General features: G+C 47.5%; 2 protein-coding genes, 2 non-coding genes and 1 pseudogene across 32 annotated transcripts; 3 read left to right on the top strand and 2 right to left on the bottom strand.

Moving 5' to 3' along the window:
* Nucleotides 1-12,920: 12,920 nt before the first annotated feature.
* On the bottom strand, nucleotides 12,921-149,267 carry TRRAP (transformation/transcription domain associated protein). 23 transcript variants are annotated; one of them, XM_005549119.5, is made up of 73 exons: nucleotides 149,162-149,267; nucleotides 146,588-146,748; nucleotides 145,820-145,869; nucleotides 137,270-137,380; nucleotides 135,417-135,521; nucleotides 134,073-134,156; nucleotides 131,861-131,917; nucleotides 130,234-130,359; nucleotides 128,590-128,667; nucleotides 128,322-128,410; nucleotides 127,364-127,460; nucleotides 123,550-123,688; nucleotides 120,654-120,732; nucleotides 118,079-118,313; nucleotides 116,632-116,995; nucleotides 116,449-116,546; nucleotides 115,779-115,973; nucleotides 114,832-115,023; nucleotides 111,151-111,316; nucleotides 109,392-109,648; nucleotides 105,104-105,304; nucleotides 102,264-102,415; nucleotides 100,198-100,397; nucleotides 97,664-97,881; nucleotides 97,028-97,225; nucleotides 96,208-96,468; nucleotides 94,074-94,235; nucleotides 91,587-91,683; nucleotides 89,976-90,097; nucleotides 89,463-89,633; nucleotides 84,044-84,112; nucleotides 81,264-81,317; nucleotides 81,114-81,134; nucleotides 77,710-77,829; nucleotides 77,359-77,478; nucleotides 76,470-76,634; nucleotides 76,210-76,391; nucleotides 75,790-75,988; nucleotides 75,027-75,155; nucleotides 72,635-72,901; nucleotides 70,829-71,035; nucleotides 69,823-69,981; nucleotides 69,594-69,728; nucleotides 68,015-68,125; nucleotides 66,522-66,668; nucleotides 64,607-64,820; nucleotides 63,673-63,798; nucleotides 61,305-61,451; nucleotides 60,183-60,382; nucleotides 58,941-59,062; nucleotides 58,414-58,627; nucleotides 56,885-57,064; nucleotides 55,385-55,531; nucleotides 50,509-50,628; nucleotides 50,003-50,290; nucleotides 49,698-49,835; nucleotides 48,458-48,570; nucleotides 47,891-48,026; nucleotides 44,521-44,712; nucleotides 42,992-43,220; nucleotides 42,138-42,403; nucleotides 41,414-41,514; nucleotides 37,525-37,726; nucleotides 35,550-35,714; nucleotides 33,949-34,039; nucleotides 32,352-32,551; nucleotides 31,249-31,510; nucleotides 21,806-22,031; nucleotides 20,878-21,095; nucleotides 17,580-17,764; nucleotides 14,892-15,095; nucleotides 14,612-14,806; nucleotides 12,921-14,080 (listed from the first exon to the last, which is right to left on the bottom strand). In XM_005549119.5, the coding sequence occupies exons 2-73, from the start codon at nucleotides 146,685-146,687 to the stop codon at nucleotides 13,796-13,798; spliced, it is 11,655 nt and encodes a 3,884-aa protein (XP_005549176.4). In that variant the 5' UTR covers nucleotides 146,688-146,748; nucleotides 149,162-149,267; the 3' UTR covers nucleotides 12,921-13,795. The 23 variants fall into 23 exon arrangements, 21 of the variants coding, with proteins under 21 accessions (XP_005549176.4, XP_015302574.3, XP_005549172.3 ...); XM_015447088.4 differs by having other exon boundaries at nucleotides 32,352-32,497; XM_005549115.5 differs by having other exon boundaries at nucleotides 43,025-43,220.
* On the top strand, nucleotides 26,668-27,672 carry LOC102135150 (E3 ubiquitin-protein ligase RNF14 pseudogene; annotated as a pseudogene).
* On the top strand, nucleotides 142,781-142,884 carry LOC123572666 (small nucleolar RNA U13). Its single transcript, XR_006697216.1, has one exon. It is a non-coding gene; the product is annotated as a small nucleolar RNA U13 (small nucleolar RNA).
* Nucleotides 145,956-146,151, bottom strand: LOC135970294 (small nucleolar RNA ZL1). The gene has a single exon (XR_010585993.1). It is a non-coding gene; the product is annotated as a small nucleolar RNA ZL1 (small nucleolar RNA).
* A 7,972-nt stretch (nucleotides 149,268-157,239) lies between the features above and the next one.
* On the top strand, nucleotides 157,240-180,762 carry TMEM130 (transmembrane protein 130). 7 transcript variants are annotated; one of them, XM_074034442.1, is made up of 8 exons: nucleotides 157,240-157,461; nucleotides 164,559-164,864; nucleotides 167,549-167,708; nucleotides 171,424-171,590; nucleotides 172,296-172,380; nucleotides 175,957-176,159; nucleotides 178,904-179,016; nucleotides 179,391-180,762. In XM_074034442.1, exons 1-8 carry the CDS (start codon nucleotides 157,350-157,352, stop codon nucleotides 179,541-179,543), a joined length of 1,299 nt encoding a protein of 432 aa, XP_073890543.1. In that variant the 5' UTR covers nucleotides 157,240-157,349; the 3' UTR covers nucleotides 179,544-180,762. The 7 variants fall into 7 exon arrangements, with proteins under 7 accessions (XP_073890543.1, XP_045245409.1, XP_073890544.1 ...); XM_045389474.3 differs by having other exon boundaries at nucleotides 179,355-180,762; XM_074034443.1 differs by having other exon boundaries at nucleotides 157,240-157,472.
* Nucleotides 180,763-213,299: the final 32,537 nt, after the last annotated feature.

The raw sequence follows: 213,299 nt of genomic DNA, 5'->3' as shown, positions 1-213,299 counted from the left end.
CCGGCTTATTTTGTATTTTTAGTAGAGGTGGGGTTTTTCCATGTTGGTCAGGCTGGTCTCAAACTCCCGACCTCAGGTGATCCGCCCGCCTCGGACTCCCAGAGTGCTGGGATTACAGGCATGAGCCACCGTGCCCAGCCTCTTTAACTTCTTTATACAGTATTTTGTTTTCAGCAGACAACTGGTAAGTCTTGCACCTGCTTGGTTAGCTTTATTCTTATGCTATTATAAACATAATTGCTTTCTTAAGTTCTTTTGTGGATATTCATTGCTAGTATATAGAAACATAACTGCATTGTTTGTCAATCTCGTACCCCAAAACTGCAAAAATTCGCTTCCTAGCTCTAGTGGCTTTCTTGTGAATTCTTTGCAATTTTCTCTCTGTAGGAGATAGCTTTACCTGTTCCTTCCAACTTGGATGCCTTTTATTTCTTATCTATTAGCTCTGGCTTATACTTTTCCAGTACAATGTTGAAAAACTGTGGTAAAAGTGGGAATATTTTTCTTGTTTCTGATCACAGAGGGAATGTTTATAGTAAACCGCCCTTCTGTGTCAGTTGAGATGTACATGATTTTTTCCCTCTTTTCTATTAATGTGATGTGTTACATTGATTTTCTTATGTTGGGCCACCCTTCCCTTCCTAGGATAAATTCCACTTGGTTTTGGTGAATAATCCTTTTAATATGGTCTTGGGGCCGGGCGTTGTGGCTCACGCCTGTAACTCCAGCACTTTGGGAAGCTGAGGTAGGTAGATCATGAGGTCAGGAGTTCGAGACCAGCCTGGTCAACACAGCGAAACCTTGTCTGTACTAAAAATACAAAAATTAGCCGGGTGTGGTGGCACACGCCTGTAGTCCCAGCTACTCAGGAGGCTGAGGCAGGAGAATTGCCTGAACCTGGGAGGTGGAGTTTGCAGTGTGCCGAGACTGCGGCATTGCACTCCAGCCTGGGTGACAGAGCAAGACTCCGTCTCCAAAAAAAAAAAAAAAAAAAAAAAAAAAGCTGTTGGATTCAATTTGCTAATATTTTGTTGAGGATTTTTACATCTATATTCATAACGGATATTGGTCTATAGTTTTCCTGTAGTGTTTTTCTCTGGCTTTCAAATCACAGTAATCCTAGCCTCACAGAATAAGTTAGGAAGCATTCTTTCCTTTTCAACTATTTGGAGGAGTTTGAGAAAGACTGGCATTACTTCTTCTTTAAATGTTTGATAGAATTCACCAGTGAAGCCATCTGGTCTTGAGCTTTTCTTCGTTGGGACGTTTTTGATTTTTGATTCGATCTTCTTACTAATTGTCAGTCTATTCAGATTTTCTGTTTCTTCACGATTCGGTCTTGGTAGGTTGTAGAGTTCTAGGAAATCCATTTCATCTAGGTTATTCAATTTGCTGGCATACAGTCGTTCATAATACTCTTATAATCCTTTATAGTTCTGTAAAATTGGTAATAATGTCCCCTCTTCTTTTAGTTGATTCTTCCTTCTTAATCATCTAAAGTTTTGTCAATCTTGTTGATCTCTTTGAAGAACCAACTCTTAGCTTCACTGATTTTTCTCATTTGTCTTTTATTTCCTCTGCTATAATATTTATTTTCTTACTTCTGTTAGCTTTGGGTCTGGTTTGTTCTTTTTTTAGTTTGTTCTTTTTGGGTTTAGTTTGTTCTTTGTTCTTTTTGTTCTTTTTTTTAGTTTGTTTTTTTTGGGTTTAGTTTGTTCTTTGGGTTTAGTTTGTTCCTTAAGGTATAATGTAGGTTGTCCATTTTTAACCTTCTTTTTAATATAAAGATTTACAGCTATAAGTTTCCTTGGTCATGGTGAATAATCCTTAGCACTGCTTTCGCTGCATTCGTTAAGTTTTGGTATGTTGTGTTTTGTCTCAAGATATTTTCTAATTTCCCTTGTGATTTATTCTTTGACCCATTGGTTATTTGAAAGCATCTTGTTTCATTTCCACATATTTGTGAATTTCCCAGTTTCCTTCTGTTACTGATTTTTAGCTTCATTCTGTTGTGGTCAGAGAAAATACTTCGTGTGACTTCAGTCTTCTTAAATTTATTGAGACTTGTTTTATGACCTCTCTGGAGAGAGTATATTCTGGAGAATGTTCCATGTGCATTTGAGAAGAATGTGTATTTTGCTGTTGTTGGGTGGAGTGTTTTGTGTATGTTTGTTAGGTCCAGTTGGTCTATAGTGTTGTTCAAGTCCTACATTTCCTTATTGATCCTCTGTCTAGTTGTTCTATTAATAATTTATTGAAAGTGGGGTACTGGGCTGGGTGCAGTGGCTCATGCCTGTAATCCCAGCACTTTGGGAGGCTGAGGCAGGCGTTCACTTGAGGTCAGGAGTTCGAGACCAGCGAAACCCCGTCTCTAATAAAAATAAAAAAATTAGCCGAGTGTGGTGGCACATGCCTGCAATCCCAGCTACTCTGGAGGCTGAGGCAGGAGAATTACTTGAACCTGGGAGGCAGAGGTTGTAGTGAGCTGAGATTACACCACTGCACTCCAGCCTGGGTGACAGAGCAAGACTCCATCTCAAAAAAAAAAGTGGGGTATTGAAGCTTCCTACTTTTATAATGGAGCTATTTCACCCTTCACCTTTGCTGTGAGTCTCTCTGGGTTTATCCTAGTTGAAATTTGTCGAGGTTCCTAAATTTGTATATCCATTTCTTTCTTCCAATTTGGGAAAGTTTTGTCCATTATTTTTTTCAAATAAGCTCTGTCCTCTTCCTATCTCTCTTCTCTTTCTGGAACTTCCTAAACTGGACACCTTGATGTGTCCTAAAAATCCCTTGGGCTCTCTTAATTTTTTTTTTTTTTTTTTTTGCTCCTCCAATTCAGTGATTTCAAATGATCCATTTTCTAAGGTCTCTGATTCTTTTGCCTGTTTGAGTCTGCTGCTGAACCATTGTATTGAACACTTCAATTCATTTATTGTATTTTTCAGCGCCAGAATTTGGTTTAAATAATTTCTGTTTTTGGTTGATATTCTCGTTTTGTTCATACATCACTATCCTGATCTCCTTTAGGCCTTTCTCATGTTCTCCCATAGATCTCTGAGCATATTCAAGACAACTGTTTTAAAGTCTTTTCTAACAAGTCTGATGCCTTGGTTTCTTCAGGGATGGTTTCTAGAGATACATTTTGTTCCTATGAATGGGACATGTTTTCCCCTTTCTTTGTATCCTTGTGTGTGTGTGTGTGTGTGTGTGTGTGTGTGTGTGTGTGTTTAAACTGGGCATTCGCAAAAGCAGTCATCTATTCCAGTCTTTGAAGAGTGGTGGGGAAAAGCTTCACTAATTCAGAGGGCATATCCTAATACCTGGTATCAGCTTGAGGTAACAGCTTAAGGTCATCTCAGATCTTTTAGGGGCCTCTGTTTTTCTTTGGCTTATAGCATACACATGGCTGCTTTTAAAAGTCTTAATTTCAACCCTGTCTCTACTAAAAAATACAAAAAAACTAGCCAGGCGAGGTGGCGGGCGCCTGTAGTCCCAGCTACTCGGGAGGCTGAGGCAGGAGAATGACGTAAACCCGGGAGGCGGAGCTTGCAGTGAGCTGAGATCCGGCCACTGCACTCCAGCCTGGGCGACAGAGCAAGACTCCGTCTCAAAAAAAAAAAAAAAAAAAAAAAAAAAAAGCCTTAATTTCTCAAAAGGTCTTCACCCAGCTGCTTCTTAGGAACAAGATGTCCTCTTATATTTTGTGCCCATAATCTCTTGCCCCAGGTATCCACTGTGGTCCCCCGGCAGCTTTTACATGTCGTGCCTGCCACTGCCTCCCATGGCTCTTGCCGGCCTGAGATGTGAACTGGGCCGCCTTCCCTGCTTCACCTCTGAGTCAGATGACATAGAAACCAGCCCTTCGGGCAGCCCAAAGATGGCCGAACACTGCAAATCAGTTCTGCTCTGCTCCTTCCAGTGCAAGGGAAGACACTGGAAACTGGGCTGCTTCCTCCGAAACACACAGTTGTGTGCCAGAGAGGGATGGGGGAAGGGCAAATACAAATGACATAAAAACTATTTTGAATGTGGGTTTTTCTTGACTGGGTGTTCACCTGGTTGCTATAGACCTTGGGCTGGTTTCCAGAGCTCCTAGTGAGTGCCCAGTTGTTTTTTTTTTTTTTTTCCCCTCAATGTTTCCTCGGGGAAATGTGGGCCTGGAGCTTCCTGGTCTGCCATCTCCAATCTCTCTTGATTGGAGAATTCAATCCATTTTACACTGAAAGTACTTACTGATAAGAAGGGAGTTACTTCTGCCATTTAAACTTTTTTTTTTTTTTTTTTTTTTTGGTTCCTTATTTCCTCCATTACTGCCTTCTGTGTTTGGTTCATTTTTTATAGTGACATGGGGATTACATTCCTAACATTACAACAACCTAAACTGAATTTATATCAACCTAATTTGAGTAACATACAAAACTCTGCTCCTGTACTGCTCTGTTTTCCTTACTGTTATTGACATCACAAATTACATCCTTATACATTGTGCACCCAATATTAGCAGTAGTTAATGGACCTTTTTAATCATGTAGAAATAAAAAGTAGAGTTACAAACCATCATTAGAATATACTAGATTTTGTAATTGTCCATGTATTTACATTTACTGGAGATCTATAGTTCTTACAACTTCAAGTTGTAAGATGCTTAGTGTTCTTTTAAAGAAGTTTATTGTTCAGCGTTTCAACCTGAAAGACCCCTTCTAGCATTTCTTGCAAAGAATGATAATGAACTCCCTCAGCTTTTATCTGGGAAAGTATTAATTTCTTCCTCATTTCTGAAAGACAGTTGTTAGATACAGAATTCTAACAGGTTTTCTTTCTTTCAGCAGTTTTAATATATAAGCCCATTCCCTTCTGATACCCAAAGTTTCTGATGAAAAATATGCTGATAATCTTGAGAATCTCTTGTATGTGATAAATTACTTCTCTCTTGCTGCTTTCAAGGTTTTCTTTTGTCTTCAATGAAGTGTCTTGGTGTGTATTTCCTTGAGCTTATCCTATCCGGAGTTTGTTACGCTTCTTGGGTTTGTAGATACATGTCTTTTTATCAAATATGAGCAGTTTTCTGTTCAACTTTCTTTAAATATACTTTCTGCCCTTGCCTCTCTACTTCTGGTCTCATTTATGGCGTTCCATAGGTAGGTTCCTTAGGTTTTCATTTACTTTTCTTCATTTTTTTTTCTTTTGATTCCTCAGATTCAATAGTTTCAATTGCCCTATCTTCAGGTTCATTGAATGGTTCTTCTACCTGCTTAAATATTTTGAACCCTTTAGGACATTTTTCATTTCAGTTATTGTACTTTTTAGTTCCAGAATTTGTTTCCTTTTTAAAATTTCTATTTATTTTATGATATTCTCATTTTGTTCATATACTGTTCTCCTGTCTTTGTTTTCCTTTAGCTCCTTCAGCATCTTTCAAACAGTTGTTTTAAAGTTATTGTCTAGTAAGTCTGCTGTCAGAGCTTCCTCAGTGATGATGGTTTCTGTTGGTTTGTTTCTTTGAACGTGCCTTACTTTTCTATTTCTTTGAGGGTCTTGTGATAGTTTCTTGTTGAAAACTGGACATTTGAATCTTGTAACTCTGGAAATCAGATTCTCCTTCCCACCCCCCCGCCCCGAGCATTTACTCTTGTCTCCCCACATCAACTGTTGAGGGTATCTCTGGATCAGCTTGATGTAAAAGCTTAAAAAGTCTTCCCAGGTCTCTTCTGAGCCTGCATATTTCTCTAGGTATGTGAAGTGGCTTTCTAAATTGCCCTGTATACATGTTTATTTCACAGTTGATTTGAATGCTCTGCTCAGGGACTCACAAGGCTGCGATCAAGGAGTCAGCCAGACTGTATTCTCATCTCTTGGCTCAACCAAGGAGAATCTTCTTGCAGGCTCCTCCAGGCTGCTGGCAGAATTTATTTTCATGTGGCTTTGTGACTGAGGGACCTGGCATCTTACTGGCTGTTGGCAGGAGGCCCAAGTAAGTTGTCCACACACGTGCTTTCCAATATCCTAATCCTTAAGTCTGGCACCCCAAGTGGAAAAACAGGTAAGAAGAAAAACAACAGCTCAGGCTGTTCCCTTAAATCCTGTGGAAGCCACTTCAGCCAGTGGGGAATGCAACAATGGCTGCCCACCCCTATGTCTGCACTTCTGCAATCAAAACACTGAACCTTGATATGTGGAGGCCAAGATCCTTACTTTCCACCCCGTCTCCAGGAAGTCATGCCAGGAACATGGGTATGGCTACCTACCACAAGACTCAGGCTGGGGAGACCCTAATATCCTAAAGGCCGAAATTGACCAAAATTAACTGCAACTTACCAGCCAAGATTTTCCTTGGGAGTTGCAAGCATTCAAATTAGACTCCACAGTTCCAAAAACAGTTATCTCAGACAGATTCTGCCACTCCAATTTTTGTCTCGGTGCAAAGAGAGATTCCTTCCTCTTCTGTCCCCTTGCTGGATGTCACTCTTATGTCTGTTTTTATTTCCCACCCTGGCACAGTCACTAGAACGCAGTGTGTGTCTGTGAGCTCAGCCAGCAGACACAGTCCTGCACTCTGATGTCTGTGAGAGGATGCAGCACTGCAAGTTAGGGAACGTGTGTCTGGCTTGTTGGGGCATTTTCTACTGTCAAAAGTCGGAATCTTTTCAGGTTTTGATCTCAGTGTTATCACCAGGTAGTTGGGGCTTTAACCAAGTTGGTAAACCTATCTGTGTGCCCACATCTACCGTGTCTACTATCTTGATCCCTTTTGTTTGTTTGTTTTCTGTGACCAAGTTTTGCTCTTGTCGCCCAGGCTGGAGTGCAAATGACATAGTCTTGGCTCACTGCAACCTCTGCCTCTTGCATTCAATCCATTCTCCTGCTTCAGCCTCCCGAGTAGCTGGGCGCCTGCCACAACTCTTGGCTAATTTTTGTATTTTTAGTAGAGGGGGTTGTCACCATGTTGGCCAGGATGGTCTTGAACTCCTGACCTCAGGTGATCTGCCCGCCTTGGCCTCTGAAAGTGCTGGGATTACAGGCGTGGGCCACCGCGCCCAGCCAAAGACTTTTTAAAAACATGCTCTTAGGAAACTTTCTCGTTTGTTCCTTCATCTTCCCTTCCACCACCATCAGCACTGCAGTTCCCTCAGGCAGCCATAGCATCCTTGTCTTCTGGATTTTACCTGATGATTGTATACAGATACATGTGTGTACATATTTTTTGTGTGTACCGATTTTTTTCCCATGTCTGTGCTCTCAAGAGGCAGGATGAGTTTGTTGAGAGCAGAACTAGGATGCAGGATCAAGTACTGGCTTTATAACATGAACTTGAATATTACCCTAATACCAATGCCAGGCACCAAGAGAAAACCACAAACTAACAGCCCCGATGAATACTGATGCAGAGATGTTCAACAAAATACCAGCAAACCAAATCCAACAGCATATTAAAAGGACTACATACCATGATAAATTGGGATTGATTCCTGGGATGTGCAAGGATGAGTCAACAAATGAACAGGATAAAGAGGAAAAACCACAAAATCATTTTAACTGATTCAGAAAAGCATTTGACAAGATTTATCACCTTTTCAGATAAAAACTTCCAGCAAACTAGGAATAGAAGGAAAACACCTCAATATAATAAAGGCCATTATGCAAAACCCACAGCTAAGATCACATTCAATGGTGAAAGACTGATAGGGCTTCCTCTAAGATAAGGAATGAGACAAAGGTGACCATTTTTTTTTTGCCACTTATACTCAACACAGTAGTGGAAATTCTAGCCAGAACAATTAGGCAAAAGGGGGAAAAAATCCAAATTGGAAAGGAAGAGGTAAAATTACCTGTTTACACATGACATGATTATAGAAAAGCCTAAAGAAAACAAAGTATTAGAATAAACATATTCAGCAAAATTGTAGGATACAAAAATCAACATACAAAAATCAGCTGTGTTTCTATACACTAACAATATATAATCCAAAGAGGAATTTAAGAAAACAATTCCATTTACAGCAGCATTACAAAGAATAAACAGGTACATACTTAACCAATGAAGTCAAATACTTGTATATTAGAAACCATAAATCACTGATTAAAGAAATTATAGAAGACAAGCTGCGTGCGGTGGCTCATGCCTGTAATCCCAGCACTTTGGGAGGCCGAGACGGGTGGATCACGAGGTCAGGAGATCGAGACCAGCTTGGCCAACGTGGTGAAACCCCGTCTCTACTAAAAATATAAAATTAGCCGGGCGTGGTGGCAGATGCCTGTAGTCCCAGTTACTCGGGAGGCTGAGGCAGGAGAATGGCGTGAACTCAGGAGGCGGAGCTTGTAGTGAGCCGAGATCATGCCACTGCAATCCAGCCCGGGGGACAAAGTGAGACTCCACCTCAAAAAAAAAAAAAAAAAATTATAGAAGACAAATAAATAGACATTCCAAGCTTATGGAATAAAAGACATAATATTGTATTTTATATTTTTTATTTTTTTTAAGATGTTCTCCCATCCAAGCTGGAGTGCAGTGCTACAATCATAGCTCACTGCAGCCTCCAACTTCTGCACTCAAGTGATCCTCCTGGCTCAGCCTACCATGTAGCCGTGACTACAAGCACACACCAACACACCCAGCTAATTTTTTATATTTTTGGCAGAGATGAGGTCTCGCTGTGTTGCCCAGGCTGGTCTCAAGCTCCTGGCCTCGAGCAATCCTCCTGCCTCGGCCTCCCAAAAGTGCTGAGATTATAGGTGTGAGCCAACACACCTGGCCAAAATATTGTTAAGATGTCATTACTACTCAAAGTGATCTACAGATGTAATACAATCACTATCAAAATCCCAACATTGGGCCAGGTGCACTGGCTCACGCCTATAATCCCAGTATTTTGGGAGGCTGAGGCGGATGGATCACCTGAGGTCACGAGTTCGAGACCAGCTTGGCCAATGTGGTGAAACCCCATCTCTACTAAAAATACAAAAATTAGCTGGGCATGGTGGCGGGCGCCTGTAATCCCAGCTACTTGGGAGGCTGAGGCAGGAGAATCGCTTGAACCCCGGAGGTGAAGGCTGCACTGAGCCAAGATGGTGCCACTGCACTCCAGCCTGGGCAACAGAGCAAGACTCCGTCTCAAAAACAAAACAAAACAAAACAAAACAAAATCCCAACATTTTAGCAGAAACAGAAAAATACATCCTCAAATTTGTATGAAATTGCAGGGGACCCCAAATCCAAAACAGAAAAATACATCCTCAAATTTGTATGAAATTGCAGGGGACCCCAAATCCAAAACAATCTTGAAAAAGAAGCACAAACTCAGAGAATTTACACTTCCTGGTTTCAAATCTGACTAAAAAGCCACAGTAAGCAAAACACTGTAGTGGTGGCATAAAGACAGACACGGAGACAGACTGAACAGAACAGACAGCCCGGAAATCAGCTCTCCACACTCTATGCGTCAGCTGAGTTTTGGGTGCCAAGACCCTTTCCAACAGGATCGTCTTCTCAACAAAATTACGTTGGGGAAGCTGGATATCCACAAGCAAAAGAACTCAGCTGGGCCCTTAGCTTAGAGCATATACACAAATTACCTTCCAAGTGGACCAGAGATCTAAAGTGAGTGTGATAACTATAAAACTCTTAGAAGACCTCCTAGGGAAAAAGCTTCATGAGATTAGCTTTGGCAATGGTGTTTTGATATTACATGAAAGGCACAGGCAACAAAAAGAAAAACAAATTGAACTGCATCAAAATTAAAAACTTTGTGCATCAAATGACACTATCAACAGAGTGAAAAGGCAACTCACACGATATGAGAAATTATTTGTAAACCATCTATCTCCAAGGGATTCCCATCCAGACGATATAAAGAACTGCAACTCAACAACAAAAACAACTCAATTGAAAAACGGGTAAAGGACTAGAACTGACGCATCTCCAAAGAAGATATATGACTGGCTCACAAGCCTATGAAAAGCTGCTCAACTTTCCTCATCACCAGGGCAATGCAAGTCAAAACCACAGTGAAGTACCACTCCATGCCCATTACGATGGATGTCATAAAACAAAAACGAAAAAACAGAACATCACAAGAGCTGGCAAGAATGTGAAGACAGAGAAAACCTTACCTCTTGCTGGTGGGAACGTAAAATGATACAGCTGCTATGGAAAACAGCATGGCAGTTCCTCAAATAATTAAAGATAGAATTCCTATATGATCCAGCAAGTCTACTTCTGGGTAGATAACCAAAGAACTAAAAGTAGGAAATTGAACACATATTTGTATGCCTACGTTCATAGGAGCATTATTCATAGTGGACAAAAGAGAGAGACGCCAAGTACCCATCAGCAGATAAATGAATGGACAAAATGTCTACACAGGCAACGAAATGCAATTCAGCCTTAAAAAGGAAGGAGAGTCTGACACGCTGCAGCGTGGATGAACACTGAGGTCATTATGCTAAGCGAAATAAAACAGTCACAAAACACCAGGTGCCTTTTGGCGCCAGGGCTGATGTCTATAAGCCCAGCACTTTGGGAGGCCAAAGTGGGTGGATCGCCTGAGGTCAGGAGTTCAAGACCAGCCTGGCCAACATGATGAAACCCCATCTCTACTAAAAATACAAAAATTAGCTGGGTGTGGTGGTGGGTGCCTGTAATCCCAGCTACTCGGGAGGCTGAGGCAGGAGAATTGCTTGAACCCGGGAGGCGGAGGTTGCGGTGAGCTGAGTTCGTGCCACTGCACTCCAGCCTGGGCGACAAGAGCAAAACTACGTCTCAAAACCAAAACAAACAAAAACCAGTCAGAAAAGGACAAATATTGCATGATTCCACTTCTATGAGGTCCTTAAGAGTCATCAAATTCACAGAGACAGAAAGTAGAATGGTAGTTGGCAGGGGTGGGGGGAAGGACTGATGGGGAGTGAGTATTTAATGAGGACAGATTTTTCCAGATAACAAGATGTAAAAGTTCTGGAGGTGGATGCTGGTGATTGCTGTACAACGACGAAGGTACATAATGCCACTCAACTGTGCACTTAAAATTCATCAAAATGGTAAATTTGATGTTATACATATCTTACCACAAGAATAAAAAGAAGTCTAGTCCTAGCACTTACCTTGAAATGGTGTTTGGAGAAACAGGGCATATTGTCTGCGTGTTCTGGACCCTCCTCACTCTGGAGCCGGCAGCCTCCCGGGCACAGCTCCCAGCAATGCTGCGCTGGGGTCGACAGAGCTGAGGTTCATGGTCACTGAGCTGCTGCCTGAAGGGCTCCAGACTCCAGGTCCTTGATCTTTCCACATGGCGCTCATGAGATGCCGGACTTTCACCGGGGAGGGGCTATCTCCTGCCTTGACCACTCCAAGGTTGGTTTTCCCAACAACCAGGGGAACAGTGTGGGCGAGCCTCGCAGCGGGCTGGGCCTCCTCCTCACCAATAGCACCAGCTCCAGACTCCTGTTCTCCAGTGTGAAAGAAATGTCCCCCAACCCTAACGCCACCCACACATCTGCACAGATACCAGGCTTCATGGAGCGCAAGACGACTCACACAGTGGCCTAGGCCTCGTCACACGCAGTGAGGACGATCGGAGGAGCATGGTCCCCGCTCAGGCCTGACGCCCGCAGGACACCAACCAGCTGCCAGATGAGCACGCAATCACTCCTCATTTGCAAAGCACTGCTCCCATCTTTCCAGGACCCGAGACACCGTCTCACAAAGACAGCTCTCTGCAAGGAACTGGGAAGTAACTTGAGTCCGGTCAGACTGGCAAAAGCCAGCCCCTCGGCCTTGACCTGTGGCCCAGGAGCAGCATGGGAGCTTCGAATCAGGCTGGACGGGCTTCCCTCCCAGTTTCTCCAGGCCTTGGACAAGCTTCTCACCTTCTCTGAGCTGGAAACCCCCGCTCTATGAAGTGGGGAAGTGCCCCTCTGGGCTGAGGGCTGCAGCCCAGCACAGAGACCTTGATGACAGCTGCCAGTACCACCCACTGCAAACCAGTCCGCACCCAGACCATAACCCAGCCAGTACCACCTACTGTAAACCAGTCCGCACCCAGACCATAACCCAGCCAGTACCACCTACTGTAAACCAGTCCGCACCCAGACCATAACCCAGCAACACAACTGTAATCTCAAGCTGCCCAGGGACATCTTGTCAAGGCCCTTTCATTTGACCCTGCGGTGGGATTTGGGTAAACTCACCTCCGTGGTAGCCTGGAACGATGGAGGATAAATGAAAGGCAAGGAGAGTCAAGAGCTGGAGAAGGTTCTGTGGTCTGGGGCAGAGGCCCAGAGAGGGCTCCATGCTATCCCCATCCCCTGGGTCCTGTAAAGGGCCGTCTTCCTCGAAAAGACTTAACACTTCCTAACAGGCAAGTCCTTTCCAATTCAGGGCCCATCATGTTAGCCGTGGAGCGGCAACCCCATCCCTCCGCCCTGCTATTTCTGACGTCATGGTGTGTGCTCCTTGGGGACCGTCCCTCCCACACGAGGGCAGGCCTGGCCCACAGTACACATTGGATGAAGGACAATGAGGAGGTAGAGATGGGCACAGAGTGCTTCATGCTGAGCCTCCGGGCATGCTTCGGGCACACTCCACACACGTTACATGGCAGCAGTCTTGAAACACATGAACACAGCCGAGGGCTCCAAGAGTCTGGCACGCCAGCCCGCTGCTGAGGTCGGGCCACCATTCCTCGTCGCCTTGACAGAATATGCTCTGAACTGGCTTCCCACGTGCCATGTCATGACGTCCCCTGTGATCACAGCAGCACAGTACCTGCCAGGCAGCGCACGCTGTCACCAAGAGGCTACGCTGAGGAGCCCACACTGTCTCTGGGGCCTCTGGTTCCCAAGGGGCTGAGGGACACTGAGAGGGAAGAAACAAACCCCTCATGGGAACAAGCATTTTAACATAAATAAGGGACAATAAACCCTTTTATAAAATATTTATTCTAAAAAAAATCACACTGTACAAATTTAGATAGAACATTCTCAATGTTCAGATTTATAAAAATGTGAACAGAAAGACTAAAGGTAGCGAAGGAACATACATTTCTGTTTTGTCTTTTTAAATTAGGAAGGTAAAAGTGATTTTTTATTCAGGTGCAATGATAGTAAATGTCTAGAAGACATCCGAAGAGCCGGAAATAAAAAGCACAGGAGCCGCCTGCAGACTCTCAGAGTTCTGTCTTCACCCGCTGAATCCAAAGTGGATGCGTGTGGCGCTCCCGCAGGGTGATCTGGCCCTGTGGATCCACGCCGGACACTCAACGAGACTCCCAAGGCTGGCTGCGTACAGCCTAAAAGTTTGTGCTCAGAGAAAAACCAGCACGATGGGTTCATCATCTGTTTCTCAAACCAAACGGGTTTTCTGTACACTTGTTACAAAGGTCTGTACAAAAGCAGGAAGCTGCTGTGAGGTGTTATTTCCGAAAGAGTTAAAAATGGATGGTAAGGAGCGGTTCGCACAGTCCCGCCTGTACGTTCACAGACAGAGGACACCATAAAAAAAGGGCTCACCCAGAAATTCCAGACCGGAGAATCCTGGTTTCTTAAAAGATTATTTTAAAAGCTTGCAGGAAGTTTCAGCTCTGCCATTTCTAACCGCCTCGCCCAGCGTCGTCATAGTTCAGCTTCCTCTAAAACTAAATTCTCCCTCTCACACACCAACTACCAGGAAAATAACTGCAACCCAGTGGAACCGCGGGGCTTCTGAGAATAAAAGGAACGAGGCAGGGACAAGTCGTATAAGCTGCGGGCTCAGAGCCTGGGGCGCCCTTCACATTGCGGGTGGCCATGGCGGCCGCGGTCACAGCCAGGGGTGCCAGGCAGGGTCCATGCGGCACAGATTGTCCAGGCTGTTCGCTGCGGCCACCAGGGTGTTCACCTTGCTTTCCCCGCCTTCGAACTGGGCGAGGTTGTGCAGGCGGGTCATGATGGCGGTGACGGCTTTCTGAACCAGGGACACCAGTTGCTGGCTGTCCATGTTCTCCGGTTGCCCGGCGGCCGAGAGAGGAGAGGACGTGTCCTCCTGCGTTTTTTTGTGCCAAGCAATGATCTCATCCCGGAGAACTGTTTTCAGAATGCCGTCCACCTGCGTGAGGGAGAGAACGAGAGGACGTGTGTTTAACCAAGAACAGCCCAGAGGGGCAGCTTCCTAACAGGGTGGGACTCAACCACAGTGGCCGCCCAGGGCCACCGAGGGCCCGTCAAGCCTCAGCACCAGGCCAGGCTGTGTGCTCTCAGGATGGGCTGGGGAAGCCGCTGAGGGACAAACCCCTTCCTCCACTTGGAGCAGCAGCCAGAAAGCCTCCGTGTTGGGCAGCACAGACCCGGACGGCAAAGGCAGCCATGCTGCGACTGGGGCCCGATCTTTTTATTTGTTCACTTGACGCCTTCCAGCGTCTGCCCAGTGTCCAGCAGGCCCATTCCAAGCACTACAGACGAGAGTGAACCAAAGAGAAAACCATCCCTTGCCCGCACAGCAAAGGACGTAACACGGGTGCCGGCCACTGTGGAGAACGCAGAGCCCGTGAGGCAGATCAGCAGCTCCTGCAAGGCCGTGGCGCTTGGGCATCTGAGTGGCCCCAGCCTGTGCCCATGACAGGACGACGCGGAGACCCACCTTAAAGTTCGGCTGGGCGAAGCACCGGGCAACCGCAATCATGGATGCCGTCAACGGGCCGGAGACACCGATGGTAGTCAGAAACTCAGAAATGTTGGGCGTGAGTCGAAACGGGACAGGACGGTTGGCATCTAGGTCTCCAGTGGCGTCGTTTATGTCAAACCGAAAGTAGGCAACATTCAGTTTGCCAGTGTCCTAAATTTCAGAAGGAGACACTTTAGGAACTTCAGCAGAAAGGCAATGTCACGAGGAGAGGATCTGGCAGTTCAAACCAGGTTACCTGAGCGATCTGTAACATCTCGGGGTTGAGTCTATTTAAATGCAGGACGAATTCCGCGAAGCCTATCAGAGCCAGCTGGATGGTGAACATCTTCCGGAACGTCCAGTAGTCCGTGGCGTTGGGGAAGGTGTGCAGCGCCCACTCCTTGAGCATGCTGCGTGGCACCATGTTACTCTGAACCTCCTTGAGGATGTCGCGGAGGACCTGAAACACATCACCCCGTGACACTCCCATCTCACTCACTGATTTTTTTTTTTTGGCAAAAGAAAAACTCTCAAATTGCAATTCCTCTTTAACTTAGCACCGAGAGTAAATTCTGGTGACAGATTTAACACGCGCATTGTTAGGAGACTGAACGTGAGGAGGCGCAAGATGGCTGCCTCCGTCCAGGGTTCGCCGCCGTCTGCTCTAAAGCACCAACGCAGCTGGTCTGCGCCAAAGCCGCAGTTACCTGACATGCGATACCTGACAAGAATGCAGGCAAGTATCTGACACTTCCACCCTTGCTGACCACAGAAGGTATCAGGCCAATTAACAGAACACAACAGCCGGACACCAGCAGCACCACTTCCAACCAAGACCTTATACTAATGACCAATATTTCACAAACTGAAGGAGCTGGTCTAACCACACACACACTCGAGACTGAACTCCGTACTCATGGACTATTGCAGACATCACCAACTCAGAAAGTTTCCTTAGTTAATGGAGTTCCTGTTCGACCATCTGGTAGAGGCACAGGGTCTCTTCCAGACTAAGTCCTACCCACGTGCTCCGAATGGCCGTGAGGCAGAACGTGAGAAAGGTCGTGAGAAAGTTCTTGCCTTCCACCGGGAAGAACAAGGCAGGCCACTGGCCACACACGCAGTTTGTTTCCTCATCTGTCAAACGGGAAGGAGCACTTCTGAGACGGCAAAGGATTTCCAAAGTCTGCTCCTGAAGCAGTTAGAATGCTGGCAAAACCACCAAAATCAACTTTGTCAGAACTCTAGGAACTAAAGGCTTACAAGTCTGAGGAGCTTTTTTTAAAATTTATTTAAAAAAACCCAAAAAAACAAAGGCTGGGCTGGGCATGGTGGCTCACGCCTGTAATCCCAGCACTTTGGGAGGTCGAGGCGGGCAGATCACAAGGTCAGGAGTTTGAGGCCAGCCTGGTCAACATGGTGAAACCCCGTCTCTACTAAAAATACAAAAATTAGCCAGGCGTGGTGGCGGGCACCTGTAATCTCAGCTACTCAGGAGGCTGAGGCAGGAGAATTGCTTGAACCCAGGAGGCGGAGGTTGTGGTAAGCCGAGATCATGCCACTGCACTCCAGCCTGGGCGACAAGAGCAAAACTCCATCTCAACAAAAAAAGAGAAAAAGAGAGAAGAATGAAGGAGTAGAATAAATAACAAAACAAACAAGAGGCACATAGAGGAGGAAGTGGCTCTGAAGCTGGATTCCTCTGTGCTGTGGGCATCTCCCTCTGCCGACAGGCCCTGACAGCTGCTAACCTGGAACAAACATCCCAGTTGGACACTCACGCTGTTTAGAAACAGGATGACTCTGGGGTCAGCACGTATTTGTCACTGGCTTCCACGATGTCGAAAGTTAATGTTGCCTTAAGAATATAATCCATTCTTCTCCTGCAAATACCTCAGAACTGCCCATTGTCCACAGAATGACCAGGCCATGGCCTGTGCCACAAAAAAGCCCTGGCATCAGTTCCCACGAGAGGCCATGCACTCTGTCAACAGAGGCTGATCAGAAACAGGGATCCATGCCTCTGCCTGCAGAGCTGGAGGCTGCACCTGACCCTGCAGCCTGGAACACCTTGGGCCCTGCCGTGCCCTGGGCCACAGAGGACACCATGGGCTCAACCTTCCTCAACCACACTAAGTCCTCCAGGAGCCCGGAGAACTGGAATGAGTCCCTGGGAGACTCGGGGCAAGGTCGCAGCATCCACCTCTGTGGTCTCTCCTCCTTGGGACCTACAGAAAGGACCACGGGGCACCCGGGGAGAGGCCGGAACAGCTGCTCCTGGGTGCTCCACACAACCCTCCAAAAATCTCCTCACCCAAAGCCCATGCCTGCCCTGCCTCCCACCAAGGGCAAAAACGTGCAGGTGAATGAGGGGCCTCTGCACCTCCGAGGGGCTGCAGGCCAGGGCCACCCAAGACTCCTGTGGGCACTATGCTCCTGGCTTAGGCAACCGAAACAGCTGGGCCCCACGCACTCCAGAGTCTGTCGCTTTTTGTATTTTAGAAAACAGCACACATGCCGCACATCGCCTAATGCCCCCAGCAGCAGACCGGGTGAACAGCAACATGAAGTGGATGAATGAAGACTGTAAACAGCCTCCCATCACCTCAGACCAGGTGTGGCTGCCAAGTGAGACTGCCAGAAACTTACTTCAAAATTCTAATTTCAGAGCTTCTTTGTAAGTACAGTAGAGGACAAGGGGCTTTTCCAAGGTCGAGGATTGACCCGTGTCCGGTCATAACAAACCGTTCACGACAAGTGTCCTCTCACCAAGGTCAAGAGCTGTCTCATTTCTACCATCTCACGAGTCTAATAGTTACTTTAAATGACAGAGGTGGCCCCCAACAAATGCCCGCTCATCTTCTAAGCACCCCTGTCTCCAGGCACCGCCACACGCAGGAGGGCTGCAAGTGGCAGCTTGGCCCCCGCCCAGCCCCGCTGCTACCTGGTGGCTGGCTTGGGTTCCCCGCGCCTGCACCGTAGCCAGCCGGTCGTAGTAACGGGAGATGGGGTTGTCATGCTCGATGCCCTTCTTGGCGCAGCGCTGCTTGTAGATCTCCACAAGGGAAAGTGAAGAGGGGTTGTCCTCCACGAGGCGCATCTGCGGGGAAACCGCCACAACCCGGGGCACTGGGGAGAGGGGAAAAAAACAGGGCAGGCTGAGGGTGACCGCAGGCCAGTGCTTGGCTCCACTGGGAGCAGAGCTGACCCAGCTGTGTGCCTTGGGGGCTGGCTGGAAGAACCCGGTGGTCCATTTACCCAACAGATGGCACGAGGCTCTGACGGCACGAGCTGATCGTCACCCTGTGTCCACAAACAGAAATGCTTTAGAAGGCAATCTTAAAAAGACATCTTGGCTGGACACAGTGGCTCACGCCTGTAATCCCAGCACTTTGGGAGGCCGAGGTGGGCGGATCACGAGGTCAGGAGATGGAGACCATCCTGGCCAACGTGGTGAAACCCCATCTCTACTAAAAATACAAAAATTAGCCAGGCGTGGTGGCAGGTGCCTGTAATCCCAGCTACTCAGGAGGCTGAGGCAGGAGAATGGCCTGAACCAGGGAGTCAGAGGTTGTAGTGAGCCGAGATCGTGCCACAGCACTACAGCCTGGTGACAGAGCGAGACTCCATCTCAAAGGAAAAAAAAAAAACAAAAAACAAAAAGACATCTTAAAAAACAAAATATAAAGGATAGCCTATAGTCCCAGCTACTCAGGAGGCTGAGATGGGAGAATCACTTGAGCCAGGAGTTGGGGGCTGCAGGTGACAGAGCAGGACCCTGTCTAAAAAATAAGAATAAACATGGCTGGCCGTGGTGGCTCACGCCTGTAATCCCAGCACTTTGGGAGGCCAAGGCAGGTGGATCACATGAGGTCAGGAGTTTGAGACCAGCCTGGCCAACATGGCAAAACCCCATCTCTACTAAAAACACGAAAATTAGCCAGGCATGGTGGCGCACACCTGTAGTCCCAGCTACTCAGAAGGCTGAGGCGGGAGAATTGCCTGAACCCAGGAGGCGGAGGTGGCAGTGAACTGAGACTGCGCCATTGTACTCCAGCCTGGGTGACAGAGTGAGACTCCGTTTCAAAAAAAAAAAAAAAAAAGAATAAGCAGACTCTGCCCAATGTTCGCTCTCAGAGGTTTTCCTTAATCAGAGTCTATGGGAAGAGTCCAGCCTTCCTGCTCTGAGACAGCTGCTGTCTAATGACGCAAACTTGCCTTTCAGCACCTAGGATGGCTGTGCCCCATCTTTGGAGAAGAAGGAAAATCATCTTCTGTGTTCTGTCCACATAAGGAAAGCATCCAGCATCAACCTGATCATCCATTGCCATTAATGTGTAAATCCCTGTCCACACATGGCGACCAGCACTCTGTTCCCAATCGCCATTAGTGTGTGAATCCCTGTCCACACATGGCGACCAGCACTGTTCCCAATCGCCATTAATGTGTGAATCCCTGTCCACACATGGCGACCGGCACTGTTCCCAATCGCCATTAGTGTGTGAATCCCTGTCCACACATGGCGACCAGCACTCTGTTCCCAATCACCACTCGCTATCTGCGATGCAGTTAATCTACGACCCGCCCGACAGGATGCTAAACTGCACTGAAACCACTCTGGTCTGAGCTAGCTGGAGGTGGCAGGAGCGCTGGGCGACCACTCCAGAGCCTGCCTTCCCAGTGACGACACCTTGGGGAGCAGCACTGGACTTGCGTGCGCAGTTTCTCCTCCAAAAGTGGGATAATACTACCTACCCCACAGGGTTGTTTGTGGATTAAATGAGATAATACTTTATGAAGATACTAGGTTCAGGGAATAGTCAGATATCTTGTTGCAATAAGGTTGGAGGGAGCTGAGAGGTTTCCAGAAGATGGCAGATTCAGCCTGCCCAGAGAGGGAACCAGTGGCGCTGTGTCCCAGCCACCGTAACCCCTGACGTGGAGTCAGGGGCGCGTGAGGTGCACACGGATGATTCTGACTTCTGTGAACCAAGTGGCTGATTCTAACGTCAGTTAAGCCACAGCTGATGGCTTGCTGTCTTGGCGTTTACCCATAAAGAAATCCCCAAATGACTCCAGGACACACATTAGGATCGCCATTCCATGCCAACCAAGCGTTTGGAAGCAGATAAATCAATAACCCACAGCTGGGATCAACACTACAGGTCATGTTATATACACGTTAAAACACAGTTTTTCTGTGATGCATTTTGAGCTTTCTGTAGGCTTATTTTAAAAATCTTCTTATTTTGAGATACAAAACTTAAGCATCAGAGATTTCAGGTCAGAAGGGGCTGATCACAGCTTAGGTGGCAAAAGAAAGTTCCACACAGGACTAGGTAACGTGCACTGCGGCGGGCTCCCGACTACAGGGACTGCACGCTAAAAAGTTATAAAGTGGCTCTCTTCTCTGGATCACAGCACAAGCGTCTCATCTATGTGCCCGTACAATCGGGCCACTCATGGTAACTCAGTGACAAAGACTTCCTCAGAGGTTGCTTCTTATCAGCTATTTGTGCTCCCTGGCAATTTCTGTGGCCTTAACAGGGCAGCTAGACTTTCCCGAGTCCTGTGTTTCACCCAGGAAGGAAACTCAGGGAGGGCCCAGAGTGCAGCGTGTGAAGCAGCTCGAGGTGCGCTGGAAACCTGACGCGAGGTGCTGCCCCGCTGGCACCCAGGCTCAGCTGGGCCGGGTTCCCCAGGCTCCAGGGAGAAGCGAAACTGGCAGCACGCACTGGCAGGCGCCGGCTCCCCAAGGGCCCGCTCTGTAGAGTGCAAAAGGCCTTAGAACAGGGGTGCCCAATCTTTTGGCTTCCCTGGGCCACATCGGAAGAATTGTCTTGGGCTACACATAAAATACACTGACACTAACGACAGGTGATGAGCTAAAAAAGATTTAAAAAAAAGCAAAAGAAATCTCATAATGTTCTAAGAAAGTTGACGAATTTGTGTTGAACCACATTCAAAGGCATCCTGGGCCGCATGGAGCCCGCAGATTGGACAAGCTTGCCTTAGACGAAAGGTGGACACAGCTCTCATCTCTCAGTGAGAGGCCTGAAGGCCCAGAGCTGCTCCTCTTCTTGAGGCCTTCCCTGGTCAGCACAGACTAGAACATTCTCTGCTGACACAGCCGGACCCCTCAAAGGCTAACTTGAGTTGCCTGCGCACCCCGCAAGGCGTGGCTCTCACCCCCACCCGTGAGGCTGCCTGTGCGCCCCGCGAGGCGTGGCTCTCACCCCCACCTGTGAAAAACAAGTGCCTCTTGGTGGTCTCTTTTCTCTTCTCCAAACAGGGGTTCAGCAGACGCAGCAGCTGCAACACACGCTCCTCTCGCCGTGACTCCGTGAGGCAGGCGTCGTTCATGACGAGGTACGGGTAGATCTTGCCGTTGTGTCCCCGGATGTACAGCCGCCGGGCTGCGGTGTTGTGCTTCTGCACAATCTCTACCCGGGGCATAAACCTGCCAGAGCGAGAAGCCATGAGGACGCGCCCTGCATCTCTACCAGTCCTGGTCTTGAGAAGCAGCTAGGGATGTCCGAACTGTCACAGGAAAACGGACTGTGTAGGCCAGCAGTCGTTTATCAATTTATTTGTACTCTGCCTCACCCTGACGCGGTGGAAATGAGCCAAATATTTTCAATTCAGCAGCCCCGGACAGAAGTCAAGGACGAGGGACAGCTGGCCAGGACAGGAGCCAGCTTTGGAGGAAAGGGCAGCTAAACTCTGGACGTATGGAAAAGCAGAGCTGTGTCTGGTTCAGAAATAAAGACGAAACACACTTTTTGTTAAGAGAAACCTCTTTAAAGCCCTTTCTGCGTTTCAAATGAGATGCAGCACGCTCTAGGAAATGCTACGATCGTCTGATTCTGCCTGAATACTGTGCTTCGAGGATTTACAAAAGACTGGGACACACACTGTTTTGTCAAGTTCTATGGTGACTCAGAAGGTCTGCTGAATGCAAACCCAGACTGCACTCAGGACAGCTAACCGGTCAGTGTGGGCAGAACTCCTAAAGTGCCTGACCACTTACATTCTAGAATCATCTTAGGTTCTCCCATGTCAGGGAATCTGAGTCCAAAATTCCACACAGGGTCCACCCTGGAGCTCCTGTGGGGCTCCATGCCCACGGACGCCGTGGGTGAGTTCCACCCACCAGGCTGGCCCACTCACCGCGCAATCTTGATGTAATAATGTGTTGGCTTTGGCATCAGAAACTCCCCGGGAATTTCCACTTCAGCTGTCTGTGCTGAGAAATTGCTCAAGAACCGGCACTTTTCCTCTATGAGGAAGAATTTGGGGAGTTGCTTGGTCTTGGCCTCCAAGATTTTGATCCACTTTTTCAACTTAGAAATAAGATTATGAAGCTTCATGGATCCTGGAACGCTGAAGTCAAAATCTTCAAAATAAAACATGATTAAAAACATTTTTAGTCATCTGGGCCAGTTCTAATTCACTGCAAAAAACAAAAACCAAAAACAAACAAAAAGAGCTCAAGCCCCTTCCAGCTACGAATTACACGTTTTGTTTGTTTTGAAACGAAGTTTCACTCTTGTTGCCCTGGCTGGAGTGCAGTGGCGTGATCTTGGCTCACTGCAACCTCCACCTCCCGGGTTTTAGTGATTCTCCTGCCTCAGCCTCCCAAGTAGCTGGGATTACAGGCACCCGCCACCACGCTTGGCTAATTTTTTTTTTTTTTTTTGTATTTTTAGTAGAGACAGGGTTTCACCATGTTGGCCAGGCTGGTCTTGAACTCCCAACCTCAGATGATCCGCCCACCTTGGCCTCCCAAAGTGCTGGGATCACAGGCGTGAGCCACTACGCCCGGCCAAATTACACGTTTTATACATAGTGTGGAGCAAAACATTTTATATTCCTTGCTCCCCAAGAGGCTGACAGAACAAGAGAAGCCCTGTCCGAGACCTCCCACCACGTGGAGAGGAAGAGGAAGAGAGGGACCTGAAACCCCATCCCCAACCCCACAGGCCCTTTCGGGAATAATGCCGTGGAGGCAATGTCTACCTCCGTGTGTGAGGCTGGGGCCCTGGGAGACACAGGAGCCTGAGGGCGTCCTGTGAATCCCAACAACCAGGAGCCCGTGTCACCAGGGCCTGAAGACCAGCATCCAACAGCAACCGCGCCTCTGAGCATAAGTGTCACACGGAGCCCTAAGATCTCGTGTCAAAGCTGATAATGTAATCAAAGTGAGCCTGAGGCAGCAGAAAGGGCCACCCAGGAGACAGATTCTAAATGAGCCCCGAGAGGGCAAGATACCAAAATGGCAAAAGCCAAAAACATTTTTCACTGAAGCATTCAAAAATCCCTGGTTAATACATTTCTCAAAAATGTCTTTCTGTAAAAAAACCTCGACTTCCTCCCAGATGAGCACCAGTGCTGGAACGAGCCTCACCACCCTAACTCACCAGGGCGACCAGAGGTGAGGACGAACCCAACCGCTTCTGTAGCAAAGCAGGGGCCCTGGGGGAGCCACGAGGAGGCGCCGTCCCCAGGCTGCCTCAGGCCTGGCGTCCTGAGCCCAGATGGAACGCTGGCTGAGCCGTGGCGGCAGACATACCAGCTTAGAGCTTGGAGCACACCGCTGAACCTCTCAGGGCCTCACTTTTCTAACCCATGGTAGACGAACAGGAATAATTTAACACCTACCCCGTAAGGATGAAATTAAACAAGGCAGTGCACATGAGGCGCCTGGCATAACACCCAGCTGTTCGAGTGGCCTGACCATCCCTGCCCATGCATGATAACACCCAGCTATACGAGTGGCCTATTCCTGCCCATGTCTGAACTTGGCTGTTCACAGATGTCATCAGTTTCAGGAAAGCCAAAGTATTTTGTGTGTGTTTTTTTTCACAGCACTTGTCTGGTTTCCCTTTCATTTTAAGCTCTGGCACCTCCCTCCTCTGTATTCCTCACAGCGCCACGACTCCACACGGGCAGGTGCTGGAGAAGCCGCTGTGCACCAAGGTGAGATCTCCCAGCAGAGCTGCGAGGGACAGAGGCCACCGCCAAAGGACGCAGGCCACCTCACTGTTTGTTCCCTCTCCACGCTGGACCAAGAAGGTGCCGCCAAGCTCATGCCTGATCTCTTTTTAACTTTTATTTTGAAATTCCTAGAGATTCACAGCAGGATGCAAACAAATTATACAGAAAGTCCCATGTACTCCTAACCCCATTCCTCCCACACCAGCGTCCTATGCAAGCCAGTGCGATGCCAACATCAAAAAGCGACATTGGCACAATCCAAAGAGCTGACTCAGACTTTACCAGTTACATGTGCACATGTGCGTGTGCACGTGTGTATGCGTGCGCACACCTCTGGTCATGTCATTGTGTCGCCTCGCAGAGCCATCAGCACAATCAGTTGTGAGCTGCACCATCAGCACAGGATGCCCTTGGTTTCCCTTCACAGCCACTCCCGCCTCTCCCCTGCATCCTGAACACCTGGCCAGCACCAATCCCTTTTCCATCTCCACTGTGGTATTTCACAAACGTTTCACAAATAAGAATCCTGCAGTACACATCCTTTCCAAGTTGGCTTTTTGCACTCAGCATGATTTCTTGGAGGTTCACCCACATTACAGCGTATCAGTAATGAACTCCTCACTGCCGAGGACGGGTGTTTCTAACGTATTCAATACCTTCTGAAAGGGCACCTGCATGGTTTCCAGTTTTGAGCTATTACAAATACAATAACAAAGGCTCTGAATATTTGTGTGCCCGTTCCCACACGAATGAAGTCTTCATTTCTGTGGGATACATGGAGTGTGCCATTTCTGAGCTTCCTTCCACCTCTTCACAGACATGTGGCTGGTAGCCCCCACACACAGCTCTGCTACAGAATCGGACTGCACTCCATCAACAGAACACAGATGAAGCAAGAGAGAAACAGCCTCCCCTGTGAACAGGAGAGCGGAAGGCGGACACACTCTGGCTTTGTGAGTCTGAGACCTGCTGCACTTTGAGATGAGTCAGGAGCCTCATGCTGACTTTTTCCAGTTTTGGTTTTGTGATTTTTTTTTTTTTTTTTTAACATCAAAAGCCAGAAGATCTATCCCATTTCTGGTTCTCTACTTTTTAAATAATGTGGACATTTTAAGATAAAAGCATGCTGAATACCACCATTTCTTTTAAGTAAAATATGATTTCTGTAAACCTTTCATCTTGGACTCTTTCGTTCCCAGAGAAGGGTGAAAGACCACACATCACGCACGTTTCGCGACAAGCCTGAGGAGATGAAAGCGCTTCACGTGAAAGACGGGGAGGACCGGGCTCGCCCTTTACTTTTCAAAGAGCACCTCCCTCAGCTGTGGGTTCACCTGAGGCAAGCCCAACCCACACATCACGAATGGGGAGCCAGGCCCCCAGACTGCCCCCCGCCGCCCCCGCTCCAGCGACTGCAGGGCACACGCCACACTTCAGCCGCAAGCAGCCTTGATGCAACCCTAGTCATGGCTGTGGCTGTCGAGGGTCCTTTCCGATTAAGGAGATAAAGATTTTCTTCTATGTGACTTAATATTAACTTTAACTGTGTCATCTAAGACACAATGAATCTTTAGAAGATTCTTTAAATATCACAAATGTGAACCACTTATTCTATGATTTAACCCATCAATGAAGAAAGAACATGGTAAAGATCATTACAAAAGCGCTAAGCAGGGCACCGCAGGGCGGCTGGAAGGTATGGTAGGGACCACGCTCTGGACACGTGAGGTGGAGAAGGGGGCTGGGCCAGGACTGTTCAGTGGGCTTCGGTCCCCCAAACTCGAGACAGGGTGGCCCCAGCCCAGCCTGGCCAGGACCATTCAAGGCGTTGATGAGGAAGGGAAAGGTGTGGGCCCTGCTCCTTCAGGACACCCCAGGCTGGCCCATGGCTCACAGGCCCACACAGCGCCCTCTGATCCCAGTGCTGGGCAGAGAGCTGGGCTGGGGCCTGCCCCACTTGCTGGTCAGTTGCCCAAGAGATGCCAGGTGGCGAGTGCTGGAGACGGCAGCAGTGGCATGCTGAACACAGACCAGGGCTGGCCCCAAGGCTGGAGTGCATACGGTGTGGCCTGGAAGAATGAAAAGGAGTTTCCCAGACTGGAGGGAAACACTGTGGAGGAGGGGCTTCCCTCACTGGGGTAGCAGTTTCCCATTTGCCCCAAATGGCAGGATTTCCATAGTATACGTAGTATGAGTTCCACATCTTGGCCTGTTATCCAGCTTTGGCAGTCTCATCTCCACCACCTGGAGAATAAATGGGATCTGCATGACCTCCACTCTAAACTGAAATACATGGTCGGGCAGTGGCTCACGCCTGTAATCCCAGCACTTTGGGTGGTCAAAGTGGGTGGATCATTTGAGATCAGGAGTTCGAAACCAGACTGGCCAACATGGTGAAACCCCAATCTCTACTAAAAATACAAAAATTAGCCAGGTGTGGTGGCACGTGCACCTGTAATCCCAGCTACTCGGGAGGCTGAGGCAGGAGAATCGCTTGAACCTGGGAGGCAGAGGTGGCAGTGAGCCGAGATCGCGCCACTGTACTCCAGCCTGGGCGACAGAGCAAAACTCCATCTTAAAATAAATAAATAAACTGAAATACACACTGCGGTGCTGATATCCTTTTTAAAAAATTGTTATTAACAATTCCTCATAAAATTAAACGTTGTCAGAAGACTGAGAAGCTCAGGAGGTGAACTGTTGGCCCCGGCGAGTATTGATGATGGAGATAAATTTGGAAAAGCAGAACCTGTCCACGGTGGAAAATCAGGATCGCTCTGGATTTGCCACAGAACTTCAAGATATTTGAGTGGCAATTCAGATGAGTGCCTCCAGAATAGTGGCTTTGAATATACCATTTGCTTTCTCCCTCCACTTGCGCTGAACTCTGAACTGCCACCAGATTAGCCAGCCTCCTTCCCATCTTCGTTCACACTTAGTGGCAAATTGCTGTCACCAACTCAGCTCTCTGCTCTATGCAAGCACTAGACAACCTATGGGAAGAACACAGTGGCAGCAGGATCCTGTCTGCCCGGATGCAGTTTCTTAAGCAAGAGGCCCTGGTGCACCTGAACATTGTCTCTCCTTCTGAGCTCAAGATGGGTTCTCAGGAAAAAGTGCCGAGGACAGCTCAAGCCTCTCCTATCACAGAGCTAGATTTTGGAGGAGCTGCTGGATCTCATGTAGACCCAGAGGAAATTGCGGATGAGAGAGCTGTGCAGGATGTGGAATCACTGTCAAGTCTGGTCCAGGAAACCTTGGACTTTGATCAAGCTCAGCAGATAAAATGCTTTAATAGTAGATTGTTCCTGCACGATGCCTGTTTCTGTGAGAAGCTAGGCAGTGAATGCATGTACTTCTTGCAGTGAGCCCTGTGTACTGCAAAGCCTGTCTGAAGGACTGCTTTGAAATCCAGATCAGAGATGGCCACGTTCAACGCCTCAACTGCTCAGAACCAAAGTGCCCTCCGGTGGCCACTCCTGGCCAGGTCAAAGAGCCAGTGGAAGTACTTATCTGCTCGTCATGGCTGCCTTCTCCTCCTGTCCACCTTGGAGCTGGAGGCAGATGTGGTGTGCTGCCCCCACCCATGGGGGCCTGCAGGGCGTGGCTGTACCATGGGCATCTGCTCCAGCTGCAACTTTGCCTTCTGTACCTTGTGCAGACTGACCTACCACGCAGCCTCTCCATGTAAGGTGATCGCAGAGAAATTAATAGACTTACAAAACGAATGCCTGCAAGCATATGAGGCCAAGACAAGATTTAAGAGGTAAGGTGAGAGGGTGATTCAGAAGGCACTGGAAGAGATGAAAAGTAAGGAGTGGCTAGAAGAGGACTCAAAGAGATGCCCATGCTGTGGAGTGCCCATAGAGAAGCGAGGTAGATGCCATGTACTGGCTGCAGGCACTATTTCTGTTGGGTCCGCATGGGTTCTCTCTCTAGCAGCCCCTTACAAACATTTCGCCAACCCTACTTCACCGTGTTGTAACCGGCTGTTTCATGCTTGGATGTGAATGGAGATAATCTTTTGTCAAGTACACAAAGTAACCTTGCAGGATATTTACGGTACTATTCATTCACTCTTCCTGTGTAGAAGAGATGGGAGAACATGGCTTATATTTTCATCTGGTGAAGGTACATTCATACATTTTTTTTAAATGTAAGTTGAGAAAAAAATTCTAAGCCAAAGGTTCGGAAAATGAAACTACAGAATATTAAATATTATAATGTGCCCAAAGTTCTGAAAAGTTAACAATTAAATATTTATTTTCTTCCCCAAGCTTTAGGTAAGGAGAAGAGGGGTCACGAGTTAAACTTAGAGCCCTTCTGTCTCCGGGAAGCACCCGTAAGACACTGTGTTGGAGCTCCCTCAGTACTACTGCCTACAACTGGGGTGGGTAGAAAAGCCTTATGGAAATTATACTGAGAGCCTGATTTACTTCATGCTACTCACATTCCTTCCAGCCTAGGTTGCTGCCAAGTCAGTCCTCTTTGGAGGGAGCCATTTACTCCGTAACCGACTGGAAGGTCCAGTGTCATTTTGATCTACTGCTTTTCAGAATAGAAACTTACAATAATTAAAAAAAATTTTTTTTAATACCACAGACACTGTGGGTCACTTGATATTTATTAGTGGTGTATGTGGTCCACTGGTTTCAGATCAAATCTAGAATTTAGTGATACTGACTCAGGAAGAATTGAAGTTCGATTCCATTTTCCCGGGCACTAGAGCCTAGACTTATGGTGACTTGTCTTTGCTATGTTTGTTCCACATTCTTTCTTTACCTTCTGCGTATGGGGACAATTTTAATATTAATTCCAGCAACACATGATTTTATTTCCTCTGCTGGACTAGGAGAAAGCCTAATATATTTCCAAGCTGAATGTTCCTGAATTATCTGCATTTTGAGCCTGTCTATACCACTGTAGTTCCACTCTTAACTTTCTGAACTCTTTTTTTTTTTTTTTTGAAGATCTTCTCTAACAAGCTATGGGAATTTGGCTTCCTACCCTAATTTTTTTTTCTTTTTTGCAACAGCAGTGTTTTGGGTGATAATTTTGGACTGATACCTACTCCTTTTTCTGGATTTTGTTGCCTTTTTGAAAAACTGTCTTTCCTTATAGTTAGGTGAGTGGCTTGGTAGTAAAGTAAGATTCTTTGGAAAAGAGGACAGAAAAACTGAACCACAGCTTGAGAATATATTCTTTTTTGAGGTAGAGTCTCACTCTGTTGCCCAGGTTGGAGTGCAGCGGCGTGATTTTGGCTCACGGCAACCTCCGTCTCCCAGGTTCAACGGATCCTCCCACCTAAGCCTTCTGAGTAGCTGGGATTACAGGCGTACACCACCATGACAGGCTCATTTTTGTATTTTTAGTAGAGATGGGGTTTTGCCATGTTGGCCAGGCTGGTCTTGAACTCCTGACTTCAAGTGATCCACCCGCCTTGGCTTCCGAAAGTGCTGGGATTACAGACGTGAGCCACCATGCCCACCAAGAACACACTCTTTTCTCGTACTTTGTCATTGAAAATTGAGGAATCACTTCTAACTCTTTTAGGTATGTGTCCAAAAAGTCAGCAAAGACTGTATTTCTGGACTGTCAAAGAGGATGCTTAATCTTAAAAATAAAATTTAAAATCATCTTAAAATTAGAACAGAGTTGCTGCTATTTATTCTGTCACCAAGGCAACTAATCACATTCTTAAATTGTTCAGCATATAACATATTAAAAGAGGAAAAAGGTCACAGAATAGCATCTCTTCTTTTTACCTGGGCTAGTGACTGAGCTTAGGTTTGAAGGCCCATATTTTGTTTTAACCAGATAGTTTCACGGACTTCCATTCAGGACACTTTGTATAAAAACTGAAGTTAAAGAATAAGTTGAAGATAAGAAATGAATATTAAAATGATTTGTTCTACAATTTTAAAAACGCAGTAATTAAGCTTTTAAATGTGAATGATTCAGTGTTTCTTTCACCTCTGGGAAACTGTACCAGACAAACCTTGTTTTCACACAACAACCACTCATGTGCTGACACTCAAGAGGTGAAGGCTTGGGGAGTTACTCAGGCAGCCGAAGCCACATCCTGGGACCAGGGGCTCTCAGTGAGAGCCTGGCAAGGGAGGCTGCCATGCGCTTCTCTGCTGGGGCGCCCGCAGGTCAGTGGGATGGAGGCTGAATGAGGAGTGAGAAGCAACGTGTTCCAGACAGCACGAGAAGCAGCTGTGCCTGTGTGCACGGCGGTGGACGCAGGTGTGTACAATGGGATGCAGGTACGCAGATGTGATGTGGGTGTGTAGATGGGACACAGTGCGTATGCGGGGACACGCGTGTGTAAATGGGATGAGGGTAAGTAGATGGGACGTTGGTGTGTAGATGAGACATGAGGATGAGGGGATGCAGGTGAGTGGATGGGGTGTGTGGACTGGACGGGGGTGTGTAAATGGGACGGGGGTGCGAGGACGGGACGGGGGTGTGAGGACGGGATGGGGGTGCGAGGATGGGACGGGGTGTGAGGATGGGACGCGGGTGTGTAGATGGGACAGGGGTGCGTATGATGGGACACGTGTTGTGTAAATGGGATGTAGGTGTGTATGATGGGACAAGGTAAGTAGATGGGATGCAGATGTGTAGATGGGACACAGCAGTGATGGGATGCAGGTGATAGGATACAGGTGAGTGGATGGAGTGCATGGACGGGACGTGGGTGCGTAAATGGGACATGTGTGTGTGATGGAATGGGAGTGCTTGGATGGGACAAGGGCACAAGGATGGAACGCGGGTGTATAGATGGGGGGCGGGGGTACTGTGGGGTGAGGATCCCTATTTGACAGAGGAAGAAACCTGGGCTGAAGGAAACTGGACTCCTTTCCCTCACATCACAACATAAGAGGCAGAGCCGGGAGTTAAGCTGTGAGTCTAGGAAAACGCATTAACCTGAACTACAGACAAGCACTGAAAATACATCTCCCTATCACGATGCCCAGAATCCACAGTGAGCTTGCACTTAGCTCATCACCGCAGGCCCTGCCCCTATAAATCCTACTGGTTCACCCGGCGCCATCTCCTACCAGCTCACCCAGACCAGGTCTTCCATGGGCCCACCGGACCCTGTCTCCCACCAGCCCACCAGACGCTGTCTCCCACTGGCTCACTAGCACCGTCTCCCACCATCCCACCTGGTGCCATCTCCTAGCGGCTCACCTGACCCCATCTCTCACCGGCTCACCAGCACCGTCTCGCACAGGCTCACCAGGACTCTGTCTCCTACTGGCTCACACTAACACTGTCTCCCACCACCCCACCCTACACTGATTCCCACCAAACCAAGTGAAGGAAGGGTCTCAGGAAGGCAGGACGGCAGAAGGGCAGTGTGGCCTGAAACTTTCTACCCTGTCTTGGATCCTGGCAGCTCCTGCTCCAAACCTTGACTCCTCGTTAGGGAGAAAAACACGTGGTCACAGCTATGCACTCTGAAGTCTGCACCGTAAACAGAGTGTAACCAGTGTGCCCCGTGCAGTGATCAGAAAACCAACAATCTAATCAGCTTCGACACTAAAGCCGGAGGAAATCAGCGTGCACAATTCTCCCTACGGAAGGGAAGGAAAATCGAGACTTACCCGTCGTGAACTGGCCTTTCAGCTTCTGAAAGACAGGGTCTTGTGCAGTGGCCTGCGCCCGCCTGGCCAGAGACTCGGAGGCTGCGCTGGAGAACATGGTCGAGACGTTGGACACATTCTCCAGGCCCACCCCAAACGTGCTCACCAACTTCTTGACAAAATTGAGAGTGTGGGGGGTGATTTTAGCATCGGACACCGCTCCGCTTTTCTCAAACGCCACGGAGTAACATTTCGCCAGGCCCTGTTGGAGCTGCCTGAGAACCTGGTAGAAAAGAGCCAGAGACAACTGACAAACACAGCCCTCCACTCCAGAACCAGCAGCCAAAAGCGCCTGTTGAGTGCGGCCCTCCCAGCCCAGGGTCATCTCCGCACCGCCCAGCAGGACCCACACACAGCAGCCATGAAATCGGCATGTGCAAGAAACGGGACACCTGTGCGTGCTGCATGGGAGCAGGCACTTTTCACCTTGGGGAGTAAGGGCCTTGAGCATTAAAAAAGCAAAAACGGAAAAGCCCCACTTTTTCGGATCATACACCCATCTGCAATTAGCCACAAAACCCCTGTATTTTCAGGCAGCTGTACCGTTCCCACTGTGTGCCTGTGTGCACGCATGAGACTTCCCAGCAGTAAGGTGCTGCCCCGGGGCTCAACCAGGCAAGCATCCGGGCAGTGAGGCGTAGACTATTTTGTCATCAGCGGAAGCCAATGTTATTAAGGAAGTGGTCTGACTGCTGAAAAGACCCCACATACCTACAATTTCCCATCTCTGGAAATTATAATCCTGTTACTCACGCCACTACTTCTGCTCACACCCGGTTTACAGTGGCACTCAGGTCAATGAGCTCAGAGAAGTGAGCACAGCCAGCATTTTAACAGCAAGAAGCAGCTTCCTCAATTCCACCCTCTTTTATGTCTTCTGCTTCGAATCTTTAAGGCTGTATTAGTGTGTGGAGATAGCTATTTGCCTGGTCCATGGTTAAGTTCAACAACAAATATATAAAAGGACCGGCAGCTAAACCTCAAGGGAAGAGAACCACAGAAGCATACAGAATGCCACGTCCCCTCTACAAGAAGCCATCATGTGCAAGATCAGAGCCAAATACCTCTTCATGCCAATTTTCTCTGAACCAGACCATCTGATCGACGATGCCTTCCAGGGAAGACAGAAGGGTGGGGTGGAGCTCTCGCTGCATGTGCATGATTCGGCTGCAGCGCCACATGGGTGCTGTTGCTCTTATGGGCCCTGGATCTGATGCAGAATGGGACTGGTTACCCACTGAACTTGGCTGCTGCTGTCCAGAATCTGAGAGCAACACACACAACGCCAGTGTCAGCGCAAAACCGACAGACGCCAGGGCTCGGAGCGCTGCAGGACCCATGGGCCAAAGGAGCGCTGGTTCCTGCCGGCGTGTGAATCCTCACAAGACCGCTTCCCCGGGGACCGCGTGGGAGAAGGCCTTGGTTATAGGCGCAGGTGCGCTGAGGGACGCGGGGAGGGACAGCGCAGTTGTCTACAACGTGGCTTCAATCCGTTCCATTAAATAAACCCATGTATGTGTTTCAAAGGACGCAGCTGTGACAACACGCCACCTGGTGAGTCCAGGTGAGGGCGCACAACGGTTCCCTGAGCACTCCTTTTAATGTTTCTGTTAGGTCTGATCATCGTAAACGTAAATGTTTAGGAAACTATCTCACAGTATGTTACACGTTCCTTGCTACTATAAACTCAGAGATCTAAAAGTAGTTAATAGGAAACTGGTTTGGAAAGCCAAGCCAATTGCAAAATACTGCTTTTGAAAAATATGGTCATTTTTCCCTGTGAGATACACTGCAGAGCCCTTAATGACAATTTTTTTTCTGAATTTACCTCTCTACACTTAGTCTTAAAACTAAAAAACCTTAATTTCCAAATGACCAAGACATGAAGCCACCTAGGGAGACTGACTCTCCAGAGGTTAGAGCTGAAAAGTGCCATGCAGCCCTCATCCACCGCCTCTCGCCAACCAAGCACGGTCCATGGCCCTTAGGAGATTCAGCACTGAAAACAAGGGGCAGTGAACAGTCCTCTTGTTAAAGTACCGTGGTTGGAGGGTACCTGAAGCCATCAAATCAGTTGTTGCTTTGCATACAAGGGCTATTCAATATGGATTAAAAGTCTTACACTGTGAGTGAGATTTCACCAACATCTGGTAAGATTGACTTCAACGCTGATTCTTCTCACAGCTGGAGATACTCCTCATAACTTACACACACACACACACACACACACACACACACACACACGGCACCTGGAGATACTCCTCATAACTTACACACACACACACACACACACACACACACACACACACACACACACACACACACACGGCACCTGGCATCTGTGCTGTGTATCGGGATGCACTTACTACTAAGGAGGAAGGTAAACTTTACAATTTTCTGAAGCTGAAAATTTCACACATTTTCTCTACCTATAGATCAAATCACTGGGATAAATGAACGCCTGTTACATCCTGGCAAAAGAGAGACTACTCAGATCAGGCTTTGCTTCCTGCCTTACAGTGCTGCCCACTGAGGAGAGACTGGCCATGGCTAGGAGTGAGCTGCAGGGCAGGGGGTGGCCGCAGTGGTCTGTCTGGATGTGGGGCACCCCCTGGAATAAGCCCTTCCTGGCCTGGCCTGCCGGCCCCACCCGAGACGTACCGCTCTTGTAGCGTTCCCGCTGTTCTATTTTCAAGGTCAGGTATAGGGTCCGGATGGGAAAGTAGACTGCTTGGGGATACACGCGTCCAACCTGCTCAGAGACAAGACATCATAAATAGTGCTGCTCTCCACTGAGCTCTGGATAATTTGTACTGAAAACAACCAATGTCAAGTCAGAAACAGGTGTCTGATCTGCCTTTGGAACAAGAAAGCAAATACTACAGCACTGATCTGACGCACAAGGCCAGGTTCAACATCAGGCAAAATGTTTACTTCACTTTAAAAGAGCCAAGACACATCAACACATGCATTTCATCAACTCCACCCAGGAACTGTGACAGGGAAACCACGCTTTCCTTCCAGGCACTAAATCAGAGGGAGGCAAAACACACGTGTCCCCAGATCTCACTGAAGCAAATAAAAAAACATACAAATACCAGCTAATCTTTCTGCCAGGCACAATTCACTGTGGATTGTGAACTAATTCCATTATCAAATAACTTTATTCTGCATAACTGCAGCTGGGAGGAGATGGAGGGATGTCCGTTTCAGTTAAGAAACTCCCGTTTTATTGAACTGGACTTTTGTGGCTGACAGGATAGTACCATGTCACTTGGATCCTTCAGAATGTGCCCATGAAATGAAGGAAGGAATAACATCTAAGCTGTCACAGGCACAGGCAGCTGCTCTTGAACCTGAGATGTTCCACGAGTGATGAGACCAAGTAGGTCGGATCTGCACCCTGAGGGTAAGCACTACACAGAATGCCGGGACTCAAAAACACAGCTGCTTCCTCAACGAAAACCAGGGCATTGTTCAGGTCCCACACAGCACAGGTGGTGCTTGCAGGAAGGAGCCAGAAGAATGGGTGGGCAGAGCACGGGCCCAGTTCCTTCTTAAAGACCTTCGCAGACTCCTGTGGCACTTCATGATTTTACAAAAGCAAGCACGAAGGCGCTGTGTCCCAAACCTTACTGCGGCCACGCTTATGCCATTTCTGGTCCTCCTTCTATGCCTGGATCGTTTCACGGTAGAGGGACATCCTGGAACCATTCTCGAGAGATGGTTACGAGAGCCTTTCCAGAGGGCCCTGGCCTGTCCGCTTCCCCAGCCCCGCCCCACTGCCCTAGAAAACCATGGGTTCCTTATGACGCAGTTCAACTGTCAAAAGGACGACAGCCACAATCACGGGAATGTTTTAGTTTAAGGGCAGCTCTGAAGAGCTCCCAGCACATGACAAAAAAATCAGAGGAAAACTACCCATCAGATTCAGGGCTTGCTGTCATTCTCAGGGTATCCACTGGCAATTGTACATTATAGTACAAGTTTATTTTACTTGCATTATATATGGGAAAATATTTAAGAAATTACAATTTGAACACTGAACTGCTTTATCAGCTATTTCATTTCAACTGATATATTCTTTAATAACTTTTAATTATGCTTTATATTAAGTAATATCTAGATGATTACATCTTTCCAGCTCTTTAACTTATTTTTAATACTTTGAGCACTCAAATTTACTTTCTGGGAAAAAACAGAACGCAAAATGGAGACACAACGTTTTGTGCACGTGAACAAGGCCACTCTGCTCTTCCCACCTGGCTAATGAGATTCAAGAGCAGCTTTCCCTCCGAGCCGACCAGGCAGGTGAGCAGCTGTGGGATCCAGGCCAGCCACTGGATGGGTGGCACACCAATGCAGTACTTGTCGACGGCATCTGCCAAAGTGTTTTTGTCATCATCAAAACTCAAAAGCCACAGCACCTGAGACAGAAGGAGAAATTCTAGAGTTGAATGACAATTCTGAAGCCCTCAAGCAAGAGACTTTTTCCCCAACATTACAACACTGTAAAGAGCGGCTTTACTGGCCATGTAAAAAAAATATCTGTAAGAGGGCCAACATTATTGCTAAACTTAACATAAATCTTACAGTATATATAACCTATAATTTAAATACAGATTTTCTCTTTAGTTTTTTTGTTTTGTTATTGAGACAGTCTTGCTTTGTCACCCAGGCTAGAGTGCCGTGGTGCAATTTTGGCTCACTGCAACCTCCACCTCCCGGGTTCAAGCGATTCTCCTGCCTCAGCCTCCCCAGTAGCTGGGATTACAGGTGCATACCCACCACGCCTGGCTAACTTTTGTATTTTTAGTAGAGATAGGGTTTTGTCATGTTGGCCAGGCTGGTCTCGAACTCCTGACATCAAGTGATCCACCCACCTCGGCCTCCCAAAGTGCTGGGATTACAGGCGTGAGCCACCGTGCCCACCCTTTTAATGACAATTACTCACTGATCTAATCCACTGGCTAGCAGTGAACAGTGACTAAGCGTAAGACAGCAATAGGCAGATGCCTGGGGCCTGCCCACCCATTAACTCACACTCATGATCTCATCCAAACACAATGAACTTTTGGTAAAACTCTCAGATGCTCATCACCCTGGCATCAGGGAGGCCACAGGCTGGCAGCCAGGTGTCCATGGATGACAGAAACAATTACATCTGGGTGTAAGCAATCAGGAGTCAGGCACTGAGGCAGCGCATGTAGCTGTCTCTGTAATCGGCTTTAACCGCCATGTGCTGGTGTACATTTCAAATTTTTACGTTAAATCAAGGAATTCTAAAAAATCCAAACCTTTAATGAACAAAATAGGAAAGGGAACAATTTATTCTTGGGTTTCCTGCTGGAATTAATTCTGGGTTTTATCTGTCTGCTTCTTGGGGGAAGACAGGAAGCCACATGAAGGAGGAACCTGAATGTCAAGTGCAGTGAGCACGTGGGCGACACCCACGGGGCTGCTGCGGGGGGAACCATGCAGAGAGAAACCCATAACCACCCCAGCATGCCGGCTCTCTGGCTGTGCTGACAGCGGCCCTGCAGGGGAGGGATGACAACCTAATGGGCGTCCAGGAGGGAAGCTCTAGCTCCACATCCCCTCCTCAGCCCTCTGTTCCGTGTGAGCTCCCACAGGCAGTGCTAGACTCGGGCTCTAGGCGGGGCTTTGCCACTTGGAAGTTCTGGGGCCCTAAGAGTGTCCAGGCCTCAGTTTTCTCAGCTTTAAAACAGACTGTGAAAGACGCTTCAAAGAATAATGAGGATTAAGAGTTAAGGCATGAAGGCCGGGCGCGGTGGCTCAAGCCTGTAATCCCAGCACTTTGGGAGGCCGAGACGGGTGGATCACGAGGTCAGGAAATCGAGACCGTCCTGGCTAACACGGTGAAACCCCGTCTCTACTAAAAAAAATACAAAAAACTAGCCGGGCGCGGTGGCGGCGCCTGTAGTCCCAGCTACCCGGGAGGCTGAGGCAGGAGAATGGCGTGAACCCGGGAGGCGGAGCTTGCAGTGAGCCGAGATCCGGCCACTGCACTCCAGCCCGGGCGACAGAGCGAGACTCTGTCTCAAAAAAAAATAAAATAAAATAAAATAAAAATAAAAATAAAAATAAAAATAAAAAGAGTTAAGGCATGAAATCATGCCTCACACCTGGCATGGATAAGTGAATTGTAGCTAAATTTCGGTCCATATCTGAAGGCGACCAATGACCTCTGGTCAAAGCTCATTTTTTCGGTCTCACCTTGGCTAAGTACTTCCTCGATTTGCTCTCGTTTTGATGCCGGCAGGCGTGCAGGTAGCAGGTGATGGCAGACACGCCCAGGTGCAGCTGCCGCTCCTTCACGAAGATGTTCTCCAGGTAGTCGCCCCACATGGCCCAGGCTTTCACCAGCACATCGTGCATCTGCACGGCTGCAGAGAAGGCTTTGTTTGCCTCCTCGGACCTGTCAGGAGACAGAAAACCGAAATGCATATGGTTTTCAATTGAAGCGAGCTTCACGTAACCTGAAATTGACCAGTATAAAATGAACACTGCAGGGCACTTGGTCCATTCGAAACGTTGTGCAACCGCCCCATAAACGGTCACTCTGAGCCCCTCCCACTCCAGCCCCTGGGAACCTGCAGTCTGCCTTCTGTCTCTGTGGACTGACCGGTTCTGCACATTTCATATAAACTGAATCATACATCATGTGATCTTTTGAATCTGGCATAGTGTTTTCGAGGTTTATTCATGTTGAAGCCTGTGTCAGTACTTCATTCTCTTTAACAAGTGAATGACATTCCATTGTATATATACACCATAAACATTTTGTTTATCTGTTCATTCGTGTTGTTTCCACATCTTGGTTACTGCAAATAGTCCTGCTACAAACATTCCCAAACAGGTATCTGTTTGTTTCAACACTTCTGGGTGTACACCAGGGAGTGGAAATGCTGGTCACGTGGGAACTCTATGCTTACTTTTTGTGGAACCATCAAACTGTTTCCACGGCAGTTACACCGCTTCACTATGACACCAGCAATGTACCAGACATAGCAAGGGAACTTCAGACCCATGTGCTTTATGATACAGATGCAAACATCCTCAACAAAAATGAGCAACCCAACTCCAGCAGTGGATCAAAAGGATTATCTGTCATGACCAAGTGGGATCTATCCCAGCAATAAGGGTGGTTCAACATGGGAAACAGAAAAGTCAGTATAAATAAAACCAATCAATGTGATATATGACATTAAAAGAATGAAGGAAAAAAAACCACAATCATCTCAGAGGACAGAGAAAAAGCCATTTGAAAAAAATCCAACATCCTCTCACGATAAAAATACCCAGCAAACTTAGAACAGAAGGGAAATTCCTCAAGCTTATAAAAGACATCTACAAAACACCCACAGCTAACATCATACTCAAGGCTGAAAGACTGAATGGCTTTCCCCAAGAGCAAGAAAAAGACAAGGATCTTGTCTTTTTAATTCAGCACTGTACTTAAGGTTCTAGTCAGGGCAATTGGGAAGAAAAAGAAATAAAATGCATCTTTACTGGAATAGAAGATGTAAGTCCATCTCTACCTGCAGTTGACAGGATCTTATATACAGAAAAGAAGAATCCCCAAAAAGCTATTAGAGCAAATAAACTCAGCAAGGTTGAGAAATCTAAGATTGATATACAAAACCCTGGTATTTCCAAATGTTAGCAATGAGCAATGTGAAAATGAAGCAAACGGCTCCATTCACGTGACAATATTGAGGGATAAATTTAACATAAGTGCAAGACTTGTACACTAAAATCTATAAAACATTGTTGAATTAAACTAAAGAAGACCTAAACTAGTGGAAAGACATCTTGTGTTTACACACTGGAAAACTTGCTTAAGTTGGCAAAATACTCACAAACTGATCTACAGAGTCAATGCAATCTCTATCGTAATTCCAACTGTTTTGGCAGAAATACATGAAAATAACCTAAAATTCATATGGAAATATAAGAGACTCTATATAGATCAATGGAATAGAAGTGAGAGTCCAGAAATAAGCCCACAAAAAATGGTCAACTGATTTTTGTTTTTCGGGTTTTGGAAATGGGGGTCTCCACTATATTGTCCAAGCTGGTCTCCAACTCCTGGGCTCAAATGATCCTCCCACCGCAGCTTCCCAAAGTGCTAGGATTACAGGTGTGAGCCACTGGGCCTGGCCTCAACTGATTTTTGACAAGGGTGTCAAGACCATTCAATGGAGAAAGACTAGACTTTTCAGCAAATGGTGCTGGGACAACAGTATATCCACATGCAGCATAATAAATATGGACCCCTAACTCACACCACATAAAAAAATTATTCAAAATGGATCAGAGACCCAAACGTAAAAGCTAAATCTATAAAATGCTTAGAAGAAAACATAAGAATAAACGCTTCTGATCCTGGATTACGGTATGGTTTCTTAGAAGATGTGAAAAGTATGAGCAAAAGAAAAAAACATATAAATTGTACTTCATCAAAATTAAAAACTTGCACATTAAAGAACACTATCAAAAAAGTGAAAAGACAGCCCACAGAATGTGACAAAATACTTGGAAATCATATATCTGAAAGAGACTTTTATCCAGACATATAAAGAATTCCAAACCAACAATAAAAACCAAGAAAAGAAGCTCACTGTCATCAGTCATTAGGAAAATGCAATTCAAAACCACAATGAAATATATTTTATACTCATTAAGATGGCTATAATCAGATACATAGTAAGAAAATAACAAGTGCTGGTGAGGATGTGAAGAAATTAGAAACCTTAAACACTGCTGGTGGGAATGCAAAATGGTACAGCCAACTGTGGAAGATTGACAATATCTCAAAAAGATAAACAGAAAAGTACAATATGACCCAGATATTCTGCCCCCAGGTATATACCCAAGAGAACTCAAACATGCTCACACAAAGACACGTATTCAGTGTTTACACCAGCATCACTCATGTAGCTAAAAAGTAGAAACAATCCACATGTCCATCAACTGCTGAATGGACAAACAAAATGTATGGATATCCAATGGAATATTACTCAGCGATGAAAAGGAACAGGTTACTGATACATGACAGCACATGGATGAAGTTTGAAAACATCCTACTAAGTGAAAGAAGACAGTCACAGAAGGCCACATAGTGTATGCTTCTATTTATATTAATGTTCAGAATAAGCAAATCCATAGAGGCAGAAATAGATTAACAGTTGTCAGGAGAAAGGGGGAGGGGAGAAAGGAGAGTGACGGCAAACAGATTCAGGATTTACTTTGAGGATGATGGAAATATTCTAGAATTAGCTAGTGGTGATGGTTGTGCAACACTGTAAATATACTAAAACCCACTAAATTGTACACTTTTGAATGGTTGTGTCTGTCATATGAATTTAAAACATTACACAAAAAGATAAAACCTTTTCATGTTGAAAAACTGCTTCCTAATTTAAAAATAAGCTAAACATGCAAGCCCCATAGATTGAAGATGTGAAAAGCAGGCACTGGAGCCTACACAAGGCAACAAGCAGCATCTTGTGGAGTCTACTTCATTTGCATGCTATTTACAAAATCTCCTCTGACATTTACTTCTCTAAACCAGGGTTTGGCAACCTTTTCTGTGATGGGCCAGACAGCGAATGGTTTAGGTGCTGCAGACCATACAATTCCTATCACAACTCCTCAACTCTGCAGTAGGGTGAAAGCAGTCACAGGCAACATCGGTGGGGAGGGATGTATTCCAACAACACTTCATTGACAAAAACAGGGCAGTGGCTGGATGTTGCCCCCAGGCCATCCTTTACTGACCCCTGGTCTAAGGCAAGAATCATCTCCACAAAAGGAACCAGCTCTGTAAATGGCGGGCTGAGGAAATGGGGAAATGAATCCATTTTACCAGTTCTGTGATCCAGTAGCTCATTTGAGAAATGCTTTTAAATAGGCTTTTTATCGATTTGTTACAAGTTACTCTCTTTGCAGAGGTGCAATACCTAAAAAATCCTATCTAATGACTGTCACCAAATCATACCCATTTCTAGCTTGAGCTTCACATTGGCTTCAGGTTATAAATAACTATTTAAATAATCCGACGCATTTTTTCTATTATCCTCTTTCAATATAACATACATACTTGTTGATCTGAGCCAAGAACATTCCCTTCAGTGCATAAAATTCGGCTGTCATCTCTTTTGTGAAGTATTTTAAATTTGTAGATTCAATAACTTCAAGGCCCTGTTCAAAAAAAATGAGCAGAAAAAAAGTTCTTGAAATTTCCAAACAATATGAAAACTTCATAAAGTACTAATCTAGGTAGTAAGTCTATGAGTCATTGACCAATGTACTTTAAATTGACAACAGATTTGCCTACCATGAATATTTACTGATTGACGTTCAGAATTTAAACTGAATCACTAATGCTAAACTTTAAGTATTTGATCCTAAATACTTAGGGGTCTTATTTTCTCCAAAGGTTTATAGTTCTAGTTGGTTTCATTGTTCTTAAGATTCCTCTGAACATAGTCAAAATCTATCTTAGATCCTCATAATTCTGTAGTGTGAAATTTTTTTCTTTCCTTAAACACATTAACTAAGTATATGGTAGGACAGAGACCACAAGAGACTGTAATTCTTACAAGACTGTAATTCTTACAAGATTGTAAGTCTTGTAATTCAGTCAAGTAGCTTCCTTTCCCTTTTGTGTTTTGGAAGGACTGTTTTCCCCTTACTGAGGCTGTATTTATAGAGAGTTCGAATCTGCCTTCCTTATATTCTGAACCAAGAGTCCCCACCTGGCCTCATTCCCCACCCAGCCTCATTCTCTACCCGGCCTCATTCTTCAAGCGTCCTGTCCGCACCTGCATGCACTCGTTTTTGCCCATGACGCCTGCCAGCTGGAGGTAGCATTTAACTTGCTGTCTAATCTTCTGGAAGCAATCCACGATAGGAACAGTTGGAATAGTATGAATCCGACTTAATATATCCAGAGCTACATTGACCAGTCCTTGTTTCCGGGCGATTTTTCCGTACTGGATGATTGCTGAAGCTGATGCGTGAACCCCAAGCATAGCGTTATTTGAACTGGGATCATGCTGAGAACTATTCTCATAGGCAGTTACAATCGCTAGAGGGCAAAGAAAGGAATCATCAGACCACACAGATCCTCTTTCAAAGCACTTCACAACAAGGCTTAAATAAAAAATGAAACACACACACACATGGCTTATGAAAATGGGGAGCTGTGTGACTAAACCCTCGTTACTTTGTATTTTATGCCATAAGCAACTTCTAAAAGGTGCTAATTCTTGAGTCAAGTGTTACCATCTTGGCTAACCAAATCATAAAATGACAAAGGCTGCTCTAAACACGTGGACGCCTGACAGGTTTAGGGGATAAGAGGGGACCAGGAAAACCAGCAAAGGCCACACAGAGCCACCTGAGCACAGCTTGTCCTGGGATGGGAGCTTCAACGCAGAGTGCCATGGCTCAGAGCATTGATCGCCCCCCGCCTGCACGATTCTGCCCCAAGTAGAAAAATGTAACAGGTGCAGAAACAAAAAACAAAACTTTACTTCTTCTACCACCTTCATCTTTCCCCACACCATTACCACCCCGACCTGTCATCCCTACCCAAAAATAGAAAACCTGAGGGAAAAAAAACAAGCCAAAACACAGAGACGAAACCAGAACCGTGGGGCGTCTGGAAAATTACATGATGAATGCATGCCGGACCAGGTCGGTTTACCCTGGTAATGATGCTGCCTCCACATGAAGATGCTGCTCCAGTGGGACAAGTCGTCAGACACGATGGGCAGCCGGTTCCTCCAGGTCTTCACCACCGTCTTCATGTCGTGCAGGCTGTTGTTCCTCCCCAGGTTGGTCGGCTGTAAGCCTGCGTTGATCTGTGCAGCTTCCTGGAGTTCAATGATTTGCTGGGCTGCCTGATGGGACCAGCATAAGAGATTCCATAGTAAACGTCAGCAAAGATCAATCGGGAAAAACACACCAGAGTCCATTGGCAGCCTGATTATCGCAAAGATCTTATGGTGCGATTACCAAAGGAAGCACTCTCGTTTACACACAGACACCTGAGATCCACATTTCATTTCCTGTTCACCCCAAACGCTACTTTCCTTATGGCGTCTCCAATTTTAAAACCTCAGCCTGTGGCTCCTGAGTGACAGGATACTGGGAGAACGATGGTACAGACACCAAACCTCGCTAATGGGCAGTCCTCAAAACTCCTCTTCCTGCTGTCCATGCCCTTTGCCACCCTCCCTGCCCAGCTCTTTGTCCAGCAACGCCTGAGGTCAGGATAGCCTGGTATCCCCGCTGCAGACGTGCCTTTTCTCAACGTGCCTGCTAAACCCCACAGCCATACTAAGCACCTGCAAACGTGGTTCTCCTGACCTCTTTGGACGCATGAAATGTAAACACGTTTTAAGTCACCGCCCTACAAGACCGGGAGGTTGACTACCCTTAAATTCCAGATGCACTGTTGGCACCAAACTTCTGATGCCACCTTCTCACCTGGAACGCCCTGGCCACAATCCTCAGCCTATCCAAATTCTGTCCCTGGTTTCTATGGCACACACGATTATCTCCCTTCTCTTGATCTTTGTTATCCTGATTTTCCGTCTGATTGGCATGGCTCTGAATCAGTCTCCCTCCAGCTGTAAATTTGCTTCTACGGCTATGCCTGCTGTCTCCGGTTCAATGCACCTTTGAGGCAGAATCTATTGTTTTAAAATGTTTTTTAATCTCCTAAACATAGCACCTAGTTCAGTACTCTGTATCTTGGTTGACAGTAATTTTTTAAGTTGCCTAGAAGAATCTGTGCTTTCTGTTTATATTTCAAGTTTAACTCATTACATTCAGATTTCGGAAAGCATTTCCTAATCCTGTCCCCACAGCTCCCGCCAAAAGCTTGCTGAAAACAGAGCAACAGGGTCTATAACTGAGGGCGGCAGAGTGGGTAACTGAAAACAGTCCCTCAGGCAAAATTTGAAACCAGAATCACTGGTGAGGATGTCTTCAATCCCGCAGAAGCTCTAACATTTTTCCTCAATGTTTTAACTGTGGCCTTCCTTTCATGAGGACGAGTGTTAAGTGGGAGAGGACAAGACAAGGGGAAGGAGTTTCATCCCTGCCGTCCAGCGCAGTCTGCAGACTAAGCCTGGACACCGGTGCTTGGCTGCACCTGGCCACAGGCCCGTGCTCGTGTTGGGGTGCCGCACGCACCTGCAGGAGTGGTGTGTGCACATGGGACACCACATGGGGCAGCCGCCGCCACTCACGGATGGCCAGGCTGCTGGCCATCTCCACCAGGCGCTCGATGAAGCTGAGCTGCTGTTCCTCGGGGTGGCAGATGGCCAGGTATCCGCGGTACATGTTCACCTTCCAGGCCATCTCCTTCGGACAGCTCACTTCCACCTGACAGTGAAAGAACGAGACAGAGGAAGTGAGGGGCCTTCTTTCCCTCAGTGTAAAGGGTCAAACAGGAAAAAAAATCACTTTTTTTTTTTGCCACTAGTTATGCAAGGCAATAAACAGAAATTAGGCTATAAATAGAGAGGTCATGCATTTACAGTCTTTCCTGGATACTCTCCCTTTCTAAATTCCGTGAGCGGCCAATCTCTCCAGCTATGAAAGCACACCACAGGCTCCTGGCTTTAAGGTCATTAGTTGTTCCAAAGAAGAGAGACTGATCAATGCTGTTATGACAGATCAGATGAAAAATCACACACTCTGCGTAGCCGGCATTTTTTTTTTTTTGAGACAGAATCTTGCTCTGTTGCCCAGGCTGGAGTGCAGTGGTGCAACCTCGGCTCACTGAAACCTCCGCATCCCAGGTTCAAGCTATTCTCCTGTCTCAGCCTCCCGAGCAGCTGGGATTACAGGCGTGTGCCACCATGCCCCGCTAATTTTTTGTGCTTTTAGTAGAGATGGGTTTCACCATGTTGGTCAGGCTGGTCTCGAACTCCTGACCTCAGGTGATCCGCCTGCCGTGGCCTCCCAAAGTGCTGGGATTACAGGAATGAGCCACCGAGCCTGGCCAGTCACCACATTTTAAACTGTTAAATATATATTAATCTCCAGTATGATAAATATCAGTGTAATTTTACTTTTTTTTGAGACAGGGTCCCACTCTGTCATCCAGGCTAGAGTGCAATGTCATGCTCATAGCTCACTACAGCCGCTCCAGGGCTCAAGTGATCCTCCTGCCTCAGTCTCCCAAGCAGCTGGAACTACAGGCATGTACCATCACACCAGGTTAATTTTTGTTTATTTTTTGTAGAGACAGGGGTCTTCCTATGTTACCCAGGCTGGTCTCAAACTCCTGGGCTCAAGTGATCTGCTTGCCTTGGCCTCCCAAAGTGTTGGGATCACAGGCGTGAGCCACCATGCCTGGCCACGTGAGTGTAATTTTGAATTGCTTCCAATTCATAAGGTTATCCCGGGAAATTAAACGGTATAGGTATTAATTCAGGTTTACATGAACATGAGGGAATATGTGCAAATTTTACTGTCATTTTAAAGCCACACTTTTTCGTCTACTATAAAATGTTCCCCAGATTTCCCACACTCCAGCGTCAGTTCAGTGGAGCAGCGGATGAACCTGGGCCAACCACTCCTCAGCCCAGGTAGACCACGTGTTCCTTTCTGCCCGGAAGGCCCTTTTTTTTGCCCACTACCTTCTGAAGAAAGCATTGGAACGTCTCACGTTTTGTTAATCTCTTACCAAGCATTTAAAAATATTAAAAAATTTTTTTTCATGAAAGTTTCCAAACATAATATCTTTGTGATAAGAAAGATGGAAGGACATCTCTGTGATGGATGTTTACAGGAATCGCTGTAGCAAGATGAATAAACATTCCTCTTTGGAAAGTAACAATAAAAGCTACACACATTGGCCAGGTGCGATAGCTCACACCTGTAATCCCAGAACTTTGGGAGGCCGAGGCGGGCGGATCACAAGGTCCGGAGATCGAGACCATCCTGGCTAACGTGGTGAAACCCCGTCTCTACTAAAAACATACAAAAACTTGCCAGGCATGGTGGTGGGCGCCTGTAATCCCAGCTACTTGGGAGGCTGCGGCAGGAGAATGGCATGAACCCAGGAGGCGGAGCTTGTAGTGAGCCGAGATCACGCCACTGTACTCCAGCCTGGGCGACAGCAAGACTCTGTCACAAAAAAATAAATAAATAAAAATAAAAAAAGCAACAAAAGTTAGCGCCATGATGGTATCTGTCCCAAGGACTACATGCAATAATGGTAATAATGACACCACCCCGCAATTATATGACACCATGGCTTGTTTTTGACATCTTACTCTTCCACAGACCTTTCACATTCATGATGCCTCTCAGTTCTCAATAACCCACCGATGAAGAAATTCAGGAAGGCAAAGACTACAGCAGCTTCCAACATTACCCGCCACGCTGGCACCAACATCACAGGGGCTGGACTCCAACACCAGGTGAGATAGATTTTTGCCAATTACAACACCTACCCTCAGTTACACTAAGAACAACGGTGTCTCTTCTATTTTCCCCACTGGAAAAAAGCTAAACCCCTTACTAAATCAAACCAAGCAACTACCCTAGGAAGCACAGAAACAAAGACAAAAGTAATTTGCTGAATCCTTTTCAAGACTACTTGAATTTAGTGCAGATTACCCTGGATGTTTACTCACATATTTGAGTTTTTTTCTAAGCAGTGAGTAACTTACAATTTTTATAAAATGACAAGAATCTATGAAAGAAGAAACGCATCTGTGAGACCTCAGGATGGTGTGACGCTGCATATATCCAGCTAAGGGAAACTTTGGGAAGGAGAAAGAAGGGAACATTAAGGTGAGCTACAAATACTTATTCAGTTTTATGTTTTGTCAGAATAAAGAAAGAATAAGCAATCGTAAATGCATTCTGACAGCAAAATATATACAACTGGTCCTCCATATGTGTGGATTCGACCAACTGTGGATAGAAAATATTCGGGGAAAAAAAATTGCATCTGTATTAAGCATGTACAGAGCTTTTTCTTGTCATTCCCTAAAAACTACAGTGTAACAAAACAACTATGAATGTAGCAATTACATCGTATTAGGTACTGTAAATAACCTAGACAGGATTTAAGGAACCCAGGCAGCTGCGCAGAGATTACATGCAAATACTACACCATTTTATATCAGGGACTTGAGTGTCCATGGATTTTGGTGTCTGCGGGGGGGTCCTGGATACTGAGGGAAGAATGTATTTTTACTGACATAAATGACTGGTTATTTCCCAAAGGAACACAAACTCCCTGCATCCAATGAGTCATTTCCCAGGTCCCAAACCAGAAGTCAACACCTGGGCTCGATTCCATCCTCTAGTTAATAGTTTGTAACTATTTCTAATCTTCAATTTCTCATTTTGTTAAAAAGTGACATTACTCAAATTCAGGAAAGGTGTTAGATTGAGGCAATCAAAAGGAACCTTTCTTTCCCAAAAGCTGTCTTTTTTCCACTGCCAAAATGCTTGTTCTACAGGAAATCTCCCAAAAGACCCCTGCAGCTGCAGGAAAAGGGACCCAGGCAGCTGCGGGGATGCCCCCGGGGCGTCTCACCTGCACCAGCGCCTCCTTCATGGCAGTCCAGTTGGACACCCGCCAGGCGCACTCCAGGACGAGGTAGGGGTTGATGTGGCCTTTGGACTGGCCGTACTCCGTCAGGGCTTCCCACTGGTTCAACTCCTTGGAGCATCTGCAAGACCACATGTCCAAGAGCAAAAGCTCCGTCACCAGCACACTCAGGCATTCACAGAGGCAGGGATAGGGTTTTATGGCAAATTTCCATTCTACAGAAGAACAGCACAGCAGGAGTGGACTTCCGCAGGACACGGAGGTGTGTTCTGTTGCGGGGTGAGCCCCTGCCCACCCTGGATGCCACAAACCACCTGCTATTCAGCAGAGGGCCCAGAGCACTGGAGCCAGGGACAGTTTACTGCTTCTCCAGTCGACCTGTTTAATTACTCAAGGCTTTAAATGCTGATCTTGGGTTTCTGTTTGTTCTTTACAAGGCCACAAAGTAGCAAAGCTCTCTTTAAAAAACACTCATTACAAGAAAAAGTCAGGTATTTTTCCCCGGTTCCCTCAACTGATTCATGTACACGTCAAGCACTGTGTTCGGCTTACCGAATCCAGTGGTCTTCCCAGAGCTGGTATTCGGGGAAAATAGCAGGGGAGGCATTACTCCTCTCATGTTCTTTTTTGGCTTTATCCATTGCCTTTTCATAGGATTCTTGTGCCTAAAAAAAAGTTAATGCTTTTAAACCACTGTTAACACACCTTTTCTTTCTTTTTAAATTTAAAACTTAGAGAACTTTTTTGAGATGAGGTTTTGCTATGTTGCCAAAGCTGGACTCAAACTCCTAATTCCTGGGCTTAAGGAACCCTCCTGCCTCAGCCTCCCTGAGTGGCTGGGCTACAGGTGCATGCCTGCACCTGGCTAAGAACACAACCTTTTCACCGCCAGGGCCCAGTTGTCGAGAGCAGGCTGAATCACACACCTGGGAGCACATGGAGCTCTTCTCCAGGAGCACTAAACACCCACAGCTCTCTGTTCAGAGACAGAAGAGGGTGGGATTCCCTGAACAGAATGGAAGAAGGGGAGGCTGTCCAGACGTGGGATTAATTTCTCCATCCTTTAGTGATCGGAGCAGGAGCCACAAGGCCACATCTGCTTCTGGAGCTTCCACGGCACAGCACCCTACACAGTGCTAGGAATCGCACCCTGAAACAGTGGCCCGCGCCACACTGAAGGGCAGACATGGGGAGTAAAACGTAAGCAAAAACAAAACCTATCGCTTCCAACAGAACCAACAATGGGAGAGAAAAAGCATCCATGTTGGCATCAAATGCAAAGGACTTCTTAGGACTGTGATTTAGCTCGTGTCATACACGTAGGCGTCCCTTAAATGCAGACTTCAATCACAGGGCCTTTACGTGTGGGACTGAAATGCTTTAAAATGTATTTAAATGTGAACTCTGGGCCAGGCGTGGTGGCTCATACCTGTAATCCTAGCACTTTGGGAGGCTTAGGTGGGCGGATCGCCTGAGGTCAGGAGTTCGAGACCAGCACGGCCAACATGGCGAAACCCCGTCTCTACTAAAAATACAAAAATTAGCCGGGCATGGTGGTGGGCGCCTATAATCCCAGCTCCTTGGGAGGCTGAGGCAGGAGAATCGCTTGAACCTGTGAGGTGGAGGTTGCAGTGAGCTAAGATTGTACCACTGAACTCCAGCCTGGGCGACAGAGCAAGACTCCATCTCAAAAAAAGAGAACGTGAACTCCGACTTGAGGCCATTTTATTAAAGAACCATTATAAATGGCCTCTCATTACGCACCCAAGCCCGTCAGTGGTCTGAGGTTTACCTGCTCAAAGAACCCGTGCTGCTCGTAAGCAATTGCGGTCGCCGTCTCCGAGTACTTGCACCGCTTCTGCCACAGACCAGCCCACATATCTTCCTCTTGTAACAGGGAGTAAAGCTCCGCAAGGGAATCCAGTATCTCCTGAAAACACAAAGCAAGGGTCCTGAGTGCTCAGGACAGGGACTTTTTCTCCCCTTCTAAAAATGCAGTTTCACTGTGTTGTCATTTGAAATCATTTGGAAGCAGTATTTAAAGTGTGGAGTCACTAGCAGGGAAGACGTAATTAACAGACTGAGGCGCACCCTCACCTGCTGCGGCGGGGTGATGCTCTCCTGCTCATAAAACTCCGTTGTTTGCTTTGGCTTAATCTGAAGACTCAGACCCTTTTCAAAAGCCTGGTGCTCCAGCATGAGCGTGGACCGGAACCACAGGTTATGTGTTTTCCCCAGGTACTTCAGGACGCAGGGTCGGATGGGGATTGGCGGCACGCATTGGGACATGGCTTCCACAAAGCAGTTCAGCGCGCTGGGCTGGCAGTCACGCTGCACCTGGTGACTGCCGCTGCACAGGAACGGACTTATCTCGCCCGCGAGTGCCTGAAACCAAAGCGCATGTCATTTAGGCCTTCATTCGAAAACTGGCAAGTCTTGCTGTCTCTCTTGATGCATCTGAGAATACCTTTCCTAATTCGCTCGAGTGACAGCCAGCGGTTTCCGCGTTCTCTGAAACTTGTTCAAGACTGTGTTTTTTTACGAATACTTATTAAAAGCTAAAACTACAATTTTCCAAAACAGGATTTTAAAGATACACTCACATGCTGCTGTCTGTCAGAGAGGATCTTCCACAATCTGGGGAAAAGCTGGACCCACGTCTTCTCTGCCAGTGTCGTGGAAATGTGGCACAGCTGAACGAAAGCGCTGAGCAGCGCTCCAGTCTATGAACAGAAAGACAAGAACAGGCTGAGATGGCCACGGGCTGCGGGTGTCTCGCACACCCACGCTCAGAAGACACCCATGATCCATCTCATACATTATTAGACGCTCCTCCACTTTCAAAGTTTCAGAGATCTAAGAAAATGCCATGTTGGAGTAAAGCTCATGGATCCCGAGTGGTGGAAGGCCACACGCACTTAGCAGCCAAGCCCAGGCATCCCAAGGGACTCAGCAATGGCGCCTGCATTTGTCCTTAGTTTTTAAGGGGGTTTCCTAACACTACTGATCCCATCATATCCAAGAAGGACAAAAACACTGACAAGACTGAAGGAGTAACTCAGAGGGACACAGATGTCACCGAGGCCCAGGTCACTGAAAACAGGAAAGTGAAAACACACAGTATATGACATAAACTATTTGCCAACAGGTATTATTCTGAAGAACAAATCAGGAACTCAAAGTTCAGTCTCTGCAATTGGCAGCAGACAAGAGGCAGGAGAAAATGACTGAGACAGACTGAAACAGAACATAAGAGAATGGAATGGACAGCAAATCCACAGATGTGTTTATCTTGTCCCAGGCCTGTTGTTTTTCAAGATCTGATCTGAATTAGCTGCCAACATTCCTTATTAACAGCCAGGTTTCTAGTCTGCCTGAGGCTGCTCTAGCCCACAGGAGACACCCTACATGGCATCAGGCAGTAGCGCCAGGGGCTGGGGCACATGCTGACAGCTACACAGTCCCTGCTGCCCCAGCATGGAGGCACAGTGCCAGGGACGTGATTAGGCGTTCATCTCTCCTACAGCAAACCCAAGAGGGGAAACCACAGGCACATTAATGTTTCTACTAAAAAGAGACACCAAGGATACAAATCGTTCAAGGAAAATGGGTGAAAACATCTAGATAAAGAACGCTCCCAAGTATCTGGCATCAGGCTGCCCTGTGAGGAGGGTTGTGATGAAGTGAGTACAGTTCCCCTCACATGGTCACACACTTCACCCTGACCAGCCTGTCGGGGGCTCTCAGCTCCACGTCAATTTAGCAGAGGCCAAGAGCTGGGGAGAACCAAAGGGCCCAGCGAGGTCACTGACCTGCTGATAAAGCTGCTCAACTCCATCTGTGGGGGTTTGGATCAGAATCCCAAAACACAATTCTAAACGCCCTAACCCCGAGTGTTGAAATCCTCAAAGGTCAAAATTCCTGAAAATCATCATCATAGGACAGCTGCATCAGGTCAGAACTATGACCTGCTACTGTCTGCATGGTTTAAGGAGATGCCTATGGGTGCCATGTTTATGGAGTCCACTTGACTAAGGAATGCCTGGAAACCTACCTAGTAAAGTATTATTTGGGGTGTGTCTGTGTATGTTTTAAAGCATTTTAAAATTATTTTTTCTAGCATTATATATTCGGGATTTCAGAGGTTAGAAATTTTGATCTTTAGGGATTTCAACATTTAGGATTACAGCGTTCAGGATTGTGTCTCAGGATTACAATCGGCTCCTGCTCCCCAAGTCCACAGCTTGTTCTGATGTACACACCGTCCCAAAGAGGTGCAGGGGTGAGGACCCCGTGGTCCTCACAGCGTCAAAAGAGCCCAATGAGGGGTTGCTGCCTCCACAGGCTTCTCACAGCGAACAATGGCCAGACCGGGAAATGAGGTGGAGAACGAGTCTGTGGGCCTGGGGTGAGGACCGCCCTCTCCGGATTTAGAATCCAAGAGTCCAAGAAGAGCCGGTGGCACCTGACCACTTCACAAAGTAGAGGAGCTCCAGGAAGGAAAATGTCAGGGCGGAAATAACAAACACAATGATTTATAACCCCATCTTGCTCCATGAAAAATCTCAACTCCCATAAATACACAGAAGATGAAATAACACACCACCACCCTCTCCAATCCCCGCCAGCCCTGGCTGCTTTACCCCGGCACCCATCTCGCCTCCTGAGGGATTAGCACTTCTTTCTGTTCATTATTTCCCCTCACTAGAGCGTACAACCTGCTGAGGAGCAGCTACCACTGTGTTTCCAGCGTCCAGAACATCACCTGACACAGAGCAGGCTCTCAGTAAAAAGATGCTGAAACGACGAAATGAGATCAAATGTAAAAGGTGAAAGAGGAAAATAGGACACAGAAGAACCCAAAGAGAAGGGAAGAATTAAGTCACACCCAAGTACCCTGAGAGCCACACCCTGCTAAGAGGTGGGCACACCCTGTCAGAGCGGCCCAAGGACATGCAGCAAGCGGGTGGCACCCGGGGCTCAGGGGCAATGGTGTGCCCACCTGTGCTGGGCACTGAGTTCGAGGGTCTCCTCTGTGACACACACCTAGGCACAGTATGGCTGACGACATCTGCAGCTCTGGCCTGAGCAATCCTCTTACAAAGAGTGACACAGATGGGCCCTGAGACTCAGGCTATGAAGCCTCAGATTAAGAGAAGACCATGGGGACACCTGCAGGCAAGATTCTCCGTGAGATTTGCCAAGATTCTCAGCCACATCTGGTCTAACCCAGCCACCATCCAGAGAGCAGCCACAGCCCCACAGAGGACGTGGAGGTGTACAGCGGTGACCAATTCAACCAAGACAAAAATCTTAATGAGTAAAACCAAATATCCCTACCCCTCACATGATGTACTGCTGGAACCTCCTCTCCTGATGGCACTCCCACCAAGCGCTGAGGATAAAACTGAGGCGCAGGCAGCTGATGACGAGGTGATGTGTCATGGTGACCATCAGCCAAAGGCAGCCTTCGGGCTTCAGGACATGTGCTTACAGCCCTTTTTTCTCGTGGTGGCAGCAGTAGGGACAGGGGTCTATTAAGGTGCCTGTAATCCCAGCACTTTGGGAGGCCGAGGTAGGCAGATCACCTGAGGTCAGGAGTTCAAGATCAGCCTGGCCAACATGGTGAAACCCTGTCTCTACTAAAAATATAAAAATTGGCCAGGTGTGGTGGCAGGCACCTGCAATCCCAGCTACTCGGGAGGCTTAGGCAGGAGAACCGCTAGAACCTGGAAGACGGAGGTTGCTGTGAGCGGAGATCGTGCCACTGCACTCCAGCCTGAGCAATAGAGTGAGACCCTGTCTGAAACAAACAAACAAAAGAAGTACCTGGCCCATGACATGAGAGCTATCACTCACATCTATCAGGCTGCTCTGCTTCCCGCTCCATACCACAGAAAAGCAAGATGGGTGCTTATCCAAGATGACAGTGGTGTCACTCAGGTACAAGTTCAAAGACTGATCCCACGCACAAGTTCAGCACAGGTCACCAAAAGATTCTAATGTAAAAATCACTTGTGAGAAGTAGTTCATGCTTTTTTCCCACCTAGCTCCTGATATGAACAGAATAATTAGAATAACCACCCAGCTCTTGAAAGAACAGAAAAACATCTCCTTATCAAAAGTAACCTGGTACGTGGCGCTTCAACCAGTCCTTCACAGTCATGACGTAAAACCAGTCAGACCCGTTATTTCCCTGAGAGTTTGCAGAAGCCAGAGAGTCTCTACCTGGCTAGATTTCAAACACAAACGCACCTGGAGGCCCCCACTCCACAAAGTGGGCTTGATTTAGCAAATTAATTTCTCATTTTCTCCTCTTTTAGTGCAATTGAAAAATAATCCAACATTATTATGTCTCCTCACACATTTTTTGTACACAGTGTTACTGTTTCTTTTAAGAGATGGTGGTGGAGAAATTAATTTTTTTCCTATTTTCTCCTATAAGACACTGTGACACTCCCAAATCTCTGGTTCACGCCTGTAATCCCAGCACTTTGGGAGGCCAAGTTGGGTGGATCACTTGAGTCCAGGAGTCCAAGACCAGTCTGAGCAGCATATCAAGACCCTGTGTCTACTAAGAAATTAACAAGCCGGGCACGGTGGCTCACGCCTGTAATCCCAGCACTTTGGGAGGCCGAGGCAGGGGGATCACAAGGTCAGGAGATCGAGACCACGGTGAAACCCCGTCTCTACTAAAAATACAAAAAAAATTAGCCGGGCGCGGTTGTGGGCGCCTGTAGTCCCAGCTATTCGGGAGGCTGAGGCAGGAGAATGGCGTAAACCCAGGAGGCGGAGCTTGCAGTGAGCCGAGATCGCGCCACTGCACTCCAGCCTGGGCGACAGAGCGAGACTCCGTCTCAAAAAAAAAAAAAAAAAAAAAAAAAAAGATTTGGCCGGGCGCAGTGGCTCAAGCCTGTAATCCCAGCACTTTGGGAGGCCGAGACGGGCGGATCACAAGGTCAGGAGATCGAGACCAGCCTGGCTAAATACGGTGAAACCCCGTCTCTACTAAAAAATACAAAAAACTAGCCGGGTGAGGTGGCAGGCGCCTGTAGTCCCAGCTACTTGGGAGGCTGAGGCAGGAGAATGGCATAGACCCGGGAGGCGGAGCTTGCAGTGAGCTGAGATGCGGCCACTGCACTCCAGCCTGGGCGACAGAGCGAGACTCCGTCTCAAAAAAAAAAAAAAAAAAAAAAAAAAAAAGAAATTAACAAATTAGCTGGGCGTGGCAGCTCATGTCTGTGGTCCCAGCTACCTGGGAGGCTGAGGTGGGAGGATCGATTGAGCCCTGGAGACTGAGGCCACAGTGAGGTGTGACTGTGCCACTACACTCCAGGCTGGGTGACAGAGCAACATCTCATCTCAAAAAGAAAAAGGAAAGAAACAGAAAAAGTTACACTGCTGTGGAATGATCCTGATTTAGGCTTTCAACCATCCATGGGAGGAAAGCAATGAATCCTTTCCAAGCTGCATACAGACCTTCACCTCTCGGAGGGTGTCCAGAAACTTGTCGTGCCTGTTGGTTAGCATGTGCAGCTGGTTTCCAATGTCCTTTTCCGAAAGTTCTTTGGTTTTGGGTGTGCTGGTCTGATCCCCAGGAGCTAGTTCAATGTCTATCTCTACATCCTAAGAAACAAAGCAGCAAGCAAAACCCAAAAGTCAAAGCCTTCAAGAAAAGCCAATAAACACACCTCCTCTTGTTACAATTTTGGCGAGTAAAATTTGTGTTCATTTCCTGGAAGTGTGCAAGTCTTTAAATAATCTTCCATCCTAAAATAAAACCCGGATTAACTAGACCAGATCTCTCTCTCTTAAAAAATACCTATAAAGAAGCCACCACTGTGCTTTCATATTTGGGTTGTGAACAGCAAAATTTAAAAGAATCAACTTTAAACAGTAAAAATAATAAAGATTAATGGAATCAGAGTCTATCATTTCGCAAAATGCAACACGGTCGCCCAGCCGCCTGGCTTGCTCAGGCTGAGAATCGCCTCCGGGCCACGGCGGAGCGTGTTGCTGGTGCAATGTTTTATATGACTCTTCCCAGAAAGGAATACACCTTATTTCTGTCTGAAGGTTTGGAGAAGTCAGTCAACACTCAAACTACTCCTTGAAGTCAGGTATCGACAATTTGGTGTGTGCCCTTGAAAACGAAGACCTTCAGAGTTGGCAATTTATTTCACACAGGAAGAGAAGGCCAAGCGCCCAGATAATCTAGTGTTCCAGCAACAGGAAAAAAACTTAATTCAAAAATGGTTAATGAGTAGACATCCTGCACATGGAAGAGGGAATGCACCACCCCTTTTAGAACAAAGAGGGTGCCGGGCCCGCCTGCAGCACGGGGTGACTATCTCCTAAGACGCAGCCTCCATGCGGGCTGAGCCTCCAAAAACCAACGACCTTAAGGAGACACAGTCTGCAAAAATCCCTGCCAGGAACAGTGGCAGCCACTTCTTCATGGAGGACAGAGAGCCACCAAGACTAAGGCATCAGCCTTGGGACAGGTTCTTGGAGGAGCAAAGGCTCCCTGCTGCCTGTCCCGGGACTAAGCAGAGACATGGGTTCTGAGCAGGCTGCTGCAGGAACCAACTAGAGCCCCAGCCCCTGCGTGACAGGCTGCACTCCCCCAGGGAGCGCTTTCTGTAATGAACACGGGCTTTTCTCACCCGGAGAGAAAAATCACAGCACAGGGAAATGTTCTGTTCTCAACAGTACTATCTCATGGTAATGTGATCCATCTCGAAACCAAATGGCAGTGCAAGATGCTTCTCAATTCTAACTAATTAAAAAAAAAAACCTAGCTGAACTTAGGTACCACATTCGGAGCTTTCAGGTATACAGGTTTTTATACCTTGTTCATGCCCGAAACAAATCTAAAGCTGATACAAAAACTTCTTCTGCAGGACCGAGGATTCTGCCCATGGGGCACGGGGCCTCACCTCCTCTCTGGGATTCTGCCCGTGGGGTGCAGGGCCTCACCTCCTCTTTAGACTCGCTGTTCTCCCGCTCCCGGGGCTCCTGCTTGACATGCGTGACCATGGCGAAGGCGGCACGGTCATGGCTATCGGCCAGGTTGATGACGTTGGTGATGGATGGGAGCATGGCTCCTTGGCAGCTGGTGCCAATGGGGGTGCTCTTCTCACACACAGCCAGGAGCAGCTGCAAGGGGTGCAGAAAGGAGACAGAACCAAGGCATGCGTGTGGCATTCGGGGCATCTAGACTTATCTCCCAGATGCCCCTCACTCGGGCACCTCTGATTCTGCAGGTACAAGTATGAGCTCAGCACCTTTTCCCACCTCTCCTCGACCAGATGGGCTTTTCCTCCTCCATCCCCTCCAAGGCACTGTCCACATACAGAAGACCTCTGCTTCACTCATAGCACACACCAGGCCCTGCCACTCTTAACTCCTGAACACCTAGGCAGTGCCTGCTCCCACCTCACCCCTGGACTCATCCTCCTGAACCATCTCTTTCCACACAGTGGCCTTTTACCCCGGTCCACCCACCCATGGCTTCCCGCAGCCTCAGGCGACAGCGCAGGCTCCCCCGTGTGAGTCGCCAGCCCCTCCGTGACGTACTGAAGCTCCTGCCTGCCTCTGGAGTTGGGCCACTCCCCACTCCACCATGCTTCCCCATGGGCCGTGCGCACACTGCCTGGCTACGCCACTCTTGCCGTCTTGGGCAAATATTCCCTGAGCACCCACTGGGTGTCATGGAGGCCCTGCAGACTCATCTGTCGATTGCACAGAGATGGTGTCCCCTGCCTCAAGGAGCTGAAGTGTCAGAGGGAAGGACACAGCCAGGCACGTGCTCACTGTGGTAACGTGGCCAGGAAACAGGGTGGACTGACGGAATTAAAAGGGAGCTGCACATTAGCCTGAGTAGCAAGAGTGAGGCAAGTTCAAGAACACAGAAGGCCAGCACACTGGAGACGGATGCTGGAGGGAGAGAGAGATGAGATGGGGATGCAGAGAGAGGCGGGGGGCCAGTCACCTGGGGACCATAGCCTGGAGGCTGGATTTTATGCCACGCACAATGGAAAGAGTATGGTTACCTGCTTTATTAAGAATAATTTTGTAACGACAGAGAAAACTTATCAGTAGGAGGGGAGGTGGTTGAACACTAAGGAAACGGTTCCCATCGTCCTAATGAGAGATGGTGGTGTCCAGTGGGCCCTGAACTGTCACCCGCAGTGAGGGAGCAGATGCTCAGGGGCAAAGGAAGGAGGGAGTAGATGACTCCTGGCTTGTGCCCTTCCCCTGACCAATTCACATGGACCTGCCACAGCCAATATCTCATCTGTCTCTGTATTTTTAGCACCTGACCCAGTGCCTGGCACTGAAACGCTTGCCCTGAAGTCTTTATTTCTTCCTAGAGATCAGAAGCAGGTTTGTGCTGGAGATTTCCAATTCATCTCAGTGTGTGTGAACACCTCCTGGCTTTGGAGCCCCCACTCAGAAAACCCACAGCTGCCCCCCGGCCACAGACGTGAGCCGAGTCTTCCTACCTCAATGCACTGCTTGATCCAGAAGTGGTTCCCCATGGCTTCCCAGTTCTGCGAACAGGTCACATATAGCAGGCGCTCATAGACACGACGTTTCATGGAGTTGTCAAAAACCTCGAAAAACTTTGCCCTGATGAGTGGCTGCGCACAGCGCAGCCCAGAGAGAAAGGCAGGCTCAAGTTTCGCCGTCAGCTCGCTGCCAGAGAGCGTCTCATCCCTGTAACACCAAGTCAGAGAGAAACAAGACGATGGACTCCCCAAGCCATATGCAAACAAGCAGAAACAGGTGGATGCGGACGTGAATTTGCTGAAATGCCACTAGGAAAACCAAGGGTATCTTATAAATCATGGCAGGCTCATGCAGCATTACAACAAAAGGTCCTTTAATGACACCAAAGTAGGTCACACAATTTAGTATTTAAATGAATATTTTAAACTTAGGTATGAGTAAAAGATTAAACTCATGGCTGGCTCGCCGGGAGCACATTAAGGACCAATACATGTAATACTTGATTAATTGCTGTAATTACCTGTAGACATAGTTAACAAGATCTAAAAACTGGGCATTTAATTCAAGGTCTTCCGGAAAGCGTTTCTCTATGTAGGTCATCATCTTCACAAGCAAAATGGACTTCTCCCGGAGTGTAGGTGTCTGTATGAAATTTGAGAAAAGACGCAGTTAAAAGTATTTCAACCATCTGCTTTAGTATTTTTTAAGCTCCTACAATTTTGTCAAGCACAATAAAACAAGGTCATTCCTAAACAGTAAGGCAAAGATGGCTTTATCTTTGGATGCTTAAAATCAAGACATGCCAATACAATTTTCATAGGGGCTACAGCTCATTTTAGAAAGAACGCAACTATAAATTATAAAACAAATCAGAAGTTTGCAAGCATCTCACTAAGTGAAATGATAGTCTCTATTATTACTTTTAGTATTATTTGTCTTATCTTTATTGCCATAAAAAGGTAACAAGGTTCATTTAACTTTTTTTTTCCTAAGTCTCTCGCCGTGATGCCCAGGCTGGAGTGCAGTGGTGTGATCTTGGCTCACTGCAATCTCTGCCTCCTGGATTCAAGCGATTCTCCTGCCTCAGCCTCCTGAGCAGCTGGGATTATAGGCATGTGCCACCACATCTGGCTAATTTTTATATTCTTAGTAGAGACGAGGTTTCACCATGTTGGCCAGTCTGGTCTCAAACTCCTGACCTCAAGTGATCTGCCTGCCTCGGCCTCCCAAAGTGCTGGGATGAGAGAAGCGAGCCTTCATTTAACATTTTAAGAGGAGCAAAGCCACATTAAGATGAGCAACTCAGTTTCTATTTAACATCTGTTAATTGCACTGAAAAAAATCCTTTTTTTTTTTGGAAAGGAGTCTCGCTCTGTTGCCCAGGCTGGAGTACAGTGGCGTGATCTCGGCTCACTGCAAGGTCCACCTCCCAGGTTCACGCCATTCTCCTGCCTTAGCCTCCCGAGTAACTGGGACTACAGGTGCCCACCACCACACCTGGCTAATTTTTTGTATTTTTAGTAGAGACGGGGTTTCACCGTGTTAGCCAGGATGGTCTCGATCTCCTGCGTGATCCGCCCGCCTCGGCCTCCCAAAGTGCTGGGATTACAGGCAAAAATCCATCTTAATCAAGAAAAGATGCTGTGAGTGCAATTACAGCAGACAAGAATGTTTTGCTTCAAGTTTCAGAAAGACCAAGAAGTTGAGGCTTGAATTTTCTTTTATTGAAAGGAAGATCACATGGCACACCGTCCCCGCTCACCTGATTGGCTGCCATAGGGGAGTTATTCTTGACCCATTCTTCCACGATTTTGACCACAGCCCGGAGGATTTTGGCATCTGGTGATTTTTCGATGAGGGATGTCAGGATGGCCTGGATGAAGTTCTTCCGCATCTCCATGCTCATCACTGCCAGGCGCGTCTTCACCAGCTCCAGACTCAGCATCACCAGCTCGCTTGTACCTGCTCGCCCCAAGAAAGAACAAACCCAGGGGTCTCTACACATTGATTTAAACAGGTAGCCACTCAGCCTCGCCTGGCATGCTGGGTTCTGCCCATTTTCCCCCTCAATGTTTTCTCCTGCAACTAGAGCTCTGGGATTTGAAGCACTCATACGTTCTTATGTGCATCTTGAAAGTGTAGCCCTCTCCGCAGGGAGAGGGATGAGGGAACTGACGGACCAGTGCAGGCGGCCCCGGCCTCTCCACACCCAGCTCTGAAGTCCTAATCATGGCCCCTGTACTCTGAGGTGCACCCAGAAGCCATGCCCACCACAGCCCCTGCCAGGCAGCCCCATACCTCCACATAGCATCCAGATCCCAGGAGCCCACTGCTCAGCTCTGGAACCTGTGACTTAACTCTTCAGGAACAGCAACTCTGATTAAGCAATCTCTGTTTCATAGTAAGCACTGGTAACTCTCAGTGGTGAATGCAGCATATAAAAGGCCAACTATTTTTAAATTTCTGCGTTCTTACATTCGCAGATTTTAAAACTACGTAGGGGTGTGTGTGTGCGCGTGCGCGGGTGAGAGAGAGTGAGAGAGTCTCAATCTTTTGCACTGACTGAGTGCAGTGGCTATTCACAGGCGTGATCACAGCTCACAGCAGCCTCTAACTCTGGGCCTCAAGCAATCCTCTCGCCTCAGCCCACTGAGGAGCTGGGACCACATGTGTGCCACCACACCCAGCTTAATAACAGTCAATTTTTAACAATGAGTTGTTTTTTAAACTCCTACATTGAAGAGCAAATGGTAACGAATTACAACCAAACAACAGGACTTGGTGAACGCACATTCCCTTTAGAGTTCAGTCCTAGCCTGCACAACAGAGTCTGTTCTCTGTTCATCAGAGTCTGAGGAAAGGCCCCCAGTGGCCAGCACATCACCTGAGGTGGCTTCGGTGCTTCCCGACGCTGCCTGAGGGTTTAAATGCTCCCGGACCATCTTCTGCAGGGAGCGCATAAAGACGGAGATCAGCCGGTCTATGTAGCTGGGGTTGTTGCTGCAGGCAGACTTGAGGATCATAAGGGTCCCTAAAATGTAGAAATTGCCAGGTGTTTTACAGAACAGTAACCACCACGAAAAATGGAGTGAAAGCAACGCATTATTTAAAACAACGTATTCTAACAAAGGCATAGTTAATCCCAGTGTCAACACTGTGAGCTTTTACATGGCTCATGCTACATTCTGAATGAAACATTGTATTTTCACTCCTAATTCTCAACTAGTTCAAATCACCATGAATGAGAACTGATTTTTGTGCTTCAGCAGAAACAACATTCTTACCTTGAGTTCTGGATTTTATTTTTGGGTTATGGCAAATTACCCTAAGTTTTTAGTCCTATAATAGGTTTGGGAAAAATAAGAAAAAGAGGAAGAAAACCTTTTTCAAAAAATCTAGCCATCTAGAGGACATGTCAACTATCTTCGAATTCAATTTGCACTTCATTCTGAAAAACAGCCTAAGATCAATAAAAATCAGCAAAGCCAATACTAGAACAGAAACACCGAGTGTATGGAAGAATTATCTTTCATAATCGGCATTGTGACAATCACCTTGATTTTGACCTATGCATTAAACTTTTTTTTTTTGATGTCAAGTCTCGCTCTGTGGCCCAGGCTGGAGTGCAGTAATCTCGGCTCACTGCAACTTCTGCCTCCGGGGTTCAAGCACTTCTCCTGCCTCAGCCTCCCGAGTAGGTGGGATTACAGGCGCCTGCCACCATGCCTGGCTAATTTTTGTATTTTTAATAGAGACGGGGTTTCGCCATGTTGGCCAGGCTGGTCTCAAACTCCTGAGCTCAAGTAATCCGCCTGCCTCAGCCTCCCAATGTGCTGGGATTAATAGGCGTGAGCTACTGCACCCGGCCCTACTCATTAAACTTTATATCTGTATTCATGGATCAACCAAAGAGTGTTTGCCAGTTACGAGGTGATTTCAGGCTAGCTTTGTTAAAAGACCAATTCTTAACCAGAGCAGTCAACATACGACCAGCCTGGTTGTAACCCAGGCAACCCATGACAGTTGATGACAGTGACGGAAACGGGGTATACCCTGTGGTTCCCGAGTGCCGTGCTTTCCTCTATGGAGCAGATGGCGGAGACTACACCCCAGATCCAGCACGGTGACGACGGTGTGGTCAACTCCCCAGGCCCACCTTACCCTGAGGCTGCCCCTGGCCTTTGATACCCCACAGAGGAGGGAGGGAGGGCCCATGAGGTCAGCCCTTCTCAATGAGAGTCCTCCAGAGAATGAGCAGCGGAAGAAGATATTTGTGCTGCCCTGGGATGGAAGTTGGGATCTTCTGCAGGGTGACCCTACTTAGAAAAAGACCCGGAAGCACTCCTCACTCTCCGCACCTGGCTGCTGCCTGAAGAGAGAGAGCAAGCTAAGGGAGCAAGGGACACCATTTTAACCAAATTCCCTTAGCTTCTGGCAAGTTTGGAGCAAGGAACTCATCCAAATACATTCAGTTGGCAAATGCAGACTAGCGTTTGCCTAACAAGGGCTATCTATATAGGTATTTGTATACATGTGTATAGAACATGATCATCACTCTAAAATACTGGAACTGATTGCTATTGGGAAGAGAGCCTGACAGGTGACTTCTACTTAGTATTCCTTCATTTGTATTTTCAAAATTTCACCCAATGAATATGTAATTAAAGGAGAAAATAAATTTTGAGGCACTAACCCGAAGTCTAGGATCAAAGACATGTGTCTGCCACAAAGCTGAGGGCACATCTATAAATCTGACTCCTGCGTACCTGGGGCCAGAGTGACCCAGCTGCCCTGATCACCTAAGGAGGGAGGCAGTTTCTGTCTCACCTGGGCCAGCCAGAGCCTAAGCAATGAGATGGGACAAGTTCTCATCTTGTGAGTGGTTGACTCACAGGCGGGCTGGTGGTGAAAGGCAGAGTCCACACATTCTCATGTAGCTCTTGCGGTGCCTGTTTAGTGTGACACTGGGGTGACACCAGGGTGGCAAGTCACACACACCCTGGCAACATCCCTCACACCAAAGCCTGTGCTGGAGGCTGAGGAGGGAGCATAGAGCAAGCATCGGCGAAGAGGGGTGGTCTACAGGAGACAGCAGCCTTGAGGGCCCCAGGCAACAGACACCTGAACAATGCAGCGGCTCAAAGCTCTGCCCAACAACCAGAGCCCCTTCCCAAAAGGGAAGCACATCCAGTGTGCAGGGACAGATGCCAAACTGAGCCACCACGAACACCAGGACAGACACGCACACTCACCAAAGAGCTGGGAGGGATTGGCGTTGGTGGCCTTCTCGTAGTTGGTGAGCCCTTCATAGATGACCTTTCCAACAGCTGCGTAGAGGCACTCCAGCTCTTCATACTTGGAGGCCACACTGGAAGTACCTACGGGGCGGGGACCCAGGCACTGTGGTTAGGGCTCGTGGGCCCACCAGTGCTGATGTCAGGGACTGAGTGCTGGCTGCTTGGGTATCAGGAGGGATTGGCACAGGGACTTCTCTCCCTGCAGGAGGGTATGGGCCTCACCTCTAGGCTGGTTCCCATTCTACACAACTATGTGCAGAATACTCAAAAAACCTAACAGAATCTCCTTGAAATATACTTATTTATAACATGCTAAAATTTGATCCTGCCAAATGTTCAACATTTGAATACTTTAATATTTTAAATTGACTTCTCTTTAGTAGCTTAAAAAAATAATGTTCAATTGATGAAGAACTGAATTTCCAAAGCAGACAAAATTCAATGACAGCTGCCATTCTGTGTTTTTTTTGAGACAGAGTTTTGCTCTTGTTGACCAGGCTGGATTGCAATGGCGTGATCTCAGCCCACTGCAACCTCCACCTCCTGGGTTCAAGTGATTCTCCTGCCTCAGCCTCCTGAGTAGCTGGGATTACAGGTGTGCACCACCATACCAGGCTAAATTTGTATTTTTAGTAGAGACGGGGCTTCTCCACATCGATCAGGCTGGTCTCGAACTCCTGACCTCAGGTGATCCGCCCACCTTGGCCTCCCAAAGTGCTGGGATTACAGGTGTGAGCCACCGCGCCCGGCCCATTCTATGTCTCCACGTCAAGTAGAAAGGAAAGTAAAAACAAAGCGCTTGACACAGTAACTGGAGGATGAGTGCTCTCACAGCAAGCGTGCCCACTGACCACTCTGAAAGAAAAGCACCGGTGGGAAGGCCACATACTCGGCTCCGTTGGGAAAATGCTCATGAGGCGTGAGAGAAGGCTGTGGACGGCTCGCAACACCTTGGTGTTTCCACAGGTCATGCAGGCGGCGATTCCACGCTGCAGGGGTTTAAAGCTACTGAGGATGGCTGGGGACTGCAGGACAGTTAGCAGGAAGCTTAGCACTTCTAGTCCCGTGCAGATATTCCCATAGTTCACTTGGTTTGGCTGCTCCTGGAATGGAGAACACAGGCCACTCACAGAGGAAACGAACACTCAACGACAACAAATTCTAGAAACAAGATCCGGCGAAATCTAGCACTGGATTAATTATTTGGAGACTAAGTAAAAAAACCACTAGAGAACGACAACCGGATTTCACAAGTATGATTACTTTATAAAATCACTTTAAATATGTACTCAAACTCTTTTAAAAAGACTCATTAAAATATTAATATTCGATAATAAACAATATTAACATCTTGAAATCGATAAAATTCTAAAAAAGTTCCTGCAATGAATTTTGCTTTTCTCTTCCCATTTTCTTAAGATATAAAAATACAAATATCCTTCCAGGCTGGGCTCAGTGGCTCACGCCTGTAATCCCAGCAGTTTGGGAGGCTGAAGTGGATGGATCACTTGAGGCCAGCCTGGTCAACATGGCAAAACCCTGTCTCTACTAAAAACATACACACACACACAAAAAAGCCAGGCATGGTGGCACATGCCTGTAGTCTCAGCTACTCAGGAGGCTGAGGCATGAGAATCGCTTGAGACCAGGAGGAGGAGGTTGCAGTGAGCCGAGATTGTGCCACTGCTCTCTAGCCTGGTCGACAGAGTGAGACTGTCTCAAAAAAATGAAACAAAAACAAAAAACAAACATCTTTCCAAAGAGAAGCATCTTTCAAACTACGTATCATGGAATCAACTAACAGATGATGGCAGCACTAAAAACTAATAAAAACAAACCAAAGAAACGGGATAAAATAGAAGACACAGTTCATGGTTCATAGCAGAGGTCAAATAGAAGCAACATGGTCTCCGTAGTCCAGAATAACAAGTGCTTGCAATAGGTTTTATAACCTCAGTAGTAAAGGTTTCCAAATCCTAACAAGAGCTAGAAAAACAAATCTGGATAAGGCAAGAAAACAGCTTTTGTTGCCACCAGAAAAGTACAGGATCAAGGTTTTTATAAGCAAAAAAACAGCCACCAAAATAAAATAGTTAGCATTTTGGGACTAGCTCCTAATAACAAATTATAGCTCTATCATTAAAATCTGTTTTAAAAATCCAAAGCTCATCCTAAAGGTTGTTGCAACAGTCAGCTGAAAATGCTTATCCCAAGCCAAATGGTAGGTAAGTTTTAGGAACGAGTCCACAAAATGCAAGACAACTGTATTAAGGTTAAACACTCCTACGTGTAGTTGGGGCCAGCATGAGAGCTCAAGTTCCGAAGCCATAGTCTTTCTTTCTTTTTTTTTTTTTTTTTAAGAGACCAGGTCTTGCTTGCTCTGTCTCCCAAGCTGTATTGCAGTGACACCAATCACAGCTCACTGCAGCCTCAACCTCCCAGCTTCAGCCAATCCTTCTGCTTTAGCCTCTTCTGAGTAGCTGGGACTACAAGCTCACACCATCATGCCCAGCTAATTTTCTCTCTTCTCTTTTGTGGAGTTGGGATCTCACTATGCTGCTCAGACTGGTCTCGAACTTCTCAAGCCTCAAGAGCAAAGCCATCATCTATTAGTCAAACTCTCTCCCTGGTATCAGCAGGGGAGGGCAACAAGGGAGAGGCCATGACTGGCAAAAGGGACAGGAGATTTGAGGCTTAGGGGTCAGGCTCAGAGTGATCCACAAACGTCCAGTCCCTGCCCAGGTGACAGTATCCGCTAGTGGCCTTGGTGGCCCTGCCCTGGCCCTTCACACACTAGAACTCACCACAGTCATCAGCAGCTTGTCGAACCACTGCAGCTTGAGTTCAGACTTGGGCCACATGTCTGGCCGCAATGCGGTCTTCAGAAGGTTCACACACCGGCGAGAGAGCACCTCCCCAGGGGACCCCGCCGTGTTGGTGTTGTCATTAACCTAGGAATTCATCCTAGTTACAGCTGGTATTTCACTGCATCCGAGTTTACAGTCATTCCAGTGACAGCATGTTTCAACTGTGCCCGGGCCCTTGCACCTGGCTGTCTCAGATCTTCACCTCATAGCCACCCCTCTTCCGTCTGACCTCCACACAGTTGGACACCTTCCCCAACCAGCCTGACTCGTGACCCCTCACGGCCCCCTCCTCTGCAGCGCATCTGTGGTGGCCTGCAATGGCTTGTGGGCCCTGCTGGCTCCCCATAGGACCTCCCTGCACATTGCAGGGAGGCAAGGAATTAGTGGCCTGCAATGGCTTGTGGGCCCTGCTGGCTCCCCATAGGACCTCCCTGCACATTGCAGGGAGGCAAGGAATTATCTATTGGTTAGGTACTTAGCAGATCCTTTTCAGTACTTGGAGATTCTCAACAGAACTCTAAGATATACTATTTTGTTTAACAGGAATAAGAACTTAAAATTTAGGAAAATTTCATTTACAATGGTTTTTCGAAATATAAAGTTTCAGAAATGAATTTCCAAAAATTCTATGAAGATACAGATTGATATGAATGATAAATAAACCCAAGTTATTAAAGCACTGAAACTGCTAAATGTCCATTCTTTCTGTAGGTTGGATCATCTCATCCTTTACTGAACTGTGTACCATTCCCATCTTAAGGATGCAAAAAGAACACCTGGAAGTTAAACAATCAGCCGAGATCACGGTCTACCATATTCCACCAATGCTAACATGCCGTCAATTAGAAGGCACAGCATTATTTTATTACCACTGAAAGAGTGAAAGGCTTTTTAAAAAAATCATATCAGGCTGGGCACGGTGGCTCATGCCCGCAATCCCAGCACTTTGGGAGGCCAAGGTGGGCGGATCACTTGAGGTCAGGAGTTCGAGACCAGCCTGGCCAACGTGGTGAAACCCCATATCTACCAAAAATACAAAAATTAGCTGGGCGTGGTGGCAGGTGCCTGTAATCCCAGCAACCCAGGAGGCTGAGGGACGAGAATCGCTTGAACCTGAGTCGAAGTTGCAGTGAGCCAAGATCGCACCACTGCACTCCAGCCTGGGCAACAAAGCGAGACTCCAATTCAAAAAAAAAAAAAAATATATATATATATATATACACATCTCAATTATAAGACATAGGTAGATTTAGGAAACGTTAACCTGCCACAAAATCAAGTGCATGTGGTATGAAAATGACAGAACCAGCTCGCAGACCTTGGTTTGTCTGTATCTTTTTTGACGAAACGGTCACAGATAACCTCCTGGGGTATTAGTCAGTAGCCTCCAGTCTGCAGAAGCCCTAACACAAGGCACTCGGATCCTATACCTGACAGGCCACGCGGATGAGGAAGTTCACCACAGTGTCTGTGTGCTGCTTGTCAATGGGCTTGGCGAGGAGAGAGTCCGCTCCAGGTAGTGACTGGCTCCTCCCAAATACCTGGAAAAGGACCTCCTTTCAGGCAGGAAGATAATCGCAACATGAATTTCCAACCCAGGCTTGACTTTTCACCCAGCTAATGGGTATGCGATACCTCCCGGGGACAGAGGCAGATCTGGACGCTCGGGATACCAAAGACAGATGTGGTCTCTGCCCTGGTGAAGTTGACACAGCCAGCAGGAGGGCAGATGGCTAGTCAACAGAGCAGCCATGCAAAATAGTGGCTCATGTGATGGGGAACAAAAGTGCCAAGGCCCAGGATAACATCAAGGGAGGTCTTTAGGTTGAGACAAAGGCGGCCATGAGAAAAAAGAAGAGAGACGGCTCCCAGTGGAGAGAAAAGGCCAGGGTACACATCCTGAGTGAGCACAGGGCCAGAACCAGGGGTGCGTTTAGAGCAGAGGGATAGCCCGCGTGGCCGAGCACCGAGATGGTGCTGGGGGCCAAGAGCCATCGGCAGGGCCTGGTCACCCAGGCCTGGAGTGCCAAGGTCAAGGGGAGGGCTTGAGCAGGGGGAACGGCAACCTGCCTTGTTTCAACTTTTTATTTCCAAAGGATTATAAGATCCACAAGAGATTTTTACAAAAACACTACGGAGGTCTCATGTACCCTTCACCCAGCTTCCCGATTCAAGTTGCGAAAGGAAACTTTTGTAGAAGTCTGACTGCTTTGTGAAAAATCAAGAGGGAGTAAAAGTGGAGGTGGAGAGAGGAACAGGGAAAGAAAGAAGAACAGGGAGGCAGTTGAGCAGCTCCCATCTGTCACCCTGCAAGGGGTGACAGAGGCTGGGACCACGGTGTGGAGGCAGGGATGGGTTATTTGCGGCAGAGTCAGTGAGACTTGCTCCGGACCGGATGTGTGGAGAGAGGCCAATGGACAAAGTGCAGACAGTGCCAGGTTTCTAACAGGAGCCGAGGGCAGATGTGGGTGCCACACAAGATGTGGGATGGTGAGGGTGGGAGAAGAGCTCAGCCTCAGGCCTACGAAGCCGGAAGTGGGGCAGCCAGGCCTGTGTCCACAAGCCAGCAGGTCCATGACACCAGCTGAGGTCAGACTCAGGGCTCCTAGGGCCACCATTCCACAAGGGGCAATACCCAGGACCCTCTTGGTGGCTGCCTCGTGAAACAGAACACATGTCCTTTTCAGAAACTGATCTCAGCACAGGCACATGTTCTTAATCAACTCCTTACTTCAAAGAGTTTCTCTAGATGCCTTTCTGCAAGTAATCAACCATCATCGACAGAACTTTAATGGTATGAACTGAGCGCAGAGGCAAGCATGTCTGGTAACCTGGGAACCCCTGGCATGAGTGACATGTCCTGGAGTTTCAATCTGGTAAGCATAGCTGTTCCCAGCTGCCTCTCCTAAATGCAGCTGGGCACCGAGCTCACATTCTAAATGTAGGGAATAAACGAACCAACTCCCAGCAGACTGCGCAGCACCCATACAGAGGCACACGTGATCTTACTGCACTGATAGCTCCGGTGGCCGTTCTAAAGCGTTTCACTTCCTGGGCAGAATCCACGGACAGGCCTCTCTTAATGGAGGATGAGACAGAATTGACTCCTTCTCCACTGGAATTTGGGTCCATATCTGAATCCGGCTTAAAAACACACAGGCGCTTGGCTTTACTGATTGATTTCTAGGGAGAAGTCGAAGGAAGACGATCGGGGCACCCCCAAGGCTGACACCCCTACCTGCTGGTCCTTGATCCTCTGCAGCTCCCACTTGATGACAACTTCAGACAGGTCCACGGCCAGCCGCCTCTGCTCGATGGTGACACTGGGCGTGAAGCCCAGCCTCTGCATGGCGCTCACCATGTGCTGCACCAAGTGGTGCCGTACCGGGTAGTACACCTGCGGGCGCAGGGCCAGCATCACGCCGGGAACATGGGACCTTGGTCCCAGAGCGCATGCACGTGTGTGCACGTGCACACACACCCCCCCGTGACGTGCCTCTCAGCCCCAACATACACACACAACCCAACCTGATGCTCAAGAATTCGGAATCCTAACCTTACCGAGGAAATTCTCACTGCCTTACGTATGTGTGTTTATCACCCTCCCCCGCCCCAATCACATCTCATTACAATAGTATTCTTCAGTCTTGAAAAATCAAATTCTCTTCAGACAGGAAGCTGAGTCTAATCACATGTATCAAACTTCAGACTTGACAGTGTAAAAGTTTAAGACATACCAAAAAGCAAAGTTCCTCTAAGAGGTGGCTATAAAAGAATTTGCTTTCAACTCAATCCTTTCTCTTCTACCCCAAATCTACAAGAAACATTTACATATAAATAAATCCCACAAAAGGGGTGATTTGGTCATAGAGAAGGAGGTGCCAGCAGCATGAGTAACTTTCCAAGTCAGGTGACGGAAATCTGGAGTCAATGAGGACTATCTCCCACCTTAAGGTGCAAACTCAGCAGCATACAAGGGTTAACTAAGCACAGTATTTATGACAGAAATGTAGCCTTAGATGCAAAGATGCACACACCTGTGACATATTCTCTATATTACAGCAATTTCCATGCTGATAAAGCCATACACACATACACAAACTAATCACATAAACTAATCAATGAACCAGAAGTAACCTTACTAAAAGATGAACCACCTGATTATTGCAGAACAAGACAAGGTGAAGGTTCAGAGCGAATGCCTGAAGATGCATGCCCCGCAGCCCGCTGTCCCTCCTACACACCTTGAAGTGTTGCACTATCAGGTGCAGAATGTGGACCAGCTGCGGGACGGTGTGCCCCTCCTCTACGATGATTTTCCGGGTCCAGTGGGTCAGCATCTGGTGCCCGTCCTCCATCCTGGCCGGCACCGCCGGGGTCAGAATGGCCATCGCCTGTCTGACGATCGCTCGAGCTTCCATTGCATGAGCCTTGAGGAGACTATGAAAAACCTAAAACAGGGAAGAGACACTTATTGAGGATGAGAAGGCAGGCTTTAAAAAACAAGAAGACAAACAATCCCTTGGTATCGAGACATGATACTTTTCCAAAACAATTTTCTAAAAATTTCTTAGGAGTTTCTTATTAGGAAACAACTTAGTTGCTTTCTGTTTCATTAAGACCAGAATACATTTCGTTAATACCAATGAATACATTCATTCTAGTATTTAAAATGCACCTACTATGCGCCTGTGCTGAACTAGGCCAGGGTATGCAGACAGATAAGACCAAGTCCCTGCAGGGATCCCACGTCCCACCTAACCAGCAGCGAGTTAGGGAGGTACACGGCTCATCTCCCTCCGGCTGCGGGATGGGAAATAAAGTAAACAGGGCCAAAAGGAGAGGCGCTGAGAAGCAGCAGCTGTAGTCACTCAAGTTTGAGAGGTGAGGCCCTGATGTGAGGTCATGGGAAAGCAGAGAAGACCAGTCCTGAGGGTGGAGGTGACAGGGTGGGTGTTAGAAGCTGCAGAACCTGCTGGTGCCTGGGCACTGGGGAAGAGCAGAGAAGGTCACAGAGTTCTTGAGTGTTTACCTCTGAGACAACTGGAGGAGGGCAGTGCAGCCCCGAGGCTGGAGTTCTAGCTCAAGGGCTCATGGGAGGGGATGTGAGAGGCCACTGGCTTGATGGGGGTGCAGAGTTCAACAGAGGTTCACAAGAGAAAGATGTCAAGGGAAAGCCATCAAAGATGGTCTCATGGAAGAAAAGAACTATCAGTGATCAAATGCTGCAAGCTCGAGTGGAGTATTACATTTAATTCTCACACAGAGACATTAACCTGCCAAAGGGCACACACCGCGTGAGCGGAAGAAACAACACTCAAACCCGGGGTGCCCGACCTCAGAGTCCAGACCACCGAGGGACTCCAGGAAGAGGTGCTCAACACAAGCTGCACGGCAGCAAGCTCATGAGATACGGATCCAAAGGTACCTATTGTCTCTGGCTAAGAGAAGTGGGCTAGAGCCCCTGAATATTATAACATCTGCCATGGAATGTCAGAGTCAGAAGCTAAAATGCAACGGACAGAGAAGCTTGAGATGGAAAGGGTGGCCTTTCCTTTTAAAAGCAAAGTTGTCGAGGAATGAGAGAGCAGAGCAGGAATGGGGGAGGAAGGGAGAGCGTGGACAGTCACGGGAGGGCTCACAGCGTGGGGTGTTTTCCCCACAAATGGTAAAGCACACATAACACGGAATGTACCATCTTACCTAGTTTTGGGTGCACAGCCCAGTGGCGCTTGGCACCTTCACACTGTGTGCAGCCACGAGCCCCACCATCTCCGGAACGTTTGCATCTTCCTAGGCTGAAACTCTGCACCATTCAATACTCACTCCCCACCCCCTCTCCCCGCCCCCCGCAATCTCCATTCTACTTTGTCTCTCTGAATTCGAGTGCCCTAGGGTCTTCTAAGTGGAATCACAGAGTGTCTATGTTTTCACGGTTTTCATCGGTATTGGGAAAAGACAACAGGAGAGGCTGAGACTGCGCCAGGGAGCCAAGTCACCACGTGGGATTCACGTGGATGTCGGTGGACAGGAGGGGGCTTGCAAAATACCTGCAGGACGATCTTCTTGTGGATGGCGAATTTGGCGATAATGTGCGCCAGGAGCAAGTGTCCGCTGTACTTGCAGGCCGGGTCCACGCAGGCCTTGGAGAGCAGGCAGGGCCAGGCAAAGGTCATGAGGCGGCGCAGCTTGCTGTTGCGGTTCTTGTTGTTGTCGTGGATGTGGTGGGGGGCGTGCTCCACCAGCAGCGTGGCGTACTGCAGCAGGTAGATCCGCAGCGAGTCCAGCATGTCCGCCTGCTTCTCGGGGTCCAGGACCTGTGCAGGGACAGCGGGAAGGACTCATTTCCAGTTGTGAACTGGGTTACTGACTGAGGGTCACACAGCAGGTTTAACCCTTAAAAATACATACATACATACACACACACACACAGTATGTAACGTGAAGTTTTACAATGATATCAATAACATCTTATCCATTTTTCTTCATATATATGTGAAAGGAGAAAAAAACCTCAGGACCCCAGTTGGCTCTGCCCAATGGAAAAAATTAAGCTGAAAGCTGAGTCATGCAAGAAACTGGCTCCTTTTGATGCTAAGCAGAGCTACAGATGAAAGGTTAATGATCTCCACAGGTAACGACCCCGTGTTCACCTTATCTTATATAAAGTGCTGGCTTACTGAGCGTGAGATGAACACAGAACTGACTCTTTCCCCACCTGCTCCCCTTCTTTGGCAATGTGTGGATGACCACACCCGCCCCCTTTCCCCTTCAGCCGACTTTCCCCCTTCAAACACTGAAGCCCTCAAAGCCATTTTTAGAGAAAGGCACAAATGTCTCTCCCGGACACATCCTGAACTTTGGCAAAATAAATTTCTAAACCGACTGAGATCCATCTCAGGTACTTTTTGGTTTACATATGGATTAGAAATCCACCAAATTCATTTCAACATTTAAATAGGGTAGGCTTAAGAGTCAGGATGCAGGGGCTGGAGGAGGGTGAGGTGGGAAAAGAAGACTTCTTTGATTCAAGGTGATTTAGGACTGAGTTTCTTAATTTCCAAATAGTTGAGATTTTTTTTTCCCGGCCAACTTTTGTCTACTCCTTATTTTTCTGCATGATGATCAGAAAATGTGACCTGGAAAAATGTCTACTTTCAAAAAATTGTTGCAGTTTTGAAAGCATCTGACAGATTTTTTAAGTGTTTCACGGACATAAGAAAAAAAATGTACCTTGTGTGAGGAATATTCTACACGTCTCTATTAAATCAAGTATAATGGCAGCATCATTCAGTTCAACTTAGTATCCTAACCACTGTCTATCTACCAGGTCTTAATAATTCTGAAAAATGGACAGACTGAAGTCTTCCATTATAATCATGTTTTTATCAAGGTCCCTTTTAGCCCCAAGGTCCTCTCTTCCCTAGATGTACTGCTTCTTGGCAGGCCCACACCTGCATCTGTAGCCTCCAGCCTGCCAGCTCCTTTTCTCCTCATCCTGACGTTCAAAATCCCTATAGCAGCAGCATCTGACCCAGGAGACACAGCCTGGAGAAGGTAACAAAGGGGAAGGGGTCCCGTCTGGACTCCATCTCCCTACACTTGCCCAGAATAAGGCAAATATCACTACGGAGACCAAGAATAAACGTTTGGGCTCACTCTGATCCTGGGGATCAGATGTCAACACTGCAGGAAGGAGGCCCGTCTGAAAGGACAAAGACTATGTAAGCTCCAGGAATCTGCCAATGGAAACAACAGTCCCCTCTGCCTTGATCCCAGGACAAAATGGCTAAAACCAGCAATCTGTATTTCTGATGAGGAACGCCAACACGCAGCATTCCAACAAACACTCTATGTGAGAATCTCAGGGCAAACACAGCCTCTAACAGTGAAGATCAATACAGTAAGCCTTGGGGAAATAACACAATGCAGGCATTTAATTCCAAAAACCCTCTCTAACACAAACTGTAAAGCGCAGAGATGTTAAAACCGAGCTCAGTTCAGACTGGACTACGGCCACCACAGGGATTCATTCACTGGACAAGGAGGAGTCACAGCAGCTACTGCAGGCAGTCTCATATGCTCACTGGCTGTCAGGAGAGTCTTTTGCAAAACTGAAGATGAAAACAGAACACAGAAACTCTGTTGACCAGCCAGGGGTTTTCACAAAATAACTGCTATATGAATTTTCATTGAGATCTATTCCATTTCTGATTAGAATCTATTAATGTGGGAAAGTTAATTCATTCCAAAGTAAGGCTGCCTTCAAAAACTCACTAATAAGAATGGTAATGTGATGGTTTGCTATAAACTAACACAATCACGAAAAATGAACGTGTTGGGGGAACAAATTTATTTCAATGAAACCCTCTTAACACACACACACAGACATTCATCCACATGCCAGGTTACTTCTCACGCCCATGCGCATAGTGATACCACCTTGGTAATAAACACACTGGTGATGCTTTCTGGGTTATCTCCTTCTGGATTGGGAGGTCCCAATAGCTGCTCTCCTTCCCCCTTCTCAAAGCTGTACAAGAAAGCAGGATTCAATATATGCTGTAGAACCTACAAAAAACAAAAAAAAAAGAAAAAGTTTAAATAAAGAAGGAGAAAAACAAAGCCATGCTGCTTGTTTCTTGAGTAAGACGGGAAGAACAGCCAGTCTTGGCCATACCACACCATCACGTTGGAACTCAACCCAGGGTGAGACTACCAACCTTGACTTCTACACAAAGAACAACTAGAAAGGTAGGTTAAAAACTTGTGGAAAAGAGATGTCAGCCTGCTTTATTCTTTTCACGTCACACAAGCCATTTTCTAAAAACAAGGCAATTAACGAACCACCATTCACCGCTGGGTCACCGCTGCATGAACTTGACGTTCCTCAGCAATGGCACTTTCTCACCTACAGCCCGGCCCACTAATTGTTATTTTTTTCTTGACACAGAGTCTCATTGTGTCACCCACGCTGGGATGCAATGGTGTGATTATAGCTCAGTGCAGCCTCCAACTCCTGAGCTTAAGCAATCCTCCCACCGTGGCCTCCTGAGTACCTGGGATTACAGGCACCTGCCACAGCACCTGGCTCACTCTACTATTTATTCAAGGGAGACACAGCGAAAAAAGAAAAGGGCCTGAGGTTCCCTAGAAAATCAGATTAAATACCCGTAGCCTTCTACAGCATCAGAGTGGGACTCACTTTAGCTTTTAATTCATCTCCGAAGTTGGGGTCGCTGAAGTCTACAAAGCGAAAAAACAGGGCACGTTTCTGAGTGATGCTATAATTTTTGGGAATCTCTTCCTCCATATACTCTTTTAAGAATGTCATGTTGCAGAGAAAACGACCAGTAAAGGCTCGGAGCAGCTGGAACAGCAATTCTATATCTCCGTAATTCCTTCTGGAGAGTCAAAAGAAGAAGACAGGTTAACTTACAGCAAACTTCATTAACAACTACGCCTCTGACTTGCCTTGAAACAGCTCAGAGACATAGCCCATTCTCTACAACCAATCCGACTGCACGTATCCCATGACCACAGCCTTGTACAGACAAGAAGGAGGCTCCGGCTGAACTTGTGGTCCAGAGCCGGTCCCGCGGAGCAGGGCGGAGGAGGCACCCACTTGCAGTAGTTCAGCAGGCAGTAGGCCAGCAGCTTGGGCTCCTTCCAGTTGGTGGCCGCCATGTTCTCCTTGCGGTGTCTCTCTTGGAAAGTCTCACTCACCCACACACGTCTCAACTGGCTCACCAGAGAATGCTGGCTGGCCAGCCAGGAGTCATCGTTTTTCACTATGATGCTTATGATCTGTCAAAGAAGAGACAATTAGGGAACTGCGTCTCGATTAAACCCCTGGGCGTCGGGGGCCGGAGGAAGGGGCGCTACCTTGATGGCCTGGAACTGGAGGTCCAGGCGCATGGTGCTGGTGCTGGGTGAGCCAGGGCGCACGGCCGTCTGGGCACCCCCCGGCAGCAGCAGGGTGATGAACCTGTTGGGGTTGGCAGCCAGCACATCCCGCAGAGGTCTGGCGTCTTTGTGTTTTAAAAAACTCTGAAAGCAAAACAAATAGAAAAGCCGTTTTAAGCTAATCAAACTGATAGAAAGTTAGAGGATATGAATTTTAAATCTTTCTAAATCTTTGAAAAATCTTTCTAAATCTCTCGAAGAAGGCTTACCAAAAAAGCAACACACTCATGCTTTTTAAAAGATGCTTGTTTTTCTTTTTAAAAAGAGAGTCTTGGGTCTGTGGCCCAGGCTGAAGTGCAGTGGTAAAATCATAGCTCACTGCAGCCTCCAACTCCTGAGCTCAAGCAATCCTCCCACCTCAAGCTCCTGAGTAGCTGGGACTACAGGCATGCGCCACCATGCCCCGCTAATTTTCATATTTTTTGTAAAGACAAGGTCTCACTCTGTTGCCCATGCTGGTCTCAGACTCCTGGGCTCAAGTAAACCACCCGCCTCAGTTTCCCAAAGTGCTGGGATTACAGGTGTGGGCCCTTAAAACGTACTTTTAAACAGTAACCATACTTTATGAGCTTATAATCCCGGCAGAGCATTTATTTGCTACCACCACCAAAGTTCTACAAAGAGCGGTTCCTAGACCTGCGCGTTTCACAGACACAACCAAACAGCAATGATGTTTCCAATAGTCAAATGGATCTAAGAAACAAGCAGCCAGGACACCGAACAGTGAAATAAGAACTGAACATGTCAGAGCACAACAGCTCACACGCATTTGCAGGGACCCCTGACTCTAGCCGCTCACAGCTCTCACCATAAACATTCTGCTCCACTGGGGATCGTTCAGGGTGGCTTCCATCATGAACAGCTCCACGGTCTGCGAGGGGTGCCGAGTCAGGAACTTGATTAGGGGCTCTCGAAACGGACTCCCCGCCTGCAAAACATGTGGGAACGCTGCATTTCACACCTTCCTCTCCTCAGAGCTTGAGGCTCTGTCTACCTAACACAGTCCCTTGTTACTGGAGGGCATGAACACCCACAAGCAAATACTGACATAGAATGTCTTTAAGCTGTTCCATCTGTCCATTGAAAATACAATCAAGTGAGGATGCTACAAGCACCAGAGAGTGGCAGAGCAAGAAGCAGCCTTCAGTGTGGCCCTTACCTCGATCAGCATTGCCCGCTCCGTTTTCATGACAACCTCTAGCAAAGGTTTCACCAGCGTCTGAGGAGCCGCCGGGATCAGATGAAAAAGGTTTATAATTGCTGAGCAAATCTTCATTTCCTGATCAAGAAAACCAGAAATTATAAATAGGTCAATTAATTTTGCAAGCGACAGAGATCAACGTCACTACAGACCCTACCATAGTCTAACTATGTTGGCAAGGCTAGGCAGTGAAGCAAAGGGTTCACATGTAAAAGCCACAACTTACCAGCCTTAGGTTCTAACTGTGCTGTGTCCTAAGGAAACTGACTGCCTGTGGCCTTCAGCGTTCCTGTCCATTGTGCAGGGTGTGGAGGGGCCGACTGTGTACACCTGATGTGATCGTGCTGTTTGCTGTCATGCGTGCTGACGAGTGGTAAAGGTGACCTTACTGGGCTGCCATGCTAGTTCCCCCACAGAAGTGGGGACGATTCCGCCTGGGGCCAGAGCAGCGTGAGGATGCCCTACTTCGCCAAGGTATCACGAGGTCCTCTCAATACACTAAGTTTTAAGGGCATAGACATCTTTTGCCTGCAAAACCTAGCAGAGGCCAGCGTGGTGGCTCGTGCCTGTAATCCCAGCACTGGGAGGCTGAGACGGGTGCATCACCTGTGGTCAGGAGTTCAAGACCAGCCTGGCCAACAAGGCAAAACCCTGTCTACTAAAAATACAAAAAGTAGCCGAGTGTGGTGGCGGGCACCTGTAGTCCCAGCTACTCCAGAGGCTGAGGCAGGAGAACTGCTTGAACCTGAGAGGCGGAGATTACAGTGAGCTGAGATCGTGCCACTGCACTCCAGCCTGGGAAACAGAATGAGACCCAGTCTCAAAAAAAAAAGAAAAAAGAAAAAACCACACAAACAAAAAAAAAACCCTAGCAAAGTTCTTCAAAAAATACTTAAGTATTGGCCGGGCGCGGTGGCTCATGCCTGTAATCCCAGCACTTTGGGAGGCCGAGATGGGCGGATCACGAGGTCAGGAGATCGAGACCATCCTGGCTAACACGGTGAAACCCCGTCTCTACTAAAAAATACAAAAAACTAGCCGGGCGAGGTGGCGGGCGCCTGTAGTCCCAGCTACTCGGGAGGCTGAGGCAGGAGAATGGCGTGAACCCGGGAGGCGGAGCTTGCAGTGAGCTGAGATCCGGCCACCGCACTCCAGCCTGGGTGACAGAGCGAGACTCCGTCTCAAAAAAAAAAAAAAAAAAAAAAAAAAAAATACTTAAGTATTTACCCTGGAAATTAAATATCAATGTATATAAACAACTGATCCTGGTACTAAGTATTTGTCAACCAGGCCCAAAAATAAAGGTGACGAACTGCTCCACTGAATTAAATCAAAGATGTGTGAAATGCCAAGGGTGCTACACGTTCTACTATCTCACAGCTCGGGGGTGGGCTGCTGTTGCTCCAGCTTTCCCTTCTCACTTTCCAGTTTCGCTCCTGTCATTCAAAGGAATTCTCCACGGCCACAGGGAGGGACACGTTCCAATGTGCCGCGCTATGCTGTGTGTGCTGCGATCCTCAGGGTAAGATGGGGATGACAGCACAGGTCAGGAAGGGCCTCACTCCCAGCAGCACCCGAGAGACTTTCGGAATTTCTCTTTACACCAAAGGCAAAGCAGGAGATGGGTACGAAATGAGAAAAATGGGCTCAAGGCCAGCTCCGTGTCCCCTAAAATTCCCTTCCCCAGAATCTGCAAGACTTAGGACAGAGTAAGTTCCATCCTGAAATTATAATGTTCTAAAATGGTACTTTTACAATCCGCTTTTTCATTTTCAAAGCACTGTCACAGAAACCACTTCTTTGGGTCTTTGCAACACTGCTAGGAAGCAGGAGTGACAGATGCCGTCATCCCCATTTTACACAAGACAGAAAGCTCGGGGTGTGTGTGCATGTGTGTTGTGTGCACATGTGTGGTGCATGTGTGGTGTGAGCGCAAATGTGTGAGCACACATCTGGTGTGAGTACACTGGTGTGAGTGCATGTGTGGTGTGTGTGGTGTGAATGCATTGGTGTGTGTGCACATGTGGTGTGTGCATGTGTGGTGTGTGTGGTGTGAGTGCACTGGTGTGTGTGCACGTGTGGTATGAGTGCACTGTGGTGTGTGCACATGTGTGTGCATGTGTGGTGTGTGTGCGTGCGTGTGTGGTGTGTGTGCATTGGTGCGAGTGCATGTGTTGTGTGTGTGCATTGGTGCGAGTACACGCATGGTGTGAGTGCATTGGCGTGTGTGCGTGTGGTGTGACTGCATGTGTGGTGTGTGCATATGTGTGTGCGCGTGTGGTGTGAGTACATGTGTGGTGTGAGCGCACGTATGGTGTGAGCACACGTGGTGTGAGCACACGTGGTGTGAGCGCATGTGTGGTGTGAGTGCACTGTTGTGTGTGGTGTGAGTGCATGTGTGGTGTGTGCATGTGTGTTGCATGTACATGTGTGCTGTGAGTGCATGGTGCTGTGAGTGCATGGTGGTGTGTGCATGTAGTGTGAGTGCATTGGTGTGTGTGCACATGTGGTATGAGTGCACATATGGTGTGAATGCACGTGTGGTGTGTGTGTACTGGTGCAAGTGCACATGTGTGTGTGCATGTGTGGTGTGAGTGCACTGTGTGCATGTGGTGTGAGTGCATGTGTGGTGTGTGTGTGTGTGTTGCATGTGCATGTGTGGTGCGAGTGCACGTGTGCTGCGTGTGCATATGTGATGTGAGTGCATGTGTGTTGTGTGTGCATGTGTGGTGTGAGTGCAGGTGTGATGTGTGTCCATGTGTGGTGTGAGTGCATCAATGTGTGTGAACGTGTGCTGTGTGCACATGTGTGAATGCACTGGTGGTGTGAGTGCACGTGTGATGTGAACGCACGTGTGGTGTGAGCGCACGTGTGGTGTGAGTGCATGTGTGGTGTGTATGCATGCAAGAGAGAGATGAAGGGGACCGGGTGGGTGAGTGGGACGAGCTGTGAGGGTTTAAATTCAGGGCAGTCAGTAGTGTGAAAGAACATGTAATTCCTCCCACTTCTAGCAGGTACAATATACTCTGTGTGAGTTTCCTCTCAGGAGGTTGCTAGCTATGTGTATTCAGATGGAGGTTATGAACACAAAATCTAATTCAATTTTAAGTATAACTGAGACATTGCAATTCTCACATGAACTTAAGAGTCTTGCTTAAAACGTCCTAATAGAAAACATGCTTGGCATTGGACAGTTCACAGCAATGATACTGATACAACTCTGCCACAGACAGACAATACAGGTCACTGCACTCAAGGGCACAACGCACTCTGTCCAGTACAGAACCACGACACAGCTAACGAGTCACAGCAAAACCAGCAACGACAACAACCCCCTCCTGTAGCTCCACTCAAGTTCTCACCTCTACCCCTTCCATGGCAGGCTGAACCAAAACAAAAATTACAGCATGAAAAAAGGCAACAGAAAGGTAAAAAGAAAAGAAAAGAAAAGAAAAGGTAAACTGTTCTTCACATTGCAAGTCAGAAACTGACTGTTAATAGGTTGTTCTCACCTCAAACTGACAGAATGGAGACAAGGGACATCTCCCGCACTCGGAAATGCTTTCCTGAGGATGGGGAGGAAAATCATCTTTTTTCTATTTATGTTATTTACATAAAAACTTCCCATATACTCAAACACAGTAAGGGTTATTGGGGTTAACAAGACAGTAAAGACACAAATTATCAGAAAGCACACAGTAATTAACAAATGCTCAACAGCAAAAAGCACACCTTCACCTTCGAGGTCAAAACACAGCCCTTCTGACAGAGAGTGGCTAACAGTGGACTTCTTCCCTACAGCACGTTTTCAAAATAGAGCTTCAGGATTCTTGTGAAAGGGGAGAAACTGGAAGACCTTGTTGTATGCAAGCACATTTTTAAAAAGTCTTTCATAGAGTGAACAATTCAAATTTTATATGAAGTGCTAAGATAATAACAAAAACCTCTTTCCCGGCTATAGTCAGAAGAGGTCCAGGTGGTTTAGGCCATGACCACACCCAATGAACAGCTGGGCTATCATGTAAAGTGAAGCACAGTCTTCCTAAAACTGGCTCTGTGTGTGTGTGTGTGTGTGTGTGCACGCACTATGCGTGCACACGCAGAGAACAGGCATAACAGGTGGTCATGCATTCTCCTCTGTAAGCTCGCGGTTAAAAAGGAAAGCTTCCTAAACAGTGATGGGGCAGAGCTCTGATCACAGGGGTATCCAAAGCCTCAGGGCACGCCAGGCACAGTCGCTCACACCTGTAATCCCAGCACTTTGGGAGGCCAAAGCAGGTGGATCACCTGAGGTCAGGAGTTCAAGACCAGCCTGGCCAACAAAGTGAACCCCAGTCTCTACTAAAAATACAAAAATAAGCCGGATGTGGTGGCAGGCACCTGTAATCCCAGCTACTTGGGAGGCTGAGGCAGGAGAATTGCTTGAACCCAGGAGGCAGAGGCTGCAGTGAGCCAAGACTGTGCTATTGCACTCCAGCCTGGGCGACAGAGGCTCCATCTCAAAAAAAAAAAAAAAAAAAAAAAAAGGCTCGAGGGCAGCTTAGTCAACTGTCTAGCATATCTTCAATGGTAGGTAGTGTCTCAACGGAATGACGTCTGGGGATGCTACCAAATAGGAACAAACTACTCTCCAAGATTAAAATGTGATCAGAATTCAGGAGCTGAATGGCAGCCTGGCCCCGGGCTTAGGTGATGAAGCCACGGCCATGTTGGTTGTCTCTGGGCCCCCAAACACCATGGCCTCTGAGTTTCAGACAAGCGGCCAACCTCACGGAGCTGGACCCTCCCCGGATGTTCAGGTAATATAATCACAGGATGATAAAAATGTTCCAGGAGGAGCTCAAGGACTTTCCAGTATCCACGACTCCATCCCCTATACAACTGCACCCCCACCTCCAAATAACCTGCTGTAAACTTTTATGAAATCTTTTATTATTTTTTTAACTAGGCCAAGTTAAGGATTTTATATTAAATCTTTTTGATTCAAATGAGGTTGTTCATCTACCCACTAGGTTTTTTTAAATGTTTATTCTAGAACTGACTGAGTTCCAGAAAAGTAACAGCTTACTATAAAAACAAATATAAAATGTAAAGCAAAAGTACCTAACAGATGAGAGAGGGAGAGCAGCACAGAGACACCTGCACCTCATCCCAGGGGCCTGGGCTCATTAACATACTCTGCTCTCCTCCACGAAGAGTTCCTGATTCTCTTCTGCGTATATAAATAGCAAACCTTCAACAGGATCATGCGTGGCATATCACTTCTTTAAAAAGTTTAAAATCCTGGTTTAGTTTTGCTTACTTGGCTGTTTAGAAGCAGTAGGAAACAAGACTTACATAAACAAAACACCTTGATACACAATGGTCAAAACAAAGCATAATAAAGCCAGAAAAGAAAAATCCAAGTTGGGATGGAACACATCCAGCAAAGGCACACGAGGACAAAAAGCCACGTTAATTATGCCTCTGAAGAACTATGAGGAAGTCCCTAACAGGAACACTGTTGTCAAGTTTCACTGGGGATTATGAAACCCATGGAAAAGGCAATTCCACTGCGAGGACATCAAGTTAAAAACAAAAACTGTAAAAAATAAACATATACAAATAATATTAGATTTAAAAGAGCAGAAAGCATGCATTCTTAAGAGACAAAGTCTTTAATGACCCACATCAGACACTTTAAGATTTAGCTGAAGCAGTTTTCCTTTAAAACCATACAAATGTGCTTTGAAGGGCCAGTCATATAACTGGACAAACAATTGGGGTGGATGACGCAGACCTTGAAAACACACGTGCCGGTATTTATGGGATTCCTTCTTACATTCCCCTGAAGGCTTTAAGTCCTAAAAAATCTCCAGTTGGTTTTATCAGGCAATAATGATTAAACACATTTACCGACCACCCCATGATGGAAAGCGATGGAAACAATAGGTGAGGAACGCACCACCATGTAAACAGCGGCTGCCAAGGACAGGCTAGAAAATCCGCTGTTTAAAGCAGAGCTGGTAAAATTGAAATACTAACATTCAAGCCCCCCAGAATTCTCAACAGAAAAGTCATATTAAAGTGAACCAAAGGGGAGATTTTAAAGAAACATAAAAAGGAATGTTCAGCAATTAAGAGAAAGACAGGCAAAACAGAATACCAATCAAATGTGTTTAACAATTTACAAGGACTATAATCACGTCAAACTAGATTTCTGACCGGCATTTTAATGAAAGCACTGTCCCGGCATTAGCAATGACCCAGCATGGCGGCTGGTGCCCTTCCCAGAAACAAACAAGTCACTCACGTTTCCGTCGCTCCTCTGGCCCCCTTTGTGGGTGATCACCACCACTTCCATCCACTTGCGCAGATGTTGCTGTTGGAAAAACACATCCTGAGACACAACTTCCTCACAGAGGTACATTCCACTTCCAAAGTATTGCTCTCTGGTGGAAACACCTATGTAATCATTCATTTCCATCATGTTTAGTGTGAGAACTGCAACGTTTCCATTATTAAAACAGTGCAACCATCTAACTAGTGATGAGAATAATTGGCATTTGTTCATGTTTCAAAATAAAAAGGCTAACTTGCTCTGACACAGAAGGAAGCGCCCTGACTCCTGGGTGTTCCAATACCAGGCCCTGCCATTTTACTTTCTGTTAACTTGTTTCCCAGCTGTTCACTGAGTGCTTGGAAGTGTCGGCTCCCACACTGGGTGTTACAGTAGAGACGTGAGCGGCCGACCTCATCCGTGTCCTGATGTCCCTCTCCTTGTGGAGCCCGTGGTCTGATGGGGAAAAAGGTAAACATAAAGGTGCCTACTGTGTGTAGCTACAATTACAGTGTTGTAAGAGGAAGACAGGAACCAGCTCTGATGAGAGAGGAGGGGGTCGGGGTCCTCCTGCTGAGGACAGGACTCGGAAAAGGTAGGAAAGCCAGAAGCAGAGGGGCAGAGAGAAGAGGAGGACAAAGGCCCTGACAGCACAGAAGGAACGGCGGCCACAGCAGCTGGGGAGCAGTGGGCACAATGGGGACCCTAGGGAAGGGGCTGGTGAGATAGATATGGACCCCATTCGGTCAGGGACTGTGCAAATGAGTGCCACAGGGCCGCAATTCCCTCTGCAGAATGAGGGCCATGCTTCAGCAAGGGACTCTGCATTTAAGAGTATGGGAAGAGACCCCCGACTACCCAGGCACCTGGTAGCCAGGCTCCAGCCTCTGTGTCCAGCAAAACCAGACAGACAAATGCCCAGGCTTTAAAGCTAAAACCACAACAAGAGCATTCGGTAACAGCTGCATCTTTAATATCCTGCGTTGTTCAAACCCTCCCTTCAGAACACCGATGTCCTACAGGAAGTTAGCAAGTTGCTTTAAAAAGGTTTCCATGGGCCGGGCGCGGTGGCTCAAGCCTGTAATCCCAGCACTTTGGGAGGCTGAGACGGGCGGATCACGAGGTCAGGAGATCGAGACCATCCTGGCTGACACGGTGAAACCCCGTCTCTACTAAAAAAAATACAAAAACTTAGCCGGGCGAGGTGGCGGGCGCCTGTAGTCCCAGCTACTCGGGAGGCTGAGGCAGGAGAATGGCGTAAACCCGGGAGGCGGAGCTTGCAGTGAGCTGAGATCCGGCCAGTGCACTCCAGCCTGGGCGACAGAGCGAGACTCCGTCTCAAAAAAAAAAAAAAAAAAAAAGGTTTCCATGGTAGAACAGGAACGGGGAACAATGGTTTGGACACCTAAACACTCCTCTCTAAGACAAGCCTTCTCTGAGCCTTTAATGCCCTTACAGTCCATGTCAGACTTGGAGAGGCTGCATTTCCCAACCTTACGTAGCCAACAAACTGGTTTCATGAAACACCGCCATCGTGCAGAGTCAATGTTCCAGGGACCACTGGCATTGAGAAATGCATACAATAATACACATTTCTTCAAAGCACTACAACAACATTCCCTAAAGGATATTAATCACCAGAATAGAAATTCATGAATCCTACTCCTTACCAGAATGGCTCCTTACACAAAGATATAAATGAGAGTAACAGAATTCAAGGGATAGACAACAGCCAGCCACATCACCATTCTTTTTTTCCCAAAGGAATAAAATGACGCTAATGGGTATATAAAATTCATCTTTAGCTTGGTGAGGAAATTATTCAAGCCAACCAACCACATGGCCAGGTGCGGTAGCTCACTCCTGTAATCTCAGCACTTTGGGAGGCGTGCAGATCGATTGAGGCCAGGAGTTTTAGACTAGCCCGGCCAACATGGTGTGATCCTGTCTCTACTAAAAATGCAAAAACTAGCCGGGCATGGTGGCACATGCCCATAATCCCAGCTGCTCAGGAGGCTGAGGTGGGAGGATTGCTTGAACCCGAGGTGGAGGTTGCAGTGAGCTATGATCACGCCACTGCACTCCAGCTTGGGAGAGCAAGACCCTGTCTCGATAAACAAACAGAAAAACCAACTAACCACATAAAAGACTTAATAATCATGTCAAGTAGTTCAATCTTAAGGAAACTGAATACCATATGCAAAAGAATGAAGTTGGACCCTTATCTAATGCTATATACAAGAAAGAACTCAAAATGGGCCAAAGACCTAAATGTAAGAGCTAAAACTCTAAAACTCTTAAAAAAAGGTCAATTTTCAGGGTTGTTTCCATGAATGCCCACCCTAAAAGTAAGGTGCCTTAGCTCTTAAAATACTGCTGAAGGCTTGAGCTATTAAACTCGAAAGCTTATGAGGGATGACAAGAGCTCCAGCAGTGACTGAACATGGTTCTGAAGAACATGACTAAGTAAGGCCAGTGTGTCCCTTACCACTGCCTCTGGCAGAGCCCAGCAGGCAGGTGTAACTCAGGAAGACCTCCGCCATTAAGCACAAAGGCACCGTCAACGTTAAGTCCAGGCTGGACTCAGTCCAGGTGGGTGCTAGATGAAAACGTCTGGATGGAAACTCCTCCAGCTTGAACCACGCAGAGAGCAGAAAAGGGAGGAAAAAATTCACCTAAACGAACCATTAACGCAAAATCCATGTGATTTATTTTAGGCGGAAAGACCACTGGCCTTGGTCAGAAACTACAGACATTAAGGCAGTTGTCTTCATATTGCACCAAAATAAAATCTTGGTAACAATGTTCACTGAATGATTTCCCAGCTCACAGCAGATTTGAAGGGTTAGACCAGGGATTAAACATAAACAGGCTGGGCCGGGTGCAGTGGTTCACATGAGGTCAGGAGTTCAAGAACAGTTTGGCCAACATGATGAAACCCCATCTCTACTAAAAATACAGGCGTGGTGGCAGGCGCCTGTAATCCCAGCTACTCGGGAGGCTGAGACAGGAGAATCACCTGAGCCCAGGAGGCAGAGGTTCCAGTGAGCCGAGATCACGCCACTGCACTCCAGCCTGGGTGACAGAGTGAGACTCTGTCTCATAAACAAACAAACAAACAAACAGGCCAGGCGCAGTGGCTCACATCCGTAATCCCTGCATTTTGGGAGGTCGAGGCAGGTGAATCACTTGAGGTCAGAAGTTCAAAACCAGCCTGCCCAACACGGTGAAACCCAGTCTGCACTAAAAATAAAAAAATGAGCTGGGTGTGGTGGCGGACGCCTATAATCCCAGTTACTTGGGAGGCTGAGGCAGGAGAATCACTTGAACCCGGGAGGCAGAGGTAGCAATGAGACGAGATTACACCACTGCACTCCAGCCTAAGCAACAGAGCCATACTCTGTCTCAAAAATAAAAATAAACAAATCAAAGCTGCTTCAGGCAAGCATACAAAGGCAGCAAAAAATGACAGACGACTTTTCAAGAGGAAACATACACAAAAGCATTAGGACATTTGGACACATGCACAGAGCTCATGGGCCTCATGTGTGAAAGCACCTCAGCCGTAACACAAGATAGTGTTTACAGGATGTGCTCTGGTTAGGAAGTGATGTAACTTTATATATTTATTTTAGCCACTCTTGTGAATATATGGAATATATGGAAACTGATAGGTATGTATGTCTATTACATGTATTTGGAAGCTTAAGGAGAAAGTCTCCAATTTGGAACATTCACTTCCATATTATACTTCTTCAATTATAATGTATTACTAGGGCACAACTTACAATTTTAGTGTTTGGCTCATTATTCATTATTTAGGTACTTGTAGATATGAAGAAACTAACATATAGATGAGGTAAAAAGCTATGTGTCTTTCATATATATTTCTCTACATTCTGCATGTAAATACAATGTATCTATGCACTGTGATACATTGTATAAACTCCTGTTTAGAGCTGGGGGAAAAGTATACCAAAAAGAAAAAAGTAGCTCCAGTATCTTAAAATGTCAGATGGTCAAACGATACTTAGGAAACATAAACAAGAAAAATACATCCATGTTTGCAGTGGTGGATCATGAAATCCTGTTTATTATATATAAATCCATTTACCAGAAGCAAAATTGAATGCAAAAGAAAGCTAATAGATGATATCCTCCATCCACTTACATTTCAATTTTAAACACTGACAAATGGGTTTTTTTCCTGCATAATTATTTCTCTGTTAATTCTAAAAACCCAAAGGACTCTGATGTTCTTATGCAAGACTGTATGAAAGAAGGCACACTTACCTATTTTGTAGGAGTGTATATTAGTAAAAATTTTTTTGGAGAGCAATTTGACAAGGTGCTAAAAGATTAAAATGCATACATTCTTTTGATCTAGAAATTCTACCAGTAGAAATGTACACCACAGATAAACACATGTGAAATTATGAACAAGTTCTTCAGTGCATCTTGGGATATAATGAAAAGGCTGGGAACAATCTAAATGTTCACCAGTGAGGCCATGGTTAAATAAATTATGGCAAGTCCATGTCATGAGGTACTATGCAGCCATAAAGCAGAATGGAGTATTTCAGGTACTGATACGAAATGATGGGTGTTAAATGGGAAAAGCAAGGACTGTGTATATATATATTGTACCTCCTTTTATAGGAAAAAAAATATATACATACGTCCTCTTCCATATATAAAACATCTCTAAAAGGATACACAACAAAGTCTTAACCCTGGCTGTCTCAGGGAGGGGTCTGGGTAGCTAGAGGACAGGGTGGGGGGGAGGCTTTCTGCAGTATATCCTTTACACTTTTTCAATTTTAAGCCATCTGAATGCATTATTTATTTTATTTTATTTATTTATTTTTTTTGAGGCAGGGTCTTGCTCTGTCACCCAGACTAGGGTGCAGGGATGCCATCTCGGCTCATGCAAACTTCACCTCCCACGCTCTGGCAATCCTCCCACCTCAGCCTCCGAGCCAAGAAGCTGGGACCACAGGCACGTGCCACCAGGCTTGGCTAATTTTTTTTTTTTTTTTTGAGATGGAGTTTCACTCGTTGCCCATGCTGGAGTGCAATGGCACAGTCTTCGCTCACTGCGACCTCTGTCTCCCAGATTCAAGCGATTCTCCTGCCTCAGCCTCCCGAGTAGTCAGGACTACAGATGCGTGCCACCACACCAGGCTAATTTTTGTATTTTTAGTAGAGATGGGTTTCACCATGTTGGCCAGTCTGGTCTCGAACTCCCGACTGCAGGCGATCTACCAACCTCAGCCTCCCAAAGTGCTGGGATTACAGGTGTGGGCCACTGTGCCTAGCTGCATTATTTATTTTTAAAATAATTTAACCTTTTTTAAGTTAATTATAGAGCGTTTAAATGCATTTGGCTTACCATCATCTGATCACAAAATTTATCATTGAAGGAATTTGGGAAGAGCCTCGTGACCGAAGTCAGGCGATTCACAACATTCAGCGTCAAGCTCCGGTAATCTCCCAGCATCATCAGCAAAGGTCGCATATGTGTGTGGATTTGATCGACCTCTATGGTAGCACCTTCTAAAAACTATTAGAAAAGTTGTAAAGAAAAATAGACAACTGAGGACACTCCATAATAGAAGAGAAGTCATCTTCAACCTTAGTTTCCGTTCTCCCTTAGGAAGATGGAATATTAGTCATATACTGTCTTTCAGAAATTCATGATGAAATGAAGAAGACTTATCTTTACTGTTTAATATTTTTAAAAATTCAGTATGACTATGAAACAGGTATATTCTTATTACAGCTTAATGTGTAATAACCACATGCATAAAGCTTTTTAGGCACATACTGTTTATATAGCAATAAACAGGAAGAACTCAATGCAGAACACACACACACACTCACACACACACACTCACCCACTCACCTTTCTCATACAGGCTTCTCCGGCCTCCTGGAGCTCACTATTGGTGGAATTCAGGGCTTTGAAGAGTGCAGCTATGATTTTCTCCCTGGACTGAGGAAGGTAATTGCAGGCAGCAAGTGCATCTTCAGGGAGAGAAATCAAGACATTTCATTATTAACTGAAAAGATACCCAAATAATTTTCTTCTCTATATTTATTTATTATTATTATTTGGTAGAGAAGGTATCTTGCTATGTTGCCCAGGTTAATCTCCAACTCCTGATCTCAAGGGATTCTCCTGCCCTGGCCTCCCCAAGTGCTAAGATTACAGGTGTGAGCCACTGCCCCAGCTGAATTTTCTTTCCTAAAGGCTCCTACCAACCAACAAAAAATATGAACCACAAGCCCTCTTTCCTAGTGTTTGGCCTTGAGAAAGACAAAAGTACACATGGTCTTCCATCCTCATGTTGAGTATAATCTAAGAGTGAAGTCCAGCCTGCCAGAAAAGCCATGATAAATCTTACATCTCCAGATAAGAAGAAGGCTTGAGGGGGAAGAAAAGACACCCACTGACACCCCTATTCCAGGACACCTTCACGGGGTAATGGGGTGACGGGCCCCAGGGCAGTCCCATCTGAATAAGGCTGATGGCATGGTCTCTGGCCCTCCGGTGACAGGCAATGCAGGGGACAGACACACACAGTCCAGGCTTTCTTCACTACCCAGGTTTGAGGTTGAAAGGCTTTACGACTTTCAAAAGGCAAATATTCTTAAGGAAGGAGACACACTTCAATCTTCTATGTTAGGTGACAGGTAACATTCATTCTAGCAAAAGTAGCACCCACAATGGCTAACGGGAAGGAGGTGCAGCAGAGATCCCCAAAGAAGACACCTCAAGAGAAGAAGAAAGCTGCCTGTCATCCCTGGTCCCCCTGCTGGCTTTGGCTGGCACTGTCTGGAACACTCCACCCCCATCTTCTAGCTCAGGTATTATGGTCTGCCTCTCAGCTCTTCAACTCTAACTCAAGGAAGATTCTGGAAATATTTTATTAAGAGCATAAAAATCAACAAAGCAAGAGAGAATCAACTAAAAAAGTTTGCATTGGGCATTTATATTCACTCTCCACAAGAGAGAAAATGACTGTTTCTATGTCGGTCAGTACAGATCTGGTCTATTTTCCTACACTTTGCATCATTCCTGTGCTTGACAATGAGAACTGAGGTTTCCCAATGAAAACCTAGAGACTGCAGGATTAACAAATGCTTGAGTCATTAAAAAGCTTTTAAGACTGTCGTGTCCCTTACTATATATACACTGTGATTCTGATTGAAATGGCACCATATGCATGATACGACAATCCTTTTAAACCAGAACGTCTGATTCATAAAACAACAACAGACTTTACTATAAAGCACAAAATTACTTCAATCCTAACAACACATATAATTTTACTGCACCTCATTATACACATTATACAATTTGACAAACATACAAAAATAATTTTTTGATCCCATCTGAAAAAGACTACAAAAAGTCATAAAAATTAACAACAGGCCACTTTTGTTTTCTATAGACCTCCTCTATGGTCAGTCTCCTTTCACTTTTATACCCTGTAGATTTTCATTAACTTACTTAATGCTGCAATTCGCAAAGGTACGAGCGACGGAAGGCTTTTATAACAGGGCAGCTTTGTTAAAGCTGAATCTTCAGCCTCACACAAATTCAACAGCTGCAAAAGATAAAACAATTTCATTTAGCCCACTCTTCCTGTGAAGACATAATAACCTAGCAAATAACAGAGCACAGCAACACACACACAGCCACACAATTAACAACTGATAAAATAAGCTCAAATTCTCAAGATTTTAAGTATCAAAGTGTGACCGAGACTCTTTAAGGCAAAACTCAGTTTACCTCATTAGTGAAAAGAATTCTTAGACACTTTCTCACCCACTCTGATACCACGATGTTTTTTTCTCACCCACTCTGATACCATCATGTTTTTTTTTCCTCAAAACAGGGGGTCACTTTATCTAACTGCAAATCCCATGATGGCGGGGCCGTCTCCTCCTGGTTCACATTAGCCTCCCCAGGGCCACGGGCAAGTGTTCAAGAAACAGATGGGCTATAATTCAAATATTTAAGTGAACACACTTTTTTTCTTTTCAAGTACAGAAATGCATAAGAAAGAAGCTGAACAGCACTGGGAATTCCAGTGACTATCCTTCCAGACATTTTACCACACAACTAGATACTTCTGTATCTGTTATCTAAGTAACAGACATGGTGTTCTATCACTATTTCCCCCTTCTCTTCATTCACATCCTGCAAAACTAGTATAGGCTTTGACCATTTTTTCCTCCTTAAAAGATTCCAACCTGGTAAAAGATTTAAAACAGCAGAAAAGGATACATAGTGAAAAGCACTTCAAGTCACCCACCCCATTCCACTGCCCAGAGGAAACCACTGTTGGTAGGGTCTTATATGACCTCCAAAAATACTCTCCTCACATGTAAGGGCATGCGTGTATATATGTGTGCAGGTACGGAGAGAACGCGTGTGTGTATGTGTGCAGGTACGGAGAGAACGCGTGTGTGTATGTGTGCAGGTATGGAGAGAATGCGTGTGTGTATGTGTGCAGGTATGGAGAGAATGCGTGTGTGTATGTGTGCAGGTATGGAGAGAATGCGTGTGTGTATGTGTGCAGGTATGGAGAGAATGAGTGTATATATGTGTGCAGGTATGGAGAGAATGCGTGTATATGTGTGCAGGTACAGAGAGAGAAGTCAACTACAAAACAAAACCCCAACACAGCCACACAGTATCACCTGGGAAGCTTTCAGACAGTGGATTCCCAGGTCTCACCCAAATCTACTGAACCTGAATCTCCAGGGAAAGGACTTGAGTCCAACCTTTTCAAAAGATCCGCACGTGTTCTGATGCAGCCAGGCACTGACAGACATCTGGAAAACCAGTTTCATGCCCTCAATACTGCCAGGCTCTGGTCTTAAGTGCAGTGAGGAGTTTTCCATGCAGGCTAAAATACATCTGTCTCTAGATCAGCCAAGGGAAGTTATGCATTTCCTAAAGGTCTTGCCCTTCTGTCAAGCCCAAATGATAAGGTATAAAGATCACAGCCAGACCATATGATCCTATAACCGTATGTCCAAGCAAAAACAGGACCTTAAAACGTCAAGAGGTAAATTTTCATATCCAGAAATTCAGACAGTGTGGACCTGGAAGAATTTGCTTTCTTCTGATTTTTGCCGTGGTATACTCTGACAATGCCTCTGCATGTATGATTCATGTCCCCCAAAATTTTAAATTTTATCCAATCACCAGACCATTACTGTATTCTAAGGACGTTGCTTATAATTTGGCAACATCCAGTTTCATTCCTGTTTGTCAGTCTAATATCACCCCCACACTGGAACGTTTACAGTGACAAATACTCATAAGATGCATAAGATGCCGTCTGCCAGGGTCCGTGTTTGGGTCAAGGGGCAAATCAAGTCCAGCAAAAAAATAAGAACCCGGCTGGACAGTGCAGTGATTAGGAACCAGGCTCTTAATAACAGTCCTGGCTTAAATTCAGGACTGCCCTGCGGCTTTGGATAATTAGCAAACTCTAAGCCTCAGTTTCCACACCTTCAAAATGAGAACAAACAGCTCAACCCCTACACTTCAGTGGGTGCTGTCAGAACTTAGGGCACTCGTGTGACGTTCTCAACAGCGCATGGCACGTTTCAGTGATTAGTGAATGCAATAAGGCACTTGCACTGGGCTAGCTGATCTAAGAGTGATTAAAGCAACTGGGTGCAGCTTCATCTTTAAAGTACAACCTTGAGGCCCTAAATTCAAGCAAGGGTTCCTGTTGGGGCTAACCGAGTTCTGAGAACTCAGAAGACATCAGCGTCTCTGCTGGCCATACCTCCCCCTTCCGCCCGAGCCCAGACGCAACATACCTGCTCAGGTTGCTGTGCCAGGTGTCGGCGGGTTACCTGCAGGTCCCTGCCCGAGCCTTCTCTGAATGCTGCCTGACCAGTCTTCGCGTACAAAGACAGGCTAGCAGACACACGTCATCACCATCCACACCACTCCGCACCACCACCCCCCTACCTCTGTGTAGAACACCTTATGCTCCACCACGTTAAGGTCCATTGTGAAGAGCCTGGGCTGCAACGTGGTACAGAATGTGTTCCCTTCCATCAGGCCGATCTGCGCATTGGCAGGCTGGTGTCGGAGTAGGTGCTTCTTAGGGGGGACCATATCCTGCAGGACCTGGGGAAGCCAAGGAGGAGGCACCACTCACCAGCTGCCCCTTGAGACACAAACACTTTTTAAAAATTTGAAAACCGTGTGTGAGATCCAAAGTTATTACAGATATCTTCTCACTAGGGAAGCGGAGATAAATTTCATGTGCAAAACCTGGGTTGTGGAGAGGCATGTAAGATATGTTAGCTCCTAAAGCTACAGGGTAACCTCTCTCTCCTTAAAAATAAAAACTAAAAAAAAAAAAAAAAAAAAAAAATCCAAAACAAAAAACAAAACCACAACAAAACAAGAATAAAACTACCAGACTGTGCCATAGCCTCAGGAACGCAGCCTTCTACTCTCTTGACTCTAACGATCACTGATGCAGCCGTAACTAGAAGTACACTGTTTTTTGCAAATCTCAAGTCATAAAGAGCAGGCACAAGGGTAGAGCTAGCCCTCTGTGTCTGTGGTTCTGCATCCTCAGATGCTTCCAAGTGAGAAGAAAACATACTTGAGGGAAAAATAAATAAAAAATAACGTGACAACGAAAAACAAATAAACTAATAAAGCATAACTATTTACATAGCATTTACATTGTATTAGGTATTATAAGTAGTCTAGAACTAATTTAAAGTATATGGGAGATTATACAAATTTTTAGATACCCATAAAATCTAAGGATAGGTACAGTGGTTCACACCTGTAATCCTAGCACTTTGGTAGGCTGACATGGGAGGACTGCTCGACCCCAGGAGTTCAACGCCAGCCTGGGCAACACATTGAGATCCCATCTTTACAAAAAATAGCTGGAAAAAAATTTTTAAACTAAAAAGAAAAAAAGGACATTTTGGGCTGGATAATTTCCTTAAAGAAAAGTAGTAATTTAAAAAGTTAAAAAATAGGCCAGGTGCGGTGGCTCACACCTGTAATCCCAGCACTTTGGGAGGCCGAGGCAGGTGGATCAGGAGATCAGGAGGTCAGGAGATCGAGACCATCCTGGCTAACACGGTGAAACCCCATCTCTACTAAAAATACAAAAAGTCAGCTGGGCGTGGTGGCAGGCGCCTGTAGTCCCAGCTACTTGGGAGGCTGAGGCAGAAGAATGGCATGAACCTGGGAGGCGGAGCTTGCAGTGAGCCGAGATTGTGCCACTGCACTCCAGCCTGGGCGACACAGCAAGACTCTGTCTCAAAAAAAAAAAAAAAGTGGCCGGGCGCGGTGGCTCAAGCCTGTAATCCCAGCACTTTGGGAGGCCGAGACGGGTGGATCACGAGGTCAGGAGATCGAGACCATCCTGGCTAACACGGTGAAACCCCGTCTCTACTAAAAAATACAAAAAAACTAGCCGGGCGAGGTGGCGGGCGCCTGTAGTCCCAGCTACTCGGGAGGCTGAGGCAGGAGAATGGCGTGAACCCGGGAGGCGGAGCTTGCAGTGAGCTGAGATCCGGCCACTGCACTCCAGCCTGGGCGACAGAGCGAGACTCCGTCTCCAAAAAAAAAAAAAAAAACAAAAAAAAAAAGTGAAAAAAAATAAAAAATAAACTAGCCAGGCGTGGTGGTGTGCGTCTGTAGTCCCAGCTACTTAGGAGGCTGAGGCAGGAGGATCACTTGAGCCCAGGAGTTCGAGGCTGCAGTGAGCTAGGATCGCACTCCAGCCTGGGCAACAGAGTGAGATTGTCTCAAAAAAGTAAATAAATGAAAATTTAAAAAGTATTAAAAAAGAAAAAATAAATCAATAAATAAAGTACACAGAAGATGTGCATAAGTTACATACAAATACCACACCATTATTACATCAGAGACTTGAGTATCCCAGATCTTGGTACCCACGCAGGGTCCTGGAACCAAGGCCCCCACAGATACCAAGGGATGACTGTACTTTGCAACACGGACGCAAAATTATAAACGGAGTATCATCTCAACTCAAATGAAAAAAAAAAAAAAAAGTCTCAACATTCTGTTGAAATTACGTTAGTTCTGGTGACAGAAATCTCACCTCTTTGTGGGGTTCCATGATCACCGTCACACTCTTCCCAGTGACCTGGGCCAACACCTGCAGCGAATGCATGGCCTGCTTCCTCACAGTGGAGTTTGGAGAGGTGACTTCTCGAACCAAGTCGTGTGTCACATGGTGGAAAGACTTTTCCTGGGCGGCCACAATCTCTTCAGCTCTCTCCTCGTCTTTTAAAGGCGTTGCGCACCGCATCAGAAGCTGCTCCAGGGTGGTCTTTGCCATGGCAACTGCGCCATTGGAAACCTGCAAGTCAGGGACGACTCAGAATGAAAGCAGGGCGATGCCACCCACTGCACCATCTCCTGCACACCCGTCTGCCATAAAGACTTTCACTGGGGGTCCATGCCCCTCTCGCCAGCTGCTTTAATGAAGTGACTTCACAGCACCCACTTGGTGCTTTAGTCCCTAAGTCGCCTACTCGGAAAACGTGGATCCTGCATTCACCAGATAAGCTGGCAATGCCCATCATGTTCTACTGCTGTGAGTCATATCTGCACACAGGTTTAAGAATGTGGCTCCTCTAGAAACAGCACATGAGAAGTGGAATTCCCCTTTTCAGACGCACTGAGTAAATACTTGGCCTGTAACTGTTCTTTATCAAAGCAAACAGGTAGTTGGATACCCACAGAAGACCTATGGGAGCTCTGAGCTGTCCTTTTAGCAAAAATGCTGAAATGAAATCTGAGTATCAAAGTCACCATGCTGCTTGGAGAGCATATTTGCAGAAGGATGTTATACTATTCTTCAGGAAACCACCATTTCAAAAACAGCATGGTTAGGATTGGGGCTGCCCGTCACCTACCTCTCCAGTTAAGTCCATCATGACAAAGAGAAGTGCTTTCAGGAATGTCTGCTGGTTCTGGAGAACCCAAGTGAGAGGCAGCCGCTCCATGAGAAACTTAATAGACACCACACCCCCCAGCTTTGCATACCACGCCTGTTCATAACAACACGCGCACAGGCGCTCCACGATGTAAGAAAACAGGGGCAGCTGGCAGGCCTGGAGAGGAAAATGAACAAACCACAACACATTACTGCAATTCTTTTTTTTTTTTCTTTTTTTTGAGACAGAGTCACTCTTGTTGTTCAGGCTGGAGTACAACGCTATGATCTCAGCTCACCGCAACCTCTGCTTCCCAGGTTCAAGTGATTCCCCTGCCTCAGCCTCCCGAGTAGCTGGGATTACAGGCATGCGCCACCACATCTGGCTAATTTTTTTTTTTATTTTTAGTAGAGACGGGGGTTTCTCCATGTTGGTCAGACTGGTCTCGAACTCCCAACCTCAGGTGATCCGCCTGTCTTGGCCTCCCAAAGTGCTGGGATTACAGGCGTGAGCCACTGCGCCCAGCCGCAATTCTTAAACTATCAGTTTCTAGAAGGCCCACCCTCAGGTACAGACACCCTCCAAATCAGAAGACACTCCTCAACCCTTCCTTACCCTCTCCTTGGAGCCCAGGATGATACTTGCAACATCAAATATCACAGCCAGGGCCACTTCCCCGATTTTGCAAAGCTCCTTTTCTTCATATGCCATACAAATAGCTATTGCGTCAATGAGAACCAAAGGATCCATCCCTTTCGAGCCATTTTCCTCACTGTGAAACATGGCTGTGCTGGGCTGGCTGCCCACCTGGTAGCAAGGCAGCAAGAAAGGGCCTAAAAGGAGAGAGAGGGGAGGCACGTGAGAGTTCATTTACGAGAACAGTCTTGTCCCTCAAACTGCAGAACTCCCCGATGTTTTCCTTGAAGTTAGAAACTCCATAAAAAGCAGGGCACGGTGGCTCACGCCTGTAATCCCAGCATTCTGGGAGGCCGAGGCGGGAGGATCATTTGAGGTCGGGAGTTTGAGACCAGCCTGGTCCAACATGGTGAAACCCCATCTCTACTAAAAATACAAAAATTAGCTGGGCATGGTGGTGGGCACCTGTAATCCCAGCTACTCAGGAGGCTGAGGCAGGAGAATCACTTGAACCCAGGAGGTGGAGGTTGCAGATCACACCACTGCACCCCAGCCTGGCCAACACAGTGAGACTCCGTCTCAAGAAAACAAACAAACAAACAAAAAAACTCCACAAAGCCAGCACTGAGATTTTAAGTCAACTTCTGTTGAACTGCAATTATATGTAAATTAAGCGGTCCGATATGCCTTTAGGCTATATTTTTCTGAATGTTTTCTATGATACACTGTTATTTTCAGATATTTCTCAATCATAACTCAAAAATATATTAGTTCAAAATGAGAACCACAGGGGTCGGGCACAGTGGCTCATGCCACTTTTATAATCTTTTACAATTAAATAAGCCCAGTACTTTCGGAAGCCAAGGCAGGAGAATCACTTGAGGCTAGGAGTTCAAGACCAGCCTGAGCAACATAATGAGATGCATCTCCATAAAAACTTTTTAAAAAATTAGCTGGGCATGGTGTTACACGCCTGTAGTCCTAGCTACTCAAGAGGCTGAGGTGGGAGGATCACTTAAGCTCAGCAGATAGAGAGGCTGCAGTGAGCCGTGACCAGACCACTGCACTCCAGCCTGGGCAACAAAGCAAGACTCTGTATCTAAAAAGGAAAACAAAACAAAAATTAAAAAATAAAGAAAACCACAATGAGGTAACCTTTTTTAAAAAAAATTGTTAAATAGGCCAAGGGGCAGAGCATGGGAATGACCATGGGTTATGCTCCAGATATTCCTAACATACAACAAAAAGCAATGGCATCCAGCTATGGCAGAGAACAGTCGGTCACAACATTATGAGGTAATGCCTCAGAGGTACCCAGGTCCAAGGTGGAAGTTACTGAGAAGCTTAGTTTTGCCAGAAAGACAATGTTAACATAGAAGAAACACTGAGAAACAAAGTGCTAAATTGTACAGTATTGACCGGTCAGGCCAAGAAAAGTTAAAGTGGAAAATTCTATGTGCTCTGCTGGTTGATCTTAAGGGTAAGGAGCTTTGAGGACACAAACTGGGCAGTGCTACTCCAGTGGGGTCTGCAGACAAACTGTGACTGGTCTGGGAGGAGATGCCAAAATTGACAGTAAGTTTTCAGAAACTTACGTAGCAACTGGCAGCATCATTACATTTTTATTTTCTTTTTTTTTTTGAGACAGAGTTTTGCTCTTGTTGCCCAGGCTGGAGTGCAATGGCACCATCTCTGCTCATCGCAGCCTCCACCTCCCAGGTTCAAGCGATTCTCCTACTTCAGCCTCCTGAGTAGCTGGGATTACAGGCATGCACCACCATGCCTGGCTAATTTTGTATTTTTAGTAGAGACGGGGTTTCTCCATGTTGGTCAGGCTGGTTTCGAACTCCCGACCTCAGGGGACCTGCCTGCCTCAGCCTCCCAAAGTGCTGGGATTATAGGTGTGAGCCAATGCACCCGGCCATTTTTATTGTCTTTTACAAAGACACCATCTACAATGGATTGGAAATAAAAATGAACAAATACAAGTGGTCCTTCACCACCAAGAGCACGAGAGCCACTGAAGCGGAGGTGAGCAGCCATTCCAGGCAGGAAGAACAGCAGAATGAGAATCCTGGGAGCAGAAACGGGCATCGCAGGGGAGACTGCGAGGCATGGGCTGGAGAGCAGGGAGCAGGTGATGGAGAAGTTTCTGGAGGGCAAGACTGGCCTTGGAAAACACAGTCAGGCAGAGGAAGGCGAGCAGTGAGTGTGACCACAAACTAACTGTTTCACAGGCAGCTTGTCCAAAAGCACCTGGACACAGAAGTATTATTAAATCGGGTCTATTTTACAAACAAAACTTGGTAGGTAATAACTTTCAAGTTGATATAGCGCCCACCACTGAAATACCAATTATCAATGTAGTAAATAGAAAATTAGAAAATAAAAGCCAAAAATCAATCAGTCAAACTCAGCTTTTTCTAGAACAACAAAACGTCCTGATCAAGTTTTTAAAGCATCCGAAGAAGTCAAAGAACCAATCCCATGCCCCACCGTGCCCCCGTGCTCACCACACTGTTGGGCGACTGCCACCATCGTATAGTGGCGGATCAAGCTGGCGACGAAGGGCAGGGCGCTGGGCCGCAGGTCCTTAATGACGGCGGACATGAAGGCGCCTGTCAGGGCCTGCTCAAATGTCTTCCGGGCTGGAGTGTCCTGGGCTTTGTAGCGATGTGAGATGATGACATTGGGGATGGTCTTTTCTGTAAAGCTGAAAGGCAAAATCGATCTGGCATCATGACACCCAACTCCTGAGCTGATGACTCCACCAGGACTTCTTTTTAAATTTTTAATCTGCTCACTTCCCTCTCATTCAGACAGGCCTGGGTAATTTCTCTGCTTTAAGTTCAGCAATACCTGGATGGAGTCTTGCTCTGTCACTCAGGCTGGAGTACAGTGGCGCAATCTTGGCTCACCACAACCTCTGCCTCCTGGGTTCATGTGATTCTCCTGCCTCAGCCTCCCAATTAGCTGGGATTACAGGTGCCCGTAACCACACTCAGCTAATTTTTTTTTTGTATTTTTAGTAGAGATGGAATTTCACCATGTTGGCCAGGTTGGTCTCAATGGTTTTGAACTCCTGACCTCAGGTGACCCACACTCGGCCTCCCAAAGTGCTGGGGTTACAGCACTCTTTTTCAGGCTGTAAGTTTCCCTCTGAGTATCACTTTAGCTGCATCCTGTTTACATTTGGTCACGAATTATCATTTTCTTGGCTCTTTTTCCCTCCCCCATCCCCAATCTTCCATGGAGGAACTTTCCGTCTGAGTGAGGTTCAAGATGTGCTGGTGGCAGATTTCTGTTTTTATCTGAAAACATCTTTATTTCATCCCTATTCATGGGTCATATTGCACCAGATACATGACTTTACGTTGGCAACTCTTTTTTCAGACTAAAGGTTTATTCCACAGTGGCTTTCACAGCTTCCAAGTGATCATTCATTTGAATGTCATCTTTTTGTTCTGCCATCTTTTAAGATTTTCCCTTTGTTTCTGATTTGTAGTTGTTTCACTATAGTTTGCCTGTATGGATTTCTTTTTATTTATCCTGCTTTGGATTCACTGAACATCTTGAATCTGCACACTAATTTTTTCATCAGTTCTGGGAAATTCTCAATCATTATGTCCCTCTGCTTTTTTTGAGGGGTTTCAAGTAAATGATGCTACTTCCCTCTACTCTTCATGTCTTTTACTTTCTCTTGAATTTTCCATCTTTTCTCTCTCTGCATGCGTTCTGGATAAGTATTTGACAATTTCTTAAAGGTTCTCTCTCTTTTTAATTTTTTGGGCAATTTTTATAGGTTTCTATTTCTTGGAGGTAATTTCAAGTTTGTCTTACATTAATTTAAACATTCTAAGCAAAGTTACAACCTAGTTCTGATCATCCTATAACACCTGAAGCCTGTGTGGGTCTATTTCTGCCTTCCATTGATTCTGCTGGCTCTTACTCATGTTGCTTTACTTCCTGGTGCATTTGGTTACCTTGACTCCTCTCTCTTCAACGTCCTTTAAACAACTGAGCACCTACTATATACTCAGCATCATTTCTGATGCTGTGAGGAATGTGAAAATAAATAGGAAAAATCCATCCCCTGAAACTTACAATGAAGAAAAATGGTATATGTGTGTTACCTCAAAAGATCATTACATTAAGGTCATGCACAGTCTCAAGAGGTAAGAGCAAGATACAGACATCACATGAGAAATATCACTGTGAACTGAAAATGCAGAGGGTCCACTGCATGCCTTTCAGGTGCCAGCTGCTGTGGACAGAATGGTGAGACAAAGGGAGGGAGAAGGGACCTGACCCTTGATTTCTTCATGCTTACAAACTAATGGAGGAGGTGACAAGACACAATAAAGGCAGGTGACCACTGTGATCCCTTCTAATTCTCAAGCACCCAGTTCTCCTTTCCATTTTCTCCAAAGCCTCAAGAAGAAGGAGTAGGTAGATAATATGGCATCTGCTGGACTTAAAGGAGCCTGCTCCTAGCACCAGGAAACCTGGGAGGCCCTCTACAGTCCCAATTCCTAAAGCAGGATCCACCCAACCGCAGAGAAGGAAGCGGCCGACATACTTGGGGTGTGCCAGGAGCTGGTAGAGTGCATGCTTGTTGTCCTCCAGGCTCATCATGGCCACCAGGAAGCATTTGATCACTTCCCACGCCTGCCTCCGGTAATAGGGCTCAGTGTTGGCACTTTTCAGGCAGTCCAGAGCGGTTTCAATGGCCTACGACCAAGACATAAAGAAACTATAGTTTGTGCTGGAATTACATGATTGTGAAAAGCTTTCACTGAAAGCATCTGCAGCACCCAGAAGAATCTTAATGCACGTTTCTAGACAGGCGCCTTAACCAACTAAGCCATGGCACCAGTCGCATGCATATTTTCTTTCGAAGAGAGCACAGTGGGCCAATACAACCTAATAGGTATTCACCTGATGAAGCTTCCAAAAGAGGTGGTGGAAGTATTATGAAATAAGGAATTGCACAGTTCAAATTAAAATGCCAAGATGGAGTTTAACAATTTCATGTTCAAATAGCCGATGGCAGATTACAGGAACTAAGTGAGCTCGGAGAGCCTCTTGTGGTAGATTTGCTGGGTTAAACCAGATTCTGCCTCACCTACACACACTCATCAAGGTCCTAATAAGAATAATAATGAACTTTCTGCAAAGCAGACTTTCTTGTGTCTAGGTTCAAAACTGAAAGATGGCTTCTTAAGCTTTTACTAAACTCACTCTTTAAGAAAGAAAAAGGTTGACATCATTTTTTGCAGAAAGCCTACATAGCTACATGCACACATTTTTATTCTTTCATTCCCATGGGGTTGACTGAGATAGTGGGGAAGACACAATCACACACAAAAGTAATCTGAAGCCTTTAACAGGCAAGATATTCACTTTAATAATAATTATGTACGTATAAATCAAATAACTAATCTTTGTTAAAAATTTACCCAGGCCCTGTGTGAGGAACCAGGAGAGGGTGACGACAGGGACAGAGGCCCTCCCCCTCCAGCCCCTGCCAGGCTTGGAGACACACAGTGCACACAAGCATGACAACAGCTCCTGCCTGGATGAACTCCAGCTTGAGTGTCCGTGCTCTTTGTGGGTACTGAGAAACTGTGTGTGATCTGGTCACTAACAGTCTTTCTAAAATTTATTTTTAAGAATCAATATAATCTACGAGTCAATTACCTTCCAAAAAACAATCAAGGACTGCCAAGTGCGCCAAAAGCAGAATGGTTTAATGGAAACTCACTGGCGCTTGGCTTAGCCATGGTCATCTTTCCCTTTACCTCATGGGCTCCTCAGCTATGAGGGGTGTGCTGCAGCCAGTGCCAGCAGGATGCCGTCCTGCTCAGAAAGAAAGCCTTGAGGGGCACCACGGTGAGCCTCTGTAAGGGGGTCCGGACCCTTACAATCCTATCTCACACTTTTCTGCAAAACCTGATTTCTTCCAGACTTCAGCTGTTTTGGGGCAAAACTACTTCTAAAGGGATTTTTTTTGGGAGTGGGGGGAGCTCGTAGTCTATACAGAGTCAAATAAAAGTCAGACGCTTTAGTTTTCACTACTAATACTAACCTTAACAAGGACGCAGCTAAACAAGCAGAATTTTCTCTTAAGGAAATTACCTAAGATGTGGGAAAGTACTGCAAGCACAAGGATGCTACTATTTTCAAAAGACAGAATTTTAGCCATCCAGTTTTCTTAGGAGGAGAGTAGCATTCAATTGGAAAGCATGTGGATAAAGGTTTGGGTTAGAAGCTGAGACTGCACCTACCCTGAGGCTGGAGAGGGAACAGTGCTTCAGAAGGTGGGAGTTGGGGAGGGCTGGGGAGGAGGCACAGGCTTGAGAAGTTGGGGGGACAGGCAGACTGAGATGATGACACAAAACAACTCCAGAGTGACGCTTATCTGTACTGGCATCTCCCTCCCCAATGTTTACTCATGGACACAGAAGCCACTACATGGGCACACGTCTTCTACAGAGGTAAACACGCCCAGCGCTACGCGATTATGCAGCAGGGCAGGGTGGAGTTAGCCAGAGCAAAGGGAGGGCCTGGAGCGGTTCCAGGCCACACAATGCTGGCTGAAGATCAGATCTGCAAGAGGCTCAGGACCCCAGCAGGCAGCCAGCTTACTGAAATGCCCAACTCATGCGGATCCACTCAAAGACTACGATAATATCCTTAAAAAAATACCCAGTACACATCAGCTAGATGATGTCCTGCAAAGACGTGGAAACAAGTGCTGACACCATGTGGGGAATGGCTGGGGACAGAGTCGGGGAAAACGCCAACGTGACGATGGGACGATGTTGACACAGAACTAGGACAGGGAACAGAAAAGTCAGCAGGGCAGGGAGGAGAGATGGCAGGTATTCAACATGGACAGGGCAAAGGCAGCGGGCGGGATACTCCAGCAGGGTGCGGGGGCACTGTCTGTTTTTACATAGTAAAAACGAGGGTCTCTAAAGAGTCTGAGACCCAGGAACTGTCAGCAGTGGGATGAGAGCCAGGAATGAGACAGAGAGAGCTGCGTTTTGATAGAGAATGGGAGAACGCGAGGCACTGCATGTGGCTGCGAAGAGAGAGACACATGGACTCAACTCAGGTTCTCAGTAAGCCTGCTAGGCATCAGAATGGACGGAGTTCACGGCGGGATGGGCTGGCATCTCCTCCTGGTCACCAGGAGAGAGGGCTGCTCCAGGGTCCCAAGTTCTCAGGTGACACAACTCCACTGGCCTCCCGGCGTTAGGAAAGCCCCTGTGCCAACCAGGCTGATCACCTGATACATCTGGTTCTACTCAGAGATTGCCTAAGGCACGGGTCTAATTAACATTTCACATAGACTGAAGCAGTATCTTCATAAGGCTTAAATGAAACAACGTTGTCACAGAGTTCCAAGCTTACCTTCTCCATGGGGAGCTGGAGGGAGGCTTTGCAGTCGGAAAACTCCACAGTGATGCTGGGGCCCTGAACCTCAGTCACAACGTAGTGCAGCTTCTGCGACTCCTTCAGCATCTTCCTGTTACTGCCACCAAACTTACCGAGCACACGGTAGGCCACGTGGGAGATGCTGTCAGCAGGGTTGCGTAAGGTGCGCCACAGAGCCTGAAAATCAGCATGCTTTCATTAAGGTCCTCTTAAGGTAATGCCTTCACGAGGTTCAGATCAAAACTCAAAGGGAGGCCAAGGCGTAGTGGCTCATGCCTATAATCCCAGCACTTTGGGAGGCTGAGGGGGGTGGATCACCTGAGGTCAGGAGTTCGAGACCAGCCTGGCCAACAGGGCAAAACCCCGTCTCCACTAAATATACAAAAATTAGCTGGGCATGGTGGCAGGCAGTTGTAATCCCAGCTACTTGAGAGACTGAGGTGGGACAATCACTTGAACCCAGGAGGCGGAGGTTGCAGTGAATTAAGATCACGCCATTGCACTCCAGCCTGGGCAACAGAGGGAGACTCCATGTCAAAAAAAAACCCTCAAAGTGACGAAACACTGCTTGGCGACAATCTTTCCTCCCAGCTCTGTTATCCAAACACACTGCTCTCCCTTCTTTGGGGAAACCAATGTTACTAGTCTTGCACGTTCTTCCAAGGAAGTTTTATGTCTTTATAAAGAGAATACACATGTAAACATAAATGTTCATCCATGCTCTTAGAATATAAATAGCAGCATATTTTAAGGGCTGCAGAGCTCCAAAGCAAGAAAACTAAGCAGTATCTCGTTTAGGCACATGCTGCTCAGGCCTGTAATCCCAGCACTTTGGGAGGCTGAGGGGAACAGATCACCTGAAGTCAGTAGCTCGAGACCAGCCTGACCAACATGGAGAAACCCCGTCTACTAAAAATACATAATTAGCTGGGTGTGGTGCCACATGCCTGTAATCCCAGATACTGGGGAGACTGAGGCAGGATAATCGCTTGAACCCGGGAGGTGGAGGTTTTGGTGAGCCAAGATTGTGCCACTGCACTCCAACCTGGGCAACAAGAACAAGACTCTATCTCAAAAAAAAAAAAAAAAAAAAAAAGGGTGCAGAGGGGCATGCAGGGGGATGCAACTTAGTAGTAAGGTTCCAGTCGTGGGTGGGATGGCAACTTCTCAGGTTTATTAGGTCTATTTATTAGGCTTTATAACTTACAAACATGACATAAATTGTCTCATACACTTCAAATCTTACATTAGAAAGGGTGGCAAAGGAAAAACACCGATCACGAAGGCACCTGCATTACAGGACTACGGAGAAGAAGTAAATTAATGTGGACTCTGCATTTAAGAAACATCCACACTCAACTGTTGCAAAAAACTCGGTAAATTTCCCCCCATTTTTTTGTGTGAATTATCGGAGGTCCTAAAAATTACTACAGGTCACTGTGTAAGTCTATTTTTTTTTTTTTTGAGATGGAGTCTTGCTCAGTCAACCAGGCTGCAGTGCAGTGGTGCAATCTCGGCTCATTGCAACCACTACCTCCCAGGTCCAAGCAAGCAATCCTTCCACCTCAGCCTCCTGAGTAGCTAAGATTACAGGCATGCACCACCATGCCCAGCTAATTTGTTTTTAGTGCAGACAGGATTTCACCTCGTTGGCCAGGCTGGTCTTGAACTCCTGACCTCAAGTGATCCGCCTGCCTCAACCTCCCGAAGTGCTGGGATTACAGGGGTGAGCCACCACACCTGGTCATAAGTCTATTTTCTTAAATCACCTTCCGTTTAACAATGCCAAATATTCACGTCTAGCAATACTCAACATAAAATCTTGGAACTTTTCCCTAAACCAAGCAAAATTCCAATTTCTCTTACGTTCCTGTAGATTCAAACAGGCTTCTTAGTAATTGTCAGAAAGGTGGGGTCTAAGACCTCTCGCCTCATCTACCCTCCATCTGGCCCACCCAACCCTTGGGTGTCCTCAGGAGGGGGCAGCCCTGGGAACAAGCACGCCCTCCCGCTGTGCTCGCATGGTCTTAGTTGGTTGATGGAACTAGGAGAGGCTGACCCTGTGCCATTCATCTGGAGGCCTGTGGTGGTTCCTGTGGCCTTGACCCTGTGTGTGTCTCTCTTGGGCCATCTGCCTCATGGATGGTGAGAAGGCCTAAGAACCACCCCCTCCTCCTCTCCCACAAGCTGCACATGCACCCTAGGTCAGGCGCAGGGTCTGTCTTGTGGAACCAACCCTACTGTTCTAAAGGCAGGCTCTCATCAATCCCCCAGTGACCAGCAGGGACTCTGACCCACGCCCTATGCCATCTTTACCTTTTTTTTTTTTTTTTTTTTTTTTTTAACAGGGTCTTGTTCTGTCACTCAGGTTGGAGTACAGTGGTTCAATCATGGCTCACTATAGCCTCAACCTCCTGAGTTCAACTGATTCTCCCACCTCAAACTCGTGAGTGGCTGGGACTACAGGCATGCACCACCATACCCAGCTAATTTTTTGTCTTTTTAGTAGAGATGGGATTTCACCATGTTGCCCAGGCTGATCTGGAACTCCTGGGCTCAAGCAATGCTCCTGCCTCAGCCTCCCAAACTGCTGGGATTACAGGTATGAGCCATCACGCCTGGCCCCTATGCCATCTTCTTCCAGCCTAGATGAAGCCCAAGATCTAAATCTCAGGACAGGGAGGGAAAATCTCCCAACCTCAAACTTAGTCCTAGCTGCAGTCTCCAATCTAATTTGTCCAGAGACTCCTAGGAGTAACTGAGCCTCCATCATCTAAAGTTCATACTCTCACTCCTATCTGGGGCTAAATACCTGCTACTACAGGGGCAGATGCTTTGAGACACACACTCTAACCCTCCAACAATTACCAACCAGATCACAAATCAGTAACAATAGCAAAATATGTAGGAAAAACTAACTTTAACATATCAACTTTTTTTCTTTTTCTTTTTTTTTTTTTTTTTGAGATGGTTCAAGCGATTCTCCTGCCCAGCCTCACAAGTAGCTGGGATTACAGGCGCTTGCCACCAGGCCCGGCTAATTTTTGTATTTTTAGTAGAGACAGGGTTTCGCCATGTTGGCCAGGCTGGTCTCGACCTCCAGGACTCAAGTGATCTGCCTGCCTCAGCCTCCCAAAGTGCTGGAATAACAGGCATGAGCCACCGTGCCTGGCCAACATATGAACTTTAATAAACAAATATACAAATGTCTTCAAAACAACCTCCTTTATTATCTGCTTCTTATTCCCTCTGGGTAGGGTGGAGCAAATACCTGTATTTTTCCTTTAGAGTAAATATCCCTTTACTATGCAACTGAAGATCTTTTCTGGATAGAGAGGTTCTCACTGGAAGCAATAGTGGCCATATAGTAACCATAACACCTGCCTTCATCAGTCATCAACTTATTAAGAATATAACCCTCTCCAGGCACAGTGGCTCACGGCTGTAATCCCAGCACTTTGGGAGGCTGAGGCGGGCAGATCATGAGGTCAAGCGTTTCAAACCAGCCTGGCCAATATGGTGAAACCCCAACCCTACTCAAAATACAAAAATTAGCCAGGCGTGGTGGTGCGCACCTGTAGTCCCAGTTACTCAGAAGGCTGAGGCAGAACTGCTTGAACCCGGGAGGCGATGGTTGCAGTGAGCCGAGATCGCACCACTGCACTCCAACCTGGGAGACAGAGCAAGACTCTGTCTCAAAAAAAAAAAAAAAAGAAAATAACCCTTGCGAAAGCTCTCTGAAAAACAGGCAATGCTGCAAAATAATGTCCATTCAGTACCAACAGTATTTCTTTACACAATTCCTTTTTCCTTTTTTTTTTTTGACAGGGTCTGACTTTGTCACCCAGGCTGGAGTGCAGCAGTGTGATCATGCCTCGCAGCAGTCTCGACCTCCCTGGGCTCAGGTGATCCCCCTGCCTCAGCCCCAAGTAGCTGGGATTACAGGTGTGGGCCACCATGCTTGGCTAATTTTTGTATTTTTTGTAGAGATGGGTTTTCACCATGTTGCCCAGGCTGGTCTCTAACTCCTGGGTTCAAGCGATCCACCCTCCTCAGCTTCCCAAAGTGCTGGGATTACAGTCAGGAGCCACCGTGCCCAGCCTTCTTTACATATTTCAATCCACCAGAAGACTCACGAAGATGAAGTAAGCAGAGAGCTGCACTGGTCCATCTTGCAGAGAGCCCACTCTTGAGTACAGAGAGCACAATGACAGCCCACTGCTTCCGGGGAAGCAGCCAGCTAACACCCTCACTAAGATCTTACCTGCATGAGCTCTGCGCGCACCGGCTGGATGTGGTCATAGAGGAAGTCGGGCTGCAGGTTGTCCACACACAGCTCCAGCGTCCTGAGGCCTTGGCTGACCAACGTCTGAGAGCCATTGAGTGCAGACACCAAGGGATCCATAAGCATGGGCAGGTACGGCAAGAGCGAGCTCAGCCGCACGGGGACAGTGAGACACAGCTCCACAAAGAGGTCCTTCATGTGCTGCTTGTGCAGGCCACTCTGAAGCATGTTCAGCCCTAGGGAAAGGGGTGCAGCCATCAGAGAGAGAAGACGCTCCCCAGACTCAGGCCCAGGTGAAACACCAAAAGAACTGCCTGTTGCACACCAGCACGACTGCAGGGAGACCTCTGTGCCCTTAGAGTCCATCCTGTAACATCTGTCCCATAATTGCACTCATGACCCCTTCTGAGTGGCAACAGCAGGCCGTATGTAACTGTTATAAATTATAATTTAAATTATAATCATAGTACTATATCCTTTTAATATCATAAATTATTTTTTAATTATGTTGTACTATCAGACTTCCAGTAAACCACAGCTGAGGTCTATTCTCTAAACAGTTTTTAAAACTAATTTTTGTGTATTATAAATGGCGAGGAGCCTCTTTCTGATAAAGTCCACCTCCCCACCACTCATGAGGACAGTTAAGGCTTTACTGATCCCGCTCCTGAGACAGTGCCACTGAGAGCCGAGACTGGCTCGAAACAGAAAGGCATGTGGCAGTGGACCCGAGAAAAGCCACGTCCTGTGCGGCACAGGCAGGCAGGATGAAGGACGAGAACTCAGGGAGAAGAGGAGCCATCAGGGATGGCCTCATGGGGCAGCAGAACCAGGTCCCAAATCCAAAGGATGAGGAGGATGGAGGAGGGCAAGGGGCTGAGTTCCCAGCACAGGGTCAGCATGAATGAGACCGGGAGGGAGGAACACCCTTGGGGACAGCTGAGAGCCCAGGAGGAAATCAGACTGTGCAAACAGGGGCTCGGGCAGGGATCCACCGAAGACAGGGTTAAATCCGGACATGGCGCCAGGTTATGGGCCCCTCTCATGGCAGATTCATCGCCATTTCAGTCAACAGTAAAGGATGTCCCTGCTGCCTCCTGGGGAGCCTATGTCACTTCTCTAAGGAAGTTAAGGAAATACATGAGAAGGGTCAATCCCTTGCCAAGAGTTCACCTTACCAAGAAGTGTAATGAATTCCTGGGACAGTGTTTCCAATCAGCACACACCCCGTAAGCATTCAGTGAACCCAGATCCCTGTTAACTACGTACCTTGAGAGCATTCCTAATTATACAAGAATTACAGGATTCTAGCTATGCAAATAAGAAGCTAAATGAAAATATAAACTAACTGTAAGTCAGCTTCGTCACCTGCTTTTTCTTTTTTTGTTCTGATTATCTTTCAATTGAGGGATCTCTGATCTTGCTAAACCACTAGAAACCACTTTCTAGACTTGCTTACCAAACACTATGAAAATGCAACCAAGCCCTAGGCAGGACAACTAAAACCTAAATCCCATTCAGTGCTGAGGAGGGAGGGGAAGGGCCCATCCCTGAAGGCAGCGCCCTTCAAAGTCCCAGTGGGGGACCGGGGGCGCAGGGAGGCAGCGGATGTGCCACATCCCAACCCACCAACCACGACCCTCACCAGTTACAGAGGATGAAACCCAGCAATCAGATGGCTAGACACATGACTAAATGACACACAAGACTAAAAGGCAACCAAAGTCACTGCTCTGACCTTGCAGCAGGTTTGGAAGGAGAGGCAAGAACTCCTGATACAAGAGATCGTGGCTACCTCCACCAATAGAGCGAAACAGCGCCCGTAGCAGCAAGAAATAGTTGTAGGGTTCCTTGGCAGTCTGTGCGAGCTCCATAGAGCTGTTCACAATCTTGTGCAAGTGAGGCTGCAGGGTGGAGAAGATGCAGATTAGTGGCATCTAAATGAGGAGGGTCTATACCCTCCAGACTCTTAAAGTGTCACTGCAATCCGACAGCAATGGAAGGCAATTCTGATGTGTTTACTTCAAAGGAAAAAAAACCAAATAAGCACATTCCAATCTTTATTTAACTCAAAATAGTTTATCTTAAAGTATATGTTGGTATCTGTAACAAATCAAATGCAAAAAGTAACCTACAGGGGCCAGGCAAGGTGGCTCCGGCCTGTAATCCCAGCACTCTGGGAGGCCAAGGCAGGCGGATCACCTGAGGTCAGGAGTTCAAGACCAGCCTGGCCAACATGGTGAAACCCTGTCTCTACTAAAAATACAAAATTAGCCAGGTGTGGTGGCACATGTCTGTAATCCCAGCTACTACAGAGGCTGAGGCAAGAGAATCGCTTGAGCCCAGGAGGCGGAGGTTGCAGTGAGCTGAGATGGCGTCATCACACTCCAGCCTGGGCAACAAGAGTGAAACTCTTGTCTCAAAAAAAAAAAAAATGTAACCTACAGGAACTGTAATTGTACCACCAAATAAGATGTATGCAAAGTGTAAAAAAACCTCAGAAGACACTGAAGATTACAGTGTTTTGGAAGACTTAATTGGGGAATATTTTTGTATAAATCTTTCTTTTAAAAAGCTACTCTACTAGATCATACTAGCTTTAATCAAATTTTAAACCATATTAACTTCTTATTTTGTCAAATCCTGGTTTTGACATGTCACATGCTAAGTTTAACATTAACATTTTTTGCCTGTGTACTTAAGCAACTATAAATTCTTGGTATAGTCACTGATATGGTTCCAAATTTATTATGGTATATGGCAGAATAGATTTATTTTACAAAACTACATGTATTATTCTGGACAAAAGGTTCTATGAACATTGTTTTTTGAATACTTTTCTTAAACATTCCAACATTCTTTTTCTTTTTTTTTTGAGACAGAGTCCCACTCTGTCTCCCAGGCTGGAGTACAGTCAGTGGCACAATCTTGGCTTACTGCAACCTCCACCTCCCAGGTTCAAGCAATTCTCCTGTCTCAGCCTCCTGAGTAGCTGGGATTACAGCATGAGCCACCATGCCCGGCCATATTCCAACATTCGATTTGTCCCAGTAGGTTTTATTCTGGGCTTTTTTGTTGTTGTTCTGCATAGTCATATCTAATGCTGGCAAAAAATGAATTATTTGAGGATAATGAATTATGTGGACGCAGGTTACAATTAAGTATTTTATATCTTTAAATTTAAAAATAAGTATTTTCCCTTTTTTTTTTTTTTTTTGGAGACAGGCTCTCACTCTGTCACCCAAGCTGAAGTGCACTGCAGTCTCAACCTCCCAGCTCATTCAAACGATCCTCTCTCTTCGGCTTCCTGAGCAGCTGGGACTATAAGTGCACAGCACCACATCCAGCTAATTTTTTTTTAAACTAATTTTGTAGAGAGAGGGTCTCACTATGCTTCCCAGGCTGGTCTTGAACGCTTGGGCTCAAGCAATCCTCCTGCCTCAGCCTCCCAAAGTGCTAGGATTATAAGATTACAGGTGTGAGCTACCACGCCTGACCAGTACTCTCCTTCTATATTAACACAAAAGTTAAGGTTGTTGATAATTTCTGTAGAACTGTGAAAAGAAAACAAGGAAAGTGCCGTGTGAAAGCACAGGTTACTGGAGCTCTGTGTCACCATCTGTGCAATTACTCCAAATGAACAGATCTTATTTACATCTTCAAGTTTTCCGTTGAGAAAGCATCTCTTTTGACATATTCAATTTTCTATAGAAATTAAGATATTTTGCCACAAGAGGGAGTGCATTTTTATAAGGTTTTTATTGTACCACCTGCTGCTTTTAGCGATATAACTACGGATAGGTTTTACCCATTTGCTAGACTCAAATAACAGAGAAGATCCAATTACACAGGATTATTCATCTATAAAAATGTATGATGAGACATCTTCTCTAAGACGTTCTTAATAAAGAAGCACAGACTAATCAGAATTTATTTAAAGGGGAAAAAGAAAGAAATACTCCTGAAAAGTGTCATTTACATACTGCCAAGACCGTTAACACAGAGAAAACACAAAATCTGAGTGAAGGCCAGGCGCAGTGGCTCACACCTGTAATCCCAGCACTCTGAGAGGACAAGGCGGGCAGATCACCTGAGGTCAGGAGTTTTGAGACCAGCCTGGCCAACAGGTGAAACCCCATCTCTACTAAAAATACAAAAATTAGCCAAATGTGGTGGTATGCACCTACAATCCCAGTTACTAGGGAAGCTGAGGCAGGAGAATTGCTGGACCCAGGAGGCAGAGGTTGCAGTAAGCCAAGATTGCTCCACTGCACTCCAGCCTGGGTGACAGACTCAAAAAATAACCCCAAAATACCAAAAAAACAAAAACAAAACCCGAGTGAAGTGGACAACTGCTGATGTAACTGTAACCGCAGAACCAGTTCAAACTGGTTCAGCTTCGCCTGAGTTGATTTCAGTTGCAACAGACCCCAAGGCTGCAAGTCGCAAGCATGCGCAGGTGAACCAGGCACGTATGATTAGTGACCCTGGGGCCCGCTGGAAGGAAAAGTTAACCACAGATGGAACCCAAGTACCTGGACCAAGCAACAAGGACCAAATTAAGAAGCAAAGGGAGCCCTGTTTTGTTGCAACAGGAACTTAAGAGCAAAAGGCCCAGCACTGCCTCACTGCAGAGCTCAATCAAATCATACCTCACTGCATTTTTCCGTCTCCCTCACCGTTACTCTTCCCATAAAACCCACCCTGAGACCCCAGCTCTGGGAGAATGAGGTCTCCTGTCTCCTTGTCAATCGACCTGGCAATAAAGATGCTTTTTTTTTTTTTTTTTTTTTCCTGAAAAGCTGGTACCATTGTATTGGCTTCAATGTGCATCTGGGAGTGAGACCACTGCTTGGTAACATAATCGGAACCGTCACACCGTATTTGAGAGGTAGGTGAAGACATTTTTTCCTTCTAATAAGTTCGTTTGCATCAATGAAATGTTTAAAAATAAGAACCATCTGCTCCTATTTTATTTCTGTAACCCAAAAAAGAAATTAGGTTTAAAAAAGAAAATCAGTGGTGTCAATACTAATAACACCACACTTGCTTGCCATAAGAGTTTTGGATTTTTCATTTTAAGTTACTAGACAAATTAGTTACTGCTTAGAAATACACGGAATGTTTTTCACACTTGGCCCTTATTTGTTGCAAATATTTACTATTTCAAAGAGCACTTTATAAATATATAGAGTCACTACAATTTCTGTTTAAAAGTGAAAATAAGAATTAAAAAAAAAACAAGCCAGGCACACTCACAGTGGTGAGCGCCTGTAGTCCCAAAAACTGGGGAGACTAAGGCAGGCAGATTGCTTGAGTCCAGAAGGCTGACCAGCCTGGACAACACAGTGAGGCCCTGTCTCTAACAACAATAACAAAACCCTGAACAAAAGCACTACTTAGATTAAATGGACTTTACCTTCAGCATTTGTTCATTTTCAGCTGCAAAGAGGGAGACAGAGCCAAAGACCAGCTTAAATAGCTTGAGGTACAGGTTGGAGAGCTCCACATTGGAGCCCATTTCTGGCAGGCGATCAAGGAGGTATTCCACCAGAATCGTAGCAAACAGAGCAGAGGTAGTAGGATTTGCCAAGAAGGAATTGGCAACAATCTGTCAAACAAGAAACACATGTGAAAAATTAATCCCTTCCCCAAAGCAGCTTTAAGACAAAGTAGTGAGCTTTCCAAAAACATAAAACCAAGCCTGTATCACACACTCCAAGAAATTTAATTATCTACCAAAGGAAAAAAATGAAATGGGTTTACTGAGCACAGAGCAGGGCAGTTCACTTCAATGATATAATCTGTTATTTCGTCCTCATCATCAAATACCAAGGACTACATTTAACACATATTTTTTGAGACTTTGAGAAAGGGGTATCTCTCTGTCACCCACACTGGAGTGCAGTGGTGTGATCTCAGCTCACTGCAGCCTCAACCCCCTGGGCTCAAACAATCCTCCTGCCTCAACCTCCCGAGTAACTAAGACTATAGGTGTGCGCCACCACACCCAGCTAATTTTTGTATTTTTTGTAGAGACAGGTTTCACCATTGTTGCCCAGGCTGATCTCAAACTCCTGGGCTCAAGCTATCCTCGGCTTCCTAAAGTGCTGAGATTACAGGCATAAGCCATCGCAACCGGCCCACACATTTATTTCTACTAATGAAAGGAACTGACCCAAAGCATTTGAATCTTTCAAAAATTGTTTCAAGACATTATGGCCTAATATTTCTTTAAATTTCATGCTATAAGCACATCTTTGGCTACATTATTTTTAAAATCCTTGAAATAAATGAAAAAGTATTTAAGACATAAAGAATTGTAAAGTTAATGTTCAAACAATGTTAAAAAAAGGAGTTTTATACCTGAAGAGCATAATTTTTTGAGATTCTCTCCACCATATAAGGGACCGTAGTTTGGAAGATTTCTTTGAACGTTAAGGGGTTCATCATTGTGAACACGCCAGCGAAGTGCTCCAACACCTCCTTCTCCTCTTTCATTCTCACAGTCTGGCAGTTGGCCACGCGGATGTATGTCTGTCCATTTCCTGCTATCTGGACCTAATACAGGGGAAAAAAGCCACCCACGGCATTAAAACTGAACCTCTCTGAATATGTTCCATTACCTAACCAGATCAGCTGCACACTTAAAATAGAGCACTTAAATTAGATAACAAATGTCCCCCTCCAAAACCTTTTAAATTCTCCTCTCTCACCTTAATTTTGGCAAAGAATTAAAAAAAAAAAAAAAAAATCTCTAGGTGTTCAGACCATGAAAAAAATTAGTAAACTTAAGTCTTATATTTCTATTGCATTCCGTTTACACCATCTGCCCCACAAAATGCACATAGACTCTTATAAATTAGAATTCCCACATAAACCCAGTACTATGTTGCGGAACAAAGCACATCTGGGTATACAAATACTGTGGACCATCCAAATACCAACAGCTCTCACTGCCACCCCATCACTAGCACCTCTAATACTAAGAGGTACTTTCCATATGTGAAAGCCTGGCTGGAGGGCACTTCCTTACCTGATAAATATCTAAAGCTTGCATTGCATATTTCACAAGTTTGATGTAAATCTGTGTCTCTTTGGGTTGTAACTGCTTGTTGGGAATGAACTGAGCTTCTGGAAAAAAGAAAGTATATTAACTCGAATAAAACTCACTTTATGAAAAGTATCGTTTGTCTACGTAACTGAAGAGCAGAATTACCACCAGGCGCTTTGCACGATGTTATGCCCCACGTGATTGTCTTGACACCACACACCAAGGTTTTGACCAAACTTCGACAATCTGTGACTTGGAATGTCTGCTTGTCTTCCTTGTCCTTTTCTCCTTGCTTCTCAAAGGGAGGCACTGGGGCTGGGGTCACAGGGGTGGCAGGTGGAGGTGGGGGCGGGGGTGGAGCTGGGGCAGGGACAGGGGCTGGGGAGGGAGCAGGGCCAGGAGCTGCAGGGGCAGTGGGCACCCCGGGCAGAGCTGCTTCCACGGCTCCAAGTTCTGACTGAGGCTTGCACTTCTTAAAAATGGCAGAGAGCTGGTACCGAGCAATGGTGTGGAATTTGAGAACGAAAACCTAATGGGAAGAGAAATTCAAGGGAGAGGACAGAATTATTTCTCTTCAACAGGCCAAATACTGCTGAGATCACAGTGAAATAAGACAGGACTGACACGAGCTGCTGAAGTCATGCTGCTTTTCTATGGGGTTGGCGTCCAAGGAATTGCAGCTTTTGCCATTACTTCTGATGAAACACAGTTACTTTTGTACCAACCCAACAAAACTGGTGGAAGGCTGGTAACATCTGGACACCTCCTTTGTGCCAGGTGTAAAGGAAAAGTGCTGGTTTACTCCCAACACCATCTCCGTTTTGCATGTGCAGAGTATGGCTCAGGAAGGCTGAGTGACTGGCCTGACAGGCAAGGCCTAGATTTCACCCAGGACTACAGGCCTCATCCCACCAGGGCCCCGCCACCACCCCCGGGGCTCAGGAATCACATCCCTCATACTCTGGGTGTCTCCCCAGAGATGTCCACAGCCAGTCTAGCACTTGGGTACTATGGCCCCAGAAAATAACTCTCCTAATTACTTGCCAGGAAGTGTGCTAAGAGCTTTCAAGTGCTGCCTGATTTAACTCCACAGCGATCCTATGAGGCAGATATCACAACTCAGGTGAAAAGATGAAAAAACTGATGCACAGAAGTGAAGCATCTGGGGACCCTGGGTCTGAACCTAGGTGGTCTAACTCCTGGGATCGAGCCTAGCAATCGAGCCGCCCCTACAGCACTGGTTCAAGGTTAGCCACAAGTCGGGCATGGTGGCTCACGCCTGTAATCCGAGCACTTTGGGAGGCTGAGGCAGGAGGATCACTTGAGGCCAGGAGTTCAAGACCAGCCTGGCCAACATGGGAAAACCGTGTCTCTACCAAAACACAAAATGTTAGTTGGGCGTGATGGAGCATGCCTATAATCCTAGCTACTTGGGAGGCTGAAGTATGAGAATCACTTGAACCCAGGAGGCAGAGGTTGTAGTGAGCTGAGATCACGCCACTGCACTCCAGCCTAAGCAACAGAGCAAGGCTCTGTCTCAAAAAAAAAAAAAAAGGTTTAGCCACAAAAGGATAGACTGCAGGATGGATGATACTCTCAGAAGAGCTGGTACCTCTAGCATCCGCATCAGGACGTCTCTCCCATTGCCGCTCTCCTGCTCGCTCTTGGAACGGATGCAGTCCACCAGGTTCAGCAGGAGCTTGCAGGACATGGTCTGGATGCTGCTGGGCAGGGACTCATCGTCGATGTTCTTGGCGAAGAGCTGGACGGCGAGGGAGAGGTCGCTGAGGGGCAGGTGCTGGCGGACATGGTGCACGAGGTCAGCCAGCGTGCTGTAGGCGAGGGGCCTGCGGGCAGAGACCTCTGCTAGTGCTCATTCCCACGTGGCCATGCCTGCTCTGCCCCAGGAACACCACCACTGGGACGACACAGTTACATGGCCCGTTTTCCCCACATTACTCTCTCCCAGACACATGACGGAAGAGGGTTCAGGTTTTGTACTGATACCTCCATCTTTACCTTCCAAGCTAAAAGGTTAACTTTGTGCATGCCATAAAGTTGCTAACAGATGCTGGCACATACAGCTAACCCGAGGAGGAATACTACCAGCTTGATCATGCACTGAATGGGCTTTGTTACTCAAAAACAAACAGGACAGGTCAATCGATCTTTATATATGATGACCACTTTACAGAGACACAATAAGAATTTTCAGGCTATGAGTTTTTTCCCCCACTAAACACATGGACACCTGCCATGTGCCAGATCCTGGGCTAGATGCCAGGGACATCTCAGTGACCAGAGCCCCTGCCCTCAGGAAGCTTACTTACAGCAGAGAAACACACAAGTAAAGAAATAAGCTACACAAGTTAATAAGTGCTGGGGGAGATGTAAAAAGGACACATGAGAAAGATAAGTGGGGGGAGCTATTCTTAAACAGGGTACCAGGGACGGTTCCTTTGAGGTGGCATCTTAAAGACAAAAAGGGGCCTTAAGGCAAAAATCCAGGGAAATTTCCAGATGGAAGAAACAGGAAAGATAAAGGCCCAGAGATGGTAACTGCCTGAAGTAGCCAAGAAGCTATAGGGGCCAGTGTGGCTGCAGCACACCAGGGAGGGCAGCTGTAGGGGCCAGCATGGCTGCAGCAGGTCAGGGAGGGGAGCTGTAGGGGGTGGCATGCTGCAGCAGGTTGGGGAGGGGAGCTGCAGGAGCCAGTGTGGCTGCAGCAAGTCAGAGAGGAAGGACCAACACAAGATGCAGAACAGATGGACAGAGCCAAATCACACAGAGACTCAAATGCTATGGTCAAGAGTTTGGGTTTTGTCTAAGAACAACAGAAAGCTACTGGAGGGCTTCGAGCAAGAGTAACATAATTTAACATCCAATTCTAGGGAGGTTCAACCCCAAGTTACAAAAAATGCCTATAACAACATTGTCTGCAGAAAACAGTGAGAAAACTGTACCATATTCAAAGGATCCTAAACATTTTTCAAAAGATCCATCACACCTTCCTTACTGGAAGCAAAATATGGCAAATATTGATCCATTTTATAATGTAAAGATGATTAAATGTTAATTTTCTGCTTTAGAAATAGTAACCATTATCACTTTTTTTTTTTTTGAGATGGAGTTTCGCCGTTATTGCCCAGGCTGGATTGCAATGGCGTGACCTCGGCTCACCACAACCTCCGCCTCCTGGGTTCAAGCAATTCCCCTGCCTCAGCCTCCTGACTAGCTGGGATTACAGGCATGCGCCACCACACACGGCTAATCTTGTATTTTTAGTAGAGACGGGGTTTCTTCATGTTAGTCAGGCTGGTCTCAAACTCCTGACCTCAGGTGATCCGCCCACCTCGGGCTTCCAAGGTGCTGGGATTATAGGCGTGAGCCACTGTGCCTGGACACAACTACTTTTTTTAAGTGTAAGAAACAAAGATTATACAGACGTACATTAAGATATTAGCAACATTACTCCATCTCCCTGCGCAGGACCAAAAGGTTTTCTTCCCTTCTATCTTCCAGGTAGGTTACCATAAAAAAAAAAAATTTTTTTTTAACAAAAAAAGATGTATTATACAAAAAGCAAAAAACAATAATAAAGTCAGATAAAGTTTTACCTAAAATTTAAATCAAGATGATTACTCTGATTTCTTCCTTTAAGATAAAGAACAAAAGGTAATCTAAGGGCTTTCCAAAAATCCTGCAATTCTTGGCTGGGCACAGTGGCTCATGCCTGTAATCCTAGCACTTGGAGGCTGAGGCAGGCAGATCACCTGAGGTCAGGAGTTTAAGACCAGCCTGGCCAACATGATGAAACCCCATCTCTACTAAAAATACAAAAATTAGCCAGGCGTGGTGGTAGGCACCTGTAATCCCAGCTACTAGGACAGCTGAGGCAGGGAGAATTACTTGAACCCAGGAGGCAAAGGTTGCAGTGAGCCAAGTTTGCACCACTACACTCCAGGCTAGGTGACAGACAGAGACTGAGCCTCAAAATGAATGAATGAATGAATGAATGAATAAATAAATAAATAAATAAAACAAAAACAAAAATCCTGCAATCGTAAACCTAACAGGTATGTCAAGGCCCAACAGCCTGTGTTCACTGAAACACTTGTAACATGAAGTGCCAGTAACTGATGTTCCTGGCATTTAACCAACCAGGTATCACTGGTTTAATCTCGTACCTTAGAGTCTCTCGGGCAGTATATCCTGAGCCAATTAGTATGGATTCATCAAACAGCTTGTCCATGCAAGGAATGAACTCTAGAAGACAAACATTCATTGCACAGATCACTAACAAAACCAATTACACATTAAATTACTTTATAGTGCTTTCAAAAAGTAGCTAGCCCGCAGTCTGATATGCAACCCAGGCCTGAAAAGGGACAGAGAGGAGACCAGAAAGGCACAAATGCTATTTTAGTCTAACACAGCAGCTCTACTAGGCCACACCAGCCACCTGCTGTCAAAGATGCAGTCAGGGTCATGTTCAGGGTCAGAGATCAAATTAAGAATAAATCAGCTTGGTGTCCCGAGGCAGAGATTCCACCTCTGGTACTTAACCACCCAGGCACATCCCACCGTCCTTAAACATTGCCACCACCCTCCCAACCAGTTTGGAGAAGGGAACGAGATCTCTTAAATGCTCCTTTACTACCCTGAAGCATACTAAGAAGACCTAAGAATGTTTCTCTATATAAATCACAAAGGTCCAGGCGTTTTTACAATGTTCTCACAGGTATGAGTCCCAGGTTACGGTTCCTGACTCCCCAGATGATGCTCACCAGAATCCCCGCCAGGGTTCCTCTCTTGCTCTATTCCTGCAGGTAGAACCACCCCTAAACTCACTCTCTGCGCCCTTGCAGGCCTGAACCTAACCAGGGTTCTATAGAAACAGCCAGTCACCACTCAGGGACAATTCAGGCTTCTGAGGATGTGCACATGGGGCAGCGACAGCATGTCCACACTTCCCCTGGGGAGCTCTATTAATACAATCATCCCAAAGGATGTTCAGGTTCTGGAATAAGCCTGACACAAAGCCAGCTGCAGTAAGTCAAATAAAGTACACTTTCCACCAGCTCATAGCTATTGAGGGTCAAAGGCATAAAAGAAATGCAGACACTGAAATGTGCAAGATGCACATTTCTAGGTAATTCCACAGCCAGGCAGCACACGGAGGAGCAGCCAAACGGAAGCAGCGACAAGCAGGCCCTTCTGAGGTCAGAGGATGCAACGGGCTGGGCAGGCTGCAGTGAAGTGGCCAAGACGAAGGAGGCACAGAGGGGTGCAAAGGGCTCAGCTGTGATGTGGCAAACTGGCTGGGGAGGTGGGAACACCTCCAGGACAGGGAGGAGTGATAGGAGATTAAATTGTGCAACCACTACTTTCCAGATCCTCTCCATGACCCAGAATCGGAATCTCTAGGAAAATGCTGAACTTGTTAAAATGGCAGGTTTTCTCAAACCACTGGCTCTTCACAATGAGTGAAATGGGTTACCATTTGATACCGTTGTAGGTGCCAAAAAAGTAAAGTGAAGGGAAAATGCTGGCGGAAGTGGATGTTTTAACTGTAATACACAGTTAACATTTAACATGATTCTCTAAGTGTTTCTTTCCACCAAAACGTTGAGATGTGATGCTAATGTCTATTTAAGTCTCAGGAACTACTAAAGGGCTTCAAAATAAAGCATCCTATAATACCTTGTATTAAAAAAAAAAAAAAAAAAATCAAGCCAACTAGTAAACGGAGTTTAAAAAAAAGGGAAGACTAAAAGCTGAACCCCAAAAGTCTAATGTGATCAACCCCTGGAGAGCAGCAGCTTGGGAAGCCAGCAATCCTGGCTAGCGGCCGTGAACACTGATTAAAACCAAGCTCTATGCCCTCAGAAGGGGCCAGCTCGTGCAGTAATGGGAAGGAGGTGACCTGGTAAGCATGAAAAGGTTTATTGTTTGTTTGTTTGGTTGGTTGGTTTTTTTTTTTTTCCTGAGGCGGAGTCTTGCTCTGTTGGTGAGAGGATCACTTGAGGCCAGGAGTTCGAGACCAACCTGGGTGACAGAGCAAGACCCCATCTGAGGATGTGCAGATGGGGCAGCAACAGCATATCCACACTTCGAGACGGAGTCTCGCTCTGTCACCCAGGCTGAAATGCAGTGGTGCAATCTCGGCTCACTGCAAACTCTGCCGTCCCGGGTTCATGCCATTCTCCTGCTTCAGCCTCCCGAGTAGCTGGGACTATAGGTGTCCGCCACCACGCCCAGCTAATTTTTTGTATTTTTAGTAGAGACAGGGTTTCACCATGTTAGCCAGGATGGTCTCGATCTCCTGACCTCTTGATCTGCCTCAGTCTCCCAAAGTGCTGGGATTACAGGCGTGAGCCACCACGCCCAGCCAAAAAGGATTTTTAATGTCCTAGCAGTTCTATAAGAATCCTCATGCTACAAAGGTCCCCAACACATCTCCAAAATTCTTACTCATGGCAGGAGTACTGGAAAGAGGTCGGGCACAGTGGCTCACACCTGTAGTCCCAAGGTGTGACTGGAAGGCTGAGGAGGGCACATCACTTGACGTCAGGAGTTCGAGACCAGTCTGGTCAACACGGCGAAATCCCCTCTACTAAAAATAAAACAACTAGGCATGGTGGTGGGTGCCTGTAATTCCAGCTACTTGGGAGGCTGAGACATGAGAACCGCGCCTGGCTGAGATCTGATGGTTTTAAAAACGAGAGTTTCCCTGCACAAGCTCTCTCTCTTTGCCTGCCACCATCCACTAAGATGTGACTTGCTCCTCCTTGCCTTCTGCCATGACTGTGAGGCCTCCCCAGCCATGTGGACTGTAAGTCCATTAAACCTTTTTTTGGTAAATGCCCAGTCTCGAGTATGTCTTTATCAGCAGCGTGAAAACAGACTAATACAGGGAGGCAGAGAAGGAGAGAAAAGAGGGGAAAGAACAAACTCAAGACAGCAATGAAGGAAGCAGGGACACACGGAAACCTCGCAACACAACTATGGAGTGTCAGCCGAGTCCCCAAAGACGGCCGTAGGAGTAGCATCAGCATTCAAGACAAGACAGGTCGGACGTACGGTTTCTCAGCTCGGTGGTGAGGATGTGTTTGGCAGCAATCAGAAGCTCCTTTCTGAGGTGTGCAGTCTCTGCTGGACAATTTGAAAGTAACTGGAGCATTCCTTTCACCATCTGCTGAGAATACTTAGTCACCAACTCCTGTAAGAACAAGAGTGAGACAACACAGTTACACGGATAGGAGAGTGTTAAGAAAAATTAAAATGTTATTAGCTTCTTAAAAATTCAGTAAGACCTTTGGGAGGCCGAGGTGGGGGGGTCGCATGAGGTCAGGAGTTCGAGAGAGACCAGCCTGGCCAACATGGTGAAACCCCATCTTTACTAAAAATACAAAAACTAGTTGGGTGTGGTGGCACACACCTGTAATCCCAGCTACTTGGAAGGCTGAGGCACAAAAACCGCTTGAACCTGAGAGGAGAAGGTTGCAGTGAGCCAACATGACGCCACTGCACTCCAGCCTGGGCGAAAGAGTGAGACTCTTGTCTCCAAAAAAAAGAAAACATTAAGACTAAGCTTGACTCAAGTGACCCTCATAAAGTAGCAGGCCTACTTACACAGCAATATCCAAAAAGTTTTAATGGTATGTGTGTGCATGTATACAATGCCATATGGGAAGGAGGTATAGCCATAGAGCAGTCTCTTTCACATGGTGAGACTGTGGATGCCTTCTTTGTACTTCTCTGTATTTTCTCAACTTTCAACAGTGAACATGTATTACTTTCAGTGTTGAACAGAAAGACAATTAAGTACTGAAAGATTTTTATTTTTTAGAGATGAGGTCTCACTCTGTTGTTCAGGCTTAAGTGTGGTGGTATGATCAAGGCTCACTGCAGCCTCGACTTCCTGGGCTCACGCCATCCTCCCACCTCAGTAGCTGGAACTAAGGGTGCATACCACCATGCCTGACTAATTTTCATTTTTTTTTTTTTAGAGATGGGGTCTCGCTATGTTGCCCAGGCTGGCCTCCAACTCCTGGGCTCAAGCAATCCTCCCACCTTGGCCTCTCAGACTGCTGGGATTATAAGCGTGAGCCACTATGTCAGGCTTGAAAGATTTTTTAAAAGTAATTGCATGTTTACTCAGTCATCCCAGTAATGTAGGTTGTGAACAACAGTGGAGTCAACTTGAGCCAACTCAGAACAGCTCTAATCACAATCTTCTTTTGGGGTGTCAGCAGAAGGCCACTCACCAAGATAACACAAGCTGACTAAAATGTCAAGGGGTACCTAATTTAGACTTTTTACACCAAATGTTCCATTTTCGTCATGTAAGCTATCATTATCTAGTTATATACATTAAAATTAAGTGGGACGGCCGGGCGCGGTGGCTCACGCTTGTAATCCCGGCACTTTGGGAGGCCAAGGTGGGCAGATCACGAGATCAGGAGATCGAGACCATCCTGGCTAACACGGTGAAACCCCATCTCTACTAAAAGTACAAAAAATTAGCCAGTCGTGGTGGCAGGGACCTGTAATCCCAGCTATACTCGGGAGGCTGAGGCAGGAGAATGGCGTGAACCCAGGAGGTGGAGCTTGCAGTGAACTCCAGCCTGGGCGACAGAAGCGAGACTCCGCCTCAAAAAAAAAAAAAAAAAAAAAAAATTAAGGGGGAAAAGGTTACAAATGCTTTCAAAAGTAGTTTTTATTCTAAACAATTCAGCACCTGTTTTAATTTTTCTGAAATAAAAGCCTTACAAAAAGCATAAATTATAATCCAATTCCACTGATATAGATCAGTACTGAATTTATTCCATACTATAGAACAATCATGTAAGAATTCTTTTCAAAAACACTAACAGGAGATAAGGTATTTTTTCCTTCAAGTTTTTATGATTTAAATAAGAACACAACTATGCACGAAAAAATGAAACAAAAATCCACCATACAGGCTCCTCAGAAAAGCACCCAGAACTTCATTAGTTTTACTGATAATGCTCCACCACACAGGCTCCTTAAAAAAGCACCCAAAACTTCTTTATCAGTTTTACTGATAATGCCTTTTAAATTCCAATCTCTCTCACACCTAGCTGCCACAACACACAACTTTTAACAGCAGCAAAAGTCAATGAACCAAATAGGTCCATACAAAAATCTGCATGTAAATGTGTATAGTTGCTTTATTAATAATGGCCAAAAATGAAACAGGCAAATCCATAAGGACAGAAAGTACATTTGTGGTTGCCAAGAGCATGCAGTCAAGGAAGGCTACTGATGGGAGAGGGTTTCTTTTTGGGGTGATGACATTATTCTAAAATTGGATGGTGGTAATGGTAAATATCTGTGGCTAAACTAAAAACTACTTAATTGTACACTTAAAGAGGTGGAATTTTATGATACATAAACTACATCTCAATAAAGTTGTTTTTAGGCCTGGCTCACGCCTATTTTAGGCATGGCTCCCTAGCACCTTGGAAGGCTAAGGTGGGCAGATCACTTGAGGCCAGGGGTTCGAGACCAGCCTGGGCAACATGGCCAAACCTCGCCTCTACAAAAATACAAAAATTAGCCAGGCGTGGTAGTGCATGCCTGTAATCACAGCTACTCAAGTGGTTGAGGCACAAGAATAGTTTGAACCAGTGAGGCAGAGGCTACAGTGAGCTGAGATTGTGCCACTACTCTCCAGCCTGGGCAACAGAGTGAGACTCTGTCTCAAAAAATAGTAAGTAAGGCCAGGCGCGGTGGCTCAAGCCTGTAATCCCAGCACTTTGGGAGGCCGAGATGGGCGGATCACGAGGTCAGGAGATCGAGACCATCCTGGCTAACACGGTGAAACCCCGTCTCTACTAAAAAATACAAGAAACTAGCCGGGCGTGGTGGCGGGCGCCTGTAGTCCCAGCTACTCGGGAGGCTGAGGCAGGAGAATGGCAGGAACCTGGGAGGCAGAGCTTGCAGTGAGCTGAGATCCGGCCACTGCACTCCAGCCTGGATGACAGAGCAAGACTCTGTCTCCAAAAAAAAAAAAAAAAAAAAAAAAAAATTGTAAGTAAATAAATAATAAAGCTGTTTTTAAAAACATTAGAAATAATCTGAATACTCATCAGTTGGTGAATGGATAAACACACACCGTGATACATCCACACAATGAGATTCTACCACTGCAGATTGAGTTGCATCCTCTTAAAATTCCCATGTGAAAGCCCTAACTCCAAATGTGACTGTATCTGGACACAGAGTATTCAGGAGGGGATGAAAGTTCAGTGAGGTCATGGGGCTGCAGCCGTTATCTGGCAGGACTGTGGCCATGTAAGAGGAGGAGGAGAGAACTCTCCCTCTCTGTTCGCCATTGTGAGGACACAGTAGAAGACAGTTGTCTGCAAGGCAGGAAGAAAGCCCTCACCAGAAACCTTGATCTCAAACTTCCAGCCTTCAGAACTATGAGACAATTGCTGCCGTGTAAGCAACCTAGCCTATGGGAATTTTGTTAAGGCTGCCAAGCAAAGACAACTACACAGCAATAAAAGGTAATCAGTAAAACAAGGTCCTATCTCAACATTACTGCTAAGTGAAAGAAGCCAGACTTAAAAGGTTGCAGAGACCAGACACTGGACATTTCCACTGATATGACATTCTAGAAAGGACAAAACTATGGGGACCAAATAAATCCATGGGTTTGCCAAGGAATGGAGGTGGTGGGAAGAAACTGACAACAAATGCATAACAATGGAATTTTGGAGGGTGATGGAAACGTACTGTATTTTGATGTGCTAGTAATGATTGCCAACATCTGTCAATTCCTAGAACTGTACACCCACAAAAGGTGATTTTTATTGTATGTAAACTATCTCAATAAACCTGACATAAAAGTCAATGACCTTACCTGGTAAATCCTGATGATGTAAGCTAAAAATGACAATGTTTTAATCTGAGCAGCAATGAAGTCAGCATACAACTCCTTGTTGTAAAGCTTATGTTGCCTGAATAAGAAGAGAATAAAAATATTACCTCTCAATTTTGGGTGATGTTAGTATTAATTAAAAGCCTGTAACTATCACTAAACCCAAAAGATTGATTTCCACACAGACCCAAGCAACACAGACAGCAGCAATAGCAAAGGTGTCTACACTTTTCATGCAATTCCAAATAACATACTAGTTTTAAGGGAACACACCCAACAGTTCTCCAACCCCTTCTATAGCAGTTACAATGTGAATCCCACAAAGCCAGTGCCAGGCCAATCTACTCAATCCGCAGAAAGAATTCGTGTAACATCTGCTCAGTGCAAGACCCCGACTAGGGCCGTGGCCATGGCCAAAGAGTATTCCTCCTTAGATCCTGCCCTCAAACGACACAGCCAGATAGGCTCCAAGTCAGGAGAGTGCATGGAGACAGTCTCAGGAGGAACATCCTTAGGTTTGAGAAAAGGCTTCACCGAGAGGCTTCAAAGGATGAACACAGCCTATCTGGAGATGAAGGCTGATGGGGAACTGAGGGTGTAAAGAACATTCTAGCGCTCAAGCTGAACAATGAGCAAGAATAAAGGCTTGAAGATGAGCAAGATTTGGATATGCCACAGCTGTTATTGAGCACAGTTCACATCTGACGACGTTTCTAATTTACAACACACCAAAATACGGGCTATTATCTCATCTTTCCAAATTAAGAATGAAAATAGCTACAACTGTCATCCCTGAAACACAGGTGCAGAAAGTCAAGAGTGCATATAATTTTACCAAAATTTTATCACTCATAATTTTCATGTCTTAAGAATGACAACAGCAAGTGTATTTTTACTTGGAATCCAAGCGCTGTGGCAGCTGGCTACAGTGACGCCTCACCTGGCTTGTGCAGACACCTGAATGGCAATGGTGTTCATGATCAAGGGCACAAACTCAGCAACAACATTGTGGATGTTCAGTTTGTAGAGCTAAAAGCAAACATACCAGATTTTCATACATCTACGCTCTACTATGGCAACAAAATTTGGCATACCAAAGAATCATCACGTCATTTAGCATGTGTGTATTATACACATCTTTTTACCCCAGATGTCAATTTTCTCATAAGAAGCCCAAAACCCAAGAGACTAATGAGCAATACACATACCTGATACATTAAAACAACAATGATGGGCAATTCTGCCAACACTTTCAGAGAAAGTGATCCCCTCGGAATGATGGAATGCTAGAAGACAGAAACGGGTAGGAGCTGGGTTACCATTGTGGCATTTAAAATAGCCCCCACCAGTGCCCACTGGGCATCACCCACTGAAAGAGAGAGAACAGAAAAGGGTGACACCCCTTTGTAAATATTTGTGATGAAAGATCCAAACTATGTTGAAAACAAATAATGCAGAACTATCATTTAACATAATATGATAGTTTTTTTTTTTTTTTTTTTTGAGATGGAGTCTCACTCTTGTCAGGCTGGAGTGCAATGGTACAATCTCGGCTCACTACAGCCTCCACTTCCCGGGTTCAACCAATTCTCCTGCCTCAGCCTCCCGAGTAGCTGGGATTACAGGCACGAACCACCACGCCCAGCTAATTTTTGTGTTTTTTAGTAGAGACGCGGTTTTGCCTTGTTGGCCAGGCTGGTCTCAAACTCCTGACTTCAGGTCATCCGCCCACCTCAGTCTCCTGAAGTGCTGGGATTACAGGCATGTGCCACCGTGCCCAGCCTAAAGGTTTTCATAATTTTCTACATAATCATTTGTAAAAACTTCAGGAAAATATGTTGAAACTTGGAGATTCAAATCACCTGAGAAATTTTTAAAACGAATACCTATGATTTTACTTATTTAAAAGAACACCACAAAGTATAATTTACCCAGCAGTTTTATTCAAAGATATTTATAAAGAGAAAATGCTTACAAATAGAAAAGTTCAACAGCCCTAATACATAAGGACTCATGAAACAAGGAAAATGTTAGGCTCAAAATACAAATGGGCAATGGACATGAACAGACAAGGAAAAAAGAAAATACAAAGGAATGATACTCAGAAAACAAATTTCTAATTAAGAACAACGAAAGGAGGAAAGCTTTATTCAAAGTTTCTTGTTCATCCTAGCACAAACTGAAACACTCTGCACAACCATTTCAGCAAAACAAACATGGATAATATTAATTCAATCACAAAAATTGTCATAGTAAATGCTCAAAACATGTTACCTATGTGGCAGACACCACAAATATACGATACATTACCTGCGGACCATGCCAGCATTACCTTCACAAAGTCCGTGAGACAGGTTTTTCAGATAACGAGAGGAAAAATAAGGTCAGAACGCAGGTTCGTTAACTTTCCTGGAGTCAGAAAACCCCAGTGGGTGGGGCCGGGACATTGTACTGGAGTTCTCTGTCCCAGAGCCCACACTCTCAGTCACTGAGCTATATACTTTTATCTATAGTTTAAGGGACTTTATTTATGTCAAAAGACTTAAAGCTAAGGGACAGAACAGACACCCCACACCTGGTCTGCTGCTGTTCCCAGCAGGGTGATCCTGGGTTTCAATAACCACCTTATCTTTCTAGCTTGGCATCAATGACACGGGACAGGTCATTTTCACCCCTCCCAGGCTGCAGAGAAGGACCAGTGATGCTCTGCCAGGCACACACGTTTATTTGTCTTAAATGTCTCCATGTATTTAACGGAAAAAAAAAAAGAAAAAACTTAAATGGTTTAACAGGCCAGTATCTTAAACTACAGCAGCCACCGGTAGAAACAACTCAGTTAGCGAGACACTTACTGTTCGAGTCTCACTGTCCTCACGCTCCGGGTTGACTTTCACAGCAATTGTCGTTATCATACCAACCATTTCTGGGGGAGGCACTGTGTTCTCGGGGATCACTTGAGGGTTCTCAAAGTAGCGGTTCTACATAAAAATAAAAAAATATTTTTTCCTAAAGTCAAACCCAATATTCATTCCAAAAAAAAAAAAAGCAAAAAAACACCTGACTCTTTGGTGGGAAAAAACAGAATGTTCTACATTTTTATGCTGCACCAACTCCACAGGATTTGGGCTCAGTCACTCATTTTCCAATCCCCCTTAAAGCCTAAACCAACACACCACTAGATGTTTACTCTTCCCACAGGACCATAAAGATAACACAACAGGGACCAGGTTCTCCATCTTCAACAATGGAAGACCAAAGCTTGCCTAAAAGTATTTTCTACTTCTTTTTCCCTGGCTAATAAATGATTGAATACAAACCATATCACATTCCTACCACAGTGAGGTAGGAAAGAAGGCACTCCATCCCTCTTGGGAAGAAACTATGAGCTGGCAGTCCCCACTGATTAACTTTTCACTCTCTAAATAGAGATCAAAGAGTGAACAAACAAAACACAGGACATTTTTTTTTTTTTTTTCTCGAGACAGAGTCTCACTCTGTCGCCCAGGCTGGAGTGCAGTGGTACAATCTTGGCTCACTGCAACTTCCGCCTCCCAGGTTCAAGCAATTCTCCCGCCTCAGCCTCCCAAGTAGTTGGGATCACTGGCACGCACCACCATGCCTGGCTAATTTTTGTATTTTTAGTAGAGACTGGGTTTTTCACCATGTTGGCCAGGCTGGTCTCGAACTCCCAACATCAGGTTATCCACTCACACCCCGTCTCTACTAAAACTACAAAACTAGCTGGGTGGAGTGCTGCATGCCTGTAATTCCAGCTACTTGGGAGGCTGAGGCAGGAGAACTGCTTGAACTCAGAAGGTGGAGGCTGCAGTGAGCAGAGATCGCGCCACTCTACTCCAGCCTGGGCAGAGACCCAGTCTCCCCGCATCCCCTGCCAAAAAAAAAAAAAAAGAATTATGATTCCCAGAAGAGTCTGGAAGAAGCTGTTCTTCTGGCAAGAGTGTTTACTTCTAATAAGCGGGAAGGAGATGAGGAGATTTTCCTTTTCTACTCCACAAACCTGTATGTTGTGGCACTGCTTGTAAAAGTTAATGAGATCGAAAAAAATGTTAGTAAAATTTTAAAAAAACACTAAAAATATACACCACCTCCCCAAAAAGTCTTCAAGCCTATAAATTCAACCGTCGTTAAAATGCACAAAGTGAAAAACAAAAGCAAAATCTCCATGTCAATGGTTACAAGTAAATGAATTATGAAAAGTTTTTTTCCAAAATTTCTACAATAAAAATATATTGCCTTTATGTACAAAAAAAGTACTTACGTGAAAGAGAGAAACTAAAAAAGCTATTTTTTTGAATGGCTGACTTATCAACCTAGCTTTTAACCATCACTAAACATTCCCCATTCTAAAATAGTATCCCCTCCCCAAACACTATCTCTCCAACCCAAATGTTCTAAAGACTTTTTGGAATAAGGAAGTATAAACAAATGTAACTAATTAAAACCAAAGTGAAAACATACCACTACTTTTGGAAGCTCCTTGTAAATCTGTTTTACGAAATCCAGAAAATGATGAATCTAAAAAAAGCAGACACTTTCATTACAGGAAGATATTCATAAACAGAAAATACCTATAATAAATAAGAAAAGTTGTAAATGTCTTGCTACATAAGAACTCCTAAGAGAGGTAAGGAAAATGGTGGGCTGAAGATACAAATAGGCAATGGATGTGAACAAACAAACAAAAAATAAGTAAACATAAAGTACTGATAAACAGAAAACAAGTTTCTGATTCAGGAAGAGCACAGAGTTGAAAATTAAAATAAATGCCAGTTTTTGCCTTTCAAAAAATCGTAATACACAATGCTTGACAGGATGGAATGAGAGACAGATTCTCATACTGTGGGACCATAAACTACTGAAACCTTTCTAGAAATCAGTTTAACACAGGAGCATTAAAACTTCAATGCTTCTGCCTTGGTAATACTCCTACAAAGCTAGTCTATGAAATAATTTGAACCATAAACAAAGGTATTCCACAATAACCATTAAAATAAGAAGTGTGAAATACCTTCAATATCCAGAAATAAGGACACCCATAAGAAAGAATACTCTGTACCCATTAAAAAATAATTGTGGCTAGGCACATGGCTCATGCCTACAATCCTGACACTTTGGGAGGCTGAGACTAGAGGATCACTTGAGGCCAGGAGTTTTAGACCAGCCTGGGCAACATAGACCCTGTCTCTACAAAAAAAATTTTTTTAATTGTATACAGAATTTTTTATGACTGTGAAAATGCTTACACTTAACATGAAGTGATCAAGCTATACGATGTTATATACAGTATTACCACAACTATGCAGAAAATATACAAACACATTAAGGTGAGAAAAAGGAAAGAAAAGGCCGGGCACGGCAGTTCACGCCTGTAATCCCAGCACTTTGGGAGGCTGAGGTGGGTGGATCACATGAGGTCAGGAGTTACAGACCAGCCGGGCAACATGGTGAAACCCCATCTCTACTAAAAATACACACAAAAAAATTAGCTGGGTGTGGTGGCATGAGCCTGTAGTCCCAGCTACTCGGGGAGGCTGAGACAGGAGAATCGCTTGAATCCGGGAGGCGGAGGTTGCAGTGAGCCGAGATTGCGCCACTGCACTCCAGCCTGAGCAACAGAGGAAGACTCATTTCAAAAAAAAAAAAAAAAAAAGAAAAAGAAAATCACCAAGATATAAAATCCTGTTTTTGAGATGGCAGGAATCCTATTTCATCTTTATGCTTTTAATTTCTATTTTTTTTTTTTTTTTTTTTTGAGACGGAGTCTCGCTCTGTAGCCCAGGCTGGAGTGCAGTGGCCGGATCTCAGCTCACTGCAAGCTCCGCCTCCCGGGTTCACACCATTCTCCGGCCTCAGCCTCCGGAGTAGCTGGGACTACAGGCGCCCGCCACCTCGCCCGGCTAGTTTTTTTTTGTATTTCTTAGTAGAGACGGGGTTTCACCGTGTTAGCCAGGATGGTCTCGATCTCCTGACCTCGTGATCCGCCCATCTCGGCCTCCCAAAGTGCTGGGATTACAGGCTTGAGCCACCGCGCCCGGCCGCTTTTAATTTCTATTTTAAGTAATTTAATTCAATAAATAATTTTTAATTTTAATAAGTAATTTAATTTCTATATTAAATCATCTGTAACAGGCACTTAGGTTATTGTCAGAGAAGATATAATTATGGTAAATGTATACTTGCTGCTTACTGTATAGGTAAATGCCAATCACTCTGCTAAGAACTTTAAATTTTATGCCTAATTCCTCAAACGACCTGTTAAGGAAGTCATTTTACAGAAAAATCTCCAAAAGGTTACAAACTTAACCAGTGTCACACAGCTACTGAATTGCAGAGGTGAGATTCAAACCCGGCTCTGGCTTCAGAGCCCATATCTTAATCCCTGTACAACATAAAATGACTTGTACATCATACGCATAAATACCAGAACAGCCCAAATAACCTGTCAGTTTGGTCATTTAATACATTTCAACTACGGAACCAATTTAGCAAAGTATTGATAAATATATTTTTTAAGTCAATGTTAAATTCATAAAGAACTGCCCCAAACTTAGGCTATATTTCTACAACTGAAAACAGCATGTGTTCAGTCAACTTTGAGAGCACAAAAAATTTCACATAAGGAACATGCTGACACACTTTATGAATGCTATCAGGATTTTAAACAACTCACTTCTTGTGTGATCGGTGGCCTGAACTGTTTGTGTAGCTCGATAATTATTCTTAGACAAATAAGAACATTTTCTTCATTTTCCGTCTAAAAAAAAAAAGCATTTAAAGAAAGTTATACTTCTGAAGACTCGCTTTAAAGGCTAATTTTCTAAGCAGTTTCTGCACACACACTATCCATCAACCAGCTTCTACTGGATTTGCTGAAAATTTACCAGCTCACAGAACACAGTTGTTCCAGACAGAAAGCTTTGTGCGCCACAAGAAGGGAATCCCACCAGCCAGCTCTGCATGAGTAACCTGGACAGGGGCTTCACCGGCCTTCATGGCAAGTGGCACCAGGAGCTAAGGACTTCCTGGCCCAAATGACACTTTCCGTGTTGGACAATATTGTGAAAAGACCAGTAAAGAATTAATGGGCAAGCACCATGGACTGGACCCTGTGCTAAGCACCTTACAAATGCTCTGTGAGGACGGGGTTCCATCTACATCTGACCTGTGAGGGAGCGAAATCTCAGGGGTTAAGCAATGTGGCTGGCATGACACAGCAACAAATTGTCCCAGCCAAGACTGAATCCAAGCTCAACTTTCCAAGGGGACCAGAAACACGACTGAAATCTAACTGCATCAAGACTAAGAGGGCGAGGTGGCTCACGCCTGTAATCTGAGCACTTTGGGAGGCCAAAGCAGGTGGATCACGAGGTCAGGAGTTCAAGACAAGCCTGACCAACATGGCGAAACCCCGTCTCTACTGAAAATACAAAAATCAGCTGGGCGTGGTGGCACGGGCCTGTAATCCCAGCTACTCGGGAGGTTGAGGCAGGAGAATCACTTGAACCCGGGAGGCGGAGGATACAGTGAGCGAAGATCACACCACTGACTCCAGACTGAGCGACACAGCGAGACTTCATCTCAAAAAAAAAAAGACTAAGAGAAGCAAGAAAACAATTTTTTGTTTGCCAGATGGATTCGCCCTAAGGATGTCAGATACTCTTTACGAGCATCTACTAGGTGTAATGCGCTGCACTGGAGATACACACGGAAAGAACAATGCAAGTGAGCCACTCACTGGGCGTCTGTGGGCCCACACCCGGCTCACCGTCCACAACCGTTTCAAAGATACCACTATGTCTAGCTAATTCCTCAGTTAACTTGATGATTTTCAATTAAGTAAACTTTCTGAGTGGAGGAAATGGGGGAAAAGGGACATTAAGAAAACGTTTTACTCCTGTGACTTGGAATTTGGGCAAAAGATAAAACAGTTGTATAATGGTGAAATTTACCATAAGAAAAATCAGTGAAAGTTTTACATATGGCTATACGACAAGAATGAATTCTCAAAAGTTACCTCTAAAAAGCGAAACATCACAGACAAAACATTTTTTGTGTGAGGACGAAGATGTTCATTGGTTGGTATCCTATGAATTATTTCAAGTACTAGCTTCCGCAGTTGCTGGCAAGAAAAAATAAATAAATGTAAGGATAAAAATACTTCCAAGGGTTCCAAATTAATTATCTTACACTCTGCAAGTGTCACACAGCTGTTTACACCCAGCACTAGCAACAAACCACCATCCTACAAGAGGGACCCAATTTTTGAAACAGTCCTAGAAACTACTTAAATGTAACCCAAAGTAAGTACTGCAGATAATCGTTTTCAGTATTTCTACAACTCTGTACCGACTCTTAATCGACTAAGCCGATTTCTCCTCTTCCATGGCTTATCAGTAAGTCCAACAGACGGACACTGGTGTACGAACATGGAGTCCATTGAAGATAAAAGAGCAAAACACAAACTGAACGTAGTTTGGGATCTCCCCTTACCATCTAGCGTTAGCTTCCATAATGCTATCACCAACCACCTTGGGCCCAAGGACTAGTTACATTATGAGCTGTGCTAAGCTTCTGTGATTCTGTCTGTGGAGCTGACAACTAAAAGCTCAAATACATAAGCTCTTGCACTGGTATGATATAAAAACGCTTTATTTACTAAGAAGCTGGTGTTATGGGAATGTTTTTTAAAAGTTATTTTTAAGAACTACATGCTGAAATATTTATAGAAAAAGTGGTAGGCCGGGTGCAGTGGCTCACGCCTGTAATCTCAAGACTTTGGGAGGCCGAGGTGGTCGGATCACCTGAGGTCAGGAGTTCGAGACCAGCCTGGCCAACATAGTCTCTACTAAAATACAAAAATAAGCCAGGCATGGTGGTGTGTGCCTGTAATCCCAGCTGCTTGGGAGGCTGAGGCAGGAGAATTGTTTGAACCTGGGAGGCAGAGGTTGCAGTGAGCTGAGTTCGTGCCACTGCACTCCAGCCTGGGTGACAGAGCGAGACTTTGTCTCCAAAAAAAAAAAAAAAAAAAAAAATATATATATATATATATGTATATACATCTATACACACACACATATATATACATATATATACACACACGTGTGTGTGTATGTGTGTGTGTGTATATATAATGGGACTATTTCTAAATGATCAAGGCAGGAAGGTACAAACAGTGTGTTGGGGGTGTGTGGATAAAACAAAATTGACCATGAGCTATAAGAACTGACATTAGGCTAGGCGCAGTGGCTCACACCTGTAATACCAGAGTTTTGGGAGGCTGAGGAAGGAGGACCTATCGAGCTCAGGAGTTCAAGACCAGCCTGGGCAACAGAGCAAGACACCCATTCTCTACAGAAAAATTTTTTAAAATTAGCCAGGCATTGTGGCGCACACCAGTAGTCCCAGCTACTGGGCAGACTGAGGTGGGAGGATCACCTGAGCCCAGGAAGTCAAGGCTGCAGTGAGCTGTGATGGCACCACTGCACTCCAGCCTGGGTGTCAGAGTGAGACTCTGTCTTTAAAAAAAAAAAGAAATGACATTAATAAGATAATAAGATTGGAGTTGGGCAACAGGTATGGGAGGGGTCATTTCTTCTTCTGTATACATTTGCACTGGTCTGTAACAAACAGTGTACACACATACGGCATCAGTTGGCAAATGTGAATAATATAAATTGTAAGAGACGTCCCAGACAAAAATCAAACCAAGACATGTAACTGAGGAGGCAGCGGTCTTGAACAAAGTTAGCCATATGTGATAAAACCTCTTTCATTTTTAAGTGGAACCATAAATTTTCTGAGTTAATTCGTAACTGGTCACAATCCCAGAGCACCCTTGTCTTCTCAGTGGTATTTTTTTTACATTACCTGTGCTGGTTTCTCTTGAAGAAACTGAACTTCTCCATCTTGAAGAAATGTAAGGAATCGAGGGATGATATGTTCTAGGAATGTAGAATACTGAGGAGATGACGTGACATTCTAATTGTGCAAAAATAAAAGAAGACCCCATTCAGTTATGTGTACATATCTTCATTTCAAATTCACTCAATATACTAACTAACTGCAAAGGAATATAAAACATTTTAGCCAAAAGCAAATTGGTGCTATTGTATTATTTAGTAATAACATAATTTTAAATTAGGATGGTTGTATTTCTGAAACCCAATTCAGGAGAACTAAATGCTAACTTTTACTATTAAAATTAGAAATATCAATGCTTTGGGAAATGCTGAACCTGGAACCCATTCTAGCTTGGCTCTGCCACAATCTAAGTATGAAACCTCTGCGAAGTTATTTAGCTTCTACATCTCAGTTTCTTGATCTGGAAAATGAAGAGACTGAGCAAACTAACATATTAGTTAGATGTATATTCACTATGTACTAATTAGATGTCTACTAATTACATTATAATCTAATCTAATCCATTATTGATGCTAGTACTGATTTTAAAAGGAGAATAGGAAGGGCTGGGCACTGTAGCTCATGCTTGTAATCCCACCACTTTGGGAGGCCGAGGCAGGAGGATCGCTTGAGCCCAGAAGTTCAAGACCAGCCTGGGCAACACAGCAAGACTCTATCTCTACAAAAAAAATTTTTTTTAAAGCTGGGCATTGTGGCACGTGCCTGTGCTGTGGTCTTAGCTACTCAGAGGGCTGAAGTAAAAGGATCACCTCAGACTGGGAGTTCAAGGCAGCAGTGAGCTATGATGGTGCCACTGCACTCCAGCCTGGGCAACAGTATGAGATCCCATCTCTATTTAAAAAAAATAAAAAATAAAAAAAGGAGAATGGGAAATAAAATATAACGTGAAGATACTAGGGCAGTTTCTGGATCTCACTTAGGAAGTAGAAACTTTGGACAGTTACCTAAACTCTCTGAGGATATTATTTCCCGCCTTCCTTACAGGACTATTGTGAAGATTGCATGAGTTAATATATGCAAAGTTTATGAAGTTTCTAACACTGCCTACGGGAAATGCTCGTAAGTGTTGTGCTGTTATTTACAGAGCACTTATGTGTCAGATACTGTGTTGTGTGCCTTTTAGTCTTTCTCATTTAGTCTGAGATGGGTATTATCTCTAAGATAGGTATTATCTCCATTTCACAGATAAGGAAAGAGAATCTAAGAGGTTAAGTTTTGAAAATGGGCACACTGGCTGGTCTGTAGTCCCAGCTACTCAGGAGGCTGAAGTGGGAGGATCACTGGAGCCCAGGAATTCCAGGCCAGCCTGGGCAATATAGCAAGACCTCATATCAAAAAAAAAAAGGTAAAGTTTTGGAAGTGGGTTCAAATCAAGTATATATCTAACACCCAAATTCTTTTTCTTGTTTAATGCTTCACTTATTCATTCAACAAATATTTACTGAACTCCTATCATGTACTCAAAAGGGATAAAATAATGAACAGAACACATAATATTCATGCCATCAGAGACGGGGGAGGCAGCAGCAGAAGTAAGACAGGTATCAAACAAAAAGACTAAGGATACAGAACCATGAGGGGGGTTGTGCCAACAACTAAGGGAACATATAACTGTGAGACATCATTTACTATATGTATCCAAGGGTGGAGGACACCTTCCTGAAGACGTGACACTTAACGCTAAAACTTGAAAGGCAAGTAGGAGTTACCCATGAAAAGGCAGAAAAGAAGATTCTAAGAAAAGCATATGCAAAGGCACAAAATCAAGAGAAAGCACGAATGTAAAAGGCATAAACAGAGTTCAGCATCTTGGAGAAGGAAACAGAAAAGAAAGGAGTTCAACTTCTAAGGTTTTTTTGAGACAGTCTCACTCCGTCGCCCAGGCTGGAGTACAGTGGTGTGAGCTTGGCTCGCTGCAATCTCTGACTCCAGGATCCAAGCAATTCTCCTGCCTCAGTCTCTCGAGTAGCTGGGACTGTAGGCATGCGCCACCACACCTGGCTAACGGTTTTTTGTTTTTTTTTTTTTTAAGTGGAGATAGGTTTTTCACCATGTTGGTCAGGCTGGTCTCGAACTCCTGATCTCAGGTGATCCATCTGCCTTGTCCTCCCAAACTGCTGGAATTACAGGCATGAGCTACCACACCTGGACTGGAGTTCAACTTTATTTATTTATTTATTTTTTTGAGACAGTCTCGCTCTGTCGCCCAGGCTCGAGTGCAGTGGCATGATCTCGGTTCACTGCAAGCTCCGCCTCCCGGGTTCACGCCATTCTCCTGCCTTAGCCTCCCGAGTAGCTGGGACCACAGGTACCTGCCACCACACCCCGCTAATTTTTTGTATTTTTGGTAGAGATGGGGTTTCACCATGTTGGTCAGGCTGGTCTCGAACTCCTGACCTCAGGTGATCTGCCCACCTCGGTCTCCCAAAGTGCTGGGATTACAGGCGTGAGCCACCGCGCCCGGCCTAGAGTTCAACTTTTACTATCAGGAGTCTGACAAGCTGGTGAGAACAGACACCTGGGCGGTTAGATGTGGGGCTCAAGAGAAAGATCTGGAGTTGTCTATCATATTACGCAATTTCAGAAGAGGGGTCTATAAAGGAAGGACAGTGAAACAGTCAAAAATCAGAAAGCAGTATGGAGCAAGGAAAGAAAACCACTGTGGGTTTTTTTGTTTTGTTTTGTTTTGTTTTGAGATGGAGTTTCACTCTTTTTGCCAGGCTGGAGTGCAATGGCACCAACTCGGCTCACTGCAACCTCCGCCTCCCAGGTTCAAGTGATTCTCCTGCCTCAGCTTCTGGAGTAGCTGGGATTACAGAGCTCACCACCACGCCCGGCTAACACACCTAAGCACCTGTTTCCTGGGCCAACTTGGTGCAGATTTCTGGGGCCTCCACTCACACAGAACACTGTATGGGAGGTGGCCCCAGGAGCTGTGCAGAAACCAAATAGCTTCTCTCCAAGCAGACAGTGAATGTGTTGGGCAGAAGAACTGTGTTTGGCACCTTTCGTCCCTAAAGGTTAAGACTTTTGATGAAACACCCACAATCAAGTATTCAAGAAAAAGCGGGAGAAGATTCATGCTGGAACACTGAACTAACTGCCAGGTTATCAAGAAGTCAAACATATTTGCATGTAAGTCCATATTAACTAATGATTACACAGCTTTCAAATATCTGCATTTCAAATTTCTCCAATAAGGCTGGGCACAGTGACTCATGCCTGTAATCCTAGCACTTTATTTAGGAGGACGAGGTGGGACTATCGCTTGGGCCCAGGAGTTCAAGACCAGCTGGGGCAATATAGCAAGACCATGTCTAAAAGAGAAAAGAATTTCTCCAGTTAAAACAATTCATTCAAGCTGGGCATGGTGGTGCCCGCCTGTAGTCCCTGCTACTCGGGAGCTGAAGCAGGAAGATCACCTGAGCCCAGGAGTTCAATGTTGTGGTATGCTAGGATGGCACCTGTGAATAGGTACTATACTCCATAGCAAGACCCTGTCTCTAAAAAAACATTTTTATAATTAAAAAAAGATTTATTCAACAAGCTGCCTGGTTATTCTGCAAGTATCTCAACTCAGCCACCAGCTTTTTGATCCAGATAAATTGTTCATGTGATTCCTAACCTGAAGGTTTGTCTTGAAAGATGGCCCATTTAATAATGAAGCTGTAAGACTCCTGAAATCACTGGGAGTTTTTTAAATTTCACTCACCTCATTTAAACATTTTTCTGGGGTGGTAGTAATTTAGAGAACTGCTTCTTTTTTTTCTTTTTTTTTTGAGACAGAGTCTCACTCTGTCGCCCAAGCCGGAGCGCAGTGGCACCATCTCGGCTCACTGTAAGCTCCGCCTCCCGGGTTCACACCATTCTCCTGCCTCAGCCTCCCGAGAAGCTGAGACTACAGGCGCCTGCCACTGCGCCCGGCTGATTTTTTGTATTTTGAGTAGAGATGGGGTTTCACCATATTAGCCAGGATGGTCTCGATCTCCCGACCTCGTGATCCACCCGCCTCGGCCTCCCAAAGTGCTGGGATTACAGCCGTGAGCCACTGTGCCCCGCCAAGAACTGCTTCTTGATGGTCATTCTAGTATTTAATTCTTTGAAGAATTCAGTCATCTGAATTTCATTTAAGGTAAATGTTGATACACAGACTGCAAAAGTCATTACTTGGAAAAGCCCTAATTGTACTGCCTCGCAGATACAGAGAGAGATATATATATATGTAGATTATATATCTATATATATAATATTATATATATGTAATATTTTGAAACAGTGTCTCGCTCTGTTGCCCAGGCTGAAGTGCAGTGGCATGATCTCCGCTCACTGCAACCTCTGCCTCCCAGGTTCAAGTGATTCTCTGCCTCAGCCTTCCGAGTAGCTGGGACTCCAGGCCAGGCATGTGCCACCATGCTCGGCTAGATTTTTGTATTTGGAGTACAGACAGGGTTTCATCATGTGGGCCAGGTTGGTCTCGAACTCCTGGCCTCAAGTGATCCACCTGCCTCAGCCTCCCAAAGTGCTGGGATTACAGGCGTCAGCCACCACACCCAGACTTGCCCCACTAACTTCTAGTTGTTAATCAATGCATCTGAGACCAAAAGCCAGGAAGGAGGTAACCTGATAACTGCAAATCCTAAAAAGGAGAATAAAGTCTCAGAACCTCAAGAGGGTCAGATATTTACAGATATTTAATCCAGACAGCCCTATGTCCACGCTTGGAGCCCTGACTCAAGGGCTTGTTCCTGCGGGTTCACAGACTGCCCATTTCAGCCTCTCCGATAAACCTGCCAGGACTATGGTTCTCTCAGATCAGTTCTTCCAGCAAAATGCGGAATGCAGGCATATCCTCTTCTGCCTCTCACCTTTTTTTTTTATATATATATGTATTTTTTAAACAGCTTGTTTTAGCAGCTTGGGCAGAAGAGAAAGCTCTTTAGCTAGATCTCTAAATATCTCAAGGTTTTTTTCTAGCTCAGCTCAAGGCAACAAGTCCTTGAAAATGTCTATTAAAAAAAAGCTAAGATACTATCCATTAGTACAGATAGTAGGGTATTTGATTCAACCCCACCAGCATGTATTTAACGTTTGTTAATACAAAAAACCTTATGGAAGCTAGGGAACATTTTCTCTATTGTTCTTAGATTATTATCCTCACATTTTAAAAAAGAAACGTTGGCTGGGCGCAGTGGGTTACACCTATAATACCAGCACATTGGGAAGCCGAAGCAGGAGGTTCGCTTGAGCCCCGAGTTCGACCAGACTGGGCAACATAGCGAGAAAGAAAGAAAAATTAGCCAAGCATAATGTCTGACACCTGTAGTCCCACCTACTCAGGAGGACCACCTGAGCCCAGGAGCTCAAGGCTGCAGTGAGCTGTGACTGCACCACTGTAAGGCAAGACCCTGTCTCTTAAAAATTTTTTTAATCAAATAAACAATAAAAATCGGAAACATGATCCTTTTGTAGTTTGTAAGCATGATGATTGGGGTTTCATGCTTATGTGTGAGACGTGTCTCCCTTAAATCTTGTTATGATGTCAGCACATTACCCATCTGATGTGAAAAAAATAAGTAACAAAAGTGACTTTCTCATCTGTCTATGAGACTAACTGGTACCCAGGTGAACCAAAGAGTTGGGCAAAATACGAGATAACTTTTTTCAGGTGTTGGATTAGGGGCAATACCAGAGCATGACTCCCAGGAGAAGGGAAATTCACATGCTGAGCCCTATGACCACCATGGTTCTCTGCCTAGGTACGATTTTCCAACTGGGGTTCAGCAAGCTGGGTCCACGCAGGGGTCACGGCCTGCTGAGCTGAGGAGTAAAATCCTTAGTGTTCAGGAGAGCTAAAGTGGCTGGAATCTGGAGGGCATAGCACCAGAGAAAAGCAAACCACAGAGCAGGCCTCCAGTGAAGCCAGCTGAGGGCTGGACTGCACACACATAGGGTGACACTGCCTGAAGCTCACCACAGTGTACTTGCTTCAAGACTGAGAGATGCGGCCGGGCGTGGTGGCTCATGTTTGTAATCTTAGCACTTTGGGAGGCCGAGGTGGGCGGATCGCCTGAGGTCAGGAGTTCGTGACCAGCCTAGGCAACATGGCGAAACCCCATCTCTACTAAAAATACAAAAATTAGTGGGTCGTGGTGGTGCACACCTGTGGTCCCAGCTACTCCAGAGGCTGAGGTGGGCCCAGGAAGTTGAGACTGCAGTGAGCTGTGACCACACCACTCTACTCCAGCCTGGGCGACAGAGGGAGACCCTATCTTAAAAAAAAAAAACAAATTGCAAGATGAATGAAGATACCATACATCTAGTAATGCTAGAGAATGCTGGATTTCAAGCCTAGCCGGAGTGCAAAGACCTACTTAACATCTTAATAACATCCCAGACCTCACACATCCAGCTAGACCATGTCCTAGAACATGGCCTATTCTAGACCAACCCCAACAAAGCCTAAAATCAGCCTCTGATGAGATCCAAAGGCAGAATTTGAAGGTTGAATCCCACCAAGTTAGAGACCTGGGAAAGACCTTGGGCCATCCACAGATCCTCCCCAAAGCATAAAACCAATCCTATGCAAATTCAGTGGGATCAGCTGGTAACTGAACTGCCTACTATGACAAAACACTGACATTCTTCAGAGAGAGATAACAGGATATAGACTCCCTACGATGTCTCACATGTAATGTCCACTGTACAGTAAAAAAATTACTAGATGGGTGGGAACAGTGGCTCACATCTGTAATTCCAGCACTTTGGGAGGCTGAGGCAGGAGTTTGAGACCAGACTGGGCAACATGGTGAAACCTCGTCTCTACAAAATATACAAAAATTAGCCAGGTATGGTAGTGCATGCCTGTAGTCCCAGCTACTCAAGAGGCTGAGGTGGCAGGCTCACCCAAGCCCAGGAGGTTGAGGTTGCTCTGAGCCGAAATGGTACCACTGCACTCCAGACTGGGTGACGGTAAGACCTTGTCTCAAAATATATAAATATATAAATTACTAGACAAGGAAACAGGATAACGAGGCCCACAGCCAATAGAAATTGACCTTCATATAGCCCAAATGTTGGCTTTAATACACGAAGACTTTAAAACAGCCCTCATAGAGTAAGTATGTTCAAAACATAAAAGAGTATGGTCTTAATAAATGAAGATGGGGAATCTGCAGATAAACGAAATCTATAAAGAACCAAATGGAAATTCTAGAACTGAAAGCACAATAGCTAAAATTTTTAAAAATACAAAACATAAACTGAAATTCTAAGAAAAACCCAGCAGGTTGGAGATAACAAAAAAATTCTCAGAAGATCAACAGAAATTATCCAATGTAAAGGACAAAAAGAAAAAAGACTGAAGAAAAATGAAAAGTGTCTGAGGGACACGCAGTACATATAAAATTGTAGGATATGTGGTCCACAAGAGAGAAAGTTCTTTCTTGATCAAGGTCACAGATGTTCTAATTAGCAGAACCAGAAATGACATCCAGATCTCATTGCATAGGAATACACCATCAAATTACCTGAACACAACAAATTTACAACATAAATCTGAGTGCATCTCGGCCAGGCACAGTGGCTCATGCCTGTAATCCCAGCACTTTGGGAGGCCAAGGCAGGTGGATCACCTGAGGTCAGGAGCTCAAGGCCAGCCTGGCCGACATGGTGAAACCCCGCCTCTACTAAAAAAATGCAAAAATCAGCTGGGCATGGTGGTGCACACCTGTAATCCCAACTACTTGGGAGGCTAAGGCAGGAGAATCACTTGAACCCGGGAGGCGGAGGTTGCAGTGAGCCAAGATCACGTCACTGCACTCCAGCCTGGATGACAGAGTCAGACTCCGCCTCAAAGAAGACAATAAACAAGCTAGGTGAGATGGCTGATGCCTGCAATGCCAGCACCTTGAGAGGTTGAGGCAGGTAGATCACTTGTGGTCAGGAGTTCAAGGCCAGCCTGACCAACATGGCGAAACCCTGTCTCTACTAAAAATACAAATATTACCCGGGCATGGTGGCAGGCACTATAATCTCAGCTACTCTTGAGGCTGAGTCAGGAGAATCGCTTGAACCTGGAAGGCAGAGGTTGCAGGGAGCCAAGATCACGCCACTGCACCCCAGCCTGGGCGACAAGAGCGAAACTCCATCTCAAACAAAAATCAAAAAAGAAAGAAACTAAACACAAGAATAATCTGAGTACATCCCAACAGGCATGGTAGCCTATAAGAGCTATCATATTTTAAAAGGAAACAATGTTGTTAAAACAACCAAAACAAAACTGACAACCCTCAACATGGTGTGGGGTTTGCTATCATTAGGGTGCAGATGGAAAACACTGTGTACAAAGTTTCAAATGTCAGTTTTGAAATATAATAAATTACTTGAACAAAGACAATGATCTTTGAGTTGCTAGTAAAAAGACTGACAAAGCAGGAACAGGAAAGTGCATGACAGTATTTACCTCAAAATGAAAAATACAAAATATAATGCTCATACCTCAAAATTTTCACTAACTTCTTGCATCATTTTCAACTTCGTTTCATCAGCTGTAAATGGCAATACAAGCATCAGGTAATTGAAATTATGTTAAGGAAATTATGTTAATGCAAAACTTGGATTTAGTAATTTAAGAGAAGCAATCAGATCTTATCAGTTTGACTGTCATGGCCTAATAGAAGGCACATAGCTAGTTCCCTACAACCAGTCGCACACATTTGTACTCTCAGACATACACACGCATGCACTGACAAGCATATACATACACACAAACATACACACATGTGCCTCTTTGGGGCTCCAGCCAGTATTACTCATCACTTTGCTTCTCTACAAGGTAGAGAAAAGGAAAACGAGAATAAAAGTTAATGTTACAATTAATTTTAAAGTGCACAACATTGGAGCTGAGATGGATGTGTCATATTTATGCATTTCTTTCTTTCTTTTTGAGAGAGAATCTCGCTCTGTCACCCAGGCTGAAGGGCAGTGGCATGATCTCGGCTCACTGCAACCTCTGCCTCCTGGGTTCAAGTGATTCTCCTGCCTCAGCCTCCCGAGTAGCTGGGACTACAGGCGTGAGCCACCACGCCTGGCTAATTTTTGTACTTTTGTAGAGACAGGTTTCACCACGTTGGCCAGGCTAGTCTCAAACTCCTGACCTCAGGTGATCCACCTGCCTCGGCCTCCCAAAGTGTTGGGATTACAGACGTAAGCCACCACGTCCAGCCTTGTTTATGCATTTCTTAATGACAAAAAGGATCAACTCACGTGTATTCACATCTGTGAGAGCTGCCACGAACTGAAGGTACTTTTTCATCAAAGTGGTCTGGTCAACCACCGTGGCCCCCTGTGTTGCAACAAATGCCATTTTTCTTTTGGGCTGGTTTGATTCTCATGAGAAAAGTATCAGGTCCATGAGTTTAACCAGCCTATGAAAAGAAGCATAGAGTTAGTCAACTTACGGAGGGCACAGGATCACAATCTCTGTGAAAATCTTACCTAAATGCCTATATAATCGATATGCTTTCATCTTAATCCAGAATCTAACACTATTCCTTCTGGTTTTTTGAATATGAAGTTTACCCATTTTGTCTATTAATTTTGAAACATGATTTTTCTACGCAGATATTTTCTTTCCTATGGTATTTCCTCTTTCCCTGAGTCAGTGGTTGGCAAACGTTTTCTGTAAAGAGCCATATAGTAGATATTTTAATCTTTGTGGCCACACAGTCTGTCACAACTACTCAGCTCTGCTATAACCAGAAAGCAGTCACAGACAGACAACATGTAAACAAATGAGTGAGGCTGTGTTCCAATAAAACTTTATTTATGGATGCTGAAATCTGAATTTCATATAACTCTCATTTACCATGAAATATCCTTCCTCTTTTCCCCAGCCATTTAAAAATATAAAACCATTCTTAGTTCATGGGCGGTATAAAACAAGGCAGCAGGCCAGGCGCGGTGGCTCACGCCTAGAATCCCAGCACTTTGGGAGGCCAAGGCAGGGAGATCACGAGATCAGGAGTTCCAGACTAGCCTGGGCAACATGATGAAATCCCATCTCTACCAAAAATACAAAAATTAGCCAGGCATGGTAGCGGGCACCTGTAATCCCAGCTACCCGGGAGGCTTGAGGCAGTAGAATCACTTGAACCCGGGAGGTGGAGATTGCAGTGAGCCAAGATTGTGCCACTGCACTCCAGCCTGGGCAATAGAGCAAGACTCAGTCTCCGGGGGAGGGAAAAAAAAAAAAACCAAGCAGCAGGCTGGATCGAGGCAACCTTGGTTGTACGTGTGACTGGTTCCCAAACTTCAGCCGGCATCAAAATCCCCAAGTGCCAAAGGTGGGCTCCCAAGCAGCCCCCCTTCAGACTGTGGTTATGTGAGGGGCACGGGAAACTATGAATTCTGTTTGTAGCTGGCAGACAGTAGGTACTCAACGGCTGCACCCAGCTGACACACAGATGGAGACTTGGTTTCTATTTTAACAGGTGTCACAAAGTATCCCGAGAAGCTGGTGAAATAAGTTGCTTTAACCCCTCCTCCTTGCATAATCCTGCTCTACACTAAGTGGCAGTTTCACTGCTTCGTTTTCTTTCAACAGACACATCAGGACCTCCTCTGCAGGCCTACCGGATACACTGCTTTGCAGCGGACACAGGTGACACTAGAGAGCTCCTTCCGGGCACTCTCCTAAACACCAAAAACGCTTCTTCCATGCACAGAGCATGCCCACAGGTGTCCCAAAACACGCCCACCAGAAGCCCCAGCCTTCTGGCTCCAGGTAGGAAAAGCCACGAAGGAAACCAAGGCGGGGGAGTGTGTCATGCCCTGCTAGGGCACCTGGCAACTACCTGTTCCAGGTGACACCCCCGCCCCAAGACAGAAGACCCCACACCCCCTTCCCCATCTCCATCGGGCCAAGACATGGGGTTCTCGGGCCTCTCCCTGCCCATCCCCAACGCAGGGTACCCAAGACTCGGGGATCACGGCCTCTCCCTGCCCATCCCCAACCCAGGGTACCCAAGACTCGGGGGTCACGGCCTCTCCCTGCCCATCCCCATCCCAGGGGACCCAAGACTCGGGATCACGGCCTCTCCCTGCCTAAGAACCTCCCTAGTCCTGTCCAAACTTCCCCCTTCCCACGGAAGTCGACAACTCTTCCATTTCCCGGGGTCCCGCGGAGCCTGGGGGCCTTGGCCGGGGGGAAACGCCCCCATTCCGCGTGTCTGAGGGAAAGCAACTTCACCACCCCGAACGCCGAAAGCCCAGGCCTGGCTGGCGCGGCGCCCGCTCCCACTCCCTGGGACAAAACGGCCCTGCCGCCCCCAGACCCCGCCGAGCCCTGCCTGAGGCGGCGCCGCCAGGCCAGAGGGGGCGCTGTGGTCGCAGCTACCTTCTCTCCCCTCGCCGGGCCTAACGAGCCCAGTGCCTGCGTAGAGGCCCGGAGGTGCCAGGTTGGCCGGGGGGCGCCTCCGGAGGGACAGGACCGCAACGTCCCACCCGATCTCTCAGGTCGCAAACGGCCCTCCGGTTCCCTCCTTTTGTCGCCGTCCCTGGCGCTCTGCGACCGCGTCCCAGGCCGAGCTACGGCGAGCGACGAGCGCCAATTCCCGAGCCCGCGAGCTCTGCGCCTCCCACAGCTTCCTCTCAGCTCGGCCGCAAACGCCGTCGGCCCCGCAGCCCCGGGTGGGCTCTGGCTGGGGCCTAGAGGATCCCGGGGCGCTCGGAGCCCCCAGCTCCATCCCTCCGCGGAGCCGCCGCGCCGCAGAGGCCTCCCCACGCCTGGGGGCTACGCGCACCTCCCGGGGCCGTTCGGACCCCCGCCCGCCAACTTACCCCTACCTCGGCGGCCGGGTTCCCGCAGGCCCGGCCCGCGACCCCTGCGACCCCCAGCCGAGTCCTCGTCGCAGCCGCTTGGCCGCGCGCAGTCCCGCCCCCGCTTAAAGCGGCCGCGCCCGCCGACCGAGCGCCAGGCCCCGGCGCGCCGCCCCCAAGTGGGTGCGGCCTGGGCGGGCGCGGGCACGGGGAGGGGCGTCCGCCGTCCGGGTGGGCCCCAGCCCTTTAAACCCCCGCCAGCCGTCACGGGGCCGGGCCGGCGCCCGGGTTCTAGGGGCTCCTTTTCCCCTAAGTCTCCTCCCAAGAGCCAGGCCGCGGGGAATGCTCGGGGATCCTGGGGGTGGGGGGCTTCCCCAGTTGGCAGCGATGGGGCCCAGGTATTGTCCACCACTGGACTGAAGGTGGCAGGCAGGGTAGGATTTGCCACCTCCACTCCTCGCTCCCGGCCCCCCGCTGCCCTCCTGGGGTTCTTCTCGGCCCGCAGAAGGGAGAGGAAGCCAAGAGGGTCTTTGGGAAAGTGAAGGCTGGAGATGGACCGAGACCCTGTTAGTGAAAGAAAGTCCAGGTGGGCTTCCTGGAAGTGGCCGCCCAGGTGCAGAAAGGCCCCATTGGTTCTGCAGCTGCTTTACCTCCGAGGCTGGATCCACCTGGCAGGCAGATCTACCTCCATCAAAACTGGATGGAGAGAGGCCTAAGCCAGGCCAGAGCAATGAAAGGACAGAGTGGGGATGGAGCCAGGAGAGGTGGCATGGGCCAGACCAAAAGGTGTCTCGAAGGTTAAGGTACGGTCAGGCACCATGGTTACCATGTTACAGGGACAGAGTGTGGAAGCATGACGTGAACTTGGCCACCTCCAGGCCCTGGTTCCACCTCCTACACCTTCCTTCACCTACCCCCCACCCTCACCCCATTTACCACTAACCCACCAAGATCATTATGTTCCCTTCCCAGACAGATACATTGCACACCCTACAATAAATAAATGCCGCGATGCCCGTGGGTACCCTGGAGGGGAGGTGCTCTTTTCTGAAATAAGCTCCTTACTTGTTTAATGTTGCCACTCGAGAACAAAGCCACAGCTGAAATGTTGGGATTGTGAATGGATGTTTTTAGCACCAGTTAATTCTGCCCCAGGAGAAACAAAATGGCTCAGAATAGCCCTTCCATCACGGAAGAAGTTGCCTGTTTGCAAGCAAAATCTGCTATTGTCTTACCTCCACTGCCCCCCAAAAAGTGGGAGGTCCAGGCCGGCTGTGGTGGCTCATGCCTGTAATCCCAGCATTTCAGGAGGCCAACGTGGGAGGACTTTGAGTTCAGAAGTTCATGACCAGCCTGGCCAACAGCCAGACCTTGTCTTTGCAAAAAAAATACAAAAATTAGTCGGGCTTAGTGGCAGGCACTTGTGGTCCCAGCTACCGGGGAGGCTGAGGTGGGAGCGAGACTTTGTCTCAGAAAATAAAAATAAAAAAATAGTAAGTAGGAGGTCCAAAGTTGAAGACTGAAATATTTGAGGGCTGAAATTAGTGTGCTAAACGATTGTTTAATATTGTTTTTTGAGGAGCGTTAGGAAAACAGCTGTAGACACTTTTTAAAAATAAGTTTTGGCTCAATTGCATATGATAAAGACCTACAGTTAAGCCTGGCCCTAACATTGGCAAAATCCTTGCGCTTTCAGGTGGCCTAAGCTTCTATCAAAGTAGTCATCACACTTTCATGATTTTTGCCTGTTTTCTCATCTGTCTCCTGAATTAGAGGTGAGGGACGGTGTCAACTTCCTCCCGATCAGGTAAATTAGATCACATTCACTCCTCTGCTTAAAATCCTTCAGGATTTTTGGAGATTTTTTCGGAATCCCAGCTATTCAGGAGGCTGAGGTGGGAGGATTGCTTCAAGCCAGGAATTTGAGACCCACTTGGGCAACATAGCGAGACCCCATCCCTAAAAAATATTTTAAAAATTAGCAGGGCATGGTGGTATGCACCCGAAGTCCCAGCTACTCGGGAGGCTAAGGCAGGAGGATGACTTAAGCCCAGGAGTTGAAGTCTGCAGTGAGCTATAATCACACCACTGCACTCCAAATTAGGTGACAGAGAGAGGCCCTGTCTTTAGAAAACGAAGGAATAGGCTGGGCGTGGTGGCTCACACTTGTAATTCCAGCACTTTGGGAGGCTGAGGCGGGTGGATCACTTGAGGCCAGGAGTTTGAGACCAGCCTGGCCAACAAGGTGAAACACCATCTATCCTAAAAATACAAAAATTAGCCAGGCTTGGTGGTGAGTGCCTGTAATCCCAGCTATTTGGTAGGCTGAGGCAGGAGAATTGCTTGAACCCAGGAGACAGAGGTTGCAGTGAGCCAAGATGGCACCACTGCACTCCAGCCTCGGCGACGGAGCAAGACTCCTTCTCAAAAAAAAAAAAAAAAAAAAAAAAAAAAGGATATCCCTGAACTCATTTTGACCCCTCCAAGCTACTCCAGGATTTAGCCCCAAATGCATCTCCCAGGAGCTGATTCCAAGTCATCGTTACCTGCCCGGCACCCCCTGACCTCCCATAGTTAATTTCCAACGCAGGACAATGAGGATGTGTGGTAGGGATATGGACCCCAGGGCTACTGCCCTCGAATGACCAAAGAAGATTTGATTATACCACCTTGCTAGGGCCAACAGACCAACTAACACTAACTTTCATTAACAAGAATTGACATCAAAGAAGTGTAAACTTTCCATTACCCAGAAAAATTCAATGAACCAAAACAGGCCACCATCCCTCCCCCACCACCCCCTCCCAGAGCCAGATGAATGAGGTCTGACTGTTCACAACATCTGATCTGTCCCCAGGTCCCAGACCCTTACCCGTGGCTGCCGTTCTAGATGTTTGGCTCCAGGCATCCCCTGTTAAGGCTGCCCTCAGTGTCTGTTCTGAGCAGTGCTCACCTCGCCAGGGGAGAGAATGTCCCCTCTGTGCTGCTGTGACCATATGAGATGGTGTCTGCAAAAGCAGTCCAAGGTCAGTACGGAGGAGGCACGGACAAACGGCTTCCAACACTGAATCATGTTCGAGGCTTCGGGGGAGTTATCAAAGGGAGGCCTCATCTTATTCTTTCAGCCAATCCACAAGCATCTACTTTGCACCCAACTACATGCTAAGTAGCAGGGATGAAGACACGTGGCATAGGCGAGGATGCTTGGAGAAGGGTCAAAGTCACCCTGGTAAGAGGTACTTGTGGCCCCTATAGGCTAGGCTGGGAGAATTTGTGGGGGGAAAAAATGACTTTTGAGGCCGGGCACAGTGGCTCATGCCTGTAATCCCAGTACTTTGGGAGGCTGAGGCAGGAGGATCACTTGAGACTAGGAGCTCAAGACCGGCCTGGGCAACATAGTGAGACCCCATCTCTACCAAAAATCTAAAGAATTAGCTGGGCATGGTGGTGCATGCCTGTAATCCCAGCTACTTGGGAGGCTGAGGTGGGAGGATCACTTGATCCCAAGAGTTAGAGGGTGCAGTGACCTACAAGTCACAATTGTGCCACTGCACTCCAGACTGCGCAACAGGGAGAGAATCTGTCTCAAAAAAAAAAAAAAAGGAGGGGCCGGGCTCGGTGGCTCACGCCTGTAATCCCAGCACTTTGGGAGGCCGAGGCGGGCGGATCACGAGGTCAGGAGATCGAGACCATCCTGGCTAACACGGTGAAACCCCATCTCTACTAAAAATGCAAAAAATTAGCCGGGCGAGGCGGCGGGCGCCTGTAGTCCCAGCTACTCGGGAGGCTGAGGCAGGAGAATGGCGTGAACCCGGGAGGCGGAGCTTGCAGTGAGCCGAGATCGCGCCATTGCACTCCAGCCTGGGCGACTAAGCGAGACTCTGTCTCAAAAAAAAAAAAAAAAAAAAAAAAAGGAGGATGACCAAGAAGACTCTTGGGATGATCAGACTTATTTGTATCATTTGTACCCAGACAACTGGGTGCTGTGCTTTCCCACTTCAGTAACCGCTAGCCCCATGTGCAGTGTGGCCCATCTGAATGGAGATGAAATCGCAGTGTAAAATGCACATGAGATGGTGAACCCTTACAAAAAAAAAAAAGGCTAGAGTGCAGGGGCGCGATCTTGGCTCACTGCAACCTCTGCCCCTCAGTTGAAGAGATTCCCGTGCCTCAGCCTCCAGAGTAGCTGGGATTACAGCACCTGCCACCACGCCTGGCTAGGTTTTATATTTTCAGTAGAGATGGGGTTTCGCCATGTTGGCCAGGCTGGTCTCGAACTCCTGGCCTCAAGAGATCCCCCCATCGGCCTCCCACAGTGTTGAGATTATCAATGTGAGCCACTGCTCCCAGTTTATTGATCATTTTTACATTGATTATACGTTGAAATGATATTTTGAATATGTGGAGTTTTATAACAGCAATAAAATTGATTTCACTTATTTCTTTTTTGAACTGTGACTACTCGAAAATCTAAAATTACATACATGGCTCCAATTCTGTTTCTAGCCAACAACATTAATTTTGGAAAGCCAAGTTGCACTCAGTGGTGTACACCTGTAATCTTTGCTACTCTGGAGGCCGAAGTGGGAGGATCACTTGTGGTCAGGAGTCTGAGACTAACCTGGGCAATGTAAAGAGACCCCTCTCTGAAAGAAAATGAAAGAAAAAAGAAAAGAAAAGCTAGCTTTCTGGACTGGGCACGGTGGCTCGCACCTGTAATCCCAGCACTTTGGGAGGTAGAGGCGGGTGGATCACTTGAGGCCAGGAGTTTGAGACCAGCCTGGCCAACGTGGTGAAACCCCGTCTCTACTAAGAAATACAAAAATTAGCTGGGCATGGTGGTGTGCGCCTGTAATCCCAGCTACTCAGGAGGCTGAGGCAGGAGCGTCGCTTGAATTCAGGAGGCGGAAGTTGCAGTGAGCCAAGATCCTGCCACTGTACTCCAGCCTGGGCAACAGAGCTAGACTCCATCTCAAAAAATAAAAGAAAAAGAAAAAAATCAAAAGGAAACCTAGCCTTCTGAGAGGATTTTCTGCCCCTCCCTTATCGGATACTCCCTGGAAGAGTGAAGCTTCCCAGCTTGTTATGGGATGGAGCAGAGATGGGTACTGTGAGGGTGGTGGTGGTGATGGGGTAAGGGTAATGCCTATGGAAAATCCTGGCTGGGCGTGGTGGCTCGTGCCTGCAATCCCAGCACTTTGAGAGGCAGCAGTGCGTGGATCACCTGAGGTCTGGAGTTCGAGACCAGCTTGGCCAACATGGCGAAACCCTATCTCTACTAAAAAAAAAAAAAAAAAAAAAATTAGGCATGGAGGCGGGCGTGTGTAATCCCAGCTACTTGGGAGTCTGAGGCAGAAGAATTGCTTGAACCTAGGAGCCAGAGGTTGCAGAGAGCCAAGATCACACCACTGCGCTCTAGCCTGGGTGACAGAGCAAGACTCCGTCTAAAAAAAAAAAAAAGAAAAGAAAAAAAAGAAAATCCTGAGTGAAAAACAGGAAGTAGCCAAAGGGTGGCATCAGCAGCAATTTCAGGGTGGCCTTGAAGGTGGCTTCCATAACATAGATAACACTGTGGCTGCTGTAAAATTCTTACTCAGTGAAATAAAGTTACACATTTTAGAAACAATACATCTTATTCTATTTGGTACATTTTAAAACGCAGGAGCAACCTGACCTTCCAATTATGTTAAACAGTCTTAAAGATTTGCAACTTTGCAACCCTGACTATTTTCTTCTCAAGCGCTTCAAACTCCTGCTGAACAAGCCAATTTCTCCGAAGTCCTTCAGCAATTGCTATTTGACACCCAACACTGATTGAACCCTTTACTATGTCCTAAGCTCTGTTCTACATGTTAATTCCTTTTATCTTTACAATAGTCTCATTGTGTTGGGACTATGATGATGCCCATTTTAAAGAAAAAGGGGGCCTGACATGGTGGCTCATGCCTGTTGTCCCAGCTATTCCAGAGGCTGAAGCAGGAGGATCGCTTGAGCTCACGAGTTTGAGACCAGTCTGAGCAACCTAGCAAGATCCCATCTCTGTAAAAAATAATTTTTAAAAAAATTAGCAGAGAGGAAAGTGACTTCTCCAGAGTCCTGTAACTCTCAGGGAGAATCCAAATTCTCCTTGTTCCTAGGTCGGGTATTTATCACCACCGTGGCAGTTGATGTCACTAGGGGGTGACATCTGTCTAGCACTTTTTTTTTTTTTTTTTTTTTGAGAAGGAGTCTCATTCTGTCACCCAGACTGGAGTGCAGTGGTGCAATCTCGGCTCACTGCAAGCTCCGCCTCCCGTGTTCACGCCATTCTCCTGCCTCAGCCTCCCGAGTAGCTGGGACTACAGGCGCCCGCCACCACACCCGGCTAATTTTTTGTTTTTTTGTTTTTTAGTAGAGACAGGGTTTCACCGTGTTAGCCAGGATGGCCTCGATCTCCTGACCTCGTGATCTGCCCACCTTGGCCTCCCAAAGTGCTGGGATTACAGGCATGAGCCACCACACCCGACCCTCCCCCCTGCCTTTTTCTTTTTTTTTGAGATGGAGTCTTGCTCTGTCATCCAGGCTGGAGTGCAGTGGCACAATCTTGGCTCACTGCAAACTCCACCTCCCAGGTTCAAGCGATTCTCCTTCCTCAGCCTTCCAAGTAGCTGGGATTACAGGTGCCTGCCACCATGTCTGGCTAATTTTTGTATTTTTAGTAGAGATGGGGTTTCACCATCTTGGTCAGGCTGGTCTCAACTCCTGACCTCATGATCCACCCGCCTCGGCCTCCCAAAGTGCTGGGATTATAGGTGTGAGTCACCGTGCCCGGCCCTGTCTAGCCCTTTTAACTTTTCACTCAAATCTATTCTCCCTCCATTCCCTGAACATGGCAGTGGGGCTGGTGGGGCCCATTCTTAGGGAAACTCACAGCTATCCCAGAGCCAGGGGCCCTTTAGACAAGTAGTCCCCAACCTTTTTGGCACCAAAGACAATGTTTCCACGAATGAGGGGTTGGAGGGATGATTTCGGGGCGATTCAAGTGCATTACTTTTATTGTATACTTTATTTCTATTATGATTACATACTCACCGTCATGTAAAATCAGTGGGAGCCTGAGCTTGTTTTCCTGCAACTAGACGGTCCCGTCTGGGGATGATGGGAGACAGTGACAGATCATCAGGTATTAGATTATCATAAGGAGCACACAACCTTGATCCCTCACTTGAGCATTTCACAGTAGGGTTTGCACTCCTTTGAGACTAATGCCCTGCTGATCTGCCAGGAGGTGGAGCTCAGTGTGGCTCACAGGCCCTGCTCACCTCCTGCTGTGCAGCCAGTTCCTAACAGGCCATGGATTGGTACTGGCGACCAGGGGCTTGGAGACCCCTGCTTTAGACGCCTTGATGTCAGTGCACCGGGTGGTGCAGTGATGGTCCATCAGTGCCCCACAAGCCAGAGAGGAGGTCAAAGGCCCTCACTGTGTGGGAGGATCCCTCGCCCAGGTTTGTAGCAAAGCAGAAGCATAGCTGGAACCAGAACCCACTGGGCTTCCAGCCTTTAAGGCCAGCCAGGCCCCTTCAGCTTCTAGCAGAGCCCAGCCCTGCTTCTCTAAGGCAAATGGCAGTAACCATGTAGGCCGGTCACCCCTCACCGCAGTTGCCTGACTCCCACAAGGCCCTCAGTGACAAAGAAGTGGCCCTGGGCCCAGATATGAGCAGGAGCCCCATCTCACAGCAGCTGTGAGAGGGTAAACAGGGGATGACATCAAGCCCAGCGCAGGGGCCAGGCGCTCAGGCCCCTCTTTCAAGAAGGGGCAAGAGACTGGGCACAGTGGCTTACACCTGTAATTCCAGCATTTTGGGAGGCTGAGGCGAGACGATCGTTTGAGGCCAGGAGTTGGAGACCAACCTGGCCAACATGGTGAAACCCCGTCTCTACTAAAAACACAAAAATTAGCCAGGCCTGGTGGCGGGCACCTGTAATCCCAGCTTACTCAGGAGGCTGAGACATGAAAATCCCTTGAACCCGGGAGGCGGAAGTTACAGTGAGCCGAGATAGCGCCACCCTGGGACAGAGCAAGACTGTCTCAAGATAAAAAAAAAAAAAAAAAAAGAAAAGAAAAGAAGAGAAGCAGCAGTAGCAACAGCAAGGGGAATTTCGAGGTCTTTCGCCCTTTCCAGGCCTTTCGCCCAGCGCCTGGCACACCTTAGCACTCAACAGTTCCTGAATGAGGAGCAGCATCTCGGAGCCACGAGCGTGCAGAGAGAAGGCACCTGGAGGAGAGCCCCAAGGGACCTGCAGGCGGCTTGCAGCGCAGCTCACACCCCTGGGGACGCTGAGTCAGTGGGCGGTATCGGACATGGAGGGGCTGGGGGAAGGGAAAAATGCAGGTGCGGGGGGCGTGGACTCGGGTAGTGGAGGGGAAGGATGCGGCCGGGGGTGGATTTGGGTTGGAGGGTGGCGGTGCGGGGAGGAGCCAGGGCGCAGGAAGGGAGCTCGGGAACCCCTAGAGGGGAGGCAAACTGGGAGGGGCGATCTGGACTCCTGGAGGGCAGGGGGCGCGGCCGTGGGGAGAGACGCGGGGAGGGAGGACGCGGCGGTGGAGAGGGACGCGGCGGTGGAGAGGGACGCGGGAGCAAGGGGCGGCAGGAGGAGGAGGAGGGCGCGCGCCGAGGCTGACGTGGGCCGGGGTCGCGCAGCGGGCTGTGGGCGGCGGCGGCGCGCAGCGACAGAGCGTCCCCCGGCGAGGACGAGCGAGCACGGCGCCCGCACCTCCCCGCACCGCCCGCGCTGCGCGCCACGCGGAGCGGCCGCCGCCGTTCTCCAGCTCGAGCTGCATTCCCTCCGCGTCAGCCCCACGTTTCTCCCGCTCCGGGCCCCGCCATGGCCCGGGCAGTGTGGTCGCGCCTCGGCCGCATCCTATGGCTCTCCTGCCTCCTGCCCTGGGCCCCGGCAGGGGTGGCCGCAGGTAAGGCGCTGGGCAGCCCGCCCGGGGCCTGGAACCGTCTCCGCGGGCGGGTGGGCCCGGGATCCGGGATTGCGGAGGTGGCACCGTGCGCCCTGAGCGCATCTCCCTCCTCGGCTGAGGCCACTGCAGCGCCCTCTCCCCTCTCCTTTCACCCTTTTCTCCCAAAGTCGTCTAGGCACTGCAGGGGGCTCCCCGCACCCCCTGGATTCCTGCTTCCACCCCCCTACCCCAGGCTGGCCCTGCCCTGGAAACTGCGCGGGGGTGGCCGGCGCATCCGTCGATGTCTGGGGTCCATGCACCCGCTAAGGGAGGGGAGGATGAGGCAGGGAGGTGGGGATGCGCCAGGGTCCATCATCGCACCACAATCCCCCAGGCCCCCAGGGAGCACAGGGTGGGCAATGTTTTTGCCTTAAAATGTCGCCTCATCTAGAGGGGTTTTTCACCCCGTTGGTGCTGGCTTTGGGGAGATGCGATTTTGGAGCCCAGGAGGCCAGGCTGCCATTTCGTCTCTGGTGGTGATATCCAAAATGGACCCGGAGCTGACAGGTTGCTGGGGTGTGTGTGTGGGCGGGGTGTGTGTGGGGGGGCAGGGTCGTGTGTCTACTGCCCCCACTTCCTCACCGCCAGAAGGCCAGCACCCACCTCTCTGCTACATTTTGGGAACCATCAAAGGACCCAGATTGAAGACTTGTCGAGGGACAGGTGGGACGTGGGCAGCTAAGGGGGTTGAATACCATCCAACGCTTTTCATCCCCCTCCCCCCTCATAAAGGAGCAGTAGAGAGAGAGAGCAAGGGATCTAATGAAAATTTGTGAAAGAAAAACCACGAGGTAAAAGAAAACCTGCAACTCAGGGATGAATTAGATGAATTTTATGGGCATTGCGTTTGGACAAGATCACCTATTTCCTCCTGGAAATACAGAAAAGGGATCTCTTGTCCATCAGGTTTATTTGTGTCCAGAGATTTTCAATGTGTCCTCAATTGCAAAAGAAAAAGAATAAAAGAAAATAGCAAAAGTGAATTATTTGGAAATCATGTGTGATTCCCATTCTAGCCAATTGCACCCTCGATGTGGTCAAAATCACAGTGGCTGGGAGTGGAGTTGGGAAATATATCTTCTCCCTCACCCGTGGGGTAGACTTTTCTACCCTTCCCCTTTCGGGAGTCTGCATGAATCAGGGATTTGTAAGTCAGAAGTCCATGTACTGGACTATTCATTAATTCCGGCTTGTGTTACCCAGACTTTAGTGTTTTGGGTAGTCTGCATATTCTGTGTGAAAGGACTGAGGTAGCCATTTTCTAGAATGTTCGGGGCCACACATGCTGTGTTGTTGGAAAAGGTAGGTGTTTCTTCCATGAGCCAAGCTTCGGGGTGGTTGCCCCATCTCTTTTTGCTTTTGCCTCTTCAGCTCTGGGTGACTTGGGGGGCCCGTGGAGTCCCCTAAACCTCTGCCTTGGCTGCTCCATACCCCAAGGTCATGTCGCCTGGACTCCCAAACATGGAAAGATGAATTTTTTGTTTGAGATGGAGTCTTGCTCTGTCACCCAGGCTGGAGTGCAGTGGCACAATCTTGGCTCACTGCAACCTCCACCTTCTGGGTTCGAGCAATTCTCCTGCCTCACCCTCCCAAGTAGCTGGGATTATGGGCGCCTGCCACCACACCTGTCTAATTTTTGTATTTTTAGTAGAGGTGGGGTTTCGCCATGTTGGCCAGGCTGGTCTCGAACCTCTGACCTCAGGTGATCCACCCGCCTCAGCCTCCCAAAATGCTGGGATGACAGGCATGAGCCACCGTGCCGGCCTGGAAAGATGAATTTGATGGGTAGAGCAGCAGGCCCTGTGATTGGTTCCTTCGGCCACATTTGGCAAAGGCTTCCTGGTCCATTTCCACCCTGGATGTCCTGGCAATCCCTGAGACCCCTGAGGAACAGGGGCAGCATCACCCAGGGGCTGTGACAAAACTGATTTTGAAAAAATAGACTGAGAAAAAAGTATCCTTGGAGCCGGCAGGTGGTGGTGGAGCGGGGGGGCGGGCTCCCATGAGCTGGGCCAGTGTCTGCAGCAACGTCTGCAGCAGACACAGCCCCTCCCTGCCCCCCCAATCCCCCCTCCCTGTCCCAGCCGGCTGCCCTCCTGATCCATTCCCCTGGCAACCGATCTGCGTGATGACATGCGCCTATCTCACTGCAGATGCTGTTTGGCCATTAGCATGCAGCCGAATGTCCCTGCCACCTGCCAGCCTCGCTCAGGCCCACGCTCCTGGGCTGGGGTGGTGGGTAGGGGATGGGAAGGAGAGAAGGGTGCCAGGAGTTAGGGGGATAAGGGAGGAGGTGGTCTCTCATCCATGCACCTCTCTGTCCACAGCCTGGTCAAATGCTGCCTCCCAGTCAAAGGGGAGGGAGAGCAGAGCCTAACCAGGGTGGTACAGACTGGTTGGGTGGCCTCAGGCAGCAGCAGTAGCCCACACGGGCTTCAAGTCCCTCAATGTGATATACACACTGTATTTGCGTGAAAAAGCTCCCACAACAGCACCTGGAATTCCTTCTTTGGGGTTAAGACACTGCAGGTCCCCTTTTCAATGCCAGCATTCTCTCAGAAGTGACCAGCTCTCAGCATCTTGACTTAAATGACTTGATTTTTATTTATTTATTTTTTTTAGACAGAGTCTCTCACTTCGTTGCCCAGGCTGAAGTGCAGGGGTGCCATCATAGCTCACTGCAACCTGGAACTCCTGGGCTCAAGAGATCCTCCTGCCTCAGCCTTCCAAGTAGCTGGGGCAACAGGTGCACGCTACCATGCCCGGCTAATTTTTTAAATTATTTTTTGTAGAGACTGGGTATCACTGTGTTGCTCAGGCTGATCTCAAACTCCTGGGCTCAAGTGACCCTCTGGCCTCAAAGAGCTGGGATTACAGGTGTGAGCTGGCTAGGCCCGGCCTCAAATGCCTTTATAATTTAAGAAATTGCCCTGAAAGAAAGGGAAATGTGTAATGTGGGCCAAAGCAGTGAAGGTGTGATGTGGTCCTGAGGAAAGCTGGAGTCGGAGTCCCCCACGGGGACAGGTGATGTTGCTTCGAAATGAATGAGATGCAGCTGAAAAAAATAATCTCAGAGTTGCCTGAGCACTGGAGGGGGTGCCCCTTGCACCCTCGATTCCTGCTTCTACTTCCCGGGCTAGCCCTGCCCTGGAAACTGTGCGAGGGTGACCCGCGCATCCGTCAGATCTCTGGGGACTATGCACCTGCGAAGGGAGGGGAGGACGAGGCAGGGAGGTGGGGATGTATCAGGATCAGTCATCGAGCCACAACCCCCAGCCCCCAAGGAGCACAGGATAGGAAGCCTTTTTACTTTAAAATGCCACCTCATCTAGAGGGGTTTTCCACCCTGTTGGTACTGGCTTTGGAAACATGTGATTTTATTTGATTTATTATTTATTTATTTGAGATGAAGTTTGCTCTTTTTGGCCAGGCTAGAGTGTGGTGGCGCAATCTTGGCTCATGGCAACTGCCATCTCCTGGGTTCAAGTGATTCTCCCGCCTCAGCCTCCCAAGTAGCTGGGATTACAGGCGCTTGCCACCATGCCTGGCTAATTTTGTATTTTTAGTAGAGACGGGGTTTCACCATGTTGGCCAGGCTCATCTCGAACTCCTGACCTCAGGTGATCCGCCCACCTCGGCCTTCCAAAGTGCTGGGATTATAGGCATGAGCCACCGTGCCTGACCAAGATGCGATTTTAGAGCCCGGGAGACCAGGGTGCTATTTCTTCTGGAAGTGATTTCCTAAAATGGACCCGGAGCTGACAGGTTCCTGAGGAGACTTGTGGGGGGACCTTGTGCCCACCCGGTCGTGCATCTACTTTCCCCACATCCCCGTTGCCAGAAGGCCAGCACCCACCTTTCGGTCACATTTTGGGAACTGTAAAAGGACCCAGATTGGAGACTTGTCGAGGGACACGTGGGACGTGGGCAGCTAAGGGGGTTGAATATTATCCAACAGTTTTCATCCCCCTCCCCCTTCATAATAGTGTGGCAGAGAGAGGGTAAGGGTTCTAAAGAAAATTTGTGAAAGAGAAACAACAAGGTAAAATAGTTGAAATAGTTGAAAACCACAAGGTAAAATAATTGGCCTTTTTTAAAAAATGTTTTTGAGACAGAGTTTCACTCTTGTCGCCCAGGCTGGAGTGCAGTGGCACGATCTTGACTCACTGCAACCTCTGCCTTCTGGGTTCAAGCGATTCTCCTCCCTCAGTCTCCCGAGTAGCTGGGATTACAGGCGCATGCCACCACGCCTGGCTAATTTTGTATTTTTAGTAGAAACAGGGGTTTCTCCATGTTGGTCAGGCTGGTCTCCAACTCCCCACCTCAGGTGATCCGCCCACCTCGGCCTTCCAAAGTGCTGGAATTACAGGTGTGAGCCACTGCGCCTGGCCAGCCTTTCCTGTTGAAAGCCCAGCAGGTCTCCTGTGAGGTCCCTTGGGGGAGGGGCGTGTTCTGCATTTCTGGGTCCTCCCAACACAGTAGGGATGGGGTCCACGGAAGGGACTCAGTCAGTGCTGCCCGGGTGAACAGTCTCCCGGGGCCGGGCCAGGTGGGCTGGTCCCTCTGCTGCACCTGCTCTCCAGGTGCCTCTTGGCAACAGCAGTACCAAACACCTGCTATGTGCCAAGCGTTGTGCTGGTCACAGGGACGGTGGCGATGACCCCTGCTGTAAAGGATTTTGAAGCGTAGTAGGAGAGGTAAAGAAACCTTCGTTCCCACGTGGAGTTGTGACAACAGTGGACTCAGGCTGTTGGGAGAGAGCTGAGGGGGTGAGAGGTACAGGGAAGTGTTTTTATCGTTTGTTTTCTTTTGTTTTTGAGACGGAGTCTCACTCTGTCGCCCAGGCTGGAGTGCAGTGGCTCGATCTCGGCTCATTGCAATCTCTGCCTCTGGGTTCCAGCGATTCCCTTGCCTCAGCCTCCTGAGTAGATGGGATTACAGTCATGCACCACCACGCCCCGCTAATTTTTTGTATTTTTAGTGGAGACGGGGTTTCACCATGTTGGCCAGGCTGGTCTCGAACTCCTGAGTTCAAGTAATCAGCTTACCTCAGCCTCCCAAAGTGCTGGGATTATAGGTGTGAGCCATGGTGCCTGGCCGACAGCTGGATCCTTTAACCCTGACAGAGAGGGAGGAGTGAGGAGAGGAGGAATCCAGAGGCATAAGATCAGCACTGTCCAGTAGATCTTGGGCAATGTGGTTGAGCTTGCTGGCTCATGCCTGTAATCCCAGCACTTTGGGAGGCCAAGGCAGAAGGAGTGGTTGAAGCCAGGAGTTTGAGACCAGCCTGGGCAACATAGTGAGATCCCGTCTCTACAAAAAAAAAAAAAAAAAAAAAAAGAAAAAATCAGCCAGGTGTGGTGACTTGGACCTACAAGTCTCAGCTACTCGGGAGGCTGAGGTGGGAGAATCACTTGAGCCCAGGAGTTTGAGGCTGCAGTGAGCTATGATCATGCCACTGCACCCCAGCCTGGATGACAGAGGGAGACCTTGTCTCAAAACAAAACCACAAGGATTCTGGGGAACGGTAGAAATGCTCTCTTTGTGGCCTGCCCAGAAGAGTAGCCACTAACCAAGGCCCTGCCTGGCTGGCATGAAAAGAAAATATAATTTGGGCAGCCTGGGCAACATAGACCCCCATCTCTACAAAAAATAAAATAAAAAATTAGCTGGGTGTGGTGGTGTGTGCCTGCGGTTTCAGCTATTTGGGAGGCTGAGGCAGGAGGATCACTTGATTCTGGAAGGTGGAGGCTGCAGTGAACTGTGATGATTGTATTCCAGTCTGGGTGACAGAGTGAGATCCAGAGAAAGGAAGGAAAAGAGAGAGAGAGGGGAGGAAGAAAGGGAGAAAAGAAAGAAAGAAAAGGAAGGAAGGAAGGAAAAAGAAAGAAAGAAGGAAAGAAAGAGAGAGGGAAGGAAGGAAAGAAAGAAAAAGAAAGAAAGGAAAGAAGGAAGAAAAGAAAGGAGGGAGACAGGGAGGGAGGAAGGAAAGGAAGGGAATGAGAGGAGGGAGGGAAGGAAGGAAGGGAGGAAGGAAAGAAAGGAAAGAAAGAAAAACAGAAAGGAAGGAAGGAAGAAAAGAAAGGGAGAGAGGGAGGGAGGGACGAAGGAAGGAGGGAGGGAGGGAGAGAGAGAAGAGGGAGGGAGGGAGGGAAGGAAGGAAGGAAGGAAGGAAGGAAGGAAGGAAGGAAGGAAGGAAGGAAGGGGAAATAACATTGAAAAGACTGTTATTTGGAGTCAGTGGGACCCAGGTTTGAACCTCAGTTTGATGTTGAATTGGCTGAGTGACCCTTGGGCAAGTCACTTGAGCTGCCTGAGCCTCAGTTTCTCCACCTGGGAAATAGAATAGTTGATGCCAGCCCAGAGGTGGCTGTGGGGCTCCTTGCCACATACCCTCCTGAAACACAGTCTTTGTTTCTGGGCTCCTAGGCCTGTATGAACTCAATCTCACCACCGATGGCCCTGCCACCACGGGAGCGGAGGTGACCATCTCAGCCAGCCTGGTGGCCAAGGACAACAGCAGCCTGGCCCTGCCCGCCGACGCCCACCTCTACCGCTTCCACTGGATCCACACCCCGCTGGTGCTCACTGGCAAGACGGAGAAGGGTCTCAGCTCCACCATCCATGTGGTTGGCCACGTGCCCGGGGAATTCCCGGTCTCTGTCTGGGTCACTGCCGCTGACTGCTGGATGTGCCAGCCCGTGGCCAGGGGCTTCGTGGTCCTCCCCATCACAGGTGAGGGTTGCTCCTGTTTGTTAGTTTGCCTTCAAACCCTTGGTGCAGAGAAAAACATCCAGCTTCACTAGGAATCAGATCAATGCAGATTAGGCCCATGGGTTCCTTCCCTGGGTCAGCCGAGTTAGAAAGGATCTGAAAATTGCAGTGATTCCCCCCAGCAGGTATTGTGCTAAAATGGACACCTCTTGCTGTTGGGGGTATACATTAATACAATCCTGTGGAGAGCAGCTGGTCAATAGGTACTGATGGTTAGAAATTATTGTAGTCTCGGCTGGGCGCGGTGGCTCCCAGCACTTCGGGAGGTCGAGGCAGGTGGATCGCCTGAGATCAGGAGTTTGAGACCATCCTGGCCAGCATGACGAAACCCTGTCTCTACTAAAAATACAAAAATTAGTGGGGCATGGTGATGGGCACCTATAATCCCAGCTATATAGGAGGCTGAAGCAGAATTGCTTGAACCTGAGGGGCAGAGGTTGCAGTGAGCCAAGAACGTGCCACTGCACTCCAGCCTGGGGGACAGAGTGAGATTGCATCTTAAAAAAAAAAAAAAAATTATTGTAGCCTTGCGGTCATTCACTGGTTCTTTCTCCCCTCTTTCTCACCTTTCTTTTCTGTCTCTGTCTCTCTCTGTCCTTCTCTCTGTTCTCTCTATCTCTGCCTGTCTCTCTGTCTCTTCTCTCTCTCTGTTTTCCCTGTCGCTCTCTTTCTGTTCTCTGTCTTTGTCTCTCTCTGTCTCTGTGTCTTTGTCTCTGTCTGTCTCTTTATCTTTGTCTCTATGTTTCTTTGTCTGTCTCTCTCTCACATTCCAAGAGAAGATGCCCCTTTGGACTTTACAGTCTAATAATGAATTTATCTTCAGGAAATAAACCTGCATTTGGGTCATGCCTTATGCATGAAGATGTTCATTGCAGTAGCGTTTATAATAGCAAAAGAAGAGATAAACAAGCTAAGTGAGCAACCGTGAGGATACCGGCTAAATATAATGAAATCATTTATACCACTGTTAACAGTGACCCTTACAATGAGTTTGTAATGCCATGGGTAAACACACATGCATGTAAAATTACATATTAAAAAAGCAAAGCACAGAATTGTCTAACTAACCCAATAATCTGTATTTAATATATGTGTATATTAAACACACGAGCAAATACTTTGTCACACTTCAAAATGGCAACAGTGGTAGAGTTGAATGTTAGTTAGCTTCTTTTCTTATTTTATGTTTGAACATTTTCCAAATGAGCTCTATTGAACATGCCTCCCTTTCCACTTTTACTAATTTTAATTAATTTGTTATTATTATTATTATTTTTGAGATAGTCTCCCTCTGTTGCCCAGGCTGGAGTGGTGGTGTGATCTTGGCTCACTGCAACCTCCACCTCCCCGTTCAAACAATTCTCATGCCTCGGCCTCTGGAGTAGCTGGGACTACAGGTGCTGGCCATCATGCCCAGCTAATTTTTGTATTTTTAGTAGAGACAGGGTTTTGCCATGTTGGCCAGGCTGGTCTCGAACTCCTGGCCTCAAGTGATCTGCTCACCTCGGTCTCCCAAAGTGCTGGAATTACAGGTGTGAGACACCGCGCCTCACCAGTTTTTTTTTCTTTTTAGAGAAGTAGACACAGGAAGGTGGTCCCAGCATGTGGAGCTGTGATCAGTGGAACTGCTAATTTTTCCTTTTTTCTTTTTTTTTTTTTTTTTTTTTTGAGACAGAGTCTTGCTCTGTCACCCAAGCTGGAGTGCAGTGGTGTGATCTTGGCTCACTGCAAGCTCTGCCTCCCAGGTTCACGCCATTCTCCTGCCTCAGCCTCTCAAGTAGCTGGGACTGCAGGTGCCCGCCACCATGCCCGGCTAATTTTGTTTTTGTATTTTAGTAGAGATGGGGTTTCGCCGTGTTAGGATGGTCTTGATCTCCTGACCTCATGATCCGCCCGCCTCCCAAAGTGCTGGGATTACAGGCGTGAGCCACCGTGCCCGGCCATTGGAACTGCTAATTTTTCTAGGGTCACCTGACATTCTGAAATATTTCCCAAAAGTTCCTTTCAAAGCTTATGCATTTCCTTCTTTTTTCTTTTTTTTTTCTGAGATGGAGTCTTGCTCTGTCACCCAGGCTGGAGTGCAGTGGCGCGATCTTGGCTCACTGCAAGCTCCGCCTCCTGGGTTCAAGCGATTCTCCTCCCTCAGCCTCCCAAGTAGCTGTGACTACAGGTGTGTGCCACCACACTCAGCTAATTTTTGTATTTTTAGTAGAGACGGGGTTTCACCATCTTGGCCAGGCTGGTCTTGAATTCCCCACCTTGTGATCCACCTGCCTTGACCTCCCAAAGTGCTGGGATTACAGGCGTGAGCCATGGCGCCTGCCCATGCATTTTCTTCTGACCTTGGCCATCTTTTGTGCCAGAAAGTTCAGGGTCCTGGTGAGAGGGGACAGGAGAGAAAACAGTGAATGTGACAAAGTCCTCTGGTGTTCAGCAGTGTTCATGCAGCAGGGGGAGGGTATGGAGGCCTCTGTGTTCAGGGGTCTTTGGGGAAGGGGGGGGGTCCCCTCTCCCTGCCTAGCTCTGAAAGCCAGAAGGTCCGGCCAGGGAAGCAGTGGCTTTGACAGCTGCCCACGAGGTCTCTATCTGGTTCCCTGATCCCTGAATCTCCAAGACTCATCCTCCCGTCTCTCTCTCTCTCTCAGAGTTCCTCGTTGGGGACCTCGTTGTCACCCAGAACACCTCCTTGCCCTGGCCCAGCTCCTATCTCACTAAGACAGTCCTGAAAGTCTCCTTCCTTCTCCACGACCCGAGCAACTTCCTCAAGACCGCCGTGTTTCTCTACAGCTGGGACTTTGGGGACGGGTAGGTCCCTACCCCTCTGCAGGCCCTACAGCTGTCACTGGTGCCCCACCGTCTCATGCACTGTGCAGGGTACTCTGAATCTCCCCACTTTTATTTTTAATTTTTTTTTTTTTTGAGATGCAGTCTTGCTCTGTCATCTAGGCTGGAGTGCAGTAGTGCCATCTTGGCTCACTGCAACCACTGCCTCCTGGGTTCAAGTGATTCTCCTGCCTCAGTCTCCCCAGTAGCTGGAAATACAGGCTTGCACCACCACACCTGGCTAATTTTTTTTTTTTTTAGTAGAGATGGGGTTTTACCATGTTGGCCAGGCTAGTCTCGAACTCCTGGCCTCAAGTGATCTGCCTGTCTTGGCCTCGTGCTGGGATTACAGGTGTGAGCCACAATGCCCAGCTTATTTATTTATTTATTTATTTATTTATTTATTTATTATTATTATTATTTTAGTAGAGATGGGGCTTCACCATCTCGGCCAAACTGGTCTCGAACTCCTGACCTCAAGTGATCCTCCCACCTCAGCCTCCCAAAGTGCTAGGATTACAGGTGTGAGCCACTGGACCCACCTGAAGCTCCTCACCTTTCCCTGCTCACTCTCTCTCCCTTCAAACATCTTTCAAGCACCTCCTCTCTGCCACGCTTGGGGATCCTGGGGAACACTGGTGAATCAGTCACTAGCCCTGCCTTTGTGGTGTCTTCACCTGATAAAGGAGGCCATTGGTGCCCAAAACAGCCATTTAAGGAAGGTCAAGGTGCATAGGACTTTTTCCCATTTGACTTTGAAGGGTACCCAGCCGTGCTAGATACGAGGTAGAACCCGGGTGCTCTAGCTTCATTTCTCTTTATTCCTCCCTTTTAACTTTTTGTCTTTTTTCCCCTTTTTTGTGGAGGAGAACAGGGTCTTGCTATGTTGCCCAGGCTGGTCTTGAACTCCTGGGCTCAAGTGATCCTCCCACCTCTGCCTTCCTAAGTGCTGGGATGACAGGTGGGAACCACAGTGCTTGGCCCTACTCCCTCCCTTCCCTCCCTTCCCTCCCCCCGTCCTTCCTTTCTTTCCTTCCTTCCTTCCTCCCAAAGTGTTGGGATTACAGGGGTGAGCCACTGTGCCCAGCAAAACTCAGAATGTGGATTTCTAACTCTTGATGACAAAAGCAACCTGTGGTCAAACACTCAGGCTAGAGTACAGTGGTGTGATTATAGATCACTACCACCTTGACCTCCCAGCCTCAAGCAATCATCCCACCTCTGCCTCCTGAGTGGCTGGGATTACAGGCATGCACCACTACGCCCTGCTAATTTTAAAACTTTTTTGTAGAGACAGGGTCTTACTATGTTGCACAGGCTGGTCTTGAACTCCTGGGCTCAAGAGATCCTCCCATCTCAGCTTCCCAAGGCATTGGGATTACAGGTGTGAGCCACTGTGCTTGGTTTCCCTCCCCCGCTTTTTTAGAGACAGTGTCTTGCTCTGTCACCGAGGCTAGAGTGCAGTGGCACAAACCTGACTCACTGCCACCTCAATCTCTTGTGCTCAAGGAATCCTCTTGCCTTGACCTCTCGAGTAGCTGGGACCACAGGCGTGTACCACCACACATGACTTTTTTTTTTTTAATGTTTTTTGGAGATGGGGTCTCGCTTGTTGCCCAGGCTGGTCTTGAACTCCTAGTCTCGAGTCATCCTCCCACCTCAGCCTCCTAAAGCACTGGCATGATAGATGGGAGCCACCGTGCCCGGCCAGATCGTCTCTTTAGATGCCAAAAAAGTGTTAGTATGAACAGAAATGAACATTCAATGTAATATCAATAAACTAGAAAAAGAAGTTGCTGGAACTAACAACTAACATTATACTGAGTAGAGAACTTAGAATATGTTTTTGTTTATGGCCGGGCTCAGTGGCTCACTTCTATAATCCCAGCACTTTGGGAGGCTAAGGTGAACAGATCACTTGAGGTCAGGAGTTCAAAACCAGCCTGGCCAACATGGCAAAATCCCGTCTCTACTGAAAAAAAAAAAAAAAAAAAGCTGGGCATGGTGGCGTGTGCGTGTAGTCCCAGCTACTCAGGAAGCTGAGGCAAGAGAATTGTTTGAACCAGGGAGGAGAAGGTTGCAGTGAACTGAGATCATGCCATTGCCCTTCAGCCTAGGTGACAGAGCAAGGCTCTATCTCGGGGGGGGGGAAAAAAAAAAAAGACGTGTTTTTGTTTTTGTTTTTGAGACGGAGTCTCACTCTGTTGCCCACGCTGGAGTGCAGTGGCGTGATCACGGCTCACTGCAACCTCTGCCTCCTGACCTTGAGATCCTCCCACCTCAGCCTCTTGAGTAGCTGAGACCACAGGCCTGTAACATTACGGCTGGCTAATTTTTGTATTTTTTGTAGAGACGGGGTTTTGCCAAGTTGCCCAGGCTGGTCTCGAACTTCTGGGCTCAAGCAGTCCTCCCACCTTGCCTTCCCACAGTGTTGGTATTACAGGGGGTGAGCCAGCGTGCCTGGCAAAATGTGGAATGTGGATTCTCTAATTCTTGGTGACAAAAGTGACCTGTGGTCAAATACCTTTGGGGAATCATTGCATTGAGATGCTGGGGGAACCTGGCTCTAGATGCGGGAATAAGACAAGGGTGCTCCTTATCAGGGTCCCTCAATATTATTCTGAAAGTTCTAACTTACTCAGTAAAGTTAAGAAAATAAGTGCAGGCCTATGGTGGCTCACACCTGTCATTCCAGTGCTTTGAGAGGCCAAGACGGTGGGGGAAAACTTGAGCCCAGGAATTTGAGACTAGTGTGGGTAACATAGGGAGACCTCGTCTCTACAAAAAATACAAAAATTAGCCAGGGATGGTGGCACGTGCCTGTAGTCCCAGCTACTCGGGTGGCTGAGGTGGGAGGACTGCTTGAGCCTAGGAGTTCAGAGACTGCAGTGATCTGATTGCACCACAGCACTCCAGCCAGGGCAACAGAGCAGAACCTTATCTCTAAAAAGGAAAAAAAAAAAAAAAAAAAAAAGAGAGAGAGAGAGAGAGAGAGAGAGAGAGAGAGAAAGTACAGTATAAATATTGGAAAGCAGACAATTTGCAGAAAAGATCATTTACTTGAAAAATCTGGATGGCAGCTTTGTCCAGCAGAACCCTCGGCTTAGCACAGTGGCTCATGCCTGTAATCCCAGCACTTTGAGAGGTTGAGGTCAGAGGATCACTTGAACACAGGAGTTCAAGACCAGCCTGGGCAACATAGTGAGACCTTGTCTCTACAAAAAATCATATATTAGCCGGGCACAGTGGTATGCGCCTGTGATCCCTGCTACTTGGGAGGCTGACATGGGCAGATTGCTCAAGCCCAGGAATTCAAGGCTGCAGTGAGCCATGATTGTACCACTGGGTGACAGAGTGAGACCCTGTCTCAAAAACCAAAAACAACAAAAACAAAACATTTTTGACAAACAATTCTTCTGTCTTTACCACATGGGGCTGTTGAGCCCTTGAACTTTGGCTAATGTGAGAAATTTGTAATTCTCCTGAATTTTAGGCCCTCTCTGGCCTCAGTTTCCTCATCTGGGAAATGGGTCAGCTGACCTGGAGCCCTGTGATGACGGGTGTGCTCACTGGTAGCTGGGAGTATCACTGCACAGCCTCCCCTGACTCTGGCAATCCCATGAATCACTTCTGAGTTACAGGAAGGAGAAGTAACCATCTGCTGCCTTCCTCCTCTCTCCTCCCTGTCTCCTAACAGGACCCAGATGGTGACTGAAGACTCCGTGGTCTATTATAACTATTCCATCATCGGGACCTTCACCGTGAAGCTCAAAGTGGTGGCAGAGTGGGAAGAGGTGAAGCCGGATGCCACAAAGGGTGTGATGCAGAAGACCGGGGACTTCTCTGCCTCGCTGAAGCTGCAGGGTGGGTGTCCAGGCAGGCTGATGCGGTCTGGGCATTCCAGAGTGGGGTCAGCATATGCACAGATCACAGTGGCTCTGGGCTGGACCCACATCCTGTCTCCTGGAGCCCCACAGACCTCTGAGGAGTGTCTATCATTACCCCTGTTTCAGACAGGGCGCTGCAGGCCGTGGATGGGATCATGTGGCTGTGCAGTGGCTGAGCGGCCCTCGTGCCCAGGGCCGCCTGAGCCTGAGCCTGAGCACCCGGAGCCTGAGCCGGTGATCAGCTGTCTACTGTGAACTGGCCAGTCCATGCCATTCCCTGTTCCCTGGCCCCATCGGCCTCCCACCGAGGCTCACCCCAGGGTGGGATGGTCTCCATCTCTCCCTGGCTTTGGCAAGATGGAGCCCTTGGGCAGCTGCAGAAGATGTCTTGGTTCTTGCTGATGGGATGGTGCTGCCCTGTATGACGCGGACGATGACTTGGCATTGGGTGGGACAGTCGTGTGTTTGCCTGCCTTTTCCAAATTCCTCCCTCTGAGCCTGCTCCAGCACCTGCTGCTGACAGGGAAGGGCAGGGCCCAGAGGAACCCTGCACAGACCTGTGACCTGCTCTTAGGAGAGGGCAGAGGGGAGGACAGGGTGGCGGTCACACCACCCTGTGCCCTGGGAGCCTTGACAGCAATCCTTAGCCACCAGGTCTAATGGGGTTCTCTCGGCCTTACAGAAACCCTTAGAGGCATCCAAGTCTTGGGGCCCACCCTAATTCAGACCTTCCAAAAGATGACCGTGACCTTGAACTTCCTGGGCAGGTAAGTGAACTCCAGAGTGCACTGTGGGCGCCCCATGGGCTCTGCACATCCACTTTCATGGTGACCCCAAGTGTGTTTCACTCTGTGACGGTCCCCACGTCTGGGACCTCGTGGAAGGGCAGTGCCACTCTGTCCTGAGGCTGGGCCATGGGGAAAGCATGGGCTCAATTCCAGTCTTCATTTTATTTTTATTTTTAATTTTTTTTTGAGACAGAGTCTCCCACTCTGTCGCCAGGCTGGAGTGTAGTGGCGCAATCTTGGCTCACTGCAACCTCTGCCTCCCTGGTTCAAGCGATTCTCCTGCCTGCCTCAGCCTCCCGACTAGCTGGGATTACAGGCACACTCCATGATGCCCAGCTAATTTTTGTATTTTTAGTAGAGATGGGGTTTCACCATGTTGCCCAGGCTGGTCTCCAACTCCTGACCTCAAGTAATCCACCCGCCCTGGCCTCCTAAAGTGCTGAGATTATAGGCATAAGCCACTGTATCCAGCCTTTAATTTGTATTTTTTAGAGACAGTTTCGCCCTGTCACTCAGGTTGGAGTGCAGTGGCACCGTCACAGCTCACTGCAGCCTTGACCTCCCAGGCTTAAATGATTCTCCTGCTTCAGCCTCCTGGGTGGCTGAAACTATAGGTGGGCACAACCATGCCTGGCCAATTTTTAATTTTTGTAGAGCTGGGGTCTCCCTAAGTTGCCCAGGCTGGTCTCAGTCTCCTGAGCTCAAGCGATCCTCCCAGCTTGGCCTCCCAAAGTGCTGGGATTGCAGGCATGAGCCACCACACCTAGCCCTCAGCTCAATTCTTGAGGTCCCAGGGAGGGAGGACCTGCCTTTTGGGGCTGTATTCACCGTGGGCATGGAGACAAAGGTTGGGAGGGAACCCTCCTGTTGAGAAGCCCTCTGTATAAAACGCGGCCTATTTTCCAGCCCCTAGGCCTTTGTCCTGTGGTTCTTTCAGGGTTCTCTTCTCTCCCATTACATGTCCAGATGTTTCTTATTCTTCTAAGCCCCTTGGAATGCCTGACTTCAAAAGCCTTTTCTGAGGCCGAGCGCTGTGACTCATGCCTGTAATCCCAGCTACTTGAGAGGCTGAGGCAGGGGAATTGCTTGAACCTGGGAGATGGAGGTTTCAGTGAGCTGAGATCCTGCCATTGCACGCCAGCCTGGGCAACAGAGCGAGACTCTGTCCAAAAAAAAACCAAAAAAACAAAAAACCAAACCTGTTCTGCCCTTCAGCCTGCACAGGGGAGCTTGCACCAGCCAGCAGAAGTTGATTGAGCATCTGCTTTGGACCAGGTGCTTTTCTGGAAGCTTCTAGACCAGAGTAGACAAGACAGAGCCACTACTTCCAAGGGTTCTGTGTGCAGGGTGGGGCACCCCACATGACACAGAAGCAGATCATCCCAGGGGATTCTCATCAGCCAGTCTACTCAAGGCAGCCTGGCCCAGGCTCCTGGCAAGCACAGCACCAGGCTGTTCAGTAAGTGAGGAGACACAGATGCCGAGTGCATTCTGTCCACAAGGGTGCCCCTCCCTGGGGCCACTGGGATGGATAGAGCAGCAGACATCAGTGGTCGGGGCCCAGGCCTTAAAGGACTGTTTTTTTTTTTTTTTTTTTTTTCCCAGACAGAGTCTCGCTTTGTTGCCCAGGCTGGAGTGCAGTGGCACAATCTCAGCTCACTGCAACCTCCGCCTCCTGAGTAGATGGGATTACAGGTGCATGCCACCATGCCGGGCTAATTTTTTGTATATTTTGTAAAGACAGGGTTTCATCATGTTGGCCAGGTTGCTTTCAAACTCCTGACCTCAAGTGATCCACTCACCTCGGCCTCCCGAAGTACTGGGAGCAGGCGTGAGCAACCGTACCTGGCCAGCCCTTGAAGGACTCTTGTCCCCACACGGAGACACATGAGAGGGATGCTAGGCCAGACAGAGAGTGAGCAATGGAGGCCAGGGGAAGAGGAAGATGAGCTATGAATAATTTAGGGGTTGGAGGTAGTTTTCACGGGGCGTTGGAGGCAGGAGCTCAGCATGGGGAGAATGGGAAGCCCCGTGGGTTTAGCAGCCCTGACCTTTGAGGTGGCATGAGTGCGTGGCTTTTCCTGCGGACCTGGGGTTGTGTGGAATTGGAATGTTCATTTCACATTCCTTGGATGGACCTGCATTTTCCAGCTTCTGAGCCTATGCTTGTGGAATGTGGATAACTTGGAATGCCCTTATCCTTTCTCATGCATCAAAGGTTCATTTATCCTTTCAGATCTGCTCAACTGCCACCTCCTCCAGGAAGCCTTCTCTGGCTACCTCATTAAGAATGCTCTCATGGTCAGGGACGGTAGCTCATGTCTGCAATCCCAGCACTTTCAGAGGCTGAGGTGGGTGGATCACTTGAGGTCAGGAGTTCAAGATTAGCCTGGCCAACATGGTGAAACCCTATCTCTACCAAAAAAATACAAACATTAGCCAGACGTGGTGGCGCATGCTACTTGGGAGGCTGAGGTGCAAGAATCACTTGAACTCAGGAGGCAAAGGTTGCAGTGAACCGAGATCGTACCACTGTACTCCAGCCTGGGTGACAGAGTGAGACTGTCAAAAACAAAACAAAACAAAACACAAAAACGAAAACAAAACAAACAAAAAAAACAACCCTCTCATGCTGGTTGCAGTGGCTCACACCTGTAATCTCAGCACTTTGAGAGGCTGAGGCAGGAGAATACTTGAGGCTAGGAGTTGGAGACCACCCTGGGCAATATAGTCCCATCTCTATAAAAAAATAAAAAAATTGGCCAGGCACGGTGGCTCACGCCTGTAATCCCAGCACTTTGGGAGGCTGAGGCGGGCAGATCACCCGAGGTCAGGAGTTTGAGACCAGCCTGGCCAACATGGTGAAACCCCGTCTCTACTAAAAATACAAAAATTAGCCAGGCATGGTTGTGCGTGCCTGTAGTCCCAGTTACTTGGGAAGCTGAGGCTTGAACCCAGGAGGTGAAGGTTGCAGTGAGCCAAGATCGCGACATTGCACTCCAGACTGGGCAACAGAGCGATACTCCATCTCTAAATAAATAAATTAACTAATAAAATAAAATAAAAAATTTAGTTGGGCATGGTGGCTGGTGCCTGTAGCCCCAGCTACTCGGGAGGCTGAGGCAGGAAGATCGCTTGAGCTCAGGAGTTGGAGGCTGCACTGAGCTATGATTGAGCCACGGCACTTCAGCCTGGGTGACAAAGTGAGTCCCTGTCTCATAGAAAACAAAAACCAAAAAATGGGACGTGCCTATTATTCCCCTGGGCTTCTGTGGTACGCCATGTGTGCCGTTGGACCCCTCATCCTGCCTCCAGTGAGCAGTCTGTGTGTATCTCTGCCTTATTCACTTGGAATTCCCTTGGGGGTCCGGGACCATCTCTTTTGCACCATAGTGTCCCCTGGTCTGGAATGCATGAAGCTGAGTCCAGGACAGCTTGATGTCCTGTCCTGGAAAGGACACTGAAGTTCCTGGCCACCTGGCCTGTCTTGGACTTGGTCTGTGCTGACACGCTTTACTGAGCCTTTTTTTAAAAACCGCCCGCATTTCCCTGCAGCCCTCCTCTGACCGTGTGCTGGCGTCTCAAGCCTGAGTGCCTCCCGCTGGAGGAAGGGGAGTGCCACCCTGTGTCCGTGGCCAGCACAGCGTACAACCTGACCCACACCTTCAGGGACCCTGGGGACTACTGTTTCAGCATTCGGGCCGAGAATGTCATCAGCAAGACGCATCAGTACCACAGGATCCAGGTGTGGCCCTCCAGTAAGTGACACCTCGCCTTCTGCTCCAGTGCCACATGGGCAGCACAAGCCTGTCCACCCTGCCACCACCACCAATACGCTCCTACCAACCAACCTTACCAAAGTCCTCAGCAACGAAGCCCACCAGCATCAGCACCATCATTAACCCTACTGACTCCAATGGTGGCCAACATCAGCGTTGGCCAACTGCCAATACCACCACCACCAAACTCTCCAATCCCACCAGCAACCAACTCTGCCAGCCCCAGTACAGCACCCATTGATTCTACCAGCACCACCATCAACACTAGCACCACTAACAACTGTAACCAACTCAGACACCACCATTACCATATGCTCTCCTGACAACTTTTCCAGGACCACCAGCGCCACCACTAACGACTCTATCAGCATTCTCACCAAGTCACCTCAATGGCCCCTGCCCCTACCCACATCTATAAGCCCATGCTACCACCTGCCCCAATGCCAGCTTCGTGGACCAAAAGCAACCATGCCAATGTCTTCTCCCACATATTTCCAAGACCACACATGTCCCCAGCACAAACACTTTTGCACCAAATGAGCCACCATGATTGCAATGTTCCCTCCCTCATCACCATCACGCCTGCCCCAGCAGTTGCCACCGCTAAAACCAGCATCCCCAACAGTAACTCAACTCACAGTGTGGTAGTGAGTCTTCCAGGGAGAAGGCATTGCATATCATTAATAAGGATGCCTGGGCTAGGCACGGTGGCTCCCAGGACTCTGGGAGACTGAGGTGGGTGGATTGATTGAACCCAGAGGTCTGAGACCAGCCTGGGCAACGTGGTAAAACTCTGTCTCTACAAAAAATATAAAAATAGGACAGGTGCGGTGGCTCGTGCTTGTAATCCCAGCACTCTGAGAGGCCAAGGTGGGTGGATCATTTGAGGTCAGGAGTTCGAGACCAGCCTGGCCAACATGGTGAAACCCCATCTCTACTAAAAAATACCAAAAAATTAGCTGGGTGTGGTGGTGTGTGTCTGTAATCCCAGCTATGAAGGAGGTGGAGGCATGAGAATCCCTTGAACCTGGGAGGTGGAGGTTGTAGTGAGCTGAGATTGTACCGCTGCACTCCAGCCTGGGCCACAGAGAGGCTCTTATCTCAAAAAACATATATATATATGTATGTATATATATGTGCATATATATACATATGTGTGTGTGTGTGTATATATATATATACAGAGAGAGAGAGAGAGAATGGCGTGTGCCTGCAGGTCTCTGCTGTGCTACTTGGGAAGCTGATGTGGTAGGATCACTTGAGTTCAGGAGGTTGAGGCTGCAGTGAGCCAAGATCGCACCACGGCACTCCAGCCTGAGCAACAGAGTGAGACCCTGTCTCCATGAATGAATGAATGAATGAATGAATGAATGGAAGAAAAGGATGTCCAACCTTCTTTCTTGAAATACCCTTCCAAAACCATCATCAGGCCCAGTCCCTGGCTTACGGTCATAGGCTTTGCTGATGACAGCATTGGGTTCTACAGTTCATTTTTATGGAGGACTCTGGGAGCCCCAGATAAGTACGTCCTTACATAGAGTAGGATCTCAGGTCCTGAAGGCACCGTCTTTCAGATGCTCAACCTAGTCCTACTTTTGATGCTACAAAAGGGGAAACTAAGGCACAGGGAGGCAACAAGACTGGATGTTAGCCTGAGCCTGAGCCAGGCTTTCAGACTCTGGTCCTGGGATAGGAGTTAGTTCTTCCCAGTGCTCCCAAGCTCATGCCAAACCCTGCCAGCTGCACCTGTCTTCAAGGTTGGTCCTATGGATGCACCTGAAGCTGTCACTGTCCTCTACAGTCTCCCCAGTCCCACTCTGGGCCCTTGAGAGAATGCTACAGTCCAAGTGGGCCCTGGCTTACTTTGTGGGCATCGTCAGGTCACTTGAGCCCTGCGTCTCTCAGCACCCTCTGGGGACCAAGTTCCAATCAGGAACCCCCTGAATTCTGCAGAGAAGACAGCAGTACAGGTAATCAATGCCAACTTTTCCTGGGGAAACAGACACTCATGGCAGAGGGTGAGGGAAAAGGGAGAGGGAACCCACACTTCCTGATCACCTACCACATGCCACACACATCAACACCCCTCTTCTTGTTGCATCTCCTTAGCAGTCTTGCAGGTCAACATTAGCATGAGGTAGCATGTTCAGAGCTAGGATTTGAACCCACAACTGTTTAACTTCAGACACTAGACTCTTTCTATCATACCACTTCATTGCAACAGGTTTAGTGGGTGAGCCTGGAGTTGCCAGAGGGAGGAAGCCGAAGCAGAGACACAATGCCAATTGGGTGACCTCACAACAGGGCTGCCCTTCCCAAAAGGGTGTCACCCAAGAGAGCAAAGAAGGAGCTGTGGTGTCCTTTATGGCTTAGACTCAGGAGCCATGCACTGTCACTCCTTTCATCTGCTGTACACTAGGAGCTGGTCACTGAGTCCAGCCCTCACTCAAGCGGTGAGGAATTTAGCTGCCACTCTTGGAAGCTACTATCAAGTAACTTGTGGATGTATGCTGAAAGCCCCCCACCCAGACCCCAGTTTATTTTTTGTGAAGTCCTGGATTTACCTATTGGGGTTACCCAGTTGGGATGCATGTACACGAGGGTAAAAAAAATCACTGGTAGGACTTGACCATTCATTCCCTCGTTTGTTGTGCTTGCTTCCTGAGAACCAGCACTGCAGCACCAGCTACCCAGTCCTGTAATGTTACCTCTTTCATTCCCAGGAATCCAGCCGGCTGTCTTTGCTTTCCCATGTGCTACACTTATCACTGTGATGTTGGCCTTCATCATGTACATGACCCTGCGGAATGCCACTCAGCAAAAGGATATGGTGGAGGTGGGTACTCAGTGGGGTGGAGGCTGGACTACTGGGCCTTGCCTAGAGAGGATCTTTAGAGAGGGTATGGGGGCCAGGCCAGGATGCCTTGAGGGGGTCTTGATGTTACAGCGAGGCTCTGGGACTTGGGGTGATGTGCCCAAGAGGCATCTGTAAACTAGGAAAAATTGCTAAGTTTGTGTCCCAGCTGATTTATCTCCTATGTCCATCTCTTGCATCTGTGTGGTACCAGAAAGGTGTTTCTGTGCACTCTGCTGCCAGGCAGCTGAGCTCATAAGGCCACCTGATGGGGCTCCTGGTGGGTGGGTGATTGACCCGTGGGATTTTGTTCATCATAGGTGGCTGATTTTGACTTTTCCCCCATGTCTGACAAGAACCCGGAGCCACCCTCTGGGGTCAGGTGCTGCTGCCAGATGTGCTGTGGGCCCTTCTTGCTGGAGACTCCATCTGAGTACCTGGAAATTGTTCGCGAGAACCATGGGCTGCTCCCACCCCTCTATAAGTCTGTCAAAACTTACACTGTGTGAGCACTCCCCCTCCCCACCCCATTTCAGTGTTAACTGACTGCTGACTTGGAGTTTCTGGCAGGGTGGTGTGCACCACTGACCAGGAGGGGTTCATGTGCGTGGGGCTGTTGGCCTGGATCATCCATCCATCTGTACAGTTCAGCCACTGCCACAAGCCTCTCCCTCTCGGTAACCCCTGCCCCCAACCATTCACCCACCTGTACAGTCCAGCCACTGATGTAAGCCCCACTCGATTACCACCCCCTCGACCCCCTACCTTTGAAGAGGCTTCATGCAGGACTTTGATGCTTGGGGTGTTCCATGTTCACTCCCAGGTGGGCCTGGCTGCCCATTGCCCATTCCTCTCACATTGGCACATCTGCTGTCCATTGGGGGTTCTCAGTTTCCTCCCCCAGACAGCTCTGCCTGTGCCAGAGAGCTAGAAAGGAGGTCACAAAGGGTTAAAAATCCATAACTAAAGGTTGTACACATAGATGGGCACACTCACAGAGACAAGTGTGCATGTACACACACACAGAAATAGAAACACACATGTCACCTGGAGATTTCAGATGATCGGCTCTGTATCCGGTTAAGTCGGTTGCTGAGATGTAGCCTGCACTAGAGCTGAAAGGAAATTTGACCTCCAAGCAGCCCCGACAGGTCCTGGGCCGGACCCTCCCTTTGTGCTTTGTCTCTGCAGTTCCCACACCTTTTATAAGGCCACCCTAGTCCCTGCTTGCTGGCAGGGGGCTGGATGGGGGGCAGTACTAACTCTTAGTGAGTGCAGAGGGCTTTATAAATATCACCTTATTTTATCAAAACCCATATGTAAAGCTTTCATCAAGGAAAAGGGCTTGCAGTGGTAGAAGAGGTTGAGTCAGTAGGGACTTGGGTTCCCTGTGTGTGAGGGGGGCATTCTTGCCGGCCAGCTGCTCCCGAGGTGGCCTTGAGAAGGAAGAAGCAGGATGACAGAGCCTGAGCAGCGGAACCAGACTGCACTCTCCCCTCTGGCCCGGCGACCTGGGCTGTGGTTGAGAGAGACAATAATGAGGCCAGAAGTAGCCGGAGCCAGTCGGGAAGGGCAGGGGAGGACTGTAGGGTCTGGGCTCTGTCTCTGTAACCATCTGCTCCCAGGCTGTGTGCAGGAAATGGCATTTATGCTATTGTGCAGCTCATTCTCATGAAATACTGCCATTGTTGCTAAATAAAGCTTGTGTGCTCTGAATATAGCCAAGCATAGACGGTGTGGCTGGAGTCTCTCTTTTGTGCATGGACATTTTTGCCTTGCAGACAGCAACGGCAGTGCTGTGACGTAGCAGGACATCCCACTTGTCCTCTGTGGTGAAGACAACGGAAGGGAGCCAGTTCAGGTCCCTGGAGGTGGGGAGAGCTGTCCCTGGGTGACTTGGACATGCATCCCAGTCTGAGACCTCAGGTGGATTCTAGAGTCAGAGGGGGAACGTGGGCCACACCTGGGGACGTGCTGGAAATGCAGACCCCTGGGCTCGACCTGATACCTGAAGCAGTGCCTGGGGAGGGGGGCAGCCACTTGTTTTCACAGGCCCTCTGGGATTCTGGTGCAAATCAGGTGTGAGAACCCCTAGTCTCTAGCCAGCTTCTTAAACTTTGAGGTTCGTGAGAATTGCTAGAGATCTTGGTAAACAAGAATTTTCATTTTGGAGGTCTGGAGTGGGGCCTGGGATTCTGCATTTCTTTAAGTCTTTTTTTTTTTTTTTTTTTTGAGATGGAGTCTCACTCTGTTGCCAGGCTGGAGTACAGTGGCATGATCTTAGCTCACTGCAACCTCCGACTCACTGGTTCAAGCGATTCTCCTGCCTCAGCCTCCCGGGTAGCTGGGATTACAGGCACACGCCACCACGCCCGGCTAATTTTTGTATGTTTAGTAGAGATGGGTTTCACCATCTTTGGCTAGGATGGTCTTAATCTCCTGACCGCATGATCCACCCGCCTCGGCCTCCCAAAGTGCTGGGACTACAGGCATGAGACACCACACCTGGTCTTATTTATTTAGACAGAGTCTGTCTCTGTCACCCAGGCTGGAGTGCAGTGGCATGATCATAGCTCACTGCAGCCTCGACCTCCTGGGCTCAAGTGATTCTCCCACCTCAGCCTCCTGAGTAGCTGGGACTATAGGTGCATGCCACCATCCCTGGCTAATTTTCTGTTTATTTTTTGTAGAGATGAGGTCCCACTATGTTGGCCAGGCTGGTCTCGAACTCCTGAGCTCAAGTGATCCTCCTGCCTCGGCCTCCCAAAGTGCTGAGATTACAGGCGTGAGCCACTGTGCCCAGCCCTGAGGGTTTGTTGTTGTTGTTGTTTTGTTTGTTTTGTTTTTTGTTTTTTGGAGACAGAGTGTTGCTCCCAGGCTGGAGTGCAGTGGCATGATCTTGGCTCACTACAACTTCTGCCTCCCGGGTTCAAGCGATTCTCTTGCCTCATGAGAATCTCCTGAGTAGCTGGGACTACAGACACCCACCACCACACCCGGCTAATTTTTGTTTTTTTTTTTTTTTTTTGAGACGGAGTCTTGCTCTGTCGCCCGGGCTGGAGTGCAGTGGCCGGATCTCAGCTCACTGCAAGCTCTGCCTCCCAGGTTTACGCCATTCTCCTGCCTCAGCCTCCCGTGTAGCTGGGACTACAGGCGCCCGCCACCTCGCTCAGCTAGTTTTTTGTATTTTTTAGTAGAGACGGGGTTTCACCGTGTTAGCCAGGATGGTCTCCATCTCCTGACCTCGTGATCCGCCTGTCTCGGCCTCTCAAAGTGCTGGGATTACAGGCTTGAGCCACCGTGCCCGGCCAATTTTTGTATTTTTAGTAGAGATGGGGTTTCACCATGTTGGCAAGGCTGGTCTCGAACTCCTGACCTCACGTGATCCACCCACCTCGGTTTCCCAAAGTGCTGGGATGACAGGTGTGAACCATGGCGCCCGGTCCCATTTCTGTTGTTTTAAGCCACCTGGTTTGTGGTACTCTGTTTCAGCAGCCCCAGGAAACAGACTTCCCTACGTCATTTTCGGCAGCTCTGTCTCTCACATTTCATATCCATCCTACGGGAAATCCTTCAACTGAGATCCAGAATCTGACCGCTGCTCCCTCCTCCCCTGCTGCCACCACCCCCGTCCCTGGCAGGGCTCTCACAATGCCTGGCGGGTCCCGCTCACCCCTCACTGCGCCAGAAGTCTGTCTATAAAACTGCTCCAAGACCACATCTTCCTCTGCCCCAAACCTTCAGCGTCTCCCATCTCAGAGCAAACCCCAAATCCTTCCAGTGGCCCCCTAAGTCCCTGTCCAACCTGGCCTGTGGCCTTGTCACCCCCAGCCCCTGCTGCTTGTCTGGCTGAGTCTTTCCCGAGTTGTTCCCTTTGCCGGGCAGGCCGCTGTTTCCTGGACATGTGTGGGGTTCCCTCTCTGCTCCTTCAGGGCTGTTCAAACATCACCTTCATCTGTGAAGTCACCTTAGCACTCTCCTCTCCTTCCTGTCCTCATACCCACGGCGAATGTCACCTTCTAACATACTTTTTTTTTTTTTGAGACGGATTCTTGCACTGTCTCCCAGGCTGGAGTGCAGTGGTGCGATCATGGATCACTGCAACTTCTGCCTCTCAGAGTCAAGCCATTCTCCAGCCTCAGCCTCCCAAGCGTCTGGAATTACAGGCACCGCCACCAGGCCTGGCTAATTTTTTTTGTATTTTTAGTAGAAAAAGGGTTTCGCCATGTTGGCCAGGCTGGTCTCAAGTGATCCGCCCGCCTCGGCCTCCTAAAGTGCTGGGATTACAGGCGTGAGCCACCACACTTTGCCTAACATACTATTTATTTATTTATTTTAAAATTTATTTGTAATTTTTGTTTCTTTTTTAATAGAAACAGAGTCTTACTCTGTCCCCCAGGCTGGAGTGCAGTGGTGTAATCATAGCTCACCACAGCCCCGGCCTCCCTGGCTCAAGCAATCCTCCCATCTCAGCCTCCCAAGTAGCTGAGACCACAGGAGCACACCCCCATGCCCAGCTAATTTTCAAAAAGTTGTTGTAGAGATGGGGTCTTGCTATGTTGCTGAGGCTAGTCTGGAATCCTTGGTCTCCAGGGATCCTCCTACCTCGGCCTCCCAAAATGCTGGGATTACAGGCATGACCTGCTGCAGCTGGCCTTAACTTGTTTATTTAATCTGAACCTTACACGGTATATAAACTTTAAGACAGAAAGGATTTTGCCTATTTTGTTCACTATTTCTACTTCTAACACCCAGAATACTACCCAGCACATAGTAGGTGTTCATTAAATATTGTTCAAAGGAAAGAAGGATGGCGTGAGGGAGGGAGAAAGAGCTACTTCTTCACACTTGTGTTGTAACCTCACAATAACTGGAATTAGGGGAGGGAAGACAAGACTCTAAGGAACAAACTCAACAGAGTTTGCTATGTTGCTCAGGCTGGTCTTGAACTCTTGGTCTCAAGCGATCCTCCTGCCTTGGCCTCCCAAAGTGCTGGAATTACAGGTGAGAACCACCACACCTGGCTAAATTTTTAAGAAAGTTTTTGTAGAGATGGGCGTCTTGCTCTGTTGCCCAGACTGGTCTTGAACTCCTGGCCTCAAGTGATCCTCCTGCCTTGGCCTCCCAAAGTGCTGGGATTACAGGTATAAGCCACCACACCTAGCTAATTAAAACAAATTTTTTTTTAGAGATGGGGTCTTACTGTGTTGCCCAGGCTGGTCTGGAACTCCTGGCCTCAAGTCATCCTCTCACCTCAGCCTCCTGAAGTGCTGGGATTATAGGTGTGAGCCAGTGTGCCCAGTGCTATTTTATAGTATGCTTTTGAAAAGATTCTGAGAAGAGGGCTTGACTTGATTTAAAGCGGTTCATGGTGCCAAAAGTTTCATCAGTAGGTGTTTTCCTTTTTTTATTTTTGAGGTGGAGCCTTTCTCTGTTGCCCAGGCTGGAGTGCAGTAGTGTGCTCTCGGCTCACTGCACCCTCCGCCTCCCAGGTTCAAGCGATTCTCCTGCCTCAGCCTCCCGAGTAGCTGGGAATACAGGTGCCTGTCACCACGCCTGGCTAATTTTTGTATTTTTTGTGGAGACGCGGTTTCACCACGTTATCTTGAACTCCTGAGCTCAGAGTGATCCGCCCACCTCAGCCTCCCAAAATGCTGGGATTGCACCCTGTAGGTGTTTTCTACAGAGGCCCACATAGGCAATGAGGGGTGATGGAAGACACTACTTTCCGGGGACCTTAAAAGATCTAGGAGATGAAGTGCCAGGCCCCAAGCCATCTGCATGCAGTGCCCAGTATGTCCAGCAGGTGGCAGTATCTGCCCGGCTATGCTTTCTGCAGCCTCCCAGCCTCTGCCGGGTGCGCTGTGGGGCAAGGCGGGCAGAGGGGCATGGATGGGCGGGGTCCTGGCATTGCAGCACCTGCTGGCACACCTGCATGAACACACAGGCACACTGTATGCACACACACATACTCACAGATCAGTGAAACAGCCCAGCTGGCAACGAACTTCTAGAACCTTCAGCCCCTTCCAGGACAGAAGCCTTTTCTGGGACTCTGGCCCTTGAGAAATCTTTCAGAAGAGGAGATCGCTTTTGTTCTGCCTCTTCTTTTTCTTGCCCAGTAGCTTTTCCGAGGCATCCACAGGTCAGCACAAGTCCACAGCTACAATCACAAGATAGTTTGACTGTGGGTTGAGGAAATGGAGATCTGTGTTCCAGCCTGGCTCTGTGACCTTGGGTCAGCCGCTGAATCTGTCCAAGCGTTTGTTTTTTCATGTGTACAATGTGGATAAAGAGGGGACTCGCTGTAATCTCAGCGCTTCGAGAGGCCAAAGTGGGAGGATCATTTGAGGCCAGGAGTTTGAGACCAGCCTGGGCAGCACAGCAAGACCCCATCTCTACAAAAAAATAAAAATTAAAAAAATTAGCTGGGCATGATGGTGGGTGCCTGCGGTCCCAGCTACTAGGGAAGCTGAGGTGGGAGGATTGCTTGAGCCCAGGAGTTGGAGGCTGCAGTGAGCTAGGATCACGCCACTGCACTTTAGCCTGAGTGGCAGAGCAAGACCCTGTGTCTTAGAGAGAGAGAGAGAGAGAGAGAGAGAGAGAGAGAGAGAGAGAGAAAGAAAGAGGGAAAGGGTGTGTTTTTCTAGGCATTCATTCAGAAAACATTGTGGAGGCACCCACAGCTCGCTGTCCCAGGGACCCAGCAGAGCCTAGATACCTGCCCATTTTTTTCCCAGCTTGTTGACCATAGTGAACTCACACAACTCAGCAATTAAAAGATAACCCAATTTAAAAAAATGGGCAAACGACTTGAATAGACATCTAGCCAAAGAAAATATACAAATGGCCAATAAACCCATGAAAAGATGCACGATGTCATTGGTCATTCAGGAAATGCAAATCCAAACCACAACGAGACATCACTTCACACACAGCTCCTAGGGCTGTCGTCAACTGGGAATGGAAGATTCTGTAGGAAGAAGTGTGAAGAGAGACTGAGGGAGCTGCCCACCTGCTCCCTGACCCCCCTCTCCAGGCTGTGCTGTATTCTCCAGCTTCTCACCAGGTCTACGTGTGACCCACAGCAACCCTTGCCCTATAGTCTCCCAAGCTGAGCTTCTCACTGGGGACGGGAAGTTTCTAAGTGAACTCCTCCCTCTACGGGCATCTTTCTGACCTGTTTTGTGCTGGGCATTGGGGACACTGGCTCAGAGGTGTGCAAGACCCGGCCACGACTCCCTTCCATCAGATGATGGGGACAGATGCCCCAGGGCTCCAGAGCACAGCTGTGGTGGGTAGATGAAGGAGGGAAGGAGCAGAGGCCACCAGCTGGACCCCTGCACAGGACCCTGGGGGGAGCAGGGAGGCCTTTGGGGATCCAGGGTGCACTAACTACTTGGTGTCACTGCCACTGCCTCGGCTCTGGACAGCTGCTGATTCCGGGGCTGTCACCACCGTGACAGCGTGATCAATCGACCTGTTTCTCCTGCTTCTACTATCCCCGTGTCTGCTCTTCTCTATAAACAGCACACTGTGCATGTGCGTGTGTGCATGAGCGTGTGTACATGTGTGGGGGCATCTGCATGCTGGATACTTTCCTTCCTTTCTTCCTTTTCCTGAGACAGAGTCTCATTCTGTTGGCCAGGCTGGGGTGCAGTAGCAACAACATGCCTCACTGCAGCCTCGACCCCATGGGCTCAAGGGGTCCTCCCACCTCAGCCTCTGCAGTAACTGGGACTATAGGCACGCACCACCACGCCCGCTAATTTTTGTATTTTCATAGAGATGGGGTCTCTCTGTATTACCCAGGCTGGTCTCAAACTCCTGAAATTAAGCAATCTCCCCACCGCAGCCTCCCAAAATGCTGGGATTACAGGTGTGAGCCACCACACCAGGCTCATTTTTGTATTTTTTTTGTGGAGACAGAGTCTCACTGCGCTGCCCAGGCTGGCCTCAAACTCCTGAAACCAAACGATCCCCCCAACCACAGCCTCCCAAAGTGCTGGGATCACAGGCGTGAACCACCATGCCTGGCTCAAGGCTGGGTGCGTTTTTTCACTCTGTTGCTCAGGCTGGAGTGCAGTGGCGCGATCTCGGCTCCCTGCAAGCTCCGCCTCCCGGGTTCACGCCATTCTCCTGCCTCAGCCTCCCAAGTAGCTACAGGCACCCGCCACCGTGCCCTCCTAATTTTTGGTAGTTTTAGTGGAGACAGGGTTTCACCGTGTTAGCCAGGATGGTCTTGATCTCCTGACCTCGTGATCCATCCACCTCGGCCTCCCAAATTGCTGGGATTACAGGCGTAAGCCACCGTGCCCGGCCAATGCTGGGTGCATTTTAAAGTCACAAGAGAGTGTGTGTTAACATTTGGAGACTGTGATCAGCCAACAGTCCCCAGCGCAGACACCCTATCTGGTAGGGTTTGGGCTTTGCCGCCTTTTAGTTTTCTTCCAGTTGCCCCCAAAGCCCCTTTGTGCTCCTAGGAACAAACACTGGGTGTTGGGGGTGGGGGGCGGTGCTATAAGCTCTTCTGAGAGGAAGCCTCAGGGAGCAAGGGTTCCCTTTAAGACAGGCTTCCCTTTAAGACAAGGTTGTCCTGCTGAAACCAGGTCCTCAACTCCTAGGTCCCCAAAGGGCATTTGACCTGGCACTGGGCTGCTGCAGGCTTGGTTCTGGGGGCAGGCTGGGGGTGTGTAGCAGGAACTGCTTCTCTCAAGCAGAGAGCACAGCTTGTGTCTCTGGGCCATACACTGGAGCATTGTTTTCCAGACTGTAAGCTGCGTCAGCTCACTCTCCCACTCAAAACCCTCATGGATTCCCCATAACATTGAGCCCCAGGTCCAAACGCTTAAGGGTTATCATCCCAGCTGCGGCACTCCAGCTCATTTGCTACAGCTTTCACACGTTGCCTGTTTGATTTGTTTTTGTTTTTGACACAAGATCTAGCTTTGTTGCCCAGGCTGGAGTGCAGTGGCACGATCATAGCTCACTGCAGCCCCCAACTTCTGGGCTCAAGCCATCCTCCCACCTCAGCCTCCCAAGTAGCTGGGACCACAGGTGTGCACCACCACGCCCAGCTAGTTTTAAATTTTTCTGTCAAGATGGGGTCTCACTATGTTGCCCAGGCTGGTCTCAAACTCCTGGCCTCAAGTCATCCTCCTGCCTTGGCCTGCCAAAATGCTGGGCTCACAGGCATGAGTGACAGTGGCATCTGGTCCCCCCGATTCTGCCTTTGTTTATTCCTTTCTATTAAAATAATTTTTTTTTTTCCTTTTGCCCAACTATTGAGCAGCTTGCAGACTTGTCTCTCTTGCAATAAATGCTTTCCTCCCTATTTTTTTTTTTTTTTTTTTTTTTTTTTGAGACAGGGTCTTGCTCTATCACCAGGCTGGAGTGCAGTGGCACAATCATAGCCCACTATAACCTCGACTTCTTAGGCTCAAGGGAACCTTTTGCCTCAGCCTTCCATGTAGCTAGGACTACAGGCGTGTGCCACCGCACCTGGCCAATTAAACTTTTTTTTTGTAGAGATGCAGTTGCCCTGTGTTGCCCAGGCTGGTCTTGAACTCTTAGGCTCGAGGGGTCCTCCTGTCTTGGCTTCCCAAATTACTGGAATGACAAGCATAAGCCACGATGCCTGGCACTTTTTCCTCCTTTGCAATAGCCCTTTTGAAAAAAGTCTCTCCTTACTAAGCCTGGGTTTATTTTTATTTGACACTCTTGAGAGATGGTTGTTAGTGACTGGGCTCAAGTTTCAAGAGACTTAGCAGGAAGCCTTCCCTCCTGTTCCCTGGGACGTGCGGCCCCTGCCGGAGGCTCGAAACAGGCCCCCACAATTGGTGGGGAAAATGCTTTCATGTGCAAAGGAGCAAAACCACATGATTTTAGCCCCAAATCTGTGACAACACACGGACAGGGTTAGACTCCCCCAGCCACCCTCTCCCCACACAGCCCAGCGTCATCCCCCACTAGTTCAGCATTCACAACAAAAGCCAGGAAACAAAAGATGACCGCATGCAAAGACCTGGAGACTTGATCTCTTCTTGGAACCAGGAAGGGGAAAATGCATCAAGAACAAAACAGAAATTAATCTCTCAGTGATTCCTCCTACCTGGGTACCTCACCGAGGTCACAGAGCTGAGGGCTGCAGAGCTGAGATTTGAGGTCCTGGGCTGCTGGATGGATCACCACCCTCCTGGGCATCTCAGCAGGTGTTGCTTGGGTTTTCTGACTGTCGACCTGCCCGAGGCCCACTTATCCCAGAGTGACCAGGTGAAAATTGGATCAGAAAGATGGGAGCTGAACCGCAGGGGTTGGTGTGACCACCAGGGGGCGCCCAGACTCCAGAAGAACTGGAGGGTTTAAGGCCCAACTCAAGACAGTTCAAGACCCTGTCTGGCTCAAATCCTTGAAAGCTGCATGATAGAAATAAACAGAAATAAGCTAGCTTTTCTGAGTCTCATTTTCCTTGTCTCAATTGAGGGAAACCATAGCACCCACCTAGGGAACCCTGTGCCGTGTGCCACATAGGGAGGACTTAGAAAATATTAACTCCGACGGCCGCTGTCGGCCCCAATCTACGGTTGAGAAAACTGAGCCCAGGGAGCTGGGGCTACTTGCACATAAAAACTAGAGAAATGTCCCCACCCAGTTCTTAATAAAAATCCAGTTGAGGCCGGGTGTGTCACGCCTGTAATCCCAGAACTTTGGGAGGCCGAGGTGGGTGGATCACTTGAGGCCAGGAGTTCGAGACCTGCCTGGCCAACATGGTGAAACCCCGTCTCTACTAAAAATACAAAAAATTAGCCAGACATGGTGACGCACACCTGTAATACCAGCTACTTGGGAGGCTGAGGCAGGATAATCACTTGAACCTGGGAGGTGGAGGCTGCAGTGAGCCAAGAACATGCCATTGCACTTCAGTCTGGGAGACAGAGCAAGACTCTGTCTCAAAAAAAAAAAAAAAAAAAAAAAGATCAGTTGGCTGCATAGCTCAGGCATGCCTTTGCACCAGGTTCAAGAATCTTCCAGTGTCCCTGGAACAGACATCTTTTTTTTTGTTTTTGTTTTTGTTTTTTTGAGACAGAGTCTTGTTCTGTTGCCCAGGCTGGAGTGCAGTGGCATGATCTTGGCTCCTTGCAACCTCCGCCTCCTGGGTTCAAGAGATTCCCATGCCTCAGCCTCCTGTGTAACCGGGATTACAGGCATGTGCCTCCATACCTGGCTAATTTTTGTATTTTTAGTAAAGACAGGGTTTCACCATGTTGGCCAGGCTGGTCTTGACCTCCTGGCCTCAAGTGATCCGCTCGCCTCTGCCTCCCAAAGTGCTGGGATTACAGGTGTGAGCCACTGTGGCCGGCTGTAACATAGACTTATATTGGAATAGGCAGCTCCCTGCAGTGGATAATACTGGGACCACCATGGGGACAGAGAGAGCCCCAGGTCTGAGCCTCAGCTCAGCCACAGGCAGCCACACTGACCTCTCTGAGCCTCAGTTTCCCCCGGAGATAATGCTTGGAAGTGGTTGGAAATTAGGTGTGGGGATGTCGTGAAAATGCTTTGTTTCCAGAAATATTGGCCCCAACTTGGAGCTCCTTGAGGGCGGGGTTGGTGGTCAACAGTGTCCTGGTGAGGATACCAGGGATGAGGGGACCAGGGCTTAAGGATCACAAAATCTCTCCGCCTAAGGGACCGGTCTAGGGCCACTGCAGAGGATGGAGGGACACCATTGTCCTGAGTGTCCTGGGGTAGCCGGGGAAGGAGCGCTTGTCCCAGGAGCCTTCTCCACTGCCTGGGTCTTCTGACGGCGGAATATTTGTCCGCGGGGCACCTCACCAATAATGGATTTTTCCCTCAATGCCCTGACCTTGAGGAGAGCACTCTCTGTGATTTTCCTCACAGCCTAGCCTGCAGCTCCATCTTTAAAAATAGTTGCAGAAAAACCCATTGCTTATTCAATGAGTTCTTTTGTTAAAAAAAAAAAAAAAAAAAGAATACCCTGCAGTTTCAGTTTGTTTAGTTCCTAAAAAACACACTGCAGTTATCAAAGAGCTGGCTTATTAAAGAAAAATAGGATGATGGGAAGGAGGGAGAGGGGGAAGGGGTAGGGATGATGGTGGAGCTGGGCTGGGCTGGGCTGTGGCTGGAGGGCCAGGCTCAGATGCAAACTTCCAGTCCCTTCTGCAAATCTGGACAATCGTTCTACCTCTTTGGACCTCAGTTTTCTCATCTGTATGTTGGGGATAATGATGATGATGATGATGATGATGATGATGGTGATGCTGATGCTGGTGATAAGGGCCAGGCACGTGGTGCCTGTTATCCCAGCACTTTGGGAAGCTGAGGCAGGAGGATCGCTTGATCCCAGGAGTTTAAGACCAGCCTGGGCAATATAGTGAGGCCCTCGTCTCTATAAAAAATTTAAAGAAAAATTAGCCAGGCATGATGACACACACCTGTAGTGCCAGCTACTTGGGAGGCTGAGGCAGGAGGACCACTTGAGCCCAGGAGTTGGAGGCTACAGTGAGCTATGATCGCACCACTGTACTCCAGCCTGGATGACAGAGTGAGACCCTGTCTTTAATAATAATGATGATGATGATGTTGGGTGCTGAAATTCAGAGCTGAGTAGGGCACCGTTCCTCTTTCCACTTCCCCTCACCTCCCCAGTCAAAATTCTGGAGAGAATGACTCCTTCCTGTCTGCCCACTGCTCAAGGGGACCCGGCCTCCTCTCTCCTGTCTCCTCGGAAGTTGCTCTTAACAAAGATATTGAGAATGTTCACATGGTCAAATCCACCTTATTCAAGAAACAGGCTGCTTGCAATGGCTCACGCCTGTAATCCCAGCACTTTGGGAGGCCGAGGCAGGTGGATTACTTGAGGTCAGGAGTTTGAGACTGGCCTGGCCAATATGGTGAAACCCATCTCTACTAAAAATACAAAAATTAGCTGGGTGTGGTGGCGCACGCCTGTAATCCTAGTTACTCAGGAGGTTGAGGCGGGAGAAACACTTGAACCCGGGAGACGGAGGTTGCATTGAGCTGGGATAGTGCCATTGCATTCCAGTCTGGCAACAGAGCGAGACTCCCTATCGAAACAAAGCAAAACAAAACAAAACAAAAAAAGAAAGAAAGAAAAAGAAAAAGAAAAATGAAAAGAAAATAAATATGTGTTGATCACCTCCTGTGAGCCAGGGGGTGATCTCTACAAAATTTTTTTTTGTAGAGACAGGGGTCTTGCTATGCTGCCCAGGCTGGTCCTAGGCAGCTTCCAGCCTCATCCTGCCTGAAGCTTGGAGGGGTGCTAGATCCTGGGCCCCAGCCCTTCCCCCCAAAACCCTGTGTTCTCCTGGTTTCCCTTCTGCCCACTAGCCAGGGTTTCCCTCCTTTTTCCTGACTTCCTCTCTAATGATGTATCTCAAGGCTCAGTGCTGGGAACCCTGCTGTGTCTCCTGTCTCTGAAGGATAGGAGGTCACCCTCCTCTCCAGGAGGTCACCTTGCCAGTAAGCAGCTCAGGAGAGCTGCGGCCACCTCTCACCTCCACAGCGCAGCCCTCTGAGGTGGCACCCGTGCATGTCATGGCTGTGGGCCCCTCCAAGACTCAGAGCCACCTACCCAGAACCCACTGTGCTGTCCCTGAGCTTACTCGTTGTTCACTCTCCCTAGGACGGGGTCCTAATTTTGTCCCGGAGAGCCATGGAGCCAACTAAACTGTATTTTCCAGCCCCCCATATGGCTGGGGTGGCTGATGAGATTAAAGCAGAAATTTTGGGCGAAATTTCTATGAAATTTCCTTAAAAGAGAGCCAGGCAGCTTTCTCCATCCCTGGCACCTGTAGTGCCAGCTACTTGAGGCTGAGGCAGGAGGACTGCTTGAACCCAGGAGTTGGGGGCTACAGTGAGCTGTGGTCACACCACTGTACTCCAGCCTGACAACAGAGTAAGACCCTGTCTCTAATAATAATGAGGATGAGGCTGATGGGGCCACCATCCTAACCCAAGCCCCTCTCATGTCTGGTGAGCTTGATGACAATGGTTTCCCAACTGGCTTCCCTCCTCCCTCCATCCTCCCCAAAGCTGCCAGAGGCGTATGTATCTGACTTTCCAGGCATAAATATCCAGGCATAAATACTTTCCAGGCATAAGTGTCTGACCCTGTCATTGCCGTGCTCCAACACCTGCCGTGGCTCCCCATTACCCAGGAAAAAGTTCAAGCTTCCCATTGAGCTTATGAGAATTCCAGACCTCTCCAGCTCCCTTTCTGCCCCCTTCCTCCCCATCTAAGACCTAACCCCATACTGTTCCATAGAAATATAATGTGAGCCACATATGTATTTTTTTTTGTTTGAGATGGAGCCTCACTCTGTTGCCCAGTCTAGAGTGCAGTGGTGTGATGTCTGCTCACTGCAACCTCCACCTCCAGGGATCTAGCAATTCTCCTGCTTCAGCCTCCTGAGAAGCTGGGATTACGGGCATGAATCATCATACTCAGCTAATTTTTGTATTTTTAGTAGAGACGGACTTTCACCATGTTGGCCAAGCTGGTCTCGACCTCCTGACCTCAAGTGATCTGCCTGCCTTGGCCTCCCAAAGTGCTGGGATTACAGGCATGAGCCACCACGCCAGGCACCACATTTTAATTTTATATATATATATATATATAAAATATATATATATATTTTTAGTACACTCCTTCTAAAATATTATCATCTCACTATGCAATCAATATAACATTTCATAATAACATAGTTTACCTTCTTTTTCTTTGTTCTACGTCTTCACCGTCTGGTGTGCCTACTTTCCTTTTATAGATCATTTCAATATGATCTGTGTTTAGATTTTGTAAAATGTACAGTTTAAAAAATAGATATACATATCCGAGTTGTACCAAACATAATTAAAAGTCTTCCAGTGCCTGAATTAAAGATCCGTGTTTAAATTTTAATTTTAACTAATTAAAATAAAATAAGATTTAAAATTCAGCTCCGCGGTGGCACTAGCCATATTTCAAGTGCCCAGCAGCCGCCTGTGACTCGTGGCTGTGGCATTGGGATGGCACAGCTCGGCGTCTTGACCAGCACTGACCACGCTCACCTTTCCTCGATAATGAAAGCATTCTGTGCTTGCCTTGCACAATGCACTGTGACTTTTGAGCACCGAGCAACCAAACTTTTAATTCTGTTTGCTTTTCATTGACTTAAATTTAGGCTGGGTATGGTGACTCCTGCCTTTAATCCCGGCACTTTGTGAGGCCTAGGTGGGAGGATAGCCTAAAGTCCTGGCCTAGGTGGGAGGATAGCCTAAGCCCAGGACTTTGAGACCAGCCTGGGGAACACGGTGATACCTGTCTCTACCAAACAACAACAACAACTAAAACAAAAACAAGCTAGCTGGGTGTGGTGGCGTGCACCTGTAGTCCCAGCTATTCGGGAGGCTGAGGCAGGAGGATTGTTTGAGCCCAGGAAGTTGAGGCCACAGTGAGTGGTGATTGCACCACTGCACTCTAGCCTGGGCAACAGAACAAGATCCTGCCTCTGAAAAAAAAGAAAGAAACGAAAAAAAAATGAAAATCAGCTTAAATAGCCGTATCTGGTCAGTGGCGCCTCCTACTGGAGAGAGCAGGCCTTGTCATACTGAGCTTCTGACATTCCCCACACCCATCGCGGCCCTCTCGCCTCTGCCTGAAACATCCGAACCTCGTCCTAGTCTTTCTCTTGGCTGAGTCGCAAACATTAATTAGCTGTTAGGGGATGGCCCAGCTTGCCTCTGTGGTTCCCCATTCCAATAATTACATGTTTATTATGATAAACTGTTTAATTTATCTTCCCAGGTAGAGGGTGAGCTCCGTGAGGGCACAGACCAAGGCCATCTTGTTTATCATGATGTCTCCAGTGTTTTGGGAGGAGTACATAGTGGGCATTATAGAAGACTTATTGAATGAATGAATGAATGAATGAGTGAATAGCCATGAATGAACAGATGAATATTCATGAAGGAACACATATTCATGAACGATCACATGAATATCCATGAAGAAATGAATAATCACGATGAGTGAATGAATGTGAATGAATGAATGAATGAATGTGAGTGAATGAATGAATGAATGAATGTGAATGAATGAATGAATGTGAATGAATGAATATGAATGAATGAATGAATGAATGTGAATGAGTGACTGTGAATGAATGAATGAAGTGCAACACTGCCTGGGACCCCACAGTGCTCTTTGTGGTTGAGCGTTGCCTTTCTCTTCTTTCTCTTCTTCCTCCCTTTTCAGGCCAGCAAATTCCCAACACCATAGTGATAGCTGCTATTTATGGAGCACTTAGAATGTGCTAGGAGCAATGTTTAGAACACTTGACGTCCATTAGCTTATTTCATCCCCAAATCAATCCTGTAATGAGGGTAGGATTATTAACGGCATTTTAAAGGTGAAGGAGCTGAGGCACAGAGCGTTTTAGCAACTTGTTCAAGGTCACACACCCAATAATCGACAGAACTAGAGTCAGGCAACCTGGCTCCGAAGGCCACGGTCACACCAACTACAAGAAGTGATTTTTCCAGCTCTTTGGATCATACAGTAAGAAGTACATTTTACATTTAGCACATTACCTCCCCACCCACGCCTGAAAAAAGTTTACAAAGTGGCCGGGTGCGGTGGCTCAAGCCTGTAATCCCAGCACTTTGGGAGGCTGAGATGGGCGGATCACGAGGTCAGGAGATCAAGACCATCCTGGCTAACACGGTGAAACCCCGTCTCTACTAAAAAATACAAAAACTAGCCGGGCAAGGTGGCGGGCGCCTGTAGTCCCAGCTACTCAGGAGACTGAAGCAGGAGAATGGTGTAAACCCGGGAGGCAGAGTTTGCAGTGAGCTGAGATCCAGCCACTGTACTCCAGCCTGGGTGACAGAGTGAGACTCCGTCTCAAAAAAAAAAAAAAAAAAAAAAGTTTATAAAGTATTGCTTACATTATCACATGGAATGAATCCTGGTGTGTTCTATTCTAGACTGTTTTTTTTTTTTTTTAATTTATAGATGGGATCTCACTGTGTGGCCCAGGCTGGAGTGCAGTGGTGTGATCATAGCTCACTGCAGCCCCAACCTCCTGGGCTTAAGTCATCCTCCTACCTCAGCCTCCTGAGTAGCTGGGACTATAGGCGCATGCCACCATGATCAACTAATCTTTAAAATTATTTGTAGAGATGGGGGTCTTGCTATGTTGCCCAGAAGGGTCTCGAACTTCTGGCCTCAAACGGTCCTCCTACCTTGGCCTCCCAAAGTTCTGTAATTACAGGCATGAGTCACCACACCTGACTTAGACGGTTCTATTTTATTCTATCTCATTTAAGAAGATATTGGTTCTGACCCCAAAAAAGTGATTTCATGACCCACTCCACTATACTATTTTTACAAACCTTCTAGTAGAGAACATTTCAAACATACAAACGTGGAGGGAAAATAGAGGCCTCCTCCCACGTGACCTCATCACTCACCAGCATTTTCAGCTTGTTTTTGGCTTTTGTTTGTTTTTTTGAGATGGAGTCTTGCTCTGTCATCCAGGCTGGAGTGCAATGGCATGATCTCGGCTCACTGCAAGCTCTGCCTCCTGGGTTCAAGTGATTCTTCTGCCTTAGTCTCCCGAGTAGCTAGGATTACAGGTGCGTGCCACCATGCCTGGCTGATTTTTGTATTTTTAGTAGAGATGGGGTTTCACCATGTTGGCTAGGCTGGTCTCAAACTCCTGACTGCAAGTGATCTGCCCGACTCAGCCTCCCAAAGCGTTGGGATTACAGGTGTGAGTCAACTTGCCCGGCCAATTTTCAGCTTGTGGCCAATCCTGTTTCTTGCTAACCCTGCCCACTTCCTCACCTGTGCGATTTCGCAGCATCTCCCAGACTTGATATCATTGAATCTGTAAATGTTTCAGTCCTTGTCTTAGTGTGCAGGAGCTGCCGTGACAAAATACCATAGATTGGGCAGCTTAAAAGGCAAACACTTGGCCGGGTGCAGTGGCTCACGCTTGTAATCCCAGCACTTTGGGAGGCTGAGGCGGGCAGATCACAAGTTCAGAAGTTCGAGACCAGCCTGGCCAACACAGTGAAACCCCGTCTCTACTAAAAATACAAAAATCAGCTGGATGTAGTGGTGGGCACCTGCAATCCCAGCTACATGGGAGGCTGAGGCAGGAGAATTGCTTGAACCTGGGAGGCGGAGGTTGCAGTGAGCCAGGATCGCGCCACTGTACTCCGGCCTGGGTGACAGAGCAAGACTCCATCTCAAAAAAATAAAAAAAACAGGCAAACACTTAACTTCTCAGAGTTCTGGAGGCTGGATGCCCAAGATCAAGGATCTGCTAAGACTGATTTCTTTTTTCTTTTTTTTTGAGACAGAGTCTTGCTCTTGTTGCCCAGGCTAGAGTGCAGTGGCGCAATCTCGGCTCACTGCAACCTCCGCCTCCCAGGTTCAAGCGATTTTCCTGCCTCAGCTTCCCGAGTAGCTGGGATTACAGGCATACGCCACTGCGCCTGGCTAATTTTTGTATTTTTAGTAGAAATGGGGTTTGCCATGTTGGCCAGGCTGGTCTTGAACTCCTGACCTCAAGTGATCCACCTACCTTGGCCCCCGCAAAGTGATGGGATCACAGGTGTGAGCCACGGAGCCCAGCCCTGCTAGTGTTGATTTTTCTTTCCCTTCCCCTACACCCCTTTCCTTCCCTCCCGTCCTCTCCCCTCCCCCCCTCCCCTTCCCTCCCCTCCCCTCCTTTCCCCTCCCCTCCCTGCCTTTCCTCTTTCCTCCCCTCCCCTTTCTCCCTTCTTTTAAGAGACAGGGTCTTGCTCTGTCGCCCAGGCTGGAGTGCAGAGGCACAACCACAGCTTACTGCAGCCTCAACTTCCCAAGCTCAAGGGCCACTTCTCGCTATGTCCTCACATGATTTTCCTTGGTGCCTGGTGCAGAGGCACCCTGGTGTCCTCTTCCTTTTATAAGGACACCAATCCTATCAGATCAGGTCAGATCAGGACCCCTCACTCATGACCTCATTTACCTGAATTACCTCCTCATAGGTCTCATCTCCGAATACAGCCCACACTAGGGGTCGGATTTCAACATATGAATTCAACATACTGAATATCTGGACACAAACGTTCAGCCTGTTACAGTCTGTATCTTTTAGCAAAGATGTCCTCCCTCGAAGGGGAGGAAGATGGGGACATCAGGTACTTAGAGGGCTGCAGTGAAGAGGACAGACAGAAAGGTGCTAGGGTCTGGCCGGGCACGGTGGCTCATGCCTGTAATCCCAGCACTTTCGGAGGCTGAGGTAGCAGGATCGCTTCAAGCAAGGAATTTGAGACCAGCCTGGGCAACACAGTCAGACCCCACGTCTACAAAAAGTTTAAAAATAAGCCAAGGATGGGTGTGGTGGCTCACACCTGTAATCTGAGCACTTTGGAAGGCCGAGGAGGGTGGATCACGAGGTCAAGAGATCGAGACCATCCTGACCAACATGGTGAAACTCAGTCTATCAAAAATACAAACATTAGCTGGGTATGGTGGACCATGCCTGTAATCCCATCTACTCAGGAGGCCGAGGCAGGAGAACCGCTTGAACCCGGGAGGCAGAGGTTGCAGTGAGCCGAGAGCGTTGTGCCACTGCACTCCAGCCTGGTGACACAGCGAGACTCCATCTAAAAAAAAAAAAAAGGGCCGAGTGTAGTGGCATGCACCTGCAGTCCCACCTACTCGGGAGGCTGAGGTGGGAGGATCGCTTGAGTTCAGGAGCTCCAGGCTGTAGTGAGCTATGATCGCACCACTGCACTGCAGCCTGGGCTACACAGTAAGACCCTGTCTCTAAGAGAAAAAAGGTGCTAAGGTCTGCTCACCAAGGTCTGGTACTCCTGGAAAGGAGGAGAGGGAGGCAGGGGAGGCAACAGGCCCTGCCTGTAACCCTAGTTGTAACAGAAAGCTGTCTGTGGAGGATGCTGGGGTGTTAAGGACCCCTCTCGCATCATGGCTCTGTGCCTGAGAGGGGCTGCAGCCATGGGCTGGAATGAAGACCTTAGGAGACCTGAGCTCCTTTTCCCCAGGACCACGACATGGCTTAGGCAAGCTGATTCTCTTTCTGACCTCAGTTTCCCCTCTGTAAAATCAGAAGTTTCAGATCAGCATGCCCAGCTCATCGATTCCTGGATTTCCACCACTGTGACTCAAGGTCAGAGCTTGCACACAGGCAAACACCAGCAGGTCTCTCCAGGTTGTGTGTATGTGTGTGTGTGTGTGTGTGTGTGTGTGTGTGTGTGTGTGTGTTTTAGAGATAGGAACTCACTACAGCCTCGACCTCCAAGCCTCAAGGGATCCTCCTGCCTCAGCCTTCCACGTAGCTAGGACTACAGGTGCATGCAACCATGTCTGGCTACATTTATTTTTAGTTTTTGTAGAGATGGGTCCGGGGGGAGGTCTCGCTGCGTTGCCCAGGCTGGTCTTGAACTCTAGGCTTCAAATGATCCTTCTGCCTTGGCCTCCCAAAGCACTGAGATTATAGGCATGAGCCATTATGCCAGACCCTCTGGGTTGTTTCTGGAAGGATGGAGGGATCCAGTGTCTTGGGGGAGGCAGTCGAGGGCCACCTGGAGTAGGGCTGAAAGAGGGCACAGTCCTGGCTGATGGGGCAGATTCCATTAGAGGTGGGGGTGGGGAGTGAGGGGGCGGTTAGCAACCCCCTGATGGACCATTCTGATGAAAAGTGGAGTCTTAAGAACAGGTCCTGAGCGGGTAGGAGAAGGGGTCAGGGACAGTTCTCAGAGGCGGGATTGGCTGAGGGATGTCCAGGGCCAGGTGGCCTTATTTCAGCTTAAACGTGTCCAAGGCTGTGCTGGAGCCCGGAAAAAGCCGCCTACAGGCAGTGTTGAGTCCCTGAAGCTCTGTGGATGTGACGTCTGGCCGAGAAGGACGGCTGGCACAGGGCACTCCCCGTAGCAGGGCAGATGGAGAATTCAGCGAGAGCCAGAACTGAGTGCCAGACGGGCCTGGAGCCGTGTCAGCCTGCAGAGAATCCCCGGGGAGCCAACGGGCACCAAGCCCAATGTTGTTGCAATGTGGCAGGACAAGGTGACCCCAGATGGCCAGTGGGCCTGAGGGTGATGGAAGAGGCTGGCAGATGGGCCGACGGTGGGAGAAAGTCTGTGCTGTGATTTCAACTGGGTTCCCCAAACTCGCCCCCGCGTTTGCACGCGGCCAGCAGGTACGCATACCTGTGTAGGTGTGCACACCACGGTGTGACCGCAGACACACAAACACCTGGGGTGGCGGGCCTGCCTCCCCCTCCAGCTCTCACCACCGACATCCTCTGTTCCTAGAGGTGTGTTGTCCTAGAAATCCCTTTGCCGTTCGAGGATTTCTTGGATGCTGCGGCCAATTTTCATTCCTGCCATGAAGCTTCTCCGCAGACCCTGCCAGGAACGTCTCTTTTTCATTTATTTCGGGCACAGGAGAAGCAGCAAGAGGAAGAACCCTGCAGACGTCTCTGTGGTATTTTCATCAACACGACAGGCTCCTGAGCACGTACACCCTGGAAGCCAGGGCCTGGCTCCAAAGAGCAGTGGGACCAGAGCCCCTTGCTGGGAGGCAGGGAAGCTGGGTGAAGGGGAGCACACCTCCCTTCCTCCCTGCCTCCCTCCCTCCCTCCCAGATCTGGCCCTTAGCACCTGCCTGACTCCCACGTCTTCTCTCCTGTGGGGGCAGGGGCCATGACTGGGTACTCCCCCTCTGTAGCTTCAGTGCCTAGCATGGAACCTGGCCCACTGGTTCCATGGGCCACTGGGTTGTGTTAGTTCAGGTCCACCGGAATCAGAAGTCAAAGGGGATTTTATTCGGGGAATCACCTATATAATGGGTTAAATAGTGTCCTTCTCAAAAGTTTATGTTCATCCAGACCTCAGAATATGTAACTTTATTTGGAAAAAGGGTTGTATTAGTCCTTTTTATTTTGAGATGGAGTCTCCCTCTGTTGCCCAGGCTGGAGTGCAGTGGCACCATCTTGGCTTACTGCAACCTCCGTCTCCTGGGTTCAAGCAGTTCCCTGCCTAGCCTCCTGGGACTACAGGCACCCCGACCATGCCCGGTTAATTTTTTTGTATTTTTAATAGAGATGGGGTTTCACCATCTTGTCCAGGCTGGTCTTGAACTCCTGACCTCATGGTCCACCTGCCTCGGCCTCCCAAAGTGCTGGGATTACAGGCGTGAGTCACTGTGCCTGGCCTGTATTAGTCCATTTTGTGTTGCTATATGGGAGTACTTGAGCTGGATCATTTATGAAGAAAAGAAGTTCATTTGGCTCACGGTTCTGTGGGTGGTGCAAGCACAGCACTGGCGTCTGCTTCTCACAAGAACCTCAGGAAGCCTCCAATCATGGTGGAAGGCAAAGTGGGAGCAGCCAGGTCACATGGCGAGAGAGGGAGCAAGAGAGTGAGGAGGAGGCTCCAGGCTCTTTTTACCAATCAGACCTCACAGTAACTAATAGAGCAAGAATTCACTCATGACCAGGGGGTGGGCACCAGGCCATTCATGAGGAACCCACTCCCGCCACCCAAACACCTCCCACCAGCCCCCACCTTCAACACTGGGAATCATGTTTCAACATGAGATTTGGAGGTGACAAACATCCAACCTATATCAAGGGTCTGTGCAACCTATATCAATTAGTTAAGAATCTCAAGGTGAAATTATCTTGGATTTAGGGAAGACTCTAAGACCAATGACAGGTGTCCTTAGAAGAAGAGGCGAGAACATTGACATGCACAGAGAACAAAGCCATGTGACAAGAGAGACAGGGATTGGAGCAATGGGTCAACAAGCCAAGGAACACCAAGGTTTTGCCAGCAGTCACTAGAAGCTAGAAGAGGCAGCCAGGCATGGTGGTGGCACACGCTTGTAGTCCCAGCTACGGGCCATGAAACCTAACTACATGACTTATTGGGCTACATGACATCAGCTTGACCTCCAGAGGGGCTGGACATTGTCAGCTACAGGGGGTGTCAGCCATGTCTATATGACCAAGTCCCAGTAAAAACTGGATGCCAAGGCTCAGGTGAGCTGCCCTGGTTGGCAATACTCTGTGCACATTGTCACACATCATTGTTGGGAATCCTAGCCGTGACTCCAAAGGAGGGGACAACTGGAAACTCCATGTGTGGAATCCTCCTAGTCTCTGCCCCCTGCATCCTTTCCCTGGGCTGAGTTTTTCTTTTTTTCTTTTTCTTTTTTTTTTTTTTTTTGAGATGGAGTCTCACTCTGTTGCCCAGGCTGGAGTGCAGTGGTACAATCTCGGCTCACTGCAAGCTCCACCTTCCAGGTTCACGCCATTCTCCTGCCTCAGCCTCCCGAGTAGCTGGGACTACAAGTGCCCACCACCACGCCCGGCTAATTTTTTGTATTTTTAATAGAGACGGGGTTTCACCGTGTTAACCAGGATGGTCTCAATCTCCTGACCTCATGATCTGCCCACCTCAGACTCCCAAAGTGCTGGGATTACAGGCGTGAGCCACTGCACCTAGCTCCCCCGCCCTTTATTTATTTATTTATTTATTTATTTATTTATTTATTTATTTATTTTTGACGGAGTCTCGTTCTGTCGCCCAGCCTGGAGTGCAGTGGTGCAATCTCGGCTCACTGAGACCTCTGCTTCCCGAGTTCAAGCGATTCTCCTGCCTCAGCCTCCCAACTAGTTGGGATTGTAGGTGCCCACCACCATACCCGGCTTGTTATTGTATTTTTAGTAGAGACATTGTTTCGTGGTTGGCCAGGCTGGTCTCAACTCCTGACCTCAGGTGATCTGCCTGCCTTGGCCTCCCAAAGTGCTGGGATTACAGGCATGAGCCACTGCGCCCGGCCAATAAACTCTTGTTCAATGAATGAATGAGGGAAGGCAGAGAAGCCCCCAGCCTGGACTCTTGCATAGGGCTGGTCCTCTGGAAGGGAAGGAGGCCTCCAGAGAGCAGTGCTGGCTCAGCCTGCTGCCTGACTCACAGGTGACTCATCCCCAGCTTTAGGACAAGATCTAAGGGGCCTTGGCCGTGTGCGGGGTTCTTAAGAGGTGAGCTGCCACCCCAGCTACAGAGTAAGAACCGAGCTCATTATGTGTGGCCTTTTTGATGAATTATAAAAAGCCTGAGTCTCATGCTGAGAACGCAGAGAAGGGATGTGAGGCCACCAGCAGATGTACACATTTTATTTCTGAAGTGAGAGGAATTCTGGCTTTACTGGGAGAAGTAAACTTTGTGCAGAATGACTGAGCAGGTTGAGGGCTGAGAGGTGCTGTGCCACAGTCAGGGCCCCATCAAGGAGACGGCAGCGGGGCCAGATGTCAACTGCGCCTTTTAGGGGACAAATCCAGGGCTGCGTCATCTGCTGGCAGTGAGAAGTCAGCTCTGAGCTCCTCCCCGAGGGGAAAGGAGGAAAAGGATGCAGCCCAGGGAAAGGATGCAGGGGACAGAGACCAGGAGGATTCCACACATGGAGTTTCCACTTTGAGAAATGTGCTGGCAGGCATGGAATTTTTTTTTTTAGATGGAGTCTCACTCTATCACCCAGGCAGGAGTGCAGCGGTGTGATCTTGGCTTCCTGCAACCTCTGCCTCCTGGGTTCAAGTGATTCTCCTGCCTCAGTCTCCCGAGTAGCTGGAATTACAGGTGCATGCTGCCACACCTGGCTAAGTTTTGTATTTCTAGTAGAGATGGGGTTTCGCCTGTTGGCCAGGCTGGTCTTGAACTCCTAACCTCAGGTGATCCACCTGCCTCGGCCTCCCAAAGTGCCGGAATTACAGGCGTGAGCCAGCTCGCCGAGCAGGAGTTGAAGATTTTCTATTTGTGATCGGTTAAGGAGGCAAGGCTTTGTCTAAAAAATTGTGGACAGGGCCTGACATGGTGGCTCATGCCTGTAATCCCAGCACTTCGGGAGGCCGAGGCAGGCAGATCACTTGAGATCAGGAGTTCAAGACCAGCCTAGCCAATGTGGCGAAACCCTGTCTCTACTACAAAAAATACAAAAATTAGCTGGGCGGAATCCTAGCTAATGGGGAGGCTGAGGCAGGAGAATCACTTGAACCCAGGAGGCGGAGGTTGCAGTGAGCTGAGATCGTGCCACCGCACTCCAGCCGGGGTGACAGAGCGAGACTCCATCTCAACAACAACAACAAAAAAGAAAATTGGGGAGAGTAGAAAAGAATGTTAGCTCTGGCCTGTGCGTATGACCCCCTCCAGGACCCTCAGGAAGAAATTTAGAACAAAGCACTGTCAGAGTTCAGTGCTCAGTTCCCCCTTATCTGAGGTCGACCTGCCAGCAGGTCCGTTTGGCAGGAGCCCAGGTTTCTGAACAGCTCAAGGACGTCTTCACTTTCCATCAGGAACTAAACATCTTGTGACTCTAGCTTCCTTGGCTATTGTTTTAAGCTACTATTACCTTCTTGGTTATCAAGGTGGCCATTTGCTGCTCAGGACTAGTCAGGCACCTGGACTTCCCCTTGAAGGAACGCAAGAGTTTCCTTTATTTCCATGCCTGGAGAGGGAAGGTGTCCACCAGGCCCCTAACAGGGCCTCTGCTCTATTGCATCTTCAGGGAGGGCTTTCCAGTGGACCTGGAGCCAGGAGGACAGGTCCTCCACGACCCACCCTCAAAGTCCATGCCTGGCGGGGCATGGTGGCTCACAGCACTTTGGGAGTAATCACAGCACTTTGGGAGGCTGAGGTGAGCAGATAACCTGAGGTCAGGAGTTCAAGACCAGCCTGGCCAACATGGGAAAACCCCGTCTCTACTAAAAATAAAAAAAATAGCTGGGCGTGGTGGCACGTGCCTTTAATCCCAAGAATTGCTTGAACCTGGGAGGTGGAGGTTGCAGTGAGCCGAGACTGCCCCACATTGCTCTCCAGCCTGGGCAACAGAGCAAGAGTCTGTCTCAAAAAAATTAAAAAAATAAAAAATAAGAAAATAGTGAAGGTTGCCAGTAGGATGTGTCAATAGATTGAAGGTGAGGTTTGAGAAAACATGAGAGGGTCCAGGGTCTCCCTGAGGTTTGGCCTGAGACACCAGAAGAGTAGAATTGCCATCAACGGAGATGGAAAGGCTGGAATGAAGAGGTGGGAGGGAACAAAGCTGGAGGAAGACCACAGGGGCCTATGGGGAGACGTTTCAGGAAACAGGAAGAGGAAGTGAAGATCCACTGTCCACCACCACCCACTGCCCACCACATCCTTCTCTGAGCTTGTCTTGTTACCAAACCAAATTGAGGTCCTCTCACCCAGCACAGTAACACTAAACATCCACACCACGGTTTGCAGTGGGAGAGAAGAAGGTGTTCATTGCAGGGCTCCAAACAAGGAGAGGGAAGTTACAGTCAAAGCTGTCAGTCAATACGTGGAAGTTACACGTTGGTTTCACCTAAAAAGGTGAGACATCTCAAAGTAGGAGCCCACCTGCCATAGGAGGATTCAAAGATCTTCTTCTTCTTCTTTTTTTTTCTTTTTTGAGCTGGAGTCTCACTCTGTCACCCAGGCTGGAGTGCATTGTCGCTCTCTCCGCTCACTGCAACCCCCGGCTCCCGGGTTTAAGTGATTCTCCTGCCTCAGCCTCCCTAGTAGCTGGGATTACAGGCGCCCACCACCACATCTGGATAATTTTTGTTATTTTTAGTAGAGATGGGAGTTTCATCATGTTGTCCAGGCTAGTCTCAAACTCCTGACCTCAGGGGATCCACCGACCTTGGCCTCCCAAAGTGCTGGGATGACAGGCGTGAGCCACTGCGCCTGGCCAACCTTCATGATTTATCCAGAATCGACCCATTTTTTTCCACCTCTGCTGCTCTCACCCAGTCTGTCATCACCACCTCTTGCCTGGATTATTGCCGTTGTTTCTGCCCTTGTCCCCGTGATCTAGTTTCAGCGCAGCAGCCTATTAAGACCTAGGTTGATCAGGCCACACCCCTGCCCCAAATCCTCCAAGTCTCCTGGTCTCGCTTAGGGTCTCTGACCTGCTCCTGTCCGACTCCCTGACTTCACTCCTTGTTCACTGTGGCAGGGGGACCTCATAGGCAGCAGGGGGTTCCAGAATGTGGGAGGTCCTATCATGCTAGAGCCACCCATCCTGAAATCAGGCACCAGAGCAGGGATCTGGGCTTGAGGTACAAGGTGGCGTGGGATATAATGAGGTTTCTCTCTTCAAATAATCTGATCAGTCTTTTATCCTTTAATTCCTAGTACCCACCCCCGCCTCCTCTCTGCTTTCTCCTTTTGTTCCTTTTTGCCTTTGTTAGATGTCCAGGCACGCCACAGTACCAGGCATTATCAGTACCAGCTCACATTCCTTTCCTTATTTGGAAAGAGGACTTTTTAGCTCATTGCAGACACCCCTTCCCCTTCCTCTCCACTTTCTTTTACATGATCACCTTATGTAAAAAAAAAAAAAAAAAAAAAAAAAAAAAATCAAATGTTTAGCCAATCAGGATTAGTTTAGATTGTACGACCTGATCCCAGCCAATAGAAAACAGGGTACACGGGCAGAACTTGCATCAGGAATAAAGACTCCCATGCCCCTTTGTTCAGGTGCGCGGTCACGGCGACTGGCCAAGGAGGCACCCCTCTGTACAAAAGTAAAACTGCTTTGCCAGGAATCCTTTGTTCGAAGTGTTCAATTTCCTTACGATTTTGAGTGTTATTCCTAATGGTGGGACTCCACTCTGCCGGCAGGGCTCAAACACTAGACCGAATTGAGGACTAGCTAAAACAGAACTTCGGTGGAAGCAGTTTTCCATAAGACACGCCCACCAGTGTGCCATGTCAGTTTACCATTGCTGTGGCAACGCTCAGAAGTTACCGCTCCTTTCCGTGGCAATGATCCAATGATCCAGAAGTTGGCACTCCTTTTTCCTAGAAATGTCTGCATAAACTGCTCCTTAACTTGCCTATAATTAAAAGTGGGTGGTATAAATATGACTACAGAATTGCCTCTGGGCTGCTGCTCTGGGTGCATCACCTAACGGGTAGCCCTGCTCTGCAAGGAGCAGTACCTCTGCTGCTAGCTGTGCACGGCCACTTTATTTATTCATTTTTTTTGAGACGGAGTCTTGCTCTGCCGCCCAGGCTGGAGTGCAGTGGCCGGATCTCAGCTCACTGCAAGCTCCACCTCCCGGGTTCACATCATTCTTCTGCCTCAGCCTCCCGAGTAGCTGGGATTACAGGCACCCGCCACCTCGCCCGGCTAATTTTTTTTGTATTTTTAGTAGAGACAGGGTTTCACTGTGTTAGCCAGGATGGTCTGGATTTCCTGACCTCGTGGTCCGCCCATCTCAGCCTCCCAAAGTGCTGGGATTACAGGCTTGAGCCACCGCGCCCGGCCCTACGGCCACTTTAATAAAAGTTGCCATCTAGGCCAGGCTCACGTCTGTAATCCCAGCACTTTGGGAGGCTGAGGCTGGCAGATTACCAGAGATCAAGAGTTTGAGACCAGCCTGCCCATGGTGAAACCCTGTCTCTACTAAAAATACAAAAATTAGCCAGGTGTGGTGGTGCACGCCTGTAGTCCCAGCTACTTGGGAGGCTGAGGCAGGAGAATTGCTTGAACCTGGGAGGTGAAGGTTGCAGTGAGCTGAGATCACACTACTGCACTCCAGCCTGGACAACAGCTTGAGACTCCATCTAAAAAAAAAAAAAAAAAAAAAGTTGCTGTCTAACACCAGCGATTTGCCCTTGAATTCTTTCCTGAGTGAAGCCCTGAACTGTCCCAGACTAAGCCCCAGTTTCGGGGCTTGCCTGTACTGCATCAGGCTCAGGAGGTGAGCAGGTTCCACCACTGCCAGTGCAGGAAACTCCCTAAGAATAGCTAGAGCTCTTCCCATGGGACATACAACGGCCACCATCTTGTTTCATAATGCAGCCAGAAGCCCAAAGAAAATCCTCCCTGAATATACATTCATGTGTGCGTGCACACACACACACACACACACAGACACACACACAGGCACACACACACACCCCCAGACACACACACACACACACAGAGACACACACATACACACACACACCCAGACACACACACACACACAGACACACACACAGATACACACACAGACACACACACACACAGACACACACACAGACACAGACACACACAGACACAGACACACACAGACACACACACACACAGACAAACACACACACACACACACTCACTGACTCCATTCAGCTCTAGGTCCTTAAATGAGATTTGATTCATTTAATCCTTACAATGACCCAGAAGACAGGTTACTACTATTATTTCCAGACGTGTCGGGTTTTATCAGATTCTTTCTTGCAACATCGCAATTATTGTCAATAACAGCTCATTCTTTGAAAATTCTTCCTGGGACAGGTAGACAAACGTGAAACCCAAGACAGCTGGGGTGGAACACAATTCCTGGTTTTTTTGGTCAATAGGAGCTCGGTAGGAATGAGCTTGGAAGAGTTGATGTCTCATTCTTTTTACTCTAGTTTGAGTGTGGGGTGGAACCATTGGTAACTCTACAAGCCCTAACATTTGGCCATCTTGGGACACTGTGTTAATTCTCATACTGAAGCCAACGTGAGTTCTGTTCCCACCATGTGCCAGGCCCCTTGTGGAATGCTTTGTTCACCCTGTCAATAACCCAGCGTCATGGAGGGCGTGGACTTCATTGCACAAATGAGGAGACTGAGGCTCAGACAGGCTAAGTAACTTGCTCCTCAGCAAAGCTGGGTCGCCAGCTCCAATCCTGGGAGATTCACTTTGATCTCTGTTTCCACTGGTCTCCACGAGGGCCTTCCATCCATGGCAGAGAAGACGTGCAAACTCAAGGGTAAGTCAGTGATGTTTCCTTCCTCTCTCTGCTTCTGGCAAGAGGCACAGACGCTCTTCTCTGGGACTCTCGGCTGCCTAGCAACTCTCACTGTGTCCGGCCTCTTGTGTCTCTTCCCATTTACGCTTTTCACCATCTGCCAAGCCCTGTGCCCCCCAGAGCCGCCTGTCATAATATTCCAGCAGCCCAGCCACCCCTTATCCAGACTCTCCAGGCTGTACCCAGGGACCAGTTTCCAAAAATACACATTGGCTTCAGCACGAGGCTGAAGGGCAGGGCAGCCGGGAATTGTGGGGGCTGGCGCTGCAAGAGAGTCAGCCAGTAGCACGCTGGGATGGAAAATTTTACCCAAACTCATGGGGATATGGCAAGGATCAACTCTAGACTCTGGGGCTTATGAATGAGAATGGGCATCTTTGACATTAGGCATCCCAGTGTCTCACCTGCAACCTCCGTCGGGCCTGAGCGGCGTTGAGGAGGCTCTTCGCCATTGTGTGGGCAGATCTGTGTGTGGGGCCATAAAACCTAATGCATTTGCCTACTGCGAAGACATTTTAATAAGGGCCACTGTACACCGTTTTCCAGACAGCCTTGTCTGATGAATAGCTTGGATGAGCCTAATAAAGTTATAGGTGAATGGAAATTAGGTCTTTAATGGGTCCAGTGGCAGCTGGGGATCGTTCATATTGCCTTGTTTTATGAGATCAGGATAGAACCCCCACCGCCTTTCATCCCTTCAATCCCACCTTGGAGCAAAGGTCCTCACGGCTGAGACCTGAATGTTCTGTTAACCTCTCCCAATCCTCTGATCTTCCATCTCTTATCTATCTATCTATCTATCTATCTATCTATCTATCTATCTATCTATCTATCTATCTATCATCTATTTCTGTCTTTATCATCTATTTCTGTCTCTATCATCTATCTATCATCTATCTATTATCTATTATCTATCTTCTATCATCTACCTCTGTCTGTCTCTATCATCTATTTATTATTTATCTATCATCTATCTATTTATTATCTATCTATCTATCTCTGTCTCTATCTATCATCTATTATCTATCTATCTATCTATCTATCATCTATCTCTGTCTCTATCATCTATCTATCTATCTATCATCTATTTATTATCTATTATCTATCTATCATCTATCTATCATCTCTATCTATCTATCTATCTATCTATCTATCTATCTATCATCTGTGTGTCTGCCTGCCTGTCTAATCTATCTATCCATCTATCTACCCATCTCTGTCTGTCTCTATCATCTATCTATCATCTATCTCTGTCTCTATCATCTATCTATCATCTATCTATTTATTATCTATTATCTATCTATCTATCTTCTATCATCTATCTCTGTCTTTATCTATCATCTATGTATCTATCTATCATCTATCTATTATCTATCATCTATCTATTTATTATCTATCTATCTATCTATCTATCTATCTATCTATCTATCTATCTATCATCTGTGCGTCTGTCTGCCTGCCTAATTTATCTATCTATCTATCTATCTATCTATCTATCTATCTATCTATCTATCTATCTATTTATCATCTCTGTCTGTATCTATCTATCTACCTCTGTCTGTCTCTATCTATCATCTATCTGTTATCTATCATCTATCTATCTCTGTCTCTATCTATCTATAATCTATTATCTATGTATCTATCATCTCTGTCTGTATCTATCTATGTATGTCTCTATCATCTATCTATTATCTATCTATCATCTATCTACTTATCTATCTCTGTCTCTATCTCTGTCTCTATCTATCTATCTATAATCTTCTATCTATCATCTATCTATCTATCTATCTATCTATCTATCTATCTATCTATCTATCTATCTATCTTTTGTTAAAGACTGGGTCTTCCTTTGTCGCCCAGGCTGGAGTGCAGTGGTCTAACCACAGCTCACTGCAGCCTTGAACTCCTGGGCTCAAGTGATCCTCCTGCCTCAGCTTCCCAAGTAGCTGGAACCACAGGCATGTGTTACCGTGCCTGGCTAATTTTTTAAAATTATTTTTTTTTTATAGAGAACTGAGTCTTTCTATGTTGCCCAGGCTGTTCAAACTCTTGACCTCAAACAATCCCTCAGCCTCAGTCTCCCAAAGTGTTGGGATTACAGGCATGAACCACCATGCCTGGTCATCCATCTCTTTTTGGACCAGATGGGCCAAGGGAGGGGAAGGTTGTCCCAGTCTGCCTCCGACCTGGGTTGAACAGAGATCTAGCTTTGTACTCATAGCATCTTCTAGTGATAATCAAACCAGGAATGAGACAAGAGCGGGCCTGCCTAGCACAAAGGAGGAGTAAATCTGCATCTGTGAGAGATGATTCCATTTGACAAATTTGTCCTGAGTTGGACTCAAACTTGTTTGGGGACAAACTTGTTCCCTCATATTCCTGGCTGGGCCACACACTCCAAGATGGACACTTGGGGAAAAGGCACAGACCTGATGGACACAGCGAGGCGAGAGGGTGAGGGTTCCACTGTGGACTTCAGAGCCACGACTGTCACCACCATCAGGTGACAGCTCCGAGGCAGGTCCAAGAGGATCTCCAGCACCAATATGGAAGACGCCATCTGTTTTCAAAAAGCTCCCAGTACAACGTTGATCCCAGCTGGGCTTTCCATATTACACTCCAGCCCCTCCACGCTCTCTTCATCCTCCTCCATGCCTCCTTCTTCCACAGAAGGCAGGCCTGGGACATGCACTATGTTTGCAAATGTCCTGGATAGTGGAACCTCTTGCACCATCCTGGAGTCCCCTTCAGTGGCTGCTGTCTGCACTGGGTCCCCCATGTAGCACACGAAGTTTATTGCACGTGGAGATTCATCAGATCCCAGGCAGCTCCAAAGAAGGATGGGTGTCTATGTGTATGCCGAGGGGCTGCCCCAAGCCATAGATCCAGGAAGTCGCACAATAAGGGTTGGGAACTCAAGCTTTCTGCCCTCTGCATCCCCTCCCCAACATTGCTGCACATCACATCTTGGAATAAGTTTTTTTCTTTGAAGTGGAGTCTCTGTCACCCAGGCTGGAGTGCAGTGGCACCATATCGGCTCACTGCAGCCTCTGCCTCCCGGGTTCAAACAATTCTCCTGCCTCAGCCTCCCAAGTAGCTGGAATTATAGGCAAGCGCCACCACGCCCGGGTAATTTTTGTATTTTTAGTAGAGACAGGGTTTCATCAGGTTGGCCAGGCTGGTCTTGAACTCCTGACCTCAAGTGATTGGCCCACCTCAGCCTCCTAAAGTGCTGGGATTACAGGCGTGAACCACTGCGCCTGGCCTGGAGTAAGTTTCTTTTGATGATAGGAGCCCTCTTGCTGCCTTCAGGAATCTATACATCCCTTGAGTCATAGCATAGAAGACTGTGGCGTTGGGTGGCATTGTGGCTGTTTACTGTCTTTTGGAGACCCACACACATTTTGTGTAAATTAGGATAAAAGATAGTGGAAATTTTTTCTAAAATGACCAAAAAGTCACTACAACCAACTTTTCTTAGTGCAAATGTCCACAGGGCTTCGCTTCTCCCAAAGGCAGAGGGTTTCAAAGCTTCTTCAGCTGTGATGTAAGATGGTCAGAATGAACGAACGTCACAATGAATCAAAGCTCTCAGTAGCGATGTCTCAGCCTGTCACATTCATTTCTCAAGTTCATCTGATTGCCATTCTCATAACTGCTGCTGGCTCGAGTAAGCCTCAGTATTCATCCATCTGCCAGGAACGCAAGCCGGAGACTCTGGATTTGAGGATGAGTTAGACATGGAGTTCATAGCCAAGGGTGGGAGGAAGAGGTGACACGAACTCAGATACTCTGGGCCTGGGAACTCAGGACCCAGGATGAGGAGTACAGCCAGGAGAGGACCTGGGCAGCACAGAGCAGAGAGATGAAACCTACAGGGGGAACTGGGTTGAGCAGGAGGTGACTTGGCAAAGGCTGCTCAGAAGGGCGACATTGGATATTCTCTCCACTCATTGAAAACGGATCATTTAAATTTGACCTTGGAGCCCTCTATGAAGAGACGGTCTGCCAAGCAAGTGATTGGTAGAGACAAGGTTGCAGGGAGAAGGTTCATAAGTTACATATTTGTATTTCACCAGTGTAGCTAAAACTGGATGCAAGTTCCTCCTTTCTCCATTTTTTTTGGCTTAATGAGTATCATTCATTCAATATATATATTTTATATATATACACAGACATACATGTGTCATACTGAATGAATAAGATTCATTAAGTCTATATATGATATACAATTGATATATATACAGGATATATACAATGATATATACATTGATATATGTACATGATATATACAATGTCTATATCGCTGCCTACACATATATATAGGCAATGAAAGATAGGGCTTTTGGGAAGCCCTGTGTATATGTATTT

The sequence above is a fragment of the Macaca fascicularis genome, chromosome 3 (assembly GCF_037993035.2).
Source record: "Macaca fascicularis isolate 582-1 chromosome 3, T2T-MFA8v1.1".
Taxonomy (NCBI): Eukaryota; Metazoa; Chordata; class Mammalia; order Primates; family Cercopithecidae; genus Macaca; species Macaca fascicularis.
Note: the sequence above shows the minus strand (reverse complement) of the source record. Positions and strands in the feature narration are given on the sequence as shown.

Bases quoted from the DNA above. Each gene is read 5' to 3' on its own strand.
- TRRAP (XM_005549119.5), bottom strand. From the start codon at position 146,687: ATGGCATTTGTTGCAACACAGGGGGCCACGGTGGTTGACCAGACCACT. The intron at 64,821-66,521 runs GTGAGTTCTAGT...TCTCCATTCCAG, and splicing joins ACAAGCTGCTGATGACTGTG to GAGCAGCCAAACCAAGTGAA. The intron at 34,040-35,549 runs GTGGGAAGAGCA...GTCTCTGAGCAG, and splicing joins TCTTGAATCTCATTAGCCAG to GTTGGACGCGTGTATCCCCA.
- TMEM130 (XM_065541688.2), top strand. From the start codon at position 157,350: ATGAGGAGCAGCATCTCGGAGCCACGAGCGTGCAGAGAGAAGGCACCT. The intron at 172,381-175,956 runs GTAAGTGAACTC...ATTTCCCTGCAG, and splicing joins ACCTTGAACTTCCTGGGCAG to CCCTCCTCTGACCGTGTGCT. The intron at 176,160-178,903 runs GTAAGTGACACC...TTTCATTCCCAG, and splicing joins GATCCAGGTGTGGCCCTCCA to GAATCCAGCCGGCTGTCTTT.